Source organism: Rhipicephalus microplus, chromosome 7 (assembly GCF_043290135.1).
Source record: "Rhipicephalus microplus isolate Deutch F79 chromosome 7, USDA_Rmic, whole genome shotgun sequence".
Classification (NCBI taxonomy): domain Eukaryota; kingdom Metazoa; phylum Arthropoda; class Arachnida; order Ixodida; family Ixodidae; genus Rhipicephalus; species Rhipicephalus microplus.
The window spans coordinates 127413927-127702284 of NC_134706.1; the positions used below are offsets into that span (position 1 = coordinate 127413927).

Genomic DNA, 288358 nt, shown 5'->3' on the forward strand with positions numbered 1-288358 from the left:
ATAGTGCACGCGCAACAACACAGCTCTCGAAACATTTTTTTTCTCTGTCTTCTTATTAAAATCAGCCACACACACACAACTGTAACTCTTCGAATAAGGGTTCAAACTTTGTAGTAACTGCGATGATACGCTTAGCGAGATCGAACAACTTACAGGCCTTGAACAGACACTCGAACATTAAGGACAAGAACACCAGTTACTAGTAATGAAACGGTGTACTTTTCAGTCGCAGTGTGAAGTGTCAGTTTGCAAAAACACAAAAAAATACTGCAAGATGAGCAGGTGTTACACTCTGCAGGGCCAAAAGCCGTCAACCTATGGTGTGAAATGGCTACGTGAGCCTTCCGAAGGCTCCGGCGCACTATGTTTATTTTCTTTGCCTATATACCCCTAAGCGCGCATCCAGCGTCTTAAACCATCTGATAGAGACACTCCTGCAAGCTAGCCAGAAAATAAAGATACAGTGAAACACGCAAGTTAGAGTGGCTCATCGAACGCCACTGGCGCTCAGGTAAGTGCAACGTGGGAAACCAATGTTCATTCGTAAACTTTGTTTTATATAGGCGCACACGAACACGTTCGTCCTGCAAAAACTTACTTCCTTTCAATAGCACTTCATTTGGTATTCCCCAGTGGCGCAATCGGTTAGCGCACGGTACTTATAGCGCTTCATTTGGGGCGAGAGCGAAAAACACCGCACGCAAGCGTAACGTTTACGCAGTCAACTAAATACATCGCAATAATAGTCTCACTAATTGAGCCAATCTGGAAGTTCATTCCAAACCAAAACACGCTTGCGTAGACGTCTAAAAATAATACCGGCGCTCACAAAAATTGATAAATATCTCTTTGGGACTCAGAAGTAGACCGTTTATTTGTGCAGATGTACTTACCGCTAAATGTGTTCGAAATCAGCTGTACTTAACATAACATCCCCTGAAATGAGCCACGCTTCACTGAAGAGTAGCTTAAATGACCACAGCAATGTACGCTGCGGTCCGTACACCTACCGAACCACGCTACGGAGATTACAAAACGTCAAAGCAGCAGCATCGCGGCCAAGCGCGACGTCACAAATGCAACAGTATTGATAAAAATAAAGTACTCCCAATGTGTCATAGACAGATTAGAAAACATTTAGTGGTTCATTGTGACGTCACTAAAGCAACGTTTTTCTTAGAGAAATAGTTTCTGGTTTGGGTATACTGTTAGAAGGTAAACCAGATACCATTGGTCAGAATTCAAGAAAAGCTCATTTAACAGAGATACTTGGTTGCTTGGGACTAGTGCGAGACACTAGGGAACACAGTTGAAAACTATGAATCGTAGACTCGGCCATTCCATGGAAATTCTTAAAGAAACATTGCCGTCCCGGTGATGGAATAACACTCTCTGCATGCAGACCAGCTTTGTTCGAGCGAATGAAAAGAAGACGAACGCTTACTTTCATATCTCGGGTTTCTCGAAGCACCGTATGGTAGACTTGTGGGTAACGGGGAGGCGGTTACCTCAAAAGAACTAGTTGCGGCAAACGTCGGCGCCTACTTGAACTGACGGAACCGTACAGGCGTCTAAACCCCTCAAGCGAAGCGGTTACCAACAGCGTGAAGTCATATTAGCTGGCACGGGCCGATGAATCTCGAAAAATATTCCGTAAAATATCTAGATGTCTTTGAAGTGCACCAAATCACGCCTGAACTGGACCAGACTATGCAAATTTAAACTTGCAAACACGAATATCAGAAAATCTTGCTGAAAGCAAGGGATTCTCTAGCGAACTTAGCAATAGAATTATGAACACCCACTCATTTTTTTCAACCTGAACCTGCGAGCCGCGACCACGATACTAAAAGTGCCTGTTCCGGGCATCCTGTCACCCGATTTTGCCATTACAGCCTAGCAGAAGACAGCTGCACAAGACTGTTCGTCACGTGCACGCACGTGTTCTTGTTCATTTCACCGCTGTGCTTCTTTAAACGCCGCTCATTGATTGCGTGGTCAACGCTCGCGCGTTGAGGTTAAACAGGTGGACGGGTGTACAAGAACATCAGCATTTTGTAAACACAGCAAACCACAGATGCAAGCGTTCAGTATGTCGCCACACCCTTCGCGTTGACAAGACAATCACCCTTATTAACTATTCGTAACACTTGAGCGGTAACAGTGGAAGAATATATAGTTAGCTTCTTTCCAATCCTTAAATACCGTGACCCGAGGTACGCAACGGCCTGTATTCATTTTTCTCGAGTCAAATATTCCACAGCGGCGCACACAGCGACTGCGTGAACGATGACAATCATACGGAAACCGGCCGACCATGTCACTAGTTAAACCTGGCACACAGGAGAATGAAGCGCTGAGCACCCCTCCACAGGCGCAACTCCCGTTGATTTAGCGCTTGAAGTTTCTCGTAGCTTCCAGTCTTCAGAAGGGAGGCTGAGACCTCTGCAGACGTAAGGATCCTGTCATGCTTGGACGACGCCTCGTGCTGACGCTCATTGAAGCCAATTTACAGTACTGTAGGCCTATGTGTAGTAGAGGAATACAAGTACATTGGCTTCTTGGATGACCGACCATCAAGTTTATGTTGCGACAGAAGCTGTCTCATGACGTCAGCGCACTTCTTGTCTTTCTTAAAAGGGGGATTCACGGAGTGACTTCTTTCGTAAAAATATATGGATCCTAAATGTCTTAAAACAAAGCAAAACAGTAACAACAGTGTTTACGTGAAGCACCGGCAAATATTGCAAGAAACTTCAAGAACTGCTGCGAATAAGAGTGTTAGGGAGAACATAATAGATACTGCAAAGCAAAACCAGAACAATACAAAAGCGGGCGAGTTAACGTACACTTACTGACCTCTGTCATTTTGTTGCAAGACAGCGTTGTAAGAAAACAAAGTAAAATAACCTTAAGCTTTAAGGTAGATTCTATTCCACTTTTTCCTATTCGATACCTTCTAAGCCTCAGTCATGGTTCTTCACATCTCGACACGAAGGACATCTTGCAGAGAGGTTCACGTTGGTAAGCACGTATTGCTGTTGCATTCTTGCAAAGTCGTCATGGCGTAAACGCAGCACCTTGCCACTAGCGACAGCGTCTGACAAACGTGAGTGTAACTTTATAGTAAAAAAAATAAGCAAAACAATATCGAACTGCATTTCCGATACGTGAAGGACGAGTGCTACAAGTTCTTCGCAAAACCGAAAGCCTGTGGAGGAAAATGATGCGCAGTCAAACAATTCCATCAAAAGACGTACGCATATCTTTTAGAGGCTATTTCAAGGAAGGCTAACGACACTTGACTAGGCTTGCGCTCGACCTAACTCAGTCGCATGCGATGATGCGTGCACGTCCGCCGTGGCGTAACGTTTTAGTTCACGTAAGCGCAAAAGATTCGATGCTGACTAAGCCGCAGGAAATACACGGCTGCTGCGACAAGCGTACACCTTCAATAAATTGCTGTTTTCGAAATAGGCGTACCGAAGTTGGCAGCTTGCGAACAAACTTCGCTTATCAGAGGAGGGAGGAATGAGCGTTATGTCGTCACGACGTGCCGGCCTCACTACCACAAAAATATGCATAACGCATGCTTCTTGTGGGTAACTCGGTGTTTCGGCAAGGGATGGAGGGCATCCATGGGACATCCTTAAAGATGCTATAAGCACACAACACAAGAAGACCAGCAATTTTTACCTAAGGTGGTTGAGTAGACGAGAATTCTTTTTCGACAACAGCAAGCCCTCCACTGTGAAACGATGGCTTGGCAACCGTGTTGTGTGGGTCTTGGAGTGCAGGAGTCTGTAGTAGACATGCTACGTTTTCAGTGGTACACACGAATTTCGAAAGAGACGGGTGTCAAGAGGGCCACCTCCAGCTTATGTTCCCATGATGCAGAAAAGCAAGTGGCTACAATGTAGTAGATAATGAATACTAGCCCATGTTCTACTCATTAGTCTGCTCAACACTTGTGAAGAACAAAAGTAGGTAGCAATATTATATGCACCCTTCGATATCTTTATAATATGCCACAATCATCATGTTGAGCATGTTCATGCAGCTCGATCATGTATGATCTTGGGTGGATGCAATCACAGGGCACACGTTATGAAACGCTTTCTGTTGCCTGGAATCAATCAGGACATACAACAAGAAGGGTTAAAAACACGCAGTTTCCTTGCCCTGCTTTGTTCTGGACTAGCGCTACAACAGCACATAAATGCGATGAACGAACAACGCTACAGTAAATGACAGAGGTTCAGACTGAACGACACTTGCGGGGCTGAAAACGATGTTTCAACAACGAGCGAGAGGCTTTGGACCCGCACGTAAAACAAAGGCTTCCACCATGAAGTCGCACGTTCACAGTTTGTTCGGGGAAATCGAAAGGCTAGCAGGCTCATAGTCGTACACATGTAAGGCGATAAGGTATACGGTATAAGGCAAAAAGCTGGAATTCGCGGTGGACATCTCGGTGGCCAGCAGAAAACACAAAAGAGAGCAGACATTTTTTTTTTTTTTACTGTGGAGCACTGATCCATCACTCGCTCGTCACGGCACATTACTTCAAGCGCACTGACACACCGTACCCGTAAGCATTTCACACCTCTGCGACTGGAGAAGCGAACGACGGTAACTAAATACTCGAGAGACAAACACAGAACCTCTCAGTGTTTGAATAAGTTTTTACCATGCCACGAGAAAGATTCAAGACCACAGGTGAAGACTCACTCAGGTTCTCTGCGCATGACGCGCGATACCTTTCATTTCCCACAGAACACTGCCGGAGGGACACAACTGATCACCGCGACCATGAATTACACTCTCTTCATCATGGAGAACATTCAGTCTTAACTATAGGTGCGAAGTTCAGCACACCGTCACTCAGACCAGCAGCAACCTGAAAAAAAACTTTTATCTAGTTATGGACTGATACGTTTGAATCTCAAGTAGGTAAAAAAAAATAAAGACTAGCAACGACTGTTATTGGTTCATGTCTCAAGTTGCTAAAAAGACGTTTACGCAGCTGAATGACTATGTTGGAAGAAGCAATGCTTCCTACCGCGTATTACAGCTATGCTTTGTGCATCTCCCAGCATACGGAAGTGAGAAGTCAGCAAATGCTACATATTAACTATCATTTTTCAGCAGGAAATATTGCTTTAAGGGCAACAAAAGCGCCATTGGGCCGTCCAGCATAACTCATCGATGCTCAAGAAAAGTGCGCTCCACATTATTATTGCACAGCAAAGCTTATTGCAGACGCAAGCTGGACAGAAGGGGAGTTGTTAATTTTTCGAAAATGACAGGAACTTTCATTCAATGCACATGAATTTAAAAAAAAAAGAGAGAAAGGCGAATCCCTATCTCTGTATCTGGTCGTTGATACAAGTTGAAGTTTCTGAGTGGCTTGGCTCACAGATACGTTGGAACACGAGAGTTGCGTAATGCTCTAGATAACGGCGCAATAAAAGTTAAAAAGCAAAAAGAAAATAAAGAAGAAAACATGCACGGGGAGCGCCGCATAGACATCACTGCAGAGTACAGCAGTGGAAAGCGCGACTTGCTGAATATTAGTCATAAAAGAACACGCATTCAACAAACAAGGACATGGAAGAAGAAACGGTAAAGGAGTGCGTGCATTATGCACGCTTGTATACGGCCATAAGTTCTTTTCTTCGTCTATTTCGCGCACCGCTGACGACATTTCGGAGCTGTTTCAGATCCTGTTAAGAGGCCTCTACATTACTCCATGCCGCATTTAGAGCCCTGGTCTGCATGAATAACGGCACGACCAAGAGTGAGGCTTGCTTTACGGTTTTGAGCTTCTAGCGGTCGTCGAACAGATCGGATTGTCACGCTCAATTATCCAGCGAGCGGTAGCTTTCACGTTAGCACTTACGACAAGCACTGGTCCGACCAAATGGTAGACACAGCAAATTGCCCGGCAAGAGTTGCGACCAACTTCGCCGAATAGACAGACAAAAGCCATTTTTGAGAGGCCCACGGTTGCGAACACAAAAAAATTGTTGTGGGCGAAACGGAACTCAAAGAAAGCTGTACAATTTCAGTGCAGGTATACATAAAACACGTTCACTGCTTTGTGATGTACTTCTCACCACTTAAAAAAGCTGTAGGAAAACGGCGGTAGTAAGGGCCAGGTGAGAGAAAAAAAAAACAATCGTTACATTGTACCGAGAATGTCTAATGGTAAACGTCATGCTACATGTTACGTGTTGGTACGTTACTGCTGCCTCAGAGTTCAAGCGTTAAATGGATGGCTTACGCGATCTGAAGCAAAATTGTTGACGTTCTTCATTTAGGGCTGGGAACCAGCTTATGGGCAACAAGACAACTGCCAGTTTTATTGTTGAGAAGTTTCTGGCTGACTGCAGAATGCCAAAAAACCAGTGCTTGCCACAGTTCTCGCAAGCAACATATCGTTCAACAAACTAAATGACGCAAAAAAGGAACGTACAAACAAAAATCATTCTTTTCTGCGTGTCTTGTGCCCTCGAGAAGACTCGTTCAAAATGTTTACTGAGCGTTGCGGCCGAGGTCTGTCGATGAATATTAGAAGCAACGTCAGATTACATTTACCAAAACTAAATCCACACCCGACAGAGCTCATTGTGAGCGACTTACACGCACATAGGCTCCGGTAAAATTTCGTAGCTGAAATAAAATATGCAATGGGTGTATAAGAACACCTCGAATGTTGTACAGCGCAAAATATTGAATTCTCGCGTACTCAGAACCGAACGCAGTGAATATCTCGCAAGAAACCTCACTTAGGAAAACTTCGAGGTACCTTAATGAGAGTCAACCACCCACAAAAACTTCCGGCAATTTTAATGCTTCAATTAGGGTTATTCTTCGTCTGGTCCACATTTGGTGTCCTAGGATAGACTTCATATTAACCCGCGGTCTTCGACTTCTATAGGTTAAATACACACATAATACACAAACACCAGCTAGTTCCCAGTCTTTTACTTTAATTAGTCAACTGATGATAGAGATGACCTTTCTGTCGTGGGTTATGTGCTATATGTTAGATACTCATTACGTCATTGACAGATATTCCGAGAGTGACAATATTATATCTTCAAATCGACTATAATATATCTTCATAATCGCAAGCTCTAATATCGCATGGAGATTAACGACTATTAATGTGAGTCATTACCCTCTTTTAAGGTAAGATTTAAGTCTCTCGAGATTTGGTAGCATTCGATCTAACTCTAGACTTCAATTCCATTGAAGGTGCATTCCGCTGTGTTTATTGAAGAACAAGATGTCAATAGCTGCTAGCGCCATAGTAAGTTAGTCGTTAAAGAAAGTAGCAGTAAACAATTTTATCAACACTGAAATATCCTACTTCACAGAACAAGCTGTTAGAAAATAAACACCTCTAGCATTGACAGATAAGCAATGGGAGCGTGAAAAAAAAACATACATAAATCACGTTTTACTGACTAATCTCACTACACGTATGTGCTCATTGCAAACACTGTCAATGCTCACTGCGGATCTCGCTCTTAGGCTTCGATTTCTATAGCCGAAGTCAGCAGAGAGGAAGGGACGCATCATTCGTCGCATATTTCTCAGACAACTCGAACACTGATCTTTAGCGACACGTTCGACGATTTTCCAAGTACCGAAGAAACCTTGCGGAAGATTCGCAACCCAACGATGTGTAAAATTCTGAAAGGTGTTGCAAGAACGAGCTTATCGTACCTTCGGCAATCAAAAATCTGGCGCGCTGATTTCGTCGCAATAACCGAACGACACGAATGCGCAGCACAAATGGCAAAGTCCTAAAGTGTGACATAGTTGGGTAAAATGGCTACTGGGCAAAGTAATTTCATCGGTTTTTCGCAACGCATATCTGCATTTAAGTATGACCAAAACAAATTTAATAAAACAAAGACTATATAAATTTTGACTAGAATCATAACAAAATTGTTATTCGTTGTTTACGCCAATGCGCTTTAAAGACGCTGGATTGCGACTCAAGTAGTCCATCAGAGAGGGTTGCGGAGGGCTATCGTGTGGAACAACCTCCTCCATCTCTAATCGATTACTCCTTTCCTTTGAAAAAGAAAAATAAAGTTTTCACCTACCTGCTTATGAGTTCGGACACGTCTTGTTGACAGTTTGACAATGCGCGAAAAGCGTGCATTCGCGTACCACAAATAAAAGCTGTCCGAATGTTGTTCTCTTGCCAGCTATTCATACATACTTGCCTGCTTTTACAACCACATCTGGGAATACTGTGCACTTAAAAGCTAAACTACAATACAAGTACAATAAAAAAAAGTATATGTTTTACACCCACGTCCCTCACTTAAACAAGAAAATAAATCACATGTCCAACATGTTTAGTGACAAGTTTACGCGCTCTGACAACTGTTCGAACATGTAAGCTAATTTTAAACGCCTACTTTAAGGGGTTCTCATATATATATATATATATATATATATATATATATATATATATATATATATATATTTGCTGGAAAGGAGTTTGATACGCAATACATGCTGAATATAAAGTTTATAACGTCAGAACATTTTTGTCAGGACATATACTTGTAAAACGGGAAGTGCTGCGCTGAGCTTTCATATGCAACCCAGGTTCACGAAAGTATCGACTGAAACATACACCCTCAGGACCATAAATAAAACGCAGGTTCCACTAGTGAGCTACACGGCACGCGATTTGCGCCAGTAACCAAACTGAACTTGAACAACGCCCCGAACAAACTGGAAATGAGAACCTGTCCAAATACCGGTTATTACTTTCACGCTTGTTCAACGTGAGCAAGAGCGCTGGTACCTGTATTTTGTAGCGACGACGGCCACTTAGATTCAAGTTGCCGGCGGAAGATTGCGAGACGCGGGAACGCGGTATCGATTACCGATGCTCGCTTTCGATGATACGCTCTTTTTGGCACTATATTTAGCTGCAACAAATATCCACACTTTCTCCTCGAGTGACTAACCAAAGCAGACACCTTCTCCACGCACGCTTCGCGCGTAGGTCGGAAAGGCATAAACAGAAGTCTCGTCCAAAAGTCGCCGTGAAGAAGAAACGCTGCAGCATCCAGGAGACGACTACTCCCAAAAAGAATACTCCATTGCCTGAACAAGCTACTTCCCAGCAACACTCTGAGTTATATCTAACTTGATCAATACGGCAGAACCCGAAATCACTTCAAGAAGTGAACAGAAAAGCACGAATACGGAAGACTTGAATCACGACAAAGTCGGTGCAGATGACTGAGGCAAATTATTTGCAGGACAACAAAGCGACAGCGGTTCTAATACAATGCTCTCACAGAGAGGCGGCCGACGATAAAGAGTGCAGCATTCTTCAACGGTAGCAAGAAAGAAGACTCGAAACTGCGCTAACCACGTTCTCTACCTTCGAGAAGCTTAACGAAAGCTCAAAAATTTTGACTGCATTGCGCAAGGGTCTGCAGTATTTTTTTTTTTTGTACAGACCAATCCTGTCGCGGATGACTCTCAGCTGTGAATAAATGTGAATATACCACATGTTCTTTACACTGGGCACTACGAGTTCACGAAAACGCGTCATCTATACGTATGTGTCATGGTGAAGCGCTTCGACAACAGCAGTCAATCGCAATCAGTGAATATGATGAAGGGAAGGGTACCTGGCCTTACTATCAAGCTTATTAAAAGATCTGACACGCCACCAATAAAAATACTAATAAAAAGTAAAGAGATGACTTCTCAACGGCACTGCGCGCACAGAGCTTTTCACACTGCGAATAACCTTGCGATTCCGCTCGCGTACTGTGCCAAAAAATAAATGCTCATTTCGCGTCTTCGCCGTTACAAGCTTGTTCTATATGGGTGCTTCCAGTCCACATCAACCCATGTACCACGAACAATTAGAAAATTAACTTTACCCCTATCATCCAGGCCAACCTAATATCCAAAAGTTTATTTTATTAACCTCGTAATCCGTGCCCCCCTCCTCCCTTCTCTCTCTCTCTGTCGCCCTGATTTCGCTTTTTCGCCATCATACCGACTGCGCCATCACTTTCATGTGTTTCTAATCGCTCCATAGTTCAACGGCCATTATACCTTCCCAATTATACTGCCGCCTTCTCACCAGAATTCCGCAAATCTTTGTTCGATTGATGATGCTGCCCTTAGCTAGGTTTCGGGCCCCGCCGGTGGCCCCTTGGGCACACTCATACTCTCCGCTTCCTTCTGTCATGGCACTAATCATGCAACATAATGACGGACACTCGGGCAAGCGGTTCGGGGCAGTTCAATGATAGAGACTTCATATATACTATTCAAGAAAAAAAAACTAACAGGCCACTGAGAAACAATGAAGGTGCGAAAATTTCTCCCCCAGCAAGCTTTCGGAATTCAAACGCTGGATAAATTCTGAAGTAATTAGGCAGAGATGGCACAATCGATGTACTGGCAAGTGACTAACAGGTAGGCGTTGGTAGAGACAGTGTTTTGTCGACAATGTCATAGTCCCGAGAAACAATAATCGAATGGTCAAGTATGCTTTTACAGAGCCACGAAGGTCCAGCGTCATGGCTCGAAGTTCCTTAAAGATCTGACAAACTTTAATAAGTTTATGAATTATTTGGTACGACAGTAGAAGATTAGGAGGCCGACATCTGATTCACAGACATGGGAAGACTACCCCGATAACAATGAAGGTGTCAGAAATCGGCGTTATTTAGACAACTTCAGGTGGTCATTTTCCGAGTTGATCAAGTACTGTCTGCGAGCCACTACTATAACTGGGTACTGTGTATCTGTGACTGCACTGTTCAAAGCGTTTCGGGGCAAGAAAATCATGGACATGAACATGACACTTTCTAAGTAACACGAAGAAAACAAGGTGGCGTTTTTTTCGGGAGGTGAGAAGAAGAGGAAGATTGCGCTGGTTAACGCTTGTTATCTCGTTTGTGACAGACCAGAAGTAGGGACCACGTAATGACACAGCTTCCACAGAACTTGCAGGATTGAAAACACTCTTTCGTGACCTCATTCATTGAAGAACTGTCGCAACAACATGTATCACTAAAGGCTTCAGAGCAACGTGGGCATAACAAGAGGTTTTTCAATATACGGCATTCACAGAGCAATTTTCGGTGTTAGGTTGACGCAACCGAACGCCTTCCGCGGCACAGTAGTAAGGAATCTTCGGGCGAAAAAGCTTGAAGCGAGGAGCAGCGTAAGTGCTCACTTGGATAGTGCTCTGCGAAGCTCAAGGTTAATGAGCTGGGTCATGCCCTTTGGCCCAACTCGAAGGCTTGTACATGCGCGGCGCTCTCCCAGCATCTTAAGCACACGTCCCGCTGAACACTGGGACGCGAAAAAAAAAGTCGGTCGCGCACTCGGGGACAACTTCTCAGAGGCAGTGAAGCAATATCGCGTCGGTATCCCAGCAAGCAGCAACGCCACACACCCCTTGAAATACTCAGCGCTGATTAGCACAGTGAACAAGTAGACTTCAGCGTCTGATATGACTTTGCAACGGGTGCGCCACCAGTCATTCCAGGCCCAGTCTTCATGGCAACTCGTTGCTAGTGGCCGAACGGACCCTTCTCGAGAGACTGTATCCGAACAAAGCTCAAACTGCCCAAGGATGCGAGCCCCCAGACAAACGACACTGCAGACTACGCGGAGGAAAGCACTCAGCCGCATCGCGTACTGGCGCCGCTCGGCGACAGCGCGTTGAGTATATAGGAACGAGACTCGGGCCCACTGCCCTAACCCGACCGCCACGTAAACTTGTCCCCGAGTACAGTGTGTCGAAAAGGGCGCGAAGGTTACCGAGTCCTGAGGAGAGATGGCGACAGGACCTTCTGCGGCGGGGGAGGCACGTATCGTTGACGCATCGGGTGCGGAGTGGTAATAATGGTAATTACAGACGTATCAATAAATAGGCGCGGAAGAGTCTGGCTAGACGTGCTGCACAAACTCCGGGTTGAGGAAGGAGAAGCCCATGAACTCGGTCTGGTCCAGGTTCATCATGAACAGCTTGTCGGTGGGCGTCAGCTCGATCTTCTCGCTGGTAAACTGCTTGTCGAAGTTGCTCACGTCCTTGCGGTGTTTCTGCGCAAAGAAAAGTAGAAGGGTACGTCTAGGTCCTGTCCATGCTAAAAATGAGTATCCTAGTATCCTCCGGCACATGATCCTCCGGCACAGTATCCTCCGGCACATGATCACAGAAATGTATACTGCAGTTAAGACGTACCTTGTTATTATACGAGTACCTTACATTTGCTGCATTTCACTCTTCGAGCAAAAGTCACTGTCACACATGCGCTAGCACCTTATGGTGCTGATGAGCTTTCACTTATGAGCTTTCACTGTAGCCCCTGAAGTCAACCACTGGTGTTCATCAATAGTTATAATATGTTGGGTTTTACGTCTCGAAACCAAGATATGATTATAAGATACGACATAGTGGACGACTACGGCACCAGAAATTTTGACCATCTGGTATTCTTTAATGTGCACTGACATCGCACAGTACCCGGGCCTCCACCATTTCGGCTTTATCGAAATGCGACCGCCACGGCCTGGCACCTTGGCAGCAGCAGCCGAGCATGGTGTTCATCAAGTATGGCTTGTTATGCTGCCGCCCTTTCACCAGTAGTTGTGCTTCCGTTCTTGCTACATAATAACACAATGTATATTGCTTTACATGCGAGAATCACTACATTATTAGGAGACTAACTGTAGAGCAGGGCTGCGGATATTTTCACCATGCCTTGTTCTTTACCGTGCAATGACGTCGCGGTGTACTCGGGCCTTTGTTATGGCGCCTCCACCTAAATGCGCCCCATTCGGGTCGGCACTTTCAGTATGGGCAGAACGGGCAGCTCGATCGGCCCGTTGATTGCCGATTATTCCACAATGACTTCGAAGCCATTGAAAGGCTATTTCATGCCATTTCTCAAGGAATTGGTGAGTCTTTTCTGCAACCTCGAATACCAGCTGTCTGTACTGGCCGTGGCGTAAAGGTGATAGAAGGGATTACGTCGGTAACTGGAAATTCTTCGTTTTCGCGGCTGTTGATCGCTGATGAATTGCAATGCCTGCTGCAAGCACTTGTAAGAAATTGAAAGTACCGACAAAAAGAAGGCAAAGCCCACCCACTGACGTCATCGAAGCGCCATTCGCAGTGTCGCTCTCGATGCCCCATAGGCCAGTACCGCACTGTCTTGTATGCATACAATTATAAACGTGTCTTACCTGGACTGCAGAACAATTAATGCATTTGTGATCTTTGTGTCTATAAAGTAAGTGCGTCCTCTACGGGTCTTGCCAAGCGGAAAGCTGGGCGCGGATGGCTGGATGTATAGATGTCAGGAGCAACCCCTTTGAATCGCGGTGGCGGCAAGTGCCACCTAGCTCTTTCATACCCTTTTAGCCTCTGCTACATAAGCTACTAACGATTTCTGAATTACGTTTTCTGATAGTTTACGCCACGAATCTTGCAGCCTCCTCTTGTCTGTACGATGGATCCAGTTATGATATTAAGACTGTACTCAAATCCTAACATCTCGGGCAGACTTCCTGCTTCTTTTATTATTGGTTTAGTACTCGGGTGTTAAACTAGTATATGCTCCACGATTTCTGGTCTTTTCCCACCTATTACGCACGACTTGTCCTGATTACACCACTTCTTTCTGCAGCTTTGTGATCTTAGGCATCCTGATCTGGCCTCAAACAGCAGGGAGCATTCCCTTGAATCGTCGTAAAACAATTCTTTCTCTCTTTGTTACTCGTTATTGAAAGCTGGCAGGCCATTCTAGCGGGTAGAATTTAGTACTTCAGTAGTCACCAACACTGTCATTAGGAAAAGACCCTGACCAAGCAGCCTACCTATTCAATAACACGAAGCACAATGGCAATAGGCTGTCAACAGGATGAAACCAAAATCGCAGGCCCACTTCCGTTTCATGAGAAGCTTTACAAAGAAACCATATGCAGCTCGAGTGATGTCTTGCCACTTTATTTAAGTTATTCTGTACGCCTGAAATAAAACAATCTTTTTGTAGCGGTACCAAGCACTAAGAACGAACGATAACCGCCTAATCAAAACGTGGGTGGCAAAAATCGTCCTCGAGGACCTGGTAGACCAGCTACAACTCATCGCCAGGGCCAAAAGGGCAATCGAAGCCCGATGGTTCCTGGACTAGGGAACCCTCCCACTTTAGGGTGATACCGGGAATCGCTCGAACGAAATAAATGTATTCGCGGCGAGATCGGGCTATAGGTTGCAGCACCGTCCTACGAAAGTGTGGTTTGGCGGTCGGCAGTGCGTATACAGATACACACATCAGCACATCGTTCATCGCGGTGTGAGCTGATTGTGGGCGGATAAAATGCGTTGACTACAGTTTACTGTTATTATTTACGCTCTTCTTTACTACATCGCTGCACGACGCCTATGCAACGTTAACATTACCCACGAGTTAAGCGCATTCTGCCCTGGGTGACTCTCTTCACGCTTTCGCACTAAATCAAGCTTTTGCTGTGTTGTTTGTACGTGGTTAGCTTGCGTTACGCCTGTTACACACTCCTGTAACGTGACTGAACGACTGATTTACATCTTTGTCATCTGCATACTACAAAAAAGAGAGAACTATTGTAGAAAGCCCACATCTGTGCGATTAGTTCAGTACCATCCTTCGCACCTTCTACGCATATGATTTTTTTTCCCTCTCATTCTGTTCACCATTAAATGTGGGACAGTCGATAAGCCTAGTCAGCAAAGCTTAGTCGCTGACGGCGATTGCGCTACACTGCGTTTACCACGTGTACGCACATGTTCTTGCACCAATAAAAATTGTATATCAGAGTTCAGCAGAAAGCTATCTTCGATGTATTACGTGCATGACAGTGCTACAAAGGCCTGGTTATTGGGACAACCAAGTTTTTTTTTTTCAGATAAAAAATTGCCAGATCCCACGTACAGTGGGAATCGATGATATGCGAAGCACAAATGAGAAATGCTGATATGCTACTTTAACATCAGCACAACGTTACAAGGTGGCAGTAAATGATGCCGTACATGACTTCCATGTCATGATTATCTTGTTTGTGTTTGTCGTTTACCTTGGTCATCTATTCATGTCACGTGATACCTAATTCAGTATATGTGGAGCTAGCGAAACGGCCACGAGCACGCTACGAGTGTGGCATGTTGTCACGTTCTTACATGACACGCGTGTCAGGATTATCATGTTTGCACCAGTCATATATTTTGTCATCGATTGACGTCACGTAGCACCAAATTTGGTATATGCGGAACTATCAAAACGACCGCGAGCGCATCGTGAAGGACACAATATACTCCAATGTAGCGTTGACGCGAGCGCCCGCTGGGCGCAGCGGCGCTACGTTAGCAAAACGCGGGTGCTCTATAGTCTGACGCCAGGCGTGACTAGCATCTGTCGGCGCGGCCCCACGGCAACCGACGCGAAATGCGACATGCTACATTTCGCGCGGATGCGTTACCCAGACAACGCTGCGTCTCCCTCTTTTCGTGACGGAGGGACGGCGGATGCGCTGAAACGCGCATGCGTCAAACCAACGCAACGCGGTGCGCGCCTGCGAGTATATGGCAGGACCGGCGCCTGGCGTGGCAACGCCGGCGTGACGCGACGAAATGAACGCCGGCGAGCACGCCCACCGTGTCACGTCGAAATGCATTGGCGCATTGACTGTGGCATGTAGTCATGTTGCTACATGACACGCATCTCATTATTATCACGTTTGAATGTATCATTTACCTGTCGTCGGTTCGCGTCGCGTAATACCAAGTTTGGTACACGTGGGGATAGCGAAACGGCCGTGAGCGCATCATGAGCGTAGCATGTAGTCATGTTGTTACATAAGCGCATCTCATGTTTATCATTTTAGCACCAGTATCATACCTTCGTCATCCATTTCCGTCCCGTAACACCAAATTTCATATAAGTGAAGCTAGCGTAACGGCCGCCAGCGCATCATGAGCGTGGCATGTGGTCATGTTGTTAGATGACACGCATCTCATGATTATCATGTTTGCACCGGTCACATACATTTGTCTTCCATTCACGTATGCTATATTACCGAATTCGGTATATGTGACGCTAGCGAAGCGGCCGCGAGCGCATCATGAGCGTGGCATGTAGTCATGTTGTTACATGACACGCGTGTCATGATTTTCGTGTCAGGGTCAGTCGCTTGTGTTCGCCATGCAATCACGCCTAACTATACCAGTTTTGTAACGTGCCATGTGAGCGAAACCACCTAAGAGGTGCCGGACCATGAAATGTAAATCATGACATTCATGACACCCATGTCATGGTTTTTGTGTTATGATTAGTCAAATATGTTCTTCATGCAGTCATGTTATGCCATTCCAAGTTTGGTATCGATACCATTATCGAAACGGCCAGGAGAGCTAAACGTCGAAGACAGACAGACAGACAGACAGACAGACAGACAGACAGACAGACAGACAGACAGACAGACAGACAGACAGACAGACAGACAGACAGATAGATAGATAGATAGATAGATAGATAGATAGATAGATAGATAGATAGATAGATAGATAGATAGATAGATAGATAGATAGATAGATAGATAGATAGATAGATAGATAGATAGATAGATAGATAGATAGACAGACAGACAGACAGACAGACAGACAGACAGACAGACAGACAGACAGACAGACAGACAGACAGACAGACAGACAGACAGACAGATAGATAGATAGATAGATAGATAGATAGATAGATAGATAGATAGATAGATAGATAGATAGATAGATAGATAGATAGATAGATAGATACGCTCAAAGTCGCCGAAGTTCGCCAAGAAATGCTTCGCATTAAAAAATGACCACTGCCTTCCGTCGACCACTAACAATGCCACACAAACGCTAAAGACAATGTAAAGAAACAAACTTTTCAGTAAAATCATACGAGATTGCCGTCTCAAATAATTTTCAACGTCTGGGCTCTAAATCATTCTTAAATCTAAGCACATGGTTGCGCACGGTAACCTATTTAAAGTACAGTGTAAGTACCGAACTCTCACAGTTTATGTAATAGTAATACTTCTATGTAGTGTTACCATGGCCAGATAAACACAACTAAGGCTCCTCGCATGATCGGTAAACTACACTGCCGTAGTTGTACACCAGCAACAACGCACAAATGCATGGTCTAGAGCCTGTTTATTATTTTTTTATAACCGAGTAACTATAAAATGCTGCATCCACACACAATTTAATAGTCTTCATGTTTGGTAGGATTCCATGAGCACTTTGCGATGTGCTTGAAACAGAAAGCGGCACCCACTCTGAAATTATGCTGCTTAGTGAAGGGTAAGGTGACAATAAATATCACTCTGGAAAGTTTCACTGGCCGATCTTAATACAATGATTTAGCAGCCGAGCAAGACCGAATGCTTTCGTACGTCGTTTCAGGCATAGGTAGAAACAGTTACACTCGCGCTTTCATGACCGGACAAACTACACTTTGAGAACATACATTACGTACGCGCACATAGAAATAAGACGTGGCTAGCAGACGACGCACGAAGCCATCCACACTTCACCACTTCGTCCTATCCCAACACAAGTCAACGAACCAGAACCGTTACCGCAACACCTTCACGCTAAAATCACAGTGCTACCCTTCCCCAGGAACATGCACCCGGTGCACAATCAGACTCGAAGAAGAGCACGAGCTCAAACCTTACTAAAAGCGGCCAACCTACACGCGACAGACGTGGTTTTCGTAGACGCCGCCAAATACGTGGACAAACCGTATACTTTGCAGCTGCGGCGATCGCCCCAGATGGAACAGCTCTTAATGCTCTTACCGTAAAAACACAGAAAGCCTGCGAGGCTGAACAAGTGGTTATTGCCCTTGCTCTAGCACTCCCTCAGCACCACACAATATTTACAGACTCCAAACCCGCTGCACTGGCATACCACCGCGGTACACTTTGCCAGGTGGCATTAGGAATTCTAGCATCTGTTCAAATAACTGTAGACAAGCACATCCATTGGTTCCCGGGTCATGAAGGGATCGACGTTCAACCAGGCGTTCCCAACGGTAATGAGCTGGCCCATAACCTCGCGCGTGATCTTACGTGCCGCGCGGGGTCGTGGTCCGGCTCACTGGCTGAGGACACCAACACGCACCGTGAGCCACTCCTATCATACCACGACATTTTCTCGCACTATAAGTTATTTAGAAAGGAATTCTCCTCACCTCACTCAACACTAAATAAAGCACAACAATTAACGCTTCGACTGCTGCAAACGCACAGTTACCCTAGCCCCTATATCTGCAGCTAATACCTCCCAGATATAAGGCCAGAATGCCCCAAATGCCAAAACCCAAGGTGCGATTTAAGTCACATGCTGTGGCAGTATCCCGTGTTAAACGCTAGCTTCGGGTCCCCTGCCACCGAGGACGACTGGAGCAACCACCTCAGGAGCCCCGACAGGGCCCTTCAACACCAGGCCGTCCAGAAGGCCCTAAAGGTGGCTGGCGAGCTCCGGCTCCCAGTCCCCACATGGGCGGAGCCACCGGGCTGACCCCCGTAAGGGGTGCCCAGTCCCCTTCAGGACCTTTAATAAAGTTAATTCTCTCTCTCTCCCCACTTCGGCCAGTTGCCGAGAGGCGGCGACTAAGCTCGATATCGCGGCCAATACTTCTCTCTTCTTGTACATCATTAGTACCCTTATAATTGTTTCTGAAAACAATTGTAAAACCTAATTTTACACTTACCACTTAGGTCATGCAGTATACAAAACACGCTAGAGATATTTCATGTTCATGCAATAGTTCATAAAATATAATGAAAATGATAGGGGTGGGCTATTATTCGTAACAGTTATATTCGATTCAAAAAGTTAGGCATTTGATTAAGATTTGCAGGCACCTTCAGTATTCGAAATATTTGAAGACGAATACATCTCATAGCAGGCACTAAAATCAGCACAAATGATTCGCATACCTGCGAAGTTCAAGGATCCCAAATGAGATTACCACAGCGGGAGGGGCCGTTGTCTGATCCCTCCTACCCACTTTTTTATTTCACGAAAGAAACATCGCGTAAAAGGGGAGTGGAGGGGCGTGAACAATGGCGTTGCGGTCTTATACTCCCGTATGAAAAACGCAGGTGGGGTGTCCCTGCTACAGCAGAATCTAGGTGATGCATATGATTCTCAAGCGTGATCGAAAACATCTCGATCGGCTGTATCTTTGTATAATTAGAAAACAAGCACTGTCGGTTTTCAAACCACGTTATTCGCACACACAAAAAAAAATCTTTCCGTTAAATGATCTTGCCTTCTCGGACACACTGAAACGCACCAATAAGAGACGGCGCAACTGGCTGCCGCGAGTGTGCGCGTCAAAGCTTCACTTGAGCTGACTGAGAAGTGATGAAGTCCGCTCCACCATAGTCATAAGCAAAGATTCACATAAACGCCGAAAGTTATCGTGTTTTTTTAGGATCAAAACTCCTCTTAATCTAACCTTGTCTTGCGGCAGGCGTAACCAGCAGTATCTCCCGAACAGTATCATAGATGGCGTTGTCTCACAGAGGTATATACAAACTGCAAATGATTGACTGATTTTCGGGATTGAACGTCCCAAAACCACCACGGGATTATGAGACACGCCATAGTGGAGGGCTCCGGAAATTTCGACCACCTGGGGTTCTTTAACGTGCACCCAAATCTGAGTACACGGGCCCACAACATTACCACCTCCATTGAAAAATTGCAACTGAGTGAGGATATTGTAGATGACGCTGTACCGCTGCTCTAAGATTAGACACTGTGCGGGCTGTGCCTGGGTGCGCGGGGAACGAGCGCCTCTCTCGGTCTCCTGGAGCATCACAGTTGCATCGTTGGTGGGGCATGGACGAAGCGGAGCAGCGGGCGCAGAGGGCCGCGGCAACTCGTGCTCGTCGCCAGCCAGCCAGCCAGCCAGTCAGGGTGTGTTATGAGTTACGTCTTCCCAAGCACAAAAACCATTGGCTGCGTTACGAGTGACGTCGTCGTAGCCAAGGCGCCGAGCCCGCGCGCTAGTTTCTCCTGAGTTGGTTTCCCACTGCTAGTTTCCCCACCGAGTTGGCTCGCGATGTCAGATACAACACCGGGCATTGCGGCGTCAGTGTGATGATTGATTAGACTCGCTCGCTGGATTCTGTGCCGACCGGTTGTGCCCTCGCGATCTCCGACGTCAGCGTAGCTCTGGCCGACCGGGCTCGCCCTACGTCATCTCCTGACGCCGACCTCCGACGACAGTGTAGCTCTGACCGACTGGACTTGCTCTACGCCATCTCCTGACGTCGACAAGAGCTCTCGCAAGTCGTGCCCCGCCCTCGGACTTCTGTGACCGCGTTTCCATCTTTCCTATCTCTTCTATTTCCTTGATTTGTCGTCGCTCTCTCTGGCTTTTCTCACCTCTCTCTCTACACCTTTATTCCTATCCTTTTAATCCCTCCTCACCCCCATCCCTTGTGAGCTACTGGTGAGGTGTCGCACCCTGATGCAGACAGTCGCAGGGCTCACTTTTCTTTTCTTTTCCTTCTTCTAAACATAAAGACTCCCGCCCCCCAGTGTGATGATTGCGAGAGGGCAATCATCATCCTTTTGGCGGGAGTTTTTCCAGCGGCACATTGGCTTCGGCTGCGACGCCTGTGACCGCCTGTGGTTTGGGAACAACTGTGACTAATGCATTGCGAAGCGCATTTAACATCTTACAACATTCCTCGATGACCGTGATCATGCGAGAAACAATGTGCGACACGTTAAATAAACACTGCGGTAAACTCGAGCGAAAGATATGTCTGCACTCATTAAGAAGCACGAACATATAAGCAGTAATTGTGAAACGTTTCATTGCCAAGTCGAGTTGAACCCACTGCTAAACACCGGCGCCGCACCTTTCAGCTTTCTCTGGTTAACCATTTGCACGGAGTGTTTGGGCGTGATTTTATTATTCTACCGCTGCGTTAGCCACATATCTTCGGAGCTCCTAGTGCCTATTGATAATCACGTCGCAGCAACCGTGGTTTCGCTCGCTGTGGTTGTGACAAACAGTAGTTACGTTAGTAATCCGCCTGCACTGGCCAAGCACGTGCCTTCAAAATTGTCGCTTTTTACTATCAATAATTGCATCTGGGACAGTTTTGTCATGAGGGTTTGACTAGTTTGACGTGATCTGACCAAACTCCGAAAGTGCGACGCCCATGCACTTTCGGAGTTTGGTCAGATCACGTCGAAGGACCACGGTATCGTTGGCCGCGCGTGTCCTCTCGAAACTTCCAGCACTTTGCTCTCGGCCATTGATCAATGTTTTGGTACCGAAGTTCGTATCACCCGGCGCGACGTGCCAAAGTGTTCGGAACATCCCGATTTCGGACAACTGGGCAGTGTGCAATTCGGCTGGGGAATTTCGAGAATTCATATCACCGAGAAGCTACTGCATCAACGCCTCTCATTTCGTTTAAACTGTAATGGGGTAGTCCAATAGTTTCGCACAAAGCCCAGGTTGGATTGCATTTTTGTTAAGGCGGCAAGATTGCACACAGAAAGTTGGTTTTCCGCAGATTTTCCACCCAACCGTACAAACGTAAGAAATAGACGAAATTCGAAAGTCTCCCAGAAAATTCGGGAAATTTAGCAGGTTTAAATACGTACCCGTGCTATCTTTACCGCAATTCGATTCAGATATAGACGAGCTAGTTCAAGTTTAAACAGAAGCCCTGTTCTTTTTGTATTTTTGCACGCGTGCCAGTTTTCGGCCAGAGCAGGCCTCAAATTAAACTGGTAGTTTTTAAATTAGAAATTCAAGAATATTTTTTAAATAAGGAGAACCAGCATTAATTCTGGGTTACCTTCGCACGAATTGCCTGCAGTGAACACCAAGCCGAGTGGTTGCCGCTGGCCCATCGAAGCAATGAAGAATGCTTTGGTGATTCATATAGAACCACATTATTAACCCGAAGGTGTCAAGTGAGCGGCTGTTATTGTCATGAAATATTGGCAGCGTAAACTAACGGTATAAACAGAGAGTGGGACACAAGCAAGCTTTCGATGTTCGGAGGAACGCTGACGTGCGCATCCATGTTGCTGCTTCCCAAACATACCAAGCACTAATCCAGCTCTCATGGCGTCATGAAACTACTGAATATGTTGTGATGTCAAGCGGCACATACGACGCTTACGGTTCCTAGCACATCATTGCTGTTCAACAAACTTGACTTTTTATTTATAGTTTGGGAATATTTATTTTTCTTTGCAACAATCAGTACTTGCTCTCTAATTCAAAAATATAAAAAAACCGTTCCTTTCCCATGTATTTCCATTTTTTCAATAAGCTTCGAAGTTGAAAACTTGATAATCGCACTTTTCTACAAAGTAAGTCTACAACACCTGCATTCTTCGAGGTTTTGTAGGGATTGTGCGTCATCGATCGAAGTGTGGCAGCTTGGGCTACTTGGTATGACATGACGATATTTATAGCGCGAAAACAGAACGACGACAAAGAGACAAGCTTCGTCTCCTTCTTGCCTCTTTGTTGTTGTTCTGTTCTCGCGCTATAACTATCGTCACCGATCGAACAAGGGAGCTCGAAAATGGTGGATTTATACAGCATGCAACTCAAAAACTCGGTTAACGTGAACGCATTGGTTTTTTTTTTTTTTAACAGCTCACTTTTCTTGTTTCTGTCATATGCATGCGATATGTGAAAAACAAGCCTTCGGTTGATTATCAGCGCTTGATTTAGGTGCTCGTTAACGATCGAGCGCCTAAATCAAGCGAAGAGGAGGTCAAAATTTCGCAGCCCTCGTGTAAGGCGTCTCTAATAATCGTATCTTACTTTTGGAACGTTAGACGCCATTTAATAATAATAATAATAATAATAATAATAATAATAATAATAATAATAATAATAATAATAATAATAATAATAATAATAACAATAATAATAATAATAATAATAATAATAATAATAATTCAATTATTATTATTATCATTATCATTATTATTATTATTATTATTAAAGATGATGATGATAATGATGATGTTGTTGTTGTCTGCGCTTCACCCAGTCTGTTTGTGGTCCATGTTTTTTTACCGCGCAGTATACACCGATCATAAACAACCAACTCGCCCAATCATCCACACTGGTCCTCTTTGCAGAACCATAGCCTCCGAGATGGAGGGCGCGCACCGTGTTTAACTCCGGCCGTCCTAATCACCGCGCTTCCCAGCAAAATCAGCGAGTATCACCTCGCGCACCCAGCTACCGCGAGAGGGCACATTTACTGTGGATTCCGGCTGCAGCAGACAGCAGAGTACATGGGATTCCAGCGTGAACATGTTTTTTTTTTTTTTTGCTCGCTTTTTTTCGCGTACGAGCAAGTCCCTGAGTCGTCTGGCTGCACTGAAGACAAGTATTTTTGTTACTGAATTTATTTTTGTCCAGCTGACAAAGAAAACCCTGAACGCTGCTAAATTTTCGTGATGTAGATCATTATAAGGAGGTATCATTTCGTGTGTAGCAGCAGTATATATATATATATATATATATATATATATATATATATATATATATATATATATATATATATATATATATATTTTCGTTACGACCCATTTTGTGTCGATGCTAAATACATCGATGTAAAAAAAAAGAGGCAATGCAGCGTTCCTACTTGCTGGAGACGTGGTAGGGTGAAAAGTGGGCTACTTATCGTCGATGAGTCTTATTTCCCTCCTATTGTGACACATCATTTTACTATTTTAACGGGCACGGATATTTATGAGGTAGTCAACCGAAGCACAATTGTGCTCTAGAAACCGAGTGCGCTGGTCTTGTCAGTGAATTAAGGTGACAGGTAATCTTGCCGAAATACTGCAGAAGGCTTCGATTAGCCGACCTACATTACTCCCCACGTCTTTGAAAGTGAAAGTACTTGACTTTTCATTATCTCTTCTTTCATCGTCTATATTTTCATTATGATGTAATAGCCCAATGGCAATACAATAATTGTGGTCACTTACGGTACTCTCGACTGCATCCAAATCAAATAATCGCACATGCAACACAACAGTATCTTTTTGAAAAAAAAACAAGTATTCGTTGAGGTAGACTACTGAAGAAACAAGTTCAAATTGTCAGTGCTATGTAACGCGCAGTGTTTCATACTGGAAGCACCAAACTCTGAACGCGTGTTGCGTTCTTCTTGAACAAGCAAAATATTTCGATGTTCGTTCCTACATTGCCAAACGTATCCACTGAAGATCGTATAGCTTACAGTGAAAATGGGCGACCATAGGCGAGAAAAATGCACCTGTAACCTGCCCATGGTCGTCGCATAGCCGGCGACGTTGTCCAGATGCAGTCAAGACGTTTGGCGACTACCTGCACTGTCCTCCCCGTCTCCTGCTTCTGCAGCGCGACGGGAGAGAGCTGGGAAAGAAAAACTAGGGAAGCTTCGCGGGTGAGAGCGAAGCGTGGTGGGCGAAGAGAGCGCGGCTTTCACACCAGAATAGACGGCGTCGGCGACATCGCGAGGAAAGAGAATGACGATTGCCGATGCTGAATGCCGAGTTGAGTCGGCTCAGCAAGCGAATCTCTTGCACAGGCGTCGCACTTATAAGTACTCTAATATGGGTGGCGCGAATCAACAGCAAAAAAAAAAAAAGCCCGTACGAGAATATATATGGAACTGCATTGACATTGCCTCTCGTACACCTTGACCAGAGATTCCCAAATGAGCGTCAGGGTATATAAAAGCGCAAAACCATTTTTAGGGCTAAGCTCTTTAAGGCGTGGATCAGTCATCACCTGTACGCATGCATGCATGTGTGTAGTAACCACCTCACAGCATATCGATTGAGTGAATGATGATGAGTGGGGCGAATCTTCGGAGGGTTTTATGGGCAAACCGCCAATAATCCGCTGGCCGCGTACGCCCGTCGTCTGTGTGTGAGTCTGTTTGACACACGGACGGACACACGGACGGACACACGGACGGACGGACGTTTCGGCCTCCTCATCATCGTCCACTCCGTGGATATGCTGCATTTTTTTCTCTCGCCGCAAGCAAGCTGAGCGAACATCGCTGCAGCCTTTTCGATCCTAGAGGCTTTATGCAATCCTCTGTGGGAGCACAGCGGAGTGGAGAAAAGAGCGGGCCACGCCCACATCTTAAAATGCGGTAGCTCCGTGAAACTTCGACGGCCCGAGAGAAATGCGCCGCGCGCGCGCCATCTCGGAGGTCATGGCGTGAACACGGCCGGGCTATAGCAGGGCTAGACTACACCTGCGCGCGCTTCTACCCTACGGCCTTCTCACCCGTCGCGAATACAATGCGAAAGTTTCTGAGTATGTTTCGCCACCCGTCGGCGGTAGGGGCGCAGCGACCCTGACCTTGAATCTTCTGCGCCGCGCACACGGGACAAGGGAGTTTGTGGAACCGTGGAATGGTGGTTGCCGACGAAGAGAGAGAGAGGGATTATTAAATGAATCAGGAATAGAGGGAGGGTCGTCTACATAAAAAAAAACTAATCTTACCAAACAGCTGGCCGCCTGATTTCAGTATGTATGTGCTCATGAGTAATACAAGCTGGAGCTCAGTAAAAATGCGGAAGAATCGGCTAATAAGAGGCATAATTCAGGAGGCATAAAGCACTGGCAACAATGAGAGAGAAAGATAAACATTACTGCACCTGTTTTGCCAGCAGAGAGCACCAAATACTGTTGGCCCTTGGTCTCGTTGGACAACGACGTCGCAATTACGAGAAGTCGGTCACAGAATGACGAGCGCACCTTCAATTCCCTTTAGTAGCTATTTTCTATTTTATCTTATTTTTCCAAACACACTTGAGGTGGTTTTGAGGGCTAAAAGCTCCGTTCTGCAGCTTGACATCTCTTTGAAAGACGTACGTGTGATGTATATTTAATGGCTGAAAAAACTGCGCATAAGGAAAAAGAAAGTAAAAAGAAGGGAGGACTTTTGCTACTGAATAACCCCTTCTGGCGGCACGCACAAATAGTGGTGGTGTACATTGTCAAGGTGTTAATACCACCTGGAAATATTGATTCCGGAGACCCCAAGCTCTTTTGCATTCCTTTGTACGGCAAGCCACGCCCATGAAGAATGTGAACGAAGTACACAGCTGCTTACGCTCGCAAGGCACTTGCCCCGGAACTAAAGCTATAGTGAAAATCAGTTCTGTTCTATCGTTCGAGTTCGTAGAAGAACATGTTTAGGAAGAGAAACTGACAACATTGCAACTTTTCGGCAAGTAATAAGCTTTTTTTTCTAAAAAAAATTGTATGAATTCTCTTGTGCCTTAGTGCTAAAAGCAGGTTGTTGTCAATTTCCTTTTCTCTCGAGTGTGGCTTGCTTTATTCTGGAATTTACCCATCACGGCTGCATTTCATTTGGTGCTTTGTCAGTGTTCAGTCTAGAGTGATTTCTGGACTCGAGAATGCAGTCACACAACCTTCAGTATGTGCCTTACGCATACGGATATATATTAGCTGTGTGAAGGTGTATTGCTGTGTTCCGTCACGGCTGCTCGATCGCCATGGTTTCGTATTTCAAGTCCCGTTCGGGAAGAACACTCGGTGTTTCTTCTCACCAATTCCCAAGCAATACTGAACTGTGCGCCAAGTGAGAAAAGAATATTGCGAGAGACAACCTAATAACCAACAATAAGTCTGCATCGACCGTCGTATGCAGCAGACACTTACGCGATGAAAACAATGTACCTGCGTTCCGAATTAGAAAACTTATTCCTAACTCCGCGCCTACTCTTTTCGAGGTCTATTCTTCCTAATATATTTAGAGTGCATAAAAGATTCGCAAAAATCCTGCTTCACGTGCTTCGCCCCTACCTCAAACATCGTGGAAGCGAAAAGCGGAGACCAACGTAACAGATCTCGATGTTGCGACTTCAAAATACGCTTGCACTGAACAAGAAGCAGTAAGTGTTTGCACTCAAACAATGAATAGCGACGCTCATAGCGCGGGTCGATACCAGACTATGATAGGACGATTGCGCACCCAAGTGTCTCACCATCGTTCAAAATGCGAGGAGGTGGAGAAAGTGCTGAAAGAAGAGAAAAAGGCGTCCAGGCGTCCCAACGTGATCGCGAAAGTAAGCACCACACATGTAACTTAGAAGTGTGGCAGTCTGGGCTGGTATGACATGACGATAGTTATAGCGCGAGAACAAAACGACGAGAAAAAGAGACAAGCCCTCGCGTCCTTCTTGTCTCTTTGTCGTAGCTCTGTTCTCGTGCTACAACTATCACCACGCATGTGTTGAGAAGTTCGCAATAGATGCACAGAAAGGAGAGAAAAGGGCTGCGTTTCCTTTGCATCAAATATAATGTAACACAAGAAAGCATTCAGCGTACCCAGACGAACTTGCAAGGGGTACGTGATATGGCGCTTTCTGCCACAAAAGGCTACAGTCATGCGCGCACTTAAGCGCTTGTGACTCTGCCAGCAAAGTGCACTCCTCAGAGGTACAGTACGGTCCACTGTTAGGGGAAACACGCGAATGCGTGGCCACGGCCCGCGTAGCGCGAACTGGTGGCGAGATTTGTAAACATGGCGCACGCGCATAAAAGCGCAAACGCGGCGCTTGTCGGGTTTCGTCTGCTATTTTCCACCCCTGCGCTGGCCAAGCGCTTTCATTTTTTCGCGGAGCGATTCATCTGGCCGCTGGTCTTGCGGCGCTCCGTCAGGCTTTCAACAGGTACACAAAAGGTCAAGCTTGTTTTTTGCTGTGGTATCTTGCCAGTTCTGAAACGATGCGATTCACACCCACAGCGCTTGAATTTAGATTAAAGGCAATATATAGTGAAAAGCCATGCGAATATATTTAGAAGCATGTTAATAAACGCTTAATAGTAATTAATCTTGGAATTTAACACCGCAGAACAGCGGTACCATTATGAGCGACGAAGAGGAAGGCTCCAGAAATTTCAACCATGCCTGGGGTTTAAATCAAAGTATACGGGCCTCGAATATTCCCCCTCCATCGACAATGCGGCTGCCGCGGTCAGGATTTCATCCCGTGTCCTCAGGCCAGCTGTGGAGTACCGTAACACCGACACCATCGGGGCGAGTGAAGAAAACAGTTGAGGATTTAATCTCTTCGAAGTCTCTCATTAGGCGTGATCCTTATTGATATTCTGACTCTGGCTTGCTATATCTCATTTTAAATATTAGCGCTATCGTTCCAAATCGTATGAGTTTTTTACTATTTATAACATGCTCTTTTAATAAAAGTACTCCGCTTCCCCAACACGTTCCCGCATGAAAAATGAAGTGCGTAAAAATATGCATTATAGTAAACACGAAAAAAAATTATTTGTCATATTTTTTACTTAAAATGAAATAGGAGAGGTTGGTGCCATCATAGTGGCGCCACCTACTCCTTTTCTCTAAGTAGGCAAGATAAGCCGTAAGATTAACGATAAGGGCACAAAATGCGAGTCTGTACAACATACGATGTGAAACTTACACATTAAGGAAACTTCCCAGATCAGTTCACATACAAATTAACAGGTTCTTATGTTCCACACACAAGGCCAGTTGTCCTCACATGACAGTTCATATTCGCCAAATAGATACATATCTACACAATTTCTACATACTTTTGTGGCAAAAAATGAACCGGGCCGTATCCAAGGCCTCGTAACGTTGGAAGAATGAAAAGCTTTGTACAGTATCGGCCGATGTCACCTCCAGCGTCGAGTACGGCCTTCATCATTGCAGGCGGAGACCTGTGCAGAGCTTTTCTGAAGGACGTTCGAAGAATGTAACAAAATGTTGGTTTGAAAGAGATGGCTCATGGTCAAAAGTGTTGCGGTGCAGCGCTCTTTGACATTTCGAGTAGATCTCGACTTGTCACAACAACTGTTAAGCGATTATAGCACTTATGTTTGCACTGACGATGGCAATAAATATATGTTGTTAGTCAACGATTAGCGTGTCACCATTGCGTGTTTCTGCCCATGCCTTTTAAAGGCCAACTGGAACGAAATCGTTCCCACCTAAATAAAGTCATTTATAGGCATTCTAGCTGGAGATAATGCTATCTTCCGAGCAGAGCACTGCACGGGCCCGGCCCGCGGGCAGAGTAAGGCATTGTTGGATCGGGCCCGGGACGGGCTCAGGCCCATGAGCTTCGAACTCGGGTCAGGCCCGTATAAGGCCCGAGTCTGATCTACAGGGTGTTCCAAGAAATGGGTTCAATAGTTTTGAAAACCTACAAAAAATAGGCATCTGCATTCTGTTTGCCGAGTTCCCTTCGGCCGAAGGCTTCTTCAGATGTGTACAAATAAAAATTACGGCAGTAGTTAGACAATTGATTGATAAATTGATTGATTGATTGATTGATTGATTGATATGTGGGGTTTAACGTCCCAAAACCACCATATAATTATGAGAGAAGCCGTAGTGGAGGGCTCCTGAAATTTTGACCACCTGGGGCTCTGTAACGTGCACCCAGTAATTAGACAAATTTATATATATAGCTCTTCACAAAATTTAAAACATTTTATTTATTTATTTATTTATTTATAAATAAATAAATAAATAACCTTTTCATTGAAGGTGTTTTCGAAGTGAATGGTATATATGCTGTTTGGTGCATCCGTTTCAGTTTCATCAGCTAAATTAGCCACATTTCATCGCTCAGTGGTGATTACCACTTGCCGCCTTTCCGAAATTTCAAGATGGCTATGGACTATTTGGAGGAAGAACTTTGGTTCGCCCATTTGACTCGACCAGCTATCTCGACTGGTTAAAAGTTGACGGTATTAGTTTCTATATTTACTGCCGTAATTATTGTTTTTACACATCTGAAAATACATTTTCCCAAAGTAAAGGAAATAGCCCAGGTGGAACGTAATGCCTCCTTTTTGTAGTTGTCAAATGCTATAGCACCAATTACTCGAAAAAACCTTGTATATCAATTTAATTGCGTGTCTACGCTGTTTGGCTGTTTTTGTTTCTTTTTGTGGGGTTTACCCTTCCAAAACGGCCCAGGTTACGCAAGATTCCGTAGCTGAAAGCTTGGGCTAATTTAGACCAGCTGGAGTGTATTAGCATGCAGTGAAATCGGAAAGTACGTGGCGTCTGCCATTTGGATCCGTCGGTATGCTACAAGTTTTTTCAAGAAACGCGCAATATAAGTGTTCATGAATATTTGCATACCACAAGGAAAGATTTGCCAGGTGGTACCACTGCAACAGCAACGATATACTGCTAATGTTATAATAGTGTATATAATATACACTATTAGAACAACAAAATTATTCCTAGTGTACTAAACCAATCAGACATTCGTAATCTTGAAAAGGATCTTAAGTCACCTTTAAAAAACCTAAACAAATGTTTTTTGGCATCACACGCCCAAAATTCTTAAGGGAGGCACCTGGTAAATTTTGGAGATATGTTAACCCATCAACAAAAGCTCGCTCAATGACTCTGGTTGCACAGTTCTCCGCCGCTGTGAGTTTTAATGAATACTTTGCTTCAGTGTTTACTGATGATAATGGCAACTAGCCGAACATTGTTTCACCATTTGACAGTCCACCTATAACTGACTTATTAATTACCGAACAGGGTGTCTTCAACCTCTTGCTCACTTTGAAATTAAAAAAAAAAAGCCCTGGGCCCGATGCTATCCCTAATGAATTTCTGTACAGATACGCAGAATGGAATTCCAAATATCTTACATTAATTTTTAGGTCTTCCCTTCTCCAGGGTTCCTTACTCAAAGAGTGGAAAATAGCTAAATTGATCCCAATTCCTGAAAGCGGTATTTCTGACAATATAGCAAATTATCGGCCTGTTTCAATTATCAGTACTTGCTCAAAACTGCTTGAACATATCATTTCGAAACATCTAATAAACTATGCGTGTGAGCATATTATTTTATCCTACATTGGCCATGGGTTTCGACAGGGTTTATCTACAACATCCCAGCTCATCGAATCAGTCAATGACCTTTCGAAAAATATTGACTCACATGCTCAGACGGATATGATTTTCATAGACTTCGCGAAAGTTTTCGACAAAGTGTCTCACAGTGAAGTACTTAGGAAAATATTCCAAAATATTACCATCACAAAGTGGTTTTCATCCTCTTTTCAATCTCGTCAGCAATTTGTGGAAATCAATGGCACTAATTAAGTCTCCTGTTTCAGCTGTTAAGTAGAGAGTATTCCAAAGGCAGTGTCCTGGGCGCACTTCTCTTCCTTTTATTTATAAATGACCTTCCGAATGAAATTGGCGTTTCTATTAGGCTGTTTGCAGATGATTACATCACATACAATAAAGTCGACACAATAAGTGACCAGATAAAATTACTCGAAAATTTACAGAAAATAAAAAAAATGTGTGATGAATGGCAAGTGGTGCTGAACCCCCTGAAAACAGTAGTTATTACAGTCACTAAGAAGAAAAATTACTTAAATTATACTTATTATATTGATAATTATGAACTAAAAAATTTGAACAACATAAATACTTTGGCTTGAATTTTACAAGTGATCTTCGCTGGAATCATCACATAGATTATGTGTGCGCAAAAGCCACTAGGGCCCTATGGAGTCTTAGGCGCCATTTGCGACACAAGAAACTAAATGTTTAGCTTTACAAAACACTTATTAGACCAATAGTTGAATACGCAAAAATTGTCTGGGATCCATTCATGATTACAAACATATCAAACATTGAAAAAAATTCAGCGTTTAGCAGTCTGGTTTATATTTAATAAATATCGGTGGACAGATTCCCCATCTCAACTGTGTGTACTAGCGGAGCTACCCGCGATTCAAACCAGGACAAAACACGAACGGCTTAAGTATCTTTATTTCATTATTAACAACCGTGTTCATATAAGGTATGCTAAATAATTCGATATCTTTTTACTGAAACTCCAAGACATCGCCATTCAATGTTTATTTGTGCCCCTGCTGTTTCAAACGATTGTTTCAAGTATAGCTTTTTCCCAAGAGCTACCAATGAATGGAATTCGTTGAGCGATAAGGACGATTAAAGCTCATCCATAGATATATTTTTTAAAACACCTAGCACATATCCTCGTTGTAATTAATAATGCTCTATTTGTCCCTGCATGCTCTAGTGCATTCAATAACTAAGTTCTTGGTTGCGTTTTTGTTTTTGATGACTTAATTCTTGTCCTTTAATTTGTTACTTCTGATTATATATGCTAACTATGTTCTGTTCTTAGAAGGATCGCTATTTTTTCATGTACTTTTTTTCCACTCCTGTAATAGCCCTATGTAAGGGCTGACAGTGTCCGTAAATAAATAAATAGGTAAAGAATTAAATACGTGCGCGCTGCTAACTAGGAAAAAAATTCGAGTATAATGCAGATACACTCGCCGAGCTTTTCTCCACCTGCGTATACTTCGTAGACTCTTAAACGCGACTCGTGAGTGATGAATAACTCGGGAGCTGTTGTTGGTGCACTTTAACAGCGAGATGCGAAGTGACTCTTATGACAGGCGCGCCAATCTATGGAAACGTTGCTATTTTTTTTTTTTGTGATAGCAAGGTAGTAGCGAGTATTTAGCACTGGGTAATTACGCAAGCATGTTAAGGATTTAACTGGAATGTCTATCATATGTAACGAGTTTTTGCTTATTTTACGGACACCATGCTTTTCATATTTCTACAGTATTTCCTAAGCATCCTCATATGTTGAAGCGCAAGTGTTCTCATGGCGCCCAAAAACAAGCAAGCCCTCCCGCGGGGGAAGTACGTAAGAGCTCCAAATAAGGAAACTCACGATTATGATTTTGATTTGCTGCTGTACACCTTAAAACAGGGGGTGAGGGTGTATAGGCACGGGTGCATTGACACATTTTACTGGATAAATGAGCGACGGCTCCTGCGGCACCCGGAGTTCAGGAATTTGGATTCTTTCGAAGTTGTTCCTCCAATTTCTGCCGTTTTTTTTATATTAACGAATTAGTAAGACAGATCAAAGCTAGAAACATTATGTCAGTTGTAAATTAAAGCTGCTTTTATAGATCCACACTTTCACACTAAGTGTGTCGGTTTTTTTTTATGCAAACATGCAATAAAAAGTTCATTTTATTTGTGCCGAACGTGTTTCGTCTTGCTGAGAAATCAGTCAGCCTAATTTCCGCCTCTTCAAAAAGCACGAACTAAACTTTAAAAAAAGATTCACAAAATTTTATAGCCACATTGGCCAACCGGCCAGCGGAGCTGCAAAAAAGGCACGAGCGCATTGCGGATGCATACGAAGTGGGTAAGTACACGCGGTAACCCTCTTCCTCTCAATCTTTCGTCCTTTCCCTCTATTTGAGACATCACCAGTAACGCCATGAAATAAATTTTTTGTTCATTTAATTTCTACTAGGCTGCTCGGCAACTGCCAGTGGTAAAAGCGGCTCTGCCGCTGCTGCGAGCGAATACACGAGAGGTATACGAGTTTCCGCCCCGTGGTACTCCTCTCAGAATTATCTAAAGCATGTTTTTTTTTTTAATTGCATGGCGTAATAAACGACGCTTGCAGGAGACTTGTCACATTTCGTAGACGAATCCGGCTTGCACGCAATTTATGTAGGCTAAAGCTATAAATCTCTGCATTTTTATTTCAATTTATGGGTGTGGTATATTTTGTAGTCATTCTCTGAAATAAAAAAAAACAAGATTTTGTGTTAAGCACTGTGCACACGGTACTGCTAAATTATATTTTAATTCCCCTGCAGATATTTTCCGGAAATGGAAGCGTTGCGGGAGTAAAATACCCGAAAGCACACAGAATATACCAGTTAAATTTATGACTCTCAAAGAAGTTCTCAAGACAGTATAGAAAATATCTCGTTTCGCCGCAAGTATAGTAACAGCTACCGAATATCGGACAGTGCCTCGTTTATGCTCCAGGCATAATTGGCTGAAACGGGCCGGGCCAAACCTTTCGGGCCCGGGCCGTATTTATAAACAGCAGGCCGGGCTCGGGCGGGCCGGAGCATGAAGTTTTCTGGCCGGGTCGGGCCGGAAAAATCGGCCCATGCAGTGCTCTACTTACAAGTATCACCTTCAAAGCGCGAATGGTTACCTAAAAAAAAAAAAACTCGCCGACAATGCTAATTTTGCTACCAAAACTAGGAAAAAACGACGCATTTATAACAGGCCGCAAGTGACGCAGACAGCCCGACCGATGCAGGCGCATCGTGTGCTCTGCGCTCCAAAGTATGCGATTCGAGGCCGCGCCATCGAAGATGGTGATGAAAAAGCCAACACTGTAAACATGCACCGTGAATGAAACACGTACATGATCATAAAAAGTTCGCTAAAGCATTCTTTTTAACATAACGGCTGCCCACTTCGCGCCTACCGTTTCGGAGAACGCACCCACACACAAAAAATGGTGCTGCTGGTTTACGCTTTGGGCATTCTCGCTTCGTTAATAGACTTCGAATGATAGACGTCAGACTTTTACAAACACGTTGCGCCACCTGCCGAAGGAGCTTTGAGTAGTACAAAGTTTGACTCCATGGCACAGTAGCGAGTGCATGCGAGACGACGATTGAGCAAAATATGAGGTGTGTTGGTGCACTGAGCACTCTGAAAAAAAAAAGCTACAAAATTCCCTGCGCCTGTCCTACGTGCACTCTAGCCACCCTGAAATGCTTGCTGGATCGCCTGCCAGAACGACAGAAAAAACAACGGCAGACGCAACAGCCCCAAACGCTGCGAGGAAAGGCCTCAGTCGACGCCACTGTTACGTCGTGAATTGGCACGGCCGTTGAAGGCTGCAGTTTTACCTATTTCCACAGCTGTCACACGAAGCAGAACGGCGAGAGCGCTCATGGATACGGGCCGCTGCGAACATGTTGGTATGTTAGCCCCGTTGTCAACAGTTGGTCGCGTGAGAAAGTGATAATGTAGGTCTACCGTTGCTGCTTTGAATAGCCGCGACGAAGAACCATGGTAACCTTTACTATAAAGCTCTGCACAGCCTCTGACAGCGGTACTTACTGTGCAAAAGTAAAAAGCTGACTGGTGGCACGCGCATTAAAGACCGCACACTCCCGTAATCTGAACTGATCATCACCCAACATCGTCGCGCACGTACGCTTTCAATTGGCTCAAAGTTTTGACTGACAAGCAAGTGCTAACACGCGTCGTGACCACAATCAGGCTTCTCTTGCCGTTGGTTTCCGCGATTGTAGGAGCTATCTCGGAGGCCCCCGTTTTGCATTTCATTGTTCACCGAGAAAGTGAACCCGCATCCCCGGTTGCAATATATACAAACGGAAGACTATCGCCAACAAAAGCTGAAAAAAAGTTTTTCTAAAAAAATGACTTAGGAGCGTGTACTAGCGATGGACAGCCTTCCCGTAAAAACAAACTACGTTATCTGTACGGGCTTCTAGTCGATTAAGGGACCAACGGAGTAGGCTAGTCATTTTCATAATCTAAAAAATGTTCATATATTCGTGTACATCTACACTCGCAGCCAAAGGACCATGGACTATTTTTGACGGGCTTAGCATTTTCGGCACCTCTCATGTACTTCGAGTGAATCTAGTAAAAAATATGGACGATTCAGACAGAATAGCAGTATATCTTTCGTTTTATATTTCTGCCGATGCGCAAAGTCAAGGCTCATAGGATCGGTGCACTGTTCCGTATTTGCCAGAATTTTTCAGTAACACAGTAGCTCAACTCAGCTCCAAAACATGCACATGCCCATGGGCGATTCTGCACGTAAGGGCGGGAGGGTGAAAGGCTGCAGATTGTGACGCCACCTCGCCGCAGCCATACAACACGTTATATTGCCGTGGCACCTCCTGTAGACGTCAGAATCTGCCCAGGCGGCGCTGCGAAAAACGCCGCCACCAGCATCGCTGCGCCGACCATAAATGGGTAGTGCAAAGAGCCCTCCGCAAGCGAAAGTGCATACGCCCTTCTCGTTCGGTGGTATTGAGGCGCAGTTTCCTGAAAATCAAGGACCTGGAAAGCCTCTTCCTTCAAATCAAGCTCAATTCAGAAAAGTAGTAAGCTCATCAAAAGGAACTGCAGGTACAATGCAAAAGATGTTCTTTCGGTGTGCAGCAAGCGAGCTTTGCATGACATCGAGTTCGAGGCAAGCACTCTGACGAGTGTTCTGTAACGCCTAAATGCATTAAACTTGGGTCTATACACATGATGCCAAAGCATTGAAGTGCATACACGAGCAATCTAACGATCAGTGGTAGGAAACTCACCTTATCTGGCACGAATGACTCTGCCGATTTCCGCCTTTGCCATTGCATTCTCCGTATATCACTCGCTTCCTGTGCATTGAACCGTTTTATTACGCATACCAGAATGTTGTTGACGGTTGTGTTCCATATGTATATACTGCAAATGGCGAGACATGCGTGTCTAATGCAAAACTGGGGCCTCAGAGACGTCTCCGGCAATTGCGAAGACCAACGGCAAGAAAAACCTGATTGTGGTCGCGATCGTTTTGGGATTTACCTACGTACGTGTTCACATTAAATTTCCTAGTTAAAGCCGGAGCTTAGACTCTTCAAAAGCCTACGTGCGTAATGCTGCGTGGTATCGACTTCAGATTATCGGTGGCCGCGGCGTGTTTGAACTTTTATCACTCGCGTCACCTACATGTATACTGTTAATTGCGCGGCGCACACCGCGGTCAGAGGCCCTGTTAAGATTCATAATCAATACCACGGTTCTCCGTCAAGGCTACTTAAAACAATAACAGTAGACATACAATATCACACTCTCATGCGACTAGCTGTGGACAACACGAGTAATTCGCTTACCTAACACATTCGCAACGGCCCGCACCCAGCGCTCTCGTCATTTTGCCTCGCGAAAGCTGCGTAAATCAGTGAAATTGAAGTCGTTTACGTCCGTGGCGATTCAAAGCGCAACACCATAGCGTTGAGTGGGGTAATTTTTAGTAAAGCGCGCAGCTGTTGCGAGCTGCTCTTGCTTTCGCCATCGTTCGGGCAAGTAAGCACTTCATGGCGGTTCGGTGACGAGTTCGACTAGCAAAGAGAGATTCGTAGCTCCTTTCCCGAGTGTTCATACGTTTTCAATGCGCGAATACACTAAATAATTTAGCTCTATCGGTGTTTCATACACTGTAGTTGCACAGGGTTGCGCAGCACACAGTGCAAGAGTGTCTAGTTTTGCACTACTCAAAACTGCGTCGACAGGTGGCGCTGCGTGCCTGCAAAATTTAATGGCTAGGTGGCGTTAGCCACCGCCCAGGCACTGCGACATGCTCCCGACCGGGTTGCAGAAATTAGGTGCCTTTTCTCATCTTCTAACCACTACCACCACCACCACCACCCGTTTTAAAGGGCACAGCCGGATACATCCATCCATCCTCCAGATATATACACATGAAAAGGAATTCTGGTGGGAGCTGCGACGCACGTAGGGCGCTTCAGTCATCATGGGAATAAAGGTTAGTAAGCAAATTCGTCTACTTTTTATTCTTAACTCGGTCTGGCTTCGCATGGCCTGAAATCAGACTATCGGCAAATGTTCAGCAGTTACGCTTCAGAAACTTGCACCTTTCAGGCTCACCAATCCAAATCGGGTGACAAAGTTCACAGCAGTCCATTCTCTTATTCAAAACCAAACTTGAACACAGCAATAAAAGCAACTGGTACGTTCGAAGCTCGTAAGCATGAATACTAAGCAAATTTGTGCACTAGCTACGATTCCCATATAGTGGCTAAACGATCGCAGCACCAGAAGCATCTCTAGTTAAGTTTAGGAAACTCTATGGCGCCGCCTGTAGGTGCGCTGCTTGCGCAAGCGGCTCGATGCCGCACGTATAATGTTGATGTCGTAGCAAGCATTTATTTGTTTTTACGTGAACAGATGACGCCACACTCGGTAAACCCCAGCAATTTCAGTTCATGGCGAGTTAGCATTTCGGTACATGGCGCTAATGAGGACCCTGGCTACTTGCATGATTGAAGTATTTTGACGTTTAGCAAGTTTGCCGTTTCCTTACCATGAACCTTTATCCAACATGTCAACTTTTTCTTCCTCCATGCTTACTTACCTACTTGGAATCATACCAGCATAAAAATAGCAAAGAAAAAAGCAAACGGAATACTTGAACTCAACAAAAGTGTATATATTTCAACTTTCAAAACAATCACATAAATACAAGGTAATCAGCAATCTCGGCAAGCTCTGGAGAGCAACACAATGAAGTGACACTGCGCACTTGTTATGCTTCCATTGATGCTCATAACAGAATACAAATGTGTGGCATAACAGCCTACTTGAGCAGCGACAACGTCGAAAGTTAAGCAACACTAGTCGGCATCTTCTGTCTAGTTTACAGCAGTACTGAATGACGCTTAGCTCCTAAAGACGTGCGTAAGTTGCCTTTCCTGACAATGCTCGTTAAGACAAAAACTTTCGCAAAGAAGTAACACCTGTATTTTTGCTTTTGTTACAAGCTGCATGTGGGGATAGTGCTCGTATCATCCACCATAGACCAGAAGAATGAATTTTTCGCGACACGGTCAGACCAATAAAAGACGACGCTTTAAACACTTGGCTATAACCCCGGATATGTAAAAAAGTTTATGTTCTAGTGCCACAGTGTAGTGAAAAAGTTCAAGAACTTAGGAAATTATATTTAATGTATATAAACTGTTCTTACACGAACGTTTGGACAAAAAACCGCAGTTCAAAATATAGACAATGAAGCTAAAAGTGCCAGAACACCGTACAATTACCTGAGACCAGGAGAACGTTTAATACTAAACAGTATGCCTATGTGGGAACTTTTTAGCCTGAATCCCCCGAGCCATTTTATAATGGAATAGCACGTTTAGATCTATGTCCTTGAATGGCAGCATTCAATACGAAATTTCCGAGGTAAGATTCACCATTACACCAATTGGCGGCATTTACTCTATAATAATGCCAACATAAAAAAACCAAACAAATTGTACCCATGAGCGGTTCTTAAACAATCAGCACGATCGGCACGACTTCAAACAAGAACGGTTACGACCTTACATCGTACTGATGCACCACTGGGTTTACTTAGATTTGTAACACCTGGTTGTTCCATGCACAGAACATGGCTGCAGAGCGTTTCCTCGTTTCACTGATGCGTAATCGCATGAAATTATTATCCTGATCTGTTTCATTTCTCTTTTGCATTGGAGTTTATGCCGATGGCATGATAAAGCCACCATTTGAATCATTCAACATAAAATGGTAGACACAGATGACGCAAGTACACTTAGGATGCAATGAAAGACAAATACTAGAAAAAAACAAATGAATATCTTCACTAAAGGTGCGATGTATTTAAGAGAAAAAATTGTGCCCTTGATTCTGAATAGTACATAGATATGTAATAAAGAAACATTAGGCGTTTCTACAGAGAAAGAAACCCACCAGGAAGAATTGTGGGCAGCGAGTATTGCGTGGGGAACAAAAAATGACAGGTCGAGATTCCCGTAAACGCCACCACCCGCACGCTATCTCAAGGCAATGAAGCAATGTTTCAGGAATACCTGGGTCATGTTATCACTTGGCTGTACTTCAGCTGCACCACTTGTGCCAGCCAAACTGTAAACAACTAGAATGCTCACGGAAGCACACGATAGGAACCTGCATGCTATCTATATAGTAACAATGTGCCGTCATTCGCCCAATAAGTGCTAATGGTCGTCTATATTATCAAGGTTTGTATAAGTGGGTAGAGGCAATGCATGACATGCAAAATACAAAAAAAAAGTGCATGAGGCTTAGAGCACCTCAACCTGATTATACAGCTTTTATAGGATAATGTTTGGTTTAAATCCAATACTTTTTTGTCAAATGTGTCGTGAGATACAGATGCAGAAGTTGGACACGCAGGAGCAGGAATGAGTGTCATGACGTGAGGATTTCTCGCTATCACGTGATCGCCTTCCGAGTTAAGCCTTCAAGACGCAGTTCCTTACTAACTGGCAAACGAAGTTGAAGCTGGCTCTAGAATTGTTGCGACTTTCTGGAATATCATCGCTGATATATCGATGTATCGTATCTTACCTTCACAAAATACGTGCACGCTAAGAGAACATGGCAGCATTGCTTTAGGCTGAGCATAAATATTTTTTCACAGTTTGATCGAAGACCGCAAGGACAATTTCATTCGGGTTGCCTTCCACTGAAACAAAGTGCAAGTGAGAAATTTTTATGGAATATTACAACTATATATTCTCAGCGCCACATTGACATATAAATGCAGCCAGTAAGTGTTCTCTGGAGTTCCCAGTCCTCGCATTTTTTTCTTAATTTAAAGGCAGAAATCAAGTGTACCTACATTTAACATGTCAAAAAGCTTCGATCGATACAATATTTAGGAAATTCACAATGACTTTTTGACCACACTTAAGAACGCTTTTCATCTCAGCTGTGACAACACAGCCATCTAGAACTCTAGAACAAATCAGTTAATATTCAGAAAAACGAATGGTGGTTAAGATTTAGCCATTTCAGGAAGATTTAATGAAAAGCCTGCCCTTCCCCATGCTGAATTCCACGCACTTAACACAGCGGCAGCAGATAGATAACTGCGACATGGCATTTTTTAAACAAATGTTATGGCCATGTTTTGGGTGGTCATCTTCCAAAAAAACTTTCGCACACTGCTGAAATTGAATGTTTGGTCCCTCAACGGAATGCAATGCATAACTCATTTTAAATGACAAACATAGTCTGTATCCGCTGTGAGTTGCATAATTATGTTAGGTTTCGGAGAGCTAGTTTGAGAATTCGAAAGTGTTTTTTGCGGCCGCCTAACCTTTACGTAGGCCTGCTGGCTTTTAGCTGATGATCATTTCTTATGCATCCGCATTTTTTGACACAGCAGAAGCAGCACTTACGTGTCACAAATAGTTTTGTTCTTGTGTAAACCGTTCTGAACAGTACGACAGAAAACGCAAGAACGTGGATGATTAGTACCGATTAGAAGACAAGTTACACTCTACAGGGAGTGAACGCTGTTTCGTGACGCAGTTCAAGCAACCCTCTGGCACTATTCTCAATACATCTGTAGATAGACATAGAGGTTAATCTCTTTAAACTCAATCACAATGGCTACATCAAATCATTTTTTCGCTTTTGCCAATAAAAAGAGTATACTGTCAACAACAGGGATTTGTGGTCCAGCTGATTATGGAGATCCCACAACGGCATTGTTGCTAGAGCATAAACTTTACATTAGTTATATTATGGTACATTTCACTGGTTCTTACAGTGATTGTGCTCAGTTCAGAAAGGTTCGGTATCATTTCAAACAGGAGGCAACTGAGGCCCACAACAGCAGTTTGTGCTAGACGTTCACAGATCAATCCGCCTGCTATCCACATTATGTCAGATGCCTATCATGGTACAATGTTGAAGACGGGAGCACCCGCGAACACTTGAAACTCAAGCGCCTTGCACTCAACGGACAACGCAAACATGTTACGTACCAAAAAGTAAATTGCACCATGCAATCGCTCTAAAGTGGCAAAAAAAAATCGATGTGTATCTAGGAGGAAAATAAAATACCTAAGAAATTTTTAAATAGCGCACAATTTTTATGTTTGAAGAGTAATTATATCCTCACTTGCATTGGTCCTCTCATTTCCCGTTTTCCACCAGGAGTTCGACGGAAGATCACAATGGGGCTTCCACAAAGTGTACATGTTTTCTTGAGAGCAGCCAGCAACATCTGCTAACCTAGCCTACACCCTTAATTTGCTTTTGCTGTGAAGTTTAGTGTTTCGTAGAATATGATGCAAGTCAAAACACTGCACGAAATACTGGCATGTTACGTTACCTGCGCTGGTTAATGAGGTGCAAAATTTCCAGCCAGGTTTTAGTTTGGCAGCATGGTGCATGCCAGTGCAGGCCACAGTGACACCAGTAACAAAAAGAAAAACAAAAACAGCAAAGAAAAAAATCTGCAGCAAGAGCGGCGGGTGCTGCCGTCAGCCAGCAGTGCAGGTTTAAATAACGAAGAAAAAGAAGGAAAAACCCAGAGGGCGCAGGTGGCACACGTGCAATGGGATGAACATGGTTAAAAGCTGCAGACACCGCAGAATTGGTTGTTGACGAAAGTGAAGCCTTGAAACTCGTTTCCAGTGAGGCTACGCATGACGAGTGCGTCACCAGGGCTCAAGGTCAACTTGGCCTGAGTGAATGCCGGGTCAAAGTTCTCGCCAGACCGGGGGTTCTTCTGCAAGGGGGGTCAGGAGTATGGGAGAAAATGTAGGAAGGTGGGAGCAGGCAAAAATGTGAAACCAAAAAAAGAAACAAATCATAGTAGAAAGCTGCTGCAGCCAGTAACATAAGCGCAAGCCATTACACTAGATGCAAGCAAGAGCGTGTACCACTAAACAGCTACATTTTCTGGCACTCTGCTGAAGCTAATTTGGCCACACGGCGCCACGCAGAGGTTCTACATGATTTCACTGTACTGCACGTCACCACACAACGCACTGCTACGTTCCTGTCCACGAACCTCCTGCAGATTGCTGTGCCCCTCGAACAGGCTGAAATTTCGAATAAACTGAAGAAACATGCAACTAGGTCTGAACGTAACAAGCAGCACTGCACGATAATGAAATTCGCCCAAGTAACTGGGCTTGCAGGAATATGCGATCCCAAGTGGCACAACATTCGGCACGTTCTGGCAACAGCTTCAACAGTACCTACATCGCCATGCACATCACTTCACAATTGTAATGACCAATGTAGCAGTCACCACCTGAAAGCACTCCCTGAGCATTCAGCGAAAGCTGAGCAATTGTCTACACTAAGTAACTCTACAGAAATGCACAAACATTAATTTATGAAGACTAACTTTAGTGTGTCAGCTATGCAGCACCAAGAAAGGTAAGATGATGTTCACTTCATGCGAAATCAGGTTAACTCGTGAACAAACAAGGTATAATGCAAGGCAAACAAAACAGGTATTCAAGGTACTTTCCGTAATATTTTAATGGTAGTAATACGGGAACAGCTGACTGTCGCTTATTGTACTTCCACATCAAAGCTACCAAAGGCTTTATGAGGGGTCTATATAATTAGCGCAATGGGTCGCAGGGCTTCTTTTGGTCTCGTGAGCCGACCAGCATTAACATTCTTTTTGTTGCAAATAAACTACTGACTTTTATCCTTTTACTACCACATACAATCCTAAAACTCTTTACAAAAAGGCGTTGCCACGTCTCCTTCAATTACTTTTTCTGAAGGTCTGCCTTGAAATGCCAGCATATACTCTTGAAAATGGTGCGCTAAGCAAGCGTGTTGGTACGCACGCAGCGTTATACTAAATGGTGCACAAACTGAGCCGGGACAAGATCAAACAGTACGGGTACGTTGTGTAGTCTGATCTGCATCCTGTACATTAGTGATTTGAAATAACTATGGGCACTACTCTACTGCCTCTTAAAGCTAACTTTCTGCACACTAAACGTGATAGGTTGGCTCGCAGCTGCACTGCACCAGCAACGATTCTAGATAGCTTTCTACTGAGCTAAATAAAACACGAGTGGCTAGCCCGGTTGCCACACTACCACCGTAAGTACTGTAATTTCCTGTCCTTCCACACTAACAAGAATGACACTGCAAAGCCCCTGCAGTATCATTGCAGTATCTGTTTTTGAGTGATAATGAATATATAAATAAATAAATAAACATTTCCTTAGCCCTTGCGACAAACCTTAGCTAACGCAACGAGGCTGGCGCTGGCCAGGGTAGTTTCTCGAAAAACAAGTGAACTTTATAAGCCAAACTCACGCACCTTAGGCTAGTTATCTCTGTTTACAAGCCTTGCTGACAAAACAGAAGGCTGGAACATTGAGCTCTAGATACTACCGCACCAGTTGCAAGGTGACAACCGAAATAAAACTGTGCTGCAACCAATGGGAATTATATGTAGTCTACTTAAAGCATATTTTGGGTGAGACCTAAATAAATGATTTTTCGCACATCCTAGGTCAAACAAGAAAACACTATAGCAATAAACAAACATTACAAGCAGCTTAGCTAATAATGTACAAAGGGAAATAGAAAACAAAACAAACAGCCTTAAGCTGCCGCCACGACTGCTAATTGAGGAGGTTTATTATTGTACGCAATGTTCCCCTAGTATTAAAAAAAGAAAACATCAGTAAGAATAACAATTTGACATAACCCATGGGCACTAATTGGTGACATTAGTCTGCAGCTATTTCGTATCACAGCACATGTACTCTATATTCCATTGCAGTCAGCTGAACTAAACCGATACCAAAACGTCCGTTTCCCTTGACTGCTTTATTCCATTAGGTGTCTCTGATCATACTCATAATGCGCCTTCAATGACTGGCCACAACTGATGCAAAGGCCAGCTTCGGCCAGAACAGCACCAGTTATATATCTGAAGACTCGTATATTCATTCCTCTGCAGGTGCATTTTTCTAGCGCAGTGATATAGCAATGGTACACCTCTCCTCCTCAGCTGTAGAGCATGTTGGCTGCCCTCTTGGCAAGGCTAGCAGCCAACCCAACAAAATTTGGTGGAGTAGCCACAACAAATTTAAAGACTAGCAATATTTGCTTTTTTAAATGAACTGATGCAGGCTTACTGCACGAAGAATAAGAAGAGTTAGGTGAATACAAACCACAAGTGCAAGCCAATTATCTACATCTAATTCCAATGAAAATTTAGCCGGCACATGACAACTCATAAGCAGACAGCAGAAAGTTTCTTCGCACGTTCCCCACAAAAGGTTATCAATCAGAGAGCACTAACCTTGAAATATTATCCTTGCTTTCATTGTCTTTGCTAGCTGTCTGTCAGTTTTCTTTCTCTGTGCCCTGTCAAGCTAGCGGTACTGAGAAAGCACTTAACCCAGCAATTAGAGGCACCGTTGTACCTCGAGTCATATTCACCTTTCTTTATCCACTTTTCTGAGGACTAGCACCTACAGTACGCAAAAAAAATCTTTGAACTGTTGTTCTGTGCAGTATCCCACGACAACTTATTTATTGCCTACATTCAGTGCTGTTTGCTTCTAAAACATACTATAGAAAAAGTTGGGCATAGCTACTGAAACAAGTTAATGACATTTGGGAGTACAACTGTCTAAATTGAAAGACGAATTTTGTACTTTTGTTTAAAACATAGGGATAAAAGAGTGAGCAGTTAGATACATTTATGTTATTACCATTCCTTGGACGTGAAAAAAAATGAAGTTACTATGACTGAAATGTTTGTTTTCGCATGTACAAATTTGCACAAATTATTCGTTGGCACTTTGAAGTTCCTATTATAAAAAGAGAAAAAATTTGGATCGAGTAGACTGCCATTTTCACATTGAAGAAAAGGTATATAAACTGAACATGTTTTTTTAGCCACTGTACCAATATAAATCACTTTCTCTTCACTTGCAAAACAAATTCAACTGCTGTTGTCATTAGCAGAATTTTAAAATTTGCCAGCAATTTATAGTTAAATTTCAGCAATTTAAGACAACTATGATGGAGAAATATGTAATTTTCACAATAGACAACCCATAACTAAAAAACTATCAATTGTCCATTTTGAAAGTTACAGCTCTTCACCAGAGCATCTAAAGACAACAAACCAAATAGGGAAATGTTCACATAATAGCATGACGGTTTTATAAAAGCACTAGCGAAAGATAACGGAGTTTCAAAACGATATACTTTTATAAGCTTTAGATATGTGTGTTGCCTTTGGTTCAGTAGAACGGTGGTATTGTTTTTCATAGATTAATTTCGAAAATTATTCCATAAGAAAAGTTCTGAAACTTGCGATGAAACAACTGGTAGCACAAATACTTTTTTTGGCATAGGTACTAAAGTTCACCTTTTTTGTTATAATGCAACTTGCCTAGACAAGCTCGGTAGTGTGGTTGTCATGGGACAAATACCTCTATTGCTGAATATTAAGATAAAAGCTACTAAGGCAAACTTTCTTGCACAGAATCATTGCTGCCTATGGGTATCTGCCTCCTCCGCTCCACCAGAGCCTAACCATTGCTAAGCTAGTGAGGGGCAACGAGGTTGCACAGGGCACCACAAAAGTTCTCATGCTTATTCATTCACCACGTGCACAGTTTCATGCATAGCCAAATCATGCAGGACACAGAACAACAACGTGCAGCGGAGCAAGTAGGTAGCGGCAGGCATGTTCCCAGCAGATTAATGGCACAAATCGGTAGAAACAATCGCTTCTAGCAGCTCCTAACACATTGAGGTGTGATGACAGAGATGAATTCATTTGCGAAAGCATGTGCAAGGTCTCCTTTGTCGGATGTCTTGTGAAGAAATACTGCCATATAGTGGAATTCCTGCAGACCTCAACGAGATACAAAACTATGTACATGACTCAAAAGAATAGAACAGCACACTGCAGACATCTTTTACAACATGCTTCGTACAGCATGAAAGTCAGAAGAAAGTGTGAATTTAACCAGAGCAGTCTCACACTCAGCTGCTGCTGGTTTGACAAGAATGTTTTCCGACTGCTGTCTTGAAGGATCACTTGTTGATGTACAGCCGCCCATTTTTTTTTAATCGAAACATGCTAGCATTAAACACCCTGCTTATAAATGCCATTTAATCAAGCACAGACATGAAATGAATGAGAATGCACACATGTGCCTTATGTACAGTCTTTTTCAGCTACCTTCTGCCAGGCTGTTTCGAGTACTAGACACCGGGACACCGGAGATCGGCTCTTATTGACTGGTGGTTCATGCTGGCCCGCAGAGTTAAAAAAAAAAGGGGGGCGGCTGTAGATTGATGATTGCAAAGTTTTTTGCAAAACAATCTATGAAAACAACCTTTCACTTCATTTCATTCCTTTTTTTTTTTTTAAATTCACATACCTGTTCATCAGGATTAAAAAAACATTGGCTGTATAAATGTTTAAAATGTAACACATCGAGACCACTTCCTGTAAATGCAATATAATCGAATATTCTTACAGATTCAATTAAATGGACCGATGAATAAACCATAACTTGGTTTACGCAACTCTTACAAAACATTTCTAACAGAGTTGGTTTTCGTATGCATTTTTTGGTTTACGAGTGTTTTCACACCAGAAGTAGCAGTTCTAGCCATATCGAAGGCATAACCCCTCAATAGAGCTTATTTAGTGACAATGTAGCCAGATACACAAGTACGCACACTTTCACAGCAACTGGTTTGTCAATGTGGCCTGCACTGGTTGGTTTCAGTTTTGTTCAATCAGGGCAACATTTACCTTGCTTTTATTTGGAACTGAATACTGCCAGAGCATACACTTGGTGCCGCATCTATCAGAAAGGTGCACAGGAAGGTACAAAAAAGGTGTTGAGCCACAATTTCTTTGTGCCTTTACTGCACGTATGCTTCATGCTTCACACTTTGAATCAAGAACAAACTGTATGATAGGCTATGGTAAGTTAACTTCCACTATAGCAGAACAGTTCCGTTATACTTCACCTTTCATTGGTTCAGTGCTAGTGCTCTAAGCAAGGCATGTAAATATTTTACGCAAAAAATGCAATAGGAGTATTTTGTATGTACAATTAATGTGAACCGGTGAGGTCTAAAATTACTTGTTATAAACCTGTGTATAGACTATAAAATTATTGCAGTAATATGTGATATGATCTATGGGTGCGTATTGACTTACAAGTGGTGACAACGTCTAAAGGTGAGAGATGGACAACAGCACGAATGCCTCCTCAAGGCCTTTGCGACCAAAGGCCTCGGGTGCTTTCTCTGGCTTTCCGCCAGTGCTTTCTCTACCGTAACTACCACAACAGCAACCTCTTTTGAGTAGTCCTGCTAATGCTTGCCTGGGATATGTGACGCGAAAACAATGAACGTGTTTCAAAAACGTCAACGGTGAATCAAGTCCAGAAAGCGGATCTCTACCGATCAACATTGCTGGATGAAGAGGCATTTGCTCTCGGTACAGTAATGGGATCTATTTCACTGCATTGTATTAAAATATGAAGCACGATCATTGATTCACCACATTTCTCGCACGTGGGTAGGTAACAACAAGACAAAAAGTACGAGTGTGTACTGTGTGTGCGTCTTCTTAGTCTATGCAGGTATTCTTAATGAGCAAGTTGTACATGACAGAAAACTGATTAATTCAGTGTCTCAGTTCTGGTAATAGGTGAGCCGACTACGCCACGGATCAAGCGTGAACTGCCTGTACTTGCACATCAAGCTTGTCGTTGCACCAGCAGCCCCATATCCCAGCAGACCATCAATATTTAGAGGATGTCCACAAATGGTCTGAATATCCAATGTTACTTGTGAATTTTCAGTAGATATTGAGTGGACACTTCTATTTAAATATTAAAAGTGGATATTCATAAAATATTCATGAACATTGTTTTACTAACATATATGCCTAAGCGAGTTCTAAGCAAAGGTCACGGAAGCGAATCCCGGCGACAGCGGCATTTTTGATCTAGACAGAAACACATTAGGCTCGTGGACTTTAATTTAGGTGCATTTTAAAGGACCCCAGGTGGTCAAAACTTCCTGAGCCTTTCACTACGGCATCGTTTTGGAACGTTAAACCCCAACAAGTATTAGCATCAAGACGCCAGAGATATTTTATGTATAAAGATAACAGTAATGTGCAGCCTTTTCTGTTTATGTACATAGAGCAATCAGATGCTTTTTTTTAATAGGTTATATTTTTGTGAAAATAACCTGATTTGTACACATACTAGTTTGCATGTGAATGAATGCTTTTGTATTCATTCACACTTCAGCCACTGCAACATTGTAGGATCGCATGCAAGTTGTGCAATCAAATTTCAGATTAGCAGCTGTAATGAACAATGTTATTGTATGTATGCATCCCTAAAAATAATTTCAAAAAGAGACTGATTTCAACAACAATTTTTACATGTTACACCACAACTAGAATATGTTGTAAAACTTGATCCTTGTGGGAAGTCACTCGTAAAACGCAGCCTACACCAGGTCGCTAATATCTCGAGTAGAAAATCGGAAAAACGATTCTGCTGCACTGAGCTGAACGCGCTTGGGCCACTCACAGGATGTGATGGCTGGTTCCGGGCTCGATAAGTACCACAGTAAATCCCACGCCCTCTTTCAAACAATTACGGGGGATTACTTCACATTACCGCGCTCCCAACTCTATGGCCGCGCCATCTGCATGTCAGCCATGTTGTTCATTGCATCGTCTAGGCCTCTGGCCGGCTCTAGCCACATCCGCCGAACACGCTTCCTTGGCTAATGGCTAAATCATACAAATTGCTACAGAGTGTATTTTAAAATAAAATACTTACAAAAACGTAACTGTTTTTATAACACAGAGTACGCTGTGAAAGCACTGTTAAAAGTGTGAAGATTTTCATGTAAACCACGTGTAAACAACCTTTTTTTTTTTTTTTGAGCTGCCACGACTACTTGCCATTGGCTCGCTGCAAGTTGAACGCAGCCGAGACAAGCCCCAGTCAACATTGTTCGCTGGTGGGTTGCTACAGTGTAGTACACTGTAGGGTTGCGCAACGTGAGGTACTACATTGTGTGTGGCGTGCTTGAATATCGTCGTTGGGCTTATCCTGCTGCTGAAACTGTAAAAGGTTGGTACTCTTTCCTTTTCAACTTCGAAATTTTCACCCGAAAAAACCGAATCCAGCATAAGGCACGCAGTCTCGCGTTGTGGCTGTAATGTGTTCATGATTCATCACAGCGCATGTCTACAAAGGGCCCTCCTGCTTTTATCGTTCCTTTAATTGATCATGATAAGCTCATGGCCTCGCCCTTTGATACATACGGGTGATCATGGGCGAAAAAAAAACACGCTTGTGTCAAATAATCAAAAAAACAATTTGGTTGTAGTATCGCAGGCCGATTTTCCCTGTACACTTTCCACTTGCGAGGGTTAGGCGTGACCTCCTCCATGAAAGTATAGAAGAATGTGGTTTTAATCAGAGAATAAGCACTATATGTAGATATAGACTAATCAGTAAAGCATTGCATCAGTGACTCGTAAAATTGTTTGACCATCACGTTTATTTGTAAATATCATTTGCGGTCGTCGAGGACTTTGACAAGATGGAAGCTGCAGTTGTACCGGCGTCAAGGTTTGACGACAGTACATGCTGCTCGTTTTGCGCCAAACCTGAATGTACAGCTGGCGAAAGCTTTGACCAAGCCTTCGGCAGCGTGGGCGATATATCCAGCCAACGTGAAAGCAAGAGGCGGGTGCGGGCTAGTTGGTATTCTTGTCTACCGCAGCTGAAGTGCTAAAAAGTAACAATGGTCTAAGGAAACAACTAGGACAAGCACTAACTCAGAACTAAAGTTTTATTGCAAAGCAGCAAGAATTTATGCCTGTCACATGACATCACAATTAAATCAATCAATGCCCAAAGATAAAGAAAAAAAAACTAAGCAGCAGTGAATTTGCAAAGAAAAATCTTGTGCCGGTGAGTTTAAGTAATCTAGTTCTTCTTTTGTTCGTGCGACATATGGCTTGCTGATGCAGCTTCGACTTGCTATCGCCGCCCCCTCAATGATGAGCCCTAATTACACTATTGTTAGAGTGATTAGCAAGCAAAGTTGTTTTATCAAACACCGGCTTGAACTTGCATTCTGTGCAATGAGTCTCCAGGAAACCATCAGATTTCTTTTTTACATTCTGGTTATGTTCAGGTAATCGCACATTGAGGCATCTGCCCGACTGTCCGGCGTAACTTAGACCGCAGGTGCAGGGTACTTCATATACTGCTGCCTTCTTCACACATTGAACAAACTTATTCGGTGCTTAATTTTACACTCGTTAGGAGGGTCTTCTCACAGAATTCGTTCTTGCACATAATTGCAACAACTCATTTGGCGCACAAAATACCACAGAGATCCCCGCCTTCTAAACAATATTTAAATTGTGTAATATTTCATGCATATATGGGATCACAGCCACCTTTTTACTCACGGCTGCCTGAGAAACACTGCACGTGGCACTGACTTTCGAGTCTTTTCGCAGTTTTTCTGCTACGAATACCAGCAAGTGGCTAGGATACCCAGCTGCCCTCATATGGGCTATCTGCCCTCTGAAACTTTCCTGAATTGAACGATGCATGTCATCGTGAGTGCATTGTGCAAACAAGCACGGACAATGCCATGCTTGACCAGCTTGCTATATGCCGAGGCGAAAGGCCACACAGGCTTTTTAGAACGAGGCTCGTAGCTCCAACATATATGGCTACTTGAAAACGAAAGCCTCAGGTCAAAGAACCTCAGGGATCCATTTTCGGGTGTCTCGTGCGTCAGAGTGGGTGGCATTGGGCAATCTTTGAACAACGTTAAATGCCTATTAAAGGGACTGTTTCTCAGGCACCCTTGAGTAAGAAGGTGGCTGGGGTTCCATACATGCAAGGAATTTCACACAACTTGCACAAAATTGGTCAGAGAAGGGGGGTGTCGGTGGTGTTTTCTGTGATGCAGAATAAGTTGTTGCAGTTATGAGCAAGAACTAATCCCGTAAGAAGACTTCCTAACGAGTGTAAAATTAAGCACCAGAATAAGTTAGTTCAATGTGTGAAGAAGGCAGTATATGAAGTACCCTGCACCTGCGGTCTCAGTTACATTGGACAGTCAGGCAGATGCCTCAATGTGCGATTACCTGAACATAACCAGAAAGTAAAAAAGGGATCCCATGGTTTCCTGACAACTCATTGCGCAGAGTACAAGGGCAAGCCGTTGTTTGATAAAACAACTGTGCTGGCTAATCAATCTAACAATAGTGTAATCAAGGCTCATCATTGACGTGGCTGCAATAGCAAATCGAAGCTGCATTAGCAAGCCATCCGTCGCACCAACTGAAAAAAGAAGCAAAACTGCGATTCGGCCTAGTTGGAATATATCCTTCTTGAAATTTTTGCGCAAGCACACTGGGAAACAGAAAGAAAGACTAATGGGCGCAATCTATAAACTGGTTTATTTTTTGAAAAATATTCACTTTATACTCCTCGGATCTGCGCTCTCTGGTCACCAAAAAAAAACAACAATAAATGCACTGCACACATACCACAAATAACGATAACAAGTTAAATGATTACAGACATGAGCGAAATTTCTTTCTCTAGTAAGGCTACCAAAGGGTGGCTAACACACTTGTCTTTCTGCTTGTCTACAAGATAAGCCTCCATTATCTCTCTTGACATCTTGGTTCAATTCGTATGTACCAAGGTAGTGTCGCGAAAACAAGGAGAGCACGCGCACTTATTGCAATGCATTGCCAAATGGGTGTTTGGGTGACCTTTCAGGCTTTACTTATGCTCCTTTAGCCTCGTGTAAATTCATGTGCCAGTCTGCCCTATATATACACAAACACACGACAAAGGTATGCAATACACCACATTGTGTGCACATTCAACAAACTTGAGCTTATTTTGTATGCTGGTCACTGTGTTACATTTCTGGTTGAACAACGAGCACACTCCTATTTTGTTTTTGGCCGAAAACACCACCTTTACATCATACTTTCCAGCCACCTTTTTTATGCTATGCGAAAGTGTGTTAGCCACCCTTCGGTAGCCTTACTAGAGAAAGAAATTTCGCTCATGTCTGTTCATCAATGAAGTTATCGTTATTTGTGATACGTGCGCAGTGCATTTATTGTTGTTTCCTTGTGACCAGAGAGTGCAGATCTGAGGGGTATAAAGAGAATGTTCTTCAAAAAATAAACCAGTTGTTAGATTACGCCCGTTTGTCTTTCTTCCTGTGTCCCTGCATGCTTGCGCAAAAATTTCAAGAAGAAAAAAGAACTAGATCACTTGAACTCACGAACACATGATTTTTTTTTGTAAATTCACTGCTGCTTAGTTTTCACTGTTTTCTTTATCTATGTATTGATTGATTTCATCTTTCTGCATTGATTGATTTGATTGTGATGTCTGTGTCACGTATATACTCTTACTGCTTTGTAATAAAATTTTAGTTGGAAGTTAACGCATGTCCTCATTGTTTCCTTAGACCGTTGTTTCCTTTTAGCACTTCAGGTCTTGAAGACATGAAAGTGAAAGGCCTTTTCTGTAAGTTAAATTTTGACTATATTGACGGTGCATAAACACATGTGTGTTTGCTACGTGTATTTGTGACCACTTTTGAGCAGTTATGTGTCATTTTTTTTTCCCTTTAATCTCTCCAATATTATGTTTACTCTCGTACACTGTTTGTATACGCATGTCGAAACGGCAAAGCATCACGCTCAGGGCTGTAGCTGAGCATATAGGCCACATCTAATCATGCCCGTAGTACCAATGACGCGCATTCCTTGCGTTTTCTTTGTTTGTCACTGCGGCTGCATCAAGTGTTATGGACGTCGAAAGCGGTCAGAAGCGCTCTTGGTAGTACATAGAACAGAACAGAGAATATTCTGCAAGATATGTCTGCGACAGGCTGTGGGAAAGATAACACTGCCAACAGAAAAGTTTTTCCACATAGCTCAAATTATTCGGAAACTAACCCGGCCGATTCGCCGCTGTTTGATTTTCTGTGCTAGTTCAGACAGCGCTTCTCACAGCCAAAAGAGTTTCATCCGCATCCCAAAAAAGGCTCTTCATTGGGGGTTGCCCAAGCTTGCACGTGGCCTATCAATCTTTGTGTTGTCTGTAGATGTGAACCATGCAGTGCAGAGCCGGACACTCTAGCGTTCTAGACCAACATGTTGCCCTCTGTACAAGCTGCAAGCAGTGCTGTAGATGTAGCTGAAAGCTGAAGTGCAATTTAAGCTGCTGTTATTCTCGGCCAGTTGTGCACTGCTCTTGCATATAGAAAGGCCAGCAGTTACAGCAACTGAAAATGTACAAGGGTAGCTTGGGCTTGGTTATTTCTACTTAATCCTCAAACAGCATGATGGACACGGACAAGAGAGGCACATCACTGTGTTTGTGGACTCTCTTGCCTCTGTCCTGCACGCAGTGTCTGGATTAATTACAAAAGTTTACTCTGTAACTTATTGTTAAGCACTGAAGTGACCTTGATGTTCAAATTGCACATTAATAGGAAAAAAAGAAGGACAGGAAGGTTAGCCAGTTCTCAGACCGGCTGGCTACCCTGTAATAATAGATTAAACACTATGGTAAAAGAGACTACTAATTCGTGCATAATCTTGCATTGTGAATGTATAATGTAATCAAACAGGGCTGTATTCATGCACACATAAATGTGTACAGATCAAACAATATGAGTGCTTTTCACCCTTTAGACTATGCTTTTTATATATGTCTGGTAACTATTACAACCATGGAACCTAACTTCATCATTATGCTCTGCTGGTGCAATTCATTGGTTTCTAAACAGCATGTTTAGGATGTTTAGACTAAATACCCCATATGTAGTGACACTCACTATTGGAACTGCAGTCATTGCATTTGTAATGCTGTTGAGGTAATTTTTCAAAATCCAGATTACACCCTGCAAATGTGCTTCATACACTGCTCGTTGAGCATCAAGTTTACGTTAGCTGTGCCAACAGTGGTATTTATACACATGCATATATTTGCAGGCTACCAGTGCCCTGACTGACTGACCACTGCCATCACTATGACAGATTCCCCAAGACCTTTGCTGAATTTGATGGAATAAATTTGACTAAAGGCAATCATATTGAGTTAACAGTCTCATTATTTTGTAGCATATGGTGCGATTGCATGCTTGTCTGACCGCCTCAGTGGAACAGTGGTTAAGGTGCTCAACTGCTAACCCGAAGGTCACGGGTTCAATGCTGGCTGCGGTGGTCACATTTTGATAGAGGCGTGATTGTAGAGGTACGTGTACTGTGCAGTGTCAGTGCATGTTGAAGAAAACCACATGGTCAACATTTCCAGAGCCCTCCACTACATTGTTTCTCATTCGTACTGTGGTTTTCGGACGTAAAACCCAAGATAGTATGCATATGTGCGTCGCTGTACCTAAAAATAAGTGTCATTTGATATATACCAATGTTATCTGTAGAAATGCTGTGGACAATCTATGGATGTTCACTCGCGTCAAAATGAACATCCTCTAAATATTGTATATTAATATTGCCAAATATTATATCAATATTGTGTGTAGAACTGATGTGGACATTATATGAAGGTCCACTCTGTTCAAGATGGATATCCTCTAGATATTGTATAAATATTAAATTAACTTTTGTGGACATCCATTAAAGATAAAAATATCAAATGGTTGATATTTATTTGATGTCTACTGGACATGGCATGGTTGGCTGGGATTACCTTAGGCACCTGATGCAGACACTATTGCCAGTTGCCTACCAGTATTTATAATAGAACCAACACTAGGGCTAGTCAGTTGAGATGCATGGTATGGCTGTGGCTTAAGCACATGAAGAAAGACACAAAAGAACACAGGACAAGCACTTACTAGCAACTAAAATATTTATTGCATAAGAAAATATAAAATGCGCCAAATAAAGATCAATCCATGCGTGTGAAGGCTAAAGGTCAACCATGGCACCATGTTTCTAAATAATCTTTCAGCTTTTGTTAAATGACTGTTTTCGTGTTGCCATGGCCGTCCTTTTGCCTTCACTCACATGCATTGATCTTTATTGGTGCATTTATATTCTTCCCTTTTCAATAAATCTATTAAAGTCAAACACCGCCACAACAAATGCCGCTTCGACAAAATTTCTGCTACAACGAAAAATCCACGATTCCCCGTCAGCAGCCCATAGGAGTCAATGCATAAATATTGTCGCCGCAAGGAAAATTTTTTCTTCGATCCCCTCGCTTCAACGAAATTTTACAATTCAATTTCAGGCTTAGATACTTATTGCTATGCAGTCAACCCAATCATTAGCATTTCGATGCGTTTTCAGAGCCTGAAAATGTGTCAACGAAGTCTAAGACACGCGTTGGCGCTACCCTACCAGAAATCGCTGCTATACCAACGCTATTCAGCAAGCATGGGTGCCGCCATTGCTCGATAGCGATGGCAATGAGACTGCCCTATTTTTGTTTTGCCACTGACTTGCTTTTGAGCCGCAGACAATCCGAAGCTGAAGCTCAGTCGGTCAGTTCATGGTTTCCGTCTCACAGCTGCTTGGTGCAACCGCGGCATGACGTCTTTTTTTATTCTGATGCTTATCATAATGTTCGCGCTTAGCCAGTGTGGTAACTAATCAGCGCGGCTGTTTGTCCACATTAACAAAATAAGTTAGCCGCGAGTGATGGATGATAAAAATGGCATACAATAATGCAAAAGTTGCCACTGCCTGATACCCTGCCTCTATCTGGCGTTCTCGGATACTTTTGACAGTGGACAGTTGCTCGTGTTACCGTGTTAATGCAACTGTTTCGTTCATTCACAAAAGCGGTTTCAGGTGTTTCAGCATGCTTCTCCCTATGGCCTCGCTATGCATCTGTGAGAATCACGTCCTGACACTGCTGGGAAAGAATAGGAAGCAGAGGCCATTTTTTGAATTTTGAGAATAAACATTTCTTTGTTTGGTAGCTCCGATCAGCTATATTTTTTTCAATTTCACTACAACGAAATTCTCACTTCAACGAAATTTTTTCCGCGCCCTGTCAGTTTCGTTGTAGCGGGGTTCGACTGTAGTTGCAAGTAAGTTCTTGTCCTGTGTTTCTTTGAGTCTTTCCTCATGCTCTTCAACCACAACTATACTAAGTATCGAGAAGTTTAGTTGTGAATGAATTTGGATTGTGAATTGTAGCCTGGCTTACACCACAATGTATTAGCATAGGATAGAGCTGTATGTAGTATCGAGATCATACATCTATCTCACACTCCAGTCATTAATATATTAGAGCACGTGTCATTCGTGTAACTGCCACTTCATTAACTCCATACACCTTGATGCTTATCCTTCTACAGCTAACTTAATAGTTAGCAGTAGAAGCCCTCCTATAGTTACCTTAAGAAGACGTCAGCAAGGTCCCCACTTGCTGGAGTTGACTGCAGTTTACAAAAAATAAATGCCATCCCATCTTCACCAAATCAGATAAACTATAACAGCTCAATCACGACAAGGAGCAAAGTATGAACACTTCAACTGCTTTAACAAGGTTCATAGTATGTGAAACAGAAAGCTGAACCGACAAATGTGTAAAGATTGACATGGGTATAAAGATAGCACGGTGTGGAAGCCATCTTGGTGATGTCAACGTAACATTCTAGTTTCACTTTAACAGCGATGCATAAGCGATGCTACAGGGCGCGACGTTGCATTTTTGCTACAGCAACAAACACGGCCAGAAGTGATGGCCCCAGATGAGAAGCCGTAAGCCACAAGCCGCTAAAGGCAAAAGCACCAACACAGCCACAACAGGTGACAATATAACGTGAGAGAAGAGAAGATCAAGGAGATGACAGCACTGCATGACCTTCCCCAAGAATATTAGTTCAACACATTAAAGATTTAAAAGCACACTTAGAGCCAAAGGCTGTGCTTGCTGGTATTGAAGAGCAAAATACAGCAAGCAGTCAAAATGCACAACCAGCTAGTCTTATCCTTAGTGCACTTAAACCACTAAGCCTAGTGAGTGAAAAAAAAAGTTCCGAACCTCAAAAATATGCCATAAACTGTTACATACCCAAAGTATACTATGATAACTGAACAAATTCTCCATGAAAAACAGCATATCTGCAAAGCTGTCAGGCATGCTTCATTACGACCACACACAAATCTCACACTGTGCAAGGAATTTTTGATGTCAAGCTGCCACAGTAATGTGAAATGGGTCAATATTGCTTCACCTCCAAATTGCTTTTTGGAAGAAAACTTCACTGAAAATGTTGCGCACTAGGGTTGTTTGAATGCGACAAACAGTATACAGAGTAGCCGGTATGGCCCTTCTGGACCATACAAAGAGCAGCTTTTATCATCACAAATTATCCTGTTGAAAGAAATTAATTGTGAATTATTACATAACATATCTTTGAATTATAAAATGGTGTAACATTTATTAAAGGTTATCTTTATCTTATCAAAAAAGTTAAGGGTTGCTAACTTAACTGCAGCTCGAGCCGCATGGCTACATTGGCTAAAGTGTGCACTGGTAATATATTTCCCCACAATGGTCATTTCAGCTGAAAGAAAAATTGTGTGTCTTCAGGGTGGCAGCTGTGCAGCAGTAATGCCAGCGGCACTGAATACTTAATTTTTAGTGTCATCGATATGTGCTCCCATGCAAAAATGTGCTCTTGAGTGCTTGATACATATGGCACTTTTGGTTTATACAAATTTGCTGTGTGAAAACAACAAAAATCACAAGAGAGCCATGCATGGTATCTTTCACTCGGAAAGAACCTACAAGCATCCCAAGCACTTTTTATAAGTATATTTAAGTGACAGGTGATCACAGCCACTTTACTGCATTTTGAGAGTTTCTCTGGGCACCCTGGTCACCACATCGTTTCAGCTTGTTTCTCAAGTTGACAAGAAATAGCCACAGTTTAAAACAGCTTTCTATGAATCCCACATGTGTTGTGAAAAGAGAATATATTAGTTCATAGAAATTAACTTCTCAGCAGGCATAAGCACTGCATTGTTCAAACAGGTGTGATTAGAGCTGTACTTTTACAAATAGTGTGAATGGAGTGCAAGTTACACGTAAAACACGAACATTATTTGAGTGCAAACTGCACCTGTGACTCGATATGAGAAGCATTAAGATTTAGCCTTGTAGGAAACACACTCTGTTTTTTCAGCCACTAAGACTTTCCTCTGTATTCTTAGTGCAGAAAGTCGCCCATTTGTCTCAACAGAAAGACTTGTCTGTTAGCCCCTTGTCTGCATAGACATCTAGCGCTTGATTTCAGCCATTTTATTAACTATACTCCAGCTGTTCTGAGACATCTGCATGCTAACTAGCTGTTTTGTGCAGCCATAACGTGCGATACAATGCAACAATGCGTGGCTTATTCCCAGTCTTCATGAGCAACTGTAAAGTGTATGACGGAGCAACATTCGGTCACTTGTGCTCTCACTCTACCTGTACAGGCCAAGATGTTTTTGTGCGGGAAGGAAGTGGTCAAAGTGGGTGCATGCAGACAGTACTTACAATGCGGGGCTTGAATGGTGGCTGCACCTCACGGTTCTCAATCTTGTCCCAATCAATGCGCCGGAAGAAAGGGTGTGTCCGCACATCTTCCTCGCCGGACAAGCCACAGCCCAGGCGCCGCGCCGGGTTCTTTGTCAAAAACTGCATACAAGGCAGAATGGCATTTTATGACGTGAACAGTTGCTGAATGATGACAGAAACTGGCGTGGTCAACCTTATTTGCTAATAAAACAAAGTTATTTATCTTAAATCAACCTGAAAGCACGTTCGATAATTTTGCTGTGGACCTATTTATGCCTTCGCCAATGTATTTTACTCGTGCAGTTATCTTATTGGAGGTAAAAAAACTAATAAACAATTGTTTATTTTGCTTCACGGAGACATGTATGCAATAGTAACATTTTCATACCTGCCAAGCGTTTCTTGTTTGTAAGCCGTATTACAACCTGACTGATACAATCCTGCCTTCTGTTCAAAAGCACCTGTTATGTTTATTTTCGATAATAGTTTTATTGTGGCACCTAGTTTGTTACATATATCCTAAAGCTGCATGATGCGCCTAGAATTACTATACAAAATTACCTGATGGTGGCATAAATGTTGACTGCTATGATGTTGCCAATGAATAGACATTTCATAGAATGGGTTTTACGGGTTCAGCAGAACAACTATTTTACAGTCACAGCATGTCTAGCTGTCAGTATTGTCATCTGGCAATGCGACACTTCTTTCTCATGTTTGGTTATCGCCCCATTACACTTATAAGTGCTCATTAGTACAAACAGCTTGTAATTCAATTGAAGGCTGCGGCGCTCTTCGCCGCTATCAGTGCCAGAGTGTATTGCTGTAATTGAACTTTCCATTTGGTGGCCACAAGTTCGGCCAAATAAACAGGTTCATCTTGGATATGCCAGTCGCTGCCTTTGTTAACACCACGACCCACGCGACATTAGCAACAGGACTCATGAAATAGAAGGGACGAAGTACAAACTCTCTGCTCAACATTCACAAAAGCTTCTTTGTGACTTTTCATGTGTGGCATTGATACGACGCAACTCCATTTTTTTTACACGATAAATGGTACAGATTGGTTATGCACAAACATTTTAGTTATCCTCTGACACCTTACTATTAGTCAATTACAGGTTACGAAAGAAATATGCGGGAGTAAAAATACTTTTTGTGACATCTGTTATTGCATCTCAGAACTGAAAAGATCCACTAGGGTAAAACTCCAGCAGGATCATACATACTTTACAGACTGGTTATTCAAAGGTTTCTTGTTGAGATAATCATTAACATGCTGTAGTTCATTTTTTACAAGACTTATGCATCTCGAATGCAGTGGAAGTGCATAGAGGTTGGATTACATGCAACGAGACGTCATCAGCCTTAGTGGCTGCCGTGAAAAAGGTTTGTAACACCACACCCACATACAGTAAAAATTTTAGAAACTAAAACTGCCTACCAACAGCAAAAACAACTATACCTCATAATGTTAAGAATTTCAGCCGTGGCTGTTTGTATCCGAACACTTGGCAGCTTTTGTGAGACATTTTAACTGGAAAGGTATGCCATTTGTCTTATGACCTACTTGTAGGTCACCTATAAATCATCATTTTATAGCAAAAACATACCAGCCAAAATATAAGTTTTCTATTGATTGTATTGATTGATTCTTCTTTAATTTTTTTCTGGCCTTCTAGTTCTTTCTGCAATACATCCTAGTGAATAAGCACAAACTTTTTTTGACGTCAGGCTGGCCTTGAAAAACAAGCCACTAAACTCATTTCTGAGAGCTGTGAGGCACCACTGAAAATTTGTGATGTTTGCCCACTCCCAATCAGCACACTTTGTATTTGGAGTTATTACTATTTGTGCTTCAAATTTACGCTTTAGCTGCAAGGGTGAAGCAACGTATCTGATTGCACCAAATAGGAGCATTATACGAAGTAAGGCTAGCAGCTAATTCTTTCAAAATCGAACCTTGCGTATGTGAACAAAATACTGGCATAATGAAACAGCGGCTGCTGCAATGAGCGAAACAACCTCTGTGCTGCGTACAACTTCATCACAAACTGAACGAAAAGATAATCCAACAAGCTATGAGCCATCTCTGATTACTATGACGATATAAGCGCTGATGCGCCCGTGCCCCTTCGAGCAAAGTGTGGAGTGCGCCAGAGCTACGCAGACACCCTCACAGTAGCCTCCTTGCGCAATTTGTGTCCGCTTGATCCCCGTTGTTGGCTGCACTCGCACCCTTCTCTTCACACATAGAGCATACGCTGCTCAGGCCAATGTTACTATTTGAAAGTTTATACGAAACATCATGGCGGTGCCGACGGGCGACAGAAAAACTGGGATTGGATTGTTCATGCAACTGCTATCGCCAAGCAGCTTAAAATTTGTTGATATATTCTCAGTTCAACCGCATTATGAAAAAAACTTTGAAGTATAGCCATGGTACTATTTACAAAGTGTTCACATGTTGTACTTAAGGTGTGAAAAGCCCTTCATTAGAGGCAGTGGCATGTTCAAGTGTCGGCAGTCCATCCTTCTGTGAAAGCAAGAATCATCATGCCTAGAGAGTCATATATTGCAAGTTGCAACACGCGCGTGGTTATAGCGTTGGCACTAACCTTCTTCAAGCGAATACAGAAAAAGGTTTCTTATATTTTACTTTACTAGCTCCGTGGAGACCCCGAGTTTACACTAGAGGGCATTCATATAGCTTTTTATGCTCTTTGTGTAGATGCCTGCATGTATGTCTGTATCAATAATGCACATAAATGCTGTACAAACAACTTGTACAACTTTTGCAATACAGCAATACAGGCATAGTCGCAGTAGCGAGGCACAATATTGCATTTAGCAAGTCTAGAATGTTGTGCACGATATAGAGAACAGAACATAGTAACACGGCTTGTTCTTGCGTATAGCAACAAGTTCCTGATATAACTGCAGTCTTCGAAACAGCTAGCAAGATACCCAAGTAATGTATCAAACAATTGTAGGTTAGTTCCTCCATGTTCTATGGTACCATTGACAATGCCTCAACTTGTGCAGTCAATATCATGATGGCCACACAATCTCCAGCTTAGCGTAAATATTATCGATACGACTCAATACAACAAACTTGCACCAAATGCAAGCTGCAAATACAAGCTATAAAGTCGAAGCTAGAGAAGGGCATGAAAGATTTGTTGAAAGTCAAGACAGGCAAAAAAAAATAATCCGAGATCGAATGTGAAAAATGGTTCAAACCCCTTTGCAGGCTTCTTTGGCTTCTTTGGAAAGAGCCTTCGGGTAGGACACATTGTGGTCCGTGATGGAGGCGAACAGTTCCTCCTCGTCCTCGCCATCGAAGGGTGGCTGTCCCACTAGCATCTCATATAGGAGTACCCCGTAAGCCCACCAGTCAACAGATTTCCCATACGGCTGGTAGAGGATGATCTGCATGCAAAATCCATGAATGAAAATTGATGTCAAGTTAGCGACGTCTGAAAGATTGATGAATTAGCATGGAATACAAAGTCACAAGGACAGTGCAAACACACTACTGTCAACTAAAGCCACTACCAGCCATTTAAAAGTCCTCACTGCAATTTCATCACATTTCCATGTTATATGACCCCACCTAAATATGCCTTTTCCTAGGAGGCAAAGTGCCATGTTTCACAATGAAACTACAATGGGAATTTTTTTATTGTGTGTGGTTGATAGCAACTACAATAAACTACAACCTATTTTTTTTGTGTGGCACAAAAATTGAGTCCCGTTTTTTGCAACTCCCTGTTTGTGCATTGATCCCCACACTACAGACATATCAATATAGCCACTTTTTTGGCATCCTTATATTTTTTTTGTACTGCAGACTGTCACCATACGATCGAAGTATATATCTTGAAGGGAAGCACTCAATAATTCATTCATTCAATAGCATTATGCCTAAAATTTGGTGATTGGGGGCACTTCGGAGGTATGGGCATATTATTACAGGTGACTGTTACAGTTTCGCTTCACATGGAAAACTGGACAAAGTGACAGACAACCCTTATCTTCATCACTTCATCCAATCATGTTTTAGATGTGCACAATTTTTATCAGATGGATGTATTGTGGCAACCCACCTCGGGGGCGATGTAGTCAGGTGTGCCACAAAATGTCTTTGTGGTCTTGTCCCCCTGGATGCCTTCTTTGCACATGCCGAAGTCAGCAATCTTAATGTGTCCATCCTGGTCCAGCAGGACATTGTCCAGCTTCAAGTCACGGTACACGATGGAGCGTGCATGAAGGAAGAATAGACCAACAGCGATTTCGGCCGCATAGAAGACAGCCACGGGCTCCTTGAACTTTCCGCACTGCTGGATCTGGAACATGAGGTCGCCACCGTTGACGTACTCCATGACGAAGTAGAGGCGCTCCATTGTCTGGAAGCACGAGTGCAGCTGCACTAGGAAAGGGGGCTTGGACGCCAGCGCCAACACCCGCTTTTCCACCATGGCGCACTCGACGTCGTCATCCTGGATGATGACGTCTTTTTTGAGGACCTTCACAGCGTACAGTTCGTCAGTGCCACGCCGCTCGGCTAGTAGTACTTTGCCAAAGCTGCCTTTGCCCAGGACGAGAAGGAAGTTGAAATCGGATGCTCGGATCACATCCTGCGTGGGAAGAAATGCCCAGTTTAAGACATTAACCTTGGGTCTTTCTCCTTAAGAAACATGCCAGATCACAACCCACGAACACAAATGAGCATTGTTGTTGTAAGGTCACTTTACACACCAGATTATCTATACCTTCATTGAATCTGATTCATTGCATTCAATATGATTAGTTTACATACATATACCGTATTTACTCGCGTAATCTTCGCATTCGCATAATTCTCGCACACCCCAAATCGCCCAACAAAAATACGAGTTCTCTTTTTCCTCGAGTAACTATTGCACCCCCGAAAACTGCCGAAATAATGTCTGCTCGTTACAACCACTGATGATGATAGCACATGCCATCTGGCGCCATCTCTTAAGCATCAAGCATACTATTATTGCATGGAGATTCAATCCAAGCCAAGCCAAAGTGGCAAGTGCACGTTGCGGCGTGTTTTATACGTTGTGTCAGTAATCTTGTCACGTTATGGAGCAATACTGAAGCTACACGGCTGCTTTTAAGTTGAAAGTGATGGATCATGCCCTAAACAACGGCAACAGGGCCGCCAGAAGGCCTTTTGAAGTCTACAAGTTTTGTGTTCGCTACTGGTGACAGCAACTGAAAGCCACCAAGACGCGTTGGGCCTGCAGTGTGCCTAAAACTGGAATTGATGGTAAACTTTATTTCTTCAGCCATCAGCCCAATACTGACGTCCTACGCTTACCTTTCGAGGGCTTCTGTTGAACGACCAATGCTACCGCTACGCCCGCAACGCCCACAAGCTTTGTGTATGGTATTCTAATTCTCGACTATTTGCTAGCACTTTTTGTGTCTCAAATAAATCTTACCTTGTGTTGAACCTGTGCTTTTATTGTTTAGGTGGCTTTTAATTAGTACTTCTCAAAACTTGGTGTTAGTTGCTGGTGTGAGAATCCTGATTTGCAGCCACTTCACTTTCTTTTTCGCTCTGTACATTTTCGTAGAAAGTTTTTCCCGAGTAATTCTCGCACCTACCCCCTTTGCATCGATTTTGTGCCAAAAAAGGTGCGAGGATTATGCGAGTAAATACAGTAATACAACATCAATGTAGAGTCACTGCTACTTTGCATCAGTGTATACAGTAACTGCACTGTTTATGGTAAGTGCTACCTAAACAGAGCATATAAAGTAATTCTAACTTAATGTATATTAATGTGTAATCGTTTAGCAACAAAAGCTATTTAGGCCATGTTTCCGACATGATAGCACACTACCACACTTATCCAAGCACTAAACCCAAGCTGCGCTGGTGCACTAGGTACGCCCACTCCGATTTCCATCCTTTAGTTTAGTAAATCATCCGGCACAGAGATGAAGTGTATTCAAACACTTCACATTCTCACCTGCTTGCCCATGTTGTGTGGTATGAGGTCCGACGATGCTTGTGGTGTGGGCCGCGGCCTCGTCGTATGATGCGTTGTCCCTGGTGCAAGCGCCGGGTTCTCGGGGGGCACGGGTACGTTGTAGAACTCGCCTTCTTCGGCCGTCAACAGCTTGAACCAGCCTTCAGCGGGTGACTTGAGAATCTCCGAGATGCCAAATGATAGAGAGCCCATGAAGTCGTTGCGAGACGTTCGGTCCCAGTCCCAAAGCTCGATCAGTAGTCGCCGGTCTTTGTCGATGGGTTTCAGGTCACTGTAGTCAAGCGAAATTGAGAATTGCGCATTGCTGCTACCAAACTGAAGGAAAATGCTCATGTCGAACTGGGAACTATATGTAATGTATTACAAACAAGCAAGCCCATTTACAAAAACGTGCATTACACAAGAGAAAATTTGCGAATTAGACACTAGGAGGGGCCATGAATTGTGTTGTGAATGGGACTATGTGGCTGCTTACAATTCCAAGCGTGCCTAACACACTAGGCCATTAAGAGGATCTGCTTCAATCACAACCAAATATGTGGGGATCTTCATGGTTCAGCTAAAAGCATGATTTGTTGAACACAAAGCAAAAAAGAATGCAGAGGTAGAACAAAAAAAATATTGAGAATGTTTAAAGGCTATCTCTGGCGATATTTTTAGCATAGAAAATGGCGATCATGCGATATTTTTTAACATAGCAAACGGCGATTATTTGCTCCCGACACCAAGACACTCCTGTCCCGAATTGAACTTGAACATGCTCAGAGGATTTAAAAATAATTTTCAATGACAAAAAAAAACCCACAAACTGCCATCGCATGCCCTGTACAGGGACAAAAGGCTCGAAATCTCGCAAGGAATCTGAGCATAACAGGCGCAGAGGAGGAAAGCTGTGAAAGCTGCTAAAAGCAAACCTTCGCTAGAAGCGTACCACACCTCAATATTCGTGCAATGTCTTTAATTGACATTATGATGTTTCAGAAGTGCTTGTCAACAGCAAGAACTGAAAAGTGCACAAGCGCAAACATTACCTAACAGTATCCTTTTCTGTAAAGTATGCCAGGCATATAAAATTAGAGACTATTTGATAGACTCAATATAATACAGAATGCTGAACAAAACGGCATCAGTTCATGCAGGCCACGCTAAGGAGATCTTCGTACTCGCATTGTACTTAATAAAGTGAAAATTTATGGCATTGTATTCTTATGCACCAAATTATTCCTTATACATAACTATTTTAATACACTGCAATGTCTTAACATCAAAGGGAAAACCTGCATGTATACAATGAACCCGAAGGTTTGAAACACATCATAGATGGGCAGTGTGAAACACCCCGAGAAAGTGGCTTTTCCCCGTGCGTTCAGGAGCAGGAGCAGTATGAGTACGAGCGAGTAGAAACTATCGCTTGCCATTGCATACTCTCCCCCTCAACCACTCGCCGCCTGTACTCGGCCCGCTGTGGGCTGTCGTTTTATTCTGCACTCGTTTTGTTGCCGTGAAAGTGCGATTGTCTTGAAACACAAGAATCTACTGTCTTCCGAGAAATAGGACATTGCCGCAGCCTACAAGTCCTAAAGTGAGCGTTTACAACGATAGTGAAGAACACAGCCGAAATTCCACCCATGGCAAACATGAGGTTTTTTGGCAATCAAAGAGTACACAATGCTACGGTATGACGTTTTTCTGAAGCGCGGTTTACGCTGCCTTCAGTATAACAGGGCTCCACACGTAACCTGTGCCCTAAACTACATACCACAAAATAACACATAACTACAAAAAGAAATCCCCTGTATTACCACTAAACCCCCTTTATAGCGTAATTTTAAGGTAATGCCCCGAAGCCACCATCAAGCCGAAATTCGCACCAAAGATACAGCAAATTGTACAAAAGCTTGGATGAAGACAACTCAGCGCAGGCCAAAGTAAAATATATTCTTCAAAAGACGTTTGAGCTCCCACACAGCAGCCTTGTTCATTTTGTTCACACAAGCGTAAGGTTTTTTCCGGCGAAGCGGGATAGCGCCAAACTATCGACTTGGTGTACAAAAGTTTATATGGAATTCTACACTATTGCAAACTAATTACATTTGTTTTTCTCTCACTCTGAATAATATATGTGCGGATTAGGCTGCATAAGCTCAATTATGACACGAATGCTTGCAACTACGCATTCATGAAACAGCTCACAAGATCAGTGTCTCGTTCCACTCGGGGTTGAGGCAGGCCTTGATGGTCTTGGTCTTCCGCTTGGCCGAATCCCCCATGTCGGGGATCAGTTTGAGCTTCACGTAAGGATCGGACAGGCCGTTGGGGTCCATTGGAATCAGGTTGCGTGCCTGCCGTACTGCGCAAAACAGGAGAGCTCTGAGTACTCGAACAGAGCACGTGCGATATGAACGATGCCGCAATATTTGCACGTATAAGCTACTTGGTACGACAGGTGCCTTATCTGAAATGAGTCGTGAGAAAAGATTTAGAGACACGGATTCCCTGTTCTTGACCCAGAAATACAAAGTATGGCCGCCATGTCACCGCACAAACAAACTGGGTGCGAAGGCACCGGTTAGAGTAACAAAAAGGCGCAGGCGCCTTCTCTGTCATCGAGGCTAAATGGTGTCACACATTTGTGCTTGGGAAACGAGAAAGGGGCAATTGACCGACGGGTCGTCTGCTTGTTCAGTATGACCTAATCAAACGAACAGACATTGGTGCTGAGAATGATATCAGAGGCATTACTCGTAGCTGATTGCTGAGGTATATTAATTGTGGCATATATATGGAAAAGAATTAAACTTGAAGAAAAATCACCACATGTAAGTTGATGCGACTTGAAACTTTCGGATAAGCGAAGCTGTGCAAGGTCACAGCAACCAAAGCGAATGTGAAATCTGCCATGGCTAGTTAGTGCAGCAATGAATGTGCGAAAGATAGGGGCCGTTAGTTAACTGCGATGTCCAGCAAAACTTGTTTTCAGAACACCTGCTGTATTCTGCAGATTTCATTTGGAAGGAACAAACAATGCAGGCATTAAAAAGTAGACGAGTCAGATGGCCCAAGAACAACGCATTGTGAAAATGACGCATTCTATTGTGGGGGACTTGGAAATAATTTTGACAACTTAGGATTGGTTACTTGCAGGTACGCCTCAGTACACAACTGTTTCAAATGCAGCCTTCGCTGGATTGTCGTTGCCTTGGCCCTGACCTTAACCTGCGTCGTCTAAAAAGGCAGCGTAGACATGAAGCTGCTACGGCGTGTGTGAAAGGCAGGAATGCAAAAATATAAAACTCGAGCACAAGAACAATTTATTAGCGCAACAAAAGATCTACATGAAAGACCTTACAGTGGCAAAGAAAAAGCAAAATTTAAAACAGATGCCCATATGCACGAGACCGTGTGCCAACCAGTCAGTCATCCACACATGTCGATGCTTGCAAGAAGTAACTGTCTATCCATTATTATGTGTACACTCAGTGCCAAAAGCTTAAAGGGCCACTCACCAAGTTTGACAATTTTGAACTGACAAGCGCAATGCGTGGACGAGGCGTTCATGATCATGTCTTCCAAACTTTAGAATGCTAGGCGCCGCGGAAATGGGTCAAATTTCAAGATGAAGGCTGCTCCCTCTCCCCTCTGCCGGCGCAGGTGCAGAGAATGAGGGCATGACGTAGACGTAGAAATGGCCCTACGTACACGGCAATGCAGTGACATTGGTCCTCTACGTAGACGAGTCTGCTCTGACGTTATCAACAGTATACCACGTGACATGGCAAAAATTATTTAACACGACCTGCATGGTTTATGTATTTGTTGCTTTAAAAGATGAATAAAACATGAAATAAATAATAAGACGCAATAAAAAATTGCGTGCGTTTTTCTTTCATTTTTTTCCATGAAATTCTACGAAATGCGGGGCTAATGTGCCAGGGTTGCGCATGCGTTCCGTGTCTCCCTGGTCAGCGCAGTGAGCAGACGATTACCGTGGAACGCTTCTACGCATTCACGCACTCATTGTGCTCATGTACTCTACTGCGTCTAAGCCAGCGTTTACAAACCATCCCGCATAAACAGGCAGAAGTGAGTAAACAACTTTATTCACTTCCTGCAGGTTACCGGGCTGGGTTCCCACCTAGGAGATGGTTGAGAGACCATGTCTCTCAGCAGCTTCTTTGGCCTGCTGGATCGCAGAAGGCCACAGAATAACGCTGGTCAATAAAGTAACGCCGCTCGCGTGCACGGGGCTGGGCTTGTTCGGGCACGTCATGCGCACGTCACCTCTTGGTTGGATGCCGGAGAGGGTGGGGAAGAGATTTGGCTTGCGAAGGCTACGCGGAGGAGCGGCAAGGGTTTCGAGCTCGCCTCCTATCACCCTCGTTTCGCGTCGCTTCAAAAAACCTGTTTTCTCCGCTCGTAACGAACAAATTCGAAAAATTTTTGTGGCAAAACGTTCCTCATCGGACACCCAACAACTTGCACTGTCTAACTAAAATTTTGCATGGGGCCTGGTGAGTGGCCCTTTAAGATCAACCACAAGCAAAAGCTGCGTATTACTGATGTTTCGGTAGGCGGACGAGCTTAAAATTTTTTTTATTGCAACATAGACTTGCCCACAAAGCATAATATTTTGTGTGTATATATGTGTATTAAATGTGCGCCATTGGGCTGTGTATAGTTTATGAAGTGAAGTAGTGTCTTGTAGAACGTGTTGTGTATCGAGCAGTTGTAACTGATTGTGTTGCAGTTGCGAAGGCCAGTTTGTGGAAGCAGAACAGTTTGTGGATGCAGAAGGAGTTTTGGATTCCGGCATTTTTCTAAAACGCGTTAACATGTGCTGTGCGGTTCGGCCCCATCGTTGAATTTCTTAAAACTTTTTAGGAGCGAAGCTCCTTAAGGCGTGGGCTTGTGATGTGTGGTGCGCGTTCAAAGTGCGCGCCTTCGAAAAGTGCGCGTCACGGAAAAAAAAAAAAAACAAAAGGAGAAATACCAGAGTGCACGTGCGGTGCTGCTTAAACAAGAATGACGACGTTAAAGAGCGTCAAGCACGAGGATGCGTGGCAGGACGTGAAGTAAACAAAAGGTAAAACATCCAATGGGCAGCGAACACGGAGATTTCAAGGCCCAATGGCTTGACACCACGAAACAGTAGTATCTCCAATGAGAACGAGACAAGTGGGCCAGAGCTGAAGCAGGAGCCTGGGGAGACCAGAGCAAGGGGAATTCGAGGCAGGAGTGCAAGCGGAAGGTCGTCACCGGACCGGGCGCTGAAGATGGGCCGTTGGGTTCCGGACCCGAGCCTACAGGACTTCCACCGGCCGGGGCCTCCTGCTGTCGGGTTCCCGCTCCAAAGGACCGTGGCCATCCGGTCCTGAACTCCTTTCCAGAGCCTGCGGACTTCGGTTCCGGCAGGCGAGCTACAGCCGTCGGGCTCCGGGCCCGAGCTGTGCGCCCAGCTGCTTGACTAGGTCGACCCTAGTTCCCGGACGCGTCGCCACCAGCCTGCGTTCTCCCGTCTCCGACGTGTCCACGCTCCTCAAGCCGAAACCATCACGATTTGGTAGGGCTTTTCGACGTGTCGCCAGCAGCCAGCGTTCCCTCGTCCTCGTCCAGCCCACGCACTGACGCAGGAGTCACGGCGTTCCGGTTTCTCATCACCGCCGAAAACCAACTTGTGGGTGAGACTGCACCGATACTCCTGCGCTACTCCCATCACTCAGCCCCTTTCGAACGTTAGGTTTAGTTACTGACTTTGAACGTTCTTGTTGGGTGTTTACAGATGTGTTTCGTCATGTCCAGTCAACTGTTTATTAAGTGTTTGTTTTGTGAGGAATCTTTGCCTTCTTACTTTTCAATTAAACTTTTTGTGTGTTTCTTGGAAACCGAACGGCTTTGTCCTTATTAACAAAACTCTCTGAGGCTCAGCCCGGGAGAAAAACAAATCAGCAACTAGAACCCGCATCACAAATTGGCGTCCGCGACAGGACAAAGTCGTTTGTTTTTCCAGTAGATTTTTTGACGCGGTTAACACGATGACGAACACGTGGGAGTTAATTGAGTTGGCGGATAAAATGGGACTGACGGGAGCGGAGTTTAGAGTATGGTACGAGGAGCGGATGGAGAGGGAGCGTGAGCAACGGGCTGCAGAACGAAAGGCGGCGAAGGAAAAGCTTGAATTGGTGCTTAGAGCTAAGAAGGAGGAGCTAGAGCGCGTAACGCGTGAAAATAAAGTGTTGCTAGAGCGTCAGACACGCATACTGAAGCAGCAGCTCCAATTAGAGAGGGTGGACTTCGAGCGGCGACTCGAGCTTGCGATGGCGAAAAGGGGGCAGCTGGCGATGCAGAAGGTCGAGCAAGCGGTGAATGTTTGCTCCGATAGCAGCGTTTGCTGGAGGGAAGTCGATTCCTGCAAGGTTGGCCTCGAGCCTCGCGACAGCCTTACTTCGGAGCGAGAAGCTCAGATAGAGGAAGGCAGAGAGGTGGACAGCCAAGAAGGCAGGAGTCATGAGGAGTTTGTTGAAGCGACGGAAAGCTCCTCTGGCTGGGAACATATTACTTCCGTTAGCTGCTTGGGGACCTCTGAGAGGCCAAGCACCTATGAAGAAGAGCGCCTGGATATGGGCGACCTAGAAGCTGTGGAAAATGTTGTGGAGCAAAGCTTCGATAGCAGGGAACAAAGACGCTCCATTCAGAATGAGGTGTGTATCAGAACGTCTCAGAGGCCGAGCACATTTCGGGAAGGGGTAGGGCTACCTCTCAATAGCTCCATGGAAGGAGCGCTAGAACGTCATTGGGAAGATGGCAGCGAATGCCATGAAGGCTCTGATATAGTGGCCACTGATTGTTTTGTACCGACAGAGGTAGCAGCAGGCACCACGTCAATGGTCCTAGACCATACGTATATCTCACTCAGAGAGAGAGGGGATTCTAGTTCACAGGATAGCGTAACTGCTATTTGTCCGAGAAAACACGATGGGAGTGCTGAAGCACTCTTCAAAATAAACAGTATCGAATCGGAGGTGGGCTCGATAGTAGGTATGGAGAATGCCAGACAGGGTCTTGAACCTGAGAACGTGATTGGTTTTGAACCTATAATTAAGTCCACTCAAGATGAGCTGTATAATGACCGAGCACAACGGCATCCCTTCTCAAGAATCCAGGAACCTCACACGCTTGTCGGAGCGTTTGGGCTTGCTGAGGGCACCCCGAGCTTGTGTTCATTAGATGGTGAACTAAAAGAAAGCATTTGTGTGAGAGATTGTGGCATTTGGACATTCGTGTCTCAGTGCGTTTCGTGTCGACGCCGACGGCTCGAGACCGCGCCCTGTTCCTCTGTGACCGGTAAGCGTTCATGTGGCCGGCGGGGGCGCAGACACGCGTTTCAGCGAAAGTGCATAAAAGCATGTTTGCCACAGTTAATTTCGAAACGCGCGAGAAGGGCAGTGCGTCTGGTTTGGGACGCGATAACCTGAGTGTAGGGTTAGAAAACCGGTAGCTCTTTCTGGACTTCGACTTTTAGATGCGGACACAAGTAGCTTTGTCCATAGTCGATTTTGTAGTAAAAAGGTTTATTCCGGGTTTCAGAACTTTTAAATGCAATTGGGTGAATCTAAAGTTTAAGTGTGGACATTTGGACGATGTAGCGAACTGTAGCCCGGTGATGTGTTGAACTGCGTGGTGCAAATATGTGGTTTAATTGTGACGTAGTGCAGAACGCGCACTCATCGGCAGTTTTTTTTTTCTAAAAAAAAAAACTTGAATAAAAGGGGGGCGTATGTGATGTGTGGTGCGCGTTCAAAGTGCGCGCCTTCGAAAAGTGCGCGTCACGGAAAAAAAAAAAAACAAAAGGAGAAATACCAGAGTGCACGTGCGGTGCTGCTTAAACAAGAATGACGACGTTAAAGAGCGTCAAGCACGAGGATGCGTGGCAGGACGTGAAGTAAACAAAAGGTAAAACATCCAATGGGCAGCGAACACGGAGATTTCAAGGCCCAATGGCTTGACACCACGAAACAGTAGTATCTCCAATGAGAACGAGACAAGTGGGCCAGAGCTGAAGCAGGAGCCTGGGGAGACCAGAGCAAGGGGAATTCGAGGCAGGAGTGCAAGCGGAAGGTCGTCACCGGACCGGGCGCTGAAGATGGGCCGTTGGGTTCCGGACCCGAGCCTACAGGACTTCCACCGGCCGGGGCCTCCTGCTGTCGGGTTCCCGCTCCAAAGGACCGTGGCCATCCGGTCCTGAACTCCTTTCCAGAGCCTGCGGACTTCGGTTCCGGCAGGCGAGCTACAGCCGTCGGGCTCCGGGCCCGAGCTGTGCGCCCAGCTGCTTGACTAGGTCGACCCTAGTTCCCGGACGCGTCGCCACCAGCCTGCGTTCTCCCGTCTCCGACGTGTCCACGCTCCTCAAGCCGAAACCATCACGATTTGGTAGGGCTTTTCGACGTGTCGCCAGCAGCCAGCGTTCCCTCGTCCTCGTCCAGCCCACGCACTGACGCAGGAGTCACGGCGTTCCGGTTTCTCATCACCGCCGAAAACCAACTTGTGGGTGAGACTGCACCGATACTCTTGCGCTACTCCCATCACTCAGCCCCTTTCGAACGTTAGGTTTAGTTACTGACTTTGAACGTTCTTGTTGGGTGTTTACAGATGTGTTTCGTCATGTCCAGTCAACTGTTTATTAAGTGTTTGTTTTGTGAGGAATCTTTGCCTTCTTACTTTTCAATTAAACTTTTTGTGTGTTTCTTGGAAACCGAACGGCTTTGTCCTTATTAACAAAACTCTCTGAGGCTCAGCCCGGGAGAAAAACAAATCAGCAACTAGAACCCGCATCACAAATTGGCTTCCGCTTGCACTCCTGCCTCGAATTCCCCTTGCTCTGGTCTCCCCAGGCTCCTGCTTCAGCTCTGGCCCACTTGTCTCGTTCTCATTGGAGATACTACTGTTTCGTGGTGTCAAGCCATTGGGCCTTGAAATCTCCGTGTTCGCTGCCCATTGGATGTTTTACCTTTTGTTTACTTCACGTCCTGCCACGCATCCTCGTGCTTGACGCTCTTTAACGTCGTCATTCTTGTTTAAGCAGCACCGCACGTGCACTCTGGTATTTCTCCTTTTGTTTTTTTTTTTTTCCGTGACGCGCACTTTTCGAAGGCGCGCACTTTGAACGCGCACCACACATCACAGGGCTGTGCGTCCCCTGTATGTAGCCACCTCTCGTTCAGTTCTAAGTATTACGCTAGCCACCGCCCGATCTAAAGGGTACAGCCATATCCATCCGTTCATCCGTCCATCCGTCCGTCCATCCATCCATCCATCCATCCATCCATCCATCCATCCATCCCTCCATCCATCCATCCCTCCGTCCGTCCCTCCGTCCGTCCCTCCGTCCGTCCCTCCGTCCGTCCCTCCGTCCGTCCCTCCGTCCGTCCCTCCGTCCGTCCCTCCGTCCGTCCCTCCGTCCGTCCCTCCGTCCGTCCCTCCGTCCGTCCCTCCGTCCGTCCCTCCGTCCGTCCGTCCGTCCCTCCGTCCGTCCGTCCCTCCGTCCGTCCGTCCCTCCGTCCGTCCGTCCCTCCGTCCGTCCGTCCCTCCGTCCGTCCAAAAGATGCAAGATGTTATAAACTAGACGGCGGTACCTGTAGTTGATTATTAAAGATGCGAGGTGTTATAAAATAGGAATGATGCCACATATGGCGCGTGTCATCGTTCGATATAGTGCGGCGACGTACGCTAGGGGGAGCGTTGCAATAAAATCGAGTGGGCAAAATGTACGGAGGATTCATGGTTTACCAGGTTTACCTCCGGAGCTTCGCCCACTCATCATCATTCACTTCGTGGATATGGCGGCATTTTTTTGTTGTCTCAGAACTAGAAGACTAAGTTGTGAAGCTGACGATGTATGTTTGCAGATTTCTTTTTTTCCATCATAAATGCCTACATCAACTCCTTCAATACAGAGTATTGTAAACATCACGATGTTTACATGGGGGACATCATGCATTCCTGCAGAAATGCAAAAGAATACAAGCCGAGTTTAAGACGCCGAGCTAGTTAATGTCTTTGCACCACATTGAGTCGCTATATGTAATATACTGCCTGGTTTACAGCCACTCTTTTCAAACAGATCATGTGTAACAAACGCGCAACGTACCTTCACAGGTAAGCCGCGTAGGGGTTGCCGAAACCTTGAGGTGAATGCGCCCACGCCGTTCGGTGTGGTCACAGCCACACAGGTTCGGCACACTCTCTTGGCACCGTTTGTGTACATTCATGTCGCACGCTGGGTAAAAGAGAAATACGAATTGTTGTTAGGCGCCCTTTCACAAGCTCTAGCTCTTCGCAACGAGGCAGGTACAAAAAAAGCATATGAGCCGCATGATGAGACAACATAAAACATCGAATACATTTGGTAGCCGAGTTTGCAGGATGTGTGTTTAGGTTTATTCAAATGTTTGTCATGAAACCGCTAAATGCACTCTGGTTAATACATAGGGAGGTGTCATGAAGGATAACAATAAATGTTGTATTTGTCGATAGTAGACAAGCATCGGAAGAGGCAGAACAACACTGAACATTGCAAAAAAAAAACAATGCACCATATTTTATTTTATTTTGGGATTGCAATAAGTGATAAAAGAGAGTGTAAGAATATGATGCTTCTTTTTTTTCAAACTGACACCTCGAATTTAACCGCGCGACAATATAATAAAAAAGGCTTTTCAAAATGACAAATTCTTTCCTTTTCTTTTGTGGGTCTTCCTTGCCAATGTTTTCAAACATCCACGCAAACGAACTCGCTATTGGTTTTACCATTTAGTGTGATACGTGCTGGCATCTGCAACATTGTGCCAAAGTGCAGAGAGGCAGCCAGGTGACCGGTTACAGTTGAAAAAAGGGTGAAATGCCATCGATGAGCTGGGATAGTCCCAGTCTGTTTTTACTGGATCACCTAGAATGAACCCATCTCGTACATGTCCCTAAAGGGGGCATTATAGCAATAGAGAGGTTAATTTCTACGAATTTATCAGGTTCATTGTCACAAAGCAACACCAAGGCTATAGAGAGCGAAGGCTCCAGGAAACTAAAACCGCAGTGATTTCTCTAAGAAATATTTATGCATAATGTATGGGGACATACTATACTACAGCAATTGAGCAGCACTGACAATTGAGAGAGTTAGTACCGATGCATGAATTCAGAACAGCATTACAAAGCAAACAAAAAGATAAATGATCACATGAACACAAGCACTTGGGTTCCTGTGATCATTTACCTTTCCATTTGCTTTGTTGTGCCATTATAAATCGATATAGACTGAGCCACCACACTGGTTGTCATGACTATTCCATTAGCGAAGCTGGAGCACAGAAACAGAAAGGATCCGAATAACACATGCTAGCTACACAGAGTAGATCTATTAGATGGCACACCGAAGCCCACAAAACTCACCTTTGCATTTGTAGCCCTGATGGATGAGACCATACAAGAGCGAGCCACAGTGGTCGCAGAAGGTTGGACTTGTGTACGTCTGCAGCACGAACTGGTGCTTTGTTCGTGCATCCTGAAAGACACATGCCAAATAACATGTCTATTCTACCAGTTTTCAGAGCAACTGGAATATATGCGCAGCTATAACATTCTTCTCAGCTGGAAAGGATTGTATATACTCATTTCTCTATTTCACCATTCTATACCATTGTTTTTTTTGCTCCTACTTCCCCTCCCTTGGTGTAGTGTAGCAGGCTAGAGTATGCTATCACTCAGGCAGACCTCTCTGCCTGCCTTTCTATAAAAACCCCCTCTCTCTCTCTCCCTCTCTCTCTCTCTCTCTGTGTACTCTACTAGGCCCATTTCTCTCTGCGCAGGAATGCGTTACGTATCCGACATTGCTCTTGGAAGCTGTATCATTAGCTGCACACAGCAATATAATCTCAAGTGGACATTACGCTATTATGCTGAGACGCTGTTATGCTTTGCACCATGGCCACCTGTATACTAATTAGCGAAAAAGCTACGTATTAAGTGCACCAGACCTTCAACTATTGCCCATTTTCTGGCGTATTATGTAGTGCATCAGAAAAAAAAAAAGGATTGTATTACCTTGAAGTCAGTCACAACCTTGGTTCTCAGACACAAAGCATGTGATAGGATGTGAATGTTTTTAATATCAGCCGCCATATTATTTTCGCAGGTTGTAACTTCTGCTATAATTATGTGTGGATAAATAACCTTGTAAGCAGTTAAAACCTACAGTTTAAATGTTTACACTTGGGTATCAGGACTTAGCCCACGCGTCTCCATGTAAGAAGGTACAAGCCATCAATGGTACAAGGATTACAAATTTTGCAGCAAATGCTGAACCTTTCCAATACCATTTTGTCTGTCTCAGGAAGTAGTGAGCAAACAAATACCCTAGCAGTACAACAGTGCCAAACCTTGTTCACAAGCAACATACACAAGAACTCTAGAAACTGAAATATCTTTAGAATAGGTACAGTAGACTCGGCAAATGAAAATCTGTTGAATTGAACTGCTGCTTAATCGAAACAGGTGCTTCCGGCAAGATGGTTTTTTTCTTGTATTCTGCGTCCTTGTTCAACTCTCAGCAAATGAAATACCTCTTAAATGAAACATATTGTCATGGTTTCTTCAGGTTTCGTTAAATGAGAGTCTACTGTACATTCCACAAGCTGCATGTATGGTTTGCACAGTACCTGTGGTGCCAGACATCATTACTCCCTGCAAGTTAATCGTTATACTGTGTGCACCTTTTAATCGTCACACTGTATTTATCTCTATCAAACACTATCACCTCAGTTCCGCGGAGTGCTCCTTGATGTCTGCTTAAACAAAAACCAAACAACTTATGTGATATAAATCGGTGGAAGTACGGGCTGATGCATCTCATGATTGTCAATATTTTGTATACAATGTGCCTTGAGTATTTCGTTCACGTCAACATATTTGCTTCAGCATAGAAATAAACCTAACCTTCCTATACTGTTGTTACCACTTGTAATTCACCACTGAGTAATCAGCTGTATTTTGATTTCGCACATCGTGCCTGATTTTATAGCATTTTGCAGCAATTCGTTTGTAGAGTACATATCCATATCACATACGAAACACTTTTACGCGTTAGGTATACTTCACACGCCACTGGAACATGAGTCATTGTACTCATTTGTTTGCCTGCAGTTTATTCCAACCAGCTTTAAAGCATTGAAGCAACGGGACAACAAATTAGTTTCAATGCGCCTACTTACGTCCGAGTCGACGCCCTTGTCCTTGCCTGGACACTTGAACGTGACGAACTCGTGGCATCGCTTGTGCACGACAAAGCTGCATACTGCAAAAAGGCAAAAAAAAAAAAAAACACATACGTGGAGTAAAATGATTAGTGGGGCGAAGTGTCCGTCCGTCCATCTGTCTGTGGATACGGCGTGCTGGCTACATTGGAGAGATAGACTACCCTAAAAAATAAGGAGCTTCAGGAGCTTCTCCCCTAAAAAAAAAAAAAATTATGTGGCCTGAGAACATTGCGGTCCTTATTTACACTGTAGCTTTTTTTCTTCAGTGTAGACAACACCGACATACTATGTACTGCTTATGGGGCACCTACGGCTCACAGCATGGAAATAAACTGGAATGAGTGCGCCGCATTGCGACTCCATCTCTAGAACACCCTCGAAGACGCAAAGTACTTCACCTATGAAGGCATCAACAACCTTAAAGCCTACACCGGTTGAATCGAGTAAGTTGTTGGTGGCTATAACATACAGACTCAAATAGGGCTGCGCTTTCTTTGCAGTTTCGCTACAGTATTGCTCTTAGACGAGACCGTACGTTTTAGTCTGCTTTTTATTGACTAAGAGGACATATGAACATGTTTAAATTCATATACACAAGCCCTTTCCACTAATGTGAATACAAGACTTCTGATAACTGCCTTATTCACTCCTTTATACATGCTGCATGTTTGCCTTTTCGTCCTTACCCTTACTGCCACTTAAAAACGGCCTCGCGAGCACATCCGGCAACCATGCAACCTTCCATGTCATCCATGATATTTGAAAGTGCGGTTACTTTCAAGCCTAATACTATTACGATGACACCCGAGGCCACCCACCAAGTACACAGAAAAAAAAAAAGGGTGCAGCAGGGGCAACCTGTACAGTGAGCAACCTTTCATTGTATTCTTTTTTTAAATTTTGGGCTGAGATGTGCTGCATGCAGCATTTATGCGGGTGTAGGCAGTAATAACAGCCCGCCACGGCACTATATATAGAATACAGGGCTAAAACATTGCCGGCATGCAAAACAGACACCATCAAATTGGGGAGAACGCACAATAACTCCTTTTTTAGTGACTGTAGAAACATCACAGTTTCTGTGGAGAAACCAGGAGAAACCACTGCAAACTACTGCATTCTAGACATACATAATTAATTGTTGCAGGTATGTATAATACATAAATCAAAACCAGAGTTGAAAAAACAAATTTTCGCACTGTGGCAATATATAATTCATCCTACTTGGCACCAAAGGCATGCCCAAATATGTGTGATGCAATAAATTAGGCTGTAATTAACACTGTATCACTTGTCCTTGGTGGCAGCTAGCTCTCTATAATGAGCAACGCTGTTCTTGTAATGACTATATCAGACCCACCAATGAAGACAATGTGCGTGCATAATTTCTATAGCATATACACATAATTTTCAAATATGCATCAAATGTTTCTTGCCCCAACGTGTAACCTACGAAATTTATTTTTCATTGATCCAATTTCAGGCATTCTGCCCTTGGTGAAAAAAAAAGTAAACTCTTCATTGAATGGCATATTACAACAAAACTTGTTCTGATTAGACATTTTTTTCACCACAAAATTGAAGTGCCAACGAGTTTTTGGCGTACTAAAGAATGTAATATAGCATTTCAAGTACTAAAGAAAGTCCTAATGTTGCATTTCAAGTGGGAACTCTTCAAGTAAGCCTGAAATATATGAACATTTGGCAATATTTAGTTCTTAATTGATGTTGCATTCTAAAAAGTTATGTTTGAATTCTGGAAAAAAAAAACTTATACGTAAAAATGCACAGAAATCGCAGTATAGTACAGCCCACACAGAACTCGCAAATTATAGGCAAAATCTAAATGACCTGAGCAAAAACACTTGCACTGAGAACGTCAGTAACGTATAGTCTTTACTAAAGGCAGTGCACAACTTAAAAAGATATTTCTGCTTTGCCTAGTGCCATGGTGGTCAGAAAAACCAATCTTGCGAATCACAACATGAAATCTCATTTGTTAATTTTATTATATGGCAAGTTTTTATGTATAGATGACAAGGGTATAGGTAGCAGTCTCCTAACAATTAATTGTAACAACATGTAAAAGATTCACCAATCGTAACACAGCTTCAAATGTGCGACTTTTCTTTCTCAATGAAATAATTGGCCCTATTTACCATACAGGGTAAACCACCTAACCCTAGCCAGAGTATATAAAAATATATTGATGCACTTTAAGACAGTGTGAGCACATGCTTGTGGCTCACATAAAGGAACAAGCAAGTTCGCAGGTTCAGTCCCTGCTGGAGGCACGTTATTCTTTCGTCCACTTTTCTTTGTTCACATTTGCATTACAATTACTTCTATTATCTCTTAGTTCTCATTAATACTGTCTAACAAAGAGAACGAGCTCCTAAATTTACACTTTCCTACACGCAATATTTCTTTTGTTCCACTTAATCACCAATTGAGGAATGGTATATAAACAAACGTTTGTAGCAACAATGCTTCGCAACGTTCCAATAATTCCGAAGCTAAATTTTTAGATTGGTAAGCAAAACATCCGGCTAGGCAGCTTTTCTCTTCCCGTCTATTAAATAGCAGTACTTTCTTATTTACTACCGACGCCCACAAAATGCAAAACTAGCCGTTGTTCCGTATAGGAATGCCACTGATGAGCCAAGCTCCTTAGAAATGAAACACAAGCGACTATATGCCTTATCTTGCTTTTCGGAAGGCGGTAGGGTGGGTAGGCAATGGGGAGAGCATGGAGAGTGGGGTGGGAACAACTCAGCCAGCTCAGGTAACGCACCAACCTCTGGGCGGATGATGTTTTGGCGCGTTTGCCGGTTTGAGGGGAGAGGGAAGAGACAAAGAAAGAAGGAGAGGGAGCTTATTCTGCCTCTGTATCACATGCGTTCGTATTCTTGCGCTTTGCGTATCGTGCACACACCATACGCGTTCCAGCGCTCATAAAGCTCATTTATTCTTTTGCATGAGGTGGAAACCCACAGCTGGCACCATACCAGGGAGATTCGACGGCGGGGGGCGGGCCTAAGGAGCTTCGCTTATAAAAGAAAGAACTATCGACCATCTCGCCAAAGAGAACCCTGATGGGATGCTAAGCAGCAGCGGTGCGCACGGGGCTGAACCAGTCAAAACGGGCGTCGACGCGGGTGCTGGAAGAACGGTGTGAAGCGAAACTCGCGGTAGCGTTTACTCGAGTGAAGATTTGTTTGAAACGCAAAAACACGGGAGGCTGGACGCGTTGGAGACCCTTTGCACTCGGCTTCCTTAGCTCCCGTCTCGTCGGTGTTACCCGCGCGCCGTCCGTATTCTCGAACGCGATCGGTGTTCTTGACTCGCACCTCGTCGGTGTCACTGATCTTGCACTGCCGACGCTTCCGTTCGGCTTCCCTGGCTGACGCCTCGTCGGTGTTGACGTCGCCATTCGCAAACGCGATCGGCTTTGCTAGCCCTCACAATGCCGGAGACAGCCGGGAAAGGTACGCGCGCACTAGCGGGAAGCGTGCCGCGACGGAGTCCCGCCCGTCGGCGCGATCATCCGGCAAGCAGCGGCGCGCTATTCACATTGTCGGCACCACGAGATTCTCGAGGCGCGCGCAGCGCGGGCACCCGCCGGATCACGGCTTCTCACCGACAAATGGAGAGAGGTGGCGCGGGTTAGTTGATGCCCACCTGAGTAGTGGGCTCGAGCGTTGCGAGCAGCGGAGAAGACGAAGCGAGACAGAGCTGACACGCGGCGAGCACGCGGTGACACCGCGCCAACACCTGCTACGATGGAAGCGGTGAGAACGGAGGGACAACATTACACAGGCTCGTCAAGGAGCTGTTTCGCATTTAAAATGCCAAATGGCAGCTTGGGTGCTTATGCACGCCAGCATTTCAGTGCTTTCCCAATGTTTTGTGTTCTGATGATTGATTGATTGATATGTGGGGTTTAACGTCCCAAAACCACCATATGATTATGAGAGACGCCGTAGTGGAGGGCTCCGGGCATTTCGACCACCTGGGGTTCTTTAACGTGCACCCAAATCTGAGCACACGGGCCTACAACATTTCTACCTCCATCGGAAATGCAGCCGCCGCAGCCGGGATTTGAGCCCACGACCTGCGGGTCAGCAGCCGAGTACCTTAGCCACTAGACCACCGCGGCGGGGCCGTTTTGTGTTCTAGCGACCACATTATTCGGTATGGTATATACCATACCAAGTGGCCATATCAAATTAAATGGTAGCATACACTACCACTTAAATACGTCACGGACGAGACGATGGCGCTAGGTGTGCGTCGCAGCAGGCGCGATAACCCCTACACCTGTTTATCGCAGTCATGAACGACGTTGAGGCGAAGTATCGTTTGTACGCTGAAAGTTATGAGCACTGCAATTCCCGCACAAGAGGGAATGCCGCGTGGTATATTTTTGTATTCTATCCAGTAAAATTTTCAGTACACGAGTATACTTCATTTAGTTTATCAAAACTATCTTTTTTCCGCTTGAACCTTTGATCTTCAGCATCAAGTCACAATGTCAAAAATTGCACAAGGTCAAGATTTCAGACTTATTTCCGTATATATTCAATCATGATAATTAACCAGACATCGTTAATAATGTGTGGCTTCGTGGTCATTAACTATGCCTCGGGTCTTACGCGCCCGACCAACGATATGATTATGACACACACCGTCGGGGTGTGCGCCAGAAATTATGACCACCTGGAGTTTGTTAAAGTGCACAAACATTTCACCAATACACGGGCATCTCGCACTCCGCCTCAATGGAGGCGCGATCACCACGGAGTTTTATGGCTACAAAGAGGCGTGAACTTGATGGGTCATTTTGCAAGAATACACAAATGAGGTATTAGCCACATTGGTACCATCCACTGCAACAGCACTAGAAAGAAATAATACTTACTTTGGCACTGGTATCCCTGCTTCCCAAAGCCCCTGTAAAAGTTAGAAAAAAGGGAAGGCGCGATTTCGTGATTCGGTTGGGGAATCAAGTGAAATAACGTATTAATCACAACATACTTTTATTTTAAACAAGCACAGAAAAAGTGATATCGTTTGTTACTTTATTGGCAGAGGCAATAAAACCGATAAGTAACGCATAAAAAATCAGAACGTCCTTAAATAGAAGTGTACTTTAAGCTGAACACTTCAAAGTAAAAAGAAAGCCATCATAGCTATCCCAAAATAAGCCCAAAATTCGAAGAACTACATGCATTTGTCGATCTAGCGCACGAAAAAGCCGTATAAAACATTAGGATTACATATCGCAGTACTCTTGATGACTTCTTATAAAAAACGTACATTTTAGGGTTTGAATGCATGCAGCCATTTCTCTAAATCTTGGCTCCCCAATATCATAGTACTGTCCTTATAACACATTTCTAGTCAGGAGCTGGTTCAGTTTCTTCGACATGGTTTTTGTCAGGACATTTGAAAAAAAAAAAACAGAGAATTCAACTATTAGCCATAATGGGATCAACATCAAAGAATGAATGCCCAGCTACGAAAGCAACAGCATGGCTCTGAGGTGTTCTGCTAACTTAACATTTCTTTGTGACAAGCTGACATCATGCTAGGCCCATAGTATATAAAAACACAACACAGGACTGGTAGACACACGTGCGCCTCAACAAATCAGATCACGGCATATATTTCATAATTAGAAAAAAAATTGTATATTAACAGATTTTTGGGTTCGATTCAAGCATGAAGTGATGTTTATGGAATGCGGTATGACAGTTCACGTCAACGACAGATCCGCCATAAATCCAGAAGCCCCTTTGTCTGTTGGCCTAATTACGCTCGGCAATATATACATTTTAATAATATATATTGTGCGCTTTTGAAAGCAACGACATAATTAGGAGGCACACCGCAGTGAATAGTATCGTAATTTTCCATAATCGGATGTTTAACATGTATTGACCACGCCATGTTCACAGACCTCTAGGCCTCCATCAAAATGCGACCCCACCGGCCGGAATCGAACCCGCGACCTTAGAATCAACAACCGAGCACGGCAACTGCGGTACAATAGCAGCGGACGAAGGGAACAGATAACGAAACTGCGGAAAGTATAAGGACATTTTTTTTTGTAGTTTCTAACCGAGGTGTTATTCATGAGGATGTAAACAGAAAACGAGTCAAAGTTGAAGAAAAGGCTGGCCGTCGGTGCGGACTGAAAACAGAAGCTCGCAGTTTGGCGTCCAAAGTTCCACCAGTAAACATCATTGGTGGAAGCCATTCCTCCGTCTACTTTATTCAGGCTTTCTCTGGACGTAATCCTGTAGGAGGGTTAGCCAGCACCGCTGAGAGTCATTACTGCCGACGACAGCCGTGACGCGACACTCATGGGTTTCGTTTCTGAACTATGAAGTTCAACAGGCTACGTCCTAGAGCACATAGCAGTGCATGCTCTACCGCGAAATTCGGCCTCCTGACCACGTACGGCTCGTGGATTCCACGTAGAGCTCTACTACTGATGTGTGCGCCTTGGAGACGCTATTCCCGACGCCTAGCTGGGTGGAAACGCAATAGAAATGCTCGAGAATGCGCAAGGGGAGAAGCCCGACATTCGATATAATTCCAGTCACGGGTCACATTCTTCCTAAGGCGCTCCACGGGTAGACAGAATATGAAGCTCCAGAAATCTTTGTTTTGATCCTATCTCGACTGGGCTGTGCATTGTAAACGCGTCGGAGCACGCGCAGTACGTAGCGAGACAGTCGTGCGTGAGAACGAAACGGTCATAAAGCGCGCAGTGTCTGAGCGCCTGTTCATTTTTATTTCGCGAGTGAATAGCCTAAATCCGAGAACAAATGACGGACACGCGTCACAAACAACACCCACTGGAGGCCACTCGCTGCAATTTACATTTGAATACACGCATTACTGCTGTGCTTCATCCCAGAATTCTTCCTTCCTTTCTTCCCGTTTTTACTGCGACGAAAAAAAGGACACTCAGTCAATTTTTGTCGTCACCGTCATGTCTCCGAAAACAAAAGCATAAAGCAAAGTGAATCAGTAGAAAAACACTCAGAGAAACATACCGGGCATTCGAACCAGCGACCCCTCGCTTCAAAGCCCGCTGCGCTAGCCAACATAGTCATGCGCCGTTATTTTTTCTTTTGTGGTACTTGTTATAATGCGTATTTGAAATTTTAACATCTGCGGTTACGTAGTAAGGCTTGTGCCGGTGATATAACAGTGATCTATTCATATGCACCATTTACTGTTCGCGGTATACGCAGATCTCAGAAAAGCTTGAGCGTATTTTGTATCCGCAACACTTTAGGATTATCTTTCAAATTGAAAACGGTCTTTGAGACGCGAAAAAAAAAAGATGGCCCACTTTTGTACCCCTTATAATGTAGAAGACAGACAACGAAAAATATACAGGGCACACTTCAGGTGTCAGACGCCACCGCGTGGCGAAAGACACCACTTTGACGCCCTCCAGGCATTTCGATACGATCAGACCGATTTAGTATTTCCTGCTGAAAACGCGGAATGCACAAATCCGATTTTACTCGTATTAACTTCATTCAGCGCCGCTACAAACTAGGCTAAGTTCAGCTAGTTTCGATACAGCGTCCAGACATTAAGCCTCGTCTAAAGCAACATTACTAAGCCGCCATGCATTTCAGCATAGTCAGCTTTCGCTAACGTACTACGTGTCTGGCATGCTGCCGACAAAGCGTAAACGCATGCGTGCCTGCATTTATAATTTATGCGCGATCCTTACGCCCAAAGCCGAGGGGTCAGAAAGCCTTTGCCGCATTACACGATTCCAAACAACTGAACAAAAAAAACCTTATGCTGGTGATGAGGTGCATAATGGGAATTCATATTTACATGCAGATAGATGCTGCCGAAGGGAGATCGCCAGGGGAGGGAATGAAAGCCACGAGCTGTAATTCAGCAAAGGAAGCAGCAGTACAGAGGTCTGCTTTATGTAAATGATCATAATTTGTGAAGATTTACGTGCCAAAACCAGAATACGATTACGCATCGTTATTACGGATTGTAATTATTATGGATACTATTAAGCGTTGTGCTAAGTCAAATGATGTCTTAATGTACACAGGCCTCCCACGTTCATGTAAATGCAACTGCCGTCACGGGGATCGAACTCACGACCTCTGGGTCGTATAACTGCTTCGGCAGGCTGTAGAGGGTGCTGAAGCAAAACCAGAATACTTTGAGGCGAGAAACTCAAAAAGCAATAGGGACGGTTCCTTCCTGCGTTTAATGCCTCAAGTTTTTACCAGTTCTTGTTCCATGGAGTCCAATTCAACGGGAGACAGCCGAGCTCAAGTTAAGGGAAGGTGCATAATGTCTCTTTCTATGTCGGATCACAAACTGCTAGGTTGTTTTTCATCGCCACCGCACTATTCGCATTTAGAATCCCACGCATCCATACTACTGAATGGCTGTCTTTTTCTACGATGCCCATTTGCGATGCAAAGAGGCTGGACAGCTGCGGCTGTCACGCATTTGAACAATAAAACAAGTTTACACATTTTTACAACGCAGAGCCCGTAAGGACTTCAACATATGAACGCTGAATCGGCCCCAAAACACACACAAATCATGATTGAGCGAGCAGTGAACTTGGGAAGGAACAATAGGAGTGCAGACAATGCCACACAATTTTCACGTTTATATTTATTATACGAGATTCGAAGCAAAAAATGGACCCGACAAGTGATAACGTTTGAGGTAATACGCACAATGAGAAATATATTTTCATTCAGAGAAAACTTCAGAGATGGATCACGACGGCACATACATTTGTGAAACGATGAGAAGAATTCGATTCAGAGGTAGCGCTGCCTGCGATGGCAGCTTCTCTATGCTAGTAACAGCCACTGAATAAAGATAGAGAGAGAGAGAGATGAGAGAGAAGGGAGATAGAATTTTACTCTTATTTCTGCACTTGCGTAGGACAATTGGAAAGCAAAAGCCTGTTTTTTTTTAAATTTTCTTTTGAGTTGGTTGTTTTTATCACTTCTCTCCCACACGGGACTTTCTTTATCAACAAGATTTCCGTGGAGAAGAGTTTGCCAGGATGGGGAGTCGTGTCACACCCCCCCTCCATCAACACACCTGTGATCAGTATTGAGGTGGCTCATAAAGTAAACTAATATATATATATATATATATATATATATATATATATATATATATATATATATATATATATATATATATATATATATATATATTGTGATGAGCGAGACAGAGAACACGAGACAACACCCGATCCTGGGCCAGCTGTTCTTATTCTGTCTTCGTTCTTCTCTTCTTAGCTCTAGCTACCCGCGCGCCGAAGCGCCAGCGTCTTTCTTGGTCATGACAATATATATATATATATATATATATATATATATATATATATATATATATCACATACATATTGCATATATATAATATATGTAGAGCATCGAACGCGTTATTCGAAGGTCGTAGGTGTTCGATTTTTTCTTACGGCTGGTTATTTTTTCATCCACTTTTCTTTCTTCTTATTTACATTCCATTGGTTCTAATAACTTTCCCTGTACATTCCTTGGCATTACTGTCTGTTAGATCTCATTAATATTGTGTCAAAACACGGAAAAATGAGCCCTTAGGTATACACTTCTTTCCCTTATTATATATATATATATATATATATATATATATATATATATATATATATATTGTGGTAAAGCCTTTGAACAGTGGGTCATCCTCTTCAGCGCCTTCTAGTGGGTCGCCCTTTTTCTTAAGAAGAAGAGCAGCTCGTGCAGAGAGTCGATCCCCGCATTGACTGTCGCTGTCGTGAATCATCGCTGAGTGTCCGTCAATAAACCGCTTAACAATTTGGTGGAGAGTGCTGAGAGTGCTGTGCCCTTCAAACACCTTCGGTCAGCATTCGATGCCCTTGGAGCTTCGATCCCGTACCGTGCCTCCAACCATGTACCAAGACGCCGCCCAGCAAACCCTTCCTCCTACGTCGCCGCCATGTCCCGGTGTGCCCCGCATTCGCGACCCTCCTGTCTTCACCGGCGCGGATGGCACCGACGTCGAGGACTGGCTTGCAATGTACGAACGTGTGAGCGTCCCCAATCATTGGGATGAGGCAGCTAAACTAGGTAACCTGTTCTTCTACCTTGCGGGTGTGGCCGGAATGTGGTACAATAACCACGCCTCTGATTTCCCGACTTGGTCCGCTTTTAAAACCGCTGTCGTCGACGTGTTCGGCCGCCCTGCTGTTCATAAGCTGCAAGCTGAACAGCGTTTACGTGAACGAGCCCAGCAGACCGGTGAGTCCTTCACAAGTTATATCGAGGACATCCTTGACTTGTGCAAGAAAGTCGACCCGAACATGTCAGAGGCTGACAAAATCACGCATGTTCTAAAAGGCATCGCCGACGATGCCTTCACCATGCTCCTGGCAAAGAACCCCCGCACTATGGCAGAAGTCATCATGTTATGCCAAAGTTACGACGAGCTGCGGCGGCAGCGCTTGATGACCCGTCGTCCGCCACCACGTGATGCTGATCTCTCGGCCTTGTCAGCAGTTCCAGACCACGCAACCTTGCTCGCCGAAATCAAGTCGTTCGTGCGTGAGGAAGTTGCCCGCCAGATCTCTCTACTGGCTTTTGCTTCCCCACAACAAGCTCAACAGCCATCAAGTACACTTCTACCTCCGCTCCGCCGAGCCATTCAGCAGGAAATCGCGGAGGTCGTCCCTGAATACCACCAGCCACCTCCTGCATCTGTGCCACTCAGCTACGCCCAAGTTGTTGCCAGACCGGCCCCACCGATTTCTGTCACTGTTCCGCTAAATTACACCGAAACCGTCGCGAGGCCCCAGGCCTTTGGAGAACCTGTCTCGCCTACATACACCGGCGTCACCCACGTGCCCCGAGTGCCGCCTACCATGCACTCATATCAGCAGCCGGCTCGCCAATCGCGTTCTGCGACATGGATGCGACCAGCAAACCAATAGCGCACTGCTGATAATCGCCCCATCTGTTTTGCTTGCGGTTGCGTCGGTCATGTGGCACGATATTGCAATCGTGTGCAGCAACCGCAGGTCGCCTCCAACTTTCCCAGCCAGTCAAGACGCTCTTATGACCAACCGCCGCCTATGTCACCGTCGTCCCGCCCCGTTCCGTCTACCCGCCGTTCACCATCTCCACGACGTCGCTCACTGTCACCGATGCGGCCACGTCCACTCGAGGGCGACCAGGAAAACTAGTCGTCGCAGTCCACGAGGCAAGGGCTGCGACGCTGTCGAACTGCGGAAGCCCTCAGGAAAGCCCGTCGAACGTGATAGACGTGCTTGCGGATGGCGTTCGTGCATCTGCCCTTGTAGATACTGGAGCCACCGTATCTGTGATGGACGAAAAACTTTGCCGATTACTGCGCAAAGTGACCACGCCGCTTTGCGGGCTCTCCCTCCGTACAGCCAGCGCCCAAAGAATTCACCCTACAGCGATGTGCATAGCCCGCCTTATGATTCAGGACGTGATGTATGCGGTCGAATTCATCATAATTTCTTCATGCTCTCACGACGTCATCCTAGGATGGGATTTTCTCTCCCGCCACGACGCCGTCATTCATTGCGCACCAGCAGAAATAGAACTCGCGCCATTCTCTTCTTTGACGCCGGCCGACAGTCCATCCGCTGCAAGCAAGTTACTCGTCAGAGACGACACTCAAGTGCCTGCAAACTCGTCTGTTGCGGTGTCGCTCTACTGCGCAAGCCTTTCTGACACCGCTGCACTCCTCTCGCCATCTCATCGTGTTTTCATAAGAAAAAGCTTGCTGGTTCCTTTCGCGACCGTCCAACTCACTCACGGCAGCACCACTATTTTTGTTGTGAACCCATCTCCGTACAGCGTTACGTTGGTGCGAGGAGAATGTCTCGGCAGCGTGGAACCCATCGAAGACGCGCAAGTTATGGATCAACCCGATGACATGCACTACCCAAGTTCCTGTACGCTTGGTGCTATTTCGACATCTGCTTCATCACCCGATGATATATTCGGTCCCTGCATACCCGACGACCTTACGCAGGGCCAGCGTTCCCAGCTTTTGGGCCTGTTGGAAGAATTCCGCTCTTCTTTCGATGTCGCTCAACCTTCTCTCGGCCGCACATCCACCGTTACGCATCGCATCGACACAGGCACACAGCCACCGCTGCGGCAACGTCCATATCGCGTATCTCCCACAGAACGCCGTGTAATCAACGAGCAAGTCGACGACATGCTTCGCCGCGATGTTATTCGCCCCTCTAGCAGCCCCTGGGCATCTCCTGTCGTTCTCGTCACGAAGAAGGACGGTTCTGTGCGGTTCTGTGTGGACTACCGACGCCTCAACAAGATCACTCGTAAGGACGTGTATCCACTACCGCGGGTAGATGACGCGATCGACAGCCTGCAAGGAGCAGAATTCTTTTCATCCCTCGATTTGCGCTCAGGGTACTGGCAAGTACCTATGGCTGAGGACGCTCGACCGAAGACCGCTTTTGTCACCCCCGACGGCTTGTACGAGTTTAACGTTATGCCGTTTGGGCTGTGCAATGCGCCCGCCACCTTTGAGCGCATGATGGATACAGTTCTGCGTGACCTGAAATGGCACACGTGCCTGTGCTACCTCGATGACGTCGTCGTTTTCGCTCCTGACTTCTCGACGCACCTTCAACGCCTTCGGCATGTTTTAACGCGTCTGAGAAACGCCAGTCTGCAACTGAACCTAAAGAAGTGCCAATTTGCAGCTCGGCAGCTGACAATACTCGGCTACGTCGTGTCCAAGGACGGAATTCTCCCTGATCCAACCAAGCTTCGGGCCGTGACCGAGTTCCCCAAGCCGACATCCGTGAAGGAACTGCGCAGTTTCGTAGGAGTGTGTTCCTACTTTCGGCGCTTCATTCGAAACTTCGCGACTATCATATCGCCGCTGACGAAGCTTCTCGGAAGTAACGGGCCTCTCCATTCGTGGTCATCACAGTGCGACGACGCTTTCAGAACACTTCGTCGTTTGTTGACGTCGCCTCCCATACTCCGCCACTACGACCCTACGGCCCCTACAGAGGTACACACGGATGCCAGTGGTGTCGGCCTCGGCGCTGTCCTTGCACAGCGCAAACCAGGGTTCCCGGAATATGTCGTGGCGTACGCGAGCCGTACGCTTACTAAAGCCGAGACTAATTACACAGTCACCGAGAAAGAATGTTTGGCAATCGTCTGGGCCCTTGCAAAGTTCCGACCTTATTTGTATGGTCGCCCATTTGATGTCGTCACCGACCACCACGCACTATGCTGGTTGTCGTCATTGAAAGATCCCTCAGGCCGTCTCGCCCGGTGGGCACTTCGCCTGCAAGACTATGACATCCGCGTGCTGTACCGCAATGGAAGGCAACATGCTGACGCCGACGCCCGGTCGCGCTCTCCCTTGCCTGACGACAATGCCAACAACTCAGTGTCTCACCTTGCCATTTCTTCGATTAGCATTCATGCTATTGCTACTGAACAGCGCAAGGATCAATGGATTGCCTCACTGATAGACTTGCTGACTGATCCATCCACTCCATCCACTCGCGCTTTGCGTCGTCAAGCCCACCATTTCGCCGTTCGCGACGACCTCCTCCATCGACGCAATTACAACGGTGACGGCCGCCAGTGGCTACTAGTCATACCTCGCAGTCTGCGCTCTGACATATGCGAATTATTTCATTCTGATCCGCAGTGTGCGCACTCCGGGGTATCGAAGACTTACCACCGCATTCGCCAACGGTACTTTTGGCGCGGCATGTACCGCTACGTGCAGAAATTCGTTCGCTCCTGCATAGAATGTCAGCGCCGCAAAACTTCAACGCACCTGTCGCCGGTAGGTCTGCAACCTCTACCTTGCCCTGCCAGGCCGTTTGGGCGCGTTGGCATCGATTTGTATGGGCCACTTCCACTAACGTCGGCTGGTAACCGCTGGGCCATTGTTGCTGTGGACCACCTCACGCGATACGCCGAAACGGCCGCTCTTCCCGCGGCTACAGCGAGCGATGTGGCTTCCTTTCTGCTCCAACGATTCATCCTGCGACACGGCCCACCCCAGGATCTGCTCAGTGACCGAGGCCGTGTCTTCCTGTCTGAAGTCGTTCAAGCCATTCTCAAAGAGTGCAACGTTGTTCACCGCAAAACTGCTGCTTACCACCCGCAGACGAATGGCCTCACAGAACGCTTCAACCGTACGCTGGGCGACATGCTCTCCAAATACGTCACCGCCGATCACACAAATTGGGATTCCATTCTACCCTTCGTCACCTACGCATATAATACCGCCCCTCAGAGCACTACTGGCTTTTCACCTTTCTTTTTATTATATGGAAGGCACCCGTCACACACCATCGACACGATACTTCCGTACAGGCCAGATCCGTCTGAGTGGGCACCTATTTCTGCTACAGCCAAGCTTGCTGAAGAATGTCGAGAGCTTGCAAAGACCTTTACTGCGCATGATCAAGAGCGGCAAAAAAGCATTCGCGCTGACGCCAGTACTACTGCACCCACATTCCTCCCTGGAGCGCTCGTCTGGCTCTCGATCCCTACTACTGCAACTGGCCTATCTTCAAAACTATTGCCTAAATACGAAGGCCCCTACCGTGTCGTCAAATGCACTTCCCCAGTCAACTACTTGATTGAACCCATCGAACAATCTTCGGACATGCGTCGTCGAGGACGCGACATTGTTAACGTGGAGCGCCTCAAGGCCTACCATGACCCGCTCATTGTAACCAGCTGTTAGGTCGCCAGGCGGCTCCCTTTTCGTACCCGGGGTAGTTGTGGTAAAGCCTTTGAACAGTGGGTCATCCTCTTCAGCGCCTTCTAGTGGGTCGCCCTTTTTCTTAAGAAGAAGAGCAGCTCGTGCAGAGAGTCGATCCCCGCATTGACTGTCGCTGTCGTGAATCATCGCTGAGTGTCCGTCAATAAACCGCTTAACAATATATATATATATATATATATATATATATATATATATATATATATATATATATATATATATATATATATATATATATATATATATTGATGATAATGAAGCGAGTAACGTCCCAAAACCACCATATGATTATGAGAGAGACCATAGTGGAGGGTTACAAAAATTTCCACCACCCACGGTTCTTTAACGTGCACCAATATCTGAGCACAAGGGCCTAAAACATTTCCGCCTTCATCGGAAATGCAGCCGGGATTCGATCTCGCGACCTGCGGGTCAGCAGCCAAGTACCTTAGCCACTAGACCACCACAGCAGGCCAATACATACATACATACATACATACATACATACATACATACATACATACATACATACATACATACACACACACACACATAGATATACATACATACACACACATACATATATATACACATACATACATACACACACATTATATATATTGCCACGTTCCAATTCCCAAGTTTTTGTTATCGTCCCAAAACACCACACGATTCTCAGCGCAAACCGCGCCTGTAGTTTTCTAGAGGGTTCCGGACTGTAGTAGATCATTTCGATAAGATCACGCCCACTGTGCGAATGGTACAGATTGTTCTGGAACGCACGCCGCCGCCAGCGATAGCGCTAGAACATTCGACGGCAAGGGTATAAATGCCGACGCGCTTCGCCGCTTGTCAGTTGTTGATCGAAGGCCGACGCTCCGTTCGCCGCTATCAGTCCGAGACTGCTATCTGTGCGAGACTGCTGCTGTAATTGGACTTTCAGTTTACCGGGCACAGGTTCGCCCAAATAAACAGTTAAATCCTAACACGAAGTCTCCTGTCTTCGGCCACGTCACGACCCCGTGACATCTGGTGGAGGTGCTGCTTCGTTCATGTACCGGACGCCCCCGTCAAGCCGTGAACCCAGCCCACGTCGCGGAGAAGACACCGACACCAACCAGGAGCAGCGAACAAGCCGCCGACTGCAAGGGCTACCACCGGAGTACGGGCTTCTACCAGACAAGGCGCGGAAGACGAAGGCCATGACCGCGACTGCAGCGACAATGACAACCGCAGCGTCCCAGCCCACGATGGTCATGCATCAACCCAGGGAACCACCAATTTTCCATGGGTCATCGTTCGAAGACCCGGAGTCCTGGCTGGAGACATACGACCGTGTGGCCGCCCTCAACCACTGGGACCATGAAGAAAAGCTGCGTCGTGTGTTCTTCTATTTGGAAGACACCGCAAGGACCTGGTTCGAAAATCGGGAGTCCACGCTCCGAACGTGGGATGTTTTCTGCGGCGCATTCCTTCAAACGTTCGCGAGCGTCGCTCGCAAAGAGAGGGCCGCTGCTCTACTAGAGACCCGGGTACAGCTACCAAACGAAAAGGTTGGAATTTTTACAGAGGAGATGACCCGCCTATTTCGTCACGCTGACCCAGACATGCCTGAGGAGAAGAAAGTTCGTTTCCTCATGCGAGGAGTCAAACAGGAGCTCTTCGCGGGACTAATGAGGAATCCTCCGAACACCGTCCAAGAATTTGTATCCGAGGCGACCACCATCGAAAAAACCCTGGACATGCGCACCAGACAATATAATCGTCGCCTGACTCCAGAATGCGCTGCTGCTCAAGCCAGTGACTCCGACAACCTGCGTGAAACGATCCGAGCGATCGTGCGGGAAGAGCTGCGAAAACTGTTGCCTTCGGCGCAACCTCAAGTGGATTCGATCGCCGACATTGTGCGAGAAGAAGTTCGGCAATCGCTTCAAATTCCCCACGCACCGCTGCCCGAGCCGGAAGCTATGAGCTACGCCGCTGCACTGCGCCACAACGCTCCTCCCCGTCCACGCCAAACCGCCGCCCCATCGCACTTCCGTCGACAGACGCCACCGCCGCCACCACCCCCACCGACGTCATACCGTTTGCCAGCGGCCCAGCGCAGTGCACCGAGGAAGACTGACGTCTGGCGCACCCCTGACCATCGCCCGCTCTGCTACCACTGCGGCGAGGCCGGACACACATACCGCCGTTGCCAGTACCGACAGATGGGATTGCGTGGCTTCGCCGTCAATGCACCGCGCCCACAGCCAGGAGAACGACCACGTGACATCGCCGACTACCTGACAGGATCTCGGTGGACACCACGAAGCCCTTCGCGTTCGCCGTCGCCCAGCCGCCGCACGTCACCGCACCACCGACAGTACTCTGGCCCAATGCGGGGCCGGTCTCCTAGCCCGTATCCGGGAAACTAAGGGCAGCAACCGGTGGAGGTGCGGTTGCTGTGCGACGAACTACCGAAGATCCTCCGACGACGACGACGCCGCGACGGAGCTTTCCGAACACAAGGCCAACCAGGCAAAGCCCTGATGGCGAAAGCTCACTTACCGAAGGTGGCCTGACGACGAAACATGCAAGCAGCGGAACAAGCCGACGCAGCCGTGACCCGACGCCACGCCCTAACTGTAATGCGAGACGGCGAACTAGCGACCTCGACGTTTTTATCGACGGCCACAGTGTGACCGCTCTCGTCGATACTGGAGCCGACTATTCTGTCATCAGTGGGTCGTTCGCCGCGAAGTTAAGGAAAGTTAGGACAGCTTGGAAAGGCCCTGAAATCCGCACAGCCGGAGGTCATCTCGTAACGCCTGCAGGAATCTGCACAGCGAGAATCACCATTAACGGCCGTATTTATCCAACAGACTTCGTAGTCCTACAGCGTTGCTCGAGAGATGTCATCCTTGGCATGGACTTCTTATGCCTCCATGGTGCTGTCATCAACCTAAAAACAAAGTCGATAACGTTATCCACAGAAGAAGCACTACCGCCGCGCACGCCGTCTGGACACCATGCCTTGAATATGCTGGAAGAACAAGTCACCATTCCGCCTCGCTCAAGCGTCATTATTTCAGTCGGCGCTCCTGAATCACCTGACTTCGAAGGCGTCGTTGAAGGCAATCAGCATCTGTTGGTCACCCGAAATATTTGCGTCGCAAGAGGAATTGCAGAGTTGCGGGGAGGCAAAGCAACAGTTATGCTCACAAATTTCAGCAATGAGTATAAACATGTGAACAAAGGAACAACGGTCGCATACATCGAAGAAATTGTCGAAGCCACCAGTGCTTTCGCCCTCGCCGATTCTGCGGAACCTGCTCAGAGGAACCAAGCCCCTCCCATAGCTTTCGACGTCAATCCCAGACTTCCGAACGATAAGCAAGAGCAGCTCAAGGCCCTGCTTCTGCAATACGAAGATTGCTTTTCGTCGTCATCGAAAATTCGGCAGACCCCAATCACGAAACATCGCATCATAACCGAAGAAAATGCCAGACCACTCCGTCAGAGTCCGTACAGGGTTTCGACGCGAGAACGTGAGGCCATGAAGAGACAAGTTGATGAAATGCTGCGGGATGACATTATCCAGCCGTCCAAGAGCCCATGGGCATCCCCCGTGGTGTTAGTGAAGAAAAAGGATGGGACCCTACGTTTCTGCGTCGATTATCGCCGCCTGAACAAAATCACAAGAAAGGACGTGTATCCTCTCCCACGAATAGACGACGCACTTGATCGGCTCCATAACGCCAAGTACTTTTCGTCAATGGACCTCAAGACTGGCTATTGGCAAATCGAAGTCGACGAAAGAGACCGAGAAAAGACGGCGTTTATAACACCGGACGGCCTCTTCGAGTTTAAGGTGATGCCCTTCGGCCTTTGCTCAGCGCCTGCAACTTTTCAACGCGTTATGGATACAGTACTGGCAGGATTGAAGTGGCAGACTTGCCTTGTGTACTTGGACGACGTCGTCGTGTTTTCCTCGAGTTTCGACGAGCATCTTCGGCGCCTTGAAGCTGTACTTCAAGCCATCAAGACTTCCGGACTTACACTGAAGCCAGAAAAGTGCAGATTTGCGTATGAAGAGCTCTTGTTTCTGGGGCACGTTATCAGCAAGTCTGGAGTTCGTCCTGATCCACGGAAAACAGCCGCCATCGCCGAATTCCCGCCGCCCACTCACAAGAAAGCCGTGCGCCGATTTCTGGGCCTGTGCGCCTATTATAGGCGGTTCGTGAAAAACTTCGCCCGCATCGCCGATCCTCTCACTAACCTTACGAAGGCCGACGTGGAGTTCAAGTGGGAAACGCCACAGGAACACGCTTTCCAGGAGCTGAAACATCGCCTCCAGACGCCTCCGTTACTTGCCAATTTCGACGAATTCGCCGAGACAGAAATACATACTGACGCAAGCAGCGTAGGTCTTGGCGCCGTTCTTGTGCAGAGGGCCGACGGACTGGAAAGGGTTATTAGTTACGCCAGCCGATCGCTATCCAAAGCAGAAGCAAATTATTCCACAACAGAAAAGGAGTGCCTCGCCATCATCTGGGCTACGTCGAAATTTCGCCCATACCTTTACGGCAGGCCCTTCAAAGTTGTAAGCGACCACCACGCCTTGTGTTGGCTAGCCACTTTGAAGGACCCTTCAGGTCGCCTCGCACGATGGAGCCTGAGACTTCAAGAATATGACATTACTGTCATTTACAAGTCCGGCAAAAAACACTCCGACGCCGACTGTCTCTCTCGTGCGCCTGTCGACCAACCGCTACCCGACGACCCGGATGACGACTACTTCTTGGGAACGATAAGTACCGACGACTTCGCTGAACGACAGCGGGCCGACCCGGAACTTAAGGCCCTAATAGAATACCTCGAAGGCAGGACCGCCGAAGTCCCGAAGGTATTCAAGCGCGCACTTGCGTCGTTTTTTCTACGAAACGGTCTTCTACAAAAGAAAAATTTTTCACCGCTTCGGGCTAAGTATCTCCTTGTGGTGCCTTCAGCTCTGCGACCAGAACTCCTGCAAGCCCTTCACGACGATCCGACGGCAGGGCACCTCGGTGTTTCTCGCACGCTCGCGAGGATACAAGAAAGGTACTACTGGCCGCGTCTTACCACCGACGTCACTCGTTATGTGAGGACATGCCGGGACTGTCAGCGACGCAAGACACCGCCGACAAGGCCAGCGGGACTTCTGCAGCCAATTGATCCACCTTGCCGACCTTTCCAGCAGATTGGTATGGACCTACTGGGGCCGTTCCCGACGTCGGCTTTCGGAAAAAAAGTGGATCGTGGTAGCTACCGACTACCTCACCCGCTACGCCGAGACAAAAGCCCTGCCAAAAGGCAGTGCATCCGAGGTAGCTAAGTTCTTCGTCGAAAATATCGTCCTACGTCACGGCGCCCCGGAGGTCCTTATCACCGACAGAGGAACGGCATTCACTGCCGACTTAACTCAAGCGATCTTGGCATACAGCCAAACAAACCACCGCCGGACGACAGCGTACCACCCACAGACCAACGGCCTCACCGAGCGGCTTAACAAGACGATCGCCGACATGCTGTCAATGTACGTCGATGTCGAACACAAGACGTGGGATGCCATTCTTCCGTATGTGACCTTCGCATACAACACGGCGGTGCAGGAGACGACGCAGATATCTCCATACAAATTGGTCTACGGAAGGAGCCCGGCAACGACGCTCGATGCCATGTTACCCAACGTCACCGACGAAGAAAACATCGATGTGAGCGAGTACCTTCATCGCGCCGAAGAAGCCCGACAACTTGCGCGGCTCCGTATCAAGAATCAACAGACGACCGACAGCCACCGCTACAACCTTCGACGACGCTTTGTGGAATACCAGCCCGGTGAACGTGTTTGGGTGTGGACGCCGATACGCCGACGTGGACTAAGTGAAAAGCTTCTGCGACGGTACTTCGGACCGTACAGGGTGGTTCGACGTCTCGGCCCACTTGATTACGAGGTTGTCCCCGACGGCATTACGAACTCTCAACGACGCCGATCGCGACCTGAAGTCGTCCACGTCGCGCGCCTCAAGCCGTTTCATGCGCGTTAACAAACTGAACCAGTGTTTTTTTTTGTATTATTGTTGTATCGTAATTTATTCATTGTACTTTCTTGCATTATTATTGTACCTTCATCTTTAGTTAAAGCATCGAGACGATGCCTTTTTCAGAGGGGGGCAATGCCACGTTCCAATTCCCAAGTTTTTGTTATCGTCCCAAAACACCACACGATTCTTAGCGCAAACCGCGCCTGTAGTTTTCTAGAGGGTTCCGGACTGTAGTAGATCATTTCGATAAGATCACGCCCACTGTGCGAATGGTACAGATTGTTCTGGAACGCACGCCGCCGCCAGCGATAGCGCTAGAACATTCGACGGCAAGGGTATAAATGCCGACGCGCTTCGCCGCTTGTCAGTTGTTGATCGAAGGCCGACGCTCCGTTCGCCGCTATCAGTCCGAGACTGCTATCTGTGCGAGACTGCTGCTGTAATTGGACTTTCAGTTTACCGGGCACAGGTTCGCCCAAATAAACAGTTAAATCCTAACACGAAGTCTCCTGTCTTCGGCCACGTCACGACCCCGTGACAATATATATATATATATGTGTGTGTGCGTGTGTGTGTGTAGGGAAAAGAAGTGTATACTTGAGAGTTCGTTTTTTCGTGTTTTGACACTATATTAATGAGATCTAACAGACAACAATGCTAAAGAAAGTATAGGGGAAGTTATAAGATCGATTGTATAGTAAATGTAAAGAAAGAAAAGTGGGTGAGAAGATAACTTGCCTCGAAGCTATATATATATATATATATATATATATATATATATATATATATATATATATATATATATATATATATATATATATATATATATATATGTATATATATATGTATGTATGTATGTATGTATATATGTATATATGTATATTTGTATGTATGTATGTATGTATATTTGTATGTATGTATGTATGTATGTATGTATGTATGTATGTGTGTGTGTGTGTGTGTGTGTGTGTGTGTGTGTGTGTGTGTGTGTGTGTGTGTGTGTGTGTGTGTGTGTGTGTGTGTGTGTGTGTGTGCGTGTGTGTGTGTGTGCGTGTGTGTGTGTGCGCGTGTGTGTGTGTGTGTGTGTGTGTGCGTGTGTGTGCGTGTGTGCGTGTGCGTGTGCGTGTGCGTGTGCGTGTGCGTGCGCGTGCGCGTGCGCGTGCGTGCGTGTGCGTGCGTGTGCGTGTGCGTGCGTGTGTGTGTGTGTGTGTGTGTGTGTGTGTGTGTGGCTGATAGTAATACTGAAAATGAGTATACAGGACCATAGGTGGAGATCATTCCGATTCAAGACTCACAATATATTACTCAACCAGACAGCCTCGAACTGGAACTCGCCGAAAATATTACTCCAGCGCACTCACTCAGACTCACATTCATGGTCCTATCTCAGTCTAGGTATAGGTCCGGGTTGGTCGACTGACGGGTGAGTTGACCGACGCATGAACGTGTCGAAATGTGATGCCTTGGTTATTGTATGTTCACGTTAAGAATTTTGGCGATATGTGACCTCATCATAACTTCGTATGGCAACGTCATCGCATAATGATTTTTCGCATTTCTCGTCTTGGCGCCACAGAAGACCATGTTGAATAATGTTGTCGAATAACACGAGCCTTAATGAATACAATGTTGCTACTATAACAAAATATATTCCGTCATAACATCTGCAAAACTCCGCTTCGACATGCGCGATGATAAATTCGCAAAGGATAGATGGATGGATGGATATGGCTGTACCCTTTAGATCGAGCGGTGGCTAGCGCCACCAAGCCGTAATACCTAATGAACCAAAAACTGATTCTTTTTTTCTTTAAAAAGTGAGTTTGAGGATTCGTACTTTGCAGTGAAGAGTTTAATTTTCACTCGTGCCTTGAATTTAGCCACCAATCAGATAAACTCCTTCTAGTTAAGTCTACCCGCTTAAAGTCTATTTTGCCCTCCCGGTCCCTAAACCCCAGTGCTTTGAAAACCTCTGTGCCATCATCCTGAACTATAGGGTGAAGCCCTTTACAGAACATTATCAAGTGTTCGGCAGTTTCTTCTTCCTCTCCACACGCACTGCATACTGTGTCTACCCCGTCGTATTTGGCCCGATATGTCTTGGTTCGCAGTACTCCCGTCCTAGCCTCAAACAGTAGAGAACTACCCCGAGTATTACTATAGATCCTTTCCTTGGCAATTTCCTGCTTAAAAGTTCGATAGATCTCTAGTGCGGACTTCTTAATCATGCCCATTCTCCACATGTCAGTCTCCGTTTCCTTCAGCAGACTAACGTGCCACCTGGGAGCGGCCACAGAAGTCACACAGCATGGCCACGATCGCTGCAGTCCTTTGCGAAGCTGCCGCGGCAAGAATCGGGAGAAGTACTTTTAAGAAATGTCGAAGCGGTCTTTGCATGCAGTAATATCTTAAAAATGTAAGGCGCATGCATGAACTTACTAATCACGTCATCAATGCGGCACCGCTTGCCAACTTACTTGTGCAAAAAAAAAATCACAAGAAATATACTTATACTTGTCCTTTTTTCCGGGTACAGGTGGCGCAAAAATCCGCAAACCATCCCGGTTTTTACAATGAATGAATGAATGGCATGTTCGAGTTTTGACAAACTTAGCGTATGGGAAATTTTCACAACTCGCGCGATCAACAAACTGTGGCTACAGCAGAGGATGTCATACATTAGCCATCACTCGCCATATTCCATGAACGTCAGCAAGCCCTAGCCAATATCTACAATGGAAACGAATACAAACCTAGATCGCCAATCAGTTCGTCATGTTTAGACTACAGTTCTGCTTATTGAACCAACACTACTCTATATATGTTAGCCACTTCCGGGTCAACGTCCTGGCATGCGAGCACATGAGTGGACGCATTACCGTGTTTACTTGCACGTAAGAAGAACTTTTCTTTTTCCTTAAGATATTCGCTACCTAAAGGCGATCGTCACATTTAAAGGAATACCAAATGCACAGAAAATACTTTTTTCTTTCTTTCTGGACTAAATTATTATTCCCTCTTAGTGTTACCATTGGGGTCGCGTTACAATCGAGTAAATACGGTACTCTGAGGCGACCACTTTCGGCGACAGAGTCGCTTTGCATGACGTGGAACAGCACGCGTTCAGTTAACACAAGCGACTACATGCAGTGCCCAAATTTATCTCGAAATATTCAGTACTGCTGTACAACGCGAATAAATGCGGCTGCATGCGAGTGACTTCGGTATACCAAGATCTTATACTTATATTTTTTTTTTCGCTCACCGGTCACCGCTCGATCACAAATCTCAAATCACAGCCAGGTGCGCTAAGAAATGCCCTCGCAGGTAAAGCTGGCGACCAGACACGATACGCGAGGTTAGGTTTTTGTCTGATAGCGGACTCGATTTATGGATCTCACCACGGCTGCACACACGACATGGGCATCGACGCAGCTGCGAGCCGTAAATAAGCGGCCGCACAAAGAACACTTCGTTAGCCAAGTGCGCGCTTAGCCAAAGGCAGGGTATGGGAAGCCATTTACGTTCACAAGAGCCAGGCTATATAGGTCTGTGCACGTGAACAGGTCGCTCAAGTACAAAGTTGAATTACGTTCCAGTCTCTTGTAGAGGCTTCGTATTCGTGGATACGATTACAGGTATTAGTCACCTGACAGGAGTGGACTATGAGTGGACGGTATGCGAAATATTAGGTGAAAATAAATTCCGGGGGTCTGACATTGAAAAAAACCCATACCATTTTGAGGAACGCTGTAGTGGAGTAGTCGGAATTAAGTTTGACCACCTGGGGATCTTTAACGTGCACCCAAATCTGAGCACACGGGCCTACAACATTTCCGCCTCCATCGGAAATGCAGCCACCGCAGCCGGGAATCGATCCCGCGACCTGCGGGTCAGCAGCCGAGTACCTTAGCCACTGGACCACCGCGGCGGGGCTATTTCTTATACATTATTCCATTTCTTATTTCATTATTCGGAACTTAATGCTACGGCGGTATTTGCAACAAGTAAAAAAAAAAAAACGCCAGGCCTGCGCGGAAGGCGCAGCACAGTCACAGCGAAAGCTAGAAGAGCGGCCTTTCAGAGCCTTTTCTAAACACTCATTGCGTAACTGTTGTAAGCACGCTTGCTTGATACCCGCTACGGCATTAATAATAAAAACTTTAGGGTAGCAGGCCGGCATTCGCTATGCTTTTTTTCGTCATTTTTCTGAAATGCGTGATATCCGCTAAACACTTGCAAGGAATTTTCTGCCAATTGTTAATGAAGTGGCTGACGAAGATGAGGAATTATGCCTGAAGTGGGTATGCACCACAGTAAATAGGGGAACAGGAACAAGCTTTTGTAATAAGTTGGGCCATATGGACGACCCACTCTTTACGCTATTCACATTCTGTGAATAGCGTAAAGGGCGTTAGGGGCTTCCTCATCCACATTCTGTGAATGAGGAAGCCCCTAACAAATGAAATATTAAAATAAAAGATGACTTAATATAGCTTATCAGAGAACCACTCCTGTGTCGAAACTGCTTCACAGTTCATCCACGGAAAAGCACGCCGTTAGTGAAACTTACCACTGCGTCCTTCACAACGATTTCGGCGTCTAAGAGCTTCCAGACACCATTTAGGCCGTGGGCACGCTTTTTATATCTTCCACGCACTGGCACAGGGTAGCGGTACCAACGCAATTTTTTACTTACATAGACTTTCTATGGTGAACGCCTACGCCATACTGAGATATTTGTTATGCTAGAACTGCCCTCTCATTGAAGGGCGCTTAAACTGCAGAGCGGACAGAACTGGCTAAACCCCTAAGACCTAGAAAACTTCCGAGACGTTCACGCGTGCAACGCGCTAAGACAACCTAAGGAGCCCCCTCTAAAACATTCATGGCCGAAAGTGCAGCGGCGGCATTAGCGGCTTAAAGCCGATAACACCAAAGTTCGTGAAAAAGGATTAACCAGCGCCGACCCACGGATCAATGTCTTTTTCAGCCCGCAGGGTGCGAGCGTGAGCCGCATAGCGGATTCGGAAAATAGCGCAGCGCCTGACGGTCAAAGCCAAGTCGCGGTGCCTCACGCATACGTATCATTGGCAGCGCCGGACGTCAATCAAAGATTATCGCGCTGCTTTTAGGCGATAATAGCCTCGTATTGTAAGCGTAAAGAAGTGATTAAATTTAGAAGACATTTGTAGTGAGTGCAGCTGGAGGACAGAATCTTCTTCACTGGTTTCGAATGCTTATGCATTTATTCGTCGACAGTCTCCATACATTCACTGATTTGGCGCAGAGTCTTCAGACGACCTTTGCCGTCCATTACGTGATAATTGCGTACAGTAAATCGCATAACTAAAAGCACACAACGCTGCCACATACTCGAACAAAAATGTGATGCAATTATATAGGACCAATCTCGAGAAATAAACGCTACATATCTAGTGAAACTATCACAAGAAAACCGAATGACCGAGTCCTTGTAACCGAATACACAAATTTGTGTCGTCTTGTTTTTTTTTTTTTCACCTTTATTTAGCCGCATCAAGTGCGTAAAACGTGCCTCCTAAACATATTTCCCACCACCTATTCTGCTTTAAATTTTACGAACTCCTAATTGAGTGGAGTGTTCCCGACAGAGCCTGCAATTCAGTTCGGAACAAACGGCCTTGATAAGTAACGCGCCTTTTCTGCTATCAGTAACTCAATCATTATCTTCCTCTCTTTCATTCTAAGGCTGCAGCGATGTACGCATTTAAGGAACTCTACAATTGCCGGAATTCATTGGAAAAGACAAACCTGACACCGTCACGTAAACGAAAGAATGAACGATGCAATGCGACAGTATAGAAGGCTTGCGGAACAGCGAAAAATGCAGATTTCAGTTTCTGGCAGCTGCGTTGACACATGCTTTTTCACTTGAGGTAAGTTGATAATAAACTCAACTTAATTTACAAAGCGGTTGTATACGGAAAAACGGCCTATCCAAGGATCAAAGCGGTTTGAGAGTTGTCAGCTCAACACGAAATAAGTGACTGGGCACAAGACGCACAAGGAAGGGTGCGGAACATCTACTAATCTCTGTCTAGACAACGCAAGTGACTTGTAGCAACGCAGACCCCCCCCCCCCCCCACCCTCTACCGACACCCTTTTATATACTCCTTCGCTCAGCGGAGCCGTTTGGGGCCTTTTATTCCACCATGAGCGGCGTACATAGTAAGATTTCATAGGATTTCACTCATACATAGACCTCACAACGCGCTGGTCGATGCTGTCCGTTTAGACTTTGTACAGAACATGACGGCGACGGCGAGTATGCGCCTCTGGTGTCTACTTAATTTTGATCGCAATAAAATTAGATAAATCACGAATGCCCTAGAGCGTGGAGTAACCCACAAAACGTAAACAGAAATGGTGAACCAATCGAGTCATGTATACATTCTATGAGCACATACCGCCAAGCCACCTGTGATCATCAAGAAGCATAGCGTATACACTTAACACTGTATACGGAGCAGAACACAGATGGAGCAGCACTTCGTTCACAGTAAATACACACGACCGCTGTGTGTCAACAATTTTCAGCGCTATTTCTATTCCCGAGTTGCGGACATCGGAAGATGCAGGCACACGGGAAGAGGGCATACAAACAGAGCTAGCAAATTAAACAGTCTACAGGCGAACATAAACTAAAAAATAAATGTAAATAGTAAGCTTCAAATATTCGGCGCATATAATCATATTGGTACTTGACCTCGCTTCCACTCTTTCGTGCAAGCTGAATGGCTCCTCTTCAATTTACAAAAAACACTCAGTGCCGCACCCATCCGCCCCCCTTCTCGCGGTCACTAGCGTTCGCGTAGAAAAATTGGAGCGCTAAAAGCCTTAAGTTTATGAAAACACAACTCATACTTAAAAGGCACCAGATATTTTATCGATAGATGCTATTATACTCTCTCCTGCAGACCAAACAACCTTATGCGTTAAAAGCACGCACTTTGGAAACCGCAAAGAGCGCATGCACTGTAAGGTATACAAAGCCTGGCAATGACAAAACAAAAAGAAGCCCTTTAAAGGACTCTTGAGCGCCTTACAACGCTGCCCTGAATGCCCTCTAACTCTGAATATAATGCCGACGACACGACGAAATGTTTTTTCCAGCGCGACATCGCGGCTCGTCGAGTATAGAAGGCCATCGCTGAAGGGGCCTCGCGACATCTCTCCACATAAAATCGTTGCAGCCGCAAGACGTTATTTAATTACGGCGGCCTCGGTCGCGCCCGGGGGAACGCGGGCACGCTTGTACGGCTTCTAAGAAGAAGAGGGATCCCGATCGGGCGAATGACGTTTGCTTTACGGGGACAGAAAAAAAATACACGCAAAGAAATGATTACAAAATAAGTGAAGAAGCACTGCTACACATCGAGTCACCACAGACTCTTCCGCTCGAGGCGTACACCTCGCGCACGAGGGGAGAAACGGGGACGAAACGAATAGCACTCGTGAAAAGCGGAGATAAAAAAAATAACACGGGTTCAATATACAGACCACATGCGTAGAAGTGAGAAAAAAAACACGACGAGAAAAGCGAGGCGATCGCGACGAAGACCGGGGAAATGCGCGACCCGCTATATAGATCGGAGACATCCACGTATGTGTATAGATGTGCTATCCTGTATTCGTGTATGTACATGTATACACCAGTGTGTACATACAACAGACAAGTACATCGCAGCGATGACCCGCAAGGGTCCGGGCAACAGACGGAGAGAGGTCATCGCGAAGCGATCCTCCGGGCCAGTCATAGCGAACACCCTCGATGCGTCGATCAATCGATCGATGATCCATCATCGACGACGCGGCGCACCTGACGGCTTAGCGGAGCGAGAGACCTTAAACGCGTAAAAGTAGGCCCCTCCTCCGCCCCTATTCCACGCACGCGCAGACACAGACGCACAAGCATACACACACACGCACGCACACATATGAACATGCGCACACACGGGCGCTACCCGACACCTAACCGCTACCCGATTTGGCTTAACATAGCCAACATCTTAACACTAAACATAACATACTGGTATTAGATACCAGAAGACAGGACGACGCGGCTCTCTTGATTTGCTCGTAAGCTTTTCACAGGAAAGCTCTTCTACCACGCCGTACAGTTACCTACTCCACTTTTTTCTCTGTGACACACACGCACACACACGAGTTTCATCACCTGTACAGGTGATGTGGGAACATTCGAGCGTGCGAAGATCCACACCAGACATGTATACGGTGAGCAAAAGGTCAGGTTGCTACTCCGGGAGACATAAGCAATGCGCTTGCGCATCCCATGAGCTTTCGGATGGCGGCGACTCGATCAGACACGCAGACCCAAGCAAGTGCGCGCGCGCCAGATTTTCTCGTAATCCACTTATTAGCGAGAGCCAACGCGATAGGCAGTGCAATCAACCTCAGCGCTTCGTCCGCATGACCGCCCAACTGTCTTGACCAGACGAGAATCTGTGGCACTGCCACTTTGCTTTCTTTTTCGTTCACTATTCTCGCCAGTGTACAGGAGGGAAAAAGAAAAGCGAAGGAAACCATCACAGTGCCAAGTGATGTACACAAATAAATAACTAAAGCTATACCAACGAAAAAGTTTCTTTTTCAGTTAAACCTTATCCGTGCAATAGATCGAGAAAAAAAAAAGGAGTGAACTGTGGAGTGTCCCGTGCCAGATTGTCATCTCCTAAGCCTAAAGTGCGTCCAACAATGCACACAATCCAATTCATCCTACAGATGTTGAAATGACCCCAGCATATATCCGATATTTCGAAAGCCATTGAATACCTTCGATCATTTTTGAAACTTACACTTAAGTCATTTCTAGCTGAAACACTGCGGCGTTCAGGCATTAAAGGGACACTACAGAAAAAACAATAACTTTTCTTAAGTTCAATAAACGGTCCTCTGAGAAATCTAACTCCCTATGTTTCAACATCATAAGTTCAACATTAGCGGAGAAAATCAAGGTTGAAGTTTCATTTTTAAATTTCGAGCCGAAATCTGCGCGCGTGACATCAGGAATTTCCAAACATATTTTCAGCATTTTTTTGTGACATTTGCTCGATGAAATTTTGTGAAGCTTCTTATGCTAGCTCTATCGAACCCACATATACGAATGCAGTTAATTTATACGAATTAAAAGCTACGTAGCATCTAATGGACGCCTTCAAAACTTATGGCATCACGGTGTTTGATGAGGGAATCTCAGAGGCGTCTCCAATTGTGTTCTCGCGCGTTTTCTCGCTTTCCAAGCGCCGTGTCACGGCAACACAAAAAAAAAGGGAGCGAGAATGGAGAAACAGGCTCTGTTTCTCCTTCGGCGCAGCGACTTCCTCCCTTTCGGGCGCTTTACCCGTCGCGCCCTCTCGCGGCAAGGACCAAAGGAGCAACGTTCCTCCTTCAGCGTTCAAGTTTCTCCTCAATCACGGGGGTCTTGCTCGCGCGCATGTGCACACCAAGCCTATAGCCGGCCGCGGCCAGTCGCGAGCGATTGCTTTGACCTAAAATTGTTGTAAGCAATGCAGGAGTGACGTTTTCTTTTGTTTTATTAGTGTAAAGTAAAAGCCTCTCTTTTTTTATCGTCAGGCACTCGAGTGCACGATGCTCCGCACACTTCCATGTGTGTCTCGTGTTGTTTCATACTACCAATTTGTCACGAATACAAGGAGCTCTGCTTCCCAAGCAGTCTTGCTTTATTGATTACCTTAGAGTGTAAAAAAAAATAATGAATTTTTTCGGTGTCGACCTACTTGGTAAGCCCACGCATTCTTAGTTTCGCACGGCACCAACAGCACTCATGAATTCAACGAGGCGCGTAAAAAAGCATCACACTCATTTTTTCAACATTGTAGGAAACCTGATACCACTCTACAGTCCATGCGTGAAAGTACGATCATATACAATTGATAGAGTTATACGTGCCACTACCGCCATATGGATGTTCTTTGTAGTTTACCCCAATTGGAATACGGCCGCCGTGGCCGGAAGTCGAACCTGCGTCCTCCAGCATAGTCACACGACACCCAATAAGGCTATGCTACCACAGCAGGTGAAAGCACAAAGGGAAACAGGCTGCGAAGTTTCACCAAGCGTTTATTCGCCAGACTAGATTACAACCATCAGAAACATTTTAAACATCATCATAACTAAACTTTTGTGAAAAGTGAACCAATGACTTCTGTAGGTTAAACCTAATTCTCAATCGCATTGGTTTTGAATTGTCCATGCCAGCACTGAGAAGTAGGAAGGAATTATGCACGCGAGCAGTATGCCTTTCTCGTCCATGATTCTCCTTTGTCGCGAGAAACTCAACACAAAATGCACTTCTAGTAGCAGCTGTGCACAGCAAGTAAGTACTAACGCTCACTCACCTTTGTGAAAAGAGTATTCCGAATCCAGAGTAACAACCACCACAGCCACAGCGCTAACAACAAAATTGTGGCACGCACTATGATTGCAAGTTGACACGCGAGGCGAATCGCGAGAGGCATCTGAAGCAGAAAAGTATGCAGGCACAACATTCTATAAAGTTATAGTAAACTTGCGCACTGCAGCGATAGTTCCTCCACTCAAGTATGAGAGCTGCCGCGACGTCAACAGCCACTGTCATAGCTCACGAAAAAATACCGTCGGATGCGAGGTCATCGCTTATTTCTCTCGCAAGACCCGCGTTGTAACGTACGTATACACTGCTAGGACGGTCGTTACCGCATCAAAAACATTGTCGTTGAAGGGCTAGTGGTGTACTATATCCATGGCTAACGGTCACACTTGTGGTACGCACGTAAAAAGAATATAAGCAAACGGTTAAGACGAAACAACTAAACGAGGTCGACGTGACCACAGAACACCTACCACGACGGAGACAAAGTTTGGTCTGCATGCTGCGCCCTCTCCAAGAAACAAGAAGAAAAAAAAAACGTGACCTCCGAAATGGCTAACACGCGGCAAGTGTTTGCACTCTCAGAGGCTTCAAGAAAAAAAAAAGTAACTGTGGTAGTGGTCGACAGATGGCGCAGCGTTCGAAATGCCGTGGGCTTGGGGGTATTTGCCTGCGTGAAAACCTGATAAGCTCCAGTAATTATTCCGTTCATTATTGTGCAATCATTGATTAACTAAGGTTTGCCTAACCATCAGATACAATATATTTACGTGTGCGCATGTTGTGGTATTGATACAAAACGTAAAAAAAAGTGTAAGAAAGCGTACTTGTAACCTGTGCCACTCAGGTCAGTCGAAATTCATTGCTATATAAGCTGATGCGCTTTCATAGTAGCGTGTGAGTAAACACGTCGAAGTGTGGGCCGTTGGTGTGAATGGTTGATTGTGCTCTTGTGGCGCACTTGTTAGCGTATACGCTAGTGTACTTGATGCGTACTATATGTGTACTATGTGACCATGTGTGCATGTGTAGCTATATGGATTGCATCAGCACATACTAGGCTTTCAGTGTCCGTAAGTAGTCCTGAATGGGTTGATGCATAAACAATCCGCAAGGGAGCCGTGATAGTGGGTAATAACAACGTACGTTGCGGCAGTCAACTTTTTTTTAGTTTTGTCAAGTCCCTCCAGATGGCGCCACCTACCACCTACTTCATTGCTAGGACGCTCTCACACTTCCAGTCATTTATATAACGTTGAACATCTATCTATCAATGCTGCACTACGGATTCGGAATGGTTTCGCTGCGATCGAGTGCGCGGTTTGGCGGCACATCTCGTGACCTGCGGACCCGTAAACGCATGGATAACGTCGCTACACTATGTGAATCTGCGAGAAATAAACACAGCAAGCCTAGCATGCGCTCTTCAGCTGAGGGCTCTGCAGAATCCGTGTCTTTCGGAGTGAACGTGGCTTCGCTGACCGAACGAAACGTACTTGCTCCGTCGTTCTCTTTCGCGATGTGTTCACCGCCACAGGCTCGTCTGCTTGTTTTTATAATCATTTCGTTCAATATCAAGCTCAGCGGGACCGTTTTTTGTAACTTTCAGTGCCGTGTACTCCTTACCAGTCGAGAATCGTTGCATTTGCTAAGCCTACTCGCTTCGCCGGGGGGGCAGCCATGTTGATTTTCATAAGGAGGAACGTGTTTCTCCGTGGATGAGGGAGCAACGTTTCTCTATTTAAAGACGAACATTGGGGACATCGCCGTTCCTCCCTAAATGGAGAGTACGTCACTCCGTTTTTTTTTTAAGAGTGAAGAGTGGTGTTTTCTGGATTTCGAGATTAAACTTCGCTAACACGAGAAAAATCGTTTTGCTCTTTAGAGTCCCTTTAAATTCTCTATTGAAATATACAGCGATTATTCTACCTACGTGTCTTCCTATATTTTCTTTTTATATGTCGGTGTTTAAGTACCCAACCCTATCTGCGAAGTGACTGCACGACAAGGCGAACTACTTCGAGTAGTGTGCTCAATATTCTCGTACTGGCATGGACATCACACACACACACACACACACACACACACACACACACACACACACACACACACACACACACACACACACACACACACACACACACACACACACGCACACACACACGCACACACGCACACACACACACACACACACACACACACAACTCACTTGCAATAGGAACAGCCACTGATGAACATTAGTAGGTCAAGCAAAAAAATACGAGCTTAATGAAACCCACAAGAAAGACCTCATAAAGAGACAAAGGCAGTTGTTAGGGGTACGAGGTCGATGAGAGGTACGGCGGGTTCCTTTACGGCAGCTGGCTCCCCGCCGTCGTCCGCAACCGGTCTTCGCCAGTGAGAAGACGCGTTCTTGGAGATAGATCGAAGGTTTATTTACATGATAGTTGAAAGATGGAAATGTACAGAGATTCAGCTCTATGTAAAAAATGTCCTCGGATTTTATAGCCCATCGATTCCTTGCACGACAGTCCGAAGAAAGCCGTAACCGCTGTTGCCACGAATCAGGTGACGTGAATTCTCAGCGGTCCTCCCACCAGAAAAGATGGAGATATTCGACCACTGTGCTGACGGAAAACACGGGCGCAAATATACAATGGGTAACACGAGCGCACCACACAATGGCGCACCCGGCCCACGCCTTTAAGACTTCACAGGGCGAAGGGGTAGAGTTCAGCGGAGAGGGAAAGTCTAGCTCCTCTGGGGAGAAGATGGCCGCTGACACGAACGTCAGCAGCGGTCCGTGGCTGCGTTCTGCTACAGTGTTTCCAGAAGTTTCTGGAACTCGGCAGGCCAGGTGCTCGATTGCGAGAACTGAGACTGCGACGCCTTCCGACGCTCCCGAACTGTTGATCCTTTGTCACGACCTCGCGTAGGCGACAATGGCTGTGTGGAGAGGTTGACTTCATGAGAACTGCAACAGAGACGCTGTCTCACGCTGTTCGACACCACTCAACGAAGGGTTGTTCGCAAAGCTTCAGTAGAATTTCTCTTTACCCGGCTTCAGCAAACTGCCAGGCCCACATGCAGGACAGCGTCGTGCTTTTCGCTTCCGCCCGGGCGCCGATATCGGGGACAAAGCCTTGTCGCAGGCTGGCTCACGCACAATGGTGTCTGCTAAGACGAACTGCCGGGACAAACGTAACACTGTTAAGGTCAACTCAACTCCCTCAATCAAGCAGTCTCCAGCGACGTCGAAATAACACACAAGTTATCTTTCCGCAAACTGCAAATGCATGAACTCGTACCGACACCTTAATGATCCGTGGACAAGGTGCGTTTGTCTAATTTGTTCCCACGAATTTGTTATTTGCTTTCCTTAACTAAATAGAACCAGGCGTGAAATGACGACCGGAACTTGATAGCATTCAAGTTCACTTTTACATCTTGCATTTCTGTATCAACGCAATATTTCTTCAATCACAGATATGATTAAGCCGCACACGTTTACCCCACGATATTTCGATGTTCTAACACTGCGGTCAGCGACCTGCAACCCACTTTTCGACGTTAGAGTTACTGTATATGCTTCCTACAAAGGTAGCATATAAAGTAATTCTACTCGACGTCGAGAGGCGGTTACTCCTACATACAACAGACACGGGATGCACAGCCCACGGCGTAAGGAGCTTCGCCCTTAGAAGCGAAAGACTCAAAACGACTCGAATTGCTCCCTCGGTGACCAGGAAACAAAACGCGCATATTTTTGCGTTCTTTATGATTGCTCAACATATCGGTTTATCATTCCATGTTAGGCAATGATAAAATATTCAGCTTGTTTTATAACTCTCTTGCATGACAAGCAGGCGAAAGAAAGCTTGGCTGTTCTGAGACAAACGAACCGCAGTGAGCAAGGAGCCTAGCAATAAATCGACCTTTCGAATGCTTCATACAAAAACACGCTTGGCCTTGCATTTCCTTTGCAAAAGTGTGCAGACCTTAGCGAAATACCCGTCGGTAAATAACGCGCCCACCGGCGTAGCGACACTGTTTGTTGATGCTCTGGCTGATGATAATGAATTTCGGTTAGGCACTTTCTTCCGCGGGTTGCGGCGTATACACACACACGCACGCACCTAACTAGTTCAGCAATTACGAGGGTGCGACGCCTAAATTGGTGCGATTAACAAATCTGCCACAAAATTTTGCGTCTGTCATCGTGATCGCTTGCTTGAAAGGATGCCTGAATAAGACGTTTACCAAAGCTCTTTCAAGCAATAGCGTAGCTCTGTGGTGCAGAACTGAACTGCCATGCAGAATACTCGGATCCGACTCGAACCCCGACATTTACAATTTTGTGAGGTGACGTGGTTTGATACCTCACGCCGTGTTTTTTAACTTCAGTGTGCAACAGGCAAAAAAGCCCTCGTCTGAAAAAAAAAATCACAGTATATCCACGGAGTGAATAATAAGTGGGGCGAAGCTTCGAAGGACTTTATCGACAAAACGTGGATCATCCGCTGGCCGCGTTCCTTCATCCATCCATCCATCCGTCCGCGCGTCTGTCTGTGTATTTGTCTGTCCGTCGTCCGTGATCTGTATGCATGCATGCATGCATGCATGCATGTATGCATGCATGCATGCATGTATGCATGCATGCATGCATGTATGTATGTATGTATGTATGTATGTATGTATGTATGTATGTATGTATGTATGTATGTATGTATGTATGTATGTATGTATGTATGTATGTATGTATGTATGTATGTATGTATGTATGTCCTCCGTCCGTCCGCCTTTCAGTCGGTGCGTCCATCTGTCCATCCATCCATCTGTCCGCATGTTCGTCTGCCTATCTCCACATGTCTGTCCATCTAGTGAACGCTTCAAGTACCGCCATCTCGTATCTTTTCATCAGGTAATCATCATGTACCGCCATCCAGCGGACATTCCAAGGACTAAAACAAAAGGTGGCTACTACATGCACGAGACGCGCGACCCACGCCTTAAGGAGCTTCGCTCCTGAAAGAAAGCGCACGACGTGTTATTTACAGAGGCACACAGGGACTCTGGAGAGAGCAGCAAAGACTCACTTTTCCTGAACGTGTCATTGTTGTCACTTCTACGTTCGACACTGCAAACTAGCGTAGAGCCCGCAAATCTGCGCATATAGGGACACCAAACGGTAACTCCGCGGGCAATGAGCCACGAAAGCACCATTTCAACAAAACGGGTCACACGCGTCCATGCCTTGCGCTAGAGAAGTACGACTAAAGGAGCAGCGATTACCCACAACACAGAAATATCGCAGAACTTAGGATATACAAACTTGGACTGGGAAGACAAAGTTGCAAAACGTCGCGAAAGGCTGATTGCCTTAGGGTCTTTGGTTAACAGCGGAAGCCGTTTCCCTTACTATAGCTTCAGGCTACGCGTATGGGTTGCCATAGCAACGCGGTAATTGTATATAGCTGCAGGGCACAGCAACGAGTTATTACATTGAAAAAGATATACAGTCGCTGCAAAAGCGAAGACGGGGAACAGATGCACCGTGTGCCATCTAAATGGGAAGCGGATTTTCCACTCTTAGAAGTAACTTCTGCAGCCCTTTTATATGCATATAATGGGCGGTTCTTTTTCTTATCTTATTTTTCTCTCGCAGCTCCTGTCGACAATCACAACTGCATTATAAGACACTACGACGCAGGGCACGTGTCAGCAGACGAGATGACTCGCATCACGACTAGAGAGGCCATGGGACGCAATGTGCTCGTATAGCTTGCAATTCTACACGTAACTCCCTGTACGAACTGAAGAAAGTCGAACACAAAGCGGTGCTCAACAACACCGCGAAATAGTTGCGGCATTGCAAAGCTGCTAAGCGACTACAAAGACTTAATGCTTGAACTTCACTTGCTGGTTTTATTTCTTCTTTTTTTATTTTTCGAGAGGTTACTCAAGATGACGAGCGACTCAATATGTATAGTATTCCGACCCCTTCACTACATTACCAAATGAAATGCCTGCGCCGTGCTCTTCTTTGAGAAACATCACCTAGAGCTCTGCACGAAAAAAGGGGACTTTCTTATTGGCTAATTTTCTTTGTTAGACGACACATTATATTAGAACAGACACGAAAACTGAGGTAGAGCACAGGTGATGCTGTTGCCACCGGTTTTCTCAGCGGCCACTGCATAATGGCGTCAATGAAAATAATCTGTTTTTCTCCTAAAGGCGATTTGATTATTGAGCGAACATTCGCTACCCGTAAGTGAGGTAAGTCAGCGTTGGGGACGGACATGCATGATTATTTCTCGCGTTTCACGCTCCAAAAACATGCAATGATTATAAGGGACGTCGTATGTGGAGCGCTTCGCATATTTCACCAGCCTATAGCTTATCCCTAACGAGCACGCAATTTTATATACTCGGCCTCTCAAGCCTTTCACCTACGTCGAAATTCAAACATCGTGGCTGGGATTCAATGCCGTGACCTTCGGATCAGCAGTGGAGCGCTACATAACCTCTAGGCCACGACTGCGGGTTTCGAGTCGGACAATTACCGATTTGACCAGCTTATAATAGCTCATTAGCACCAATTAAAAAATTAAGACAGCTTCGCCTCCATGCGTGGTGCGGAGCTGGGCAGCGTTTTTTGTTTTTCTTCGGTGTTATCTTTCTGTAATAATATTTTAGTGTTTTTTTCTTCAGTTTTTCCGTGTTTCAGGTATGAACTTTCGTATCTTATTCTTTGTCCGTCGTCGTATATATATATAGCCAGGCTAAGTCGGCACGGCCCCCAGATAGCATGCGGAAGAGCGCTCGCTCCTTGGAGTCAACACGCAGACTCTAGCGGAAAAGCTCCCCATTGGGCGCATGCATTACAACGTATAACCGTTCGGCTGCCGCCATCATGGAATGACACTCAGCTTTCAGATGGCGTATACTCGCACTCGCCACTGTATGCTGCAATAACCACTGGCATTTTTTTCTGTTCCATAGATCTCCATTACATATCAGTAAGAGACTGTCAAATGAAGTCAAGTTCTTGACTAATGGAAACAACAACAACAACAACAACAACAACGGACGACGAGGCACTCTATAGAACGAGCCAAGTGTGCAAGCAAGCTGGCGTATTCGACCACACGCGAAGTATGACCACGCTCTCAGATTTTGATACGGTACAAAGTTAGGCTCGCTCCACTCTATTGCGTGCTCTGGTATTAGTGAATGCAGATAGCGGGAATGCGTTGCTATGAATAAATAAAGCGCGCCCTCTCACACACAAACAGCGTAGTAACATGGGCATGAATGCGGTGGAGGCGAGAGCTCACAAAGCCGCTGTGTGCGCGACCATGAACGTCGACGGTGATGAATGACGAACACCTCTTTACGCAACTTCAGTCGACCCGTGGCTGCTTCACGTATTACTCAGGGTTCCCTTTACGAGATATGTGTGCGAGTTTTTTCTCTTTATTTCTATTTTGCCCTATTTTTTCCCTCTCTCTGGCTTTCCTTTTCTCACTTGCTTTATGTTTTAATTTTATACGTTGTTTCTGTCATTGTGTTTCATTAGTAATGTCCGCACTTTATATCATCAACGTGCTCGAAGCCCAAGAGTATAGGAAGAGTCCTTTTATAGAGAAGAGCGCGCACTCAAACAGCAACAGCTGGCTATGGTACAGTTGGTTTTGCTTGCGTTACAACAAGCGAAGACCACAGCATACAATCACAGTATACGACAACCCAACGCCGTAAAGTTCTTCGCGCTCAAAAAAAAAAGGGGGAGGGGGGTGGAATACGGAGGGTTACAAATAATAAAAAACGAAGCACTCGCCTTAATATACTCTCGCAACAAGGCGAGCTAGACCGCACTAATGTATGTATAACCAGCGACGTCACACTAAATGACGGCTCTTTTCTTTCTCACCCATACTGTCGATCCAACGTTTTCCAGGTTATTTTTTTATTTATTAGCTTAAAAATGGTTACCCATAAAAGCGAGACTTTTTTAGTGGGACTGCACATGACAGCTCCTCTTCTTTTTCTTTGCGCCGCAAACCTTTTCCACTCCATAATATTACCCCACAGGTAAGCAGCGATTTTCCGCCGATTTGCCACAGCGCAAAAAGAACGTCTCCGTGCCCCTCAAACTACCTCCGCGGTCTCGTTCGTAATATACCGGCGACATTACCAGCAGCTGGCTTCACCGCACTGCGCGAAGTCGATCAGACAAAGGACACTGGATCTTCGCACATTCTGACCATTATCCTTTACAGCAACCCAATTCCCTTTCGACATCGTTTTTTTTTTTTTGTTCCTCGCTTCACTTCATCGTACTTTTACCCGGGGGGCTTTTCCGCCCTCCATTTAGGCCCACCATTTCACAAGTGCGCGAAGCAGATTATATAAGCGGTCATGCATACGCGCAGCCAAAAAAAACAAACAAAAGAAAACATGTATGTAGGACTTCCATTAAGGCATCCCGTCTAGCCAATCACTTAGCGGGCGGCGGTATTTTCTTTTACCAACGTACACGCAATGAAGTCTGGGTCCCCAAGGTTTACGGCGAGACGGTAAAAGGAATCCTATAAACAATGAGAACGTCTCGAATTGCACGCAGTCGTAAAAAGGTGCTTACGCGTTTATACACGTCGCACCGAGGCGGCGTCTGTGGTCAAAGCCATGAGCGTGCTGCGACTACAGCTGGAAGTTTATATTTACGACTGAACGGGCTTGGGAGTATAAGGCACACTCACACACTTGCCCGCGTGAAAAGAATAACGTATGGCGCGGCTTTTCCCTATACTGGGTTCAAGTTCAATAGCTTAGCATGGCTGTCATCTAGGTCAGCAAATCAATTGTAAGCTGTACTTATGGTACTCCCAGCTAATAACGATCGCACATGCGTAAAGCTTATCGCTAGCAATCGGATTAGACAAACGCACCGACACAGCAGGAATGGATGACTTCCACTGCAGAACTTAGGCCGTTACTAGAAGCGGGAACCTTTCTTTGCCAAAGAAAAAAGCACTGGTCCTCTAACAAATAAGTGTGTAGTTGGGAAATCATTTCTAGGCATATACGCCAGCTGCAGGAAGGTCCGTCAATAGCAAACACCTCGTCGAACCATTTTCAGCAGACCACCAAAATGAAGACACGAATTTATCAGGAAGAATAATTAGTTCATCAAGAACAAATTAACCTCAGGCCCGGACGAATTACCCGCGACAAATGCGAAGCTTTCGTTGTGAATCTTCACGGATTCCTTTTGCAGAGCTCGAGCTGGAAACTCACGAATTGCCATTCTTTCCTTTCGGGTTTGTAGCTGAAGAATATATTAGAATGCGTAGTAGCCATTCTAGAATAGTAAATTTCGATCCGACAGAATCTGCAGATTTTGGGCACAAACACGGCCTGTAACGATAAGCCCAGGCGCTGAAGCACGACGCAGAGCCACCGACTTACCACTGCATTCCAGCCTCAACGTGCCACAAGATTCTGGCGCGAGAAGGCACGCACGATTCTCAAAAGGAGATTCTTGCCCGGCAATAAATGCGCCTTGACACACGGCGCAATATTGTGGTGGTGGTGGTGTTGTTGTTTCGGCGGCAGACGGAGTTAGCTTTGCGCACATACCTGCAGCGATGTTTCGCCTAACCCTCTGATGCGCTGATGGCAAGAACGCGTCAGGAGATTTTAAAACAGTCCCGTGTCTCTCAAGAAGGCAAGAAGTACAGTCGGCGCACTTTCCTCCCGACCGTTGCGGGCGATCAGCGAAAAACAACGTCTTGAAATGACCTCTCGAATTCTTCCTTTTGGAAGTTGCGGAACATAGATACTCCTTCTACGGCGAACTGCGGACATAGCCGAATAAAGGGTTCGGGGTGGCCGATGTTACTGCAGACGGCAGAGAGCGGTGACTCCGCAGAGCGATTATTTGAGCTGTTGGTGGCTCTTCTTACACGAGATTTCTCCTCGTGCTTATCATTACGAGAACAGTTTACGCACCACCTGTCGCTGTCTCGTTGGCGCACCATCTACAGCCTGTGTCACGTCCCCGTCTCGTAAGACGAAGCGCAGGACGAAATTATGAAGAACAAACTGAAACACACAGCCATCTTAAATAACAAAGTTGCCAAGAAATCACTTCTAATCACATATTGTGTATTGACGAATTAATTTACAAGCTAAGTTGATACAGTAAAGTGAGGTAAAATAAGCCAAGATAGAAGAGGCGATACGGGTATTTACATTAAAGTGCCTATTAAGATGCACAGGTTGGATGCTGTATATATGTTGAAGAAAGTAACCTTTGCGCCTTTGCGCACACTTCAGTATTAGACGTCTATTCGAGGAAAGTGTCAGGTGCCATCTATAGCACAGAGGGCCATGATGAAATGTGACAAGGACTTATGACTAGCTGACAAAGAGGCTACGGCGGTATACAAGGCCTTCCTTTTTTTTTTTTTTGCTTTTATGTAATCTTGCGGAAGCGCCCACTAACACCATGGCTAGCCCCGTCGCATATAAATGCTCGGAGGCGACGTTATCTGCAGGTTATAAGGAATCAATCACTCAATCAACAGAAATTGATTTTCATAAAAATAGTATTGAAAATTCAAGTATTGTTTGTAAGGATACCCTAAAGTGACAAGTGGCTGGTGTAATTAAATGTGCAACAATTAATGCACAGGTCAGCTTTGAAGAAAGAAACAAACACCATCATATAAATACAGAGAATACACGTATAAATTTTAACTCGTAAACGTGCATACTTGTCAGCTTGTAACTAGCTTGCAGTACATAAGTACTTCCTTATAAACGAACACAATGACAATCACATAAAGCATAAACACAGGTGTACAAGTCTTTAATCCAAATAAAAAAAATCATTTGAATGCTAGGCCGAAACTACGTGCTGTTTTTATCTCTACGAAAATCGTGGAAGCACGCCTCAGCGCCAGAAAGAAAAAAGTAGAAAAGGAATGGAAAATTATGAGACTATACCAAAATTTCCGCGTCTGGAAAGTAGAGAGTGCAGCGGGCTCGCTGCTCTAACATGCGGTGCCCGAACACCGCATGTTAATGCGCAGTGGTCATGAGGTTGTGCCAGTTAGGACAACGACAGTCTGACACAATGTACGTTTTTCAAAAGTTTAAACAAGCGAAATTTGAGGGTTTGATCCCTGATACGGCGGCTGGATTTAGGTGCAGGCGATATGCCCGTCTACTGTGACATGGCAGTGCAAGCTGAAAACACCAGATTGTAATTTTTGGAACCCTTTACAACGGCGGGCGTCATTGGCGTGACCAAAAGAAAAATGCACCCCCCCGCAACCCTCAAAATTTTCTGATTTCGCGTATATATATATATATATATATATATATATATATATATATATATATATATATAAATATATATATATATATATATATATATATATATATATATTCGAACAAGCATTCATCGACAGTGCTTCAACCCCCCCCCCCCCTTTTCGCGCCTGTTCCACTGTCACAACACCCCCCCCCCCCAGCCCTGGCAAAAACGAACTATCTGCCACTGACATGCATCATACTTAATCATATCGTAACATAGACTAATAAAAACCACAGATTATGTTAAACTGATTCGTCATGAGAGCCAGAATATTTGCACGCTCTTTTGCACGTCTATAGGCACTCTTTTTCATTCTAAGGATTTTCCTTCACCACTGGAAGTGCCTCGTAATGTTTTTCTTCTAATCATTTACCAGCCAGGTGTATCTGTTTAGAATATAGTTTTATGCGACAGTTATGTACAACACTGTCCTACGAACGGTTATTATTCCTCATTTTAGCTTGCGAGGTGCGGCGGTGTTTGTTCTCACGCCACCTGGAAAATGTGGCACAACGAACATATGTCGCTTGATGTCCGACAAGACATCGTGCTCAAATATAAAAACGAAAAAAAGTACCACAATCGCATCTCAGAGCTCGTTGGTCACGCTTAGAGCGTACAGGCTTCGAGTGCACTCTCGTTGCGTTTAATTGCTGCACACGCACCCGGCTGGCACTGTTGCAAGAACACGGCGAGAGACAGCTAACAGGCCGAAACGTGCTCTAACTGATATAGACGGCGCAGGTGGCTACAAAGTTACTATACACGTGCGCTCTTGAATAAACCAGGTACTTTTGGGAATGAACCAAAGCTCTGAACGGCTAGGGAATTCTGCAGGTGTTTTGAACTGCCACAGAGAATGTTTATAATGCAAACGCTAACTCTGGTGCAAGGATGTCACTGAAGAAAAACCCTGAGCTCATTTTGGTAAGTGTGCATGGCACTGAACTGTATATGTTAATTTATTTATTAAATCGAATTCGGGATTTGCAGACAATTATACTGTTCTAGAGTTCTCCGCAGTTGTACCCCATAACTTCTTCGAGAGAGCGAGTCCACGAGCATATTCTACTGAGAACGTTCGCTCGTATAGTTGAAATGGAATTCAAAAATACAAGTGCTGCAAGAACCGTGCGATGCTGCGGCTGTGATCACCCCATGTAGCAACATAACTACTGATTGAACATTGCAAGACTTCTAGTCTGAGCTAGTTACAGCGTTCTTAACAAAGGCCGTATTTGAGAGTTGGTTGAAGCGCGCATTTCCTATAGCGGGCTCTAAACACGCGTGCAATACGCACACACGGCCACTACACTGCACAGATTTAGTGAGACCACCCGAGCGGTGATGGGGACCACACGTATCGCATGCAGCCTCGCTCACACACTTAGTGCCGTACACTGCTCCGAGTTACACGAGTTACGTGTACTTGATGCAGCAGCGCGCCGCATCGAAGTTTAAGCGTTCCGGCTGACGCGCAGTGTTCGTACTTCAAACAAGGCTAGCTATAATGGAGTGCGAACTGGACGGCGCGAAGAAAATAAGCAGAGGGGGGAGGGGGGGGAGGATTACGCTTGCGAGGCGCGCCACGGTATAATTTACTGCCCGCGAAACAGTGAACAGCACACCAGGCACATACAACGCGTAATGATATGCACACTGTGCAAGGGGCGGTTGCAGAGACGGATACCGCACCTGCTTCCTGCGCGCGCTCTAGTTTTACAAAACCTTACGCCCACTATACTCTCCTTCGCAAGTTAGCGGATGTTGCCCCGCAAGACGATAAAAGTTGCCGAGAGACTCACCATGCGATTCAGCGTTCCTGTAGCTCTTATTTTCAGAGCTCGGCATCACGGCTATACCACGCGTTGGTCTATTTAGACAGGGCCGAATGTTCAGTCGAGGTTCCAGCCTAACTAACCACTCGTGTACCTTTTTTCGAGGAAAACCTATAGGCAGGTGAAGACATTACACCCGACGCCTCATTTCAGAGCTTAAGTTTGGAAGCGGTATTACAAGATGTTCAAAGGCGTATGCGCATGGAGACGATACCGCTTGCAAAACCAAGCGGAAAACGCAAGTAAATAAATGAAACAGCTATACGAATTGAAGGACTAGTTTAACGCACACAAACTTCGTTTTGGACTATGCAGCCTGCTAGTCTTGCGCAACGTTAGAACGAGCGTCAGGCACGGCGTAATGGGCAGACTGGGGATTAATTTATGTAATGTAATTACGAGGCTTCACTTGCCGAAACTACGACGTGATAATGAATGAAGCGAACCGTACCGCAGGGACTCCCGAATAACTTAAAGCCGCGTTTCTTTAACGTGCGCCCATATGGGGGAGACGAGTGTTACTGCATTCGCGGAATAATTACCTGGGACAAGAGAAGTACAACTGCAGTTATAGTTTATCACCCCGTTCCTACTGCGTAAGATCACCGCAGCGTTGCACGCTTAATTAATATACTAGGCGACGAAGCCGCTTGTCAAATCATCCGCAACTCTGCAGCGTTAATCGGCAGAGGTTCGGGAAGATCGCCAAGAATGTGTCCCTTAGGAGAGAAAAAAATATAATGCGATACGACTTTCGATACCTGACTAATGGTGCTTAAAAAAGACGCACAGGCATCCCGCCAGTAGAAACATGATCGTATACTCGTTCGAAATAACTTATTGATTTTTTGAAGCCATTACGGCAAGTGTAATTAAAAGAGCGGAGCTTTTTAACGTACGGCAGTCAAAGCCTCGGCTCGCACCCCTCCCGCAGCCACCTTCTATATTCTCAGTCCCATGTATAAATGGTGGCCCCACAAGAGGAATGCAAGAACTTGTCAGCTTGTATCAAGTAAACATATTTCGTTGCTACAAAAGAAATTTTGGAAAGCTTAACTATACGTCTATACAAAAAAAAAGTCACTCTAGCGACACTAAATATATAAAATGCCATGCTTCTTTATTTATCTATTTGTTTATGTGCGAGACCGTCACGGCACATTGTACGTAATAGAGGGCAGCCCCACCGCGGTGGTCTAGTGGCTAAGGTACTCGGCTGCTGACCCGCAGGTCGCGGGATCAAATCCCGGCTGCTGCAGCTGCATTTCTGATAGAGGCGAAAAATGTAGGCCCGTGTGCTCACATTTGGGTGCACGTTAAAGAACCCCAGGTGGTCGAAATTTCCGGAGCCCTCCACTACAGCGTCTCTCATAATCATATCGTGGTTTTGGGACGTTAAACCCCACAAATCAATCAACCAATTACATGATAGAGGGCAGCGTATTGAAGGGCGTAAAAGTACAGGATTAGTTTTAGTACTTTAGAACACAAAGAACAGCACTGCATACGAGTAATTAAAGAACTCGGGCTTCGCCTTCAATAGCAGCGATAACGGCCCAGTGCGTATCGTCTTCACAAGTGCCAGCCTGCCTTCAGTTCCCCGTGGATGCCTCAACCGTGCCGCACGCAAACGAACGTCTCTGCGTATAAATTTGGCAGTTCCAAGCCATCCTATAGAATGCCTATACGCAAGCACCGTTGATAAGTGTTCACTACGCCAGAATGCTTCCTTCGGCGAATCAGCGAAGCGCCCACTATACGATTCAACTCGCGAACCTATGCGCAGCTCCTCACATTATTGATGCATTTGCCGGGGATGATCATTTAATATGGCAGAGTGCTTTGTAATCGGTGGGCATTTCAATCATTTACTCGTCGGGCAATTCACATGTATACATACTGACACCTGGCGTGATGCTGCCTTTCAACCATGCACGCAACATGAAATGCGTTAAGTGCAATCATCGCAATGCATGGCATTCACATAAAGCTTTTTTCGGAAGCAGTTCTCATCAGTGATATAAACCTGGAATGGAGCACTTGTTTCTCAGTGATTTGTGATTGGTGGGCCTTTAAAAGGTGCGTTCATTGAGAACTTTGAAGTTTTGACGCCTGGCGCTACATTGGATGCTGAAACGCAATAATACATGAGTTAGGAAGGCTCCTCGCACTTAATCATATTCATCAAGTGAGTTTTTTTTTTTTTTTTTGCGAAGCACTTTCAAGCACTTGCCGGGCTTCAAGAAAGAACGCCTGCTTGCTTCGCATAGGGGTTGGATTCGATATTCTCACTCGAACTGTAGAACTATGATTATATTTGCGTCTATTTTGATTTTTCACTTGTAGGCAACGCCGAGCTTTTCGCTCACCGAAAACGGAAGTTCAAACGAACCAACACCGAAAACGAACCAACACCGAAAACGGAAGTTCTGCTAACAAGCTCTTTACGGCTATAGCGTTAATGCACATAGCAAGGGAGCCCACTTTCCAATTAGGGGAACAGTCGGCGCGGTACATACAGCAAGCAACAGGTGTGGCAATACACACAAATAATGTCCCCGATCAAATCTGTAATTATATTGTTCTGTACCTTTCATTATATCGTGTTGATTAGTGCGTTCCTGAAAACGAGTGGGGACCACTAAGGCTTGATAATAATGCAGAAAGTCATTCCAATCGATTGGAGTGCCAGTAAGGGCATGACTGGGAACGCGCAATGATGGTGTGATGGCGCACATTACCTTCGTGTTCGTAGTCGCGAAGATCCGATCAAGTCCCAGGCTGGGTCCAACGGAACCGATGAGATGCGTTGCCATGACCGTTTTCGATTGGGAAAAATTTAAATGCGCGCTTGCTTGTAAAGCCATGAGCGGAACACAGCACGAAGAGAGAAGGAAGTGAAAGCACCAGCACTCTTATTCCTGCAGCTGTCATTTTCATTCTGTTGCATCGGTTTTGCCGCACATACTTTTTGCACTATACGGAGCCAACTAGCCGATCACATCACCATTTTGAACGCCTTTCCTTTGCTCGAAGTTATAATAACGGCGATTCAATGGCACTCTTCAGTTAATACCATGCACTAGCAGTGCGATAAGAGTAAGCCAGGATTAGATTAATTTTCCACTGATTCTATGTCTTTAATTATTGCATCTTTAGTTCCCAAAAGGCCGCATATACAAGTAGTTCGTTTTGCTTGGGATGTCGTCATGACCCCTATTCCCAGCCGGAGTCCAATACAAACAGACATTCCGTTTATTCAAGGGTACACAAACACACTGGCCGCTCCTGAGTTTCAATCATTACTTTATTTCTTCCTTCCCCTGTTCTATGCTTAACACTTAATCTCGGTGACTTGGTAGACACGGTAGACGTTTTCGTCACTCATGCGACATTTAAAGAACGCGAATTATCCGTCCCCCGCATTTCGTAATCGAATCAAGTGTATCACGCCCTATTCTCAACCACTCGTTACTCCATCTAAAAATTACACAACGTTAAAGATGCAGCTTTAACGTTGTGTAACTTTTAACGCAACCACGTGAATTGTACGTCTTGCTTGAATCCAGTCTTTCGCTGTCCCTCTATCTGCTGCAGAACCGTACGATTAAACCCCGCCATCACGGAGTGCCCGCTGCTTTATGGCCACAAATAGCAACAAAATAATAGCTCCGGTGATTGCGCGCGTCCTCCGGCGCATCGTTAAGCAATGGGCAGCGCCTGATGGAACTTAGCGAGATGGGCCATACAGAGAGGATTTTCACAGCCACGCACGCATTTGCAAGCGTGCCGCTTAATGCGAGCTCTTTTCCTCCAAAAGTCAGTTTGGAATGAGCTCGTCATCCTCGTCCCACCGCTGTAATGACTCTTCTGCGAGGTTATTTCACACTGCATGAGCGGGAGAGAGGCTTGAGAAACGGCCATTTACACAAGCACACGTTCTTCTTCCACTCAGCGCTCAAAGTGAGCCGATTACGACATCAAAGAGCTCGTCAATCATTGAAGGGAGTTTAGTAGAGATTGGATCATAACTTCAGCCGAGAGGCAGCGCTCCTCTTCATGTATGTGTGTCCAAGTGGAAGTATTAATTGCATCAAAAAAAGGCGGAAGCTTGAGCATGCGTCTAAGGCAAGGAATTTATTAGCCTGCTCACCGACTCTCGTTCTAAACGACATGCTAACGTCATCACATTATCAATTTATTATCCTAACTTATTTATTCATTCCTTTATTTCATAGACTGAAAAAAGACTAATGTGTGACCATGTCCGTACACACCACCGGATAAGTAGACGCTATAAAGGGTAAGGAGCAACAAACAACATACAGTGACATGAATGTCAACAGAAGTTGAGATAACTATATTCGTGAAAACAGTCGTAGAAGGGTTTATTTTTATTTATTTTTTTTTGGGGGGGGGGGGGTTTACGGCGAAGCGGTACACATTGAACTCAAAACTGCTACACATTTACATAAACAATACAATCAAAAACTAACAGTCAGGGGCAAATTATAACGCCTAACCGTTAAACCAAGTATTTCGGCGATATATTTTTTTCTGAATTTAATTATATAACCTGAGCTTTGTTAGTCGTACAAAGCGATAAAAGTGAGAAATCACCGTGATGAGCATTTATGATGTTGGCGGGTAATTAAGAGTTCACAGGTCATTTTCGTCCCCCGTAACTGCCAATTGGCGCAAGTGACAACTCCTTCAGGCGGTCAATCCGGATGGCTCAGCTCCATTTTCCTAGGCTCCATTAACCTAGGCGCAAGGGAGGCTGTGACACGACGTATATCTCCCTTGGCATAAAGACGACGTTAACGATTCTGATGGTGGCCCGGTGACAGTTAAGGCGTGTATATAGGTTCGTGGGCAAAAAAAAAAAAAAAAACTCGTTTATTGCAGGAATGACACTCTAGCTTCCCAACAGGCAATTGCCTAATGGGTTAAATATTTGTGACAACTCTGGGTAGATATTGACATAGCACAGTCAAATGTTATGCGTGAAGCTTCTGGATGTCAATGGAGCTGGCGGCAACATACATAACGAGTTGGTGCACGTACAAGTCTATCGCGATGCAAAAACAGACAAAAGAAAGTGAAAGACATTGTTATGAAGTCGGACGTAATGCCACTAAATTTCTTCGCCAGGACTACGACGTGACGACAACGACCACTTTCTGCTCGAATGGATATATTCCAGCGGCATTCGCTCTGGCATTGTTTGCTAGCACGAGTATATCGAAAGCGTGCATTAGTATACTAATTATGAGAACTTGCAGTACGGCATTACGTGGTGGATACGCCATTTCGCGTCGAAACAGGTAGCCATCGTCACTCCAAACGCACGTAATTATTCCCCTCTGCGCCGAAACAATCGGACTGGTGTCTCGTCTCGCGCACTACCAAGGTATACGCACTAGCGCAAACGTATACCGACGCCCATGTACCCGACTGCACAAGCTCCGGGACACGCTTCGTATATCAGCGAGGGCGTTCGATCGCTTTATCGCGTCTCGTCGCCTTCTTCGTATTGTTCAAGGCTCATTCCCACCGGCGACTCGCGGAGATCGCAAATGGCTGCTTGGGCCCAAAATACGAGTGTTTTGAGCCCATCGCTCGTTTCACAGCATTCTCTGTACAGTGGCAATTTTTATGAAAGGGAACACGGGAGCGCGTGGCCTGCGCGCTTTGGCGTCTGCTGGCAGCGCGTTGAAGCGGAAGCGAGAGCAACCACAGTCCCTTTTCACGTCATCTCACGGCGAGCAAAACAACAATTCATTGCTGATATGGAACCAGCGGCAAGATTGCAACCTCTCCCCCTTCCAGGCGATTACCGGCTCTCGCGTAATCGCCTTGAAGGGAGAGGGGTCACAATCTTGCCGTTATATATCAGCAACGAATGGGTTGTTTTGCTCGCCGCGAGATGACGCGACAAGAGACTGGTTTCTCTCACTACCCCTTGAACGCGCCGCCAGCAGACGCCAAAGCGCGCAGGCCACGCGCTCCCGGGCACCCTTTCATAAAAATTGACACTGACATTCGGCGGGGCGCTGCATGGTACGGCACTCACTTGGGTCGCGAGTTTTCAAGCCTACACAGAGAGTGCTCGTGAAGAGAGCCGGATTGAGCGTATCAGCGCCACAGTAACAGTCATCGTGGTTGCATAACGAAACAAGGCGATCAGCTTCTTCATTACCCGCGATACCCACGTGCGAAGGTACCCACTGTGCAGCTAGGCACGTGCACGTGACAGAATATTGTTAATGGATTCCATGATGCTGCTCAGAATAGGGCTGTCGGTCTCCTTGCTGGTGAGTCTGCTAAGGGCACCACGAGAGTCGGTGAGGATGACAACCTTCGATGCTGGTAACCCATCCTGTACGGACTTAAGGGCGACATCAATCGCTGCTAGCTCGGCCATCACCAACGATGAGGAGTGCAGTATTTTAAACAACCGCCTGATATCAATTGATAGGTAGAAGAAAGCTGCAGATGCGCCCAGGCCAACGCTGCGTACAGAAGCGTCTGTAAATACTTTTGTATAGTCTTTGAAGTTTTCAAATAAGTGTGAAAGGGGGATTTGCTGTTATAATGAAGTCGCTAAGATGAAGTGCAATAAGTTAAATATAAGATACCTGCTTTGAACGACACGCTGACACAGGAACTGTCCACTATCTGTCCAAACGTGGATACTTCCTGCAGCGAACGTAACTCACACGAGTGAAATACTTTCAAACGAAATTGACCAAGTTCAACTGAGTACATTTTCGAAAGGTAATCTAGTAGCGTAGGCTAGGATAGTCAAGAACATGTACGGCATCAAATGATTTTCTGTTTGTGGATTCACAATTTCTGACTGATTTCAAATCTCATGTCTATTCTTGTCCACCCTCGCAGCTTCAACGGAACATTTAGAGATTCACATACAGGTAAGAAATTGTTATAGCATGTTATTTTTACTTCTTTACTTTTTTACTAGCATAGCCGCACAAAGAAACGTAATTAAGTACGCATATCTCACGATAAAGCCTCGTAATACAATAGTGCGACACGAAATGTTAAAATCAAGACTGACACCACTTAACTGTGCTAGACAACACAATACCTTGTAAGAAAGGCTGCAAGAACACATTGTTAGTTGTATAGATTCCAGCTTTCCATTGTTCTTAGACATAATGAATTCTGTTGGACAGGTTATTGCGCGGAAGAAAAAGTAACTGTCACACTACGTCCCCATAATACGACGCGGCGAGACTTCGCACTAGACTCTAAAAAATCCCACGCTTACATGAGCATGAATTTTAGGTATTTTTACCCGCCTAAGGTGAGCGTGACATTTCTCGACGCTCACCAATCACGTCTATAATACACTGTGACTATCTGAAGTATGTGTTGTGGAAACCTTGAGACATAGCGGCGTGAAGTCGGTCCCCAAAATCAGAAGTAGACATGGCTATGCATAAAATCAGTTTATCTCGTGCCAAAATGACGCATCTTGGCTTCTCAGTATTGCTTAGTAACCAAATGATTTCGACCTGGTAAGGTTTAAACTAAAAGCGCCTAAAAGAAAGAATAACTCACGAGTGTACAGCTCGAGATCCACACTAGCGAACCACTACAATCCGACATCAAATCAATGCGAGAAACACGATAGGTTGGTCAAAATAGGAACCTCGGACCACCACTTTCAAAACCACAAGATTATAGTGAGTAAGTTCGAAACGTTTAAAGCATTCTAAGAATAAAGCTCAAGCGTCGTCTAATTTGTTACACGTATGTTCCGAAGTAACACTACTGCCACTTATATTACTATTTTGTTATGAAATTATTATTATTATTGTTATTATTATTATTATTATTATTATTATTATTATTATTATTATTATTCAGCGAGACACTGCAGTGCGACGGCCACAGAAGGATGTCAATTATTACGCGCCGGGAAACGGCAAAGCAGTTAGAAACACTGCCGCGCAATGTCAACCCTCCGCACAGATATATTGTCACATCGACCGGAGGCTCAACGGAAACGCTTCCCGCGACGATCAGATAATGGCCGACGCAATCCTACCGCCTGTCTGTCTCACTGACGTCCGGCGCCCCCTGATTGGTTCACAAGCTTCGCCGATGCATGCAGAGCAACTATACGCATGAAGGGGCGAGGGATTTACCCTAATCGTTCAGTTCCGGACAAACCCGGCTATTATGAGTCTGCTAGCTTTGAACTTGATGGCGCAACTGGCCAGTGTTGCCAGTTTCAATGTGGCATTAGAGTTTATCAGTGTGGCTTCCTAGCGCGTAACCATACAGCTTGACCTAGACGAAATGTCGCAAAACTGAAGTTTCAAGGTGCCTCAATATCCTAGTTAAATAGCGTAATACAAACTTAATATTCGGCGAAATGGGCATCGTTTTGTAATGAATAATGTAATTAGAGCAAACGCACACACACAACTGCAACGCGGAATGTCATGTACGTACGCGTCGGCGTATGAAACAAGGCCATTACCAAAGCAAACTGGTTATCAATATAGTGTAAGCACATTAATCGTATTTCATTGTTCTCACTTTTACATAACCATCACCGTCTCTATTCTCTCTCCTTGGAGTTCTGAGCCTAGGCAGACACCGCGGAATATAAACGCTTTTGCTGGCCTTGTTGATTCTTAAGACCTCAACATCGCGTAAAAAGTGCACAATCTTGTTACGAACAGTGATTTGCGTGCCGAAACTAGGGAACGTTTAAATTACACTTTTAAACCGACGAAGCATCGATTGAGCCCATTAAATAATTCCGACTACATAACTGCAGTATAGTCGGCTAAGTTCCGGCCTCAACTACGTGAAGAGACGGATGAAAGCAGTGGCTTCACCCGCAACGCTATATAGAGGTTCCTTGCACAATGTTTCCGCGGGCATAGAATTTCGTTCCAGCAGCGGGCATTGCGAAATTCGGCAGGTAGGATCGAATTACACAACGTATGTCCGCTCAAGAGACCACTAAACGCCAGTGAATAGCGCACACGGTGAACTCACACCCCAAAATCGCGTCACACTTCAGCTGTGTTTTCACCACCCTGCTTCAAAGCAAGCTACGCGGAACGATATCGTAAGAATCGTGACGCAACGGCACAGAATAAAACTCACACGCATAGACACAGAACGCTCGCTAGCTTCCCTCTTTTAGTTCACCACTATTTATTTCGATCTGATGTCTATATATATTGTTTATACTTTACAGACGAGGGCACACCGAAGACCGACAGTGCAGCAGGAGCCTCGGCGAATCACTGGACTGTGGATTGTACAGCGCACCATACGCACACAACAAGCGCTAACATTGATCATTACATTTTATTCCTTTGTATGGAGAAATAAATACAGAAAAATGAGCTGGGAAACAGTGAACAAGTTCAGATAACCCAGAAAGAAAACAAACAAGCAGCCTTTTCTTTTTGCCAAAAACCACGTATACAATTTGTTTTTCATGTAGTTTTCTGATGGTCATTTGTTAAAGCTCAATTTAGAGCGCACAAGATTGTGTAGAACATTTGTCGATTCAGTGCGCTATACAATCTGCAGTCATGCTTTACTAACACGCCCAGTCTTCAACCTTATTAACAAGCCACGAAGGGTCCTACAAAAACAGCGAAATACCAAAAATAAAGCATAATTATTTAAAACACACAAAAAATAAATAAACTACTAATGTCAAGGGGCAATGCCATGCTATACAAAAAGTATTGGCCGCCTTCATTATTATTTTTGCGCCGGTGCGTCACACCGCATGTCATAATAACAATTGTTGGGTTTTAACGTCCCAAAAGCACGATATAATTTTGCGGGGCGCCATAGTGGATGGCCCTAAAAATCTCGTTCACTGCAGCGTTCTTTAACGTGAACCGAGATCTACGTACAGAGACCTCAACCATTTTTCGCCCACATCGATCAAACGGCCTTCACGGCCCGTATTCAATCGCGCGGCAATTCCGTCAGTGCTCGAATACCTTAACCACTAGACCATTTTTAACTTGGTTATAACGTAACACGATATACGGACAAAAGGAACAAACGTGCACCACGCATGTGTTGTGCTGCAAAGAAAAAAAAATGATAGCAACAAACTATAGTCCAAACTGCTGTATTGCTGCGCTAGACCACCACAGCGGGTAAAAGGTATACAGACCAAGGAGAACGAAGAAAATGACCGGTTGAAGCTGTGAGTTATAATCGAACAGAGTGAACTGTCTTCGTTGAGGCAGAAGATGTCGTATTGCTCCATCGAAGAAGAGAATTTCACTAGTAGAAATGATATATTGAGTGCCGCGCTCCCGGATTTTTTATCACTGCTACTTGAACTCACATATAATCCTAACGTTTACTAACAAAACATTTGTTCCTTTTTAAAGCTCACCGAAACATTATGCAAGGAGCTGGAAAATATATGAAGTCTGATCCGGTGGCGTAGGGTGAAAATTGTTTCGGGAGAAAGGTTAGGAGGAGGGGGGGGGGTGCCTTTGATCTCATTTGTGGTCAGGTCGGTTGATCATGGTCGAGTGCTCTGTCTCGCAAGGGAGAAAACCATTCGAGAGGAGAGGGTGGAGGGGCATTGAAACGACCCCTGGCTAAGCCACTGGGCAAACACAATTGAGATTCTTGCGAGGACATCAGAGAATGGAGAGTGATTGAAGACGATGTTGCTTAGTTTATGTCGGCCTGGATAAGCCAAGACTTACCGTCATCTAGCAAATACTGCTATTTTGTGTGGACAACAAATATTGTAATACAACAGCATTAACTAATACTTCAATACTAAGACTTAAAGACGCTAACACTAAAGTGATTATTGATACGTGCCCGTGACGTGGTGGCCTAAGCGACGAAGTAGAGGACGAAAGAGGTTAGACTGGAGCGAGATGATCGTATAAGCGGCGCTGCTCGATCGTAAATACATCTGTACCTATACTCCATCGAGGGTGTATCTTTCCCGTAACAATATTATTGCTAAAGTGTTGCATGTTTCACGGTTACAAGAGAAGTCTGTGGCTGTTGGCTGCAGCAGGCCGCGGCGTTGGAATGAATAACATGTCTGAGGTGAATCCGAAGTGTTTCTCGCGAAGAGATCACTTCTAGAGGCAGGCATCTGGCTTCTGCTACACTGTCCACCCGAGACGACCCCCTCGGAAGACCAAGACGAATTCGAAGCCTAATGTTACGTGCTGCCTCGAGTTTCCTTTGCTTATATATGTGATTTATTATGTAGGATGGGTAGGTAATACCGCAATGTCCCATCGATGTAGGCTTTATGGAGGAGCACCATCGATCGGCAGTTGCTGCCCCACTGGGATCCGGCTAAATGTCTGAATATGTGCAACGCCGACAAAATCTTCTCCCTCAGTTTCTTCATTTGAGGAGACAATGTAAGATTCCTATCAATTGTCACTCCAAGGAACCACTGTGTCTTGACGTATGGAAGGGTGCGACCGCCCAACACTAATGGGTATTTTTTCATTCCCCTCTTCGAAAAACCCATGGCGACGCTTTTCTCGGAGGACAGCTTGAGCCCTCTTGAATTGAGATATCTTGATATATTTGCGAGCTGCTGGGTGTTCCTTCGAGAACTTGCCGCCCACAAATGCAGATATCGTCCACGTACAGTGTGATGTTAACTCCTCGGGGCAGGTTTCTTTTAAGATGGATAAGCAAGATATTAAATAACTCCGGGCTCCTTCCGACACTCCTTTTTAGACGACATAGAAAGCTGTAGGGCCCTCGGGAGTTCACATGAAAAGCTGTCGTCCTCGAAGATAGTACGCAATCCATGCATAAAGTCGTCCTCCAAGACCAAGGGTTTCCAAGGCGTCGAGTATCGTTTTGTGATAAACGGAGTCATACGCTGCCTTAATGTCCAAAAATAACGCAGTAGGTGTGCTTCCACAGGCCAACTCTTCTTCACTTTATGAGATCGTTATGACATTATCAATTGCAGACCTATTTTAACGGAAGAGGTTCATTTCCTCAGGATCAATTTCCCTAGTTTCTAGAAACCAAGCGAGTCGCTTCTGAATCATTTTTGAGAATAGCTTTCCTACGCAACTCAGTAGAGAAATGGGTCTGAAAAAGGCGTATCTGTTGGCTGTTTTCCTGGCTTCAATATCGGGATAAGTTTCGAAAGTTTTCACTCCGTTGGAAGCTCCTCATTTGTCCATGATGCGTTCTAATACTCCAAAACACGGAATATGGATGTGTGGCTTAAATGTGCGAGCACTGCATAATTACTCACTCCGTCATGGCCAAGTGCCATTCGCTTGTTCGTGTCGCTAATTGCTGCTGTCCGCTCCACAAAAGTAAAAAGCACCTCTAAGTCAGGAAAGGTTACTCGAGGTGTACAAGGCCGTTGATTTGCCGCGTTCAGAGAAGGATTTGCTCCATTGGAAAGGAGCCTAGAGTACTGCTCTGCCACCTCTTTCAACAATGCGCACTCATGAATAGAATTGAAACGCTACAGCTGTTGTGGATCTTTGCGGATGCCTCTGATGACTCTCCATATTTCGCTCAGCGGTTTTCGTATATCCAGCGTTCAACAGAATTCTTTCCACTTTTTTTTTCGGTTCCTTTTGGTTAGGTAACGCCTTATGTGTCCTTGTGCCTGTCGGCAAACTGTGAGGGTCTTCATTTTTTTTTTTTTTTGTACGGAAAGCCTTTCTTTCGGCTCGTCTTGTAATGGCACATAATCTATAGAATTCTTCATCGTTGGCTGGAACAGTACAACGTGTAACGACAAAGCTTGCGCATTTTTCAAGGGATCGAGCTATTGTCGGTATTCATTCGGCATTAGTTGTCGAGAATGTGATCCGCCTGTCAACCGCTGTTGCATAAGACTCTCAGTCTACCAACTGTAGTGTCACCTTCTAGGGAGACGTCCGAAGGTATCGAGCGGAGATTAGGATCGGGTAGTGGTTTTATCAGGTTCACTGGACCACAACCTCTTCTTGTTTAGTTTTCTTTTCATATCTTTCTTTTCTCTCTGGTGAAATCTTTCTGTCCCCTACCTCATCCGCATACAGAGTAGCATGCCAGCAATATATATAGAAGCCGGCAAAAACCTGTTTTCCTTATAAAGAGTATATATATATATCTCTCTCTCTCTCACGGCGCTGGCGGGGAAGTTGCGTTGCGTAACATCACCCCCCCCCCCCACACACACACACACACATCAAGTGAGGCCAAGATCAGAGTGTCGAATAACGCCATGACATCACATCATGACGTCATCTCATGACTTTGTAAGACGTATCCTTAGAATCATTTGATGTGCTTGTGGGGTCGTGCGACAAACATTCTGATGGTGCCTAAAAGAGGTGATAATGCATGCAGTAAAATGAACCCATTAGCGTAATTTATTGAGCCTAGTACGACCACAGCCTTCCTCCCGTCACACTCTCAGGGCAGCCTTAAAGGGACCGACACTCTGGCAGCAAGCGCTGCTATTCATTTTAGCCAGGTTTAGCCAACATGAGCCATCATTAGTCCAGTCATATCCTACTATAGCCACCGGCACGCCAACATCGCATTTAATAAGGCACTGTAATACAGTTTTCCTAGTACGCGAGTAAATGCGGCAGAATGCCTGTACGAGGCGCGTAAGCACGGTAGCTCCATACAGCGTTGACAAATCACGCGCGGGGAGGTATCGCTAATGGGCTACATGCCCTCACATACGAAATCTGTGAACGTATATAGGTCAACACAGACGTATACTTATGGCGGATTTCCTTCTTTCGCAAATCATATACACGGGATAGACGGCGCCCCCTACTTTTCTGCCGTTTTGTCAATGGCGGATCTGCGAGAGTCCCCGAGGTTATGCGACCTGGTGTTCATCCCGGCGGAACGGCGATAGTAGTCGCTGACGCACTGCGCGGCGAGTCAGCGTGGAAACGCAGAAAGGCGCGTCCAAGGCACCCTTGAAGGGAAAACGCGACGCGACTCAAACGAAACTCGTAAGCACAAGGTGTGAATGGCGTGATTTACTTGCGCAACAAAGTACCAAACAGGGTTCCATGAAGACACAGAAGCGAGCGCTGCGAAGCGTTACGTTCATCGTCGAACACGCATGTGGCGACGAGCTAAAATTCCCATACAGGCTCAACGTGTTGATTATTAATTGTTTGGGCTTAACGTCCCCAATCACGATATGACTCTGGGTGCTCTAGAAGGTTCGACCGTCCGGTGTTATGTAACGTGCACAGACATGGCATAGTATGTACGAACCTCTATCATTTCGCCTGCTATCGAACTGCGATCGCCGCGACTTTCGGGTGAGCAACCAAGCACCGTATATATACCAGCGGGCAGAGTGCAGAAATTGGGTCTGTGCAGCCAGGAATAGAACGTAACACGATATCATATATGATGAATGACAAAAAAAAAAGCGTACGACAATGCAGAGGTTAGGTTGAAAGCCGAAAGAGAAACGGGTGTCCATACTACGCGCCATGTTATAGTTTCACACAGCTGCGCAACTCTAACCACCCATTGCATTTAGCAAGTCTGACTTTTTTCAGCCATTGTAGCAATTGCGGGATGATGGCTTCTCAGCGGGCTGCTAATTACCTCGTAATCAGCACAGAATAGCGAGAGGGGATGCATAATGGCATCTATATTGTTAACTTAAGCACCAATTCAGGGTGCGTAGAAAAACATCAGGCTACGTCAACTTGAACGACTTCATAATCCAGCTTCAAGGCTCGTCCACCAGGTTGCACGCGACACGCACGTTTTCCATGTCACTTTAGGCACGCCTTGAAAATATATATCCTTCTCAGACCGTGAACAGTATGCTTGAACGTGTCACTACGACTTGCGGACATTTAGCCTGCATATAATTACACGTTCTGAAACGTCGTCCTTTCATTAACGCTGCTTCATACTAGTGGTGGCAATAAGCCTCATGAATGTGCTAGGAATTGGGCAGCCTTGTTTGCTTTTGTCCGCTTTTTTCTTTCCTCCTTCTTCCTTTTCTTTCTGAAAAGTTTTCGCCTTTTTTCTTTCATGCTCATTTTCCCTCAATTTTCCCATTTTCTTCTCTCTTTAGTTTTCGCTTGATTCGTTTTTGTTTTAATCTTGAAACAGTGTTTCCTGCGTGACACCAAGGCACACGAGACGGCGACTGCACACGATAGCCCGGGCCCCCAAAGTGTCGCGCACTTACAAGTGACAGACGTTTCACCGCCTATACGCTGCTTTTGTCCTCACCCGACACAGGAAACAAGTATGCACTGGTCAGTTGCACACTTAACATGCCACCTGCATAGCTGGCGAAACGTCTGCAAGTTTGCAAACAATCGTTTTGTCCGGTCAGAGTTGCACTTTCACAACCCTCATTCACGCGGCCGCAAGCACGTTGCGAAATATTATTTTTGCGAAATTTCCCGAAGAAAGTTTTTCCTTTGTACTCGTAGATCATGCGGAGGTTACCGGGCACGCGCCGCTGGCGATAAGCGGAGTACAACAGCGACAGCTGGCCACTTGTTCGGCGCGATTGCCGCTGACTACGAAGCGGTGTTCTATCACGTCGCTTCGGAGGACGCAGGCGCGCCGAATCGGTCATTTAGATGCGAAGTAGCTAATGAATGAGGCATGTCCTCTGTCGCGCAGTAGCCGCCACTCATGATGATGCTGATGACGATGAAGAACAAGCGCGTTCCGGACCACACGATTTCTTTCTGCCAACACGGCATAGCACATGCGAGATACCCACTGCACGTCATGACGATGACGCTCATGATGACGAACATGATGCTGATTATGATCTCGGACAACGACTGACTTGGCTAGCAGATGACGTCTCGATATGCCCAACGATGTATTTTGTATAATTGGAAACACAACCGACAACCACCAAGGAATGTTCCTTGACCGCATCCTTGCCTACTTTAGGCAAGATTCGATACCACAAACAAGAAATAATGAAGGTGAAACGAAATTCACAACCCAACACAACATACCCGTTATGACCAATAAACATTGTATTTAACTGCACCCCACCAGGCATGCAGTTAAATAGTCACGCACTTGACAAGTCAAGAATTTACACGCGCGACTGGTCGATGTCACGCGTGATTTACGGTAACATCAACCGATCCCACTGCTTCGCCCAGTCATCATTCACTTCGTGGATATGCCATGATTTTTCGCGTTTCCCGTGCATGCGGCGACGCTCGAAAAGAATAAACACGTTGGGGCTCATTTGTGACAATGTAGCAGTATTTCTGTCGTAACACTATCCTCGATTTCGAATTGTTGAAAAAAAAAAACATTTTGGCCCTTAAGTTACTCCTAGAACACATGCTAGAAAACTTAGATTCGGGCTGGCCAAAAAATCACAGCACATCCCATCCACGAAGTAAATGATGATTGGTGGGGCGGAGCGTTCGTCAGTCCGTCCATGGTTCCATCCGTTCATTCGTTCTTGTTTCCGTCCATCGATGCGTCCATCAATGCGTCCGTACATGTGTCCGTCCATCCGAGTGACCATCGGTGCGTCCGGCCGTCCGTGCGTCCGTTCTTTCATCTGTCTGCCCATTCGTCCGTCTGTCTGTCCGTCTCTCCGTCCGCACATGCGTCTATTCGTGCGGCCGTTCCTTTGTCTGTCCATCCGTCCGTGCGTCCGCTATGTCTGTCCGTCCATCCATCTGTATGTTCGTCCATCCGTCCATTTAGTGAGCACTGCAAGTACCGCCATCTCACATCTTTTCATCATGTATTCATAATATACAAGTACCGCCATCCAGCGGACATTCTAAGGACCACTCTTTCGGGTATGTGCCACCGGTGGTTTCGCACTACAACGAGGGACGCACAAGCCACGCCATAAGAAGCTTCGCCCCTAAAAGAATCCCAGCATACCCACGCAGTGAACGGTGATGAGTTGGCGAGGCTCGGGAGGTATACATCGGTAAACCATGAATCCCACTCTCAGCCGTTCCCGAGTTAGAGCAGCCTGTCGCGGTGTACAGTATCCATTTTTATGAAAGGGAACACGCGAGCATGTGACCCGCGCTCAGCAACGGCTGCCCACAGCGCCATCAGCCGATATGTAAAGAAAGCGCACCCGCTTTTGGCGGTTGCGTTGAGATGATTGAGCACTGGTCGGATGCATATACCGTTTGCGTTCGTTTGTTTTTCTGAAGACAATTCGCGCCATCAACTACCAGCTGTCTAACCGCAAAAGGCATTCGAGAGCAATGCAAGCCACCGACACAAGAGAAAAACCAATATTGAGCATCGCGATACGCGTCCGTATACCCTAAACATTACTATGGGCGATTAGTCCTGTGAACCTCACGCCATTGGTGCTCCAAGCTATTACGGTTTGTTGTGCAGTTTGTACTATCCCGGCAGCTAACACTGCTATCGCTATGGTATGGCGATTTCGCTCACTTGCCATAACTGCAAACGTGAGGACACTATAGATGACATGCTGTGCCCTATGCCTAATATTATAAACTACCTGAGGGGCTTGCTTATCGTATCTTTTTTTTTTGCAGTGGCAAGAGTTATAATAATCAAATCGGACGCTGTTTGAATTATCGATTCCTGTGCCAGACAGCAACACTGACGTAACATCTTTCTGATCTGGGCGCTCATAGTAAAGAGCTGAAGAGTGATTTTTTTCGATTAAGGAAATAAAAAAAATATAAGACCACGCGAAAAACTGTTGATGCGATGTTTATCCATGAGTCTGCTTGCGTGCGCGGGACAAGGCCGCCTGTGATGTTCAGAAAACAAGAAATTGTCTGTAATCCCAACCACGCGCGTTTGTGTTATACCTAGGTATGCGTATCTGACCGTAAATTGTCCCCGCCACGGTAGTCTAGTGGCTAAGGCGCTCGGCTGCTGAGCTGCAGGTCGTGGAATCCAATCAGCCGCGGCGGCCTCATTTTCGATGGAGGCGTAAATGCGGCCCATGTGCATAAATTTACGTGCGCGTTAAAGAACCTCAAGTGGCCGAAATTTCCAGAGCCCTCCACTAAGGCGTCTTTCAATCACATGGTAGTTTTGGGACAATAAACCCCAACAATTATTATTACCGTAAATTTCCACCTGCTAGAAAGCGCCAGCATTGTGTTGCTTGCTCGCGGTCTCTTAGACCGGTTGCCTGCAGATAACAAGGGCTTATACCTCACTTACTGCCCAATATGATCATCGTCACCTGACCCTCCAGGGTCTCTTGAAGAGATTCCATGAACGGCCTTTCACTGAATGAAAGGGAGCCTGGCCCAACAGTTTATCGACAAGATACGAGTCCTGCTGCAGTTATTGAGGGCTAAGGAATTAACGACTGTAGACACGATGCACTGCACTGATGTACAGCCGTCGGCAAGCTTAAGACGAACACTCCACAGCGTGCCCTGAAGCAGTTTGATTGACGCTAGCATTGCGTAGCTTTGGGATCTGTTTCCAAGATGTTACCCATGCATGCCGACATACTATCCAAGCATACCAAACTATTATCTCGGCAACAGGACCCAGTACTTCACGGCTGACATCAGCCGAAGTAATCCAGGTCAGGCGTCGGAGCGTTCGTTTTGAGTTTGATGATGACTGTATCATGTGTACACTCAATTTTAGAAGCGAAGCTGTTTATCAAATCGTTCCTTGTTAGTTTAAATCATTGATCATAAGTTTATAAAGCAAGTTTTTAAACGCAAACTGTTCCTTGTTAGTCGATCACCGGAAATTATCTGAACAAGTATGTATAATCATGTGGCCTTCCAGAGATGTGTTATCATCACAAACATGTACGTACCATCGAAAGTCCGTAAATGTTCATTGGTATACTGAAAAGGAAAAAAGGCAACAGCTATCCAATAAATGGCTGCAAACGCATAATATCTTGTGAAACCAGTCAATTGTTGTCTAATCCCTCCCAGTGGGTTTTCGCCACAGCTAGTAAGTGAACACGAAGAAGGACGAAGGGGTGGCGGCGAGCCGAAGACCTAGGAGTAAATACGACGAGAGAATACTACAGGGAACGGCAAAGGCAACGGCGACTGCTGGAAGTCGGCGAAAGGACGGAAAGCATACGCCGCCGCCGACGTGCTCGTGGATCTATGAGAGGTTCGAACGCTCGTTTTCGGAGCGGGTCCCGGGAGTTTGGACATCCACGAAGTGTCCGTGATTGTCTGCAGCTCAACTCGAACATACGCTCAGAACTAATCTCGCATCCCCCGAATAAAGCCTATAGCAACGAATCGGGAACAACTTGCATCACGCACATAAGGATTGAACGCAACCTTAGAAGCAACCAGATTAGTCTTCGAAATCGCCCAGTTTCTCTGAAGCCTTTCGCGGCCTAGTGCAACCTTTGCCAATTTTTCCTCTCGTTCTCTTTCTCCTGATCTCTTATTCGCCTGCGCATGTGGAGGACAGAAAAGTGGACTAAGTCTAGTTAACCTCTCAGTCTTTCCTTCCATCTCTGTGCCTCTCTTCTATAGACGGTTTCAAAGTTGCAGGCGTTCTACCAAAAAAAAAAAAAAAACTTCCTGTCACCTCATTCACCAGCTCCTAACATCCAAACTGAACGCACGTTTTTCAGTTCTTTTCAAGGGTAAGGAAATTCTGCCTTTCGTTTTTCTCCTAAAACGAACGTGCGTAAAATACAAGGTAATGTTTTATAATTTTTATGTAGCTCAAAAGAACATTTACTTGAATATATTTTGCCAAATAAGAAAACTGTAGAAAATCAGCGGGCTATTTTCTAAATCTCTTGTTGTCCGCCGGTACTATTAGGGCACATCGGTAGACAAAACCGGATGACATCAAGGGCGTGTGTTTGTAAACATTGAAAGGGTCTATACTATTTCCGCTTCCATGCGTTCGCCGATAAGCACCTGCAAGAGTATAACAGCTTGGCGCCCCAACAGTTTTGGATCTCCAGTATTTATTTATGATTCTCTACCGCCATCCATTCGATCACAGACGTCGTACGCGCCGAGAGCCCCACGCGACACAATCGGCCTCGCTCAGTCTGCGCACGCGTCAGAGCGTGATGGCGAGGCGCGTATCCGCGAAGGTCGCCGCCACGTCCGTCACAGCTGTTCTCGCGCGAACGCACAATCGCATGCAACGCAGAGAGCGCACCCTTTTCAGCGAACGAGCTGGAGGTTTAATGCAAACGGGGCAAGTCACTCTGTTCTCTCAAATGTAAACACGAATGAAGTGACCTGAGAGCCCATTTACATCTACGTTCATGAAATCGTGCGAGCCAAAAAAAAAAAAAGCAAGAAACGAGATGTTTTCAATCAGGCGGCAAATGTGGACTAATCAAAAGTTAAAAAAAAAAGACTGCCAGGCCTGCGCACAGTGCGCGGCGCAGTCCCAGCAAAAAAAGCTGCATTTTTGGAGCCTTTTAACGCGATAGCGTTAAAGAGCTCGTTTCGCTGAAATTACCGTGTCGGCGTCGTCACCGTTGGCTGTGAGCGAAAAATCATATCCCTGACCCAAAAAATCGAGAAGGATGCAAATGAAATAATGATTTTCAGGTTAGAGTGGGGACTGAACCAGGGTCATTTGGGTCCGGGTGGGTATCGAACCAGGGTCGTTTGCGCGGCAACGGGATGTTCTACCACACGACCGCGCGCCCGCTTGTGAATACAGTGAAAAGAACTTCCCTTGCTTGGAAATGCAGTGAAAGCAGCTTTCATGTTTTACAAACACACGCGTCCTGTATACGTGTTTCACAATGCAACAGGAAATATGGACTCGCTCGCTGGATTTCGTGCTGACCGGTTGTGCCCCCGCGATCTCCGACGACAGAGCAGCTCTGGCCGACTGGGCTCCCCCTATGCCATCTCCTAACGTTGACAAGAGCTCTCGCAGAGTGGTGTTCCGGCCTCGGACTCTTGCGACCGTGTTCATCTTTCCTATCTTCTTATTTCTGTATGTGGGTCTTTCTGTATATGCTCTATTTCTATTCCTGTCTCTTAATCCCTCCTTACCCCCATCCCTCATGAACCACTGTGGAGGTGCCGCACTATGTTGCAGACAGTTACGGGGCTCACTATTCTTTTCTTTTTGCTCGCATTTAAGAACCACTTACTCACACAGGAATTATAGCAGTAGTAATGCGTGGTACAAGCGTCCACTGCCAGCGAGCGTCAGAGAGTCTTCGTGGTTTAATGCCAGTCACGACACACGCTACTGCGCTCATTCCTTTGTGGTAACGTAATGGGTGCATAACAAATTCGAAAAGGTTTCATGCACTAAGTGTTCGAAGTATGCACTAGAAACAGGACATCGTTATCGCGTTCAACGCCTAAAGGCGAAGCTTTAGGGTACCCTAGTTTTTTTACACACTTTTGGGAAACAAGTCTGCAATTCTACAAGTCTGCGCAAGTCTATACTATGCAAGTCCACGCGCCGGCTTGCATGATGTCCACCGCACCATAATTTATACGAAACGTTCACTATGCCGTTCGTCATTCTTCGGACAAACGTGGTACCCGCTACACACTTGTAAGATATTACGTGCGCTTTGTTGATGCTGTGGCTGAACGCGATGACTTATGTCTGAGGCTTTTGTAACAGTTTGGGGCAACCAACAAACCACACGTTAAAAAGACACTTCCTTCCATAACGCTAGAGCGCTTGAATAGATTGGCTATGAGAGAAGTGCAAACCAAAACGAGATGGTAACGGGGAGGGGGGGGGGGAGTGACGTTGAATACAGTAGATTAAAGAAGAAAAGGAAGACGAGCAATGTAGACTTCGGGTCGTCTAAGTGGAACAAATCAGGGCCCAAACGGATTTCGTACCAGAGGTTGAAAGAGCCGCAAAGCACGCAATTGTAACATCTCAGCTTTTACGTCCCGAAAGACTATTTGATTATGAGAGACACCATAGTGGGGAGCGGCGGACTACCTCCACGGCGTTCTTTAAAGTTTTACTAACCTCACACAGTACACGAGCCTCTCCCATTTAGCACCTATCGAAATGCGACCGCCACGGTAGGGATCAATTACCCCCGTACATTCGGGTAAGCCGATGAGCCCTGTAATCGTTACACCACCACGGCCATAAACAACGTGTAATCAGGCTAAGCATAGATCTTATGGCAAGGATTCTGCGCTGCAAGGCCGCTAAGGATGACCCCATCGACAACACGTGGCACGCTTTGACGTGCTACTCAATGAGGTAGTTTGGGATTAACTATCAATGTTGCTTACAACGACTACCACCACGACCGCTGAGGTCCATCACTACCTCGGCATCGCTATTGTCTAAGCAAACGCAGACGATGTAAGGGTCTCACGAGGGGCGGTATTTGTTTATCTCCTTGTTTTCAGTCCAGCTAAGGACTGTTATGCCTGCGAGTCCACAGCGAACGGCCGTGCCTCTGAAAAAGGCAATCTGTGTCAAGGCCAGCCCGCCTGACGCGAACAACTCAACGGCTTCAACAGGCGGACAGCGCCTTTCTGGCGTGCACGTGCAGTGAGTCATCCCAGCAAGCGAGCCCGTCGAGTAAACAACGAGCGTCTTCATGTCTGGGGGTCTGACGCATTGCGCGGCGACCCCATTGGAGGAGTCTGCCCTGACGACCAGCGGCGCTTCTGGTTGGACATTTGAGTTGGACCCGGTGCAGATAAAAGAAGCCCTGCGGCGCGTCGCGATCGGCGGTCCTAGGTGAAAGCTGACATGTGTGTCAGAGCGGACCCGTTTGAGAGCAGACCTATGTGTTAGAGAGGAGTGCTCGGCTCTTCGAGTCTCTGTCGGCCCCAGTGCCGAATTTGTAACGCCTCTGTTTATATGCTGTACATAAACCTTGTTTAACTCACCGTCGTCTCGTCCGCTCGCCTATCAGCTCTGCGCAGAAGCAGTCGCGAGCTGAGAAACCTACGCTACCAAAACGGCTGGTGACCTTCCCGGCGGAGTTCAAAGCAGTGGCGCCTTCGGGACCGTGTTGGCGTCGCCGTCTTTCGCAACAGTGGTGGCAGCGGCGGGATTTCGAGGCGCCCTTCGTAACGTCGTCGGAGATGGCAGCGTCGCAACAGTGGTGGCAGCGGTGGGATTCGTGGCGCCCTTCGTAACGTCGTCGGAGGTGCGCGTCGCAACAGGACACAGAACGTCGCAGCTGTTGGTTGTCTTGCAATGAATAGGCCACTTATAGTGGTATTGCACATATATGCAAGCGATTCTCAATTACTTGCACAATATGATTCGTCTGGTATGCTTTCTTTCGCAACACCTTTATGGAGGTTCCTTATCGAAATGTCTTATGTCATATAAAAGGAACGCATATTCAAGTGGATTTAGAAGTTGTGTGAACAGAAATACCGTCTGTTAGACATGGAGACAAACACCTTTATCGTGTTTATACAATCACTACGAGTCATTGCGTTTTCGTTCAATGGCTCCCATATTCACTCCAGAAAATTTATATATCCTATATGTCAACACTGGAATAAAGACTACTGCAGAGATCGATGGTGTACTCAGAACACCCACAATGAAGCTCCGTATACTGATTTAATACTATTACCACTTTCACATCCTAATCTTGCTTCCACTAGCAAAAGCGATGAAAGCTTTTGCTATATTGTAAATTATTCACCGCTTTAACAAAATTATAACCCGCATTTTTTTTTCGTTAAACATCGCCCTCAAGCTTCTGCGCGCGTTACAATTGGGCTGAAAAGCAACATAACCATCAATTCACTTTTTTTTGTAATTTCGCTGACCTAAAATTACCTACGCATCACTACATGGAGCACGCTAGAAGCGCGCAAAAGCAGATGTCGACCAGAATCACACACCTTCTTCAATACAGAAAACAACAGACCAAAAACAAAACAAGGAACTGCAGTATTCTGTATATAAAAATTCCCTTCTAAACAATTCAGTCTGCCGGAAAACTGTTGGTGCCTTTGTCAATCTTTCAGACTCAAACACCACCATTATGGGCCCCTGAATAGATATGGATTGGATAGAGAGACACTATTGTTGTCACTTATCACGGAAGACGAGCCCTCCAGGAAGGAAATAAATCGACGTCTGTCGCGCTTTGCGACAGGTTATAAGCTGCCATTCATTTCTTGTCTCGCGTTGACGCTTCATTGACTTTTTTTTAATATGGCCTTCCATTTGTCCTCGTCTCGCATATGCTAGCCGACGTTCGAGGAAACACGGCTTTTGTTTCGTCACGCACGTGCCGGGACATTTCCTTGCTCCTGTGAGACTACATCCACGAGCGCTGGCTGGTAATTTACAGAGAAAAGCGCGTTATTTCGTGCAAATAAAGGTTTCCGCAGCTGGACAAACGTGTCCTTGCCATGCTCGACGTATTCAGCGTTGTCCGATGCATGGAGGGAAATAAAACAAGGAAAAAACAAGAGGGGGCGTCACCTGAAAAATTTTGAAGGCCATCCATAAAAACAATGGCCGCATATTTGTGTGCTTCTCTGCAAATGTCGTCGAAAGACAATATTTTTCGGCCAAGTGTGTTAATTCGATGCACAGCGGGTTTATTCGAGTCTCGAGACCACATTAAATAGCAGCAAAAAAATGTTCGGTTTTTGGCATCCAATGATCCAGCTTAAGTATGAGAAAACGTTAACCATAAACACTGCAGCCCCAAAACACGAAACACAAAACACAAAACATATGGCGCCACACAAACACAGCACTTACAATACACACCCAGCGACGTACGACGACTATACTCTTGAGCACAGTTAAACACAGGAAAGTGGCGCAACACGGGGCAAAGACGTAAGAACATGTCGGTCTAGTTGGTGAATGGTTAAATGTACGCTTGAACATATTTTGACGACTCACTTTTGAGCACACGCATACAAAAGACTCCCTCGGAAAACACACCAATAGCACCCTATACAATAAGCCTCACCATTGTAAGGATACTTGTGAAATTTCGCCCATACTTGCACGGCCGCCCATTCAAGACCAACAGTGACTGCCATTCGCTGTGTTAATTGACAAGTCTAAAAAAAATCCTTCCCGGCGGTTAAACACTGGAGCCTTAGACTACAGGAGTTTGATTGTGTACACGTCGGGAAAACGACAGACAGATACCAACTGCATGTCTGGATCACCGATAGAGTCGGCTGCTTTTCTCGACGAAGAGACAGCATTCCTCGGAGTTTTCGACCCGTCAACATCGCAGACTAGCAACATGACGATCCTGAGCTACTCGGACTCATTAGTTATTTAGAAGGACGAAGCCAGAATGTACCCAGCAAAAAAATTATCGTCATTTTGTATGCGAAACAATGTCCTCTACAATATCAACTTTTCGTAAAACGGGTCCGCTTACCTACTTGTCGTTTCTACTGCTCTTCGCTCTGAGGTATTGCAAGCGTGCAACAACAAGGTCATCTCTGGACATTAGGGCTACACGCACACACTGGGCAGATTTCGGGAGAGGTATACTACTGGCCTAGACTCACCGCTGCCATGAAACATCAAGTTCAAACCCGCCTTGATGAACTCCGACGAAAGCAGCTGGCTTGTTACACAAGACCAGGTCCCGCCAACGCCACTTGACCAGATCGGAATAGACTTTTTGAATCCCCTTCCTACTTCTATTGTGCTGGTAACTACTGGGTTATAAAAGTGACCGAGGACTATACCTTACCCGCTACGCCGAGACAAAAGCCATCCAGAGAGGCACAGCAGAGGAGATGGCCCGATTTTTCATAGAGAACAAGAGAGCGGTGCACCATCGATCGTTATAACAGATGACGTAACGGCATTCAGGGCCACGCTATTAGAACATGTGTTGGTGCTCAGCGGTACTATTCACAGTAAGTTGACAGCCCACCATCTCCAAACCAACGAACTGATCAAACGGCTGAACAAACCTCTGGAAGACATGCTGTCAATTTATGCGGACATGGAGCACGAAAAATGGTATGAGATACTGCCGTCTTTGTTTGGTGATAATGCCGCTGAACAAGAGACCACACAGATGACGCACTCCGCCTTGTCCACAGACGAGAAATAAGAACGATGTTGGACGCGATGCTGCTGTAAGTATACACTGGTGTGGTGCCAATGAAACATGTGCCGATGCGTTTACTCAACGCGCAGAGGAAGCCAGGCAAATCGCACGAGTGGGAACATACAAACAGCAAGAGTATACGACGCAGGTCGCTAAAATTCACGCCACACACCAGCAACGTATGAAACCGCGGAAAGGGTGTGAGTGTAGACGTTTGTACGAAGACGGAGACAATCCGGAAAGTTGCTCAGGAGACTTTGGACCTTATGGAGTGCTGCGAAGACTAAGTGATGTCACCCATTAGATGGTCCCTGACAGCCCACACTGCACAAGGCATCGCCACCACCGACCTCAACTTATGCACGGAGAACGCATTGAACCTTACGTAAGCGAGGGGCTCAGTGAGGGACTGTCGCTTATACAAAGCGACCTCATGCACGAGTGAATGACTCGACTATACACTCTCAAAAATAAAGGTCGGCGTATTCACTAACTAAATACTAACCATTTACTTGTCAAAAAGTACCAGGCTTTTAGTAAGGGAAGGTAGTAAAATGCAGGTTAGTGAAAATTATCACCTACTTAGTAAGCGAATATTGCTGATTAGATTAGATTTGTGGGGTTTAACGTCCCAAAACCACCATATGATTATGAGAGACGCCGTAGTGGATGGCTCCGGAAATTTTGACCACCTGGGGTTCTTTAACGAAGCGAATATTGCTGACCCGAGTGGTTAGTTCATTACTAAATTGAGGTTTACGCATACATTGTTAAACGCTCGTGTGTGTTGCCATATCAAAATGAGTATATTACAAAAGTATAGGATAAAAAACGGATTGGCATAGCCCTCGCAAATTACTTGATGGCTTCTAACTACGTCATGAAACTATACTGTGGTAAGCGCGCATCACAGCAACATACTTATAGAGAATTGACCACATGATCAAATCAGATTCCGGCACATGTGAATCTCGTATGCTCATATAGACTCATATGGGCATATCATATGCTCATATGGACACATATGAGCATATGATATGCTTACATGAGTTCTCATACTCACATGATTATATGCTCATATGAGTACGAGAACGCATATGAACGGATCACGAGAACATACATGCAAACGCATGCACAAGTAAATCTTCAAGACTTCGACATAGCAGATTTCTGCTGCAGCCGCAGCTCGAAGGCTATATCTACCCATGCTTTGGGACAGCACACCACGTGTTGGTTAGCAGTCACAGAATTTATAAGATAATTGTTGCGCATCATTATGTCCCCTTCTATTTGCTTACGTGTGTGTCATTACGTAGCACGAAACATTTATTCCAAGGTAGTCAATGATATTAGAGCTTTCCTAAAATTTTGCTTACGATGTCACCATTACAAAAATATGTACTGCTGCATCTACGAAAAATCGTGCAGTGTAGATGGCTTAGTAGTTGCTCAGTTAAAAAAACTCAAGAAGGTTCCCTGGTTAGTAACGGCTAAAGTTACTAGCTACACTAGCTGGTAGCTAGTAAAAGTACGCCGCGAAGGTTGTAAAATACTCCGAAAGCTAGTAAACACATGTGTTTACTAACCAATTTTCTCTCTCCCCCGTGCACTATTGCTGAGGTGTCCTCCCCTGAGAGACAGTTGCGGGGTGCACTTATATCTTCATTCCCTCTTCAAAATCACTCCCCCCTTACTAACTGATCACTAACTTTTTGTCTAAAAGTGTAGCATCGGGACGACGCTCCTTTAGGGGGAGGCAAATTCCGCGCGCAAAATGTGCAGACAACGCAGACGATGTGCGCTCCGACAGACTCGCGGTACAAGAATGTGGCCGATGAAGACGTTATTGTGTTTATGTTCTTGCTTTTGGCTGCTCCATAAAACAGGCCATTTAATCTTGGACTAACGTCTCGGTGTTCTGTTTACGACCAAAAGTGACAATATAATGAAACATAGACTGTTGGGGAATACCGCGTTACCGGACTAGGCTACCGACACCTATAGTGACGAGCCGACCAACCATAATTGCAAAGACAAGTTTCATTTTGTTCTAGCCGCGAGATATTGACTAGAAATAGTTGAAAGGGCAACACATTCGGAATTAGACCACTGACGAGAACTCGCAGCAGCAGAGAAGCAGAATACTTAAGGAATCTTCAATAACCATTCTGTGTTGCCTTCATCTCACTGCCACCCCGTGGCGCCCCCTATGCGGCCACTTAGATTTGTTGCTGCGGTACCCTGCTGTTACGCTAACGCAGACGGCTTTATAGCCAAACTAAAATCTCTATTTACACGGCGGCTGCCGAGGCAATGCTCGATACCCTTTAGCATTCGCCGCAGTTCGCAAACCACAGCGTAAACACTCGACATGTATCGCATCGCAAGTCGCGGTCCGTTTGCAACGGCCTGCAGCGACCAGCGATTCACTGAGCACAACTTCACATCCGCAAGAGAAAACTTATAATGTAGTAGTCGGGCTTCCAGAGACCCTGAATCCTTGTTAATTTCAGTGGTGTTAAGTTCAGTGAACGTAGTGTCTTGCGCTCAGAGTATTCATTCACAGTTAGATGGAAGTGTCAATGGAGGAATGTCCCATACTTTCTGAGTATGCGCCGGCTGTCAGGCGGTGGTTTCCGTAGTATGTTTACTGTGCGCCAGACAGGCTTTTGCGGTACGAGCCAGAGCGCAGCCAGTGTCGCTAAACTACTCGTCAGAGCCACTGCAATACGACGTCGCCTGGCCCCAACAACGCGCAGACGCTCGGAGAGATATTGTAAGCTTATACTCCCATCGCCAAGCCTCATATTTCTCGGCAGCGACGAACAAGATTACGTATAGGCCGGGCGCGCGTAAAGGCAACGGGCGCTGATACGACACCTATAGGCACCATAGCTTCTTCGACGTACGCCACAACCCCGTAAAGAATAATGTACCGGCGATGCAGAGTTTTTAAAACTCTGCTCAGGGAACAGACCAAAAAAAGTTTCTGTTCTGGAAACAGTAGTGGCTTCCGGGCACTTGCAAGAGTGAAGCTGCATCAAAGTGCTCAGCTATCGGTTATATGAACCTTGAACCTTCGCACATCCCTAGCTTTTCATGGGCTCAAATCACACCATATTACTGACGAATATCGATTTATCAGCTTTTCCACGTGCTATCCGTTTGTGGAGTGGCCTTCCATAAAGGTTCAACACGAGTAAGACGGTAAGTTGGGCCAGTTGGTTAAGATCCGTCGTGAACTTACTTACAGCGCCGTCTTTTCTTCCTGTTTTACTCCTTCCCTGTCCTGTATTTTTTTTTTGTGTTGCGCTGTAAGTAAGTTCACGAGGTTCAACACGAACGAGACACCAAATTTTGTGACGCTCTGAAGCACATCTGTGCTCCTATTGTTGAGGTTGTGTAGCTGTGCGTTGTACGATTTCTCTTGCATGTCGTGTGCCGTTACCATTCTGTGTGTTCTTTTAAATAATAAATCGCGATACGTCTTTTTCTCCACAACGCCGTTTCCGGAAAGTTTTCATTCTGACCTGTGTTGTTCCTGTATTGCTCAAGTGCGTGCTATTATTTCCCCACACAAAACCAATATGCGTTACATTTCTTTCCTGGGTTCATACACGTTCAGACTTATTTATGGAGTCACTGTACTTGAGCCAACTTGTTTATCGCCCCAGAGTCCAAGAAAAAACGCTGCCCTCAGTGTGCGCATCCGCCCCCTGTCACATGCTTTCCTTATTATTTCTGCATATGTCCCAGCTGTAAAATCACTGTGTTAAGAAAACAATGTTTAACACTTTTGAGTACTTGGTACTCAACTATGGGAGAGCAGTAAGCCGTCCGTAATAGCTCTTCTTGAGAGGATGCTCAAGCAGTGCATCACTAACGATGCTTCAAACTTGCCTGCCAAGAAATGTAAGCAAACTGCACGAACAAACCGCTGCCGCGATGTCAAACAAACTGGGCGAGGTAACAGCTCAGGTAAACGGTTCACGTTGTCGCGTTCTTAATGTGTTCATTTTACTCACTCCAATCCGCGGACTATGGTACTAAAGTGTACCTTATAGTACCACATTGGCCCTTATTTCCGATTCTAGCTTTCCCGATCACTAGTTTAGATACCCTAGCACATTTGGAAGCATCAGCACACTCCCATGAAACAAGGCACAGAGAGCATTGGGATGGCGTTCCACCACGTTGGAATACTGACACAGAGCTTTTGTGTTATTCTTGAACATGGCGGTTAAGCCATTTTCAGTGAATTGCGATTTGGTTGGCTGTTCCTCATCAAAGCTCAGAATGATGGTCGTAGAAAAAAAAAAGTTAATTTCCTTCTACCTGACGATGTATTTTCGCATTTCTGTATGCTTTTTTTTCCTGGCTATTGTGCATTTTATTCGGCATTAATGATATCTTCTCGAGTGTCAATTGAATGTTTCTCTTAGCTGCTGGCTACACATTACGTTGGGCTGTAGACTACTCAAACTCCATCTAGGCCGCTTCTTTTTCTGCTTTCTTTCATCAAGCTTTATGTATATGATGAAAATAAATATTTTCTCTGATTTGATTTAAAACCACGCGTCACCAGATGCAAATACACAGTTGTAGACATCCCCCGCCCTCTTTCTCTTTCTTTCTCGGGAGAGATATTTTCTTAAAAATTATGTGATCATTTAAAAAATCTTCAAGAAACGCGTGCACTTCGGGAATTCCCACGTGACCAAGCATGTTCGCAACGGACGATCGTTCAAGGCAATATCGACCACGTCCATTGTGAGCACTGAGCAGCGAAACCTGCATTTCTTGCACAAGCATGCCAACATACACAGCGTGTCACGCTGCACACGCATCGGTTCAATGCCGGCACGTTTGCGTCTTCAACGAGGGCACCACGTTTAATCCCTGGACTAAGGACGGCGGTGCGTTTTCACGCGAAATTCGATATTACGAATAGCGAAGCCCTTTGAATTGGCCTGTTTGGCAACAAACGCTCGAAAACGGATGCGGGCAGCGCGTTTATATAAACACACGAGGTACCGAACTGTAACTCCATACGAAGAGGGCTGCCGTTAATCCAAACGAAACTCAAGATTCCGCTAGAAGCACGGGCGAAAGCCGACGGACGAAGACGAAAGCCGATAGCGAAGACCAGTCAGCGAAGCGAACAGGCGTTTTTTTTTTTTTGCGCGGTAACAAAAATCGCCAAGCGCTTTAGCTGTACACGCATTAGGTTGCAGCAATTCCACGCCGTCATCGTTTTCTTAACGTTGCTTTGTGAACATCTGTGCGAATGCCACGTACGCACTTCCTCTTCAGTAATTCCCCGCCGTTTTCTCAGTCAGCGCACTATTACAACAACATCAACATCAACAACATCAACAACAACAACAACGACAACAACAACAACAACAACAACAACAACAAGTATTTTTGCTCTATTTGTAAATCATACTCTCTTCGGACAGTCGTGTGATGTGCGAATATCCAACGGACATACTTGGTGGAGTTTGACGTAATAATTGTTGGTATTTCAGCTGAAGCACGCTTATGAGAGACGCCGTAGTGGAGGGCTCCGGAAATTTCGACCAAACAGGGTTCTTTGAAACGCACCTGAATCTAGGTACACGCGTCTTAAAAATTTTCGCTTTCACTGTAAATTCAACAGCAGCGGCTGGGATTCGATGCCGCGGGTGAAAAGTCGAGCACCACACCCAGCTGGACCACCACGGCGGCTCCTCCGAAAATAGTCGACGCATAGCTTCATATAGTGATGTATATCCTCCAACTTGACGACAACCATTTGACCACTGCATTCACTAACGTATTGCAGAGAAGAAAATATTTTTTAATTATGTTTAGCCCTAAGTTTTCGACCACGTGTCACATGACTTGCGCCGCACATGCTCTATGCTGGTTATCGGTTACTTTATGTATTGTTCCTTTCAAAAACAAATAGTTTAGAGTTTGCGCACATTTGTCCCTATCATTGTTGCCCTTGACTTCTGTGCGCAGTGAAAAAAAAATACTTAAAATATGTATTCATTGAAACAGGTGAAAAGGATTGATTGCTCAGTGAACAGAGAAATGTGGTGAAATAAAAAAGCAAAAGGTAGGGAGATGAGTCAAAGACACGCATGTTTGGCAATGGCCAAAACTAAAGAGAGTATAAAGAGGGTAAAGTATACCGTATTTATTCAAACGTAACACGTGTCTTTTTTTTTTTCGAACATAGCTGCCTAAAGTCGTCCGTCCCGTCGACTTTAGGTACGGAAACACTTTTTTTTTTCTACTTAGACGCCATGAACAGTCGCTCCTCGCATTACAGCAGTAGTCGCCTTAGGATCGAGTAAATGCGTTACATGTAGGAGCATGATTAGTAAAAAAAAACTGCCTGGTAGCTAGTTAAGCTGCCCTCCTCAAAGATGTCCCGCTAACAGTTGAAAAGCGTTCATTTAGTCCATTCACCTTTGCAGAGTGCGATGGGTAGATGGCCGCAACTTAAAAACTACGTTTTATTACGCAGCCACTCACGACATTGTAATGGGGCACATTGTAGTCCATGGAAGCTTTTGAATCAATCTTCATGGACTTTGTTTCTTTCTCTTGAAGGGGGCACACGCAACGTCCACCAAACACACGAACTTTATTCGTAACTAACGAAACACGGCCGCCGCAGCATGGATTCGAACCCGCCGTCCGGTGCTCAGCAGCTCAGAAAGCTATTCGCAACCGCTAAGTCACGGCGGCGGCGAGCATGCTGCTCTGAGGCGTTACTTTCTTACGCCCAGCGTTAATCACCATTGCTTGCTCTGTATTTCCCCTTGCACGTGCACTTTGTTTGCATTATACATTACAGTTTTTGTTTTTAATTTTTCTTGTCAGACGCAAGGCTGGGGTTGCTTTATCGCAAGCATGTACTTTGAGCAGCGCACATGATATTCGACACACTGTATATGCAAATTGGAGAAATATAAAAAGCTGGAATATTAATGGCAGCAATTATTAATTATTCCTGCGGGACAGAACCACCACCCCATAAACGGCGCCATTTAAACGCGGAACTCGCCCACTGAGCAATTTGCGAGCGTTCCCCTCAGTGAAACCAAGCAAGATCATGAATATATATATATATCAAAATAGCTTTTAAAGATGCACAGGCAGGAAGCTAATTTGAACATGATTAAAGTTTTAAATATTACCTGGCACAGAGCAAAGTAGTAAGGGAAAATTTGGGTGAGAAATACAGCTGCCATCTCGGCCGGACATAATTAGCGGCCCCAAGTCCGGGGCGGCTTTGTTCTTTGCGATATGATGAACCCCAGCAATCGAAGCCTCTAAAGGAATGCGCACCTTTTATGCAGTTTTTTTTTATTAAACAAAACCAATGCCACACCATTCGCCGTCACGTATAGCTTTCATTATGGTAGTTTTTTATATTCATAAAAAATATGCACGTTGTATAACATCGCAGCAGCGTAGCATTGTCATACGAATCCCCTATACAGAGACGACTCGGAGCAATTCTGACGCTCAGCAAACTCTACCGAGGTGTTTCATTTTTACATTAAAGCCCAGTTTAACACGCAAGCATTTTATGCCGTTTCCGCCACGGCTCCACTGACGTATTGCCGTCACCAATATTACATTGTAGAGTATATACAAAGAGACTGCGAAGAAAACAAACGTGGAAGAAAAGCTCTGTCGCGGTGCGTCAAACCAGTATACCTCTGGATCCGTCGCACGTGGCGCTAACTACTAGGCCATAGAGCGTACGTTGTAAATATTGCAAACGGCAAGCAACTTATATACATCATATACCGTTTGGCGGTCGTCAGAGCTCTGCAACTTTGGCACGTTTTCGTCCTATAGATGGCGCGAAGGGCTCATGTTCGGCGAGCTCTAAATGTCGCTTTTCGCGTTTCGACGCGTTTCGCCTCCACGGAGGGTGGTCTCCTGTGCGCACGCTTATCAGACTCGTGTATCGGGACATCGCAAAGGTCAACTCACTCACTCCCGCGGCCTCGTTTACAAAAAGAGCACGCTGCTTGATATGTGGGGTTTAACGTCCCAAAACAACCATATGATTATGAGAGACGCCGTATAGTGGAGGGCTCCGGAAATTTAGACCACTTAGTGTTCTTTAACGTGCACCCAATTCTGAGCACACGGGCCTACGATATTTCTGCCTACATCGGAAATGCAGCCGCCGCAGCCGGGATTCGATCCCACGACCTGCCGGTCAGCCGTCGAGTACCTTAGCTTCTAGACCACCGTGGCGGAGCAGGAGCACGCTGCAAACACACGAAGTAGAAATCGCCACACTTGTTCACGCTTGTCCTGTGTATATCTGTGAGTTCGTTTAGTGCCTCTTTCTGTTTGAACAGCGCGCTTTAGGTGTCGAGCTGTGACAGTTGTTAGTACCTGCTTGTCCTGTGTATGGTGATTTCGTGCTTGGTTTCTGCTCAAGGTACGCGCTGCAAGTTTCGAGCTGTCTGCCGTTCATCTCGCAGCATTGGAATTCGTTGTGCAGCGGTCATTACTTTGCCCCTGTGGCGAAATAATGCACGACGAGCACTGGACTATCTCTTTGAAAGCACCTTTCACTTTCGTGTTATAGCGATTCCTAGAAATAGGGAACACCAACCTTTTTTCCCCCCTTCATGACACACCAACCAACATCAACACTAGCCTGCAGCGTCAGGCATACAATACTAAGTCTGGTGACTTTAGGCAGTAATCTGGTTAGTTGTGAATGCGTCAGGTACCCAAATTTTAATTACGGACGCTTGTGCGTCACTAACGGAGCCCCGGTGCAGTGCGGTCGTATAGAAACGTCACGATAACGTGCGCGAGCTCGCGGCTAGAATTTTTATCATGCTGTGACGTCAGGGTACACTATAGGTACCGAAATTAGCTGTCAAAAACACACTGTAATTACTTTTTTTTCAGGGTGCACTGACGAATGAAAGCACAGTTTCAATACTCTCGAGGGCGAAGCTTTTCATTTGATTCAATAAAAATGTCAACTGAAAATTTCGTGGCGGTGCCCCTTTAATGCACGACGTTTCGAAAGAAAGGTACGATTGAGATGTTCGCGCAATTCTGTGTCTCCACATTAGCAGCTCACATATAGCACAAGCGCGAGTGCGGCTACAGCCGTCTTATAGGGAATAAGCTATAGAAACCACCCTAGAAAAAAAAATGGAGAGGCCGGAAGCACACAGTGTTTTGAGAGAGATTTCTTTCATGAGCCGCTAGTGGTCCCAAGCCTGATATCGCACATGTAGGGAAGGGTGTTTCCGCGCTTCACTAACATCATCTGAAAACTTCGTCGCAATGCAGCTTACCTTAGGGTACTTTTTCCCTAAATTCCCGGTTGCACTTCCCTACGGCATGTATAGGGAATGGTGTTCCAGCTCCCCCACCATCGTCGGCGCAGGCATCTTGAAGGGTTAAGTTTCGCCTTCGTCAAGTATAGTGCATCGGTGGCGAGTAGTGAAATTCGCGCAATTTTTGTGGCACACGCACGTTAATGATGAACATACTACGTGACACCCCGAGACGACATTAGACGCCGGCAAAACGAGGCCGCAGAAGGTGTATCGCTCCTTAAATAATCGATTGCTTGAAGCGCTATAACGTAGCCAAGGACTAACTAGAAATCGAAGCTACAAAATTCAGCAATCGATTCTTCTCACGGTTTCACACTCGCGTGCTGGCGGTGGTGGTGGCGCCTGTGCACGCCAGACTGCTCGAATGCCGAGACAATAAAGTACACGCAGACGGTCACGGAACGCGCCCGCACAGGGCTGCGACCACATGACGTGAAACGGGACGGTGGTTTCGCATGCAGGGCCAATTCGAACACCACTGCTCGATGGCGTGCGTTGTGGCGCGCAAGAGCATCAGGTCACGTGACCATTTTGCGACATGAGTCATGAAGCTCGTGCAATTTTACCGGCAATATTCTGAAAAACGAAATTCAGACAGTAGCAGTGTCGGACTAAGTTTGTGTCAGAGCAAACTTGTTACAATATGCGGAGTTTTACGTCCTAACGAACCACACTATGATAATCAGGAGGGGCGCCACAGCGGAGGGCTCCGGAAATATCGACCACTTGCTTGTCCTTTAGCGTGCACTGACAATCCACAGTACGCAGGCCTCTAACATTTCACCTCTAAATGCGAGCTATACGGCGGAGGTCGAACCCGCGGCCTGCAGGTTAGCATCCGAGCACTGTAACCAATGACCTATCGCGTCTTCCATCAAATTGAGTATAACGACAACGTAACTATCTACACACTTACTGTACCTTGAATCGTCCTATACTTCACATCGAGTGGTAACATTCATTTCTAAAACAACGAAAACTCGTACAAAATGTCTACCAGAGATGCATATGCATTATAATCTCGTCAAACACGGCGCTACCCTCCCCAAAACCACCACGTTTAGCAAAATATCTGAACAAGAAGCGGTATGAATAACACTTAGGCAACGAAAATTGGCCGATTTAAACTTCGCCTATAGTAGTTGAACGCGAGAGCGATATTATCTTTCTAGTGCGTTCTTAAATAGTCTATGAAATCTTTTCGAACTTCCTATTCATAAGGGCAGAGTAACGTGTGTGCAATTTGTAGTGGTTGACTGGCTTTAAACTGTGAAGACGTGATAATTTCATGTTTTGACACCAGATGGTATACACGTTACGCTTGTCCCACGCATTATTACGGCAGTATTTCGTATTGTATTGTGAAACGTGCACATAATACGCGTGTGTTTGTAAAGCATGAAAGTTACTTTCACTGCATATCCAAGCAGAGAAAGTTATTTTCAGTGTATTCACAAGCAGAGGCGTTCTCTTAGAAGCTGTAATGATGTCATTATTCAGGGACGTGCTCTAGCAAAGGTTTAAAAAAGACTGTGCTAAATTGACATTCTGCGCGATATTTGCTGCCAGCGAGTAATTACAACCACGTGCCATTCTACATGTTTCTGCTTGTTGGAATGCATTGCCTGTGGAAGACGCGTACGTTGAAGGAAAATGCCGAGCCAAAAGTTTGCTCAGCAACCCGCTTTATTTGAATGATAATTGAAATATGCGCTGTGTACGAGGAAATGTACTTTCAGCCAGAAAGCTATGTTGTGTTCGTAAACTGTTTACGCTAACTCCCATTCTAGGATATCTTCGGAAAAGGTCGTTGCTAGAGGTACTCATTCTAGAGATGGTGAACTCGTCGGTGTTGCGTGCTCACCATTGTGTCACAACACGGAAGAATAATTATATTAGTGCTTTGTAATATGTTTAATAAACATATTACAGCCATGTTTAAGCTGAATAAATACCAAGAAAGAAAGAAAGAAAGAAAGAAAGAAAGAAAGAAAGGAAAAAGAAAGAAAGAAAAAAAGAAAGAAAGAAAGAAAAAAGAAAGAAAGAAAGAAGGAAAGAAAGAAAGAAAGAAAGAAAGAAAGAAAGAAAGAAAGAAAGAAAGAAAGAAAGAAAGAAAGAAAGAAAGAAAGAAAGAAAGAAAGAAAGAAAGAAAGAAAGAAAGATGTGGCTGTGAGGTAACACCAGTTTGCCACGCAAACTACCCGAGTTCTATTCCCAGCCAGACACGGATTTATTATTATATTATTTGCATCTTCCTCGATTTTTCGGTCACGCAAAGACGATTTTTCGCTCACAACCAACGACACCGACGCCGGAATTTCTGCTATATCACGAGCCTTTTAACGCTGTTGCGTTAAATATGGTTACTTTGCCAATACGTGTTTGCGGCCTCTCCTATGCCAATAAATCACAGAAATCGCAAAAGACGACACGTTCCCAAATGACGATTTTTTTTTTTTTGAGGAGGGTGTAGTACAAGATACTAAAGGCAAGTGGATGCACGACACAATCGCGCACCTTGTATATGTCGCCGCTCGGGTCAAAGACCTATATCATTCCACATCGCGATGTGTCCGGCAAGGTTTTTTGCCTGCATAATTCTAATAAAAAAACAAAAAAATTAGCGACCACCATCGCGCGAACGGCACATGAATGAATGGAAAGCGCAGTTGACGCACTCCCCGGAGTGACAAGGCACGGATATATTCAGCGATCCATGTTTAGTGTACCTCGCGACGACTTTTCGCCCCTCGACCCCCCTCGACCCTTCTCATGAGGAATTTAAGGCTTTTGTCTTCAAGTATTAGACTATGTAGGTACCACATTTTTAACACCCCAAACTGACTGATGTTATGAAAGGCTGATTATTCAAGCCATCTGCTTTTATCTTGTTTTTGCTTTTAACACGAAAGTGTTTTATGCCGAGGTTCATTAAGACTCATGACGCATTTCCGTCACAGAAATTCGTCAGCCGAAAATACATCATCAAAATAAACGCATACAGAGGGCAAAAAAAGAAAAAAAAACGGCCCCATGGGCAGAAACGATGACCTCTCGCTCCAGGAGCATTCGGTGACAGGCGTTTAACCCACTACGCCAAATCACAAGCCACAATGGAGACTGCAAGAACACACATTTTATTTCTCTCACAGTGCTTTTCGTTCGAGGTTTGCCGCCTGCAAACGCAAGAGTCAGGTTGAACATTGCTTCCGCGATTAGCTCAGCGAACGCGCCCTTGCTACTAGCATCTCATTCAGTGTGTTTCCAGTACATGCGAATTTTGCCAACGTTTTGGCAAACCGCGAGGAGGCAGGCGGCTTTAAGCCTCGCTCATAGCATTCTTCCATATTTGAATATAGCTTTCCGACATTCCCTTGGCTGTCGCACCACACGTTCTGCGCTCGCCTTGCGAAAAATAACGGCGGGGGGCAAGGAGGACGATAAGACGGGCGTTGCCTTTCACGACGCCTCGAAGGTATGCATACCGAGTACCAGTGTTTATAATGTGCTTGTTGCTACCACCTCTGCGCGAGAGCCACCATATGTGGTGGCCATGTGTGTGCGTGTGTGCGTGTGCGCACGTGTGTGTGTGTGTGTGCGTGTGTGTGTGTTGACTTGAGCAACCCCAAAGGTTCAATTATGATCTTGGGTGTTAACCGGCTAGGAGATACACCGCTAAGCGTCAACGTGCATGGGTCCACGTAAAGCGATGCTACATTTGCCAAACACCAATACACATTGCCCTAACTTTGATATATCAACGCACAATAAACCAACAACTCACGCACTGCCACCTATTCACAGAAGTAGACACATATATACGTTTATAGAAAACTGTTACGCAATATCAGCAGTACAAATCGATGTTAAGGGAATGCACTGACTAGCCTGATCGCACTGCACAGAATAATTTTGTGCAGATAGTGAACGCTAATGTTGGATGTGTTAGGCTTCCTTTTTAGAGTGTTTAAACGTGATTGCACCACTTCGTGACCGTATATAAAATTGAACGAAAGAAGAAACCTTCAGGGGTTCATTTCTTCCTTCTTTTTTTTTTAACACGCCCTTCCACGAAACCCAAGAAATAACGAAGCAAAGAACGTATAGGGCACACTACTTGTACTGTTTTGACTGTGTTGTAGTAATATCAAGAGTAATATATAAGTCAAGAAAGACACATGCACGGATTTCGCACCTATCTACAGCTTGGATCATTGATCAAGGATATTCGGTGTTCAAAAAGTAAATCAACAACATGCTCAACGACGCCCCGCCCAAATGCGTTTCCAAACAAGCTCGAGGTCTTGAAAACAATTAACTCGCAACTAACTCCAAACAACATGGGCACATCGTGTGACTTATAACTGCCTCCCAAAGAACATTGGCGTTAGTATACGCTCCCCAGAAAGCAGCGACGTCAGATGATGACGATTCCCTCCCATCCAATCCCCCTCGGCAAGATCCTAGACGGCCGGCATCAAACATTCACAGCGCCCAGAACGAAACTCGCAACATTCGCTGCGCGCAGGTGAGAAAGCTGCGCTTTCGTACTGATCGTAAATGAGAGAACTGCGCATTACTGCGTCGAAGTTCTGGTGGCTTACTCCTCAGATGCTGCAGTCCACATGATCTTTTATTCCCGTCCTTAGAGCTTCGAACGCCGCCGAAGCCTCACCTAATCAATATAGAATGAGGCAATCGCACGAGATCTCGCGAAGGGCATCTAATATGTAATCTGAGTCGACAGATTCCTCGCAGGGGAGCCCGGCGATATAGGAACATACGATCGGGCTTAGTGGCTCGAATGCGAGAGGGCAGCGCGACGGTCGCTTAGAATGGCGACGTTGAGCAACGATGCATATTGGATGTCGTTTACAGCGAAGTGTATTTGAGTATACAGGCACGATGCGTCGTTTATACTGCACGGCCGTGAAGAGAGCGCCAGCCGGCAAGAACCAGGCCCTAGCCGCCGAAGTTATTTCTTGCTCACTACTTGCTACTGAAGACTTGAATACGATATATTTAACCTTGCGTAAACGTTTTTTTATGTATATTCGGCAAAATATAGAAAAGTAGGCTACGTTAGAGCCGGCTATCCCAACATCATGACCGCAACATATAAAAGATAAACACAAAGAAGAAAAATTAACAATAAAAGAAGAAAAACTAGTCAGAGGCACTACGTACATTGTATATACTATAGGCTTTAGAATGCATGAATGAGCAATAGATAGGATAAACACACAAGTACGAAAAATTAAGAATAAAAAAGACTAATCAGAGGCACTATGTACATACTATATACACTATATAGGGTTTATAATGCAGGAATGAGCCCATTATGTATGGGCATGGTACAGTTCATATATCGGGATCACATTATGAATAGATGTCGTACAAATGGTGGCAAGGTATTATATAAACTAAAGACAGTTAATTAACTTTGTCTCCATTTAAAAAATCAGAGAGCGGCGCTCACTGCGGGCCTTTGGTTATCGTAAACTGGCAGTAGTAAATATCATGAATATTAATTAGAACATTACCAATAACATCTTAACGCGCCCAGGAAGTACCTGAAAGACTTCGCGCTCGCCCACGGTAAAGGAAAACAATATTTAATAAACAATGCAATAACGGCAATACCCACAAGAACAATAGAAACAGACAAAGGAAAGTGCCTAACGCAAAAAGAAAAAAAACACAGGACAACACGGCCGGAATCCAATAACACAACACGGGAAGTATAACACTACATATAGCTTTTACATTCCAGTACAACGACATTATGAAGAGCCTCGCCATAGTCGGAAGATTTCGTATTTTTCCCAACCATCTGGGGTTCTCTCAAGTGGTCCCAAACCCAAAGTATAGAAGTGTTAATAATGATATGTGTGGCTTTACGTGCCAAAACCATGATGCGATCAAGAGAGACGCTGTATTGGAGGGCTCCGGAAGTTTCGGCCACCTGGTGTTCGTGAAAGCGCACTGACATTGCACATTGCACATTGCACAGTGTATACCACTGCGCCTCCACTGGAATGCGACCGCCGTGGCCGCGATCGAACCCTCGACCTGCAGGACAGTGACCGTAGCCGCTTATCCACAGTGGAATAAATACACAGGGGTTATTGCAATTAAGCTCTTCTGGGAATGCAACCGTTGCCAACCAACATGATCAGGTAGCAACGACCTACTAATCCTTGTTAACGAGACACGCTATCCTAAACGACGCTACCACGACGGGTTCACGTCAACTTGCATTCATCCCATACTTACACGACTATTCCTCAACACTCCAGTGAAAGTTGTGATGAAAAAAAAAACATATAGAATTACTTTCACTTTTGTACTGTTCTGACGTAGGAAGGCTGAGTGGAATAATCATACAAGTAAACAGTATTTAAAGAGCAAGAACGCGAGACGGAGGGAGTTGGGGGAGGGGGTACACAAACGACGCACGAAAGGATAAACAGCGTGGAGGAGCGAGTACTCTAGTCCCTAGAAGACAGACTAGTGATTGAGCGCTCCACAACAGCAGCTGTTAAGCACTCATCATTGCCGCATCTACAACTGCACTGCACACATACGCATAAAGCAAAAAACAGCGCGAGAGGAAAACAAAGATGACTAAAGAACGAATGCCATGGTATAAGCACTGGCTGCCAATTAAATTGTTCATTACCGGAAAACCAGCCTGTATAAGTCTTCAGAATGATCACGCGCACATCAAACACTCGCTCAGCACACTATGTTTCTTTAAGGAAGTGCATTTCTTTCCCCGATAGCAGAAATAAGGAAACATGCTTCTTCAAAAGAAAAAAAAACGGTGATTGTGATTCACGCCTGTTTGATGTGCGCATGATTATTCTGAAGACTTATACAGGCTGGTTTTCCTGTAATGTAATGGTTTTCCTGGTATTCAACACTTCAGTTGTCAATCATCGCTCATTGTAAAACCCCAAGATTTTGTTCTCGATGAACGTGGTTTAAGGAGAATAGGCCTGCTTCGACCACGCGCGATATCTCATTTTATGCTCAGCGTTCCGAACACTTGTCCCATGGCATTTGTTCCTTAGTAATCCTTGTTCCTTTCACGCTGTTCCTTTCTTTACTGTAATCTGTGAACCAACAAGCCTTCAACGAGTTGTTAAATACGGATACTTCCACCGTCCTTTCCGCGTCCTCGCATAGTCCTAAGTCGATATGTTCTTTCATACCCCGCACAACTAAGCTCTTACTGAAAAAAATTAGTTCTCAGTGTGTTATCTCTGTCAGCAGAGCACTTAACGGGGCAGCAAGTTCCCATTGTAGCGACGGTCTAACCTTGAAGTGTCATCAGGGCCATGGTTCTTGGCCTTCCGTCCCTTATTCTGCGTTCATCCCCACCCCCACCCCGTGTTCATTACACTATACCCTAACCGTAGCACACGCTTGTTTAGCCTCTCCCACGCATACGACGAGAGCATTGGCGGAAACCATTGCTGTGCGCACGGAAGGCCGCACGTGCTCGGGCTGAATCGACTGTCTCGTAGCTAGGCCGCAGCAGACTCATTTGAATGGGTACCGGCTCCATCGTCACCGACGCGCGTCCACGTCCGCAAGCAGGCGTGTACGCATTAGTTACCCACAGCATCCACACCACTACTTGTACACGTGCCGCTGGCAATGACGTCGCGGCGGCCGCCATATTGGAGCATCAGATCTATCAATCACCCACGTAAGCGGCTTACCTTACCGGACCGCACGGAGCAGTCGAGTCTCATTTGCGCCGGTCGACGAATCGATAAGAGCGACAATCACGCTAAACATGGTTACCACCCAAAAAGGAAAGAACAGTGCGACGCATCATTACGACGCAGTGACGTCAGCGTGGTCGATATGCTTCGGCACGAGCACGGAGAGAAGCCTCCGCCTCGACGCCACGCGACAAACGATATGAGCAGGCGTGAGGCACGCGCCAGAAAGACAATACACACGTCCGGCGGCAATCGTGGCCAGAGCCATAACCATTGCCTCCGAGACGGTTGGCTCCAGAGCTGGACGACTGGAACACTCACAGAAGCCAAGAAATTAACGCCACCAACTTACAGAGAAGCCGGATAGGGCTGACACCCTCCCCGAATGTTATATATTATATACTTTATTATTGAGATCATATGGAAAACAGTGACACCAATGCGCACGCTAAGGAACGTATAAGTATAGCGCTCCAGTTACTCCAGACCCAGAACTCATGTCGCCAGATCTACACTACAAATCTACGAACCTCCACGGGGAGATTGATTGGCTTCCGCACCCTGGCACCATTTAGCGAGGTGCGTAAAGAAAGAAACGACACGGCGTATCAACCTGCACGCACGTTGCTCAAGAGGGGAGGCGGTCACCGACGCAGCCGCAACCCGGACCTCCGTGTGGCTAAAAATAAAGAGTCTTTCGCCACCTCGAAAGAAGCACACAAGTGCAGAGACAGCGACGGCTTCCTACGAAACGGAACAAAATAAGTAAGAAATGTCGACATCACCGACTCTCGAAGAAGGCACGTACCGCTGGCAGTTCCATTCGTTACAGCCAACCTGGAGACAGTTGAAGAAACGGCAGGAGTTCCATGCAGGGAACGGAACAATGATGGTACGTGCCAGAGCGTCTTGGCAAGGCGTTACTGTTGCAATGGTTAGTGCTTTGCCGCCCTAAGAACGACGCGAAGCGCCTCAGTGCAAGCTAGACACTAGGGACGGTGACGTTTAGTGCATGTGTCCCCTGGTAAATTGGACACCACGATGAGCCCCGTTCATACTGCCGGAACTCAAACATGTAGTGAATAAGGATACGATAGTCATGCAGGGCATTATAGTCAGTAGAAAAGAGTCAGAACGGTCAATCACCGGTAATTTTACGAAAAGCCGAGTGCATCTGCTAGAAAGACATTCTAACGTGATGTACCCGCAGGTGTTCCTTTTAACTGTAGATCGATCTGTACGTTTTAACTATAGCGCTGTAGCCTCACTTTAACGGTTAGGTTCAGTTTATGAATTTTAGTGTCCCAAAGAGAATGAGATTATCAGTGTTATTGAGTAACAGACTATGCTACCAAATAAAGTATTTGGGATGTTGTAAGAAGTAATTGTGAAGAAAGAAAAGTGGACAAAAAACCTACTTTTAGTCCACAAGTAATTAGAGGAGGACATGATGCTCCCACGTTTAAATGTACATATATACCCTACGAAGTCAACCGCGGGAGGGGGGAGGGGGATAGCCGCCGTAGTGTCTCAGTTTGTAGAGCATCTGACGCGTCAATCGAAGGTACGTGGCAGGTTCAGTCCCTGCCCACGGCAAGCTTTCTTTTCGTCAAGGTCTTTCTTCACAATTACATTACAGTTACTACTAATAACATCCCCCATACTTTTTAAGCATCATTGTCTGTTAGTCATTATTATTGTATCTCCCGAAGAAAACAGGATCTTAAATTTACACTTCTTTCCTACAGACTATCAGACAGTTGTAGGGGGCTCCGGAAAATTAGGAGCAACTGGGGTTCTCGACCATGCAATAGCATTGCGCGACAGGGAAGACAATCTGGCTCTGTCACAACCACGTGTATCGAAACCCCAAAGGCGTAATCGCCACCACGGGTTTCGGGATTACAGCAGAGCGTCGTAACGCCGGCGCCACAGCAGCGGTCCTAAATTTACTATTTAACTAACCCATAGTTGAGGGATAGTTAACAGTAATTCCACACATAGTATAAAACGTGCGTCCAAGTTGATTACGAAGTCTAGGTGGCGCTATTCGTTACGGCTCTCTTTGCATCACGCTGTTGTACATTTTTAAAGAAAAAGCAATGTCGACAATGTAACCGCTTGTAATGTCTCGTCCGCTTCATGTTGCGCCGATGTGTCCGCGGATATGTATGAGTGGGCGAACGCGCCCGCATCCACGCATGTTCAATACAGGAAAGCTAGAAGGAATATATCGGTTTACTCTTCTGACAGGCCAAAAGGAAGCAATAAAAATGTATATGAAGAAACACCGCGCTCTCCTGGGACAATGCTGGGCAGTAAATATAAGACGGACAGCGTTACAGAGGCCCTAGCACTCTGTAACGCTGTAACGAAAAAAATAATAATAAACAATGCCCCCGCGCCGTAAGAGTGGACGAAGCTGACAGAAAAGAGTCGCTTTTTCAGAGTCAATATATATTCAGGAACGTGCAAGCTATCCACGCGTCTATGCAGCCGAGGGAGAAACAAAGGCGCCGAAGGAAATAAAACGAAGCAAGCAGTGGCGATCGAAGAAACAGCGTCCACTTCAGGCCGTCGTGTACAGCAGCAGGCGCACGGTCTGCACGCATCGTTCAACGTTCGTGGCGCCACCGACTCGCGAGTGGGAGGAGGAGGAACCACAGCTTCCGCCCAGCGGCGCCCGGCAGCGCCAGGCCGTGACGCTGAGTGAGAGCGGTCACGCTAGGTTGTCGCGACCACGAAACGCAGCCAGCCGAGCGCGCTGGAAGCCTTGGCCAACGCCTTGGCGCGCGAGCACACAAACTGTGTCGCATGCTTCGGCGACGCACACAGGCACACAGCGCCGCGCAACGTGTGGAGTGCAACGGCCCGAGGAAATCAATGCAGGAGTGGTGTGCATGCATGTACACACACAGACGCTCGCGCGCCGGCATGCGCTACGTCAGCCCGGCATGCCGATCAACCGCGAGACTTTCAGCGAGCAGCAGCCCTCCTCGTACGAGCCGCTACAGGCTCCCCTTTTTTTAAGCATTTACGCTAATTGTTACGGTCAACTGTCCTGCGCTAGCCGCAAAGCTAATCCTCCAGCGGGTTGGCGGCCGCGGTGCGCGTTTAACCTAAGCCTAACGACTAGTAATACCAACATTACGCAAATCGTGCAAGCATTTCAGCGGACGCAGCTCAGATACATGCATGCCAGTCAGGCACGCTTATGTATACGTCTATAACACGTACCCTCAGTTAAGCGGGCAATAATGAGAGCACCCTGACGTAGGCGGTTGAGACAGACAGACAGACAGACAGACAGACAGACAGACAGACAGACAGACAGACAGACAGACAGACAGACAGACAGACAGACAGACAGACAGATTTATAGTGATGCCAAAAGTGCTTACAGTTCGCAAATAAATAAAACTGCAAAGTCATGTCAGAGTTCAGTACATGCATAATTTTGTGATACAACCAAATTGCACTTAAATAGTATCATTTTCAACATAAGTCATTTGTATCAAAACTAATACTTTCAATGTGTTTCAATTAAGCGAGTGAGGTAGCGTTCACTGCTTTTGCGAACATTAGGTGGCTGCCTAAATGTTTTATTGTGATTCGTAGTGGCTGAAAGTGTCGAAGGAGTTGAGATAACGTTCCCGTGATAACTTCCCAATCAGAAGAATTTTTATCTGGTTACCATCACGCACTGCTCATGTTTTTGTAGGCTTGCCTTGTTACGTGAAGTTGTTACCCAAGAAAGTCGGGATATTATTTGAGGGGTTTAACGTCCCAAAACCACGATATGATTATGAGAGACGCCGTATATAGTGGAGGGCTACGGAAATTTCGACCACCTGGGGTTCTTAAATGTGCACCCAAATCTGAGCACACGGCCCTCGAATATTTCCGCCTCCATCAGAAATGCAGCCGCCGCAGCCGGGACTCTACCCCGCGACCTGCGGGTCAGCAGCCGAGTACCTTAGCCACAAGACCACCGCGGCGGGGCAAGAAAGTCGGGAGTAAACAAAATATGTGAAGCGTCAAGCTAAATTTTGCACTATTTCAATTTTTTAAATCAAATATTGCTGCCAAGGGCTCCAATTAAATGTCTGGATACTCCAATTTTCGTCGCAATAGTGATTTATATGCTTTCAGTTTTACCGTGGGAGCAACGCAGTTTTTTTTTCCAAAATAAAAATTATTGCAGAGCAACCCTCCGCACGTTTTCAACATACATAGTGTTCCCAAGCTGAGGATGCTTCCAAGTTTGACACCTAAATATTTATAACGATCACCTCCCGCGATGGTAGCACTTCCTAAAGAGTATGTAATGTTGAGGGGCATTTTAAACAAGGATAGTCATGTACCTCCCCATTTGGCTAAACGATAGAAAAAACGCAAAAAGCGTACATATAACACAAAGAGGAGATGTAAGACAACAATAAGTGTCTAGCTAAGTAGACCATCTCAAAGACTCATCGTTGACAGTTGAAGTGCGTTTGTAAAGTTAGTCACCTTTACGAAGTGTATTGCATATTTCGTCGCCTTGTTCACTTATAAGTGCACATGCGTCGAAATCATTCATATCTCCTTTTCCTAAAATATCGTACATGGACCCAGATAAAAATCCATAAAGTGCGTGTTAAGCATGGGCAAATATGACAATACATGCCATAAAGAGCGCATGTGACAACGTATGGTCACGACGGCCACCCAAGCGGCTCAGTTTAGATTCCGGTGCACATTGTCAAGCGCTGAAAGGCGGGCAGTGCTGCAGCCCTGGTGTTGTAAGAGGTCCTTCATTGGACCCCTTACAACAGCAACAAATAGTTCAAAAGCCTGGCTGTTGAACCTTCCGGTGGGAATTTAAAAGCAAATCTCGCGCCATGCCCGACCACATGCGATGCATCGAGTTGTCCCTCCAGAGCCCAGTTCTGGTGGCAGATCAACAGAAACGCGCATTTAAGTAATCGGGTTGATATTTGAGAAACTGTCAGTGTTTTCCCACTGTCGAACCATAAAGTGGCAAAAAAAGGCCCGCGACTCGGAGACATGTTTAGCGTACGTTAAGAAACTTCTGTGGATTCCCAAGCACGTGCGGTAGTTGTTGTAGTAACAAAAATCAAACAATCACGCATACGATACCCCCGACGAAGCTTGAATGAGCAGGTGACAGCTGTCACCAAGAACAGCAAAAATTGCAGTGCAACCGACAAGCGAAACAAAGGTAACAGACTCGACTACTAGCGGCATTTTAAAGAAGATAGTTCAACAATGTTACAACCACTCCTTGAAGTCGACATGATGCGCCTTTCTGTTCCCTCTCATAATGTGTGTAATATATATATATATATATATATATATATATATATATATATATATATATATATATATATATATATATATATATATATATATATTGTGAGGAGGTTTATTAGCCGTTAAAGACAGCGACGAGACAGCGTCAAGAACCGTCCAGCGATCGGCACAGCAACGAACCGAAGCACGAGCCGAGAGAGCCAGGCGTTGGCGATGCTGCTCGCTGCAGGCACATCTTCTTCTTCACAATCGCCCCCGCTGAAAAAGGAGCCATCCTGGCGACTTAAGAAGTTTCAGGCAAAGGCTCATGGTACGGTTTCAGTCGGGAAACATGGACGATGTCACGTGCACGCCGGCGCATGTCGTCCGATCGGGAAACTGGTTCGATTAGGAAATTAACCGGAGAGGTTTTCTCCAAAACGGTGTAAGGCCCCTCGTATCGGGGGACAAGTTTCGAGGAGAGTCCCGGTGTTTGGTATGGGATGGCAAGCCACACAAGAGACCCTGGGGCATAGTTGGGATCCGGAAGAGAGGTGCTACAAGTTTCTTTCTGGCGTTGTTGTTCTTCCGAGGTGAACGCACGGGCGAGCTGGCGGCACTCTTCGGCTTGTCTAGCAGCATCGGAGATAGGTGGACACTCGGAAGCATCAGGACGGTAAGGAAGTAGGGTATCAATTGTATGGGAAGGCTCAAATCCGTAAAGAAGAAAGAAAGGTGAGAATACCATGGTGGTTTGTATTGCGGTGTTATACGCGAACGTGACATATGGGAGAACACGGTCCCAGTTGCTGTGATCAGATGCCACGTACATTGCGAGCAGATCACCTAGCGTGCGGTTGAACTGTTCCGTTAGTCCGTTAGTCTGCGGGTGGTATGTTGTCGTTTTCCGATGAATGACGTGGCATTCCGAAAGCAGAGTTTTGACGACCTCGGAAAGAAAAGCGCGGCCTCTGTCACTAAGGAGCTCTCGAGGTGCACCATGTCGAAGGATAAAGCGTTGCAAAATGAAAAAGGCGACATCCTGAGCTGTAGCGCTCGGCAAAGCGGCTGTTTCGGCGTAGCGTGTCAGGTGGTCGACCGCCACTATAATCCACCGATTACCATCTGGTGTCAATGGAAGGGGACCGTAGAGGTCAACGCCGACGCGATCAAATGGCTTGGCCGGGCATGGAAGTGGCTGCAATGCGCCAGTCGCACGTGGCAGTGTTGATTTACGTCGCTGGCAGTCAAGACAGCACTGCACGAATTTACGTACAAAATTGTACATGCCGCGCCAGTAATAGCGATGGCGAAGGCGTTCATATGTTTTGAACACTCCAGCGTGGCCACATTGCGGATCGTTGTGAAGGGAGGTGCATACTTGCGATCGTAAAGTGCGTGGAATGACCAGCAACCACCGGCGGCAATCGGGAGCGTAGTTGCGTCGATGAAGAAGTTGATCGCGGATGGCGAAATGGAGAGCTTGACGTCGGAGGGATCGAGATACTGGAAGGTTGGGCGTGCCAGATAAATATTCGATAAGAGAGGCAATCCACGGGTCACGACGTTGTTCGGTGGCAATCGAGTCGAGATTTAGCGATGACAAGGTCTGGAGGCAAGTGTTTACGCACGTCTGATCTGGTGGTAAAGGTGAGCGGTACAGGGCATCAGCGTCAGAGTGTTTGCGTCCGCAGCGGTATACGACGCGAATGTCGTACTCCTGGATGCGGAGTGCCCATCGCGCAAGGCGGCCAGAAGGGTCTTTCAATGTAGAGAGCCAGCAAAGCGCGTGGTGATCAGTTACTAGATCGAACGGGCGGCCGTATAAGTACGGCCGGAACTTTCCAAGCGCCCACACCAGAGCCAAACACTCTTTTTCTGTCACGCTGTAATTAGTTTCGGCTTTCGTCAGAGTGCGGCTAGCGTAGGCTACAACGTATTCTGAATAGCCGGGCTTTCGTTGAGCGAGGACCGCGCCTAGCCCGACGCCGCTGGCATCGGTGTGCACTTCGGTAGGAGCCGTCGGGTCGAAGTGGCGAAGAATAGGTGGGGAAGTAAGCAGACGGCGCAGAGTACCGAAGGCAACATCACATGCAGGGGACCAGGAGGTGAGGTTCACGTCACCGCGAAGAAGCTGGGTTAACGGTGACATGATAGATGCAAAATTGCGAACAAAGCGCCGGAAATAGGAGCATAGGCCTACAAAACTGCGAAGTTCTTTCATGGTCGTCGGCTTGGGAAATTCTGCGACTGCTCGAAGTTTTGCTGGGTCTGGTAATACGCCGTGCTTGGACACGATGTGGCCTAGGATGACGAGCTCACGTGCAGCGAAGTGGCATTTTTTCAGGTTAAGCTGCAGACCAGCGTTGGTCAGACAACTCAAAACGTGCCTGAGGCGAAGGAGGTGCGTAGGAAAGTCGTGGGAGAAAACCACGACATCGTCGAGGTAGCACAGGCACATATTCCATTTGAGGCCACGTAGCGTATTATCCATAAGACGTTCAAACGTGGCAGGCGCGTTACAAAGCCCAAAGGGCATGACGTTAAATTCATATAGTCCGTCTGGTGTAATAAATGCCGTTTTTTGGCGATCGGCTTCTGCCATTGGGACCTGCCAGTAGCCAGACCGCAAATCTAGCGACGAGAAAAATTCCGCTCCGTGAAGGGTGTCAATGGCGTCATCAATGCGCGGCAAAGGATAGACGTCCTTGCGGGTTATCTTATTCAAACGACGATAGTCCACGCAAAATCGGATAGATCCGTCTTTCTTACGCACCAGGACGACGGGAGACGCCCAGGGACTGTGAGATGGTCGAATGACGTCCCTACGAAGCATATCTTCGACTTGATCGTTGATGACGCGGCGCTCTTCAGCGGAGACACGGTATGGTCTTTGACGCAGTGGCTGGTGTAGGCCGGTGTCAACATGATGTTTGACTTGTGATGTGCGGCCCAGTTGAGGTTGCGACACATCGAACAAACTCCTGAACTCATGGAGAAGATCCAGCAGGTCGGCATGTTCGGTGGGAGTGAGAGTGTCAGCGATGGCGCTGGAAAACGTATCATTGGACGACTCCCCGAGTGCTGACAGTACTTTTGGGTGGTCGCAGTAGTCGTCCGGGACATCAAACAAAAACGAAGGGTCGAGATCCTGCACGCGGCCGAGACATTCCCCCGCAAGCAATGTGACAGGTGTGGAAAGCGGATTGCTTACGAACATGTTGCTTCTTCCGGCGGCAAGGTCAATTGTTGCGAAAGGCAGCGGCAAAGCTCGACGACATTTGAAGATATCGGAAGGCATAAAAAGAACTGTAGCGTCAGTGTAGGCGTTGCATGAAACGGGAACAAGGGCGAAATTTCCAGGCGGAATATCGGTATTTTCAAGAACGAGCAACTTCGGCGGCTGATGAGGAGCGTCCAGTAATGGGACATCACACAAGGGCGAAAACTCAACTTCGGCGCGTGCGCAGTCAATTACGGCATTATGGCGGGATAGGAAGTCCCACCCGAGGATGACGTCATGCGAACAGACAGGAAGAACAATAAACTCCACGATGTAAAGAATGCCTTCGATGGAGACTCTTGCAGTGCAGGCTGCGAGAGGCGTTACTTGCTGTGCGCTTGCGGTGTGAAGCGACAGTCCCGAAAGCGGCGTCGTTACTTTGCGTAATAAACGGCAGAGACTAGCGGCAATAACAGAAACAGCGGCGCCAGTGTCCACAAGGGCGATCGCCGACGAGGAGAGGGTGCCCGTTGCGGCTGGAAGTCTAGGTGGTCAGTAGGCGCATAGCGAGGTGGCGAGGCTGGCCCGTATTGGACGAAGGGTTGGCTGCCGGGATGCGACGACCGGGCATAGTTGCCGAACGTCTGAGGTCGACGGCGGCAGTAGCGAGCAACGTGTCCGGGAGTGAAGCAAGCGTAGCAAATCGGTCGGTTATCGGGCGTCCTCCAGGGATTGGCGACTGGTGCTGCCGCCCAAGGTGCAGTGTAAGCAGCCGGGTGTGCGGGCTGTGAGCGCGTGGTGTAGGGTGGTTGCAGGAGCCTACGTACAGCGTCTGCATATGTGAGCGGCGCGGCTACAGGCTGCATCTCTTGCGAAAAGGCGACAGGCGGAGCCACAGGCTGCGTTGCATGGGTTAGGGGCGCGGCCACAGGCTGAACGGCTGGCGGATAGGCGACAGGAGCGCCTACCGGCTGTGCGACACCCGGGCAGTGACCACGGCTTGATAGAGGTGGCTCGTAGTGCGCACGAGGAACAGCTTGTGCAACCTCTTCCGATATAGCCGTGCGAAGCGGGGCAGGTAGACGGGTGGTGGTCTCGTGAGTAAAGGGCACTAGGGAAAGTTGGCGGGCGACTTCCTCACGGACGAAGACTCGGACTTGCTGAAGCAATGGTGAATTGTCGGGCATGGAGTCGAAGCTGGACAGCGACTCACCACCAGGCTGAGGCTGCCTAGTCAGAGTGCGTTGCTTTTTCAACTCGTCGTAGCTCTGACACAAGCTGACGACTTCAGAAACTGTGCTTGGATTCCTTGCCAAAAGCATTTGAAATGCACCGTCGTCGATGCCCTTCAGTATGTTTTTGACCTTGTCAGATTCGGGCATGGTGTCATTCACACGTCGACAAAGGTCGACGACGTCCTCAATATAACTGGTAAAGGTCTCGCCAGTCTGCTGAGAGCGGACGCGCAAGCGCTGTTCTGCCCTCTGCTTGCGGACAGCCGGCCGACCGAACACTTCAGCACATGACGTCTTGAAGACGCTCCATGTGGGGATGTTGTGTTTGTGGTTATTAAACCACAATTCGGCGACGCCAGTGAGATAAAATATCACGTGGCCCAGCTTGTCGGCTTCATCCCACTTATTGTTGGCGCTCACCAGTTCATAGTGCTCGAGCCAGTCTTCGACGTCGGTCCCATCCGCACCGCTGAAGACCTTCGGCTCCCGTAGTTTAGGATGGCCAGGGCAGTTGAACTGGAGCGAAGGCGTCGATGTAGTGGCGTTGGCAGTGATGACAGGTGGTAGCGTGCGGCTTCGCAGCTCCAGGGTGTAGCAACGGGGATTAACAGCACCTCCACCAAATGTGAGGAGGTTTATTAGCCGTTAAAGACAGCGACGAAACAGCGTCAAGAACCGTCCAGCGATCGGCACAGCAACGAACCGAAGCACGAGCCGAGAGAGCCAGGCGTTGGCGATGCTGCTCGCTGCAGGCACATCTTCTTCTTCACAATATATATATATATATATATATATATATATATATATATATATATATATATATATATATATATATATATATATATATACTGCAAATGCACAAGTACACATGAGTTACGCGCGGGACATTCGAAGTATGGTCCCTGTGACGTCATGGTTATCGCCTACAATTAATCACTAGTAATTGAACTAAATGCACCAAATAAAGAACCTTCCGTGCGTCGAGAGACGTAATAAGATGCTGCTTGTTCGTTTCTGTTTGACCCATGAAAAAAAAACGCTGGGCGTTACTATTCAGAAGTTCAGTTTTCGCCTGGTTAAACGACAGGTCCCGCCATCTAGCGGGGCCCAGTTCAACCAAGCACTTCTACAGAAAACCGTTCAATGACCATTGATGCTGCTGTGGCTCTCGCTACTTTCGCTATGCCACTACTAGTGTCGGCGGCCACGCAGTAAAGCCGGGCAGCGTTGCCCACGGCAACAGTGACGTGACTGGTTCCACATTGAGACGGGTCATTTTAAGTGTGCTAACGCGATGCACATCACTAAAACGCGATTTCAATATAAGCGCTTTCCTGGCACAAAAGTAGCACTACGACGTTTCTGGACCGCTGTTCTGGCAGTCAACATCAACCTAATATTTCCCTTTACTGTCCCTTTATTGCCCAGCAGTTAGCCATGCGCTCCATAGATAGCGCCTATATATTTTTTCGCTTTTTTGCAGCAAGTCTACAAATAATATAGACAATTGATCTATAGTACGTGGGTCATTCACCGTGCCAATTGTCGATTAAGTAGAATCACCAATAAAAGAACGATAATGAAAACAGTTGCTGTCAAATGTAATTGTACGTCTATTCCGAGACAGCAGCGCGAACTTCTGCCAGCGAAATTTCTCGCCTACTGCCAGTGTCAAATCGATTGCAATCACCTCAGTGGAGAAGTTTGTCTACTTTGAAGATCAGCGCTTATCGTATATCCTACTATGTGCGTCATCAGGCAACAAGACTGGTTTTCTCGATCACAGCTAAAGAAAACTGCATTCTATACGACTAGACTTCTTTTCGTGTTGCTGTTCGGGTAGCTCCATAAACAGACTTCGCGCTTGTGGGAATTTTTTTAATTGCTTTGCCTTCTTGCGCGAGCTTTCCCTGGGTGATATTTTATACTTTATGTTGCATTCTCTGCGATTTCCGCGGGCTCTATTATTTGAAAAAAAAAAAGAGTAGCCGCGGCGCTGTATAAAAGCGTCAACATCTAAACAATACAAAAATAAAAAATTCTGTCATAACGCAGTACCGCTACCTCATCCCAATAATTTTATTTTTGATTATTTTATACAGTACACAGTGCATGGCAAAGAGCGAGCAGGAAGGGTGAAAAGAGATGCGCCATACCGAACGAAATTTAACACGTTCTCCTACAATGCCAAGATCCATCGTTCGACAGCGTCAACGTTCCATGCGTTAGGTTAACATTCGGAATAGAATGTTTGCGTTTTCTTCCTGTTCTCAGACATACGTAGCTGAAAAGCAGTGTTTGCGAAAAGGCTGCGCAATGAATAGGCCCACTCCAATTGCGTTTAGATTGCTCTATAGATTGACGCACAAAGACAACGACGCTCCGGAATTCACTGCTTATACAAACCTTCGGGTAGAACTGGGCCACGAGAAGGGTCTAAGAATTTTTCAATTAAAATTGAAAGCTCCGTGTGCTGCTTTCGCGAGATAACGTTCTTCCAGTTGAAAATGTACGAGTAGACGAGTATTTTTCTTCATTTTTCTTCAAAGAATCGTCGGGAACAATAAGCAGTGACACAACTATGGAAGCTCAGTTAACACTGAAAGAATGCTTTAAAAAAACACGACCGGATATGACAGCAAAGATCGAAACGTGGCGTCCGAAGCTCTTGAATTTATTATGTCACTGCTCTGCATACTGTGCCATTTTTTTTTTTTTACAAAGGAAGCTGTATAGACGGTTTTCGGCAGCGGCGAACGGGCGCTGTCACGATTCAACACATAATCGGACTACCTTCTTTACACTACTTCACCGTGGCCGATTCACCGCCGCCGCTCCCGGGTTGAAGGTCAGCAAAGCAGGCACAGCACAAAGTACGCGTCGCCCATTTCTCTCTTTTCTCTCTCTCTCTCTTAGATACTGCGCCGTGTCGCCTCATGGCTAACAGAAATTGGGGGAATTTTTCCTTCTTCAAGAATGACTGCCACCACCGTTTCTCGCCGTAGTGCAACCCCCCCCCCCCCACGCCACATCCCGGACGCGCCTCCGAGGAGAAGGCCGTGGCACTTTTGTGCGGTGGCGCCATCTAGTTTTGCATAGAGAAACTAACTGCGGAAAACGGTCTATCTGGCTAGCAAAAACGAAAAACTGTTCGGCATAATGCAGTTATCGTCCATATGAGACTACATGTTCCCTTGGCCAATCCTACAAAGTGGGTACGAGCCATGGATTAGAGGATACAAACAAACAAACAAACAAACAAACCCGTGTCACGAGCGATCTGCATTGGCTGTCCTACCAGTCACGCCATTCTGAGCGTCATACCAAGTACGCGCGTCGTTGGCTGCCTTGTGAGTGACGTCGTCCTTCTCGTCACAGCAGTGGCGCCGAGCACGCGCGCATCCGTTTCTCTTGAAGCCTTCCACATTGGTATGCCACGGACAACTTTAGCAGAGCGCCGACAGTTGAGAGAGCTCGAGTTAGCCGGGCCGATGGTGCAGTCCTCGCACAAAAACAGACCCAGGAGGCCGAGTGCCCACGGTAAGTGTATACCGATGATCAGTCTTCCAAGCCGCCCTCAATCGCGAACGGAAATGCAAGCACCGGTGGCGGGCGGATGATGCAAACAACGCCGTCGATCGCTTGCAACAACGCCGCGCCGAGAAAGAGAAAAGGCGCCTCATTTCTTTCTGCCTATAGACGACACGGACGCCGAACAAGTGGCGCTGCAGCATCAACCTGATGATGGCGGGAGCGAGTTCGCCGGGGCAAACGCCCGCTTTTGGCGGGAGTATCTCCAGCAGCAATTTGGCTTCAGCTGCGACATTCGTGACCGCTTGTAGTTCAAAACAAACCACTGTGATTAACGCTTCGCGAAACGCATTTAAGCACTCATTAAACTCCTTGATGGCCGTCTTCATTCGAGGCAAAATATGCGGCATGTGAAATAAACACTGTGATAAACTCAAGCCAAACGTACGTCTAAACTCATTAGAAAGCACAAACATGTAACCAATAATTGCGAAAGGCCTTAGTACCACGTCACGTTGAACCCACTGCTAAGCACTGGGGGAAGACGGGAACCGGCCTGTTCACAGAGCAACTGGACGCATTATTCAGAATCTGGATGCTTCAGAAATGTCTTGCCACCAGCCGCTGATTGCGAACGCATACCATATTCGTCTGGCCGTGAGCTTCTCAATCGTGATGATGCGCGACCATGGCTGCATCATCTCTCGAGCTCGTGACGGTCTTGCTGAGCTGTCATCCTTTGTTGCATTCCTAACATATCTATTTGCGACGGGAAATTGTATCAATCAAGTAGCCCAGAGTACAGCGCGGCATTGCCGAGCTGCAGTCTGATAGGCACATTTCCTATCAAATGTCTGATAGAAAAGTTGGTGCTTCAAGCAGTATACATATTGCCGCGCGCGACAGGTCGGCCACGTTTAAGTAGCCCGCCGCAATCATCGTGGCAGGACCCGCAAGACCAGCAAGACCCGGCTGGCATGCGCCACGCGCTCGTGCGCTCCGGCAACGAGGAAGAGGAAGATAGTTGAATCTGTGCCTCTCGGCTACTCGGACTCGACGACCATAGTCATTAGACTCGTGGGCACAAGTTCATCCTAATAAAGACGCTTGTTTTTGTTTTTCAGTCTGTCTGCCTAAGCATCGCTACCATATGACAGCAGTTTAATGAGAACTAGGACATATTCAAGTCAAGGGAGATGTACGGAAAGTTTATTGCACTGCTTTATTGTACTACGGTACTTGTGGCGTGGATGCGAGGATACTAAGGTGGACGAAACGACTTGCCCCGAAAAGAGAACCCCAGAGTGAAACACTTTCATGCTCAAATTATCGCCTCCTTTCGTATCCTGATGATTGATTTGTGGGGTTTAACGGCCCAAAACCACCATTTCATTATGAGAGACGCCGTAGTGGAGGGCTCCGGAAATTTTGACCACCTGGGGTTCTTTAACGTGCACCCAAATCTGAGTACACGGGCCTACAACATTTCCGCCTCCATCGGAAATGCAGCCGCCGCAGCCGGGAATCGAACCCACGACCTGCGAGTCAGCAGCCGAGTACCTTAGCCACTAGACCACCGCGGCGGGGCCTTTCGTATCCTATTCATCGCGAAAATGAAATGAGTCCGAGTCTGATAGGCACATTTCCTATCAAATGTCTGATAGAAAAGTTGATGCTTCAAGCAATATACATATGGCAGCAATTTATTGAAAACTAGCACATATTCAAGTCAAGGGAGATGTACGGAAAGTTAATTGCACTGCTTTATTGTACTACGGTAATTTTGGCGTGGATGAGAGGATACTAATGTGGACGAAAAGACTTGCCTCGAAAAGAGAACCCCAGCGTGAAACACTTTCATGCTCCAATTATCGCCTCCACCCGTATCCTTTCCATAACAAAAATGACTAAGTCAATGCTTGGTTTGCGCCAACATAAAACTCTCTTACGCTGAAAGTTACAGCAACAAATCACTAAATGTCGATTGCCTCTAACATTAGGGCGATCTGAAGAGACTAAAATGCTGAGAAAGCGCGCGAAGCATCCCAATGAGCTCGCTTGCACAAACAAACCTCGGTATAGGCGTACAAACCTGCCAGCTAGCACGTGGAACATGTTTAGAGCTTTTCATGGTGGCTGACATGACATGCATCTATACTGTTATAGCATCGGGTTTCGGTACTAAAATGCCAGAGCTAAACCTCTGTCATTGTAACAGTGAATTTATACTTATTAGATATTCATTAGAAATGTATTACAGGACATTTATAGAATCACTTACATGATACCGGCTCGCTTCATCAACAATGAAGTATAGGATACTGAAAAAAGCAATTAGCCGTAACCACTTCGCATGACAGTTGATTATTCAAGTGCACAGGGTAATTATTTTACCACGAGCCATTAACAAGGCTAGCCTATCTTCTATGTGTCCAATACAATCTCATAGCTGCCCTATTCTTCACCGCTTCTCCCCCCCCCTTTTTTTTTAAACTCACCTTCATTTACTTTTTCTTCTTCAGTCTTAGCCGACGCAGCAGAAAGAAAACAATTTAACGAAGCGTCGGCCCATTACGCATGACAATCTGTACATTCCGTAACTTACGAAGCGAAAAAAAAAAACATGTCACAATGCATATCGCCTGCATCTCGGGGGACACATTTACCAGGAATGAATTTCTAAACTAAATGTCACATCATATCTGACGAAGCCGCACGTCAAGATGAAAATACGACGATGCGAGCGGCTAGAACAGCACACCTGCGGCATTAACGCAAGCAGCGTACCTGTCTCCGTGTTTATAGAGCTCTGGTTTACGAGCAATTGTATTCGTATTGTACCAGCGTTCGGAGCTGCGTGAGTTCGGAGGGGGGTGGGGGAGGAGTTATACAAAGCATGTGGAGACAACCATAATCTGTCAATTCGGTGCCTGGTAGCACCACTGGCACTGTGGTGTTCATGTGTGACCAGTGCATTTCTTGAGTTAATCACGTCCTTCGTCGTAGTGCTGCTGCACATCTCTGAGGCCACGGAGAAGGAAGCGCGTGGTTGAGGTCTGCTTCACCAGGTGCCGCTACGACTTTAGCGGTTCCAGGGAGCTCATGTGCACGCCACCTCCGTTTAAAAACAGAGGCGGTGCGTACCTGAAGGCTCCCTAGGCGATCCACAAGAAAACGACCTTCGCTATCAATGAACTCTCCAAAATTTCAAAAATCCTTATAAACAGCGACAACGTTTACACAAGCGATAGCATTTAAACAAGCGATAGCGTTCAAGGCCAAGTTTCGCAGACATTCTGACGTCGGCGTCGCGGTCAGCGATTGCGAGCCAAAAATCCGAAAAAAAAAAAAACTTCCGTTCCATTGTGAATCGAAACTGGGCCTTGTGCGTGGCAAGCGTTCTACCCGAGGTGCACGCCACTGATTAGAACTGCTCCCGAGAAAGCTTGGAGTCTCCTTGACGCATGTCATGTTGCGTGATCACAAAGCAAGATCGCGCCAAACGTCAACACATGTCAATTGCCCAACGAACGAAGGGTTCAGAGGTCCCCGGGTACAAAGCACTCGACATACTGAACCATCTTCCTCAACAGTAGCATGAACAAACCAAGCAGCTGCGTAGGTTCACCTGTTGCCGTACGGACGCGTGGTGGGTATACATCGCGGATTCGCAAAATCAAGAATTGTGGCGCAGTGGGAACCTCGCGGCTGTCCTTACAGCACTCCAGGACAACAGTAACAATACTACTCGCGCCGACGTTCCTTTCTTCGCGTCCCCATTTAGGTGTCGATCGAGAAGCGAAGCAAGGCTAGCAATGGGCAGGCGATGAAACAGGACGAGTCTGCGACGTAGCGTTCCACTCGTGAAGGCGAAGCTCAAGCGTCCTCGACTTGTAAGGACGGAACACCTTAACAGGCGGCGTTTGTCCGTTCACAACGTCCGTCGGCTGTCACGGGAGAAATTGCGTGGAGGCGAAACACAAGAAGGAAAGCATTAACAGTAAACTAATATCAACCATAAGTGCGCGGCAGAAAAATAAAAAATACAAACAAACCCTTCATTCTAGCGGGCGGCTTCAACGTAGAAATTCTGTGCCTATAGGACGTAGTTTTGTCGACTACTCTTTATGTCACTCTATGCATATTCCATGGGGTAGCTTTTGTGGAACACAAAAAATGTTTAACAATAGACATTTCTACAGGGACCTACTCACACGATCAGGCCAGCTGTCATCCCTTTAAAGTCTCTTTAGGCTGTACATTACGAAAATTATTGCATAGGCACATAACTGAGGAGCGAGCCATATTTTATGTGCACAATGTAGCATGAGAGAACAGTGCTACCCGATACGAACGGCACATTTCAAGTATTAACTCTCAGAATGCTAAACGAAAAATGTAAGCGCTTATAGTAGGCCATCTAGGGCGTTTCTATAGGAAACAGTAGAAAGACGATATGCGCCGGCATTCGCCTTTTGTCTTTTCGATGAGTTACACTCGATAACAAAGTACTGAAAACGCCAACTTGACACTGGCTACGTTGCACATTCTGTGAACGAAGAGCGACGAAACAATAACTTGACACTGAATGCGTGACGCGCACTGCACGCTTCATCGTTCTCCTTGACACGCTCTTTCACAGGCCGGTGAACCCTTTTCACATATCCAAGGAGGCTTCCGCATATTTCAAATTGCGAACAGTATACAAAAAAAAAAGCGCGGATCACAGGATGAACGATTCTGCGAAATAGTTTGCTCACCATATCAATCGCGACTATAGCGGCACTCCGGAAGAGTAAACCTCCTCGAGGCGGAACGAATTCGTACGCAATATCAAAGCAAACACTCTGCGGACGACGCCCAGATAGTGCGATCTAGCACGCCTGCCTTTCACGGAGGTATAGTGGCTATCTCCTCTTTCAGGCGCTCGCAAGACCTTTTAACATGCACGCCATGAAGAAAGAAATACAGCGCGCATTGTCATTCTTAAACCAACTTATAGAAGGCTTGCGCATGACGTCACGGACGCTCAACATGGTTCCAAGATGCCGGCTTAGATGACGTTAAGGCAGTACCATCACGTGGCGATTAACCAGCTTCGATGTTATAACGACTCAGTAGAACGGTATATCCGCATAGCTAAAGTAGGAACCATAATGCGACGTAATTATAACACTAATGTGACGTAACTAAGTTTACTTGAACGTGCTCGATGCTTCAATGTGGTATTTTCAATAGCGTCAGTGTAACCCATCTATACTACGCATGGTTACGTTGTCAATGAAGGCTCCCTATATGCGCTCTCACAATCCTCTCAGGACTGTGTATACCTACTACCAAGGTATAGTCCCGTTAGCTTTTGTGTTGCCGCGCTACAGCAAAGAAAAGATGTCACCTCTCCGTATAAAAGGTCTATGATCATAGCCTGTATGCATGGTGCATAGTTGCATAGTTGCATTCATTCACGGTATGATCATGCGTGATCATGTATGCATGATATCATGCATGCATGATCCATAGTATTGGTACTATATACTGTGACGTATTACAAAAAGTATCAGTATTTAAAACGAGATGCCAGCAATAGTCATGAAAAAAACGACTGAAGTTGGCATTTCCGGAGGTGCAAAAACTTAGTAACACAATTTTGCAGATTTACATGCCGAAATCACGATATGGTAGATGAATGCCGTTTCACGGTATAGCCTGGACCAATTTCAAGAACCAGGTGTTATAGAACGTCGGCCAAAATCTATATACAAAGGCGTCAAGTTTAAGTGCGGCCTGCGGGGTTGGGAATCGAACCCGCGTCCTGCTGAATAAGAGCGTGACACCTTATTTCTAAACTACCACTAGATTTCATCCACGTTACACCACTGCGACGAGGCATCAGTAGTCGAAATTTTCGCTTTCGTATAGGCCATGCCACTATTGCAGGAATCAATTCAGACAAAACGCCAACGAATACCGTCAGCGATACAGACAATTGAACGAGCGTTCAGACAAGCAGTTTGGATTTATTAGCGTTTATATATGCCGAACGTACGCAAGAAAACACGTTGTTCTTGCCATAACTATATTTGAGAACTCCGGAACTGTACCGAACAGGAAAACACCAAGCGGCCCTACTGCGCATGGCATTGCGCATGTATCCACGACAGTTGGTGGTGTTTTTCGTGAGGGAGCGGTCACGAACAAAACGCTACGCGCTATCTCCATTTGCAAAGCCCATTTCTCCTAACTATTTTCATAGCATGTTCCAATTTATTATTATATGGGGTTTAACGTCCCAAAACCACCATATCATTATGCGAGACACCGTAGTGGTAGAAGAGGGCTCCGAAAATTTCGGTCACCTGGGGATCTTTAACGTGCACCCAAATCCGAGAACACGGGCCTACCGCACTTCCACCTCCATTGAAAAAGGAGCGGCCGCCGCCGGGATTGGATCCTGCGACCAGCGCATCAGCAGCCGAATACCTTAGCCACTAGACCACCGCGGCGGGGTGATAGAACGTTCTTTCACTGAACTTAATTGGTCATGACATTATGCTTATTTGCTCGCAAGTGATCGAGCAAGCCTCCTAAACAGTCCTAATCATCAGGATAAAGCAAAGAGACGAAAGAACAGTAATAAACTTTAATAAAGAATTATCAACACCAGACGAGTGCAGCTCAACGAAAAGAAATCAACTGATTCGTCGTTTCGGTTCCTTCCTACGATAGTTATCCACACGGCATTTTTTTATTGTCCAGAAATACGTGGCACCACTTGTTACTGTGCATTTGTTATTTTTTCTCTGTACAAAAGCACAATCCCTGTCTGTACCTAGGTGACTATCTGCCTATGACGAAAACCGAAGACCCTCTCTTTTAAAAAATAAACACGCATTTTTCACCCTTCCTCACTTCGAACTAATTCGTTAACAGCTAGCGCGGTAAAAAGCGATCACTCACGCCAAGATCGTGCGTTCAGAGACTTGACAAGGTCTGCGTAACAAGCCTCAAAATATTCATGTACAAATTAAACAAGGAATGACTAGAGCGGGATGAGGTCATACCCCCTTACTTCGCAATAATTAGGCTTAGCTACATGGAACGAATTTTCAGAAACGCTTTCGCAAAAGTTTCCCCTTTATTCCTATAATCACAAAAATCGTGAATGTATACGTGCATAATGTCAGAATATCTCCCGATACCTCGTCCCGGAAAAAGGAACGAAGCGAATGTATGTGTACACATCTACAAGCTATCACCCCTATGAACATCATTAGCCTAATTAACAGCTCTAACAAGCGCGTCACGCGACGTTCGAAGCGCTGAAGCGGCGGCAGACGCGGAAGGAAGGCCACTTAATTAGGTGCCTTTCGGGATTACAGCTTCCGCCAGGAACATCTAATTACACCTGTCCTCATCGAGCAAGGTGTCCCACTCTGGGTACACGAGTGCCGATTGGCATTTATTTGTAAACATTTTTATTCGGATACTTCGAGAAATACTCGTCGAGAGATGCAAGAGCACGGTATACTCGTCCATTCGCGAGTGCACATCAAAGAGCTACTTACACCGCGGCAAAACAACAAAACAACAACCAAGACACCTTGTGAGCATTGCGATTCCGCGTGCTGCTCTGCAAACGCACTAATAGGGTACGCTGTGCGTCTATATGGCAGTCACGTCGTTATCCACATCAAAGCATCTGCAAACACACATAGGCGGATTTTCGCAAGTGATTCTGGGTGTCCCGAAAGCATCTGGCTGCACAAACCACCCTATGTGTTCCCTATGGGAGACCGTATGTAGAGCAGCAGTTCGACTCACCAGCTATGGCTGCAGATGCTCCTGCCAACTCAGATATGTCAGACAGAAGGTCCCCCGAATGTACGTGATTATGCCTTCCCATAGTTACGCATACGCGCATTTCGTCCGTGAAGCCGGTAGCACTGAGACATAGGCCCGTATTGACAAACCAACCTCATTTTTTTCCTCGAATTTTCTTTGCCGCTTTTAAAGCTTTACTGCGCATGATCAACAAATTGAACCAGTATTCACGAACCAGTCTTGTCTATCTTTCACCCTCTTACCATTTTTCGGTTTTTATAACACATGCAGAGAGTACAGTAACTTTGAGGAAAACGTGAGGTAAAGACTAGGTTGCTTTTTGAATACGGGCCATAGTGCCGCCAGACACTACAAAATCACAGTGAGAAGGTGAGAATGCATCACGTGTAATGATGATAATGTACAAATGAATAAGATGCGTGTGACTAAAGCACAACATATAGCCTAACTTCAGTTCGATCCATGCACCTAGTCCTACCAGCATGCCACCTTGCTGTTCCTGCAAAGAACAAAACATCTAATAGCTGCACCCGACAAATGCAACACAGCCGCACCTCGTCTTAGGTTATATTTATCAGAATCGTTGTTTCATAACCAAGGCTCCACATAACGATTTCCTGTCGTAATCATTTGCTTCGCCCGTCGAATCCAGTTCGAATCTACTGCTGCTACAGTTACACGGACTCTGATTGCACCTGAAGCCCCGCATCGCCTTGCATGCACAGTGTCCGCTGAAACTTGGAAAACGCGCAGCAGCATATTTCCGGCCTTTGCCTTCTTGCAACAAAGGCGATACGTGAAGCCTTCAGATTCCAGTAAACTTTGCCCAGCACAATGAAGCCGAGTCATCACACGCGAGGAAAAAAAAAAGTCTAGCACATTGTTCTTTTCGCACCTACGGAGATGCGCCTCTCTCGGAATTTAGTCAAAATTATAGCGTATACCTTGCCGATACACGTATCAGTAATGAAAGTCGCTCGTACTGAACTTGCAGGTCTGTAGTGCCACCTAGCATGCTACCCACTCCACACCACGCCCCCTGTCCCGCTCAAGTTGTAGAACATTCCGGCTCGTGCGCACACGTACAAACGTGGTAAAACGTATCCTGGCCGCACCACATTAAAAAAAAGTAAGTATACGATAGGATCCTGCTGACCCCAGCCCCCTTTCTTGTACACAAAGACACGCACAAACACATCAATGCGTACCCCTCTTACCCCCGCCCCCCCTCCCCCGAAGAAATCCCGGCTACTTCCTTGGCACTTTCGCAACAGATATCTATGTCTATCATTGTATACGCTAGACGTACTGAACGCAATAGCTAATGCGGCACGTTTCATTCAGGCGAACAACGGAAGGGCGCCAGCGGGCACTGAATATTTTTGGCTTTCAATGTTCATTCTCTTTTTCTCGGCGCGACGAAAGCCAACGATGCGTGCACTGTTGTTCACGACTTCGAAACATGTCCTTTTGGCGGCGCGAACACTTCTGCTAATTCTTGTACCAGTTTTATTTCTGCAGAATAGTTCAACAGGAAGGACACTACGCCTCACCTTGGATTTATTTCCCTTATGCAAAAGTATAAATGATTCAACGAACAACCGTCGTCACCTCGCAAAGCCGCACCCAGAAAATCAAAAATATCAACAACGATGAAGTGGGAAAGAAACGGCGTGCACAACAATATAAGCAGCAGCAGCAGCAGCAGTGGCAACAAGAACAACAGCAGTGATAACATGCTATATTTTGCATGAAAAAATCCACGATTTCATTATGAAAATCGACATGGCAGAGTATTCCGGAATTCTCCCCAATCCGGCGACAATCCGCAACTGGCGTACACAAAGGCTCCACTGAAATGGGTAAAACACTCAAAGCAGAAACAGACGTTATCTATGGGCGCCAATGGACGTAACCAAGGAATGCAGCAACCCTGAGCCAAAAAGAATTCGGCACAAAACAGAACGTCTGCGAAACATTCGTGACGATTATACCAATTACGTGCTTAAATCTCCTACGCAAGAAAAAAAAGAAAAGATGAAAAAAGAAGTGAAAGAAAACCGCACATGCGCTCAGCAAAGGACGGCAGCCCTCGGGAAGGGAGCAAATCAAGCTGCCGCACTCTCCTAATATGACGTCAAGAGCTGCGCAAAACAAGACGCATGTATATTTGGCGAAGGCGCGTCCACCTCACGGCACGCACTCTTCACTTCGCGCGGCACAATCGCCGGAGCGGAGGGAGTTAAAAACATAAATAAATGAATCTACAAAAGAGTCACGCAGGTAAGCCCCCCCTCGTCTTTTGCCCCAAACCGCGCCAATACCTATACACACAGATAAAGACACGCAAAGCGCACCTTCGAGCCGTTCGCAACAGCGGCGCTGCAGGAAGTCGGCAAACCTTCACCGGGAAGTACGAAAAAAAAAAAAAAACCTTGGCGGTGGCGGGAAACTATTTCCGTGACCCGCCGTACACAGGGACCCGATATCGGAGAAACAATTTGGCGAATGAGAGGCACGAACTTAAGTGACGACTGTCTCTATTTTTTTTTTTTCTGATAAAGGTAGGACTCACTCGTTTCGTTTCACAACGACAACAAACGGTGGGAGGAGGAGTTTTCTTGGCGCCGAGCCCAGGTGCTTCGGCACCTAACCTGAAAGTTCACGATCAGACGCGCTTTGGATAACTCTTCTTGGCAATGCACCTAGGGCTACAGAACCGGATCACGGGTATGCTAACGCTGATGAACGTAGTCCTACAATTGTGTCATTTTCCACCTCAGGAACAAAAACACTGCCTTCACCTTTTCGAGGCAAAGCTCCTTACGCCATGGGCTATGCGTCTTTTGTATGAAGCATGTAGTAGTAGCCACCTCTAGTTTAGTCCTCAGAATGTGCTATGGATGGCAGTACTTGTATATGATGAATACACGACGAAAAAATGCAAGATGGCAGTACTTAAAGCGTTCGCTAGAAAGACGAACGGACGGACGGAAAGACAGACAGACGGACGGACGGTCGCCTATATACACGGACACACGGACGGATTGACGGACGCTTCGCCAAACTCATTATCCTTCGCTTCATGAATAAGCTTTGATTTTTTTTTTTTCATGTAGCACAGGACGCACCTCATACCAGTAAAACATTCAAATTTGTTTTAACTCATTCGTTCTGACTTCGCATCCTTGAACGCATGAGAAAGTCGTGCTTTTTACGTACACTTCGAACGCCGTGCGGCGTCTACGTCGATATCAAACGCTGATCACGCACATCCATCACTTTCCACAGCGGCGCGAAATGCGTTACATACCAAACTATTTCGCGTATAACTACATGTAGAGCAGCTCCACCCCCTGTAGCTTTCCCTTCACTGCCAAGAAAATGTTCTCCTCGATTATAGTTAGGTGCACGGTCACAAAAAAATCAAACGAGAAAGACTAAGTTTCGCGAATCACAACCCAGAGCCCTCTCTCGGACCTCTTAAAAGGGACACCAAAGTCGAATAATGAATCGGTTTAGATTGATAGATGAAGTGTATTCTGAAAACTTTCATGTCGTTAATTTCCCCAAGATTAAATGTTCATTAGCGAAGGAGAAAATCAAGGTCACAGTATCGCTTTTAAATTTCGCGCCATAGCAGACGCACGTGACATAACGAATTTAAAAGTGTACTGTTCGCGTTTTGGAGACTTCGTCTAAGCGGAAATTTCCTGAAACTTCGTATGTAAATTCTCAGGCCTCTTCAGACATCGATTAGGAGCACTGGTAGGCGCCGTCGAAACGTCACGGTGATTGGTGCGGTGATTGGTGCGTCTCGTCACGGTGATTGGTGCGGGCAGCTCAAGGTGGCGCCACCACCCGCCTTTTTTTTTATCCTTTTGCACGTTTACTAGCTTACCAAACGTCTTCTCGCGCTAACATTTGCATTTTCTATATCGTGGAGCAGCAATTCACTATTACGAGAAAGGATTGCTTTCCACTTCAGTGTCCCTATATTTCTGTGCTTGCCGAAGATAGTTTAGGCATCGCGTCAAATTAACTAGCCGAAACCGTGCGTACGTTCGGGAGTATACTTACGGAAAAGCGTAGTGCAGCGTGTGGCTAATTTCAGTGTCGCTAGCCCGCATCGTTAAGGTGCATAAAGAACTATGTGCACGAACTTGTATATGAAGAACACTTCAATTGTTCAGTGCACATTCCAGTGCGATATTAGGATTATACCTTTCTCGCAAAAGTGAACAGCGCGTTTGCGGTCGCACGCTCACCACACGCTTAAATTCGTGGCCGAACGCTAACTATAATTTAGCTGTGACTACAGTTAACTGATTGGTCTGAGAATAAATGAGGCAGCATTCAATTCAGCGAAGCAAACGAGAGGAAATTATCGGTAAACTTGGGTGCTACTTTCCGGCTCGATATCAGGCGCGCGCTTCCAATATGTATAGCGTCTACAGTCAGGCAGCCGTCGCCGAGTTTCACCGCACGACACCAAGTTGCTAATGAGTTCTGCATAATACCGCAGGGTGGCACAAGCATTATGAAAGTGGTCATAGGCAAGCGCACGTTTTGCAGCACAATGTCACAAAGAAATCCATAGGGCTTTCTTAGAAGAAAAAAACCTTTTTTCTTAAAGAAAAAATTCGTCCTTATCCGGATAGTGTTGTTACTTCGGCTAGTCTCAATCGGTAGAGCGACTCACCCAAAAAAGACGTCGATCAAATGTTCTTCTAAAAAAAAAAACTCAAGTCAGAAATCCACGTGAAGTTCCTTGTGGCTTCGCGCTACTAAAAAAAGTAATCGATAGTTATCCCTTTCAATAGGAGAGACTAACACCTTAAGCGGCGGAAGCTACGTTTGTGAATGTACGCAAATTTCACGCATGTTGTGTGAAGTTGTGGCCAAATAAGAACAAGATACAGTGCTCAGTGGATCACTTTACCCTTCTGCATAGCCAGTACGCTTTCATTTAAACTCAATGTGTTGAGTGCGACTATAGCCGATCACTTCTTCGAAAACGATACGATGTAAGAAGTGTCGTTTCAACGTGCCGCGTAATGCGTGCAACCAACGTAAAAAGCTTTTTTTTTTTTCTCGAAATGAGTGCAACCAAAAACACTTGGAGCGTACGATTTGACTATGTCAAAACGAAACGTGGCTGATTGCGAAATAATAAAGTATTTAACATTATCTAATGTCCCCTGCGCCATTGTACTGCAGAGGAACATAGACAACGCCCGATCCTGGGCCGGCTGTTTTATTCTCTACCTCGTCTTCTTTCTGTCATTCCCTCTAGATGCCTCGTGGTAGCCGAGCCTGATCCCCATTACCACTCTTAGGATTACAGTAACTGAAATTAATGAATGAAGCTCTCACAAAACAGTATATTACTTCATTTTCTTCTTTTGAAATGAAGTATTGATTGCCTCGGAATATATGGTACGTGAATTTGACGCATCGGTAGACAGCGCATCGTAATTCGCGCCAGAAGGGGATAATTAATGGGTTTTTAACGTCCCAAAACAACGATATGATCATGCGAGACACCGTCCGCCGTAGTTTCGACCGCCTGGGGCACTTCAAAACGTGCAGCTCATTCTAAGCACACGGACCTAAAGAGTTTCCGCCTCCATTGAAAATGCGGCCGCGGGGGTCAGGATTCAAACCCGCGACCTCCGCAGTCGAGCACCTTAGCTCCTAGACAGTCGTGACGGGTCCCGAGTCTCGCGCCTCTCCTTCTGGCACATCGCTTATTTTATGCTCCTACGCGCGCTTTTCGCGGAGAAAGGGAAAAATGGGTGAGGGGGTTGGGGTTGAGTGTCTCAGGGTGCGAAAAATAGTTTCAGCCTTCGGTTTCTCTTGCACGGCACGGTGACGAAAAACGCTTGCAGCTAATGAGTAACCGCGCCGCCGAGCTGTTCTAACGCGGAAGCTCCTGTTTACGGCTGGACCTCCTGCGGACTTCCGGTATCTCGGTGAAACAATAACAACCTCATGGCCATCGCCCCCCGAAATGGAACACTGGCCCCTATATTCCAGGCATGCCCGAGGTCAAATGGGATGACCCTCGTTGATACGATCGTCCCTGTATTTGGGGCCCGACCGCGGCATTTTTTTTTTTAAAGCAAACATACCGAAGATAGCACTATATAGCAAATCGCTCCCATGAAAGCCTACAAAAGGAACGGATATTCGCGAAAGGCCAACAGAAAAATTATAGTAATCCACTCGTTTGAATTAAAGAGGAGGCAGCGTAAGAATGAAAGGCCGGAAGGCCAACCAATTCAGCGTCTGGTTGGCTACCCTAGGATGGGAAAGGATACTAAAGCTGGAAAGAAACGAACACGGAGTTTACAGAAGAGGCTCACAGCTGACAAAAAAAATCTCACAGTACGAACTTTTCGTGAAATTGCGAGTCTTGATTCGGATAACTGCGTAGGGACTTCCGTGTTTGTTCGTTCTACAAATAGGCGGATGAGACCTTTTTTTTTCAGTGAGAATGCAGCGTATTAAAGCGCTAAAAAATTCAACACAGTACAGCATTTCCATCTCGTCTTGTGCTCTGATTAGGATATTTCTTTTTCCCTTTGTGACAGCTCTGACTTCGCATGTACGCTGAGACGGTACAGGAGATCAAGTGGTCCCTGAGGAATCCATGATCGAAGTTGCGATGGGTCAAACGCGTATCTGTTGTAAACTTCGCTAAGCGGAGCACCATTTACATGAAAACGTATTGACATACTAGCACATTACAAAGTTGCTCAACGCAATCCCACACAGTGAAACCTACAGAGGTTCCTTCATAATTGCTAACCCATTGGACTTTTTCATCAAATGGCGGTGCAAACGCTCCATGCACTTGACCTAACCTCGTCGGCGGCGAACGTGGCGTGCGTGAAAACTCGTGCATGAACTCACCGATTACCTTCCGCAAAGCCCACTTGTACACTGCAGGCGCCGGAATAAATTTTGAGAGGTGGAAACACGTTTCGACCGGCATTAGGTACAGTGCACAATCAGGCGTTGAGGTGGGTAATATTCTTGAAACTGTAGCTCTTTATTATTGATGGATTGGCCATCATCGAGAAATGGTCGCTGCGGTAATGCACAGAGAGGGTGTGTTCTTACACTACCCGTAGACGGCTTAGCAGAGAGAGCACAGTCGGCCTTGCCATCTTAAGTCCCAATTTGTTTCCCACATAGCCGGCAGAATGAACAGCTTCGAGGAGACAATACCGCAGACACAAACGATCCAGGCTGCTCGGCTTTTCGAACAAGATGGCAGCAATGCTACATGGTCGCATATATAGCCCGGATATTGTACCATAGCCCGGATGTCGCCGATGTGGTCTTCTTCGCACAGGCAGAGGCTTTCCCAGGCGCTCAATAAAAGTTACTTTAGATTTTTCATACCTTTGAACACGAAACAAGCAAAAGAAATAGCTGCTATACGTTTCTTTTCCTAAGCTTTCTCTACTATAGACGCAACCATCGCGTCACGTTGACGTCTTCCAGCCGCGTTCCATTTCTCAAACAACATGGGCTGAATGCCCCCTTCCAAGCTGTCAGCGTAGGCTGTCTACAATGATGTCCATACTGAAACACAGCAGCAGTGCAGAACGCGATTGGCTTGGCTTGCCTTGAATCCGTGAAAATTAGGTCTCATTTCGCTCGTGGTGGCTTTAACAAACTGCAGGGGCGAATACACGAGTTGCATTAGTACGAGCAACACTATAAAAGGAACGAAATATTCAAGCAGCTGTGGGCTAAGTCGCCACTGTGCATGAAAACAAAAAAATGCCCGCAAGAACGCGGCGCTCGCACGAGTGAAAAGAAGTATGAACGCGAGATTGAAGTTTCATGTGGATGTGAACATTTTGGGCGATCCATGTGGTATGCATGGTGGTCAATCCACGAAACTCCTCATGGGCAATGGCAGTCGCTGGTTGTTTTCTGTCCATACGTACAGATGGCGCGGCAACAAATTCTTTTTCTTCGCGACTCGTCGTATTCCCTTGCAAAGACGTGGTACGGGCGCATAGTTGCAACGACACGGCGCTATGTGCCACTCAGGAACGTATACTTATACGTTCGAGTCAAACGTAAGGTCACCTCGATTTTGTAAAGCAAAATGGCGTCTTGGAGAACTCGTTAAAGGAATCTTTTCTCCGTTAGAACGCAATGCGGTCCCTCAGTAGTTAACGTAAAAATCTGCTCTTTCTCAAGATGCCTTAAAAGTCAAGGATGTACACGGTAAGTTGGTGCAATTAACTTGCGAGAACACTGGCGTGACCAGTTTGTTCCTCGTTAGTTACAAGTGCGCTTTCTTCATGCACTGATCGTTCCCGAGCCGGTCCAAATGTCAAGAAGGCTATGTTAGTGTAATTGTGAGAACGTAGACATCCCCGACTGTTCCTCGTTAGTTAACAAGTACGTGCTATTCTGGCGATTTAATCACCCTAAATGTCTGCGGCGGACCGATCTGCCATTAACATGATGAGTCTTCGCGACACAAAAATACAGAAAGATGCCGGGAAGAAAAATGATAGTAGCTAACGATCTTAACATGCCGTAAAATACGCCATCACACTCGTGGCATTTTGTACGCATGCTCAGTAAATGTCGATAATAAGTATCTTCTATCTAAAACAGCGTCGGCACAAGGCCCACGCATAATCCTGCGTGAAACGTATAGGAGAACGTATACAGCCCGCTTTATCTGCCCTCGCAGGCTGCGTACGCAACTAAGAACAGCGAAGCTTCTTGTCCAGATAGAGCATTTTCCCAAAGACGGCCCTCTCTTGAGAAAAGGAAAATCCTTTGAGCCCTTGAGCTAACACTCATCCACCGCGTATACTTCGATACAACGCAGCCTAACCAGGCCGCTTGCGATTGGACATCGTGTTTGCGTAACGGTTGCCAGGTTTGGTTACTTTGCGCTAACTTCGCTACATTTTAAGGCTGATGGCGGCGGAGAAAAGGTTTCTGCTACTCGGTCATTTTTTGGTTAGTCTCCTCTTCCTTTTAATTGGTAATGTTTGGTGCCACCGCATTGGCAGGTGCGCGGCAACAGTGCACGACTACGCAGAGTGGCGGCTAAGGCGTGTTTCGAGCGCCCAAAATTGTAATAAACATTTGCATTGAGAAAGGAGAAAGTTTGTAGATGTGTGGCTTGGAAAAACATTAGTCCGGGGCCCCAGTTCGCCGACTACATATTGCTGAACACATCAAATCCTCCCCGTACACTTTATAGGGTATATATATGTGTGCATTTGACAGTGGGAGTGTCAGTCAGCGGCGCCAGTGGCCATCGTGGCGAGTGACCTTTTCTTGGCTTATTGGCGTCACGTAGCACGTGATCTGATAAAGAGCTGGCAGCTGACCAATAATCCCTCGCATACCACCTCAAGGCGTCAAGTCTTGCATAACGGAACTGTCGCGATAAGTTAGGAACAGATGTGAAAATTTAAGGGCCTGTTTTCTTTGTTAGAAAAAAATATTTCTAGCAAAACAAGTCCGTAAATTCACACTTCTTTCCTCCATCCTCATACAGCACAATTCCTTAAAGCCAAATTCTTTACAGGGAAGCACGCTGCGGTTGGGTTCCGTGCTCGGATCCCGCCGACGGGAAGGGAGCTTATTCGTGCACGTTAATTCCAATTCCAATTAGAGTCCTAATCACTACACTGCAGTCAACAAAAATGCAAAGAATGTCCCATGCGCTTTCCATGGCCTTAATTATCCGCTAGTTTCATTACACGTGGCTTTAATGAGGCCCTCAAATACATGACATGCGTGTGCTCGTGCAATAGTGCTGAGTTATAGAAATAGCCGAGTGGGCAATCGTCCACAATGATGATGGTGATGATTGTCGAGTTACTTTCTAAACCAAGGCGTCAGCATTGCCAGACGCCGCCAAGCCAACAAACAAATAATAACCACAAAAAAGCCGTTAAAGAGCCGCGCGACTTCAGAAAAGAAATCCAAAGGAAGCAGGTATTAAATCGACTTCTGACTCTCAAAAAAAAAAAAAAACTTGGACCATCTCTCCGAAGGGAAATTTGATGGAACGCGAAGCAGCAGCGTTGCGCACTGGTGGCGTCACGGGTTGAACGGGACTCATGCTGGTGCTGCGGTGTGCGCTGGAAGATTCGTTTGCAGCGACGGCTGGCGTATATGTTTTGTAGAGGACGCTTACACACATGTTTGAACGCGTATATTAGGAGCACTTCAGTTTTATTGCGCGTGAACCGACGAGTCAGCGGTGTAGCGAGCGGCGGTCGCCGCAGGTGTTGGGGGCTAACGAACAAGACAGAAGCAGCGGGCGCACGGCAGGCGAGGAAGAGAGTGACGTCAGCGCGCACTGCGAAGGGAGTGTGACGTCCACGCGCAGCAGCAGCGGCGTGACCTACTTGGCACCACGCCAACACCTGCGGCACGCTCGCACAAAGGTTCGGAGTTGCACAGGCTAATCAAACAGCTGCTTTGTACGTAATATTTCCAAATATAATAAAATATCTCACTCAGATAGGTAGAGGAGCTGCAAAAATCTCGATTTTGCACGGCGAGCTGTATGAACGACTATGAATAGAAGATGACATTTACTTTCAACATTGTCTTCAGTATCGCATCCATTCGGTCAAATGTACGTTTTCGTTTACCAGTGCACGAATAGCGTTACGTGTTGCTCGCCCCAACTGTTCGACTTTAACACTAAAACACTCGATGTCATTCACAAATGCGTCAATGACAACCATGATGAACAGACAAATAACTACATTTAAAGGAAAAATGCCAGAAAGCGAACTCCCTCCCCCTATAATGACCACAAAGTAAACCAGCCTGAACCTTTAAGGGTGCTTTGCCTTATCTATGTATAACAGCCTACGATAAAGGTGTTTTTACAAACCAAAACATTCATCTTAGCTTTGCCTACAACTGTAACACCCAACAATAAAGGTATTTTAAAAAACCAAAACACTGATGGGTGCTTTTGTTTGTCATTGCTGGGTGTTATATACAAGGCAAAGCTCCCCTAATGGTGCACACTCAGGAAAAAATGTAGCAGTCGTAGAGTAGTTCTCCTACACAGCAATAATGGTAATCTCACTTGCTTCCGTTTCCTTTCTTGAAAACCCGGCACGCGACCACTTTCCTGTCGGGAATGTAATGTCACAGTGATAACACTCGTGCCGTCCACGATCAGGAACGACCGGAACCATGGTGATAATGCGTGGAAAGTACTCGAAGTAGATGATTATTGTTATGTAGAAGAACACTTCCCAAATACTCTATTTTTAGGGGCTGGCAGAGAGTGCTGTTTGGTATGTGGGGTTTAACGTCCCAAAACCACCATATGATTAGGAGAGACGCCGTAGTGGAGGGCTCCGGAAATTTCGACCACTTGGTGTTCTTTAACGTGCACCCAAATCTGAGCACACGGGCCTACAACATTTCCGCCTCCATCGGAAATGCAGCCACCGCAGCCGGGACTCGAACCCGCGACCTGCGGGTCAGCAGCCGAGTACCTTAGCCACTAGACCACCACGGCGGGGCAGAGAGTGCTGTGAGGCGACTGGACAATTCTACAAGCGACTCGACGAAAGCGAAGCCCAAATCCTCTTATAAGCGCAACAGGAAACTCTGCGAGGACTTCTAACAGAACTTTGGTTGGAGCTGGTCAGTATACTGGTCCATAACCGAAGATACTTTTGGTGCAAATCAAAAGAGGACAGGTAGCACGAAAGACCTGAACGCAAGTTTTATTCGCTACTCAGGTTACCTGGACGTACAGATCCAAACAAGCCTCTCATGGGCACGCCTTGCTACCGCGGTTCAGTGCAAGCAATTACATTACGCTTGTCTCTAGCTCCTATAGCACACTGCTTTTTCTTCTCTTTTTACTTCCACAAACCGTACCGCCGTTCCGGGCAATCAATTGCACCTCCTTCCAGATGCATTAAATTTTGTACCCCTTCTCTTTCTTTGAGTTTAGCTGCTGGGTAGCTAAGGCAACGGCGGCGGTTTTGAACTTCTTTACACAGATGCACAGACATAAATCAACACGACACTTTAATTTGCTAAGTGATGCTACACACCTCGTATGCCACATTTGCCTGTGCTGCAGCATATTATCCCTTTCGCGAACCAAGATCATCTGGAGCGCCGTTATGAGTGGCTACGCAAACAACTTTATCGAGTCACGGCAGAATAATACGAGGGACAAAAAAGGGGGAGGGGGGGAGCAGGGCGAACCATCTAAAACGTTACAGCAGCGCGAGAAAAAAAACGCAGACGGGTGTAGCGAGCGACAAACGCTGTTTTTTTTTTTCTTTGTGCGCTACGTTTACGTTTGAAATGGAAGTACACCAACTTCCCCAACCATCGGTTGTGAAGCAGGACGACGACGATGGCCTCTCGGGCCGCTACAAATGGCCGGACGCTTGTGAGCATCGCCGACTCTTCTTGTTCAGCATATATACTCTCCTGAGCTGTGGCTCCAGCTGCGAGCTGCACCGAGAAGAGCGCTAGGTGTGTCTTCACACAAGTCACTTCGTATTCACACGGGCACTCAGCCTATCCCAGTCTAACAGCGCCCTATGTTCTGTCGATGTCCGGCGCTTCACTTTGAGCCCCTCGGTAGTGACTCCAAAAAGTTTCTAGTGCGCCCTAGCTAAGCGTTCTCGAGTGAAAGCGGCCGAATGCTCACTCACATTTCACTAATAAGGACGCTGTACACGAAGTTGAGCCTATATCTTATGTTTCGGTAGTTACGTGCAGTACTGTGGAAGCTGCAGTCCTTCTCGACCAATCAAGAGGGCGAGCACTTCTAAATGTATCATTCCGTGTCCCATCATCTGCAAGCAGTGAGCTTGCGCAGCGTGAGAATTTCCTTCCTTTAACAGAAATTGTTCACGACTCCGCAACACACCGAGGTCGAATTCGCAAAGCATGCAGGCTTTCCTGATCGCGGCCCCGATATTCGAAAGAACGTATCGTCAAACCAAATAACGTGCCCTCGAGATGCGCCAGGACAAATGGCCCCAGCGATCGAGAATTAAGAAAAAAGCTGACAAGCACGCTATGTGTGCTTTAAAAATTGGCGAAGCGTCCATCGCTACTCGCCCAGCATCGATTATTTGAGCGTGGCTCTCGAAAACGGTGCTGAATCGATCGAAATACTGTATTGTCGGAGCTTTAGGACATGAATATAAGCGCAAATGAAAGAATCAATTCGGAGCTTACAAGCTACGAAGCGCACGGCGACCACTTGAGCAATTCTAGGTGGGTTACAATTGCTTCCGGCAGTGCAGCCATGTTTTTCGGACCCAATGCCGGTTCCTCTGCGGTGCTGTGGAGTGTAGCTGCGCCAACGCCATGTAATTTTTTTTTTAGGCAATGTCTTCCCTATCGTTCGTATACTTTAGAGATGAAAGCCTAACGCCTACACGGCATAGCTGCGTCATTTCTTCGTCCAATTGCACGTTATTAGCCCCGAGAACGAACACTGGCGTCGCTGCGGTCGCGGCGATGTGACGTCACGGCAAGGACTCACCTTCTACGTCGCCGCTTGTCTCGTTTTTCCGCGTCCGCCGTGTACTCGCTCTTCAGCGATACCTTGGTGATTCATTACTTCTCAATTTCATGACGCAAATCTCTCAAGATACGAAGTTAAGTTTCATAATTAGTGAAAGATTTCGACGCTGTAAAAAGACTGCACAATTTAGTGTAGGATAGGCAGACTCCCGTACGAACGGCAGATTTACTGTGAAAATTCTTTTTTTTTTTTGCGTACACCGAGAAATGGGTGATATATAAAAAAATATTAGGTGGTGCTAGCGCGATTGCAACTAGGCATAGACTGCAATATGGGAAAAAACGTGTGCCATAATACCACAAACAAAATTAGTACGTTTCCAATTCCGCAAATACATTACGCCTCGCCATGAAAGTTGCGCCTGCATCTGCGAATAATCTAAATGATTTGAAAAAACTGACCTATTTTCGAACAAGAGACTAAATTAATCTGACTGCCATAAGCACGAACTTCACATATTCGTAAATTTCAGAATTTGTCCATTTACTCGGGCCACATGCACACGTTTCTTCTCAATAGTCGTACACCCTGATTCGCGTAAAAAGCTGGGATGATCTACCACCGCGTCAGAAGGAGGAATGTTCGCTTCACACGGGGGCACCGCTGACGATTCCAAGACAAACACCAGGAAATCGAAATGAACATTTTCGATGGCGCAGTCAGCGACGTGGCCCAAGTAATAATTAAACAACCTTGCTTTGATAAGGCGACGACTGGTCTCGTAGGTCATGTCCCCGTACAGGTAATCAGCTGTAGGGAATATAATTTATGAGGTGCAACTCTAAACTGCTAGTTGATACGTGGGGTTTAAGGTCCCAGAACCACCATATGATATGAGAGACACCGTAGTGGAGCGTTCTGGAAATTGACACCACCTCGTGTTTTTTCACATGCACCCAAATTTAAGCAGGCGGACCTAAAGTATTTTTATCTTCATGAAAAATGCAGCCGCCGCAGCCAGAATTCAATCCCGCGACCTACGAGTTAGCAGGCGAGTACATTAGTTAGTAGACCACCGCGGCGGGGCACCTCCATCGCGCACAACCTCAACAATTTCGGTGAAACGAAGCTACAAATTCATATCGCGAACAACACGAAACCGAACAACGTGTTCGGTCAGCAAGGACACGAGATAAACAGACACAGAAGCAGCGGTAGTATTCTATAGGGCATACGATATATTTTGCGAGACTCGATATTGCAAGCGAGCGCGGGTCCTCTTGGCACATTAAGGATTGCTCCAATAATAAAACTCTAGAGGAGGGTAACCCCTCATATCTTCCACACGAATCACCCATGAACACCTCAACCTAATGATGTAAATATTGCGTCTTGAGTCAATAAATCACATGATTAGGTGCAAATGAGTGTTGTATCCAAGCAGAAGCGTGTTTTTGCTTTTCACGCCCGTCCAAACGCGGCTGCCGTGGCCAGGAATGTAATCCATCATCGGGGTTGGCAGCGCGACACAGACCTTTTCACCCCTTTCACGTTTAACCTATACGATCGAGCTCGCGATTGTGCAGGGGCAAAAGTAAACATTTATTGTTTTACCAGGAACATTACGGATTCCGTTTTCGTCATTCATGTGCAGCTTCAGACGAGCAGAGAGCGAACGAAAGCAGCGGAACAGCGCACGAAGCGATCGCATCATCATGTAGGCACGCGGGGGCGGGCATCGAAGAGTCCGTGCCGTGACGTCACCCAAGTCTCCCACCAGGAGGCGCCACTCCAAATTCTCGGGGCTAAGGCCCGTATTCAGAAACCAACCTCAACCTTTCCACGAGTTTTCTTTACCGGTTTTAAGCTTTTATTGCGCTTGATAGACCAATTGGACCAGTATTCATAAACCAGTCTTGTCCTTAACTTTCGCCCTTTTACCATTTTTTTTTTTGCCTTTATAACGCATGTAGAGAGTTCAAGAAGTCGAGGAAAACGTGAGGTAAGGACGAGGTTTGTTTGTGAACACGGGCCTAATACCGCGAGAACTCTTTCTTACCTACCATGAAACCACGAAAATTGTTTTCTATGGAGAGTTGCGCTAAATCGGCAGGCAGATCGCATTCCCAAAACGTATAGAGAAGCCTTCAAGTAAGCATCTTTTGACGAGACTACTTGCAAAAGCCATGAGGTCACTCAGCGGCATTACATCTCGCTTCGCGAAAATATGCGGTCGAAGATCGCGTAGCCTTGGTTCTGCTGCGGGCACGGAACTCATAGAACAAATATACAGAAGCAAGATGAGCCTTCGAGAATGCGCGCAGTTTTCGTATTCTCCGTATCTAGTATCCAAGCAATAATAATAATAATAATAATAATAATAATAATAATAATAATAATAATAATAATAATAATAACGTCCCGAAACCACCCCAAGATTATGAGGGACAGCGTAGTGGAGGGCTCCGGAAATTTCGACTACCTGGTGTTCAATAACGTGCGCCGAAATCGCACAGTACACGAGCCCCTAGCCACCTAAATCGAAATGAGACCACCGCAGCACGGATCGAATCCATCACTTTTGGGCCAGGATGCAAGCCCCGTAGCCGCTACACCACTGCGGCGGACAAGCCACCGCACCTACAGTAGCCAGAGTGCAGTATTGGCACGACACCTGCACCAACAAACAATCAAGCGTTTTATAAGAGCAATTTTGTGCTGGCGTCTCTGCACGAGCGGGTGTGTCTGACATGCATCTCAAATAAACGGAAACGGACTAGTCCTCTTTTGCGTATGCACCGCGCTAACAAACAAACAAAAAAACGGGAAAAACAAACAGTCCACGTTTACTCTGGGGATAAATCACGCACGCCAGCACCGATAACGAAGCGCGCGGTTTAGTCGATACTGGGCGGTGCACTAAAGACGCCCGCTAACGACACTACCCTCCCCCCCCCCCCCCCCAAAAAAAAAAAGAAAGAATGAGAAAAGCCTGATCGTGCGAAGAAGGAATGGGATCCACTCGGGAAGCGGGTACTAACGGCTGGCCGAGTTAAAGCGAAAAAAAAGAGAAATGAAGTGATCCGGCGAATTAAAGGGACCTCAAAGCTTTCAATCCCGATCGCTAAAAGGAATCCAAAGGATAAATGACAAAACACGCACTGCCTGCTTTGCCCGAGGTTCCTGGACGCGTCCCCATTGGGAAACGAACGTTGGAAGCTATACGCGGGCGCAATCCGGCTAAGTGCTTCCTCGAAATAACGCCGCATAGACTGAAAACTTCCCATTTTCGGGAACACGACGGGCACCGTCTGATGAACTCAGATTCTATTTCCTTCTTTTTAATGCTCTTCTTTTAACTTTGAGGGACAAAAACGTGATCTGCTATAGGGCAGGAGACTGATGAAGAAGAGCCCACCAAAGCTCAGAAACGTTGATTTCCGAGAGTGCGCAGTTCAAAGTCGATCATTTCGAGCAGCGCGGTTCTCATTTCAAGCAACCGGGTTCGGCCCAGCCAACAGGAGACGCAGGAAAGTACGTGATTCTAGAACTAAATGATTGTTTTTTTAAACAGCGCGATTGCCAATGCAATAGTCTCCTGGCTTTCGTATTCTTTGTTTCTGTACTGCTAGGCGAGCTTTAAATCATTATTTTGATGTATTCAGCCGCAAAGACTATTAGCACCGCTCGGCGCACGTCACGCCGCGACGCTCGAGAAGCTTGGCAATCATTTTAGATCATTGAGTTTTGCAAAAAAAAAACAAAACAGCAAGACGATTTTTCTTGTATTAGTGAATTGCTCTTTCTCAGTACCATGCAAAGGAAACACGCTTTCGTCAAAAAAACGCTTATATGTAAGCGAGAAAACGTGTACAAAAAGAAAATGTCCCAGGCGACCCGACCTCGAGTTACCGCACAATTCACCGTGACGTCACATATTTTCACAGCACCCACTGGGGCCTACGCAGTTCTATGGGTGTGTTCCAATACTCACCGTAGACGGCTAAATAGACAGCTAAATGGACGGCGGCCATCTTAAGCCCCATTCGAATTATCACGTAGACGGCAAAATGGAGAGCTCCAAAAAGACCGAATCGCAGACAAATAAGATGCAGGCTACTGTGCCGTATAAACAAAATGGCAGCTCAGCGAATCGCTCAGATAGATCGGATCTCGCCGGAACGGTCATCTGCGCACAAGCAGACGCTTCTCCAGTAGCTCAATGTGAGATTTCAATACGATATGAGCCAGAAAATACAACTGTTACGTTTGCTTATTTTGGCTTTCTCTTCTCGACACGAGGTGGCGCATCGTAGCGTAAAAGCCGTCCAGACGTGTTCCGATTCTCGGACAGCGTGGGCTCGGTGCCGTCTTCTAAGCAGTCTGCGTAGACTGCCTACGTGCTGCCAAAGAATCGACACAGCCTATGTAATTGGTGAAAACGAACAGAACTGTCCTCTGAGAGAGCTGTATAGTCTTAGCACGCAAAAGTACAAACGAATCACGTGCAGCCGATGACGCCAAAGCGCGATATATACATTTCGTATAATCCGTGACGCGTGCCTCGCGCAGATTTTGAACCCTATGACACCCTATGACACCCTATAACTCTTGCTGCATCATAGCGGGCCGCAGCGCGAAAATTCATGACGCAATCGACGCTAACATTTCGTGACTATGACGTCATTTCGCGACAACGACGTGACCATGAGGATGTCATCGCATGTTTCTTGGTCAACAGAGGGCCGCCGATCGCGGCTTGCGGCGCAAAACCAGATGAGGCGAGTTCACAACGCCTAAAATACTGGATGCTGTTGTGCAATATCACCTTGGTTGCAGAAGCACCTCACAGGTTGAGCACCAAAACATTGAATGAGGTCGAGCAGAATAAGATAGCTTGGGCCTTCCAGTCGTCTCAAGTTAACGCATAAGTGAGACAATTTTTCTTTTTCTTGCGAACAGAAAGGAAGCACTGACATGTCTCGACTCGAACTTCTACACATTGACGCCCGTATAAAGCACACCATTCATTCTTCGAAGAAAACACTCACTGCCTCTATTCCACCTGCACTCTGGGAAACAACAAACGCAAGATTAGTTGATTGTTAATCGCTGGAATTCTAGCACCGAGTTTTGTGAAACCACGCGATGGCGCTGCACGAAGCTCTGGGAGCAAAAGTGTGTAAATGCAAGGGTTAGCGGAATTTGGCTACCGTAGGGCACATCTCACAATGAGTGTCAGTTGGCGCGAGAAATTTAGAATGTATTAGTAGTACGGGTTGTGCAAACGCTTACGTTCGCAACCACATGTCGATGGGCGGATTTGCGTTCGAAATGCGCCGTAAAGCATCGGTTGATTGATTGATTGATTGATTGATTGATTGATTGATTGATTTATATGTGGGATTTAACGTCCCAAAACGACCATATGATTATGGGAGACACTGTAGTTAGTGGAGGACTCCGGAAATTTCGACCACCTGGGGTTCTTTGACGTGCACCCAAATCTGCACTGTAAGCAAAAACTATCCGAGTTTTGGGTTTTTCCGGCTCATGACCTCTGAAAACTCCCTCGCGTTTAAAATTACTACCTCGCGTAGGAGTAAAAGATGGTACATGACATAGTTTTACCACCACCTCTCAGGCAAGTAGTAAAAGGATGTCAAAATTCAGTTTTACCACTTAGGGAGTTTTCTATCACGTGATTTTTAACCTGCGTTTCAGAGTTTATTACCACGTGACTGCAAGGTGCAGCTGCTTCGGCGGCTTTTGCCCCATACCCCCCCTTGTGACGCTCTCAGTGAATACTGAAGGTACGCGAAGCCCACAGATGTTTTTTTTTTGTTTTTTTTTTTTTTGCATCGTCGTGCCTCTGGACTGACTTCGAGTCAGCGCACTTTTACTGGAACTGTGGGCAGCATAAGCACAAACGAGAACACCATTCTTTGAAAGAAAAAAAAAGAAAAAGACGGAGGGGGGGGGGGGCTCTCAAAAGAGAAAAAAGAGAAAGAAAACCTGCTGTGGAAAGTTGTCCTGCATATTTTCGCAAATTGTTGCTTTTGCTCGGCGGTGGCTTTGGAGACAGACAGTGCAAGAAGCTCGGTATCTGTGTGTCTGGTTGGGCTGATGGATCTCACGTGTTTTCTACATCATCGAGCGACCGTGCTCTTCCGAGTGCCTCCGAACCTGCACGTCGCGGATATCTCCAGTTCGTGGATATCTCCAGATCTGCCAGTGGTAACAAAATCAGTCTGGTGTCGTCGTCCGTGCTTGCCTGCTGGAGCAGCAAGAAGCAAAATGCTTCACTCTGTCGTCGGCACCGAGCCGCGGCCACCAGTGACCAGTGGGAGTGTGTCGCCGGGGCAGGTGAAAGAAGCATCGCATATATTTTGTTCCACAGTAGGCGATGTCTGCACGAGTAAAGTGCTGCCCGAATTGCCCACCTCATGCACCAACTGTTCTCAAACATGTAGCACGAAGCCGATAAGAGGCAGACGGAACCAACAAGCGGCGGCCGGTGAGCACGAAGAAAACCCGGACCTGCCCGGATGGTGGTCTTTCGTTGGAAGTATGCATACACCGCCCCGTCTCCGCAAGATAGCGGTCACGCGTTCATTTGTGTCTGAAATGACGACGAAATTCGCACAGGATATGTGTTCTGTGATTGCCAGCTGTGTTTCATCGGATAGCAGTGCTCCTCGAAAAGGCCTAGTACGCCGTCGGTAAGAAGCTTGTGTGCAGGCGTGCACCGCTCCTCTACGCCCGTTGTGATGAATACGTGCTGCTACTGTGTTTGTGCACCGTCGCTCAATTAAAATCATTGAGCTACCATGGTTTGTGTGTAATTAGCTATATTTTATGGACTTGTGCATCAGCAGTGCTAACACGCGTGGGGCAAAGAGCCCGGTGTGCCAAGCAATTATTGGATAATCAAAAAGGTGAGATCGTGTAGATTTATAATAAAAGGTCGGTGTGACATTTAGTGCCCTGCAGCCCACCTGAAGCTTACGCTTGCACCTTCAAGCGTTGTTGCTAATCGATGGAAAAAAAGAGCTCTCCTACCGGTACTACTTGGCCGGTCAAAAAGTCGTGCCTATATATATACCGGATTGTCGAAGTGTAGTTGAGCAACGCGTGCAGTCTGTTCTAGTGGTGTATTATTCTGCATTTGTTGTGTGTGCGTGTTTGTCTGTATGTGAATCTATGTGTCACCAATGCCGTTCAATAATTGTGCCGTTCAATAAATTCAATCAGTTCTGCTATTCAATAAATTTGTCGTCTCTGGCCGAATGCACCCGTCAATTTTTATTTTTTTACCACCAGAAATAACTCCCAGTAATCACCTCAAAAACCTTGTGAAGGTAGTAAAAATTTACTCTCTCTATACTCGCTGAAAACCTCACTGGGGTAAATATTTACTACTCTCCCTACGTTCAAAAACTCAGTTAGCACGAGAGTAAATTTTTACCTCAGTAGGAGGTGGTAAAAAAAAAACCAGGAAAGGTAGTGCGCTAGAGGACAAATGGTTTACCCAGTTTTTGAGGTTATTTCAGGTCATTTTTGTTTAGTGTGTGAGCACACGGGCCTACAACATTTCCGCCTCCATCGAAAATGCAGCCGCCGCAGCCGGGATTTGAACCCGCGACCAGCGGGTCAGCAGCCGAGTACCTTAACCACTAAACCATCGCTGCGGGGCTCCGCCTCAAAGCTTCGAACGAGGCAATGCGGCGCGACGAAGGTTGGCTTTTTTCTTGACGTTTGAGAAAAATTAGTATTTGCGCAAGAACATCTGAGTGAACGGATAACCATATAAAAACACACACACACACACAGGGAGCTTTATGGCTTGCATTGTACGAATGATCGTTGAATAATTAGCTGTCCCTTGATTAACGATGCATGCGACTTACGCAAAATATTCATGTCAAGTATGGAATACTTGTCGCTTACCATTGTAAAATATCACTACGATGAATTTGTATAGTAAACTTGGTGTATATTGATTCCTTGTTTCTTTCCCTCTTACCCCTGTAGAAAGTAGATTCTGGTTTGACCACATAACCATAAATAAAACCAAAATGAACCGTACGAAAAAAAAAAGCTTTGAATGAAAGATACATCGAAAGTTGTCGAGCAAGTACAGGGCAACTGACTTTCAATTCGCTAGAATACTTGCGATTCGCTGGCATAGCGCTTTGCGTAATGCACGAATCAATGCCATGGTCTTTCCTCTGCACTGTAGGCACTTTTCATTGCATTCTTATTCCAACGGGACTCGTTTGTCTGATCGATGCCTCTCATGAGAACCATATTTCCGCATAAAAAAGAAAATTTGCGAAACTAATCAGCAAAAAGCAACGGCTCGTCAGCAACAGTTATATCTGATTGACATTGTGAGTACACGACCAAGTTATCACGCAAAGAGAGATTGCGAAAAGAAAGTTTTCAGCTTGATTCTTCGAACGATGTTCAACAATCTTCGTCGCTCGTTTTGCCCCAGCCCAGCAATAACCTATATTACCAAATGACGTACATGTAGCAATAACACTAATGAACGTAACTACAGTAAACCAGAATACAAAGTTACCGAACAGTTCAGTGTAAACAAAGAGAAAAAAAAATCGCTGCCACGTTCTGACGGCAAGAAGGCTACCATCGGTTCCGTACTAAAATCCGCGTTTTTATTTTTATTTTTTATATAATGGATGCATTGTTCGAGCTGGTCAATGAACAATTACAAAAGGCTGCTAAGTTCCGCAACACCGGAAAGCCTTCGCCCATTGTGTCTTGCTGAATCTCCGACGGCGTGCCCATCGATAACTCTAGCACTGTTCGGCGCAGAACATTGTGACAAAAACATAAGAGAAGAGTCACGCGCGAGCCCTATTTGTCTTTTTTACGCTTTTGCGTATCAATATTGGGCACTTAACATTATATATGTATTTCTATATATGCATTCTTAAGATTATATAAGTATTTCTATTAGGTATGCTTCATATCGAACAACTCAACAGTGTCACTTCATTAGAATTTCGTTTGAAGCGTAAAGAAGCGCCGTATTGGTCGTGCAGATGACAGTCGAACGTCCACACTGTACACCTGCGTATACCGCTATACTTGAACGCTTGTCATTTATGTCTATCGCGTCGCGCTGCAACAATTGTTTATTGCTATAGTATATTTCTTGTCAGCGTTACATCTGGCTTGCACCCTTGCGAGACTATCTTACGTATACCTTGATTAAGTGATTTTCGAACACAGCCGGCGGACCCCTTGCGGTCCCAAAAGCAATCTTCTTGGGGAGTCCTCGAAAGTCATGCAATTTTTTTTTTTGGGGGGGGGGGGGGGGGGCACTGCGTATTTCTGTTTTTTTTATGCGTCATCGCATGGCAATTTTGCGTTTTGGTGAAACCAACTTATGTTTCTTCGTCTCCGTAACACGGGCCGTGAAGCTTTCATCGCAGTGTCCTGCGCCATATGTACGCTAGCACACTTTTTTAAGTCTCGCGTACTTCAATAGCAATTAGCACAGGCACCAGCAGGTTGAACAAGGCTGCAGACTGAACACATTTACTGACAAAATGCTAAGATCGAGTGAGCGTGGCACTTCAACCACGCTTTGGCAGTGCGAAGTAAATGGCACCTATTTCACGCTGCATTGCGCGTTTAAGTTTGACTAGCGACGCACCCCCCCCCCCCTTCCATCCCCACCTCTTCTCTTAGAGACATTAAATAGGAAAACGTTTTTACGCGTATCAGTAAAGTACATTTTCCCAATCCCGAAAACGTCACTCTTACCACGACACGACCCTTGCGAAGCGAGAAAACGCGCGAAAAGAAAATGCGGGTGAAGACGCCAGGTTGAGATTCTCGGTGCGAAACAACGTGACTTCATAAGTTTTGAAGGCGTCCACTGGGTCCTACATAGCTTCTGATCGATAAAGGTGAAGTGCATAGTCATCCGCGGGTGCCATAGACCATGTCTACGAAGTTTAAAAAAACTTAGTCGAGTCAATGTCACAAAAGTACAAAAAAAAACATATTTTCGAATTTTCGACGTCACGCGCAGAGATTCAGCGCTAAACTTAAATATGAAACTTCAACCTTGATTTTCTCCGCTAATAACGAACTTACAATGGTGAAACAAGGCATTAGAATTCTCGGAGAACAGTTTGCAATACAACCCGAAGTCATTGTTTCTCTTTGGAGTCCCTTTAAAGTTATCCAACTAATTGTCGTTAATTATTCCGGCAGATATTGACCGTTACATATTCAACTCTCACTATGATACCATACGTGTTGAACTCTTGACTTCGAAGGATAGACTGTTCTGCTAGATGGCCAATCATGATGAAAAAAAAAAGCCCGAAAAGAAAACGCGGGGACGAAGAAAAAAAAACGATACGCTCGTTCAGTAGTTCTATTAGTCTTGTACCACATTTTTTTCGCGTCTCTTTCCATCGTAACACAATCAACTTTAACAATAATAAAATTTGCGTAGGAGATTATTTTCAGAACATTTGGAGGACTGAAAGTGAGCATTCGACCGGAGGTGTAAGGAAGAAAAACGACAGTGTTACTCGTTGCTTGCGTTTTTTTTTTTTTTTTACGATAAAAGAGAAGGGGCTCGGCCATTTTCTTTTTTTTTTCTTTAGCTGCTCATAGAGACGTTCTTACAAGTATATAATATTGAACTACATTATTGGGATTAGCTTTGGTACGGCCGTTCCTTAACCCGCTAAGAAAAACGCGCGTCGACGCCTTCATATAACACGTTGAGATTCAGCGCCGCCCGTCTCCATCGGGCCGCGCGCCCACCTAATGAGCTGCTCAGCCCCGCTCTTGTCCGCTTCTGCCACCGGCAGAGGTCGACGAAGAAAGCAACTGTTCGCGCCAAGACGACAGGCTCCCCCGCCGGTGCAGAAACGAGTCCGCACTTCCGAGCACCTGCGGCTACGCCTCAGCGCCTTGTCGCGCTCAGCTGCTACCGCCCAGAGAGGGTGCTTCTACAGCGAGCGCGAAGCTAGTGTGGACGAACAGACGTGTGGGCAACGTTAGGTGCCCCGATAGTTGCGTGACGACCGACAAATCGAATACTTGCAGGGTTGGTTCGGTTACCACCATCCAGTGGCGTAGCCAGACATGGCACACCGGGCACGTGACCCCCCTCCCCTTTCCTGCGAATTTTCGTTTTGCGATGAAAATGCAGAGCGAAAAAATGACCATCTCTAAAGGTCCCCCCACCCCCGCACACACACAAATAACATGCCTACGCCCCTGCCACCACGGGATTGAACGGTGTTTTTGCTGAACGAATGACCGACGCTGCGCTGTCAAATACAAAACAGGAAAACGAAGATCAGTGGCTGTGATTTCCTTGCATTAAAGGAATATAAAAAGAGGTTGGTGCCAATCCATGGCACCGGTTACTCCTATTCTCTTGCACAAAAGTCGTCATCATCGCTGGCCAGATGTGGCTAACTAAAAGCCTTCAACGAAGCAAAGTACAAACCTGTTTGAAGTGTAACGCCCCCTATTTTAGCGAGTATGTCGACCAGTGACGTCGCACACACAACCGCGTGACGTTAGTGCACAGCTTCTCTACACCGAACGAACACCTTAGGCGACGTGGCCGCTTATCCAACGCCTAAAAGGACTCGAAGGCAAGAGCCATCTTCTGATTCTTATCGGCAGACAGTATCGATCCGTCATCCATCCTCGCTCCCCTCCGAAGCTTTCCGCCGGTCAATTCGGCTTCCAACACCTGTAGGTATCGGCCCACTTTTGACCAAAATAAAACGTCATGTGAATGAATTCTTGTCATGCGGCGTCATGATTAAACTAAGTTATGGCGATCTGTGACGTCACAATGACGTCCACTACTACATGATTTTCTGCGACATTCGTGGTGATGCTGACGTTGACGGCGGTCACTTTTTTTACACTATAGATGAAAAAGCCGAGGCGTTCCGCCTTAAAATAAAAAAAAAGACATGCAGCAGGAATTGTTTGGTCGTCTCAGTCATAGTTTATTGTCGACGAACGTAGCAAAACGAAATCTCTCGGCGTTGTGAACACGCGCCAAGCATCACTTACAATGCGCTTGCTATATCTTAAAAGCTGTTCCTCTTTGATGACGTATAAGAGGAGGGGCCTTGTAAAGGTTAGAGCGACGGGCTTGTGTACGTTGTAATCATAAAATTCCTGTGAGGCGACTTGATGTCTCTGGCGCGTTAGTCTGGAATATTTGTAGCCAAGTAATCATGCGGGATAGTGCTCGAGGCTATGGTGTAACAATGCGTCCATATTAACCAGTGACCTCTGGCTCGGCTGGGCAAAGTCGCAAGGTCAAGACGTTCAGGAGATGAGAGGTTAAACGAAAGAGTTACCAGGATTTGTGCGTCATTCGCGTGAAGGGAGCATTAAAGCAGCGAAGAAATAACATTCTCAGGCTCTCTTTCTAGACATCTCGGCGCCCACTGCCAGAATCATCACTTCGGACCCATATTCAGAGAAGATGGACAAACGTCCGTCTTTTCTGCATATTTGTGAAAATAGACAAACGTCCGTCTTTCCTGAATATTTGTGGAGACGAACAAATGTCCACCTCCACAAAACAAACAAACAAAAACGAAATCAGAGATATAAACGAGGCACATACAAAGCACGACGAACCCGTATAGCATTGTGTAGGTAATTGCTTATGTCTGATAGGAGCGCTTTATCCCCAGGCTTGGATAGGGGATATCTAGGTCCTCCATTGTGTCCCGAAGGCAAGCGCAGGCAATTTATCTAGTTACACGAGCGACCTTTCTTATTTGCGTTACGGTAATTTCGACCACACATAAGTGCGATTACCAACATTTCCCAGAGGTAGCTATTGTATACGCGGCGACAAAAATGGAAGTAGAACGAACAAAGGCAGGTTACTCGCCTACAAAAATTTTCATTAACTGTGCAAGAACAAATAAATAGCAGTAATAATACATACGTGACAGATACTGGCATCTCCCCCCCCCCCCCCTTGGTCCCCAGTATACGAGAGCCGATGCATTCATGCAGTCTCCTCTGTAGTACAAATGTTCGACCTGGTCTGTGTTTACAAAACTGACAAGGTTCCTTAGCCATCAACCTGAGAAGACTTGAATGCCAAAGCCGTTCGAAGCGGCCATCATCATAATCTAATCATATTGACAACGACGACTTCGCCGACGGTTCCTGTTCGATGAGGCACCTAAGACTTTCATCTCAATAAACATTGATGTACTAGAAGCATAGGTCGGCGAATTCACCCATGGATCGACTCACTCTCACTGAGACTCAGATCAAGCCGTAAGTCTGAGTGAGTCCGGGAGAGATGTTTTGGTGAGTGTGAGTCCGCGTGAGTTCAAAGCACAATATACATTTCTTGAGCGAGTCTGAGTGAATTTCTTCCCCCCCCCCCCTTTTTTTTCTCTTGCCGGCCTATATCGCCAAAAGAGAAACTTCCTCCAGTTGGTGTTACGTAATTCATTGAGCACGAACAAGAGCGCTGAACAGAAACAAGGCCTTGATACGATGTATAGTTTCATACCTTGGCCTTGTCTTTGTTTAGCGCTGTTGTACCTTCAGAATGAAATAATGTAATTCAGAGCTCTTTGCTGTTCCTTTCATATCATGTGTCATTCATCATCTTACGGCTACGATTCGATTAACTATTGCTGTTTCACGTGCTGCAACAACGACATGACGAACAGCGGCGTGGAAAAGGGCCTTATCACAATCTTCAGTTCCTAATTGTGGCCATATAGGATTCTTCATATGCGGCGAAATTTTCAAAGTTGACGAGCCCCCATTTTTTTTACTTCGCCTTCATGGGAATGCGGCTACCAAAGCCCACAGTCAAACACTCGCTCAGGAACACATCTTAACCGCTCACTACACCATCTCGGATGTCGGTCGCCGGGCCGCAAACCTGAGTCTTCCTCCGACGTTGTGCCGTATTTCAGTGGCCGTTCAAGGAAGCTCCTAGTCAGTCTAAGCAGCCGATCAGAGACACTCGACTGCAAGGGGCGTCGTGTACCGCCTCGAACGCATCGATCATGTTTTTTCAAAGTGCCCAGCGCGTGGCGGCAATCCTTCGAGACCCGGCAAAGCGGCAGGCTGCTGCACGCGGTGATATAATAATAATTGATGAGACAGCGTGGCGCAGCTACCAAGAGCTGGGACATCTGCGACCGGCGCGTTAGGAATTGATTTATTAAGCTAGCGCTCCCTAACATTGCGCTCAAGCTCTATTCGCGTTGCTTGACATCGAACCCGCGACTATGAGACGCGACTGTTGCGATGCAGTCACGCTAATTCTCATATTACCTTATATCGTACTGTTTCGCGCGTCAAAAGCACGACCTCATTACGCGATGGTGTGCCAGATGAAGGGGACTTAATAGTAACCTCCCATTGATTCTTCATCGAGTTGCTATATCGATGTCATTAGTGTGCGCGCTAGGAGAAGGGGGTAGCCATCTGCCCCTCCCCCACACTGACCGAATAGGGGGGAGGCGGAGAGGCCCCAACTGTGTCAGATATCTTCACCCAGTCAGACCTGTACGGTGTTTATTCTACATTGTTGTGACCGCACACTATTGTTGTCTTGGGTGAGTGGGACGGAATTCAGCCATTGTACCTCCTCCCCCATTGGAGAACCCAGCGCTTGCGTATACGATCGAAGTACACGCGTTTCAGACCGGCTAAGAACCAAACCTGGAAATCGGAGCTCAGCGACGTAGCCTAAAAGACACTGGTCTATCGCTGTGTGCGAGTTGGAGATTGCGTGAGTAAATGAGCAGACGAAGTAACGTCATTTAGGCGAAAATGCCATATCAAGGTCATATAGTAAGGTTCCTAGAGGTGCCTCACACAATCTACGATTTGATCACGCCTGCAGCAATGTCATATCCCAGTGATAAGACATAAGTGTGTATAATGCTTACTAGAGGGCCAATAGGAAATTGACTTTTTTTACCGTACCTGGTTTCACCATCAGTTGCACCAGCAAATACTGCAAGGCAAATAGCAACGACACCACGTAACACAATATGCTATAGGTTACGATCATAGCATTACTTCAACTAATCAAACGACAAAAAAAAATATCTCATGTGCCGACACGTACGCTAGACATCAAGACAAACGCACTCGCGAAATAAAGAGCCTCGCCCATATAACGCAAAACGGCTCATCATGTATCAGCCATGCATTTCTCTGTCACGGAAAGAACTCATTTCTGGAGGAGCCGGCGTGATTCCGCCGTGAAATACTGTCATACTTCAATTTTTTAATAAAATTCCCGCTAAAATGTATAGTTTTCGCTTGCTATAAAATCTCTCAGTTGCATGTAACCGCTTCTCCATGTCGTTTCCTTTGCCATCATTTATAAAATATCCCGCTATTTCCATTACGTCCGCTAAATGCAAATGAACAATTTTTTATGCAAATTTGCGGAAGTATAGTGCTGAACATAAAACCAGGCTTAGGCCAGAATAACAAAATTTATATTGCGCTTAGCATGCTAACTGCACTTTCCTGTATGATTCTGGCAAATATGAACATCTTCAAAGTGTAAACAACATGATGGCGTGTGTCGGAGGAAAGAATTTTACAATGTCGCCAGGACACAACGTCACAGAAGGTTTTGCAAGCGCTATACGCTTTTTGCGATCCACCAGCATTTCTGAACGCTAGTAAAAAGAACGCCCTTCCTGTGCTTTTGTTTTGTTTTCTCCAGAGTGCACGTGCGTTTGTTTCTCCTTTTCTCTCTCTCTCTGCCCCCTCTTTTTTGCCCCTATTACCCCACCCCCAGTGCTGGGTAGCAAACCGGATGCCAATATCTGGCTAACCTTGCGGCCTTCCTCTTCTCTATCTTCTGCGGTATAACGTAGCATACATTCCAAGATTTCCTACGTTCGCTACAAGAACAAGAGAACATAATGTAAAAATATACATATATGTCCTCACGAAGTAGCTCGTTTCAACTGAACAGGCCGCGTACTACGTGTGAAACCAAACCACAGGGAAATGTCCCCAGCCCTCATCATTCCTACCGTGAGTACTATAATGCACTGTAGAGATTCTTAAACTGGTCCTTCCGTAATGCTTCGATTCACAAAAGTAGCAAGTTCTTGTTGAGAAACAATAGCCACCCAACGATAGCACCCGCTCGATGTTGCCGACTTATCTTCGCATGAGTGTTTACCACTACGTTTTACCTGCGTTGACATCAGAATACCCCAGTTAAGAAGTTTCAAAACTCTCCGTATAGTCTCTGTGCCAGAATGACACGACTTTCTTCAAATCACCGGAGATCAGCAAATTGTCGTGTCCCTGTCACCGAATAAACTGAACCAAGTGGCATTTTCTAGTAATTTTCGTAGCAAAAGACCGCATGCTTGATGTAACTAACGGTGGGCTTGCATTCGTGGCTTACGCTCCACAGATGATACCGTATAGCCCCTTAATTCGCCTAATTCTTGCAGCGGTAACTCCAGCACTGAAAACGAAGACTGCATCGATTTGGTGCGCTATTTGTCCCTGCTCCCAGGTGGTGTGTCGATTCGCTAACCTCCACGGCTTTCAGTCTCGCAAGTGGTGTGCTTGAACTTTCCGTTGACATAGTTTTGATCGTTTTCCCATGGTGATCTTTCTTTCGATTATTCTTATTCCGCAGAGCCTGTGCACTAGCTCGAAACGTTTCCAACTCACCACTGGTCTTAAGGGTAACCCTACTTTGCTGGGCCTTTTTTCTGTGGATCTAAAAACGCGATAGATTGAAAAAAAAAAGACAATAGCGCCGACGTTGTCAATGTTATCATTTCTAAATTGGCAATTGAACCCCAATCTCCCAAACGAAGGTTGATGGGTTTTAAAAGGTGCAAACGAAGGGCCGCATCCGTAACGCGAAAAGTTTCACGGGGCATACACTGCAGTGACACTGATTCAACCGCCTGCCATAGCTGCATTTCAGGGAGCAAGTGAATTTGGGAAAAAGACCGATAATAAAAGCCTCAAGTTAACATCTACGTTTTGCTCCCACTTGTCAGAAAAACACCGAAGCTCACTTTCTATATACAAGGAGTGTTTGATGATTTACTGCCGGTGCCCTGATTGTTTCGAGACGGGAGAACTTCATTAACACGATGACCTGTCGGAGATACTCAGCTACAGCATTAGTATTATGCGCGTTTTCGCAAAACCATTTTTTTTTTTTTTGGTAAGTGGATGAGCGACTGCTGTAATAACACAACAGCTGACACGCTACATTTTCCTGGCTTCCTTGGCGTAAAAATTTAGGACGAATCCTATTTATGGCTTCCTTAGCATACACTTTCACAATAAATCTCACTGCTGAATACACTGGTACAATTTTCATATAACACAACATTGTTCTACAGCAATATATTGTAAATAAATAAAAAAAGCGGAGGTAAAGCAAACGAAACAGCAAAAGCGACGAAAAGATCAGAATCGGATGGATGTTCTCCAGATATGAGGTGCACTGTATAATTAGACAATAATATGCCTGTGGCATATGTTAAGACAGGTATTCTAATAACTCAGTACAGCATCATTTAGGAATGAGTAATACGAGTTGAGTCATTCCGAAGCTAGAAACATTTCTGCGATTGTCCATGTGGCAACAGTATATTAGCTGATTTGTTATTTCATGGCGCGAAAGCAGCTAAGGCTTAGGCGCAGCATAGCACAACAATACATTGCATAGCAAAGAAGTATAAGTTCAGCAGCTTTTGCGGTTGTGCAAACCGTATAATTCGCTGGAGTGATTGATTGATTGATTTGTGGGGTTTAACGTCCCAAAACCACCATTTGATTATGAGAGACGCCGTAGTGGAGGGCTCCGGAAATTTTGACCACCTGGGGTTCTTTAACGTGCACCCAAATCTGAGTACACGGGCCTACAACATTTCCGCCTCCATCGGAAATGCAGCCGCCACAGCCGGGAATCGAACCCGCGACCTGCGGGTCAGCAGCCGAGTACCTTAGCCACTAGACCACCGCGGCGGGGCAATTCGCTGGAGTGCCTTAATGGGGATTTCATTTACGAAAAGGGGGAGTTGTGCATTCCTACGGGTGTGTTTTACATCAAAATTGAAAACATTAGCGTGTCCTCTCTCACCGGGCAACGCCAGTAATTCTTTGTTGAATTGTTCCGGAGAGTTCCGCGGTGGTACGCTTACATCGCGCAGTTTATTTTGAGAAAGAATCCTCATTTAACGCGAGAGAAGGAGAAATGATGTATCTTCGCGGAACACTGCAAGGCGTTCCGAACACTCGCCGAACACCGAGGAAGATATGCTCATGGCATGCCATTTGGAAGCCAGCCAGGCGACTCCCACAGGGAAGAAAACTTCAAGCCACCATGAAAGCGAATAAAAAAAAAAAACGTGATAAATATGCGGAGCACCCCCCCCCCCCCCCCCTAATCAGCAACTCCTAAGAAACTACATCAATAAGGCATTAAATTATAGGTCTGCTGTCAGCGACAGTGCCTGTATCGCTTCTTTAAGAGCTTTCGGCAACAGGTTCTGAACTAGCCATCCATGCGGTGCCCCTAAACGGCACAGTTACAAAAATCAAATCACTGTGAAGACACGTGAACCCGTAGCAGCAGCGCAGTGTCGCGCACGTCGAAATTACCCGCGAAAGGGAAACGGCGCTGCTCGCACGTTTTTTCGCAGCGCGGTTGCCGCGAATGGGCGTTCCCCTCACCTGGCAGGCAGTTTTCAAATCGGCGACACACGAGGAAAGGCAGGTCGACGTGCCAGCTCGCATGAAACGTCTACAACCAAACCAGGCACATTGGAACACCACCTTCCTATCGTAACTCATGCGAGACGAGGGAGAAGCACGCATTAGGGCCGTGGGATTAGCGGCGAGACTTGGTCGTTGACGCGCGCGACCAACTATCGCGCTGGAACGCGAGCGGCGTGTTTTCCTCGTGCGCGCTGTCAAAAGCCGCAAAGTACGGCTCTGGTTCGAGAAGAGGGGGCCGCCCGAGGCCAAGGACTCAGAGAAAACGTCTCGCTAGCTCGCTGCTGCTCTCCCCGAGTGCGTGTTTTTTTTACGGGTTTCCGCGAGGCCCCGGAAAGGGTACGGAGAGAGGACCCGTCGCTCGCGGTCTTGGCGGCGCGTTCGAGACGAAAGGGAAGAGGGCTCACCAGATGAAATCCTTGCAATGCGAGCAGAACGTTGGCTGCTTGAAAAAGCGCGGTATGAACTTGTGGTCCTTCACTTCGAAGACGTTCTTCTTTTTGAGAGCGCCCTTGCGCGCTCGCAGTCGGAATCCTGAAGTGAACTGCTCGGACAGCTGCTCGTCGGCGCCGCCGCCTCCGTCGTCTCCCATGGCCGATGTTGATTCGGTGTGCAGCACGCAGGGGGGCCGACCTTGCTCGCGCCGAGCTGGCTGTCTACGGAGAGGCCGCACGCAACACGAAACACACACGCACGCACGGCCAAGGCACACACACAGGCTGCGGATGCGCCGTCGAACACGACAAGACGCAGCGACCGCGCGCTGCTTGCTCGCTGCTGTTCCTGCGGCGGCCTGCCTGCCGGCGACGCAGGCGCACTGCAGCCGCACACACGCGCCAAGCGCCCGCAGCGCTCCCGGCGGATGGCGAGCGCGACGGCACCACCGCTTCCTGCGGCGTGCTCGTGTTTTGCTGCGCGCCTGTTGCTGTTCTCTCTCGAAGGACTGGCACTATCGGGAGGAGCTCCGCGATTTGAGACGGCCGCTGCAAGGCGGCAACGACGACGGCGAAGAACAGCCGCCAGTTAACGCGGACCGGTGGCACCGCGAGTGGTGCATTATATACTTGCTTGGCCTTCTCTGGGGCTCGCATCGAGCGGAGTTGGTACGAGCTCCGAGTATTTCTTTTTTCTTGCTTCCTGTTCTCGCGAAAGAAATCGACCGCCTCCGCTCAGCGGTTCACTTTCGGTTTCGTTGTTCAAGGACCCCCTCCGCCCGCTCATTTTTCGTCTTTGTAGGCCGTATATTTCCAGTTATTGCTGCGTCTGCAGTACGTTCCCGCCAAGCAGTTCCACCAGACGCTGTTTATTGCTTTCTTCCTGCCGGTCGAGCTTGTGCATTCGTAGGTATGGCCTCCGCTAACTGCAGTCGGTATAATAGGAATACTGAACATAATCACCGCAAGGGATAAATGATGGTTGGCGTGTGTTTATCGTCTCGTTTTGAAGTGATTGGAGGTTAGCGCGCATTCATCTACACATAACCGAAGGCCGTCCTAGTGGTAATTTGAAAACAACTCTATCTCTCTAGATTCCTTCTTGCAATTGATGGTAACCTCATTTCTTATTTAGATATCAGAATAGCGGTCAATAATATTTAGCTGCGAACTCATTGCACTCCATACACTAAGCACGCAAATAACTGGAAATTCAGTAACTGGGACGTGAGGATAAATTTCGCTATTTATTATAAAGCATTTACATATTTATTATACGAATAAACCTTTGCAAAAAATATACAAGTTGTACATGCTGGCCGGATGCAAGCAATCCCATTTTAATGTTACTCGTGGCACATACTCTTCTGAGCAATCTTTTATTTTTAGTTATAAGTCGTAACTCCAAAGTATACCAATATGGCAGTTTTTTAATTTATATATAATTGGAAACGTAGTAGCCATGGCCATTCTATTACATGACTGAATATACCCACTCAGATACTTTTTTTCTTCAGTTCACTTGTGTTTCTCTTTATTTATTCTTTAAGTACAGCCAGATAACGCGAAAATTATGCAAGTATTTAGGAAGAACATTTTTTGACGCTTCATTGATAGCTCTGCCGCTATCTTGGCCGATCACTGTCCTAATAAATTGATTTCTCGGGAAGAAATTGACTCACTCAGCGCTCGTTGGATTGTTAACGGACATATTCAAACGGGAACAATTTTCAACTAGGATGACACGCTTTCCATTGCTGAGGGATATGCAAATGCCGGTCGGCTCAGCGGATGAAGAACGTACTGGCTAAGCAGCAATTCAGTCAAGAAAGGAAAAAACGCAGCCCTGCGCGGAAAACCCAACACTATATTACAGCGAAAGCTGGAACAGAGACATTTCTATACAGCCTGTCGTATAGACTCTCCAGGGGCAACTAATACAAGTGCGCTCGCTAAGTCTCCACTACGCCGTAAATTGGTGTGGTGGTCGACGACTCTAGAAAATCATGGCTGAGCCCTTTCAAAGAAGTCTTAAGCATTCAAAGAGCCACTCGTAACAGAATTAGTATTCTATGACGCCTGGTTACAGGATTCCGATTGCGTGACACCTGGCTGTTATTTGACTTTTCTACCAAGCTACTTACTTCTACACGTGTTCGGATGGTTCCTTCCCGACATAACGTTTGCATAGGTTGTTAAACAAATCTTTCTTTAACGTACTTTATTGGCCATCCCATAAAAATAAGGTTTCTAGCTATTGAAACGAGGATTAATTTCTGTAGGACACCGTCGTGTTATTAGCTCTGAACAGTATTTGGAGCTCACGCATATCTATACGTGTTGCTGATGTCAATGCTCGACGAGCTATAGAATACATTCGACAGTCCTTGACTTTATTTCTGGAGACGCAAAAGATGCAAAAGTGTATGCCCGATTGGGTACCTCTCATGGAATCACTACTGTACACTGTCGTTCTTTATGAAACGGGAACACGCGAACGCGTGGCCTGCGCTCAGCGGCCGCTGCCTACAGCGCCATCAACCGACAAGTGAAGAAAGCACATTCGTTTTTCGCGTCATCTATGACCATGCGAGATAACGAGTTATGGCCGGTCGACAAGCGTTGCTAGATTGCGTTCTCTGATCGCTCGCGCAGCGAGCCATATCGGGCGATTATTGCAGATTGCGCCGTGGTCGCGAACAACGTTTTATATGTTGGCAGTGAACTACGCATCACTGCAGGCGTGAGCAGAGAGAGAGTGCGATCTAGCAGCGCTTGTCTACCGGCCATAACTCATTATTATTTATTGAAAGCGAACGTGTTTTCTTTTGCTGTCGATGGATGGTGCTGTAGGAAGCCACCGCAGAGCGGAGGCTACGCGTTCGCGCGTTCCATTTCATAAAGGATGACAGTGTACATAGAGCAATTCTAGAAAATTGGTAGTGTTAGAAATCGAAGCACCACCTCAAAGAAAATACCGGCATAGCTATGTAATAGAATAAGGGGTGCCATGGAGATGACCCAGCTTTGAAACCCGTTCAATACTGTAATTTTTACTTCGTCTTTTTTTTTCTTATTTTGGGCGATAATGGTTACAGACAAAGGCGGCGGCGGACAACTATGGCGCCCTTGTCATGATCTCATAATAGCTCGTGCTGCAAAATAGAATTCATGGGATGTCATGCCAACAAGAAAACCCCTTTCTAGTCCCGGCCAAAGGCAAAAAGTTTACAATAGCCGCTGACAACCACAAATAATACGTTCCCTATTCAACTGTGCTTGGCGGTCTTAGTTATCCTTAAGGTACCCGATTAATTGTTGCCAACACACACTCATAATGACAAATTCAGCGCCGTAAACCGAAATTCCTAGAACAACTCTCTGCCGCCTCAGACCACATTTCGGACTCAAAAGTGTGGACTCATGGACATCGACATGTGCCTAATGCTTATTTGTTTAGCCTGAATTCAGCTGGTTTGTTTATGTGTGATGAGCCTCTTGATAGCCTTACGTAAATTTTCATGCACAAGGCAATCTTTGCAATATAAAAAAACTTGATCGGTGGAAACTTGTTGTAACATCATTGCAACGAATGCGGTGAATAGCTGGGTTAGAAAGCAAACTGGTAATCACAAAGCTTAGAAATCAGAAACGGCATATGACAAGTACTAAACAAGTACTAAGCCAATTATAGACAAGACAACAGGTGAAAAGAAATGAAGTACGTTTTCAATAATAAATTTTTATTTTAAAAAAGGAACTTCATTGCTTGCACTTCATTTGATCTCCTTAATTCCCCTGCACGGACTTCAAGGAGATCAACGAGGACTGTCGGATTATAGCATTTTTTATACGTAGCACCAGTTACAATACTCTTGTTCCTAAAAGGTGGCGATGAAATGAGTTGATTTTTTCTTGTGGTGATTGTGTTTGCGTCAAAATTACAACTTCAGTGGGAGTGGCTTTTTTTTTTTTTAATCTTAAATAGGTACATTTTGAACGGGAACTCTAGGATGTTCTACCATGTTGGGATAACGCCGTTTTCGAATAGTGTTGGCAGTCCTGTAGCACATGGGGATGTTGCTTTTAGTAATTTCAAATAATTAAAAAAACGATACGTAGTAAGCGAAATGGGCCGCTGCTGTTCGTGCAGCGTTTGCATTAACTCCCCACTGCACCACGCTGTATACTGTAGACTAAACAGTACGTATCATTCTAGGATTCGAACAGGTAAGCTCCCGATGTAACTTGGCGCGGTATCGGGCTGTGCTACCCTTTCGCAACTTGACAGGAGCTAATCGATAGTGCGCTGAATAATCACCATTTTGCTTTTGACCAACCGCCACAAGGCATGACACAAACGTGAAAAACACGGGATGGCCAGCTTTTAAAGACATCATTGCGGAGCTGGCTGTATGCAAAGTTCTTTTGCAAATAAACTTGCTAAGTTTTTACTTGTCACACACAATCAAAGAACCAAGAGAGGTCATCCTGAAAACTCTATCGACATCGGTGAACATTAAACTATTTCTAGGGTTCTCTTTATAAACATTCAGTCATTCATTAATACATTCATTCCTTCCTAATACCGAAGGGTCCTGACACGAAAGAAATTCAGATGCACAGTGACAATCAAAGGAGCGCTGGCAAAATTTCGAAGGTGAGATAATGAGCGAGATATACTCATGCGCAGACATACATATCTACAAATATATCAAGGACAAAGATAGCCTCGAAGATATTTCTAATCCCGGTGAAAGTGCATGCCGCACGAACGAGCGATCAGCGGAGCGCCTCGCGACGCCGACATTAACGCGGCGGTAATATAAGCGAACACATGTAAGTCTTAAGTTTGCGTTGGGTTTTTGCTTCTGCATGCTCAGTGCCGGCAGCTTCGCGTGTGCTCGCAGTGCTGGTTTTCAGTGCAGCGCCCGCTCGCGCACTCTCGCGCGTTGCGCCCACGTCAGTTTTGCATGGTCACGTGGTCAGCTTTGTTTACCTTTCCGTCGGATGTGTTCCTGCCTATAGCTCGGTGCTCCTTGAAACCGAAATGGCGACTGGGCCCTCTAAAAGCGCTCTGTTGCTCCCTCGCGCACTCGAAGTGTCCAGTCGTGATGAGCGGGTTATAACTACCTATTTTAATAAAAGAAAGAAAAAAGTGCGAAATTTTTTTGTTGGATGTCACATCGAAACGCTTGGAACATTTTCTGGGACTAGAACTTCCGTTAATCATAAATACAGTCTTTAATCAAGTTGCCATAATAATCATCGGCGAAGGCACGGTTCATTGTCATGCATTATTTCTGCTAGTGACTAGCACGTAGGCCGCCACCAACCCACTGGGTCTTCCCCCCACCAAACATGTTCGCCTTGCATCCATCCAGCAGACCCTACCACGTGTTCCAACGTCCACCAACTGTGCGCCCGATGCCCCCACTAACGCACAACACTCGGTGACATTTCCTGAGAACACTGTGGAAGCTAAACCAAAGCGCATGCCGGTGACCGCTCCAAGAATGAGCACTTACGTTAACTATGTTTTTTTTCGCCCTGGTGATATATATGCTGCTTGATTTATAATGGTGCCTTAAAAGTTGCACGTCGCAGTTAAAATGCCATTATTGTTCGCATCGCAAAAATGCCTTCCTTTTCGTTCCATTCCTTAGACAACACCAAGTTTTGAGAAAGCCTGTTATCCAAAGTAAACACGACGTCCATGATTAGTGTGCGGCCGCAGGCACGCTGTTTAATTCTTCTAGAAAATTGTTCTCTTACAACGACACTGAAATGCACTCTGAGCCATCAAAGCTTCTGTATATGTATATAGCATTGCAAATGTGTAAACGACATGAATTAGCGAAACCGAAACCAGCCGCAAGGTTCTGTACAACTTGCGAAGCAACACGAGTGTGCGGAAACCGTTATTCTTCAGCCTTGACTCCAAAATCCAGATAAGTTGTCGCCCGAGTATACACTCACCATCTGTCCAGTCACCCACCCCACCAGCCATCCGAGCATCCACCCAGCATTCCCTTCACTGGTTCCACTAGGTCCACAGTTCTTCTCACCATGTAAAACAAGAGAGAGAAAACATATAGGAAAGGTAAGGAGGTCCATTATACTACGCCCGACTTGCTACCCTACACGGGGGAAAAGGGGAATAAAGGAGTAAAACAGAGAACGAGATGCACGCACGCACGTACGCACGCACGTACACACACACACACACGCGCGCGCGCGCGCACTCACGCACACACACACACACACACACACACACACGCACGCACGCCCGCACGCACGCACACACACACACACACACACACACACACACAGACAGACAGACAGACAGAGTGCAGGGTTTCACAGGCGGTTACTCAGTGATCGTGCCCCCAAGAATTGTAGAATGGTTGGTGTGCTTCCTGCCATGGGCTGATGTAAGCCTAATTTACCATTACACCTACCCGAATTTCGAGCATATTGACGGTAAGTCTTACGATGGGCATTGCTGGGATCTTCAAAAGGTGGCATTTTATGTATAGTGGGCAAGCGGGAAAAATACTGGATGAGGTTAGATTTCGTGATTTCGAAACGGCCTCTTCAACGGCAGTTTCAAAACAATCATTAACGGTGCTGCCGGTGATTTCACACTGAAGGACATTTAGTTCTTAGGGCAGTATGCAGATAAAGTGTACGTTGAAAGGTAGTGAGACAGGCAAGTGGAGGCTCCACAGCATTTGAATTCATGTAGTAATAGGAGCGACGCACTGGAATAACGATTTCGGCTCGTGATGGAAGTGTACGAAAAAAAAAAAACAAACAGTAAAATTAGTTGGCGACTTTCTTTTGCGACGAGAGGTAACTGGAAAATATACAACCGGCCTTTTTGAGCATGAACACTTACATTATAAACACACAAAGATCATTCAGGCAGCTCGGTTCTGGGTCACTTCCCGGCAAATAATCATATGAACTTGACAATTGTCATAAATAGCATAGTCACATTCAAATTTTTATATGAAAGTAATTTGACTGAAGGAGACGCAAAAAAACCAATTGCGGCGTAAATATTCCAGTAAGCGACGCAGTAATCACATAGTTACCTGATTAGTAAGATGGCTCCAAGGCAAAGCTGCCGTTGGGTAGACTTGAAAAAGAGTAAAAAATAAAGCTAAAAGTAGCCATTGTAGCCACGCGATTTAGTTTAGGCACCAAAGTCATAGCCGAATATAAAAAATAACAGTGTATATGCAGCTGTTAGTAATCAATAAGGCCTTCACTGAGCAAAAAACACAGTACAATGAGGAGAGTATCTTCCCCTCTTGCTTATGCTTGAAGTCGCAGGTAAATCGCCAATAAATTGATAAATTATTATACTTATGGTGGGTCTTCACATAGTTTGTGTACGGAATTCTCGCAAAAGTAATTTTGGGCCAACAACTCAGCAGGAACAATACACGTGCGCCCCGCTGCATTGGTCTAGTGGCTAAGGTGCTCAGCTGCTGACCCGCAGGTCGCGGGTTCGAATCCCGGCTGCAGCGGCTGCATTTCCGATGGAGGCAGAAATGTAGGCCCATGTGCTCAGATTTGGGTGCACGTTAAAGAACCCCAGGTGGTCGAAATTTACGGAGCTCTCCACTACGGCGTCTCTCATAACCATACGGTGGTTTCGGGACGTTAAACCCGACGTATGAATCAACATTACACGTGCAGGCTCTTTTTTCTTGAAGCCGTAGACAGAGATTGGTATTGATACAGTAATACCAGTCCACCTTGAAGCAGCGAAACCTGACCGAAGATAGGCAGTGCAGCCTCACTTTGTGGCAGATATCTTTATGACGAGCTCTATTTCATCATCATAATCTTGTGTCAGCCTGAATGAGCTAGGTTGCCGTGCGTTTCCTCAGATGTGCGCGTTTAAGGTTCCTCGATGCACTAGCCCACTGGCGGGCGAGGACATGTGCGCACGTAGGCCAACACGACAAAAAAAAAAAAGCTTGGGAATAATGGTTATCCTATAGACTTGCTTGCTGTTTTATATTCAAGTACACTCATAGAAAAAAGGTGGCAGTACTTGCTAACTTTGGGGTAAGAATGGTTTGTGACGTATGTTACAACCCGGGTAGTAAGCGCAGTTAGTAACGATGAGGGCGGTAACAGTTAGTACTTTTGCTGTTACTACCAGAATAATGATGATGTGTAGGGCTTAATGGCGCAAGGACCAATTGACGGCCAAAGAGCGCCATTTCAGTAGACAGGAGATGTGAGCAATGATATGGTATTTGGCTGTAAAGGAGCCTTAAAATTCCTCGCGCTTACGCGGGTAAAAACATAGGAGTATAAAGAGCATGACGGTGGCGTGAATTATGGGCAGTGAAACTTAAAAGCGAATTGTCGTGACAGTAAAGGTATGCTGAAGATGTAGCTACCGCAGCCGCGACCTCAGTAGTGAGGTCGTGCTACGGATCAGCTCGGTATATGGGTTGAAAGCTATGTATATCATTAAAAATGCAAGCAGTGATTGAACTTCACAAAGCGGATCCCTACCGATGAGCATGGCCGGATGTAGCGGGAGATGATGTTGGTAGGGAAGCAAAAAGTGCTTGTTTCTATAAGGGCATCTTGCTCATTGCACTGCACAAGGATGTGAAGAACCGTAAGTTGTTCTCCACATCTCTCACACAATGGTATATCACCACCAGACAAGAGGTGTGAATGTGTTGAGTGAGTGTGTCCTATTTGTAACCTTGTAAGTGTGACTTGTGTGTAACGGGATCTAGATACTGTTTGCCAATTGTCAAGTCTCAGTTTGATACCATGCAATTTATCATTCGTTTCCCTATCCCACAGGTGTTGCCAGAACACCCAGAGCTCCCGTCGTATAAGGGTTTTATGTCAATAGCAGGGACGACCAGGAATGTATTGGCGGGTGCGTGGTCGTGCGCAGGCCAAGCCAGCTGGTCCGCCACTATGTTTCCAGTGATCTCGCGGTGCTCTGGCACCCAGCACACCACAGCCTTTCTATTGATGGCGTAAATTGTGCATAAGAGAGAGTAAAGTGATTTAAGGACAAGAATTTTGTTTTCTCAGGGTTTTCAAAGCTGTTACGACACTCAACGAATTTGTGTACACAACCGCACGTGGCAGTTGTAATTCCTTGTTATGCTTGACTGCCACAGATATTGCATGGGCTTCTGCAATGATACTTGTTTGCGGGTACAGAATACCGGATTTTGAAAAAGATGGGCCAACAGCCGCATAGGACACACCATACGAGACTTTGATGCATCTGTCAAGAATTTCGGGCAAGTGTATTCTTGTTGAAGTTCGAGGAAGTGTGTGCGGATGTGTGGAATAGGTGCGTGTTTAGTAACCTCCACGAAGGACACGTCACAGTCAATTATCTGCCACGGCCACGGCGGTGGATATGCTGCCGGAACCTTCAATCAGTGCTCTAGAAGTGGCACGCCTGATTCCTCAGCGAGGCTCCTTACACGGATCGAGTAGGGCTGTCTCAGTGAAGGATGGTTGTTGATCAAGGCAGCATTGGACACATAAATATTATCGTATTAGCGGGATGTTCCTCGTCAGCGTTAACCTTGAGATAGTATGTGAAGAACAGGTAACATCTCTGCAGATGGAGCGACCATTCATTTGATTCTACATACAAGCTTTCTACGGGGTTAGTTCGAAAGGCACCCGTAGAAAAGCGAATGCCTAGATGGGGGACGGGGTCGAGCACTTTAAGGCTGATGGGGTCGCAGACTGATAGGTGACAGCACCGTAATCTAGACGCGTGCATACGAGGCTTCTATACAAATACATCAAGCATTTCCTGTCACTACCCCATGTAGTGCGTGACAAGACTTTCAGAATATCCATTGTCTTCAGGCACCTGTTCTTTGAGTACTTGATATATGGTATGAAGGTTAGTTCTGCGTCCAACATTACGCCCAAGAACTTATGCTCAGACTTTACAGCCAGACGTTTACCATGCAGGTCAAGCTCAGGATCGGGATGAACGCCCCTCTTCTGGCAGAACAGGATGCAGGTACTTTTTTGCGCATTTAGCTTAAAACCATTTTCACCTGTCCATTGAGAGACTTTGTTCAAACCTAATTGAACCTGACGTTCACACACTGAGAGGTTACAGGACTTCAAACCTACCTGCACGTCGTCAACATATGTACAATAAAACATATTTCTTGAGAGAACGAGAAGCAAGGAGTTCATTTTCACAATAAAAAGTGTGCAACTCAATACCCCTCCTTGCGACACTCCTGTTTCTTGAACAAAAGTGCGGGACAACACATTGCCCACTTGAATACGGAATGTCCGATTGGACAGGTAGCTTTCGATTATTGCCAACATTCTGCCCCACACACCTAGGTGTGACCGGTGTTGGAGTATATCAAAGCGCCACGTTGTGTCATCGGCCTTCTTCATATCTAGAAACACAGAAAGAAAAAAATGTTTGTGAATGAAAGTATCACAAATTTGTGCCTCGATACGGACGAGTTGGTCAGTAGTGGATTTAGACTCCCGAAACCCGCACTGGTATGGGTCAAGTAGGCTATTTGTTTCAAGGAAGTGCATCAGTGGCCTGTTTATCATTTTCTCAGACCTTGCATAGACAACTCGTCAATGCTATGGGCCTGTAACTTCATGCTGAAGATGGGTCCTTACTTTGTTTAAGGATTGGAATAATGATGGCTTCTTCCAGGCGCAAGGGATCTCTCCTGAAAACAAAACAGCGTTATACAAGGAAAGGAGGGTTTTTCGTGTTTCAGGGCGCAGACGTTTCAGCATTTCGTACACTATACGGTCGGAGCATGGGGCAGTCTTGTTACAACAATTTAGCGATGCTTTTAGATCTGCTAAGATGAAAAATTTATTGTATGGGTCATTATTTGTGGGTTTCCGTTCTGTTTTTGTTTTTCTGTTCTTGCTTTGTAACGTTGGAACGCCGGACTGTAATGGGTTGAGCTGGAGACCTGTTCAAAGTGTGCACCGAGGGAGCTCGCTTGGTCTTCCAAACCATTACCTTGTGCATTTACTATAGGAAGAGGAGGTGCTTCTCGCCCTACTACTCTACTGACCATGCTCCAGACTCTTGGCTCATGTGTATATGAGTTGATGCCAGACAAAAACTTCTGCCAGCTCTCCCTTCTGGCCTGCCGACGTGTTTTCCTGTCTTGAAACTTGATGTCTTGAAAATTTACAAGGTTCTCGGTGGTTGGGGAGTCTCGAAGACGTTTCCATGCTTTAATTTGTTGTTTATGCGCATTGAGACACTCACTGTTCTACCAAAAAACGCGCCGTTTTCTGGGTAGTCCACATGTTTGCGGGTATGCACTTAGCCACAGTCTCAATAAGAAAAGCAGTAAAGAAGTCTACAGATACATTTATCCTAGAGCCGCATATGTCAGTCCAACTTAAGCTAGCTATCTTGCAAAATTGGTCCCAATCGGTTTTTATATGAGCCATTTGGGAACACGAGCATGACATTCGGAAGATTTTAGTGTACTCACACTTATAGGAAAATTGTCACTTTCGTAAGGATTGTGAGTATAGGTAGGAGTATAGGTAGTATAGGTATGAGCGATGGAGAGTATAGGTAGGAGCATAGGTAGGAGTGACGGAGAGACAGTATGTGAGTATAGGTAGGAGCAATGGAGAGACAATGCTGAGGTCTATCGATGAGTAGGTATTATTAGCCAGGCTACAGTATGTTGACTCTTTTCGATTGAGGAGACACGCACCAGAAGAGAAAAGGAACTGTTCAATAAGGCGGCCTCGCGCATCGCAGCGAAAGTCACCCCATAGGCTACTATGAGCTATAAAGTTTCTTAGGACGATATATGGTTCTGGAAGTTCAGCTATCAGCGACTGAAACTTGTGTTTAGTCAGTAGATGGTGTGGTGGTATGTATATACTGCAAATTTTTACCAATTTGTTGAAGATGACAGCTCGGAAAGCTACTGCTTCCAGGGATGTCTGAAGGGTTAAATGTGTACAGGTTGTTCCTTGATCAACTATTATGGCAACGCCACCAGATGAGGCGACAGTATCATCTCGGTCCTTTCGAAAGATAACGTAATTGCGTAGAAAGTTAGCGTGTCTTGATTTTAGGTGTGTTTCTAGCACACACAGCACTTTTGGTGTATGTTTGTGTAAAAGTTGTTGGATATCGTCGAGGTTCCTCAGCAGGCCTCCGACGTTCAAGTGTATCTATATGTGTTATTTTAAAGATGTGTGGTTCTGTGTGTACAAGAAGTGTCACTTCAGGTTACAGGGCCTTTGCGGGCCCCGTAATTCGACGTTTTTTTTCTGGGCGCGCTCCAGAGTTGCACCTATTCTTCAGCGTCTCAGGCGCCGAAGGAGTAGGTCTTGTATCCATCACCTCCTGCGAGGTGGCGGATGGTGCCTGGTGAGGAGCCACATTCACAGAAGTTTCAGATGTAACTGCAGGTGCAGTGGCCCAGGGTCCGGCAGACTCTGAAGTCTGCTGAACCTGTTTGGCAGGAGGCGGAACAGCTCAGGCTACTTCAGCCTTGGGCGCAGATGACGCAACCGCGGTCACACTTCGTGTGACACTCGCAGAAGCGAAAAGATGTGGCGCGGCGTCCTGGCGCGTCACATCTGCAAAAGAAGGAGAGTGCTTGTTATGGAGGGAGAAGTGCTGGCGCGCCTCTTGAAAATACAGATTGAATATAACTTAAAGTTAAATAATTTTCTTCTTTCCAGGATGGGCACGAACGCGGGTAGGTGGGATGGTCTCCTTCGCAATTCGCACAGCGGGCTGCAGCAGTACACTTGTCCGATGGGTGTTCATTGGAGCTACAGTTTGCGCAAGTCACGCGCCCTCTGCAGCTTTTCGATCCGTGTCCAAAGCGCTGACATTTGAAACACCTACGAGGATTTGGTATGTAGGGCCTGACTCGAAGCTTGCAGTGGCCGGTTTCGATTGAATCGGGTAAATCGCTAGTACTAGAGGTGGCAATTATATGTTTCGCTGGTGTTTCGTTTTTGTCTCATCGTAGTACCGTTCTTTAAACCTTCACTACATTCTCGTCTTGCCAGCCTTCCAATAATTCACTCTCTGATAATCCAAGAAGGTCGTCATTAGACATGACACCGCGGACTGTGTTCAAGGATCCGTGGGGGCCTACGGTAACTGGGACAACCGCAAACGCTACCAGTTTAGGTAAGTTGTCATATTGCAGCTTGTCGCGAACCTCTAAAAGGAGGTCGACGCTCCCCAACTTGGTTACACGCTACCCTGGGCCGATTGCTTCGGTGAGTGTTTTAGAGACAAGAAAGGGTGAGATTGCTCGGACTGTTTTGCGTTCTTTCTGGCTATGCACGACATAAAACTTGAGGAAAGACTGCTTTGAATTTGAAAAGAGGAACGGGTCTTCGGTGCACCAGAGACGGTGCTAGGGGGCCAGTCGAAGCAAACGTGCTTCGCATGAGCTCCCGCCTCGACGCCTCATCTCACCCGGAAAACCTCATCGCCGCCACCTATGAAGTACTGGACCATCTTCTACTAATCAAGCGCAGTTGGTGGATAACCGGTTTTTTACTGTAAGTCCATATTTCGTGAAAGTCTGCTTGTTTGAAGATCCCAGGCGAAGAACGCCGCTCTAAACCTAAGCGGCGTCGGGCCGTTGGCCTGACGAAACGCTACTGGCGTTTCCGCGCAACGTGCGAGAATGGCTGACGACGACGCGGCTGCGTCAACCGGAGCCACGACATCGATCGATAAAAAAACTCAAGGTGGAGAAAATGCTACCAGCGTCTCGCAAAAGAAGCCTTATGAGCACGGAGGATGGTTCACTGCAACGTACCACAACTCAAGGCTGATCGCCGTTCCGGAGACCAGGGCCGAAGTGGTAGAGAAATCAGCGTCGAGCCAACCTAAACAGAAAGGGAATCCTCTTCGAAAAGAGGAAATGCCTCCACTGCCGAAAACCGACTTCAAGATCATCATTAGACCGAGGGATGGGCTCAACATCAGTCAATTAAGCACCCATCAGATGGCGCACGTTATAACTATGGCATGTGGTAAACCAGACATCTGCAACGAAGGCAACCTGCTTATACGGCTGCGCAATAGATCGAACATCATCATAATCAGCACGCCAAGCATGGAGACCCCCAACATTGTGCACAGCCTTCGAAGTCTACGTTTTGGTGCAAAAGACTTTGCAGTGATGGCTTACGTAGCCGCGCCGGACAAGTCGTGCAAGGGTGTGATTCACGGACTGGACGCCGGGACCACGCCAGCCAAATCACTAGCCCATCTTCGGGTGCGTACCCAAGGAGTGAAAATACTTTATGCAAGAATGCTTGGAAAATCCCAAAGTGCCGTCATTACCTTCGAGGACAAGATCGTCCCGCGCTATGTTTACTACTACGGTGGTGAGACACGTTGCTACCTCTATCGATCATCGCGGCAAGTTTGCTATATATGCTTCAAGCCTGGACATAGGGCAGACGTATGCCCAACACCAGACGCTGTTGTCTGCTCAAATTGCACCGAGCCAGTCATAGAGGATGGACACACCTGTGAGCCCCGGTGCGCACTATGCTAGGAAGCGCACCCTACGCGGGCAAAGGAGTGCAAGGAACGCCTCAGGAGACCGAGAAGCCCACGACCAAGAACAAAATAGTGGACGGCCGCCGGAGCACAAGGCGCCGATGGACGCGGCCGTGCCCGGAAACGCTGGTTCAGCAGGGATGGAAGCTCACCATCCAGGTTCCGATCAGCATCAAAACCACGGTCATTGTCGAGATCGGCGTCCAGGACCCACCGGGCTCCAGAAAACAAGAAAAAGCAGCAGAAGAAACCCGTAACCAGGAAGGAAGACGATGGTATGGTGAGCAAGAAAGCGCCTTTTTTCTCTGCCTCTCCCACTGCTCCAAACAACACAAATACACAGATAGTAATGGTCGGTATGAATGGCAGTGCGCCACCTAACGACGAAGTAAAAGATTTAAGACAGACTATTCAGACACTCAGGGCAGAAAACGCTGAACCTCGGCAGAAACTAAACGATCTCATAGATGAACTGAAGGTCCTGAGAACAGGACAGACCAATGTAACCCCCAATCAGACTTAACGCAGACAGCCACCGTAGGGCGCCAGGAATCCACAACTACCATGGCTGCCATAAAAAATTCCCTAGCAAATCTTGGCAACCTCATCTCGAACATCCAAGATGAGGCGCGCTAGGATAGAGAACGTCTGGTGCAACTCACAGCCATGAAATCCAGAGGCAAACCCTACGGTCGGCCATCACCTGAGTATGGCGAGCAGCCGTAAATTCTCGGTCAAGTTGGAAACCCTCAAAATATGGCAGTGGAACTGTCGTGGAATCCGTCGAAAGCAAGGTATTCTGAATCAATACATCAATAAATGCACAATTCCGCCAGACATCATCGCCCTCCAGAAAACCGGCTGCACATCGAAACTCACTGGCTTTTCAGTTTATGAGGGTCTTGGCCAAAGTAAGGTCGCTACTTTGGTTGCCAAAGCGGTCACCGCAATTAGACATGACATCGATGCAACAGACATTGACCACGTTCTCATTGAAATCATAACGAAACAAAGAACCGACGAAAGCATATTTCTCCTCAATATCTCCAGCCCACCAAGCCAGCGGAAAATCAACTTCAGCTCCCTTCTGCGCAAGGCAGAACAAGCAGCAGGCAAAAAGGGTCTTGTCATCCTTGGAGACTTTAATGCGTGGCACAAGAGTGGAGATATGTCCATCAAACTCAGAAAGGCAGGAATTTGGCCAGAGAAGCTGATCGCGGAAGGCTAAGCCTCATTACAGACCGCACTCAACCAACGCGAGTGGGGGATAGTATCAACCGAGATACGTGCCCGGACTTGGCGTTCGTTAAAGGCGTCAGGGCAGCCCGATGGGAAAACGGCAGGGAAACGCTTGGCAGGGACCACTGCATTTTGCGTATCCAGATAGAAACCCTCCCGGTTAAGAAACGACATGGCCTGGCTCGACTTACAGACTGGGAAGCTTCTAGAAAAACTAGGGCAGAATTCGAGGATAAAGAAATTGCGGACATTGAGAGTTGGGTCTCGGGAATCAAGGCAGACTGGAAACGATTAACCCGACATGTTACCCTATCTACAAACACGCCCGAGGTGGACAAGCATCTCCTACACCTATGGGATGCCCGCCGGGGCCTATTAAGACGGTGGAAGCGGCAGACACACAACCGCAAACTGAGACTCAGGATCGCCGCAGTCACCAGGGAAGCCGAAGAGTATGCGACGGAGCTGTCAAGGCGCAAATGGGACCAAACATGCAAGGAGCTACTAGGTACACTAGGTTGAAAAAGGACATGGGCCTTGCTGAGGGCCCTCATAGACCCAACCACGACCAAGACCGAAACCTGTAAGATGACTCAAAAGATTGGACGCCAATTCAAAGGCACAGACCGGGAACTGCTAGAACACATAAAGCTGCGCTATTTTGGCGATACAACAAATATTTACTGCAACCTGGCATACACCAGTGTAGCTAATCCCGCTCTGGGCGAACCTACTACCACAGAAGAAGTTCGACATGCTATGCTGTCGGCAACAAAGAACACTACGCCAGGAAAGGATAGCATGAGCAACGCTATGATACGGAACCTCGATGACAAATCCATCACAAGGTTTACAGAATTCATCAACAAACATTGAGAAAGGGTGCCGTTCCAAACGACTGGAAACATGCAGAAATAATACTGATTCCAAAGTCTGGAAAGGCTCCAAGCTTGGAAAATTTAAGACCCATTTCGTTGACTTCATGTTTGGGAAAAGTATACGATATAATCGTGCTTCAGAGGCTGGAGACCTACCTGGAAGACAACAAACTCATGCCGCACACCATGTTTGGCTTCCGAAAATGCCTCTTAACACAGGACGTCCTCCTACAAGTCAAGTAGGAGGTGCTTACCGATGTCCCAAAATATGGCGAAAACGTACTACTTGCACTGGATCTTAGGGCTGCTTTCGACAATGTGAGTCATAAGGCTGTGCTAGAGAGGCTTAGCAAATTAGGCTGTAGAAACCGAATACACAAGTACATCAAAGCTTTTCTCAGTAACAGAACGGCCACAATTGGTATAGGAGGCACCCACACTGATACGTTTGATACGCCCACAAAAGGAACACCCCAAGGTTCTGTGATATCCTCGATGTTGTTGAACATCGTTATGATCGGCTTAGCTTGGAACCTCGAAAACATTGAAGGACTCAGACATGCCATCTACGCCGACGATGTTACAATCTGGGTGACAAGAGGATCTCTAGGCCAAAAACAAGATCTTCTGCAACGCGCAGCTGATACAGTTCACGACTACTTGCGTCAATGTGGCCTCGTCTGCTCTCCGGAGAAATCGGAAGTCCTGAGAGTCTACAGACGAGGATACGATCTGCAAAACTCCATAGACGTCTATATAGGGGGGACGAAGATTCTAGAAGTGTCCCGAATTAAGATTCGCGGCATGTGGATACAAAGCAACTGTCGCATAGACCACACCATCAGACAGCTGTCAAACACTACAGCGCAAATCACGAGGATGATCACCAGAATCTCTAACAAAAGACGGGGTATGAAGGAGGAGGACACTTGTAGGCTTGTACAGGCCCTCGTGGTCAGTAGGATTGTATACAGTGTCCCCTACCAAACACCACTCCCACAGGAAAAAGAACAATTAGAGGCAATCCTCAGAAAAACCTACAAGTGCGCCCTTGGTCTACCTGTCAGCACCTCGACAGAGAAATTCCTTAACCTCGGGATAAACAACACTGTGCAAGAACACACCGAGTCGCATCTTGTTGCGCAGAAAATGAGATTACTGTTGGCTGCTGCGAGCAGGCATACGTTGCAGACATTGGGCATGAGGGATGCTTGCGGAGAAATCAATAACACGGTGAGCATACCAAAGGACATTCGCCAGATCATTCAAGTCAGCCTAATACCTCGAAACATGCAACCAGAAATCCATAAGACTCGAAGAAAAGCTAGATCAGAAGCACAAGTAAAACATTTCAAGGCGAGAACCGACGTATTGTACGTTGACGCGACCACATACAGAGAGCACTCCGGAACAGTTGTAAGCGTTGTTGATCACCAAGTTAGGGAAGTCAGCAGCGCTTCGATAAAAAGCAACAACATCCTCGAGGCTGAGGAAGTAGCGATCGCACTCGCCATCACACACCAGAGCGAAGAGTCTACTACAGAAATAGTTACTGACTCGCAAGAAGCGTTTCGACGGTACAGCAGTGGACGCATATCCAGTGCTGCCATCCGCATACTCAAGGGAAGAAAAATCAATTTCTCGAGCTGCTCCATTACGTGGACACCAGGCCATGAAACTGTGACAGGGAACCAGCGTGCCGACGCCATTGCCTGAGAATACGCTGACCGGAAGCGCACAACGACGAGGAACCAGCCGCAGTAGCTAGACGCTATGGAGCAATTTTAGAACACCAGAGAGCCCTGAGGAGGATATACCCCCCTCCCCACAAAGACGTCAACAGAGAGCAGTCGGTTGCCTGGAGACAGCTGCAGGCTAATACGTACCCAAATCTCAGTCTTATGAGTAAAATCTATCCGGGAATATACACCAACAAATGCCCGCTATGCAGAGAACACCCCACAATTTACCACGTGACATGGGCCTGCCAACACACACAGGTAGCGCCAAGAAACTGTACATTAACACCGGAGCAGTGGGAGGCTGCGCTGTCCTGCTCTAAGCCTGAAGAACAGCTCAAGCTGATCGACAGAGCTTGCAAGATGGCAAAGGCCACAGAGGCCCTGGACTGAGGGCTCTACCTTGACCGAAAAAAAAAACTATTTGTAATAAAGTTTTGCATTCCATTCCATTCCATTTGGTGCACCACCTTTTCGGGCGGCGATCAGAGAGAGGGGGAGAAAAGTTGGCCATACAGTTTGCGTAAAGTTCGGCGGCGATGGTGGCCTCCCACCACCAAGCCCAACAAGAGGATGCTACAAGGTTGAATAGTAAACACTTGGAGACGCCAGCCATGCATCGTCGCTATAACCGAATAGAACTACCCAAGGTTGGGTAACTACACAAGGTTAACCCTCGCCGCCAGGAAATGTGGAAGTGGAAAAAAAGATGACAGGACAGATAAAAAGTGAGAGATAAAGACGAAGATGTAGGGAGAGAGATAGAAAAAGGCGACTGCCGATTTCCCCTAGGTGGGTCAGCCCAGGAGTGCCGTCTACGTGAAGCCGGGGCCAAAGGGGTGTGTTGCCTCTGTCGGGGGGGCCTTAAAGGTCCAAGCAACCAGCGTCAGCTCAACCCCCAGGATCCCCTTTTCCCCAGACACGGCTCAGCTACGCACAGCTAGGCGTGGGAGTGAGTCGAAACCCCCCCGTTAGCTAGGGTCCGTGGTGTCGCTACACACCAAACGCCTGCGTAAGCAGACGCCCCTGCGGGGTTTACTTGCAAATGTAGTAACTGTTACTACCCTAGCCGTTACTATCCATGGGTGGTAACGTCTCAAGGTGTCAAGAAAAAAGTTATAACCTAAACTACCTTGTCTATTCATTTTGGCATATTATTTTTTACTGCTAATGTTGGTTATTCGATGTATCATTACTAGACAACCTTGGGTATTGAAGCGTGATGTGCCATTAACGTGAAGAATACCTGTTTATAAAAAAAATTATATACAGTATGTACAAAACACAAAGGTTTCATAACATTCCAGTACCATGGTGCATACACTTTGGCACATCTGTGTATCACTACCAACATCACTACGTTGCAGTGAAAAAATTTGTTCTAATATACATGACAATGTTCGCATACATCTACACAAGAACTTAAGGCGACCTAACAATTCATTATTTTTTACGTATACATCACATGTAGTATTGAGTAAGCGTGGGGTATATATAGCACTTTACAGGGACATATCTGGTACTAGGGAGCACTTGTGTTTCAAAATAAATTGTAACAAATTTGAATACACAGCACTATACTATGCTACCTGGTTACGTGTGTTTGGGCACGTAGCACAATACTTTCAATAAGCCATAGTTATAAACAGCTAAATGTCAAATTTATTCATTATGAAAAGGCCACAAAAAGGCATTATGTACAGTGGCCGAAAGGTACTGAACTCATCCTCACCGCATTTGAATGCTTTACACGGCTAATATATTAGCGTTGAAAAGAGAGAGAGAGAGAAAGACTTTATTAATTTCCGTCAGATTGCTGGGATGGGCTCCCACCTAGGGGCCAACGGAGAGACCGTGTCTCCCGGCAGCTTCCTTGGCGTGCTGGATCGCCCAAAGTTGTTTGTCCAGGCCCGAACTGAGCAGCGCAGTCCGCCAACGCGCCCGAAGGTCTTCATTGAAGGCCGCGACCCCAGAATTTCTGACTAATGCTGGACATTCCCATAGGATATGGTCGAGAGTGGCTGTGGTGGTACAGTACTGGCATAGATTAGAACTATAGACGTCGGGATATATGTGGTGCATGATGACAGGGTTCGTGTATGTGCGTGTTTGTAGCTGTCGCCACTGAACGGACTGGACCCGATTTAGCTTGGAGTGAGGCGGAGGGTACTCTCGCCTTTGCAGTCGATAGTGTTGAATTATGTCATTAAATTTAGTGAGCCGATCGTCCCATTTCCACACTGGCGCAGAAAGGTCCGTTTGGGTGGCCGCTTCGTCTGACGTGACTCGGAACGGTAGACCTCGAGCCACGTTGTGCGCCACTTCATTCGGATTGGCCTCCGCGTTACCTGGTGGTGTGTGGGCAGGGAACCACAAGATGTGCACGTATTTGTCCGCCTCGTGAATTTTGCCTGTATTAAGAATCCGCAATGCCTCGGGGGAGATTCTGCCGCTGGCGTAGTTTCTAACGGCTGTCTGCAAGTCGCTGATTACGCATAGACGTTAGTGTGGGCTATGGATATCGCGATAGCCACTTCCTCTGCCGTTTCTACGTTCCGTGTGATGATTGACGCGCTGCTTTTGCATTGTTGTGTGTGGTCTATGACAGCAGCCACGAAGTGGTGACGTTCCTGGTAGCGTTCTGCGTCGACAAAGACTGCCTCATGGTTGCACCCAAACATCTTTGACATGGTCCTGGCTCTACTGACACGTCTGCCCTTGTTGTGTTCAGGGTGCACGTTTCTTGATATGGGTGGTACTGTTAGCTTAGCACGGATAGTGCGTGGTATGTCGTGCTTGTCTCCGTGTTGAGTGTGGTGAGGATCAGGTAACATCAGATCTGCTGAAAGATGGAGGACAGATTGTGTTAGAAAAACTAGCCACCCTGTTTACGAGGTGTCTCCTCACGGGAAAAGTACCAGAGTCTTGGAAGAACGCTAACATCATCTTAATACATAAGAAAGGAGATGACAAGGACTTGAAGAATTACAGGCCGATCAGCTTGCTCTCTGTAGTATACAAGCTATTTACAAAGGTAATTGCTAACAGAGCAAAGAAAACGTTAGAATTCAATCAACCAAAGGAACAAGCAGGATTTCGAACAGGCTACTCAACAATTGACCACATTCATACTATCAATCAGGTAATAGAGAAATGCTCACAGTATAACCAACCACTATACATAGCCTTCATAGATTACGAGAAGGCGTTTGATTCAGTAGAAATATCAGCCGTCATGCAAACACTGCGGAATCAGGGCGTAGATGAAGTATATATAAACATTCTGGAAGAAATCTACAGGGGATCAACTACTACCATAGTGCTTCATAAAGAAAGCAACAGAATACCAATCAAGAAGGGTGTAAAGCAGGGGGACACAATTTCCCCAATGCTATTTACCGCGTGCTTACAGGAGGTTTTCAGAAGCCTAGAGTGAGAACAATTAGGGATAAGAGTCAATGGAGAATACCTTAGTAACCTGCGCTTCGCCGATGACATTGCATTGCTGAGTAACTCGGGGGACGAATTGCAACTCATGATTACGGAGTTAGACAAGGAGAGCAGAAAGGTGGGTCTTAAAATTAATCTGCAGAAAACGAAAGTAATGTACAACAACCTCGGCAAGGAGCAGCGCTTCGAGATAGGTAATAGTGCACTTGAAGTTGTAAAAGACTATGTCTATTTAGGGCAGGTAATAACCGCAGAGCCGAACCCCGAGATTGAAGTAACTAGAAGAATAAGAATGGGGTGGAGCACATTCGGCAAGCACTCTCAAATTATGACAGGTAGATTGCCACTATCCCTCAAGAGGAAGGTATATAACAGCTGTATCTTGCCGGTACTTAGCTATGGAGCAGAAACCTGGAGACTTACAAAGAGGGTTCAGCTTAAATTGAGGACGACGCAGCGAGCAATGGAAAGAAAAATGGTAGGTGTAACCTTAAGAGACAAGAAGAGAGCAGAGTGGGTTAGGGAACAAACGGGGGTTAAGGATATCATAGCTGAAATCAAGAAGAAGAAATGGACATGGGCAGGGCATGTAGCGCGTAGACAGGATAACCGCTGGTCTTTAAGGGTAACTGACTGGATTCCCAGAGAAGGGAAGTGGGTTCGGGGGAGACAGAAGGTTAGGTGGGCAGATGAGATTAAGAAGTTTGCGGGTATAAATTGGCAGCAGCAAGCACAGGACCGGGTTAACTGGCGGAACATGGGAGAGGCCTTTGTCCTGCAGTGGACGTAGTCAGGCTGATGACGATGAGTGTGGTAAGTAATATAGAGATTACATAGAATCTGGCGGCTTGGCTTAGTCTTGGATAAACGCTCGAATTGGGAGATTTGTTGCGCCTCAATAAGTTCCTCAAGGGTATTGTGTAAACCATGTTGAAGGAGTAGTTCGGTACTGGTGTTTTGAGGCAAACCTAGCGCTTGTTTGTAAATTTTCTTAATTAGGCTGTTGAGTTCTGACTTTTCCGCGGTGAACCATCGGTGGTACGCCGCCGTATAGGTGATGTGAGTTAAAACAAACGCTTGGATCAAACGGATGATGCTGGCCTCTTTCATGCATTTGTGTTTATAGGTAATGCGCCTAATGAGGCGCATCGTGTTAGACACTATGGCTTTAATGTTGCGAACTGTCTCTCCGTTGGTACCCTTACTTTCTATGTTCAAACCTAGCACTCTGATTTTGTCCACGGTTGGTATGGCGTGACCATCGCTTGTAGTGAATTTTATATCAGCGTGTGCCTGCGCTTGGGGATGTTGTTTGGGTGGCCGACCTCTAAGTGTAGGGCGATATAGCAGTAGCTCAGATTTCTCCACCGAGCAGGATAGTCCAGTTCCTTGTAAATACCGTTCGACTGTGTCAATCCCCTCCTGTAATCTCTGTTCAATGGAACCGTCACTGCCGTCGCACACCCAGAGGGTGATGCCGTCGGCGTAAATGGTGTGATGAAGTCCTTGGATGGTTTGAAGCTTTGAAGGAAGACCAATGAGGGTGAGGTTAAACAAGATGGGAGATATCACGGAACCCTGCGGGGTGCCCGCACTTCCTATGGTTATTTCGGACGACCTGAGTGCTTCCACAGTGATCGTGGCCGTTCTGCCCGTAAGAAATGCCCTGATATAGTTGTACGTGCGAAGCCTCAAGTTTAGGGTATTGACCTCATTTAGAATGGTGCTACGCGTGACGGAGTCAAAAGCCTTCTTCAGATCAAGACCAAGTATGCCCTTAGCGGAGCGTCCCTTACTCTCTATGATGTGATGCTCAAGCTGCAGCATGGCATCCTGCGTTGAAAGATGCCTGTGGAAGCCAATCATGGTGTGTGAGAAAAAATCATTGTCTTCGAGGTAATTTGTCTGTTTAGCCAGGAAAGCGTGTTCCATCAATTTACCTATGCAAGATGTTAAGGAGATGGGCCTAAGATTGTCAGTATTCAGTGGTTTGCCTGGTTTCGGAATCAGAATCACCTTGGCCATTTTCCAACGCGGGGGCAAGATTGCGGTGTTCCAGCAGTTATTAATATAGTCTGTGATATGCGTGATCGACTCATCGTCCAAATTGCGTATCATCGTATTCGTGATGTTATCCAGACCTGGTGCAGATTTGGTGTTAAGTTTTTGTAGGGCGGCACGGATATCCGCTTCGGTGAATTCTTCGTCTAAAGTAGTGTTGATCTGGCCCGTATAATCTGGATGCTGCTGAGTAGGAGCTTGAGAGATATATTTGAGCTCTACCTCCCTAAGAAACTCCTCGTCGGTGCCTTTGTAAGCATGTATTAGTTTGTTGATGGTTTGTCATTGGGCGGTTTTGCTGTCTTCTGGGTCGAGCAGGAACCGTAGAAAATGCCAAGTTTTACTAAGACTTAGCTGCCTGTCCATCGCATCGCAGGTTTCATCCCAGTGTTGCCGACTTAGCTGTGTTGCATACATCTCTATCTCTGTGTTGAGGAGTGCTATGCGTTTCCTGAGGTTTCTGTTGTGTTTCTGTGTCTTCCACCTCTTTTGGAGCGATTGCTTTGCCTTCCACATGCGGAGGAGCCGGCTATCGATCTCTTCGAGGTGTGCCTCGGGAGGTACGATTGGGTGGCATTATTAATATCCTGTTTAAGCGTGTGTATCCAGTCCTCTATGTCGCTGATGGTTTGGACCTGGTTCTAACGTAATTTGCGGAACTGGGTCCAGTCTACCAACTTTAGCTATTTTCCCGTGGGTTTACGTGGGCCACCTCGAACATGTACCTCGATGATGTAGTGGTCGCTACCCAGGTCCTCTAGGGTATTTTTCCAGGTGGCTGCTGATGTGTTTCTCGTGAACGTCAGATCAGGCGTTCTGTCTTTACTGGAGCTAGTGCCCGCACGTGTTGGTGTGCTAGGGTTGGTGATGAGAGTTAATCTCTCTTGCTGCGAGTCAAACCAGAGGGCCCTATCTTCAGGAAACACATAAGAGTATCCCCAGGCAGTGTGTATTGCGTTGAAGTCCCCCGCTGTTAAGATGGGATGTTGGCCAGCCATGTTGAGGGCGCGTTTAAAGAGTGTGAGAAATCTGTGCTTCTTTTGTTTAGGGTTGCTGTATATGTTTAGTATAAAAATACTTTTCTGTATCTTGCGTTGCGGAACGAGTTCCATAAATATATTGTCTATATTGGTAATTTCCGTGTCGTGTTGCGTGAACGTAAGGTTTCGTCTAACTAGGGTGGTAAGGACAGTCGTCTCCCCGTTGGCATGTCCGATCGAGCGGTAGCCTGCCAATTTAGCGAGACAATGTGTCTCCTGCAATAAAATGATATCGGGCTTAACTTTCCCCTTAAGGTATTGGTGAAGATTTGCTGTATTATTTGCGTAGCTTCTACAATTCCATTGCCAAATTGTGTAGGTGTGATTTCTAGCTACGATGAGATGCAGGGGGTAGAAATTTCGCCGGCTGTATCACACTGAATGCCGACGAGGAAGGTTGCTTTACATTCGCTGTGGGGTCCAGCCCGCTAGGTGGCAGAGGGGTGATTGTAGCCTCCACAGCGATGAGTCACTGTTGTAGGTGTTCGTTTTGTTGCTGGGTAATTTTAGCTATAGTCTCTACGCGGTCAGTAAGGGTTGAGATCAGTCGGGATGCGTTGCTAATCCACTCATTTATTTCTTTGACTGATTGCTGAACTTCCTTCAGGACTTTATTCTCGGGCGTCACGCGTGCGGATTTGTATTGATTGGCCTGGGTTTCGGCTCTGCGCTTGGGAGTTGGTGGTGTTGTACCTTCCTCCATTTTTTCACTGGGTGTAACAGCTGAGAGCGGTGGTACTACTAGTGGAGCATGTTTTGTTTTTTATAGTGGTGTAACTCCTCCTTGAGGGTCCTGTTTTCCTCTCCTAAAACTGTCATTTTCTGGTTACATTGTGCTAACATCTGCTTTAGCTGTGCTATTTCAGCCTCTAATTTATCAAGTTTGCCTTGAGAAGCGGCCTCCTCAGACCCCGAGCGCGCCCCCTTGACTACGTCTACCCAGCCCACCTTGAAGGTTGTGCCAGGTCCAGGTGTACGGCTCCGAGATGTTGACTGCGACCGGGAGCGGCGCCGGGAGCGGGGCCGGTAGCGGGGCCGGTAGCGGGGCCGGGAGCGGGGCTGGGAGCGGGGCTGGGAGCGGGGCCGAGGGCGAGACCGCAACCGAGGCCGTGACCGAGATCTCGACCAGGCTTTCTTTCCGGGCTTCCGGGTAGGGGTAGTGTCCCGCTGCTCGAAGCTGTTGTCGACAGGTGTTGGCTTCGTCGGGTAGTCTTCATATTGTTGTTGTCGCTCCCATCGCCGGCGTTTCACCAGGTACGGCGTCTTGTAACGTGCCTGCACGCATTTTCGGCTGTCTGGTGGTCGCCGCCGCATAGTTGACAAGTGGGCTGGCATTGGTGATCTTGCGGGGGGTTGGTCGTACCACAGCCACGGCACACGTGGTCTTTCGGGTTTGGGCATACATCTGCGCGGTGCCCCAGGCGACCGCATTGGTAACACGTCTCTATCTGTTTGCGGTAAAGGGAGCACTTCAACATTGCCCCACCGTATCGAACGTATGTTGGCACGCGAAGACCAGCGAACAGTACGATCACCGTCGTTGTGTTTCTGAGGCGTTTTGCAGCGATGGCTGAAGGGTTCTTTGTTGTAATCACAGCTGTAATATCTCGGGCAGTATCTTCCAACGGGATATCACGTATCACGCCTCTTGACGTACCGTCTGGTGCTGCTTCATATGCGCTGGTACAGTACGTCTTGTTGCCGACCACAATGCGAGAGATTTTCTGGTATCTATCAGCATGCGCCTCGATGGGTGTGCTCACAACGATGATATTTTGCTGGAAATTTGGGCATATTGTGTCCTCATCTTGGGCGTCTCTCGGAATTTTAGCGGCGTGGTAAATGCTAGTCGCCAGTCAGGCGGCTCCATGATCGGTGAGTCGAAGGCCGCCTTTAGGTCGAATGATGATGGGGCAGTGGAGGCATCCGGCTTAATCTTGTTATTTGACTGAGGCATTGCTCACGCCGTTTCCTGCTGTTATTCCCTCGTTGAGAATCCGCACCGGGTTCTAGTGATTGCCCGCGGGTCGACTTCTTTGATCCCACGGTGCTCCATCCTGTACTTTCTTCAAATTCATCATGAGAAATGGGTTCTCCCTCCACAGTGACCTCCATTTCATCTCAAAAAGTTGGACGCGTCAAACGCGCCGACCGGCGTTTCTTGGTGCCCGCAGAGCCAGGCCGGCCTAGGCAGCAGCGTCTCTGGCAGCTGCGCTGCCCGTGGCTTGGCAGGCCTTAGGCCTATCTCTCTCCTCAGCGTGGTTGACAAAAATGCGTCGGTAAAGGTGTCAAAATTCAAGTCCCCACCTGGAACTTGGTGCCGGGCGATTCCTGATGACAAGCTGAATACGCGGGTACCAAAGTCTTGTGGGCTTCTATATAGGTGACTTCCACTGCAAAACATTCGTTGAAACTGGAGCCTACACGACGCGCGTCCACTCGCTCCAACGAGAGCAGCGTCTCTCCTCAGCGTTGAAAAGGTAATAATTATTTTTTAGGTTTGACGTACCGAAATAATGATAATATTTGGAGACACGCCGCAGTGGATTAACTGTGACTGTGCTTGTTTAGAAAAAGTTTATTTACAGCATGTACAGAACACAAAGGCTTCATACCATTCCAGCAACAGGACACATACACTTCTGCACATCTATATTTCACGACTAACATCACTACGTCACAGTGAAGACATTTGCTCCAATATACATGATTATGTTGGCATACACGTACACAAAAATTCAATGTGATATCACGATACATGGGTATAACGATACAATAGATCCAAATAAAACACAATTTGTAACAAATGAAATCATATATAACAACTCAACGGGCACTGCTTAGCACCAAGTCGTTCGAAAAATGAGTTGTATCCTTTCGTGTTCCACCTTGACGAAAGGGCACGACCAATGCCACAGAAACTCTTGCTCCCCGAGGAAGAAAAGCTCTTCGGAGAGGAACGCGAGGATCTCTCGTCTCATTCTCCCCAGTATCGGCCACAAAGCACGCCGGCGGCAATTGGCAGCTACGGCCTCACATCGGTTTCTCCAAAGGCTGAACAGCCCCGCAACTATTAAGAGAGCGGAGAAGCGGCTACGCGGAAATCGGCCGCGTAGCCGGACAGGGTGTGCGAAAGTTCGCACACCCTGTCCCCGAAAACCAGCATTAACCGCACGCCAAAAAAGGCGGGAAACCACACATTCAAACGTCGCATGTCGATTGGTCTCTACCATGACGCAGTTGGGGCAAGTGGAAGTGCGAACCACCTGCCATCGCTGCAACCGATCTCGCGTGGGGAGCAAGCCCCAGCCCAGCCTCCAGACAAAGTCTCTGAGATGCCCTGGCAACACTGCGGCAGTTATTGGTTTCCAAGCGCAATTCAATACAGATTGACGATGCTGGGGCACCAGGGGCCGTAGAAGGGCGGCCATTGTGTCCACCACTTTAGAATCGGCCACCTCTATCTCTGGGCACGTAGCTTCCAAACGTCGGTGAAATGCCAGAAGGGCTCGATACAAAGGTGGTAATTCAGTTGATTGGGGACCTTTGTTTCTTTGGCTATCCGGCAAGAAGACACGTAGTGATGGCCCCAGATGGTAGCGAGCCAGTGTCTGAGCGGGTATGTCATCATTGCTTAGTATTCGCAATAGAGTGCGGAGGCACAATGTAGAAGCCGCGACGGAAACGTCGGGGAATGCAAAACCGCCTTGATCTCGCGGTTGAGCTAACGCTGGACGCGATAACAATTCTGTGCCACCAGACCAAAAAAATGAACTGATGCAGCTTTGCACTTTCCTGCAGACGTGGAGCGGCGGTTTAACAGAATGGCAAAGGTACCAAAATTTTCCTAGGTACACCGTTTGAGTTAAGTATCGGCGTTCCAAGAGGGGGAATTCGAAGTGCCTGGCTGCTTTGATATCATTTAGAAGAGTTTGTACAACGGATGACCAGATGCTATCCTGTATACCAAATACAGTGAAAGTAACTCCGAGTATTGAAATCTCAGGAGACCACTGTAAAGGCGACGTGATGTTGATGCGACCGCTGGGGTTGCCAATGAAAAAATACTGGCTTTTAGAAAAGTTTAACCTTGCACCGGAGATAATACCGAAATAATGGAATGTATCAAGAGCATGCTGCAGCGACTGTTCATTATGTACATATAGAGTGATATCATCTGCATATGCAGCGACTTTTACTTGAGTGTGCTTATTGAGACCATCTGGTTATCTCGATCAGCCGGTCTTGTTATTATGTGCTGTAATTTATTAAGTTTGTTGTAATTGTCCATTAGGACGCGTGTAGCACTTGCTTATGATTCGCTAACCTGTACCTCTCTGTTTCGACAATATTAGAATGACGTTTACATATATCGGCTGTGTAATTCAAAACGAAATATATTTTATTGATCAATGGATATTTCCTGCGTCATTTTTTCGTTTAATGATAGTATACGTCGAGACGATTTCTTTCATAAATTATCAGATTCGGAATGACACACTATTTTGGACTAGGTAGTCAACATCTGGGTAGCAAAAAGGTGGTAACAGGGCAAGACAGGAAGTAACAGCTGCAGTTACTACCTCATTCATTCCAGTTACTAACTGTTTATTAACGCAGGTAGTAAACAGGTCACAAAAAGCTAGTAACGGTTCCCGCTAGTAACTGGTTACTAATGTAGTTAGAAAACAGGTAGCAAAAGCATAGTAATGGTCGAAGAAAGGTAGTAGCCACTGCAGTTACTACCTATTAGTTGGCAGTTGCTACTTTTTTACTAACTTTTTTAAAGAGTGCATGGAGAAATTGTGAGTAAATGCGCCAAGATAGACCAGTGTACCAATAATGTAGCCATGGCGCCAAAGTGAAATATTTGCCGCGAGACAAGGTCTGAAGGTAGCCAACTTGGGGCAAAGTTACCACCAACGACAACCCTGATCCATGTAAAGACATAGGTATATGTACTACTCTTATTATCGTAGATATTTGACTGTCCTATACTGAGCTAAAATGAAGTTATTGAGGCAGTAGAAAAGCCCTGCATATATGTTAAGACGGCGATGACAAGTCACATGAGAGCGCTTGCAGACTTTAAGGAACATACACCGTTTTGCTGCACTAGGCCCTGATTCCTTGTAGGTGTTCCTGGAGAGTCATCATCATCATGATCAGCCTGACTACGTACTCTGTAGGACAAAGGCCTCTCCCATCCACCTCCTAGAGAGTGGATGTGTATAAATAGTTTTATTGTTAGTTTGCACACAACACAATCATTCATAAAAAGCCACCTGTTATATTACACCGTAAGTGGAATGTCATTAGAAATTTTAGAATAGCGTTCACACAGCTTTGCGTTAAGCTTGCCACGTTGCGCATGCGTCGTTTACGCTAACCTGTTGCAGGTTCCCGTTGAGTGACGGAAATCGCGCGTGACCGTAAGGACCACTATATCTGCGTACATTTAAGGACTCATTTTCGCTGTTAGATTTGATTACAATAGGAACTAATAGACAATACGCCAAAAAAAGTACAAGGGACCCTATGAGAAGTTATTGTGATGCAGGTGTGGAAAAAGAAGTGCGGACGAAAAGAAAATTTGCCACCCGCAAGGTTCCGTCTCTCCTGGCAGAAAGTGGTCTTTCCATCCACTTGTCTTTCCTCGCATTTACAATAAAATTATTACTTATAACATCCCTTATATACTTCACTTGGCATCATTGTCTGTTAGCTGTCATTAGCATCTTTTCATACTTTTTTAATTACGACAAGGACTTGCCTTCAAGGCATAATATTTCTGCAAATATAATTGTTAAATGTGCACCATTAGGCCGGTGTTGTGTATAAAGTGAAGTAGTGTCTTGTGGAATGTTTTGTCATGCATTCAGTGGTTGTAGCTGGTTGTGTTGCTGTAGCGAAGGGCGTCTTGAAGAAGGTGACGGGAGCGTTCTGGCTGCAATGCTGTACATGTCCATATAAGGTGGTATGCCTCTGCTTACGTCGCTGGAGTGGGACAATATGGACTCGTATCACCAACTCGTTAACGTGACAAGTTTCGTGATAATATAACAGCCGGCGTAAGGACCACCGATGCCCAAAGCCTCCTAAGCACGACTTCCTCCGCCCTAGTAAGTTGAGGGGGGAGAGAGCAGACACACGGTGGAATGAGAGCACGTGTATCATGCCGGAGAACATTTTCACGGGTATGGGATAAGTTAGGGGGCTGAGGTTGAAGGGGAATGGCTGGAAGGTCCATGTATGGAGGGCAGTGCGCCTGCTAGTCAGCACCAATGTTGTGTGGGTTCGCAGTATTGGCCTTGAATTCAATGTACTTTTACGCAAGTAACTGTATTATGATTGATGTATGAACTCCAGCTGCTTTCGATGTATCGATGCGAATTAGATGAAGTGTTTTTGTGCAACTCTGTCGGACTTTGCGCAGCCAGTTCACTCCAGTGCCGGACAGGCGAGTATCAAGACCTAGTATGCGGACCTCCAAAACCTCAGCAATGGTCACAGCACCTGGTGTAAATGTAAAGGGGCACTGCTTGATTTGTCTGCGTCCTGCCTTGTTAGCCACCTGAACATAGCTGGATTTATGGGTGGGCATGTCTAACCCTGTGTTTCGAGTGTGGTTCTGAAGAACATCAAAGCCTTTCTGAAGATGTTGTGCTTGTCTTTAAGCGTCTTTATGCACTGACCATAAAGTCACATCATCAGCGTATATCAGATACCTCACGTCTCGAACTCGGTGTAGCTGCCATGCTAGAGGTATTAGAGCAATGTTGAACAGGAGAGGAGCCAGAACGGATCTTTGCGGGACACCTCTGTTAGACATCAATCAACTTTCAGGCTTTCCATCTACTTTTATCGCAAATGTGTGGTTGTGAAGAAAATAGTAAACAAATCTTACTACCCGCAGTGCGAATCCGAGTTTGATGAGGTTGGATAAAATGACGTCATGGTTTATGTTGCCGTAAGCTTTCATTACGTCTGTTGCTACTACAGTGCGTACTGCGTTGCTGTGTAGAGAAACTTGTAAAACGTCGTCCGACAAGATAGAAAGACCATCGTCAGTACTCATATGAGAACAGAACCTGATTTGAGCCGAATGGTACTTTTTGCATCGGTCAAGCCACCAAGAAACACGTGTAGCCAGCATCTTTCCAGCAAGCTTGCAGACAGTAGCTGTAAATAAAATTGGGCGTAAGGATTGCAGGTTATTTGGAAACTTTCCCGGTTTTGAAATCAGGATGACAACTGAGTGTTTCCAATCAGATGGGACGTCCCCAGTCTCCCATACTTTAATTATTGCTTGCAGAAGTGCATCGAGAGCTTCACCTTCCATTTGGGACGTTAAACCACACATATCAATCAAGCTTCCCCTTCCATGTTCTTGAAAACTTCGTAAGGAATACCATCGGGACTAGGTCTTGTTCCTTGGTGAAAAGTTTCAATCGCCGCTATTAGTTCGGCTATGCTGAAAGGACTGGATATACCGGATTTGGCACTTGGGTCAAGCTCGATGATTTCGGGGCACGTCGTAGAATATGCGCTATCACACTTCAGGAAAAATGCTCTTGCTCGAGGTGTACTTTGCATCAATAACCCAACGCTCGCTGCTGGGTGAGGTTACTTGTGACCGCGTTCCATCAACCGGAATGTACGCCAAAGGGCCCAGTTTCCCATGCCAGATCCAAGTTTCTCACACCACTCACGCCACCGCTGTCGAGAAAGCTGCTTTCCGTGCCGACGCGCCATTGCTGCTATATTGTTGGCATGTGCACGGTTACCTCGTACATCTGGATTCCTCGACGCATAGAGCTCCGCCTGAAGTCGCTTCGCCCAGAGTCTCAAAAGAGCGAGGTCCGGTTGAGGTTGTTCTTCGTTAACGGTGGTCACGGCTGTGTTACTGTGGAGCAGTTCTTGCAAAGCGGGAAGAATTTCTGTAAACTCTGTGGGAACTTTATCAATTTGTGATTCCCGAAACTTATCCCAATGCGTGATCGCTACGCGTCGTCGAATTTTCCTTATGCATCTTCTTTGTAAACCAATAATAATTGGCATATGGTCACAACCCCAGGTATCCGACTCCACTCGCTATTGCGGCGTCTCGTGACCCAACCATCACGTTAGATCTGGAGCGTACGTTTCAGATATTGTACGTACAGAGTAGGTAGATTTTGCATGATGGTTCAACAGAGTAAACGTGGCATCAGTCATGATAATTATAACCTGGCATCCTCGTTGGCAGTTGTGCTTGTATCCCCTATTTGTATGTGGAGCATTGAAATCTCCACTTACGAGGCTAGGAATCCCTGAGTACGTAGAACGCAGATGTGCTATCTATCCCAAATTAAGACGTGTGCGCTGGGGTCTGGCATAAAAAGACACTAGTATGACAGGAGTCGTGAATGGCGTGTCAGGACAGCGACAATTACTTCTTGATTGCCACTGCACCATGGTGCCATAGTAATCATTGTATGGGGAATACGCGATGACACATACACGGTGGCTTCTCCCGGAGTTGAACTCATAGTCGTAGCACGCCTATCTTAAATGGACGAGTTATGATATCCATTAAAATTATACAGGGGGCACAGCTTATTATTCTCTTGAATAAGTAGTGTCCATACATGTAGCTTGTTACATTAAAGCTTGGTTTAATTTCTCCTAACTTGGAGCTTAAGCCTTGACAATTCTATTCAAGAATTCCGTCACGTGGCAGATGCTGGATAGAGTTAGCCATGATGCAAGCAATTCTGTGTGAGTGACATCTGTTGAGCAAGCTGATCCAAAACTGCTGTCCAAACAGCTTGGTTGGCCCGTTGTGGCGTGTAGGCTGCAGGCGTGACTGAGGAATGCGCACTCAGTGAATTGTTGCGTGTAGGCCCTGTTTTCTGGCGCCTCATAATGAGCAATTCTTTACGTTTGCGTAGTCTCTCAATTTCTTCGGCCACTGCTTCTATCCGAGCGTCAATATCATCATGGCCATCATCCTATTCAAGCAGTGGTTCAGCTAACCTTGGTTTCATTGTCTGAGTCCGTCTGCCTTGTTTAACCACAGAATAGTACAGGTGTGTCTCGGAGCCTTGTGTGTATTCTGCCATGAGTTTCTCCGGCTCTTCAGTAAGAACTTCGAAGCGATTGTTAGTTCTTATTATACTGTTTCTTGGTATAGCCTTTCGTAGTATCGCTGTGGCATTTCGTTTATACCGACAGTTAATGCTTGTGATATCGTGCTCATCGGATTTACAAAAGCCGCATCAATTTCGTGGTTGGCCCTCAGGTGTGAGCCTTTCTGGGTCACTACTACGCTGTGGGCAAATTGTCTACCTGTGCCCCCGTTGAAAGCAACGGTAATAGAAAATTGGCTGAGGAAGGTAGGGTTTGGGGCGCAACAAATAGCCACAGTAGTAAAATTTGTCCAGAATACATTGGGCGCCCTGCATCGTTACTAAGCAAGTACGACTTTTGCCTATGAATCGGGCCGCAAGAACCCTGTGCGTCGGGGAGTACCATTCGTGACATATTATCTCAGAAGCGTATTCAGGGTCAATGCCATAGACAACACACTTTGGTATATTAGGGCCCGATGCAAAGTAGCACTGCACAGGCAGCTCTCGATCTACTGACAGTGGTATAGATGCTAAAGAGCGTAGATTATGCACATCACTGAGGGATGCCAAGAGCACAGTAATTGTGTTGGTCGATCTGTATGCTGCGAACTTTTTGTATCCTTTTGTTTCAAGGGCATGGTCAATGACCCTTTGAGCATGTTTCTTCGGCCCTGAAGTTATGTCGTAGCATAAGAGGGGGCGTATGTGAACTCATTAGGATTAGGAATGGTTGGGCGTTGGGTAAGACTGAGAAGCGAAGAGCGTGGAGGCATTATCAAAGGTGGCCCTCACCTTTTTCGGTGGTTACTCCGATGCGATAGCTTCTTGTTGATGCACAATGACAGCGGGACCTCGCTTTGCTGGAATCACGGGACCACCAGAAGACTGCACGTCGGTGGGGTCACCACTGTCTATCGGTACGACCTCTCGTTGGTTCGCACTCTCATCATGAAGTGTACAGTCCTTGGTCGTTGCACCTTGAATCGTCGAACCATCAGCTGCACGTTGCTGCTCCATAATTGGTAAAGATGTGGTCATGCACGATAGTCCAGTAGGTGGCTTAGATGAAACGCTCACATCTGCCACAAGCACGTCTTCTTCTTCAAGCGAGTATGGCCGTTCGGCCACACTAGGCCTAAACGACAGCCTTGCAGGTTAAAAGTCGACTTGTCGCGCAGTATCAGCAGGACAGGGCAAAGGAATGTCCTCACTAAAGTCCTCAGGTCAACATACACCTCCGAAAGCTTCCTATCTGGATACGGTTGAGAATTTTGGTGGTGTCGAGCAATTTCTAACGGAGTGAATGAAACCACGTCTCTGTCGAAACTCCTTTACTTTTTTTTTGCACAGCAGACAGAACAGGAGGTGGGGTCGAAATGATGTTCACAGAAAGAAATGGAAATCAATGCCTAATTAGAAATTCATTTACCTAATAAACCATATCGAGACGGAGGCTGTATGGTGCAAAAGTTTACTTTGCAAACTGTACGGAATATTGCGAGTTGAGTGTCGCAATATTTAGCTTCATGAAATCAACGCTACATGGTTAGGACAAAATAAATAGACCAATGTCAGGAAAATGTCAATTGGAGAGTAGAAATGCTCTATATTTCACAGTTTCTAACAAGTGCTGTTACTTGAAATGAGACGGTGATTACCAAGAGTTATACGGTCACCTCTTTTCCCGATGGGAATTACCTTGCTAACTTTACAGACAGAAGGAATTGATCCGGTAGCGAAAGATTGCCGAAGAACGAACGTAAGAAACAGGCTGGGGATGTGATCACTTGTTTTTAACACCTTCAGCAGAATGGAAAGTTCGGTCAGTTGGAATGTTCGCATGATCAATGCAGCGCAGACGAAAGAACACAGAGTTCACAAATCAAGCACTGTCTCGCAACTGAGATTTATTTTTAAAAAAGTCACAGCTTTCCCGCAAAGGCGAAGCAATGAACGCGATATCAACAAATTGAAAGGTCACGCAAAAGAATGAGAAGAAAATCGGAAATTGTCTCCCGTTTTTCACGCACCAATGACGCACTAAACGTGCTCACAGGTGCAGATGAACGCGAATAAGCGTCTCAGTTGCTCCATCGCTGTGCTCGAAAATCACGCTCTTTTCGCAAACTGAGAATGTGAAACGAGTGGAGTGACCTTTGTGCACCCAGTAACTACAGCAGAATCGCTCCGGTGAAAGCCCAAGGCGGCCGATTCTTTCCGTCGCGAGATAAGCGCGCGCGCGTGAGTTCGCACCCATTCCCCCTCTACGCAGTGCAGAGTACGCGTGGGGATCGAGAGCACGCGCCACCGCGTCGTAACGATCTGGCGATGCGTGCTCATTGCGCCATATTGCTGGTAATGCTGAAAGTGTGGTAGTTTTTTTAAGATGGGAATCGTCAGTGGTAAGCGGTAGATATAAATAGCTTGCCGTTTCAACGTTGAAGGAGGTGCTCCTTCGTGGCTCAGTGGCTAACACCACGCACTCACACGCAAGATGTGGGACGTTGCATTACGCGCGCCGGAGTCTTTTTCTGGACTGATTTTTTTCTTGCGTTTTCATATCTATAGATATACTATGCATTCGCGGTGAATCACGCCGATGCCGAGCCGGGGGGAAATTTAGCCGAGAGTGTCCATATAATTACAATCGCCATGAAAAGCCTAATGGGAAAAACAGTGCTCGGCATACCAGACTTGTTGTGCATAGGTGAGACAGAAGGGCCACTGATCTATCCAAAACACTTGCGCATTTATAAGAAAAACATTGGCACATGTCACCAGATAAATAAATTCCTTGTCTGTCAAGAAAATTGACGCATGGCTCACGCAAGCGTCTCGCCTTTTTTATATGTGAGAAACTTTGATAAATTCACGATTCAATTTTTTACTGTGCATTGAAAATTCTTCAGTGTCTACACCGGATAGCAGCCAAAAGTGCGATGCTTGATGTGATGCTTTAAGCATCTTCAAAAACTAAACTTCAAACTGTGTATGACGCTATGTCGGAAAGTAAGGTTTCACATTATTTGTCTGCTCGTGACATTACGTGGAAATCTTCTGCCTGCCATACTCCTTGGTGGGACGGATTTTCGGAGCATATTGTGAGGTCAGTAAAATACAACTTCATAAAACCTCTGGGCATGTCACTTTTACGTTATATTCAAATTAGCATGGTCCCAATATATAACGAAGCGATCACTGAAAAAAGTAGCAGACATTTGACGTATTAATATCCTACACCAGATGAACAAGAACTCAAGCCTGTCTACTTTTCACATCACAAGTGAATCCTGGCAATTAACGAAATTACAAACTGCCGCCATGGCCCAACTATCGTACTGAGCTGTTTAAAAATGGATACGGCGAGAAGAGCATGAAAATGATTTCATGAATCGCTGGTACAAGGACTATTTACTCTTCTTTAGAAGCGCACCTAATACGCGAGTTGTGGACATTATACAATATGCTGAAGGCAATATAGTCTTAGTGTGTGATGATGTCGTGCCCAAGTTCAGTTGGAAACTGGCACGGCTTTTGAAGAACATTACGAAAAACGACGGCATTGTGCACACACGCCGAATAGCTTTTAAAGCTAGCAGACGGGAATGTAGCAACGCGGCATATAACGCTCTTATCTTTCTTTGAAATGTGCCCGTAGCATTCGTCGGCCGGTATTCTGAAAAACAGCAATCATAGCACGTGCTAGAATGAAAAAGAACGAGTGACGGGGCGCAGCCCGGAGATCATGTTTTTTTTTTAGCTGGAATAGCAACAGTGTTTATAGACGTGGTGCTCTGTGTTTTCAGGCGCATTGTTCTTAAACTCCGATTCACATATAGAAAGTTGGTTTCAAATTTTCTACGTAGCACAATTTACGGTAGTCCTGAAGGGCTCATTTTGTTTTATTGGTAGTGTTTTTTTTTTCGTTCGGAAAACAGCAAAATAGTCAATGAGGCCAAGAAGGTAATCAAAGGAAAGCGGTTCAGCATGGTCTACATTCCAGAGCAGGTCTATGAGAATGACTATGGCGAAGATAAGGAGCTGGGAGAGGCCATTTAGATTCCCTTAGGAAATCTGGATAAGGGGTGATGTATTGCTTTACGTCTCTGATGGCTATTTCAGTGTTTGTGGTAGCTGCAGATTTAAATGAAGTAGCGAAGTGCATTTGTATTCTTCTTTCCGTTTGTGAAAGAGGGGTCATTTTCACGTTTAGAAAAAGCTTATTTACACTATGTACAAAAAACCATAGGTTTTAATACATTCCAGTAATAGGCACATATACTTCGACAGATATTTGTACTACGACCAAGATTTTCAACAGCGAACTCCTTGATGTGACCGAGCACATGCGTGCACACTGTGAACTGACGTCACACTGTTGATGCCTTCTTTTGTGAGCACGCAAACCCATCATCCACGCTTCACGATAGACACAAAGGCTACGAACCACTTTAGCACCGCGAATAGACAGAAAACAAAGGGAGATGAACGGACACAGTGCTTCACTAACTGCTGTTTGATTATTTCACTCAGAAGGCCTTTTTTAGGTTTCAGGATTTATCTTATACGTGAAAAATTTTTTTCAGATACAGTACTGAATTATTCCTGCAAGAACTATGCTCCTATTCGTTTCAAGGCAGGCCACCACCTCGAAAACTGCATTATTAGAGAAAAAAAACATTTTTGGGGTCGTTTACTACTCTCAAGTTGTCTGTCAATGAGGAATATTTAGCAAATGAAACGACCGAGTTACCTTGACTCATTTGATTGTTATGACAGCTTCTTCAACTCCTCATGATTGCATCTGAAACCGAAACCGGAAGTTTCATACTGCACGAAACCTGCCATACCGCCATAAATGTCTATTTTCTCATATTACGTAAATCTAAGGTGTCTAAGGTGATCGTGAAGCTTGTGGGACATATTGGGTTGAATTCATTTTCAAACCTTGTGGACACTGCAGGCGTTTTTGCTCGACTGTATGCGTCCTTGGCTTTATCATTTTGATCTGTTATGCTGATTCCTGGTTTTTAAAAAAAAGTGAATAATAACTCGAAAACTATGCCAGAGTGTAGGACATAAACGAAGCGTCAAAGCAAGTTAGAGATTCAGTATACACAGCGTGGACCCACAGTGCAGCACGGGAATGGCAGTCAGCCGGAGATGCAAAATAAACTGGGAAAAAATACGTGCTTCTGCTCACTCTAAAATACATTTGTCTGCTTCAAACAAGGCCTCTGGTTGTCAGCCTAAAGAATTTAGCTGAATAATTTACTGCAATATATCTGTTTCTAGTGCAATGCGTGGGTGTGACACTTTAAATGTTAAAAATTAAACGAACTGCATTCACTAACACAAAAACTCCACTCAATTTGTGTTATAATCTTGGTTACAGCCCACTCATAAAATTCCATCGGGTAAAGCCTTAGGAGATTATTCTTACATGTGATCTTACCTGGGAACTAGATGTATGTTAGAAGTTGGTTTTCTGAGGCATTGATATGAAACATACATATAGAAAAACTAATGGAAGAACTCAGTAAAACCGTTGGATGTTTATATAAGCTCTGCCCAATCTTACCAAAATGGTTACAAATAGAATTATATTACGTCCTTTTCTACTCTAAAATGACATGCGGTATCTTGGTATGGGGTACTACTACACAAATAAACTATAAAAAATTACTAGTTTTTAAAAAAAAGTTTTGCGAGCATTTGAGCAATACCATGGTATTATCAGGGACTTCGAAACCAAACCACTCTTTGAAAAATACGCATTACTAACGGTAACAAAACTGTATCATTTCAAACTTCTGCAGTGGATTAAACAAAACAAGCCACAGTGTCTTCGGAACCCACCTGACAACACTCATTATACTATGCGTCAGCAACGCCGGAAAATCCCTGCAATAAGGACAAGTTATGGCAAGAAACACGTTTAGTATCAAATACCCACAATGTTAAATCGTTTACATGGTCTCATAGATTTCAATTCCGTACCTTCGAACACCATTATCAAGTCCATCCTAATGAACCATGATATTCAGTAAACTTATTAAAGTTTCTGTACTTGATTTGTTACATCCTATCAATCAATTTGAGTTATGTGTTGTAGTTTCTTTTCTTATGCTTTATTTTACATTCTGTATTGAAGTTTCTTTTCAGATGACGCTTTTGTGATTAAGTGATTTTCTAATGTTTCCCCTGAAGTTGTGTAACAAGACCATGCTAAATTTTGTTGTGTTATGGTTTATTTATTGTGTTAATTTTTTATTTCTGTGTGTTATTTGTTGTGTTATATATTTATTTCTGAAAACATATGCGACAGATTGAGGGGCCTGTGTGCCAAACTGTATTTAGGAGCAGAGGCCCCATGTCAGGCTATATAGCCTTTAGCTTCTGCTCCCGATCCTGTAAGAACTTCAGGACAAAAAAACTTCAATTCAATTCAATTCATATCAATTCAATTCAACTTCACGCCTCCTCCATGTGTCAGAGCGCCGAACGCAAACTAATTTTCTTACGAAGCAAGTGGCGTAACACCAACTACGTGTGAAATTAAATGCCACCAAAATGCTTCCCATATCATCATTAGAGTAAGTTGACTTAATCTGGAGCCCTGACAAAAAACGCCTAATTCATAAAATTATACGTCTACAAAAACTAGCCGCTGCATTCACGGACTCACTTTATTCTAAATAACCTAGCGCCTCTGAGCTGTTAGCAAAAGCAAACCTATGTGTAAAAGTTTAAATTCATTTATGTTCTGAACCATGACCATTTAAAAATTCCTATTTTCCACAACTGAGGTCATCCTTTCATACACTCATAAAGAACTAACCACAGCAAAATTATCAGGCAACTTTCGAGCCTTGTTAATACGTACAAATATTCATTCTTTCTTTCAGCGATCTCTCAGCTGAAGAAATTATCTGATAGTGGTACGAATTGTAACACCATAGAACGCTTATATCTTGAGTGCCAGTTGGTCACATCTGTTCATGATAGCCATTTTTGAAATATTATCAAGCTACTCTTGCGAGGGCTGATTGAGCCTGCAGTGTGTTCAAATGAAAAAAAAAACGTTGGAGGTATGTTAAATGTTTCTTTTTTACATAAACTGTCGGTTAAAGTATTTACACCCAATATTTTCACATACATTTCTTTGCGCTACTTCTCTTTATGTGCAACTGTGCAGCAGAAGTACTGAAAACCAGCGTTATATTTCATTACTACGCACAATTGTGCACAAAACAAACCTGGCAAATAAAAATTTGTCAGCATTTTCCTCATAACGAGGCTATGCTTACAGATATAATGATCACGCAGGTCATATGCACAGTGTGTTGTCCTCACTTCTTAGCTGCTAAATTGCGCTTCAGTCGCACCAAAAATTTTGATGCTTCAGTCATACTAATGGCAAGCTTCACTGCTTGTCAGTTGATCGATGGCCGACACTCTGTTCACCGCTATCAGTGCCACTGTGTTGCTATAATCTGACTTTCCATTCGGGACCCAAGTTCGGCCTCATAAACAGTTTTATTCTGAACATCGAGTCCACTTTCTGGGCCCACTTCTGACCTCGAGACAACACCAATTCCAACTGCGAAACAATCTTTTCATTTCTTTGCATGTGACATTGCTATCCACAACTTTCACCTGCTTTGAGATAAATGTGCTCGCTAACTACCCACACAAGGCTTATTCTAAAAAGAGAGCTGAGCACATTAAGATGACAAACCCTTGACAGAGCTAGTCGTTTTTGCAGGGCAAGCCGCTGCAAAGCATGAGAGATGAAGTGGCGTCGAAGGCGAGTTCTCACGTTTTGAAGCTGCCGCTTATCCACTGTGATGGTTTTCATAAACATCAAACTGAAAAAAATAAATCTTAGCACACCTTTCTTGTGCCTTTTCTTGCAAATGATACCATGACAGCTCGTCAGTGCACCGTTTTTTCTTCTTTGCACGACCGCAAACAGCGCACGCACCAGCGAAAACACAACACAAACTGCGGTAGTCTCAGCGGCTTTTGGCTACCACGCGAAATAAAACACCCGACGACAGCACCACCGCATTTTCGTGACGTATTTCCGAAAATTTGTCTATGGAGACTAGCACCAAGGGTTCCGTATATAGCGTATTTATGGGAAACTATATGCGGCTATAAGTACCTTACAGTTGACAGATTTGACTTTGGCTAAAAATGTGTCCGAGGTTTCAGCAGAGCCGATCATTGGGGGTCAAGTCAATATGAGGCTATCACCTCCACGGTCACGACTAAAATATCATGACACTCTGATCAAGCCCATGCTATCATGTCCTTGCTATTTCTTTTTTCTTTCACGGAGGGCTTGTGCTTAACCGCTGCGCAGGTCGACTACTTTTGCTAAGTAGACGGGCTCACAACACCCGTCTGCTTTATAGCTATAACCTTCGTAACTTGAACGAACGAACGAACAAACGAACGAACGAACGAACGAACGAACAAACGAACGAATGAATGAATGAATGAATGAATGAATGAATGAATGAATGAATGAATATTCCGTGCTCATTGAGACGACGTGTTAAGAATTTAATAGCTTCCTTCCTCACTTAATAGAATAATGGTTTTGCCGGCACACTTCTTAGAGTGAATTCGCCAAAGAATAGACGATAATAAGAATCTCGGCGTATATACAGCACCGTTATTTATAAATCCAGAAATGTTCACGCATTCCCAGCGTGAACTTGTACCGCAGTTCTTGAGGTGAATAATTCCCGTGGGTGTCATTTTGCGGCTTAGTGCCCACTGACGTATCTCGCCACACATGTGGTAGCAAGCTGCTGAGATGTTTCTTAAAAAATGCATAGGTGGTCTTGGGAAGTCATCCAACCGCAGAGAACCTTTAAACAATCTTTGAATTATTAGCACATCTAAGGATGAGACTACGAATGGTTCGTGTCCGCAAGTTGCAACTGAAGGCCCTTTTTATAGAATGATAACAAAAAAGAACGTCTGTATCCAGCGCTTGTAAGTGATTGCCTTGTTAAACATTCAACTTCATCCTGGTGACATGCACGAGCAAACGTGTCCTTCATTTCAATTATAATACCTTAGGTTTAACGTCCAAGAACAGTGATATGAAAGGTGCCGTAGTGGAGGGTTTTGAAAGTTCCGGCTATCCGGCGTTCTTTACTGTACACTTAAATCGCACTGTACACGGGCCTCTACGACTTCACTCCCCCGAAATGCGACTGCCTTGGCTGGTATAGAACCAAAGACTTTCGGGTCAGCATTGTAGCCCCCTAGCCGTTACACCACCACTGTGCACTCCCATTGAAAATTTATGATCTCCCGTCGCAAGGTTGAGGCACCACCCATAGAGGTTTATACCGAAAGAATATTCAAGTTAGTTGTTTATTGTAAATGTTAAGAGAAATTAAGGTGTGCTCTTACTACGTCAACGGAGCCTATCTAGCAAAGCGGGTACACGATGACTTCGTCTCTGCTGTACACGATAATTTTTAATGCATTGTGTTGAACGGTATACAGTACAAATTAACTCCATGCTATTTAATTGCTATCAGCTCTTACCTTTGGCTACAGTGAATGTTACATTTTTTACTAATCATCTCAGCCATTCAGTGTGCACTTGTTCGCAGTTTTCTATGCCCTTCCCTATAACTCATGCCTCAGGCGGTAGTTAACTTTCACTTTTCCTAAACACACAACACTGGGGATTATATCATGGAAAATCGACGAACCCTGTCTTCAAAGACACGTACACAAGCAGAGAAGTACACACACGCTGGGTTCCAGCGTTTGTGGTTGTCAATACATTTCTCCGGTACTTGTCTTTGGGTTTGTCGACCTTCCGAGCTATGTGCCGAGGTTCCAATACCAGACTCATCTAGGAATAGACATCTTGTGTGACAAAATAGGCTAGCAAGCGTAAAAAGTATACTTTGTACTTAAGATGTAAACACGTGGGAGAAACTTTTAATGCTTCAGCAACTCAAGGACTAAATAGGAGAAACGCGGCTTTCCACTAGCAATGACACCGCGAAGCTGCCTTTACTGAGGCAATGATAAACAGATTAACAAACGGATGTCACTTTTGCAAAAGCACGAACCTTGAATTATTTAGTTATATGTAATGTTAGAGCGCTCATTGCCAAAAAAAAAAACATTTAACTGTATGTTTACAACTTATGCGCAATTTACTCCCTATCTAATGACATGATAGTATCACGCTTGCAAAAAAATATGAATTAAAACACTCTGAAGGTCTTCGAGTGCCATGCATGTTCAGCCCTTATAAAAGCGCCCACAAATCGCCCTTTCAGTAATAGTAGCCCATCAAAGACGCAGAAAGAGTCACATATTTGGGGTGAATGTGGATGCTAACTATGTATCAGAGGGCATGTCTGCACTGTCTCTAATGCGACTGAGCAAACAAATGTCTACATAAGCAACACTTCGGCAATCGGAGCGAATCGCTTGCAATAGTTCGTTGCATAAGCGAACGCAATTACAGCCTCCCACTTAGGCTCAACGATGGAAGTGGGACGAAAAATGGAACAAGGGAAAGACACTACAACAAATCATCGCATCAGCAAATGGCCGCAGCGGTCACCGACACACAAACATAGATAGGACAGCGATCACGAGCTTTTCCGTGAGCCATAAGGTACCATAGAGATCGCGGACGCTATTTCCGTGCGCCAATGAGGAGAGGATTACGTAGGGGACAGGCCCGTGCAACCACGGCAAGTGCCACGTGCAACGCCTAGCGCCATATTTCGCCACAGTTAATAAGACGCATGTGGAGCCATCTTAACGCGCCTTCGGAGACTACACGCAACAGTATGAATGAAGTGCGCTGTTCGAATTCGGCGACCCGGTGGCCTCGCTTGGACGAAGAAAACAGCTTTACTGGTAGATTTGAAATTGCGATGATTGGCTGGTGCAGCAGTTATGACATGAGCACACACAAAAAAAGAAAAACGAAGCTTTTTTTTCATGACAATACATATTGTGAAACGTTTGATTGAATGGTCCTCAATGGTACATTGTCACAGGAGCAAGGAAGGGCCCTCATTTGCGACGCACGGCGAAGCTTTTTCGTTTCCGTTCGTCATATTGAGCGAACAAAAGATCGCACTTTGTACAATGGCACAACTACCTACGACGGTGCGGCGGAAATCGCAACTACGCTGACAGGCGGGCTAAAGCGCAAGAATGAATAAGTGAACAAACAAACAAGCAAGGAAGCAAACAGACAAATAATAAGATAGGCGTGTAATATACGTAATTATTATGAAATGACACTCTTAGCACAAAATATTGCATTGACTGGAGACAACAATTTTAGCCTCCGTAAGATATGCTTTTCGTGCTATTGGTGATTAAGTAAATTTTAGAGGAAAAGCAATACTTTGTGACGGCATTGAATGTGAAGTAAACATCGAACGATCTTTCTCGCATCGGTAAGGTACCCGTTTACCATAATAACAGCATCAATCTTGGCTCGTGAAAATCCTGGGCATGCGACAAAAATACGTAAAAAGGAAAATAGATCATAACGCCATCATTACTGCCTTACTTGATGTTGCATGCCTTCGCAGACTTAAGCCTTTGCCAGCAAAAGTGAATGCATGGGGTCGCAACAAAGCCAGCTACTTAGGACGGCAAGTTTCACAATTTTCAATGTAGCAAATGTGTTGAATACACAGCTGCAAGTACGGTATGGCGTTCAGAACTGCACGTCGCCTTCACGGTAGAGACGCTAGCTGGTGAAGACGCGCCTACCATTCTCCTTTTAGCTTTACGCTTCACTGCAAGGATGAAGTCGTCGTCGCTGTCCTCACTACTCGCCGTGTACAGTTCAGTGCTGTCACTGGTGCTGTCGTCCTCCCGGCTGTTGCGCTTCCTTGAGGTTTACGTCGAAGGTGACGCCAAGTCCGGATTGCGTACGGTGATGTCTGGATCCATCGCTGCCCGCACGAGAGCGATGATCCTCGGATAAATAGTAAATTCACACAAAAAAAACACCAAACGAAATAGGCAGCGTTCGGCAGAAATACACTTCGTCGTCGTCCAGCCGCCATCTTCAAGTTGTAAAAGACTATGTCTACTTAGGGCAGGTAATAACCGCGGAGCCTAACCACGATGTTGAAATAACTAGAAGAATAAGAATGGAGTGGAGCACATTTGGCAAGCACTCTCAAATCATGACAGGTAGATTGTCACTATCCCTCAAGATGAAGTTATACAACAGCTGTATCTTGCCGGTACTTAGCTACGGAGCAGAAACCTGGAGACTTACAAAGAGGGTTCAGCTTAAATTGAGGACAACGCAGCAAGCAATGGGAGGAAAAATGGTAGGTGTAACCTTAAGAGACAAGAAGAGAGCAGAGTGGATTAGGGAACAAACGGGGGTTAAGGATATCATAGTCGAATTCAAGAAGAGGAAATGGACATGGGATGGGCATGTAGCGCGTATACAGGATAACCGCTGGTCATTAAGGGTAACTAACTGGATTCGCAGAGAAGGCAAGCGGGTCAGGGGAGACAGGAGGCTGGGGCAGATGAGATTAAGAAATTTTGCGGGTATAAATTGGCAGCAGCAAGTACAGGACCTGGTTAACTGGCGGAACATGGGAGAGGCCTTTGTCCTGCAGTGGACGTAGTCAGGCTGATGATGATGATGACGACGACGACGACGACGATGATGATGATAATGAAATTGAATCAGAATGGAATGACAGTTACCGAGAGCGACTAATGCAAAAATTCGGCAGATTCCACGTAGCTTTAGAACCGATGTTGTGCGAAGCAGGTGGAGGGAAGGTGACTGCGTTGTAAATCTTTCTAGAGCGAAATGTTACAAAATGACGCTAAAGGTATGTGCAAATGTTGTACGCCCAGACATATGCTAAAGAGTCGCGTGTTTACTGTTGAGTAGTGATACCAAAAGCAACAAAAATATTAGCAACATCGGAAACGATAAGTTCATATGCAGCGCTTGTGCCAGTGAGGGTGGCGACCCTAGACATTGCTAGATAACCGAGTTTCAGTAGATGACACTTCACTACAATTGTCGTTAAGGTCCCTAGATGAAACAATTTATCTAAGGACCTTACTTGTCGTCAACCCGACGTGTTGTATGCATGATGAGACACGGCCGCGCTAGACTGCATCTGCGCGTTCGCTTCTTACGGACTTCTCATCAGGTGTAGTACATGCTTCTCGCCGCTGCTTTGAGGTGGGCGCTGCGACCCTCGACCTTCTCCGTCACTCCGTGCAGCACGTGCAACGCCGGAACGTGAGTTTGGGCACGATACTTCATTCACCACGCAGAGAAAAGCAAGTTGCCTAATCGTTAAAGACGCACTAGCGGTAGGACGTCCTATATGCGCGATGTGCATCGAGCTTATGTTTATCGAAAAGCATATAAATGTAAGAGCTGGTAGTACAGCTCTTCGCCATCAAACGCGGAGACATTTTAAGGTCTGGAATGAAATATCTATTGCTTGTAAGCACTGGTAATAATTCAACACTTTCAAGTGAAAGCTCAGCCGTACTTCACAAATGTCTTGTTCACGTACTGCATCGTGTTCCGTGAAAGCATGTTGTGAAGTCGCAACAACCAGATTTCGTTCGTCGGTTTCCGATTTTCGCTTCTTTGATGTTTGACGTTGGGGCGAAGCTCGTGAAGCAGAAACTTTGCTAGGCTCATTTGCCCTTGGTATCAAGTAGGAAGGATAGTTCTGGAAGATGGTAGGCACGGATTCGGGAAGAAGTTTCCTGGTCTGGAACGCAGGCACAAAGTCGTCATCGTGGAAGTGTCTGCTGCATACGACAGTCAATCAAGGCTTGTCTTTGATGATGAGGTTGTCTCGCGCAATATTTTTGCCACTTAACGCGCGGCACAGGATTGTTTCAGAATTATTGACAAAAAAACAACGGTTGTTTTCGACGAACGTGACTTGCATTACGCAACACATCAATACACGATTACAGAGCTATATGGCTATATATATATATATATATATATATATATATATATATATATATATATATATATATATATACGTACTGCGAATACTGAAGGTTGTATGACCGTCTTCTCGAGTTGAAAAACCCTTGCAGACTGAGCACTCAGAAATGCCTGAACAGAATGAAAACGCGGTGGACAAATCCCAGAATAAAGCAAGCTACTTTAGAGAAACAGGGAACTTGAAAACAACCGGCTTGTAGCACCTGGCCACAAGATAATCCACACATATTTCTTTTAAAGAAAGCTGATAACCTGCCCAGAACTTGGAATGTTGTCAGTTTCTCTTCCAAACACGTTCTTCCAAAAACTCAAAGGATAGCGCTAAAATAATTTGTACTAGAGAGGTCTAGCTCTAGGGCAAGCGGCTTGCGAGTGTGAGCAGCTGCATTCTTCGCATTCTTCATGAATGAGGCTATAGCAGTACGAAGGAGCGCAAAAGAGCTTGGAGTTTCTAGATGATTGTTTCTAGGTGGTGTTAACACCTTGACAATGCACACCAACACTCTATAGGTGTGCTGTCTGAAGGGATTATCCGGCAGCAAGAGTCCTCTTTTCTTCTTTTTTCGCCTTCTCCACATACGCAGTTATTTTTAACCATTAGAAATACAACACGCGTACGTCTTTCAAAGAGCTGTGAAGGTTCGGACAACATCTTTTAGCCCTGACAGCCACTTCTGTTGTATTTGGAAAACTGAAGAAATATAAAGTGGCTAGCAAAGGGAAGGCGTGATCGTCATTTCTGTAAGCGACCTCTCCTAATTGCCGCCTCGTTATACAACGAGTCCAAGCGCCAAAGGGATTTGATGCTCTCTGCTTGCAGAGAAGGTGCAGCGTTGTTTAGCTTTCTCTCCCTGATCGCTGGCAGTGCTTTGTGCCTCTTTAATCATGCCTCATCAGCCGATTTTTCCGCGTTGTTACTGAGTTTCAGCATGTATTATTCATTGGCCTACTCATACCTACATTTTGCGGTGAGCTGTCCGATAAGTTTTCTTTTTTAAATAAGATAATCATCCCTCAACCCTCGACTTCTTGAACAATCCCCCTCCCCGCTCCCTGTAGAGAATCCCCCTTCCGCGGTTTCCCATCGGCCAACAAACACCCTTGAGCCGTGTTCGCGGCACAGAAGATGCAAGGTCAGGGCTGCAACATTCCTACCGCAGACGGGGTGCGAAGCATATATACTCAGAAACTTTCCAATTGCTTTCGCGAGGTTTGAGAATGCCGTAAGGAAATAAGTGCGCGAAGGTGCAGTCTAGCCCGGCCGGCGAGTTTACAAAGGTGAGCGGATAGACCCACACATAATGCACTGCGCCAGGCGCTCTTCCAAGGCTCTCGGAAGCTGCGCGCTCATTGGTTCGTGCGTGATGTCGTCAGCAAAGAAGGCTGCGCCCATGACGATGCTGCAGGCAGCTGCCAGGCAAGACTAAGTAAGCGCGCTATGTTTGCTGAGGCGATCTTGATCGTGAAAAACGCCCTCCGAACATTCGGAGGGACGCGTGGAAACTTCAAGTGTGCCGAGAAACGCTGTGAGCGTGCCTCTACCGAAGCTGCACTTCACTGCCACCGGCAGTGTTGGTCCGCTTTTAACTACTGCAGGAGACACCAATAAGTGGCCAGTCGTACCCAGTAAAGATAAAGAAGACGTCGAGATGCTGGTCTCGGTAAGTTCTTTTTTGCAGTTCAAAACAGAGCCATAATATGCTTGCTTACAAGACCGTCGGTGCACTCGAGTTTGCAAACGATGCTCGGGCAGGCACAGCTTCGGTTACTACGCTATCCAGCGCGAGCACGACTATTGCTGCTGTTGCACAGTGCCAAAAAGAAAATTAAACTGCAACCCACAGCTTTGAGTGTTTGTCGAAAGCTGTAAAATAATAAATAAGTACGCACGCGTTACCTGAGGCTTAATTGCAGAGCTGCTGTGTATTTTGGGGAAGGCATGTGTGAATCTTTACGATCGCGTGCCCAGAGTGAGCATCATGTTGCAAATCACTACAGTTAGTGTGGGAAAGAGTGCAGTGTGCACATCGAAACTGCAATCCGGAATTGTTAGTGGTTTGAGCTTGCATTCTTTACACGTAAATAATTGACAAATGTCCTGTGAATGAAGAGAATAACCAGCTGCAGCTAAATTGCGCGTAGTGTTAAAAAATACACTCTCCTCGGCATTCCCTTTTACAGAGAATGCATGTTCGCGCAAGGCAAATGAATTATGATTGTGTGCCGAGTGCACGTGAAAGGGAATGCTACACTAGCTGTAGGGCTGTGAATGATCAGTTTATGAACAGTTTATAATCTGTTTGCAGCACCTTGCTGAGGAATTCCTTGGGACCTTTAGAACACTGCTAGTTCTGGCTCCATGAAAAAGAAAAGAAAACATCACTACACTTTAGGTTGACAGGTAATGTCGGATTAGTACAGGTTATACTAACATTATTACCATGATTATACTCAAAGGTGTAACTAACAAAACGGCCCAATGCTACGCTGTTGACACATATTTGTTATGCATTGTTAAAAATAAACATACTGAAATTTTGGTGATCTTGCAAAAGTTCACATTTTTCTTTCAATGCAGACCAACCTTGGCCTATCGTACAAGTTGCTAACAGGTGGTATGTAAAAAGACTGCACATAATACAGAGACACACTCGCATCTTGTCATCATTTCAAACTTTTTTATTTAATACCTCAGTCCTCCTAGTTGCCTATGCAAGAAATCATTTGTCTTTTGCAACTGCTTAAGATTGCTTCACTTCCGCAGCACTTGTTTTCTAATCTCCCAAGATGATGAAGGGCTACTAACTGCAATTTTTTTGTTTTCTTGCGTAAAATAAAATTCCCAACGTTAAAGGATCTAGAAAATGTACTGAAAAGTGCGAGTGCATCCGCAAAAGTAATTACAGTATCATTTTAAAAGCTAGTTTCTATATTTACAGTGCCCTGGCATCGTAACACAATATGGGCTCCTCGTCATGTGCATGTGCGAGAAATCGTGAAACTTGCTCGGCTGCTACGCACTGTGGCTCCATTGCCAACCCACAAGCAGTCATTTTGATAGATTTTGTGATGCTGAGTGGCCATTTTGGTACCTGATGCCATCACAACTAGCCAGGTTGCCCTAGAATTGCCTGATGTGCCACGGGAAACCTGATTTTTATATAAGAAATATTATGTCTTACCACGATTTTATTTGCTTCTCACTTGCTCAGAGTCGTCTTTGTATCTATAAAATTCGCATGGCAGAGTAAACTCGCCTTTGAAAAGTGGTGTCGTACTCCTTAAGAATGCTGGCTGTGGAGGTCAATTCAAAAGAGCCATTGAGGCCAACGTATCGGGCAATGTTTAAATCTCCCTACTGGCTTTCCATTTTGACAAAACAGAATGACCCTGTGTGACTCGCGGCTGAGTTTCGCAAATCTTTCATCGCTAGCACCAAGTCCATAACCTCAATTCTTGGTAAAGCTGTATTATGTTTTTTGTCGAAGTTCTTTTTCAGTCTCTTTCTGCACTTAGCTTCACCCTCTTTAGTTCTCTCTTCTGTCAGGCTGATCATCATTTCCACTCACAGCCTCGTTGGCAGGTAAGCATATTGCTTTGCCGAAGCAGTCAGAAGTCCGTTCATGAACGTTTAATTTTGTTCTTGTTGTTTCCCCACTCCTCCAATAGCCTCATGGAGGCTGCCCCACCGCGGTGGTCTAGTGGCTAAGGTACTCGGCTGCTGACCCGCAGGTCGCGGGTTCGAATCCCGGCTGCGGCGGCTGCATTTCCGATGGAGGCGGAAATGTTGTAGGCCCGTGTGCTCAGATTTGGGTGCACGTTAAAGAACCCCAGGTGGTCGAAATTTCCGGAGCCCTCCACTACGGCCTCTCTCATAATCATATAGTGGTTTTGGGACGTTTAACCCCACACATCAATCATCATCATGGAGGCTGCAGTATGTAAAAATGTATAAGAAGTGTGCACCCAAGAGATGCTTTTTAGGGCGGTGCACTATCAGTCCCGTCATTTAAAGGCAGCTCTTCCATCCTTCTGGGAAGTCTGGACACATGCTTAAGTATTATAATATGTCTTAATTAGCTGGCTTCAGTAGCCTATTAACTGCTGAATGACATGGAGCAGTAAACCTGAGCGCAATTCGCTGTTGGTTTGCTTGTTTATTGGGTTGATAACTGTGAATATGGTTCACTGTCTCACTAATATTGACTTTTTGTTAGACATCTTTTAATTTGAAATCAGACTGTTGGTGTCACCTTTTCTGCTTTTGCTGCCACCAATTTTTCACAAGCCATAACCTTTGGATTTTTTTACAAAATTCTCCCAAGTCCATGTGAGTGACCTCCAACGGCGCAAAAAAGTGTTGAGTCAGCTGCCTAAACTTCACTTTATTATTCTCGCACTCATGATATGATTATCTTGTTGTTTCTTCTTTTATGCTAGATCATATGAACTTCTTGGTTAGCTTCATGTATGTCCACTGGATGCCTTCATGACCACACAAATGACAGCAGTTATGATAGAGATTGAATATTTTTAATTAATGTGGTTGGCACTGTGATCAATCCTACTTGTGTCAGTATTAGAGCTTCAGTTTCTTCTCAAAGCTTGACGGCATTTACAGCTTTACACATCAGCTAGTGGGATTCCCAATACAGATACTGCACCACCGTCTTTAGGATGGCCGGTGCTTCTTTCTTTGTTGTCGTGCAATTCATTCCCGCTTCGTTAAACGTGTAGCTGCGGCAACCAACCACACAAAGTTAAAAACTACTTGGCAGTCTTTCATCTCGCTATTAGAGTATCGCTCCTATTCACTATTATGATTCATGTGTATTCAGCTTGAATGGTGGTCTAGTGGCTAAGGTACTCGGCTGCTGATCCGCAGGTCGCGGGATAAAATCCCGGCTGTGGCGGCTGCATTTCCTATGGAGGCGGAAATGTTGTAGGCCCGTGTACTCAAATTTGGGTGCACGTTAAAGAACCCCAGGAGGTCAAAATTTCTGGAGCCCTCCACTGCGGCGTCTCTCATAATAATATGGTGGTTTTTGGACGTTAAACCCCACAAATCAATCACAAATCAAATCAGCTTGAATGGTAGAGCAGTCTAGTAGACTAAGTACGGGATCACGTCACATAATTTTTTTTAACAATGCAAACCTCTCTCTGATTCAATTCTTTGCGTTCAGTCTTTGATTTAGCCACTTGTGCAGCTGTCGGTTTTTGTACTCGATGTTGTGCCATCTCTGTGACTTGCTCTGTGATGTTGACACACCTAAATGTGCAGACTTCTTCGCATGCAACTGTCCTAAAAAAGAACTCTAAATGTCGCTAGACAGCAGGTTGCTGAACTCAAAATTTAAAAATATTTTGTTTAATCCTCTGCTACTTCTAGGCTGGCCACTGAAGCAATGTGGATCAATGACCGGAGCAGGGATGCTGCCGCGTACTGCTGCTCGGCTCAGTGTGGACAAGTACTGCAATAAGGACAGCCTCTGCTTTTGTGGACTTTTTCTGAAGCCGTTTAGTACTCATAATTTCTCAATCTGCTTGACAAGAAACTGTTGTGCAACACAACCTTTGCTAACATTTAAAAATGTAAAATGAATCCCGCCAGAGCAAACCTGCTCCCATGGAGACTTCATATTTACTTTGAATAAAAAATCGCAAATACAGTTTGTAGTGATAGATGTTTTCGCTTTCACTTAACATAAAACAAGCAAAATCTGGTCTCTTAGGTAATCTGCAAGCACAGCTACACCACAGTACTGTCTGTCATCAGAGGTGAAATCAAAGTCGAACCCACCTCAACTTTTCGAGGGCTGGGTGTACTTTCCACTGCGCAATGGCTTCAATTTCTAGCACGTTCATAATCCTCGAATTGAAATGCTTTTTGCTGGTGATATTTTAAACTATAATTCCATAGGGTAAGTAATTCGGTCTGTCATGTCAATTTGTGTACTGTGTTATGGCTTTGTAGGTCAGTCGGTCAAAATTATTTGTGTTGCGAAATATGTAAACGAATATGGGTTACTATATACAGAAGGAGGTCCCATAGCACAAGACATGAAGGCTCGAGGCTCCTGCGAAAAATATACATGTTGATAACTATAGAAAAATGGCAACTAAAAAGTGGCAAGTCATTATGATAGGAATAAAGACAAGGCTAACTTGTAATGTAAATTCCAGCTGAAATGGTAATAAAACAATCTGCAATAAATATACATGGCTATGAAAAAAAGTGGCAGTAGAAAATTGAACAAAAGGGACTTCAATTAATGGTACACCCGACAACTCAAATCTATTTAAAAGTATTGAATGACAATTGTTTAGTGCATAGTGGTATTGAATTGCAAAAATGTCTGGCAGCAAATATGGTAGTGTGTTTGCCGTAGTTAGTGCGTGTACGTGATAGTAAAAAATTGTTATTAGAGGCAAACCTGGTGGGATTACCATTTACCAATTGAAATTTTTGCAAGAAATGGGCAGTTATTGAACTGTTAAAACACTTAATTACAAGAATCCTCAGTGTATGTATTAATAAATTACACACTGTTAGTACACTATGTTGCTGAAGAAGCGGGACACGCTGGTGCATAGAGTACTGAATGTTAGGATGCGAATGGCTTGGTTTTGGAGACGTTGAAGTGGGAGAATATGAGATTGAGAGGTGTTTGCTCATGACTTGATGCAGTAGGTAATATGACTGTGGATAATGGCGTAGTATAGCTTAAGCAATGTTGAAGCATGGTCATTTTTTAATGAATGTTCTGATACCACGAGCTATCCTCTGTCATATAAGTGAAATGTGATGATAGTACTTTAGATGAGCATCCAGGAGTGCTCCCAAGAATGTGAAATTAGTGGAACAAAGATGTCTGTGGCTCTTGATAGTAGTAGCCGGGGTAGGTGAAAGAGCATTATGACTCGTATGGAAGATAATGAACTGTGGTTTATTTTTGTGAATTGTTAAGCCATAAGCTGTGCACCAGTTCTTTAAAAATAATGGTGTCGAAAACCTTCTGCTGTGCAAATATAATAGCTCTTTACATCCCATTGCTAATCTGAAAAACTGGGGGACCAGAAGCAGGCCATTGTGACCAGCACATCATTGCAGGTGCGTACTTAAGACCCGAGCCCTACACCAAGAACGTCCATGTTTATTTCTACCGCTCGTGCCCTCCCATTTTTCTTTCTCTTTGGTTCTTCTGCTTGTTGTCGTGCGGCCGCAATCATCCACAACAATTGCCTCATTTTGAAATTTGTTTAGAAACCTTCATGGGTACACCATTCTAGACAGCTTGAGATGCAAGCTGCTTTAGGATCAATGGGCTCTGTCACATAGTCTCCATCAACAGTGGTACTTGTGTACTGCTCTGCATCACCAAATGGATGCACAATAAAACAAAAAAGGTAGCTGTTAGTATTAGACTTCATAAGTTTTCTTTTGTACATCTGCACATTTCTACAAAATAAAATTTCAACTTTCTGATTTATAGATGTAAACGCCTCTGGGAGAGACATAAAAACTAATATTATCACGTGGTCATGATGTTGAAGACTGCAGTAGTCGGCGGGGTTGAGACCAAACGTTTGGTTTCAGCAAAACTTTGCCTGAAATACGGAAAGCCGAACTACAAGCAATACATTGTCTGCCCTGATAGCGGTAAACAGTGCGTCGGCCATCAATAGTCTGACAAGCAGTACAGTGCATCTGCTTTTTTTAATGAAAATTCTGGGGTTATTGCTGGGGGCTGTATAAGCACTAGACTATTCGTGTCCTGTCCACAAACTTGACAGTGTGATCTCAAGTTATCACGGAGCTCCTGAAAAACTGCTGCGCCGAGTGGTGCTTAGAGTCTTTGTATGTGAAACCCGTCTTTATCGAAATAAAACACACGTGGCATTATGCATGTACTTAGATGTCAGGCTTGTCATTTATTTGCTAAGTTTATCCCAAGTAAAAAGATATTTTTATCCCGAAAGGCCAAAAACCATCGGACGGTGGCGGGTTGTGCTGCATGTGTTATTGCTGTGAGAAATATATAAAGCAATTTACATAGCTGTAATAACAATATACTTGAACTTCACATTCCTCAAGCAGTTCACAGTGGCAAGTAATTTTTTTTTAAATTTTGAGCACATCTTATGACAGCCTTTATTAATCTTTTCATATCCAGAATTCTCTGGCAATAACAATTAACATATGTCATTTTTTTTTATTTCAGGACAACATTGAAATGTTGATGTGAGGTTTTACGTTTGCTTTTATTGTTGTTTTGCAGCAATGCTCCCAGAGTATGTAGGCATTTGACTCAACTTGAGCCAGAAAATAAATGTTTCTAAAGCTTCTCAGAAAATACATTTTATTGATATTAACAATTATAATTTATCCAGGTTGCCACTCGTGATTTCGGAAAGAATTTCGCCAATGTATTCGCACTCACCGCATTTTCTGTCTGGCATGGGCTGAATACTAAAGTGTGCTTTTTTTTGTGGTTTGCTTAGTTAACTTTATTCCTATCTCAGCAGAGTTATTTGTACTGTGTGACCTTGTGTTTTTATTATTATTGCAAAAGTAATGCAATAATAACAACATAAGTAAGTTCTTATGAACAAGCTTATGCTTAGTTAACTGATGTCAGCTAAGAGTAAAAAAAGATGTGCAATAAACTGATCCTTCTTGCTAATGGACGAGAAGATTAGGATCAACTTTCACCAAACACACTTATGTTTTTATTTGCATTGCATGCCAAGAATTGGCATCACTTGTAGCCAGGTGCGTTTTCTTTTTTCCATTTACGTACCTTGAGGCAAATGCAAGGGTGTGTTCAATGAGAGATGGGATACAGCACAAAAAAACAAAAAGCCCTCGTTATGTTTACAGATGGCCAATCACATTCACACAAAAAAATGGTGGGTAATTGGTAGCGACAACACTACTAGGGGTATGCAAATATTTAAATAACGGACCAAATAGCATTCCCTAGTCAAATTTAATTTTACATACACGAAATACCTAATATTTAAAAAATAATTGGCCCCTACGGACAACCCTGAAGCAGCAAAACATGGGCCAGCTGAAGGTTTATTTTCTTTTTGTAATCCCTGAACTACCACAATAAATGCAGCCCAAGTATTGGCAGCACTATTGATTCTATAAGCATTACCAGATAAAGCATTTTTACTACAAACTGCACTTTCACTTTGTTTTTACTGTGGTGGAACTGCATTGCATTAATCCTTTCCTGTTTTTATCATGGAAGTTAGGTGCTATGACTGCATTTAGCTGCACGAATAAAAACACATGCCAATAAGTCTTTTGTTCACGTAATTGTTCTTACAGAAACAGTTTTCAACACTTGAGTTTTACATGCTCTCTGTGCCAGGGTATGTGTTGTGATAATTTTGCCTGTTCCAATAAACTTCTAGCTGAATTCAAGGTGTTGGGTTTAAAATTGTTTAGATTTTAAGCTGGCAACAGAGTTTCAACTCGAATAATGGAGTTGCTGCGGTATTTTGAAATACAGTTGAAAAGTATTTCGAAGGCTCTGGTCGCTGCTGTATACAAGCTTATCACAGTTTTCATAATTGTAGTATTATTTGGTGAGAGCTCGTGAATATTTATTTCAAGTAAACTGTTGTGGAGTTCTAGGATTATTTTTAAAAAGGTTTCCTTTCTAATTGAAAACTATCAGAAGAGTATTAGGTTTATTTAAGCCTTATATTCGGTTATACTGTTATTGGATTCATATTGAATTCGCTTTTGAAATTCACTACTCGCAAACCACTTGCTCTCGCGCGTCTGTAATATGACAGTGCTCATGCTGTCAACGCATCACCGCTCTACAGGCATGCATCACGGTGAAGTGAGCAAAAAAAAAATAGCGCTGGCTAGAGGCGGGTTCTTTACATGCACAACATACAGTAGATTTCGAAGTGTATTTGACCTAGAGGGATTACGCTGTCACCCACGTCCTTCTCTTCTAATAATAGCGCGGCCTCTCGCTCCTCATGTGAACGGAATTGCTTGGCGTGTTGATAGAGTGACACTACGAAGACATTCGTTTGCAGGTCTATCGAGAAGCTGCTACAGATATTTGTGCTTCTAATTTCGCATTGCTATCATAATCAGTAACGGTGGCATTCACTACGAGTAGCCTAAGATAAGCCAGAGTGAGTGCAAGCTGAGCGATCGAGTGACGTGCGCGACGTAGGCACTCAAGTGCTCCGAAACCGGCTCTTTGAGCTGCAACAAATGCTTAGCGAGTTACGATTGTTGTTATATAGTCCGCATATGAACTCTTTGAACCGTCATGATCCATTTTTCACTGCATATCTGTGCCGACTTCGAAGCTTTCGGCGATCGCCGCTAACGGAGCGACGAGTCTTTCGGCAGCGTCAACACAGGCGTCCGCACAGCGTTTTTGTAGCAGCTTGGTTGCACCAACTACTTGATAGCGCCGTCTTCCCATTCATCGTAGGCGGTTTGCCAGTACGCGTGCAAGCGTCAACTTTGGTCTCGCTTTCGCCGCGGCGTCTTCATCAGCTGTACCCCCGCTCGACACACGAATCCTGCATCATCGTCCTGGGCGCAGCCATGTTTGCTGACGACATCACGCACGAACCAATGAGCGGGCAGCTTCCGAGAGCCTTGCAAGAGCGCCTAGCGCAGTGCGTGGGGGGGGGGGGGGTATAACCGCTCGTCTTCTGCTAAACTCGCAGTTCAGCCGTGGATGGGAGTACGTATGCAGTGTTTATTAGATTGAATAGCCAGCATGGCAGCCACCTTTAATGTTTTGCGAACATTATGGTCTACTTGAAAAGCAGCTCCGAGACATAGCGTGGCTCTGTTGTAGAATACTTGATTGCTAGGCTGAATGATGGGATTTCATTCCTGCTGGAACCATGATATTTTTCATAGGCGTGGGTTGAGCTAACGCTGCCGATGCTAGCTTTTAGGGGCGGAGCTGCTTAGGGCTGACCTTGTAGGCGTCCATCACGCCCACGCCCCCACAAAACGCCACCCCGAACTGAACACCTACACAACAAAACACGAACACATAGGTGGATTGGATTGGATAAACTTTTATTTGGTCCTCCAAAACACAGATCACTGTGTTGCGGGCAGCTCCCACGTGGGGACTGAGATGCCAAGCTCCTCAGCTGCCTCGCGGGCTTGGTGAACCTGATATTACGTGGAGTCATCTACACGACAGCAGAATACTAGATCACCCGCGCTATACAACGGTGCGTCCGTCCATGAACTCTCCGTATGCCCATCCATCCACGCGTTCCCCCATGCGTCCATCCATCTCTCCGTGCTTCCATTCATGAATACGTCCATCTGTCCGCCCTTTATACTAGTCAGTGACATCAACGTAGACAACAGACCTTAGGATCCATAGCTTCGCCCACTCGCCGTCATTCACCGTGTGCTCAGATTTGGGTGCACGTTAAAGAACCTCAGGTGGTCAAAATTTCCGGAGCCCTCCACTACGGCGTCTCTCATAATCATATGGTGGTTTTGCGACGTTAAACCCCACAAATCAATCAATCAATCGCCGTCTTTCACTTCGTGGAGACGTACTGATTTTTCTTAGCACTCTGAAATTGGAATTACCGATGTCTGGTCGCACCGTGCCTTGCATGATATGAACTGCCAATCCCATTCAGTACGTTGCATCTAACTACAGTTCATCTTAACCTGGCGTGTCAGCTGTATCGCAAGAATACAGCCGTCAGCACATTTAACCCGAACGCTCCGCCGCGTGTCCTGCAGCAGTGTGATTGACGCTGGCGCCACTTACGTTTCGGTTATATTGCCAAGATGCTAACCATACATGCCGACGTGCTATACAAGCCTACCGAGGTATTATCTTGGCAAAAGAGCCCAGTACTTGACAGCTGGAATTAGTCAAACTACAGAGTGTCGGCCACGCATCGAAGTGTTCGTGTTAAGCTTGCTGACGATTGTACAAATGTAATTTCAATGAAATTGGATAGCCACCACTGCATCCCAAATTGACGCTTCACGAACATTACGGTCCATTTCCGAAAAAAGTTACGACAGCTGTTGCCACGCAGAATGCTGGGATTCAATTTTTGCTGGAACCCTGAAATGTTTTTTTTTACATTCAGTGTGTCAACGCAGGAGATGTAAGCTGTTTCTTAAAACTCACGCGTTAAAATTTTCCCGGTGTGTTCTCGTTGTTCCTGGGTAAATATGAAAGGGGCCCTAATACACTTTTTTTAAGTAACCATGGAGTGAATACGATGGAAGAGCTCATTGCTTCACGTATTCGACGCCGCAACTGATTTTAGGAACCCGTCCTGTGCAAGTAGAGTTACAAACAATTGTCACATGCTGCAATTGCGTTATCGATTATCTTGTCGTGACAAAATCGCTGGAAGTTAAACAGAGAAGGTTGGAAAGTGCAAAAAAATGGCAGCAGATCCACGGGGTGAATGATGGAGTAGGGGGCGAAGCATCCGTCCATTCTTTCTTGCTTCCGTCCGTCCATGCGTCCGTCTATCTGACCATCCGTGCGTCCATCCGCCCGTCCGTCCATGCGTCTGGTCATGCTTCCGCACGTACATTCTTGCTTCCGTCCCAGCGTTCGTGCATGCATCCGCCCCTGCGTCCGTCCATGCGTTCATCCATCCGTGCAGCCATCCGTACGTCCGTCCATGCATCTGTCTGTGTGTCCGTTCGTTCATCTAGTCAACACTCCAAGTACCACCATCTCGCCTCTGTTCATCATATATTCCGCATATATAAGCACCGCCATCTAGCAGACATTCCAAGGACTAAACTAGAGGTGGCACACGCACACTTTCTTACGGCTTGCGCTTCGTGTCTACTTCCCACCTTTAACCACCTCGAGTACATGGTATATACTAGTTCCATGTATTCATGGCACTGCGGCCCAACGCTCGCCAGACCTTTCTAAAACACAGGAGATAACGCCCTGCGAGGATAACGTAGCAACCCTTTCTTGTGAGATAGTGCTCAATGTACATGTGAATGGCTGCTGATGGGGAATGAGAGACAGGATAAGTCAGCTTTTAGTTAACGCGCATGCTGCGAATTTTTTAATGTTCAACAATGCACAGGAGAGATCTCCCACCAGGACCATTTTGCTGGTGATAGCGTAACACATGTCACGCACTACTACGAGGTACCAATGGGTTCCGCTTCAAAGAACTTCGCCCCTAAAAACGTCACGCGAGCCTCATGACCATGAACACTTTTTTAAAATCTATCTATCTATCTATCTATCTATCTATCTATCTATCTATCTATCTATCTATCTATCTATCTATCTATCTATCTATCTATCTATCTATCTATCTATCTATCTATCTATCTATCTATCTATCTATCTATCTATCTATCTATCTATCTATCTATCTATCTATCTATCTATCTATCTATCTATCTAGCCACTTACGCTTACAAGGTTTCATGGTCACCCCCATAACTTGGCGCGACCCAAAATTAGCATGGGTGGGTAAGATGGGTCGAAAAATATCACGCGCTGGTCAAGACATGAGTAATGTCACAATCCCGTCGCGTACGTCGTCAAACATTTTGCGCCGGACCATGTCATATACCCATGAACCATGTGCCGCTGATATGCGGGTATATGCCACATGAGAGTGACACTTAGTATCTACCCTTGAACGCCGAGAACACACATGAGCAATTTTAGCGCACCAGCGTTAAGAAATACCCGGCATTGATAGCGTCGACCCGACGAACGCAAAGAATCAATTTCAGGGTCCCAGCTGGAGTCAAACTGAAGCATTCTGCGTGGCAATGAAGTATTTTACCACAAAGCTACGCTAGGTCTCGGAACTACTTTTCAAACAGGCGCTAAAGAAAAATGAAAGGGACAAACGGATATATAATACACTGTAGTAGAAGAAGTAAAACCTTAATATATCTAGTGAGCCAATTTGAAAGTCAGGCTACGAAAGGCTTTTACTAAGGGTGTGCACATAATTAGGAAGGATGCAAGCTTCGCACAGATGGGAAAGAGAAAACTCTTGGAGCAATGACGCGATGTCTTTGATGGTGTTGTGAGCAGCCTCTAGGTCTTGGCGCCACTTAAACGGATCGGATGGTTTCGGCTAGGTCCACTCCGATTTGTCCCAGTTTCGCAGCGCTCTAATAGGTGTACAGCATTGGCGACTACACAGCAGTCGTACTGCGAATTCGTCGTGGACGTCGGCTGGCTTCGCCAAAAAACCCCTTGAACATGCCCGAGCTAATGATTGCCTAGAAGGGGCTATTTTGCAGTCTTAGCTGTGGTCACTGTTGCGCTGTCTGGTTCGTCAAAGCACACCAGACAACGAACCGAAAGTCTGGGTTTTGTTTTAGAGAACGTCTCTCATGTTCTTTGGTGTTCTTTGACAAGCCGTTTATTCGCTGATCGGCTAAAAGCTGTTGTCAAACAGCTTTTAGCTGAAGGTGTCCGCCAGAATGTTCGTACTTCTGGAAATTAAAAAAAGAACCTATTTATTTCTGTTCTTTCACGTCTTCGTTTGCCGCACACCACGGCACTCCCCACACCGATACCGCATTGATGAGTCAATGCTGCGCATAGGACTTCACGTCATTACATTGTACACTGTCGTGCCGTGAAGTAGCTTTTTGTTTGGTGACGCACGCTTCATCCTCGAAGTAGGACGAAGAGGGCATGCCTCCTCACTATTTCCTCACTATTTAGCATTGCTTGAGAAGTAGGCTGTGTCCCACTCCACTAAGTCAGGGGTGGAGATGAAGTTGACAATTTCATTGGAATGTCCTGGACTCAACTGTTTTCCTTGGCAGGGAATCCTGAGGAGACCCAGGCTTTAAAAGCGAGTGCATGACGCTTCAAGGAGACTGAAAATAAACGTTCCTGATACCATCTCCGGCTCCGCTGTTCATTTTCGCGCTGAGACTTGGTTAACTACGAGTCCGAAGAATTTCACCGATTCACAATTATGGCCAACCTTTTGTGTCCTGTTTCATAGGAGCAAAGAGTACTTGGAAGGTAATACCATGGTTCTTCGGTCCCCTTTATCGCCAAAAACTAGCGTGGCCATAAAACTGCACATTACAAAAAAATGGTGATACAGATCCGACAGACTATTGGTGTGAGAGAACCTGGCAGCTGCCTTGGAAGATGGGGCATAAGGGAGGAACCAGCTCGTTGCCCCCCCCCCCCCCCCCTGACACTTACGTGAAAGCGCCATTCAGCCAGTCACAGAGGTCGGCAAAAGTTGTGGAGCTCACTCAGACTCACTCAATTAACATATTTTGCGAGTTGGGCTTATTCGAACTACAACTCACCAAACTTTTCCTGAGACGGACTCACACGGAGAGGACTCGCTCGCTGGATTCCGTGCTGACCGGTTGTGCCCTCGCGATCTCCGACGACAGCGCAGCTCTGGCCGACTGAGTTGGTCCTACGCCACCTCCTGCCGCCGGTCCCCTTCGACGACGACAACGCTGCTCTGACCGACTGGATTATAGCCATACGCCATCTCTTGTTGCCAACAAGAGCTCTCGCCAGTAGTGCCCCATCCTCGGACTCCTGTGACCGTGTTTCATCTTTCCTAGCTTCACTTTACTTCCGTCGTCGCTCGCTGTCCCTGCGCGTTTCTTTCTCCTTTATACCTTTTATTCCTATCATTTTAATCCCTCCTCACTCCATCCCCTGTGAGCTACTGTTGAGGTGTCGCACCCTGAAGCACACAGTTACGGGGCTCACTTTTCTCTTCTTTTCCCTTTTTATAACCACAATCTCTCTCACAAGGACTCACACTTACAAAAATTCTCTTCAACCAAACTCATTCGGACTCAAACTCACAAAAACATCACTCACCCGAGTCATTCAGTCTGATGGCTTTGGGTGTGAGTAAGTCTGAGTGAGTCGACTCGCAAGTCCATTAGTCTTGAATCAACTTTTTCAAACCTGGTGTTCATGCTCTTTAACACAAATATCTCGCGTAACTTCGAATGCGAGTGAGTTAAGAGTAATGCCATTTTGTTGGGGAAAGATGTCAACATAAGCTATATTTGCCAAGAGCTTCCCCGGAATAGTTTGCGAGGGGCGGATCGAGACACGCCTCAACTTAATTCGCACCTCTGATCGATACTGAAAAAGGTATACGAAGGACACTGCTTTAGAATATGGTGGAGTAGTCGCGCGTTCAGGTAAGGCTAATAGTAATGCTGAAGAGTATATAGATAGGACCATCAGTCGGCAAAAGGAAATGGAACTCACACAGGCCCACTCAACAAATATATCTTTGCGCTTTGGACCGACTCGGACATAGACTCACCGAAATTATCCTGTGCCAAACTGACTCAGACTCAAACTCACCAAACGTTTCCTGGCCCGTACTCACTCAGACTCAGACTCACGGCTCGATCTGAGTGTGAGTGAGTCCGAGTGAGTCGACTCAAGAGGGAGTTTGCCGACCTGTGACCAGTCGTGGTCAAAATGACGGGATTCAAGTCATGTTGAGCGTTCCCTGTGGTGCCATATTTTCGCAGTCGAAGCTCGAACAGCCTATGAAGCTGGAATTTCTTCGCTAATCTGGCCGCAATCAGACAAGCTCTGTTGAAACAACAGTGAATGATGAGAGATTGTGCTGAACACACTCGTTGTTGTCCAACTGTGTCTCTGGTGGTTTGGAACTTGTGTTTCGGCCAAGGTGACGATAGAGCGCTCTTTGTTTAGAAAACAAATTTGAAGTCTAAAAGTGTCAAGGTATCAAGTGTTAGGACACGCTAAAGTGATAAAGCTCGAATATGTTTTCCTCACACAAGACACTTGATTGCATCTAACTCGAGATGGATGCATGGGGATCCACGTGCAATTTTGGTGGTATTCAACAAAATACAATTTTTAATGTCCCATGCCCTGACAACAGCACATATTTCAAATGCCAAACAAGATTTCATTCCGAATGTTACAAATGCGCCTGTAGTGCAGCGCCAGTGACGGCCAGCAGGCCGGAGGAGACGACGAGCGCCGATGGCGCGAGGCGCCTAAAAGCATTTGGGTGCTTTTCGCTGGCTGAACGCCACGGCCGCCACTCTGCTCCGGCTTCTCGCTTCTTTCCTCAGCTGTACGCCTTTGTCCCCTCATCAAACCGAGACGACTACATGTCTACGTCACTCACCGCCAGGTCGCCACACGCGCTCATATATATGAATGTCAATTGTAGTGTGTTTTTGCTGTCTTACAATGAAAGAAAAAAAAGGTCCACCATGTTTGGCGTTCGAAATGAGCAGGCTCGTTTGGAGGCAGTGAGGGGGCATGCAAATTGTTTTATTTGCGTAACTCTTACCAATATATATGGATACGAAGTTCTGATTATTGTCTTCCCTATAGTTATATAACTTCAAGACTGGTAGGGAACCAGGCTTTTCCCACTAAGTAAAATGCCTCTTAATTCCCTATTGTCTGGCGGGCGCTTTTGAACCAGGGAGGTCAACTACCAAACCAGAAATGCAAATTAAAAGAACAAGATCCATGATTATCTACAGGCTAGCCAATTTCCAGCTCGCGCCAGCCCCTTGGTCAACTGCCCTTGTTCATAATCCTCGAGAAATGACGCGGAACCATTTTGTTTTTTCACTGAATTTCTACCTGAGTATGTCAGATCTTACGATACAAGAAGTGGAGAATTTCATTCTACACCGTACCCACCCCATTTCGAGCCCACCTTCTATATAACATGACCGATGTAACACTGTGCGACACTCAAGAGGGCCCCAGGGCTTTCATGTTTACAACTTGTGCCTGTTTCCGTGTAGCTGGGTTATGTAACTCATGAACACACAAATGATTTGAATATTGCGAACAATGAACCTGTCACTCGACTCACTATAAATTCCAAACCACTCCCCATGATTGCGCTTTGGAGTTATAGACCCGCGTCGCGGTGAACTGATGCCACCTGAACCCAGGAAATTTAGGGCTATGGCATGCCATGCCTACATGCAATGAGACGAGTGCTGATCTCTCGCTGAACATTTGTAGGAGCTTGCTCCTTTGGTGGGGGGGGCTGTATCTCGTCGTTACGCCGGTGTGCAACCGTAGTGCTCATTGCTCCCGCTAGAGGCGCAGCTGTGCTATATTTCAAGAGCGCTCACTAGATGGCGCCCCACCGCTCAGGCGAAGTGATGAAAAATAGGGCACTGTGGAATTACAATAGGTATGATGTTGTGAGAGGAATATGGAAAGGGGTCATAGTTCCTGGGCTGACGTTCGGCAATGCGGTCTTGTGCATGAGATCAGAAGTTCAAGCAAGATTAGAAATTAAGCAACGTGGAATAGGTAGGCTTGCTTTAGGAGCTCACGGGAATACACCAAATCAGCGTGTACAATGTGATATGGGATGGACATCATTTGAGGGCAGGGAAGCTAGCAGCAAGATAAAATTTGAGAAGCGATTGAGAGAAATGGGGGAGGAGCGTTGGGCTAGGAAGGTTTTCAGCTACTTGTACATGAAGAATGTCGATACAAAATGGAGGAAGTGAACCAGGAAATTGACTGGTTCGCTTCCTCCAAGACATATAAGGCCAAATACGAAGGGGTAGACACAGTATGCAGTGCATGTGGAGAGGAAGAAGAAACTGCCGAACACTTGATAATGTTCTGTACAGGGCTTCACCCTATAGTTCAGGATGATGGCGCAGAGTTTTTCAAAGCACTGGTGTTTAGGGACCGGGAGGGCAAAATAGACTTTAAGCGGGTAGACTTACCTAAAAGGAGGTTATCTGATTGGTGGCTAAAGTCAAAGCACGAGTGAAAATTAAACTCTTCACTGCAAAGTACGAATCCCCAAGCTCACTTTTTAAAGAAAAAAAATCTAGTTTTTGGTTCATTAAGCATTATGGCTTGGTGGCGCTAGCCACTGCCCGATCTAAAGGGCACAGCCATATCCATCCATCCATCCATCCGAAGCTCACTCCCCTGAGCTACAGTGTACTAGAAGGGGGCAGTGGAGTGAACGAGGTGGCTGCGCCGCATCTCGGCTGATTTTCCGGCGGGTGACAGTAGCGGTGGTGCTGTAGTGTCATGGTACTGAAGATTTCAAGAGTGTCCTCATTGGAAGCACACGCGCCGTAGCCTGCGAAAGCGTGTATTTGCTTGTTTTTAGCGCGTTCATTGTGTTTCTGAGCCTTTATCAGAGTATGCACACCTGCTAAGCGCCATGGTGCACGAATGAATATGCAGGCACGTCGAAATTGCGTCGAGACATTCACTGTTTCATGAGCCTGCCGACAAAAAAAACGCACAATCGGTATTTGCACGAATCCGCCTAGCTTCTCACTCAAGCAGCGCGTGGAGCTGCGCTAAATCATAAGTGGCTACTGGCGTACTACAAAGCGATAAGTATCAAAACCACGATTAAATCATGCGCCCGTTTTCTCAGGAGTTTCTATATATTACTGTTCTTTATATAGGTCCACAAGCGCTCCATTGTTTCGTGAGAAACCTAAGCAATGTTGTCACAACATTTATATCAGTGACGACTCAGCTATATCATGCCAGTTTTGCGGATGATAATAATTAATGCTTTCTGAAATGCTTTCTTGTTCTAACCGCGTGCTTTCGCGCCCACTTTGCTTCATTTACGCAAGCTCTAGGAGGCCGAGCCAGGGAGCCGAGCTGAAGGAACGCCTGTACCTCCAAGTCAAGAACTGCAAAAGGGGTGATCTTAAATATATTAAAAAGTGCCATTTGTATATATAATGCCAGTTTGTTAATTTGCGTAAATTCACTAAAACCAGTTCTCATTTTGTATCGACAGCCTAAATTGTGCTGCTTTCTAAATATTCTATTGGTGTAACGCCATTGCAAGCGAGCAAGTTTATGACGGTATTTAGTATTATAGCTGTAGTCCTTATTAAGCGTCAACAGTGTAGGCAGAAAGTCGTGTATTTTGTTTTGAAAAATTTAGCTTGTATATGTA

The 288358-nt window shown here is 45.7% G+C and overlaps 1 protein-coding gene across 2 annotated transcripts; it reads right to left on the reverse strand.

The window, feature by feature from the left end:
- Nucleotides 1-11821: 11821 nt before the first annotated feature.
- On the reverse strand, nucleotides 11822-220556 carry LOC119180029 (protein kinase C, brain isozyme). Of its 2 annotated transcripts, none has more exons than XM_037431162.2 (11): nucleotides 220186-220556; nucleotides 83504-83535; nucleotides 78538-78620; nucleotides 76721-76832; nucleotides 75423-75551; nucleotides 67472-67628; nucleotides 65258-65549; nucleotides 63356-63886; nucleotides 62490-62678; nucleotides 59223-59363; nucleotides 11822-12120 (listed from the first exon to the last, which is right to left on the reverse strand). In XM_037431162.2, exons 1-11 carry the CDS (start codon nucleotides 220368-220370, stop codon nucleotides 11968-11970), a joined length of 2004 nt encoding a protein of 667 aa, XP_037287059.2. In that variant the 5' UTR covers nucleotides 220371-220556; the 3' UTR covers nucleotides 11822-11967. The 2 variants fall into 2 exon arrangements, with proteins under 2 accessions (XP_037287059.2, XP_037287058.2); XM_037431161.2 differs by lacking the exon at nucleotides 11822-12120 and adding an exon at nucleotides 41827-42358.
- Between the last annotated feature and the right edge of the window lie 67802 nt (nucleotides 220557-288358).

Excerpts from the sequence above, each read along its gene's own strand:
- LOC119180029 (XM_037431161.2), bottom strand. The coding sequence starts at position 220,370 with ATGGGAGACGACGGAGGCGGCGGCGCCGACGAGCAGCTGTCCGAGCAG. Across the intron at positions 83,536-220,185 it reads CATTGCAAGGATTTCATCTG|GGGCTTTGGGAAGCAGGGAT; the intron begins GTGAGCCCTCTT and ends TAACTTTTACAG. Across the intron at positions 59,364-62,489 it reads CCAAAGAAGCCTGCAAAGGG|TTTTTGACAAAGAACCCGGC; the intron begins GTTTGAACCATT and ends CCTTGTATGCAG.